General features: G+C 39.7%; 4 protein-coding genes and 1 pseudogene across 22 annotated transcripts; 1 reads left to right on the top strand and 4 right to left on the bottom strand.

Annotated features, from left to right (window-relative positions):
* Positions 1-27,500: 27,500 nt before the first annotated feature.
* Positions 27,501-29,045, bottom strand: LOC105085754 (small ribosomal subunit protein uS2B-like; annotated as a pseudogene).
* Positions 29,046-32,224: 3,179 nt separating this feature from the next.
* On the bottom strand, positions 32,225-104,391 carry RPAP2 (RNA polymerase II associated protein 2). Of its 9 annotated transcripts, none has more exons than XM_010975684.3 (13): positions 104,275-104,391; positions 103,549-103,594; positions 95,627-95,741; positions 94,194-94,292; positions 93,919-93,984; positions 91,861-91,949; positions 79,958-79,993; positions 77,129-78,065; positions 72,375-72,457; positions 69,594-69,674; positions 60,897-60,965; positions 36,413-36,562; positions 32,225-33,735 (listed from the first exon to the last, which is right to left on the bottom strand). In XM_010975684.3, exons 1-13 carry the CDS (start codon positions 104,345-104,347, stop codon positions 33,732-33,734), a joined length of 1,848 nt encoding a protein of 615 aa, XP_010973986.1. In that variant the 5' UTR covers positions 104,348-104,391; the 3' UTR covers positions 32,225-33,731. The 9 variants fall into 9 exon arrangements, 4 of the variants coding, with proteins under 4 accessions (XP_010973986.1, XP_031313457.1, XP_064344783.1 ...); XR_010382163.1 differs by lacking the exon at positions 32,225-33,735 and adding an exon at positions 67,094-67,194 and having other exon boundaries at positions 36,545-36,562; XM_031457597.2 differs by lacking the exon at positions 60,897-60,965.
* Positions 104,392-104,479: 88 nt separating this feature from the next.
* GLMN (glomulin, FKBP associated protein) lies at positions 104,480-140,867 on the top strand. 5 transcript variants are annotated; one of them, XR_010382161.1, is made up of 21 exons: positions 104,480-104,546; positions 105,352-105,425; positions 105,901-106,026; positions 110,060-110,179; positions 111,282-111,390; positions 112,423-112,663; positions 113,812-113,914; positions 118,060-118,247; positions 120,019-120,072; positions 121,633-121,663; positions 121,769-121,858; positions 122,772-122,813; positions 122,904-122,977; positions 125,211-125,295; positions 128,140-128,249; positions 128,969-129,032; positions 137,851-137,962; positions 138,750-138,832; positions 138,940-139,082; positions 140,050-140,124; positions 140,241-140,867. XR_010382161.1 is itself a non-coding variant. In XM_031457595.2 (19 exons), the coding sequence occupies exons 2-19, from the start codon at positions 105,387-105,389 to the stop codon at positions 139,033-139,035; spliced, it is 1,767 nt and encodes a 588-aa protein (XP_031313455.1). In that variant the 5' UTR covers positions 104,480-104,546; positions 105,352-105,386; the 3' UTR covers positions 139,036-139,180. The 5 variants fall into 5 exon arrangements, 3 of the variants coding, with proteins under 3 accessions (XP_031313455.1, XP_064344781.1, XP_064344782.1); XR_010382162.1 differs by having other exon boundaries at positions 140,050-140,119; positions 140,241-140,866; XM_031457595.2 differs by lacking the exons at positions 140,050-140,124; positions 140,241-140,867 and having other exon boundaries at positions 138,940-139,180.
* On the bottom strand, positions 139,947-155,061 carry C9H1orf146 (chromosome 9 C1orf146 homolog). Its single transcript, XM_031457596.2, has 6 exons — positions 155,006-155,061; positions 150,085-150,191; positions 142,919-143,012; positions 141,237-141,405; positions 140,755-140,833; positions 139,947-140,081 (listed from the first exon to the last, which is right to left on the bottom strand). Exons 2-6 carry the CDS (start codon positions 150,151-150,153, stop codon positions 139,947-139,949), a joined length of 546 nt encoding a protein of 181 aa, XP_031313456.1. The 5' UTR covers positions 150,154-150,191; positions 155,006-155,061.
* A 16,537-nt stretch (positions 155,062-171,598) lies between these two features.
* BTBD8 (BTB domain containing 8) lies at positions 171,599-245,990 on the bottom strand. 7 transcript variants are annotated; one of them, XM_031457586.2, is made up of 18 exons: positions 245,819-245,990; positions 240,235-240,429; positions 231,646-231,881; positions 225,080-225,197; positions 210,540-210,629; positions 202,258-202,338; positions 200,914-201,010; positions 195,508-195,596; positions 194,974-195,076; positions 189,611-189,793; positions 188,693-188,830; positions 187,672-187,801; positions 185,194-185,255; positions 180,205-180,901; positions 179,854-179,941; positions 179,330-179,469; positions 175,687-178,014; positions 171,599-174,433 (listed from the first exon to the last, which is right to left on the bottom strand). In XM_031457586.2, exons 1-18 carry the CDS (start codon positions 245,965-245,967, stop codon positions 173,964-173,966), a joined length of 5,394 nt encoding a protein of 1,797 aa, XP_031313446.2. In that variant the 5' UTR covers positions 245,968-245,990; the 3' UTR covers positions 171,599-173,963. The 7 variants fall into 7 exon arrangements, with proteins under 7 accessions (XP_031313446.2, XP_031313447.2, XP_064344779.1 ...); XM_031457587.2 differs by lacking the exons at positions 240,235-240,429; positions 245,819-245,990 and adding an exon at positions 229,891-230,065 and having other exon boundaries at positions 231,646-231,768; XM_064488709.1 differs by lacking the exons at positions 240,235-240,429; positions 245,819-245,990 and having other exon boundaries at positions 231,641-231,771.
* Positions 245,991-251,091: the final 5,101 nt, after the last annotated feature.

Raw genomic sequence — 251,091 nt, 5'->3', positions numbered from 1 at the left:
GGGGTGCGTGTGTTGGAAGCAGTCTTCCTGCCTCAGTCTGTGACAGGGGGTCTTAACCTTTTTGGGGTCCTTTTGAGACAATGTGAAGGTTAAGGAGCCTTTGTTTTCCCCAGGAAAACATTTGTGAACGCAGTATTTTGCCTGTAGTCTGAGGATACTCATGAATCCCCGGAATCCATCTACAGATTCCTTGGGGGAGCCTTGGACCCTAGGTCAGGAAACCGTGGGTTTGGGGTATAGCACGCGCTGGTGACCTGGGCCTCAGGGCAGGGGCTGTCCTTGTCTTGCCCAGAGGTAGGACTAGGGTGAAGAGAGTAAAGCCGTCTCCGTGGGCACAGAATTTAAGGGGCATCAGAAAGTTCAGAAATCAAGATAAATAATGCTTTAGTGCAGGGTTTTAAACAATCAGGTGTACAGACTATGGCTGTGGCTTCTCACCTTCTTTTGTAAACAAAATTTTATTGCAACTAGGGCCAGGGTTAGGATGAGATGGGTGAGGCAGGTTTGCACAAGTGCAGGGTCCATTCTGTCTTTATTTGAAATTTGATATTGTGTATTTTGTTCATCATAGATTTTTAATTTTTTAAAAAGTGCGTTAAAAATATTGTTGGTTTTGAATGCTGTCTTTTGTGCTCCTGCCTTTAATTTTGCACCTGATACTAGTGCCTCGTTTGCTTTACCCTAGCCCCAGCCCTGCTTGTGTTCAAGATGCTGTTCTACTAAAAATGATACGTACATGAACACTTGCTGTGTGCTGGGCGCTTGAGCCCGCACATTTCCAGGCAGCAGGGGAAGTAGGGAAAACTCGAATGTGTCCAAAGTGTTGAAGTCTAGTCCTGGCTCTGCCACGACCTGCTGAATGTCGTTGGCCAGGTCATTGAACTTTTCTGAGTCTCTTCTTAGCTTCAGAATAAGAGAGTGAGACTGGGTACTTTCCAGTTTTGGCAGTCTGTGGTTCTGTGACTTTGAAAAGAGGCAACTAAGCCAAATTGTTCTTTAGAGAACAGAGCCTTCAATGAGCATGCATTGCCACATCCCAGCTTGCTAGGATTCCCTTGATTTGCCTCCTTGATGGAGGCATACTACAACATTTCATTTGTCTTAGTGTGAGGACCCTGATCATCAGAATCTCTTGGACTTAAGTACCGGTTGCTAGAATCAAAGATTTTGAGAGCTGAAGAGAGTAAAGTGCACAGAGATAGTTTTGTTTTAAGGAAAGAGGCCCAGACAGGTGGAGTCAGTTGACCAAGGTGGCACAAATGTCAGATTTATAATTAAGACCCCATTCGCTGATTGCCATCCAGTTTTCTTTCCACCTCACCATGATGAGATACACTGCTTGCCTTCCTACCTCCCTCCAGAGAATTTCCTAAAAGCACTTTGAATATTCTCTCATGATGGTCTCTTCAACTCCTGTGTTTTGCTAGTTCCTCATTATGGTGCTGCTCCCCAAACAACTCTGGAATTCACCCACTTCTGAGGAGTTGGGAGCCAGAATTCTTGATCAGTGTCTTCTCTTCAAGGTCTTCCTTCTCCCAACCTCATCTTGGATGATTTAACTTCTATGGGGATTTTTTTTAACTGCTACAAGGTATATAATCTTAGAAAGCTAATTTCCTTCTTGTTTCTTTTGAAAGATATTTTTAAACATGGAGAGAGAAAGTGATGCATAACAACTCTTATCAGGTAGGTACTGTTATTATTCCTATTTTACTCATGAAGAAACTGGGGCACAAAAAGGCTAAGTAACTTGGCCAGCGTCTCCCAGCTAAGTGTCAGAACCAGGATTCAAATCCAGGCACCCTGACTCCAGCGTCTGTGCTTTTGTCCCACACACTGTGGCCTCTCTTGTGGGCCGTTTTGCCTCAGCTTGAACAGTTCCCATGATGAGAAGCTTCTTAGGGGTCTCCATTCTGGGAGTGGGCAGCTTCATCAGTTAGAATGTCGTCTTTTTATTTGTTGGTACAAGCTATGGGCAGTTGTCCAGAATGGTTTTTTATTGTCTAAGACGAAAGATAAAGAGGAGAGTGAGGAACACAATAAAACCCCTCAATCTGCCCTGCCTCCACCAAACATCCCTGACCCACTTCCAGTTCTGTGGGCTTCCTGAAAAGACACGAAGTTCCCTCTTTCAGTTTTGTGTCTTTTGAAAGTAAAATCCTCACCTTATGTGTTTATACATTGTTTCAGGAAAGATTTAAGGTGGCTCACATGGATTATAAAATACCGTTAAGTAGCATAAATTAAAAGTGTATGACATGATCCAGCAATTTCACTTTTAGGTATTTGTGCCTCAGAAGTAGTTACAGGAGCTTACAAGGAAAAATACTCAAGGGTTTTCATTGTATCATTTTTGTAATTATACAAAAAATTGTGGGCAATTTGAATACACATCAATGAGGAAATGGTTAAATAAAAAATATTGGACTACCTTTACTTTGAAATACTTTGTAACTGTTAAAACAAAAGGTATCTCTTCGTGTGCTAACATGGAAATATGTAAATGTGGAATTTGAAACATAATTTTTAAACTATACTTGTGAAGAAGTATTTTTAGATAGTGTTCATTGAAAAAGGTTTGGCGGCATCTACTCCTGATTATTAACCATGGGTACCCCCAGGGGTAGAAGTGATGATAGGACAGCGTGAGAGAATTTTCAGCCAATCAAGATCACATCATTATATTTTAGGCTCAAAGGGCAAGGGCTTTTTGAACACCATGGCTCAGGTCCAGCATAGCCTGAGTGTTCAACTAATGTTTGTTGAATTGATTAAGAAGCTGAGTCTTATCTTCAGTATATACTGGTAATTTAAAGTTTATTGCTGACACAGTAAATAATAATCTGAAAAAAACAAAAGAACTGTTCCAAATCAGCCTCCATCAAAAAAGTATCAAAATTGCTTCTCTGCTATTCAGATTAATTTTAACTCTTTTCAATGCATAGTATTAAATTCCATATTTGCTCTGGAGAAAATCATTATTGATGTTTTAAACACTGGTGCTTGAGGAACTATTTTATCACGTCTACTGTTAATCCTAATGGAGGTATAGCAGTTAAAATAAACACCTTTCTCTTACTTCTAAAGTTCATTATATGGAAAATAAAAAAATGTAGAGAAGGAAACAACTTGTAATCGCAAACCCTCAAGATAACCACTGTGAACCTTTAAATGTACTTCTTTCCCATCTTTTTTGTATGTATAGCATTTTTTTAGTAGGATCTTTTATTGTGATAAAAATAGAACACAAAACATACCATTTTAACCATCTCTAAGTGCAAAATTCAGTAGCATTGGGTACCCTTACGTTATTAGACACCCATCATGACTTTCCATCACCAGAACTTTGCATCACCCCAAACTGAAACTGTATCCATTCAGCAGTAACTCCCCATCCTCCTCTCCCCCAGACCCTGCCTGGTAAGGATTCTGCTCTCTGTCTCTGAATTTAACTACTTCAGTTTCTTTAGTTACCTTTTAGTGAAATCATACAATATTTGTCCTGTTTCTGGCTTATTTCACTTGCATTATGGTTTTAAGATTCATTCATGTTGTAGCCTGTATCAGAATTTCATTATTTTAAGGCTGAACAGAAGCCCGTTGTAGTGTGTACATTTTGTTTATTCACTCATCCATCAAGGGACCTTTGGGTTATTTCCACCTTTTGGCTATTGTGAACGATGTTGCTGTAAACATTGGTGTGCAAGTGTCTGTTAGAGTTCTTGATTTCAATTATTTTGGGTATATATCCAGAAATGACATTGTTGGATTAGATGCTAATTCTGTGATTACTTTCTTGAAGACCACCGTACTGTTTTCCACTAGCAGTGCACAAACGTTCTAAATTCTTCATATCCTCACCAGCACTTGTTACTTACCTTTAAAAAAAATAGTCTTCATTCTAATGGGTGTGAAGTGGAATCTCATTGTGGTTTTGATGTGCATTTCCCTAGGGATTAGTGATACTGCGCACCTTTACATGTGTCTGTTGGCCATTAGTATATGTTCTTTGGAGAAATGTCTATTTAAATCCTTTGTCCACTTTTTAATTGGGTTGTATTTGTTGTTGCATTGTAGGAGTTTTTATATATTCTTAACATCTATCCCTTATCAGATACATGATTTGCAAATATTTTCTCTCACTCTGTAGAGAAATGTGCTTTTTCTTCTTATTGATAGTGTCTTTTGCACAAAAGTTTTTTAATCTTGAAGACACCTAGTTTATTTTTTTCTCTTGTTGTCTGTGCTTTTGGTGTCATATCTAAGAAATCATTGGCAAGCCCAACATCATGAAACTTTTTCCTATGTTTTCTTATATGAGTTTTATAGTTTTTTAGGTCTTGCCTTTAGGTCTTTGATCCATTTTGAATTAATTTTTGTATATGATGTAAGGCAAGAGTCCAGTTTCAGTCTCATGCATGTGGATATCGTTTTCTGGGCATCAGTTGTTGAAAAGACTTTCTTCTTCTCTGTGTAGTGTTTTTCTGATTACAGACTTTCCTGGCTGGAGCCCAGGCTGCTTCTCTAGGCTGCCCTCGCCTTGTCTCTCCGGGGCCCTCATCCCCAGGGCCCCCGGCTGTCAGGGCCTGGCTCCTTTACTCCTCTCTCCTGGCCTCAGGCTCTCCCCCCCTTTCCCTTCACCCACAAACAGCTCAGCAGTTCTTCAGCTTGTAGAAGCCTAACCACATTTCCCTTGAAGTTAATTCCTTTCTCCTGTCGTTAACTGGCAAGCTCTTAATTTTTTTTCTCATTACAAAAGTAATATAGCAGTAGAAGAATTGGGAAGTTCAAATAATCAGACATGTTTCAAACACACGTAATCACACTGCTCGAGGGAGTCCCCAGTGTTAACGTTTGGGTTTACATGCTTCTGGTCGTATTTCTCTGCACATGCAGTATTTATTTCAGCATTAAGAGCATTCTGGATGTTTTATTTTGTAAGCTGACACTTTTGCTGCATCAGTAAGTAGTCTTCTCCAACATAATTTTAATTATTGTATTAAAATTTCCATTGTATGGATGCATTGTAATTTATTGAAACATTTTAAATCATAATCATAGGATTATTTCCAACTATTTCCTGTAATTAACATTAGTGTTCAACCCTTGGAAATGAATCTTTGCACATATTCCTGATAATTTCTTTACTATAAATTTTTGAAGGGAAGTTCCTGAGTGCATATTTTATTGCAAAATCTAAACATTTTTAAAGAGTAGCCTACTATCACTTCAACTCTTAACTCCCACTTCCTAAATTCCAAGCAGGCCTGGCCCTTCCACTGTCACTGAAGCTGCTCTGTCAGAGGTTAAGGTCAACATCAGTTGCTAATCACAAGTCTTCCCCACTTTGTCCTGCCTAATCGCTTTGCAGCAACTGCCACTTTCTGTCCGTTCCTTTTGAAAATGTTTTTTCCTTAGATTTTGTCTGAGTCCTTTGACCTCACTGATAACACATTTTCAGGCTCTTTCCTGGTTCCTTTTCTTCTTTCTGATCTTTTATGGATTTTCAATTCTTGAGTTCATGCCACTGCCACAAAGATCCCAGCATAAATCTGACCTGGTTTGGGGTCTTCCAGCCTCTCCGTGCTCATGTCTCACCACTCCTCCCTGACAGCTCCCTCTCCCCACCCGTACTTCTGCCTCGATCATTCCAAACTAACTGCATTTTCTGTGCTTAGAAGTTCTTTCTACCTCCTTCACTTGGCAAAGTTCTACTTATCCTTCAGAATTCACCTTTTTGGGGAAGCTCCTTGACAAACTCCCAATCCCATTCTTTTATACCTCCCTTGATCCTGGCTGACTAGGGTGACCTTTGCCCCTTGGCCCGGCTGACTAGAGTGGCCTTTCTTTATATGCTCCTGTCTGTGTCTCTTTCCTTGTGCTGTGTCGTAGCTGTCTGCCTCCTCCTCTAGGCTGTGAGCTCCTGGGGGGCGGGACCTGTGCCTTTGAGGAGTGTATTCCCAGAGCATCGTACATAGTACTTGTCATCTAGCAGAGACGCGTAGTAAGCGTCTTCCACCCCTTAGCCGAATCATGCTCTGCCTTTGCTCTGCCTTTGCTCTGCCTTGCTTACATCCACCGCCTTGCTGTTGAGCCAGCAGTTTGGGTGGGACTGACCTGATCCCTACTGCCGGGGTAGGTTCTCACTGTCCATGTTACCTAAGTACAGTAAATGACAGGAAACTTGTTTTTGAAAAGAAAAGCTTTCTTTTTGTTTTGTGCCAACTGTTAGAAGACATGTTTCTCTTCCCCTCTGTGACGTGGTGTGATGATTTAAGGTGGCCTTGTTTATCCACTTTGCTAGCATGGAGGAGTGCCTGGACCGCCTGCGGGCCGTGTGCGGAGGGGAGGCCGGCATCCTGGAGGGCAGAGCAGAGGCGCAGAGGGAGTCAGCGTATGCATGTGTGCGTGTGTGTGTGATCATTACTGTTTCACTGGACAGTCATGTGTGTTACGTTTCTTATGTGCCAGGTGCCCTTCTGTGTACTTTATAAATATTAACTCGTTTAATCATCCTGTCAGTCTTGCGCAGTAAGTATTAGCATCTCTATTTTATGGAAGAGAAAAGCAGTACACAGGAAGGCTAGGTAACTCGCCTGAGGTCACGCAACTTGTACGCGGGGTTTTGAAGCTGAGCTTAGGCACCAGTCTTGCGCTGTTCCTCATTGTACTCTGGCACCAAAGAGGGGCTTAAAGAGCAGGGCTTTCTCTGAAGTCACGCATCTATTCAGTGTGACAGCCTTTCTGCCCTGTGTCTGGAATCTGCATGACTGTAGGTCCTGCACCTGCATGCAGAGTGAGGGAGTCACTCAGGCAGCACACGCTGCCTTGCCCACGGCTAATTAACACACAGCCTGTGGCTTCTGAGCAAGCGTTTTACATCAGAAAGCCAGATTTTTATATGGTCCCTGCTCGGAGAAAGCTAGGCAGCAGTCTGTCTCCTCATATGGTTTGTTGGATCATGGAATATGAGAGTTGGAAGGGGCCCTTGAGGTTGACTGCCTCTGATTCCCTAAGTTACTGGTGGGAGGAATGAGGCCCGCGAGGAGCTTCGGCTCGGGGTCAGAGAGAGGCGCGGGATGCGCCGGGACTGCTGGCTTTCCCAGGGTGCCCGCCTGTGTGGTGTCTGCTTTCCATGTGAGGAGACTTTACTGAACTCAGAGCATACCAGGCCAGGCTGAGAGACTGCAGTGACAGGGTGTGGGTCTTGTGCTGTTGGGACTAGAAAGCAAAGGGCAAAGGTCAGCTCAGATACAACCATGAGCAGGACGGACGCTCCATTGCCTGCCTTCCCATCCAGGGTCATTCTGAGTGACACCTCCCAGGAGACCCAGAGATCGTGGTGGGCAGGTCAGGGTCACTTTGGAGGCTTCGCCTTCCGTGACCTCTCAGAGCTGCCTGGCACTGCTCTTCATTCCCTCTTCCAAACTGCTCTCGTCTCCGGCTCCACGGCCGCCTGGCTTTCCCCTGCCACTCTGGCTGCTCCTCCTCTGACGCCTTCCTAGTTCTTTCCCCACCTGACGTGCAGTCTGGCGTCTGCCCGCATCTTCCCGTTTTCTCCCTTCCTGGGCTCTTCCTGGGACAGACAGACGTCACCTGGCCCTGTGGGTTTAATGATGTGCATTCTGGTGTGTCTCAGCATCATGTCTCCTACCTGTCTGTCTCTCTTCAAATGTCGGACCCATACATTCAGGTTACCAGCTGGCAGCTCCGCGTGGATATCCTGTGGGTCCCTTGGTGCCCGCAAGGACACAGCTGCTCTCCTTGTCTCTCTGCCTCTCCTGCCCTCCTAGCCCAGGCCTGTTTTCTCTCCTGGTCTCTGCCTCAGTAAAGGTGCTCTCACCCACATGGCGCTGCAGTTCTGACACACCTGATGTTCCCTCTCTCCATCCCCACAGCCGCTGCTCTGGCCTGGGACCTCGTCCCCTGCCGTAACCTCGTGACTGGTCTCCCTGCTTCAGGCTTGCCCCACTCCAACTTGTGCTATGCACTATGGCACAAGTTAATTTTTTACATCTTAAAAAGTATATTTTTGAATTATAAAATTGATACATACTCTTAACAATTTCAAACTGTATAGTAGAATATAAGGTCACAACTGGAAGTCTCCCTCCTCCCGCACTTCAGCCTCAATGCAGGTGAGCAGTTCATTGTGTTTCCCATCAGACTCCTTCCTGTGCTTTTCCACATGTACACTAACTGGGCATCTGCTGGGTGTGCTTTATGTCCCAGCAACCCGAAGCCGCCCTCGGGGTTCTCGTGTCCTCGCTGATTCTGCTCGTTTTCCCTCTGCTCGTCCCTCACCACCCTCCCTCCAGCTGACACCCGCTCATCCTGTAAGACTGGCTGACGTGCCGTCTCCCCCCGAGCGCCCCTTTCCCGCTCTCCCTGCGTCGTCACGCTGCCACGCTGTGAGCCCCTTTCTGCTGCTCTCTCCCGCGGGGGTGGAGCTTCCTGAGGACGAGATTGTGCGTGTTTCATGGTGTCCCCCACCTTTGCGTAAGACCTGGCATAATGTTTGATTCCCAGGATGGAGTTTCTGTGGCTCTTACTGCTCTCTGGGTGCGGGTGCCTTGGGTTGGGGAGGGAACTGCTTCAAGTGAACTATGGAACTTTCTCATGGTCAGTTCACAGCAAGAAGAGGAGACAGGAGGGGGGGCTAAGGAACAAAAGAAAGGATCCAAGAGTGGGGAAGGGAGCCTGGTGGCAGCAGAAGGAGGAAAGGAACTGGGGTTTATGAAGGATCATATTTAGCACCTCACATGGGTTATCTTTTTTAGTCAGCAGTGCCATTCCCATTTTACAGATGAGCAAATTGAGGATCAGGATGTAAAAGTCACGCAGTGAGTGAGAGGAGTAGAGCCACGGTGCAAACCCAGTTGTGTGTGAGTTCAAAGGCGGACCTCTTACACACTGCATGTTGGTGATCAAGTAGGTGTGGTATGGTCAACTCCTACCATTTCCCTAGACCCTTCCGGAGTGCCTGGAAAAGTCTGTGTCCAGCAATTTCTGAGCAGAGACACCTAAAGGCCTTCAGCCTCCAGGGAGATAGTGAGTGACAGACCCAGTGTCCAGATCTTTGGATGTGGCACACTTTCTCAATCCCACGTGGCCCAAAGGGGGGGTAAGGCTCGAGAGTTCATGCAGGAGAGAGCTAGTCTCCCAGGCTTCTGGAGGAGGCCAGCGAAGGCTTTGAGAAGCCTTACCCAGCCCAGATCTCCCCAAAGCTCCCCAGGAGCTGTGACTCTCCTCCGTCCCCTCCTGGCCTCTCCGCAGTCCAGGTTAGCCCTGGTGGCTCTGTCATTTCAGGACCTGCCGGTCAGAGCACATCTATGGGGCAGATCATCTCTGGGTGCTCAGGAGACTGGGGGCCCCAGCCCGTTGATATTTAGGTTTTGGGTGCCCCTTTGCAATCGTGAGCACCTTGAGATAGGAGAGGGCACCATGAACGGGGTGGAAGTTTACGGGACTGCTGGAGTGAGGAGCTGAGTGCAGGGGGCCAGTTCACAGGGCGTGCTGGTCCTACAGCCCAGAAGTTTCGTAGTGCTACTAGGCGTTGTTTGGCCTCTGAGGGCAGGAACACCAGGCCCGAGAGAGGTAATGATAGTAACAATAACAGCTACTTCTTATCCAGACCATCTGCATGTCGGAGGCCGTACGTACACCTTGTCATTTAATCCTCCAACATCTTTATGAGAGAGCTACTAATCGTTTCATTTTATATATTAGACAGTTTAAACAGAAAACAGTCTGAAGCTCAGAGAGGTTGGGTGCCCATAACCATTGAGGGAGAGTTGGGATTTGAACCCAGACCCACCTCTCTTTATCTCAAGCCTGCGCCAAACTGCCTAGGAAGTATCAGTTCATCCCTATCGTCAGGGAGCTCGCAATCCTTGTCTGCTCTCTGCCCAGCAGTTCAACGTCATCTCTTGCCAGTGCCCATCTCGCTTCGTGCTCCAGACATACTGAAATTCTAGCCGTTCCTGCGTGCTCTGTGTTACCTCTAGACCTGCAGGCTTTATACGTGCTGCTCGCTCTGCCTGGGGTGCCCTCCACCCCTTCTCTCCCCTGCTAACTCCCTTGCACTCCCTGGTCTCAGCTTGCCTGTCACCTGGCTCTCCGAGGCTGGGGGTCTCACACTTCTGCTGGGCAGGGGCCACCTGCCCTTCTGTTTCCCCTCTTCTCTCACAGGAAGTTCCTGGACGTCTTGTTTGGGAAATTCAGTGCCCCCCATAGTTAGTCTCCCAGTTAGTAGGACTGACACCCCGCCCCCCAGCTCTGGCCATGGGTCTGATGGTTTAAGCCAGTCAGCATGTCTCATTCTGTCACTGTGATCAGTTCACAGAAGGAATGTACTCGGAAACAGGGAACCAAGGAGAAACTGGACATGTTAAGAGTTACCAGAAGCGGCACCTTTTCTAGGAGACTGAATAAGGGAGGATGTAGGTGTATAACCTGGCTGCGAGCAACCTAGAATTTAATAGATGAGAGTCTTAAGGGGTGACAGTCTGGCGGGGATACAGGCCAGGAGACTTAACGTCCATCATTAGAAGCAGGACATTTTGGCCCCATATTTGCTGTTTGCTTACTTTCAGCCTTTTCAGAACCTTGGGCAAGAAGGAGGGGTACCTTTCATGGAAGACCTCTTGGAGCCTCAGTGTGATCTTTGCAGACACACACACACACACGCACACAGACACACATAAATACACGTGATCTTGGGGTCATTTTAATATACTGTGGATCAGATTTGACTACTTTTAAAATACAAATTGACCTTTAAATCTGTATTACAAGTATTTTCCTAGATACTTTATTTTTCTGTGACTTTTGTTTATAGTACAAAAGTTGTAAACATTTATGTAGTCAAATGTATGTTTCATCTTTTTTATTTTTATTTATTCATTTTTACTGAGTTACAGTTATTTTACAATGTTGTGTCAAATTCCACTGTAGAGCACAATTTTTCAGTTACACATGAACATACATATATTCACTGTCACATTTTTTTTTTGCTGTGAGCCACCACAAGATCCTGTATATATTTCCCTGTGCTACACAGTATAGTCTTGTTTATCTGTTCTGCATATGCCTGTCAGTATCTACAGATTTTGAACTCCCAGTCTGTCCCTTCCCACCTTCTGCCCCTTGGCAACCACGAGTTTGTGTTCTATGTCTGTGAGTCTGTTTCTGTTTTGTAGGTATGTTCTTTTTTTTTTAAGTTGTAAACACTCACGTAGTCACATGCACATCTCACCTTTCCGGCGCCTCTGGGTTCCCAGTCCTTGTCAGGAAGGCCTCCCTGGCCTCGGTCTGCAGTGCGGTCTCGAGGGTCTTCTTGCCGTGTTTTCTTTCACTGCTTCACCCTTTACTTTCACGTTGTTTATCCATCTGGAAGCTTTCTGGTACAATGTATAAGATTAGAGTCCATTTTTACCTTCTTCCCTGTGGGAAACCAGTTGTGCCAGCACCATTTATTAAGTGGTCCGTTCACTTTATAAGCAGGAGGGTGGTGGAAGGCGAGGAAGAGACGAAGGGCACATGCTGGGTGAAGAAATACCCCAGAAGCTGCCGCATGCTAATTCTGCTAATCTGATTGGCCAGAGCTAGGCTCTGTGGCCATGTCTAGCTTCAGGGAATGCTGGGGAGCGTTTTCACTCAAGATCGAAATTCTAAAGATTCTAAAGATATTTATCCAGATCAGGATTCTAAGGTGGTGACGGCAGACATATTGGAACTGGGAACCAGAAGTCTCTGGTGCAGGCATCTTTGTGGGGTTGTGGGGGCACGTGATTTTCTCCTGTAGCTCTCAACTGCGCCAGCAGCCAATGGAGAAGGAGGAGGTGGATGGCTCATGGTGCAGAGGGCTGGGGTCGGGGGCCTGCAGGAGAATAGGGGTGCCAGGCATGGAGGTTGTGGGTGAGAGGAGTTTAAGCTTGGTCGGAAAGGAGAGGAGTCTGTTTAGGGGATGATGGACAGGGAGGAAGGGGAGGGGTCAAGGGACCAGTGATCTCAGAGAGCTTGAAGAGTAGTTGTACAGCCAGAGGGCTGGCACCCTGTGCCAGAGAGTGGCACGCCTGGCAGTGACGAGGTGAACAGCGCGGCTGTGGCAGTGGGCGGTGGATGTGGGAGAGCAGGGTGACTCAGTGTGAGGAGGCTGACACGGCGTGGGAGGGGTCTCCCCTTGCGCACTGAACTGCTCCAGGAGGACGGCAGGGGTAGGGGGACAGAGGGATAAGGGAAACTGGGGTAGCCGGGCAGTGTGAGCCCTAAGGGGTTACCCTGGAGGGGAGTAACGGTCTTGCACACGGGTGTGTGAGGACACTGACCCCACCATCTGGCTTCATCTGCTGACCTAGGTAGATACACACGCATGAGAGAACGAAAAGTCGTCACTGAGGATGACTGCAGGAGGTGCCTGCGGCCAGGGGGTGACCAGATCTCAGGGAGGTCCAAGAAGAGAAGAGTATGTTCTGTGAGGAAGGGAAGGGTAAGGGCATTGATTTCCCGTGGAATCAGGAGTCCAGTGGGCACAGAGGAAAGCTTTGCCGGGAAGGGACATAGAAGGGTGTGGGGCTGAGAATCCCAGAGAGGGAAAAATGAGAAAGTGGACATTTTGGACAGTGGCTTAGGTCTACGTTACGGAACGCCTCCTGGGCGTGGGGGAGGGGGTCCCGCAGATCTCTGGGGTCAGGTCGCCTTGGGGAGCACTCATGCTGTGCTTCCAGACTGACTCGGGCTGGTGCAGGGCCGCTGACTGTGGGCCACCCCACAGACAGGCTCTGGGCGGTCAGAGGCCACAGCAGGAGTTTCCGGAGGCCTAAGTGAAGAGCGGCTGAAGGCCAGAAAGAGGTCTTCTCCTTCCCCGGAAGCCCGCCTTGCCGAGCCTCCCAGGCTGCCAGGACAGAGTCTGGGTTCAGAGGCTGCCGTCACCCGCCCTGTCAGCTGCCAGGTGCAGTCCTGGCTGTCCAGCCGTGCCAGGAATTGTGCTTCCCTAACATCCATTTTGATTTGAAATCTTTGATGTTTGAGATGGACTTTTCTCTGTTGACAGTGGGCTCGGTCTGGCCTGTTCATTAGGTGTGGAACTCCTGCTTGTGGTGAATCCTGATTGGAAAACATAAAACACATTTCCTGGTAAATGCATAAATACACGTAGATGGCGGTGGTTTCCCTCCCCAGCACGAGCACACCCTGTAGGAGCAATTTGAAGCAATTTAGACGTGCTCAGCATCTGGCCCTTGTAAAAGGCCGTGAGTGAGTCATGATTTTGCACCAACAGAGAGGGCTTGTCTTGCTTGTGGAGAGAATTGTATTTACCTCCCATTCTTCCTGTGAACCTCTCTATTGCTTTATGATGATCAGTCTGATTTGTGTGCACAGGGACCAGTGAGACAGGAATCTGGGGAAGGGGAGCACGAAGAAAAGGTAGCTACGTATTCAAGGTGAAACGGCAGTTTTAGGGGGTTTGCTGTTTCTGCTTTTGAGGAGTCAGCAAAAAAAAAAAAGCAATGGAAAAAGACTCATTTTGTGAGGAGACGGCCTCTATTCCTAATGTAGGTCACTCACTCAGTCTCTTGGTGCCTCAGTTTGCTCATCTGACAAGTGGGACCAGTGGTGGCTGCCCTGTCCTGTTGCGAGAGGAAGGGACAGCTCGTGCTTGAGTTTTGGAGTGAGCTCCTTAAATAAACCGTCTCATTTAATGCCCAAGACAGTCCCACAAGTGGGGCGGCGCTAAACTGTTCTTCAGCTGAAGGAACTGAGACCTGAAGAGGCCAAGTGGCTTGTCCAAGGTCACAAAACCTGTCAGAACTAAACCCACGTCTGTCTGGCTCCAAATCCTGTATTCTTTTCATTACTTCAAGCTGACGCTGAAGTCAAAGGACACACCCAGACTCCCCCTGGGGAGGGGAAAATCACAGGGTGGCTTCCCTGCTCCACGGCCCGAGGTGTCCCTGTTCTTGGTCCCCACAGAAGTTCCAGCCAAGCCCAGTTCTGTTTCCGCAGGGCCCTGCGCTCTGCTGTGGGAGCAGGTGGGTTGTTACTCTGATAAATGGCTTCCTGCTAAGGTGGAAGGGGGAGCTGGAGCGGCTGAACTGCCCTCCAGGGTGGCAGGTGGGAGACCCCAGTGCCTTCACCCGTGGAATCGCTCTGGGACTGTGGTCTGAAAGGGTGAGAGCTTTAGGGTGGGTTCAGCCCCGGGTGGGGTCCTGGCTCTGCCTCTTCCAGCAGTGCGACCTGACGTCACCCGACCTTCAGCTTCCTCATCAGTAAAATGTGGGTAAGTGCGCTCACTTTAAAGGGTGGGTGTTGCTACGACTATTAAGTGAGTTAATGCGGGAAGTCTGCCTAGCGCCGTGTGGCCCACGTCGTGCACAGCAGAATAAAGAGCGGCTGTTGCTCCCCTGGAGGGGACGGGCAGGCCTCCGGGGGGGCTCTTTGGGCACTGAGATGTCCCATCCTCTAAATCCACGGCACAGTCAGTCGTTTATTCATTTGCTCGGAAAATGCATCGCAAACCCTCACTGTGTCTGTGGCTGGACGAGCGCGGACGAGACCGGCAGTGCCCTTGCCCTTACGGAGCTCACGGCTGAGGTGGAACCTGGGACCACGAGCCTTCTGTACAGTCAGACGGGGCAGGGTCTGGGAATCCAAGCCTGACCGCCCCATGGGGTCTGTCAGAGAGTCTGGCGTTCTAGAGTCTAGGCCTCCTCTCGGGTGTAAACAGGCTCTTACCATGGAGCCGTGGGGCCCACCCCTTCCGTGGTGGGGGCAGGAAAGGCTGGACTGCCAGACCGCTGAGAGGAGGGGGTGGGTGGTCTCCAAGGAGGTTCTGAGAAGGCTTCCCACCTGATGCGGGCAAAACTCCACCACCTTTGGCAGAGACGCACTGATGCCTCTAACTCAGAACTTATGAGGTAATTTCCTTGTTACCTGAGGCATTTATAGTGTTAGCCATTGCCATATCTGCCAGGGATGGTAAACGTACCAGAGATCTGTTCCACCCCCAGCCCGCTGACTCACAGGTCACCGTGGTATTGGGCAGACCAGTGAGCACTCCGCACCCTTCCTGGGAGGCCGTGAGACAGGCGCCTGGGCCCAGGCATGGAACTCGGTGAAGGGGCTCACTGCCAGTCTGCTTGGTGGGAGCCTGTCCCCAGGAGGGGTAGCCTGTGGGCGCTCAGTTAACCCTTCTGGCCTTTCCAGATCCTACGTGATCCAGCCCCTCCCCATCCCACTCTACCCGGGCTGACCTGCTTGTTGCTTGAAAGTCAACACCTACACCAAGCTGGCAACTCCTGAGTCTCCAAACACACAGAAGTGAGTCCTGCCTCATCAGTCAGTTTGCGTTCGGATCCCTCCCATTTCCCTTCTTTGCCGTAGCTGGATCATCTCAAGCCCAGCTCTCGTTCTGCCTCCTCCAGAAAGTTTCCCTTAACGTCTGCAGCACATGCTGACCTCTGTCCTCTTGTCTCCCCATTTTAGCGACTGTTCATTAATTATCTCATTCATTACTTCATTCAGTGCGTTGGCAAATCCAACCCGTTCTACGTGAAAAACTCTTCCCAAACCCATCTGCCTCTCCCCGTCTCCAGCACTCCCAGCCCCCTCACCGCTTGCTTGGGTGTTAAATGCCCTGGCGCCTGGTTTCCTCGCTCTTGCTCTTCTCTCAGCCCTTCCACACCCCGTGGCGCGTCCCGCGATCTTCCGTAAAGGGAGGTGAGCTCCTGTCGCTGCTCTGCTTACAGTCTTCCAGGAGCTTCCCAGGCTCCTCACCACAGCCCCCGCCTCTGCTAATCTGGCAGCTGAGCGCCTCCCAGGCTCGTCTCCTCCTGTCCTGCCTCTGGCTCGCCCTGCTTCAGGCACTCAGCCTGCTCTCTCTCCCCTTAAAAGGCCGAACCGCGGCAGCTGCCTCAGGGCCTCTGCACGCTCTGGGCCTTCTGCCTAGAATGGTCTCCGCTCCTCGATGTCTACGTCCATCTCATCTCTCAGCATTCTGCTCAGCTGTGGCCTTCTTCGTGAGATCTTTCCTCAACCTTCCATCTAAAGTAGCTCCTGCCCTCCTCAAGTCACACTTTATTTCATTACACTATTTCCTTTACATCATTAACATTTTTTGAATTTATCTGTTTTCTTGATACTGTTTGCTTCTTTCCACTAGAGAGGAAGGCAGTACTGTCTTGTTCACTGCTCTGTCTTCAGAGTTTAGAATAGTGCTTAACAGGTAGAAAACCAAAAAATATTATTTAAAAATTTATTATGTGCATATTAAATGTCTTCTCTGTATGAAGCACTGAAAATCAGTTATTACTACCACTGATTAGAGATAAAAATGCCTCTTCTTGAAACAGGGTTAATCAAAGGAGTTCCACAAACTCTGGTGGTCTGTCAAGGAGTTTGCAAGTGGTCTGATGGTTTTAGAGGTAAAAATAATGGAAAAATTTTGTTTACATACACTTAACTAATTCAAAATGTAAAATTAGTTAAGATTTCCTTAGAAATTCTATTACCTTCTTAAATAATTGTTCCATGATGTTCACTGCAAGGACTATATTGGTCAGTTCATCACAGCTAATTTCAGTAATCAGTTATAGATTATTTAGGATAATACGTTTCATACCAGGGTAGTGTTAAAAGTCTTAGTTGTAAAAATCTGCATTTTTATTGTTACTCTTGTGTTGCATTAAATTTCTCGTGATTCAAAAGTAGTTCATTGAAGAGTTAAATTAATGAAGATAATATTATCAATAGTGCAATACAGAGTAATTCTGTAAGTGTAAATATTGAATAGGGCTACATTATGAATATACACCATGAATCTACATGAGCTCAGACAGAACAATCTATAAGAATGTTGATTTAGCACAGTAGCTGAAAAAGAGAAGTTCAAATAAGAAATCCAGTGCTGAATGTTTGAAAACTGGACTTTATTAAGCTTTTTGTAATGGTCCCTGAAGACATTTTTTTCTTGTGACATTTTGTTCTATAGTGGCACAAAACCAATTCTGACACAATTTTTAAACAAAGTTTGGTTACGTCTCTGGTAAATCAAATGATATTTTCCAGAGTAAATGTAGGAAGCTGATTAATTTTGTCAGTAAAGGTAGAGAGAAGAGCAAAACTACAAAAGTATTGTTCAAAGTTGTACTTCTTAGGAAAAAAAAAATCACATACAAATCATACTGCTGCGAAGATGCTTGAACAACCAACTTAAACTAAGTTAATGGTAAGTATTGGGCTTGGAGAGAAAGCAGAACAAGCTTTGAGCACAATTCTTTTATCAAGGAGTCCTTCTGAAAGTAAGTAAAGAAAACAATTAGGTACGGAGCCAGACTTATGACTCAAGTCAATCTTAACTGATCTATATAAGACAATCTATATAAGATACCTTAGTGAAAAGCTGAAAACAGTTTTCATCTCTTTTGCTGTTTTGGGATAATTATCAATTAAAAAACTTATTTTTTTAACAGTTGAAAAAATTGAAGTAGGTTTCCAGCTAAATGTGGTAGATTGAACACGTGTTTACTTTCCACTACCTCCCCAGGATTGTCACTAAATGGATTTTTTTTAAAAAGCGTAAGTGAACTTCTGTTTTAATCTGTGATGGAGTAATAGGAGCCACGTTTGCCCTGCCACTGTAAACAACTAGAAACTATAAAAAATGTATGGAACATCCATTTTCTGATATTAGATCAGAGGTAGTACTGGATTATGATTCCTAAGAGAATAGAGATGAGGTGAGCTCTGTCATCACTTTGAGGAACATTCTGGATCATGGAGTGGGAGTAGGGAGACCCCAAGTATAGTACAGCGGTCTCACTGAATGGAGGAGAGACTGGAGATCAGGGAGGCTGAGGCAGCTGAAAGTTGTGAGGAAGAATTCCATGCAAGAGAGAGTTTTGCAGAAAAAGAGCTCTAGAAATATTAAATCTTTTCTGAATGCTAAGAAATAATACTAAGAAAAAATGGTGAAAACTTTTCTAAATTTGATTAGAATATTAAGACAAAGATTCAAGAAGCTCAGTGACCCTGAAGCAGTATAAAGCCACATACACAGAAACTCACACTAAAACACATCATAATCAAGTTGATGAGAACCAATGATAAAGAGAAAAATCTTTAAAGCAGCTAGAGAAAAAAAAAGACACTATGAACAGGAAAACAAGGTAAGAATACTGCAGACTTCTTGTCTAAATCTATGCAAGCCAGAGACAGTGGAATGTCATCTTTAATGTGCTAAAAGAAAAAAAAAAGATAACCTGGAAGTAAGTGAAAATATCCTTCAAAAGTGAATGAAAAAAGTTTTTTCAAACAAAGAAAGGTTGAAATAATAGACATGCACTGTGAGAAATGTTAAGTTATTAAGGCAGAAAAAAAAATCAGATAGAAATGTGGATCTACACAAAGGAATGAAGAGTACCTGAAATGTGGGTAAATATAAAAGGCTTGCTTTCCCCTCATTAAAATTTTTGTTTAAAATACAATTGACTATTTAAAACAAAAATTTTTATGCATGAAGGAATTTAGACTATACGTGCATGTGAAATACGACAGCAGTAGCTCAGAGGATGGGAGGAAATGATCTGTTATAAAGTTTTTACATTATACCTAAAGTAACTATTTAAAAGTACAGTGTGAGAAGTAAAAAAATGCATACATTAAACCACAGAGCAACCACTAAAAAAAAATAAATAAAACAAGGAGCAATAGCTCATAAACCAGTACTGGAGATAAACTGGAGTGCTAAATATGGTATAGGCAGGAAAAAAGGAAAAAAAGAGGAACAGATCAGACAAAATAAAAAGCAATTATGAAGATGGTATACTTAAGCCCAACCATATTAATAATTGTATTAAATATAAAGGGTCCAAACACCCCAGTTACAAGGCAGAGATTGTTGGACTAGTTGCATAAATAAGCAAGACCCAACTATACTGTCTAGAGGGAATCTGCTTCATAAATACACAGGTAGATTAAAAGTAAAAGTGTGGAAAAATTATACCATGTGAACACCAAATCATTAAAAAAGCTAAAATGGCTATATTAGTATCAAAGTATGTCTTAGAACAAGATATGTTACATGGGATAAAGAGGGTCATTTCATAGTAGTTGAGGGTACAATTCATCAAGAGGACATAATTCTAAATGTGTGTACATTCAATAACAGAATTTCAAAATACAACAAAAACTGATGAAGAAATTAATAAACCCTCTATTATTGTTAGAGATTTCAGCATTCCTCTTTGAGTAACTAAAGAACAAACTGACAAAATCAGTAGGGATGTGGAAGATATTAACAACACTATTAACCAGTGTAACCTAATTGACATTTACAGAACACTCTACCCAACAGCAGCAGAATACATGTTCCTTTTAAGTGAATATGAAACATTTACCAAATTAGGCTTATTATAAGCCATAAAACAAATCTCAATAAATGCAAAACAAAATCATACAGAGGATGTTTTCTAATAAGAATAGAATTAAATTAAAAATAACAAAGATACTCGAAAAACAATACACTTCAAAATAATTTAAGAGTTAAGTTAGAAATCACAAAGGAAATTTTAAAATATTTTGAATGAAGATGAAGAAACTTTTCAGAATTCATGAGATGCAGCTAAGGCAGAGCTTAGGAAGGAAGAAAGTTCTCAAACTAATGATTGAGGCTTTCACTTTAAGAAGCTAGGAGAAATTAGCAATTTGAGTCCAAAGGAAGTAGAAGGAAGGAAATAATAAAGATCAGAAAACAGGAAAATAGAGAAGATTAATGAAATAAAAATTTTGGTTTTTTCAAATCAATAAAATTGACAACATCTAAATAGAATGATCAAGAAAAAAAGACAAATTATCAGTGTCTGGGAAAAGAGAAAATGCTCCTAAAACCCTACATTAATTAAGGGGATCATGAAAGGATATTGTGAATAGCTGTATGCAAATACATTTGAAAACTTAGATGAAATGGAAAAATTCCTTGGAAGACACAATTTTCCAATACTGACTCAAGAAGAAATATTTCTGATTATCCATCTATCAATGAAAGTAATTAAATTCATATTAGGAAATTTTTTCACAAAGAAAGTTCCCAAGACAGATGTCTCTGGCTTGCATTGCTTTAGACAGGAAGTCTGTAGATACTGGTGAATTCTATCAGACGTTTAAGGAAGAGATGAAACCAATCCTTCAGCCATGAAGAACATTCAGAAAATAGAATTGGATATATACTTTCCAGTTCATTTTATGAGGCCGATATTAAGCCAGACAAAGACTTTACAAGAAAGTTGTAAACCAGCATCCCTCATGAACATTGGCAAAATCCTTAAACTACTAGCAAAATGAATACAGCAATATACTAAACAGCAAGTATGTCATGATTCAGTATGGCTTACCCCAGGAATGTAAGGTTAATTTAACATTTAAATATTAACAAGTGTAATTTACATTAATAGAAATGAAGAAAAAGTATCTTTATAGATGCATAAAAAGCCTTTGGCAAAATTCATCACCTGTTTTTGAAAACCTTTCAGTAAACTGTGAACACCAGGGAAGTTCTTCAGTCTGATGAAGGCCCTCCATGAAAGCCTGCGTCTTACATCATGCTTCCTGGGACGGTGAAAAACTGAATGCCTTCCTCCAAGATCCAAGAGTGTCTTCTTTCATGATTTATACTTAATGTTGTGCTGAAGGTCCTAGTCAGGGCAAGTCATAGACTGATAAGGAAGAAATAAAATGATATTTATGTGCAGATGGCATGACTGAGTAGGTGGAAAACCCTGAGGTTCTACAGAAAAGCTGTTGGAATGAGTAAGTGGGTTGGCATGTTCACAGATAGAAGGTCGGTATGTAAAAATTCTTTTTCTGTATACTAACAATGAACAACTGGAAATGATAATTTTAAAATGCAACTTAGTATGGCATAAAAAACACCTGAGATGGGGGTGGTTGTGTGGGGGGGGGGGCAGGGGTATATGGGAACTCTGTACTTGGATTTTGCCATTAACCTAAAACTGCTAACAAGTAAAGTTTATTTTTAAGAAAACACACACATGAGGAATTCGGGGACATATTTTACAAGACTTGTGTGAGACTTGTACACTAAAAACTACAAAACACTGTGAGATAAATTAAAAGGGACCTAAATAAATGGAGAGGTGTGCTATGTTCATGGATTGGAAAACTTAGTATTGCTAAGATACCAGTTTCTCCAAACTGACCCAGATTTAATGCAGTCACAATCAAGTTCTAAAATTTATAGGGTAATGCAAAGAATCTGGAACGGCCAAAACAATTTTGAAAAGAACAAATTTGGAAGGAAGTCTTACACTACTTAATTCAAAGGCTTACTGTAAAGTTACAGTTATCAAGACATGCTGGTATTGGCATAACGGTAGACATATGGGTCAATAGGAGACAGTAAGGAGTCCAGATATAGACCAGGCATACAGAATCAGTTGACTTTTGACAAAGCATCCAAGGTATTTGTATTTCAATGGGGAAATGGAAAATCTTTTCAGGAAATGATGCTGAATCAGCTGGATCTCTGTATGGAAATAAAGAACCTCAACCCTTACCTCACATTATACACAAAAATTAACTGAAATGGATCCCCCGCCTAAACAGAAAAGCTAAAATTATAAAACTTCTATAAGAAGACCTAGGAAAATTTCAAAACTTTGAAGTAGGCAAGGATTTCAATAGGATACAAAAGCCACAAATAAAAAAAAAAAGATTATTTAACTTCATCACAATTTCAAGAACCCAGGTGAACCAGCCCATGAAAGAAGCAAATGTAATTACAGAGATGCTGGAAAGAGCTCCGAAGAGATGGCTGCACAGCATCCAGTCTAGATTGGCGCAGAAGGGCTCTGGGAAAGGGGACCGATAGACTTCTGACGTGTTTACGCAGGAGTAGAGATTGACAGGATGGAGAGCTTGGTGATGGGTTAGTGAAAAACGCATAGAAGGTACATGCATATGCATCTTAGTTTGCATTATTAATGTTAAAAAAAAGACAAGCATGAACTCTAGTTACTGGTTACAAAAGGAGGAAAGAGAATCATAGTACACTGCAGGGCGTGCCTGGAATAGTGTCACAGGTGATAACGTAAACTTGAATACTAATCTAATTAGAAATGATGTTAAAAGATGGAAGAGAGGAAATGGGGAATGTCAGAGGTATTGTGATGGTTTCCAGTAGTGGTAAAAGACTTACGTCCTCATCTTCTGTAAGCATGTAGTTAAATATACAGTGACAAGGGCAGGGAAGGGGGTGCAGAGGATGGCTGCTTTTCATAATATGTCTTGTAGAGGTTTTTGAGTTTCGAACTATGTGCATATGAACATGATTTGAAGATGGATACTGTCACCGACTAGCTGTGTGACCTTGGCAAGTCACTTAACCTCTCTGTGCCTCAGTTACATCTTTTATTGGAAATTGGTGTAATAATTGTGCTCACCTCAGAAGGTGGTTGTTAGCGCGAACAGTTTAATCTCTGTAAAATATTTGGAACCGTGCCCAGTGCACAAGAAGTCCTGTGTTAAGTGTTATAATTAGGTATAGGCATTGCTTTGCAAAGTATTAGCATGAAAATAAAAATAAAAATTGTGCTGAATTTTAGAAATTTTTACCTGATAATAGTGGCCTCTATGTATTTACCTAACATTGGTGGTCTCTATGTCTTTATGTCTCATTAAATAAATAATCCTGTAAGGAATGTATCTTCTTATTCTCCATTTTCAAATAAGCTGAAGCTCATAGCAGTTAACCATCTGCCCAAATAACCAGCTAGTTATTGCCTGTTGCCTCAATGTTAGGATTTCAGCTGGGCCAGCCTGGCCACAAATCCCAGGCTTTTCCCATTTTGCCTCCTACGCGCATGGTTTACTGAAGGTTTCATAGCCCAGGCTAGGCCGTCAGCTCCTGTAGGGGGTGAGGGAGCGAGCAGGGTGCAGTCCTACATGCCTCCTCGAGACACTGCACAGGACATCGTGCAAGACGCTCGGGGAGTGGCCCCGGATGGGAAGGCCCGGTCCATTGTGAGTGCTCAATAAATATTTGTTGAATGAGTGCATGAGTGTGCATGGCTCTGAAGCCCTGGGCAGACTTTAAGATGCTCCCCAGGAATGCAGGCTGCGTGGGGGGAGGAGACAGCGCCAGGGGAGATTCTAATGTCTCCATGCTGCTTTGTCAGGCCTGTCCACCCCCATCCCAGGGGGATGCACAAGATGAAGGCTGAGTGTGACTGCATTTATCCAGCCAGTAAATTCCCGAATTTCCTAACAAAGAAATTAACCCAGAAGCCTTCTCAGATCCTCATATTAATGCTAAGTTATTTTTCCCACCCCCAAAGTGGCCCAGAACCCGACTGCTGTAGCAGATACCTCTGCTTCTTTTGCTGACGTGAGCAAGCTGGCTTTCCTGCTGCGTCCCTTTTCACAAGAGGCTTAAGGATTTAACCACAGGGAGAACTAAGTTGTGATGGGTGTGTTTGTTGGTTTTATTGAGTTGAACCCTAGAGACGTGGGTTAGGAAGGTCTTCAGTAATAGCTTCCTCTCCCACATAGTAAACATGCCTCCTCCATCCTAGAGACGTTCCCTGAGAAACTCCTAGCACAGCTGAGTTGTTGCCCCAAACTCTAGAAAGCCACGGGCTGCGCGGCAGCCCCGCCACCTTTCAACCTGTGACCGAGCTCGGAGGCTTCAAACAAATAGCTGGGCCTTAAAACCAAATTGTTGTGACTCAAACCCAAACCGCGTCCACAGGTTCAGCTCTCCCGGTGACAGTGACCCTTGTTCTGCAGCGGAAGTGGGGAGGGGGTGGAGGAGTCTCAGTTTAGCTCACCCAGACAGGGTGGCTGCCCTGATCCCAGGTGGTTTGGGTGGAGAGAGTCCTGTTTTGGGCGCCTACCTCTTCCAAAGCTCATCGGGCTTTTTGTTGCCATAGACTAGGAGCTTAAGACCTAGTTCCTGGCAATTGCTCTGCCCAAAGTGCCTTGGACTCACGTCAGGTAAACCCCCTCGGTCTTGTTTGTGCTTTTTAACAGTGAGCGATTTTCAGATTCCTCCCCTAGTTGCAAGACTCTTTGTGCAAAGGAGATCTGCCTGGACACCCAGTATGGAAGAGAGACAGAGCTGGTTGGCTTTGAAGGTAGACTGTTTCCCTCCTCTGTGTGGCTGTACTGAATGTGGTTTTAAAATTCTGTGTTTTAATTTTTTCCCTCAAAGATGGAGAATGTGTTACTAGGACAATGGGATAAAGACAAAGAGGTAAGGGTGTGGGAGGGAGCAGGTCAACAGATCATTGGCTGTTGTGTCCATATGAAAAATGGAGATGAAAGGCGTTCTAGAAGATGTTAGTACGTTGTTTCTCTGAAATGTCTTACAAATTATGACACGAAATTATATTGCTGTATGCGTGCCAACTTCAAAAATAACATTATAGTACCTTAAGTGGACGCTGTCTTGGCTTTACGACCCTAGTAGGTCAAGGGTCAGATGGGCATCCAGGGGCCTGGCTTTTCCTGCTCATCTAAATAATAAAAGCTTCCACTGCTACAACACTTCATTTTATTGCCATCTTATTTCTGTCATAGGCCCTGTGAGATTGGTTGGGTCAAGCGTCATCCAGAAAATAACCAGCTTCCAGTTTCTTTAATTATGCAAACTAGAGCTAGGTGACTGAGATCTTGCCTTTGGTCTGCAAGACATAGGGAGTTTTGCAAGCCCTAGGGGAGTGCAGAATTTCCTGAAGATGTTGCAAGGTGGCTGGCTTTCTTCTGAAGTCATGCAATATTCTCCTTTGCTTTGGTTATGACTGCAGAGGTGCTGGGAAGTAAACTGAACCCTAGCACCTTGGAGTGGCCTTTTCTCCACAGGCCCCCAGAGGTGAGGCCAGCTCATTCAGAGGGAAGGGCTTGGTGCTGCTGCTTCCAGCTAAAGGCTGTGTGGTCCGGCTCCACCTTCACGGGTCCTTCTGAAACACAGGTGTTTTTGCTGAAGGAAGGAGATGCAAAGGCTTGGAAATTCAGAGAGCAGAGCTGGATGGCTGAGATTTTACAAACGTTGCTATTTTGCTAGTTTAATTTGGAAAAGGACACACAGATTCCCAAAGAAAATGAGCTTTGCGGAGGAAGAACACATTTCATCAGGATATTTCATCAGCAGTCACACCGGGTCTCTCCATACACGCACCGCCCCGTACCTTTTAGCTCCAGGTTGTGCGGCGATGCGAAGAGTCCCAGGAACCGGCCCCGCCTCACACAGGCCCTTCTGGGCACGTTTCAGACGGAAGTCGCCCCTGCTCCCCCCGACACCTCCAGCCCAGCAGACGTGGGCTTCTGGACATCCTGTCTCTTCTTTTTCTAACACGGCATGTCATGTGAGGCTGTTAAAGATTTTCAGACTTCACATCACTTTCCTTGAGGCTAGGTAAATCTCTAGAGAATTGACTCTGGTCCCTAATGAAGAGGAAGAGTACCTGGTTTTTGGAAATGACCATCAGCTGAGGACGCTAAATAGCATCTTACAGAGGCTCTGCCAAGCGTATTAAGCCTGGTGGGTTTTCAAGTATTTGAGGCTCTCAGGGGAATGGAGTTACTCAAATGGACAAGATTTTAACGAGAGTCATCATGCCCTGAATATAACAGCAAATGATCTAGTTCCTGAAGTATTTAAAAAGAAAGTGAAACTGGTTCACACTGTTTACTTTTCACAGTAAGAACTACTGAAATCAGATCATCTTCCCTGAAAGCGCACCAGGGTTTTTGTAAAATGTTCCTTCCCGTTCTTTGAAATTCGGAGTTCATAAGAAAACCAGGGGCTACGCTTTATGAGGGCGGCACTCGAACAGTGAAGAATGCCCCGTGGGGGTCAGGCAGTGCTGTTCTGGAGAGCAGACGGGGCAGGCTCTGAGTCAGCCGAGCGCGTGACCGAACCACAGACTGGGTCCCACGCCAAGGCCCGGGGGAGCCGCTGCCTCGCTCTGTGCAGGCTGAGAGCTGAGCAGACGGCCGCAGCGGCGTTCGGAGGGGTCTCACAGTGCCTCCGAGCGTCAGCGTGGGCGAGCTGGAGCGCAGTGTGGCGTTAAGGGCCTACAGAAGGCAGAGGAAGGGTTAGGGGAAGAAGTGACATCTTTCTCACAAAGCTGGCTTCGTAAGGCTTTCGTTTGTCGGGTGGTGTGCTGTGGCCACGTTCCCCCCACGCGCTTGAAAGCGCGCGGCTGCCCCAGTGAGTTCTGGTCCGCCGAGCCTGCTCCAAGTCCTGGTGGACCCCCTCTTCTTAATCCTGTTTGCTGCTTTCTTCACAGTTTCCTCCAAATTCAGGCATCTGTCTTGAAAAGAACACATCCTGGGTCTTACCTGCTGCTGGGCCTTCCCTCCTGAAGCCGCCCTTGCCCAGGCCACACCTCCCCTTCCCGTCCCTTCGACGTCTGTCTCCGCTTCCTAACTCCCCGTCCGTCCGCCCGTGCCATCACGATGTCTCTGCCCATCTCTGACCACCGCAGCGTGCCCTGGGCCTTTTAGGTGGTAAGACCGTATAATTTAATGTCCAAGTCAGAACACTTCTGGAAGTACAAGGGGAAACTTGTAATTAATAATAACGTTGATCGGACAGTTATAAACGAGGGACTGTCCCAGGCAAGCCAGGCGGAGGCCCCTCTTCAGGGCGTTTACCGCAGCGTGCCTCTCTCCCAGGCAGGCCGAACATTCTGAGCGCGACTGTCTTGTCTTTGCATCCCTTCTCATGTCTAGTCGGTACTTTAAAAAAACAAGCTTTTTATTTTGAAATAATTTTAGATTTAGAGAAAGGGGCAAAGACAGTAGAGTTCCAGTGCACCCCTACCCCGTTCCCCCGTCATTTACATTCTGCATTTCCACGGTGCATTTGTTAAAACCAAGCAGCTGCACTGGTTTATTACTACTAATTAAACTTCAGACTGTACTTGGACTTCACTAGCTTTTCCATCAACGTCCTCTTTTCTGTTCCAATCCGGGCCAAGAAATCACACTGCATTTAGTTCACACGTCTCCCCTGGTCTGTGTCCCATTTTCAGTTTTTCCTTGTTTTTTCATGACCTTGACAGTCTTGAGGGTTACCAGCCAAGTTTCTCACAGAAATGTCCCTCCAGCGGATCTGTGTTTTCTTGTGGTTGGACCGAGGTCGTGGGCTCGGGGGCAGCACAGCGCAGAGGTGGAGTGCCCTTCTCCCCAGACGTGTCGGGACACGTGATGTGCACGTGGCGTCACTGGGGACACGTGATGTGCACGTGGCGTCACTGGGGACCTGAACGTTCATCGCTCGAGGAAGGTGTTTTTCTTTCCCTATTCTGTTCTTTGGGAGCAGGACACTAAGTTTATCTACTCTCAAAGGGTGGAAGAACTGTCTCCTGGAAGGGATAGTATCTACATCTAGTTTTATTCACTTGCTTATTTCAAAACTGGTATTTACTTTCCGACAGCCTCATTTCTGTTTCCCGTTCAAGAGCCTATGGAAGAACAGCTTAACGCCGCCCAGTGGTTGTTCCCACCCACTCAGTGGCCTGAGCAGCGGGAGCCGCAGACCAGTGCAAGGCGGCGGGCTGGGCGCTCCAGTGTTGTGCAGAGAACGGCCGAACAGGCACCGAGGGCACCTGGATGCCTCACCAGCCGGTGACGCAGGTTGAGTAGCGGTGAACTCGGGAACTGGCGCAGTTCATTCACTTGGCAATTCCCCTTTGGTCACAGCCTTTTCAGCACAGCTTTCCTTCCTTTCAGTCTCTTCAGGATCTCTACAGAAACATGACCTCCATGGGTGTTCACGGAAGACTCACAGAACCTCGTGGACCAGCATCCACCACATCAGACCCACTGGGTCAGCAGTCTTGTTACTACAGGGGATGACAGTGTCCACGTACCGAAGAGGCGACCCCGTGTTACACAGAGTGCTGGTAGGCAGGTTACCGGATGCTTCTGAGAGGCTCATGGCCGGCCCTGGGGTTAGTAACAGCCAGAGATTCTCCCAGAAGGCTGCCTGGATCTGGTTAGCGAAGGTTCCAGGAGTGAAGCACCAGGCAAACAGGAGTGGCTCCGGGGCAGCAGCAAAGGCCAGCAGTCTGCCGGTTGGGGTCCCTGGAGGACGACAGTGACGTCAGCCAGTTTCCAATGACAGCAGTGGCACGAGCTGCCAGCAGGAGCTTCTCCCAGGTCCTCTTCAGATTTGTGATCTAGACGCCATCGTTTTTCCTTTTCTGGATGAAACGTTCCTCTTGGAAATCAAGGTTGTTGCCACCTAAGGGGGTTCCTGCTGCAAGGAATGTGAGCATGTCCTCCTCTTTGGTCTGCGGGACAGCAAGAAGCCTGGGCAGCGTGGAAATTCCCCTTTAAGTCACGATGGGATCAGAGCAACTCCACGCGGGCCCCCCGGGCAGTGCAGGAGGGCTCTGCCCGGATCACCTGGAGTTCTGTGAGGTGGGCTTCTCTCGTCCGCCTCACTTATTTCGCAGTCTTCTGTATCAGTACGTACATTTTATACTTTGCACCACAATACCATACTGTTATCTAGTTGCTGAACCTGTCCCAGCACTGACCGCTGGGAGCGTCCAGGTTGGCGCCTGTACCCCTTTGACACATCACTAACATATTTGTCTTCCTCTCATTTATTGCATTAATCTAATTCTCTCTAGGTCTGTCCATGTTGCTGCAAGTTGCAGAATTTCATTCTGTTCTATGGCTGAGTAACATTCCGTTGGACACACCTTCTTTACCCATTAGTCTGTTGATGGACACTTAGGTTGCTCTGGCATCTTGGCTAGCGTAAATAATGCTGCTCTGAACACTGGGGTGTGTGTATCTTTTCGAATTAGTGTTTCCATTGTCTTTGAATCGGTACCCAGCAGTGGAATTGCTGGATCATGTGGTAGTTCTATTTTCAGTTTTTTGAGGAACCTCCATATTGTTTTCTGTAGTGGCTGCAAAAATTTACATTCGCGCCAACAATGTACCAGGGTTCCTTCTTCTCCACATCCTTGCCAACACTTGCTATTTTTGTTCTTTTTGATGATAGCCATTCTGACAGGTGTGAGGTGATATCTGATCGTGGTTTTGATTTGCATTTCTCTGATCAACAATCAGTCGAACATCTTTTCATGTGCCTGTTGGCCATCTGTATGTCTTTTTTGGAAAAATGTCTAATCGGGTCTTCTGCCCATTTTTTATTCAGGTTGTTTTTTTGATCTTGAGTTGTATGAGCTGTTTATTTTGGATATTAACCCCTTATTGGCCATATCACTTGCAAATATGTTTTCCCATTCAGTAGGTTGCCTTTTCATTTTGTTGATTGCTTCCTTTGCTCTGGAGAAGCTTTTAAGTTTAATTAGGTCCCATTTGCTTATTTTTGCTTTTGTTTCCTTTACCTTGTGATGGATCTAAAAAAATACTGCTACTATTTATGTCAGAGTGTTCTGCCTGTTTCTTCTAGGTTTCAGGTCTTACATTTAGGACTTTAATCCACGTTGAGCTTATCTCTGTATGGTGTGAAAGTGTTCTAACTTCATTCTTTTCTATGTACTTATCCAGTTTTTCTCAGCACCACTTATTGAAGAGACTTTCTTTCCTCCATCTGATATTCTTGCCTCCTTTGCTGTAGATTATTTGACTGTAAGTGTGTGGGTTTATTTTTGGGCTTTCTATTCTGTTCCACTGATCCGTTTGTTTTTGTGCCAGTACCATACTGTGTTGATTACTGTAGCTTTGTAGTATAGTCTGAAGTCAGGGAGCATGATTCCTCTAGCTTTTTTATTTTTATTTTTTATCTTTTTGAGGGGGGATTAGGTTTATTCAATTTGTTTATTTTAACGGCGGTACTAGGGACTGCACTCAGGACCTCGTGCGTGCTAAGCACGTGCTCTGCCACTGAGCTGCACCTTCCCCCTTTGCTCTTTTTTCTCAAGGTACTTGGGCTGTTTGGGGTCTTCTGCAGTTCCATATAAATTTTGGGATTACTTGTTCTAAGTCTGTGGAAAATGTCATGGGTATCTTGATAGGGACTGCATTAACTCTGCAGATTACTTTCAGTAGTATGGGCATTTTAACTGTTATTCTTCCAATCCACACACTTGAGATATCTTTCCATCCATTTGTATTGTCTTTCCTTTGTCAGTGTCTTACAACCCTAATATACAGCATAGGGAACTGTCTATATTAAAATCTTGTCATAATCTATAATGAAAAAGAATATGAAAAAGAATATATATGTATAACTTAATCACTATGCTGTATACCAGAAACTGACACAACATTGTAAATCAACTATACTTCAATTAAAAAAATTAAAGGTATCTAAAAATGTAGCTTTAATAAATTTTTTATTTGATACGGCGGTTTAAAAACCTTTCAGAAAAAGAAAAAATGAAAGCTATTATGTTAAAAAAGATTGTCCATTTCCTCCAGTTTGTCCAATTTGTTGGCATATAACTGTAGTACATGAGGTATAATTGACATTTAAAATTACATTAGTTTCAGGTGTGTAACATGACCCTCTATGTGTATATAGTTAACATCCATTACCATACATACTTTTTTTTTTGTAATAAGAACTTTGAAGGATCTACTCTTAGCAACTTTCAAATATGCAATATAGTATTATTATCTATAGTCACTATGCTGTACATTACATCTCCATGACTTATTTTATAACTGGAAGTTTGAACCTTTTGACCCCCTTCACCCATTTCACCCATCCCCCAACACCCTGCCTCTGGCAACCACCAATCAGTTTTCTATAACTATGGGCTTGTTTTTATTTTTAAGTAAGTTCCATCCATGAGCTTTAAAAAAAAAAAGATTCCACTTATAAGTGAGATCACATGGTAGTTCTTTCTCTGACTTATTTCACTTAGCATAATGTTCACAAGTTCCATCCATATTGTTGCAAGTGGCAAAATTTTTCTTTTTTATGGTTGAGTAATATTCCATTGTATAAATATATACCACATCTTTTTTATCCATTCATTCATCTTTAAGCACTTATGCTGTTTCTCTATCTTAGTGATTATAAACAATGCTGCAATGAATAGAGAGATGCATATATCTATCTTTTAGTGTTTTCATTTTTTGGATAAACACCCAGAAGTGGATTTGCTGGATCATACAGTAGTTCTATTTTTGATTTTTCGAGGAACCTCCATACTGTTTTTGTACTGGCTGTACCAACTTACATTCCCACCAGCAGCCCTCCAGGTTTCCCTTTTCTCCACATTCTTGCCAGTACTTGTTACTTCTTGTCTTTCTGGTGACAGCCATTCTAACAGGTATGAGGTGGTATTTCATTGTGGTTTTTGAATTTTATTTTCCCAATTAGCAGTGATGAGCAGCTTTTCATGTCCACTGGTCATCTGTAGGTCTTCTTTGTAAAAAAGTCTCTTCACCCTTTGCTCATTTAAATATGACTTTTTTTTTTTTTTTTTTTTTTGCCTTTGAGTTGTATGACTTATGTATTTTGGATACTGACCCCTTATCAGGTACATGCCTTGCAAATATTGTCTCCCATTCAGCAGGTTGCCTTTTCACTTTGTTGATGGTTTCCCTTGGTGTGTAGCAGCTTTTTAGTTTGATATAGTTCCTTTTTAGTTTATTGATTTGTCAAATCCAAAAAATCATTGCCAAGACTGATGTGAGGGAGCTTACTGCCTATGTTTTCTTCTAAGAGTTGCATGGTTTCAGGTCTTAATGGTCAAGCCTTTACTCCATTCTGAGTTAGTTTTTGTGTAAGGTGTAAGATAGTGGGGCAGCTTCATTCTTCTGCATGCAGCTGTCTAGTTTTCCCAACACCATTTACTCAAGAGACAGTCCTTTCCCCAGTGTATATTCTTGGTTCCTTTGTTGTAAATTAATTGACCATATATGTATGTGGGATTATAACTGAGCTTTCTATTGTTTCATTGTGCTATTTGTCTGTTTTTGTGCCAGTACCATACTGTTTTGAATACTATAGCTTTATAACGTAGTTAAAAATCAGGGTGCATAAAGCCTTTGTCTTTATTCTTCTTTTTCAAGATTGATTTGGCTATTTGGGTTCTTTTGTGTTTCCATACAAATTGTAGGAATATTTGTTCTATTTCTATGAAAAATGCCACTGGAATTTTGATAGAAATGGCACTGAATCTGTATATTGCTTTGGGTTGTATGGACATAATCTACGAGTTCTACCAGCTTTATCAAGGTGTAATTTATACACATAACATTCACCTATTTTAAGCACACAAATCAATCATTTTTATTTTTAAAGTTTACAAAAGTTGTGCAAAAATCACAATTTTTTTGTAGAATGTTTTCATCACCCCAGAGAGATCCCTGTGGCCATCTGCAGACAATCCCCACTCCTACCCCAGGCCCATGTAACCTCCCATCTAGTATCTGTCTTAGATATTTTCCTTCTCTGACATTTTATTATAAGTGGAACCATAACTTACATGGTTTTATTTGTGTCAGGATTCTTTTAAGAACTTAGCATGAAGATTCTGAGGTTCATCCATGGAGTAGCATACATCAGGATTCTGCTGGATGGATTTTTTTTTTTTTGAGTAAGGGTAGATTTAGTTAGAGAGATACATACTGTATAGAGTGTAGGCTGTTTGAAAAGGCAAGAGAAAGGCCAGGAAGTGTGGGGGTTGGGTGCTCAAATTAGAGTAAAAGTAGGTACACACTCCATAGGGTGTGGGCCGTCTCTGAAGATGAGGGAGTGAGAGGTGTCCTCTGTATGGATTTTTTGTATACCCATTTACCAGTGGATGGTCATTTGGATTGCTTCCACTTTTTCATTAGTATGATTAATGCTATGAACATTTGCCTACAAGTCTTTGTGAACTGTTTTCATTTCTCTTAGGATGGAACACTGCATGGAATTGCTGGGTCATATGGTAAGCTTATACTTAAGTTTTTAAGAAACTGCCAGACCACTTTCCAAAGTGGCTGCATCATTTTACATTCCCACCATCTAGGGCTCCAGTTTCTCCACATCTTCACCAGCACTATCTTTGTCTTTGTTATAGTCACCCTAGTGGTTGGGAACTGGTATCTAATTTTGGTTTTAATCTGCATTTCCCTAATGATTAGTGATGCACCTTTTCATATGCTAAGCCATTTGGATATCTTCTTTGCTGAAATGTGTATTTAAATTTTTGCTCATTAAAAAATGGAGCTGTCTTACTTTTGAGTTCTAAGAATTCTTTATGTAATCTAGATATAAGTCCTTTACCAAGTATGATTTGAAAATATTTTCTCCCAGTCTGTGTCAATTCATTTTCTTAATGATTTTTTTTCTATTATGTAAGTTTCAGGTATACATTGCTCAGGACCATTTTATAGCACAGCCAGCTTCCAAAACTCTTCATCTTAAATTGTATTTATTGACCTGATTCTTTACTGTTCTTTAGAATCTAGAGTCAGACTGTGAGGCTAACATGGAAATTTTCTCAATTTTCTGGTCAACTGATACGATGGCTGGACTCATCTAGAAAACAATAGGTCATTATATTCCTTTTCAATTTAAGATTTCAACTTTCATTTTCAAATAAATAAAAATTCTGTGTCTTATAGCTAGAACGCAAGGTCTTGCTTGTCCTGGTTGGAATAGTTCTCCTCTGGGGAAATCACTCGGTACAGTTACAGCTACTGTCAGTCACCACCACACAATTATTGTGGCTAGAATTCCAGAAATGGTGAATATAGGGTCATCTATGTGGCCTTCATGGATTCTACCTGTGAAACAAAAAGGACAATCTGAATAAAACATCTAAAACATTTTAGCAGCTTTTGGGAACACTATGTTACCCTCCCACATACATTCCATTTCCCCCGGTTATGTAGCAGTGATGATGTGGGTAGAATAAACCCAGCTTCAGATTGAGCTCAGGGGGTGGGCTGTGATAGGTCTAGGTCAAAAAAACAAAAAATACCCTCTTCTTTCCCCTCCATTCCTCGCTAGAATGACTGAGTTAGTTGAGAGCATTTTCATGGCCACGCAGATTAGTTCAGGGGTGCCCTCAATTAGTGTGAAAAGTTCCAGACTCACTAGGACAGTGTGATGTGCTACCAAGCTAGGAACTACTGAACAATTCTGCCACCTGTAGAGCTTCTCAGCTGGCCCTCAAAGACTCCTCACACGTCCTCTCACCTCACGTGCGGGTGAACCTAGCGATTAGTTCCTGACTCGTCACGGACTACGGCAGAGGTGACGGGTGCCACTCCTGAGATTAGTCATGGAAGACTGAGGCTTTCCCCCATCACTTGCTCACTCTGGGAGAAGCCACATGTCGAGCGGCGAGGCACACTATGGAGACGACCATTTGCCAAGTAACTGGGAGAGGGCTCTGGACAATAGACAGAAACTGAGGCCCTGACTTCACCAGCCTGTGAGGCACTAAATCTTGCCAACAGCCGCATGCGTGAATTTGGAAGGGAACCCTCCTGCAGCTGAGCCTCCAGATGCCATAACAGCCTGGCAGGTGGCTTAGGGAGAGGCCCTACGCTAAACTGTGTCCAGACCCCGACTCACAGAAACTCTGAGATTAAAAACTGTTTGCTGTTTTAAGCCACTAAATTTCACAGTAATTTGTTAGGCAGCAAAAGATAACTAGTACACTATCATAATAAGAGCCAGCTTGAGCGGGATTTCTTTCCTGTTATTTGCAACTGAAAGCATAACGACACACGCTAGCTAGTAGTGGTCTGATCTTGTAAAGGCTGTGAGACATTACACACGAATAATCCTGTGAACCACGGTTTACAGAGCTCACACAAACGGAAAAATACCCATCTACCTACTCACAACCATCTCCATTTCTCGTATGGAAAATTACGTAATCAGGCCTCATTCATTCAAAATCCCTTATAAGACTGACAAATCTGGGCACAGGTCTCCCTTCGCTTACTTATACACATAAAGTAACTAAACGATGATCACAGGAGAACTGCCAAGGCCACTTAAACGCCTACTGTTGAAGGTCCTTAAAAGTTCTTTAACACCACTTGTTTACACACAAACATTAAATATGCTAATTAAAAACAGCTCTTAACTGGCACCTACTCACTAAAGCAGCCCTGGAGGGCCTCTGGTTAGGCACTCTTTGTTCTCAGCCTGCCTGGAGAAGCAGTCTTTCGACCAATGGAGATAGGGTGTCATCAACTGAAGAGTATGATTAACTCAATCTTCTGTACTCAAAGCTCAACAAAACAAAAAATTCCAACCTCACTATATTCTTAGAAGGACCTTTGAACTGATGCTTACAGCGGCCAACCTGAGCTCACTGCCTAAGAAAAAGCCTTCGTTTTACAGGTTCCTTCCTCAGGGGAGCAGGGTGGTTTGAAGAGGTCACTAGGTCTAAGTCGGGAGGCAGAGACAGTGCTGATTTCCTTATGTTCTGTTTTCTCGCACGTTCAGTAAAGGGATGGTGCTGTTCCTCCTTGCCTGCCAAAATACCTTTCTCGAATACCCTTCTCATAGATTTAAAGATTTGCTTGATAAGTCTTTTTTTAAACAAAAATTCAAATAAGAAAATCCAAAGTGACAGATCATTAGTGTGCTTCTAGGAAGAAGACAGGATTAGAAGCAGAAGTGAGAGGGGATTTTGGTTTTTAAAATTATACATGCAGTTCTTTACTGTTTAATTTTAATAACAAGCGTGTGTTGCTTTTGTAATTTAAAAAATAATTGAAAGGTAAAGAAAAGCTCCCAAAGATGGTCTCATTTGTAGTTTAGAATGAATTTCTTCAAACATAACATTAAATCAATACCTATCTGAGCACTTGAAAGTATGCGTAATGAAAAGCGAGCGCAGGCAGAGACGGAGAGTTGTGACTAAGGCAGGATGAGGGAGGAGACACACTGCTGGGCCGCTCTTAAAGAGGCGAGAACCTGGGATAGTAGGCGAGGGCCGTGAATCTGGGAGTACGGTCAGGGTTAGCAGAGCTGGAAGTGTGCGTCCACCTGCTTGTCGGCACATGAGATGCCCCAGGTGCTGGCGGGGCTGACGAGGGGAGCAGGGCGAGGCGATCCCCAGTGGGCACTGAGGGCGTCTGGTTCAAGTAAACTGCTACTTCCTGGGAAGAGACTCAGCAGCTGGGACGTGCACGATGGGAGGGCCTAGATCTGAGCATGAAGCTGACAGCGGGGAGCTTCCTGGATTGCAAGAAACAGAACTACCTGTGGTCGCATATAAAGGAGGAATAAGAACAAAGACAGGGTAACAAGAGCAGCAGGAAGCGACTGGGGCCGCTGAGGACGCAGGGATACCGCGTTCGAGGACCTTAGCAAGCTGGCGACACCTGGAGGGGTCTACTTGGTTTTTAAAATTTCCAATATGAAAATAGAATCCAAACAGGCAGCAAATGAGAAAAAAAAACAACCCAACCCAAAGTAAAACACAATCCAACGCACCACTCTGGTTGACAGCTGGTTCTAAATATGACGGTTAGACTTTCAAGGTCCTCGCTCCTTAAATGCAATTCTTTAAGCAGGGTGGCGATAAACTGTGTAAACACCACGTTTTCTTGAGAATGCTTCTGAATTCCGAGAATCGAGGTCAGCCTGAAAGACCAAAAATATTAAATGCGTATCGAAGGAATGGGACGGACGAAGGGGCTCCCGTCTTTAACACGGCAGGGGGACTCCTGTGAGGAGAACGAAGTCTCCGATTTAGCAAAATTCCCAGAGAGAAGGCTTTACTGAAGCTGAAGAGAAGTCTCAGGAAAAGGCTGAAAGAACAAACGTGCTGTCGCGCACGGGAAGAAGCCTAAAGGCCTCAATCGGCAACACGTCCCTCGGCACAACTGGCAGGCCGGCACGACTACCAAAACTCTGCTCAGAGAAGTAAGCCCTTCCACGCGGGGAAAGAGGTTATGTGGAGAAGCTCAGAGCTGAGAGTTGCTTTAAAAACAAACACATAATTTATACCGACTGTTTGGTTATATCACCTGAAAAACGACAATAAACAAGATTACATTTTGAATGAAACTTGAACAGTATTTTTAAGAATTTTAAAACACTAAATAGATGAAGTAACATCTTATAAGGCACTTAATACAAACTTCACAAGGAATACAATGCTTTCTTCTCTAACCATTTCCAGTAAATACTTTTAAAGATTGACTGCACATCACAGGTTCTTAAAAGTAATTTTCATTGAATGCGATTAGTAAGCATAATTTTTAGAAAGTGAACAATAATCTAGTCACAAAGATTGCAGATTGCTTTCCACAAATTTGTTTAATTTTCAGAGAGCATCCTTCACAGAGCCTTTGCAAGTACATTCTGGAAAGTTTTTTGGAAGAAAATTCTTTTTTTCCTCAAATATTCTATACTTCTCACAAAGCTCTTCCAGATGCTTATTAACCCTGGTCATTGCCACTGGGCACATCAAATATAAATAAAATAACTCTCCAATTTAAATCAATGAAGCTCAAGAAATCAGAGCAGAGCAATTCCGCAGTAGTGAGTGTGGAATGAGAAATGTCACTTTCTGAGAGATTTCTTCCTTGCTTAGCCATCTCATACCAAATGCAGAAGGAAAAGGAGTAACTGCTCAGAATTGCCCAGAGATGACCTAGACTTTGACTCTATATCCCTGAAGGTAATTTAGCAAGAATTGGAGGCTAGGTGACTCCAACAGTCCAGTGAAATCCAGAGTCGTGCCCAGGAGAAGCACTGATCCCTTCCCTGTCTCTCCCGTTTCTTTACGGCTAGGGGGTGGAGTACCAGGTTCACACACTTCATGAGCTTTTAAAATATTCCTCAAAGGTAGTTCACACTGGGAAACAGGACTACCCATGCCTTCTAAGGCCAAGCCCAAGCTGGGCACGTGGGTGAACCTGTACGCGGCTGGGGCCAGCTTTCCCTGAGGCATTTGCCTGCAGACAAACTGGAACCCAGAAGTCAGCTCTGTTGGCTTTTCCCACACTTACGTGATGTCAACATTTAAAATATTAAGTTGCTGCTTCCCCACAGTAAGACCAAGGATACTGGGGAGGGGACAACAGTGGCTAAAAACAAGGTCAGAGCAGGCAGATCAGGTGTCAAGGCCACAGAAACCTAGCTTTTGTGTGTTTTAAAAATAGTGATTACACGATACATCCAAAACAATTTCTCTGATTTTCAAAGAGACTAGTGTTTGGTTCATCTATGAAAACAAAGTTTTCTCAGGCACTTTTCAAAGTGCCATTAATATGTTTCAAATTAGAAATAAATGGGGATTACTAGATCTCTCAATCTGCATGCCCGTATGAGAACAGAAAATGATGGACGTTACAGAGAAACACATTGTAAGAGAGTGGGTCTATCGATCGCCATAGCTAGAAAATATTCTGGGGATAATAACAACTTATCTAGCAAACTTACAAGGCTAAAATTATTCTATAAATAACTTCATTATAGGTATGTTCAAATTTACCTAAAAATTTTGTTCATAAAGAGAGACTAGGGTAAACGAGAAACTTCAGCCAGAAGTAAAAAGAAAAAGGAAAGCAACATTAGGGTCACACCCCATGCTCATGAGCCCATGACAGATACTGCTCATCAATCGAGCGATCTTTTCTTCATGAGCTGGGGCCTGAGCGCTCTAAGCAACCACTGCAACTGTCCAGAGCTGGCTCCTGAGATAAAACCTACTCACTCCCCAGTCCACCGCAAGCCTGAGGGCGTTCTGTCTACAGCACAGTTCTAATCCTCGCTCTGCCAGGAACGCTCACTGTGATTCTGGGCACCACCAAAGCCTGAGGGTCTACCTACAAAATGGGACTAATATTACTTAAGTTCCTTAAGTGTTACCATTGCAAAGCCAAGTGGGATACTGCAGATAAACAGGGTTTTAAAAAATCAACCATGATGACAATTATAGTAACTCACATCATGTGCTGACGAGGAGTTCTACTGTGTTCTTGTTCTCAGTGTGGATTCGCTCCTTGAACTGCACTATGATGCTGAGGGGTACATACTATTCTCACTTTATGGGTGAGGAAATAAGGCACAGAAAGTAGAAGTACCTTCCCCAAGGTCACAGAGACAGCAAGCAGCACATCAGGGCTCTGAGTCTCGACAGCTAATCTCAAAAAGCCCCGCTTTGGGCTAATACGCAAGCTTTCCTGGGCTGTAGAGCGCTGTGTAAATTTAGTCTTCACGTGTCCGACTGATGTGTCCTGTGCCCTCGATGAACACGCAGAAGCAACACGTTTTAGATTTGCCTTAGAGAACTAGAGGATTACAAATACAACACTGGCCAGCGGCAGGCAGGCAGAAGGGAATCACACAAGGCCTGGCTGGCGTGTGCTAGGAGACCGAGTGTCAGTCTGGGGCCTGGGGTTTCTGCAGCAAGTCTTCAGGCAGGTAGATGGCAACCCCTAGGCTTCTGGAGCCGGGGTTTCCTGACTGCTCTTAACACGTGAGCCCTAAGTGTTGTTGCGTAATTATGCTCCTGGAAAGTTAGCCAATGAGACTTCCTTTGATCTCATTTTTTCCCTTGTGCTTCCTCTTTAATCTTCAACTGAAAAGACTTCTCTTTCCCTACCCCCCAGTCCCTAACACAGATTGTAATGGTCATTAGAAATACATAATTTCTTAAGTGAGATCGTAAGTAATAGATAGCTTTCTAAACACTTTCAATGGACTTAAACCCTTCATGGAATAAGCAGAAGTGTAAGTGAACACATACGCTAGTAGTTACTGTGTGCCTCTAGAGAGTACATGCAGGAGAAGGTCATGTAAAAATTGTGTTTTTCTTTTTAAATTATCCTCCCTAGAAACCAGGCTCACAAATATAAAAAAAAAAGGGTGGTTTTGACAAGTTATAAAGTCATAATGAATGTATGTCAAGAAAGGTGCTGAACCCTGAAAATCTCGTAGTATAATTTTATGAATGATTCACTCAAATGAATTATGATTTCTTCTGTCTAGAAAGCAATTTACATTCAAAGTTAAATAAGGGCTGTATATAATCTATGCTTCCAGATTCTCTGGCTCGTCTACTTCAACACGTTTAGTAGCTGGCTACTCTGCCCACTCTGCCGCTCTTCCAGACGGACTGCTCCCTGGACACGTGCCAGTTCTGTGTCATCTCCGCAATGAGAGGCTTCATTCCTGCCTGCACAGGTGAGTCCAAGGCAAGACCTTAATGTTTTACCAGTCGGTTATGGTTTTGGTCAATGGTAAGAGCTGGCTGTTGCCACTGCTAATAAACTGCAGGAGTCTTTTCAGGGTACACGCCGCCCAGTGCTAGGTGTCCCGGCTGAACGGGACTTGAGCACCCATCTGATGGAGAGGCGCGCGCGCGGAGCCGGAGACAGGGTTCTGTGCAGCACCTGCTTTCATTAGCAGTGACCGTGGAGAGCACAAAGAACAGGCCGCAGTCTCCATGTGTGCTTAGAACCGGGCCCAAGGGCAACTGAGCGAAGGTCTGTTACTGGAGTTGCTCTTTTCGGGTCAATAACGGTCTCTTAATCGCAGCGCCTGAAAGCCTTTCCTCAGTCCCTTCCCCAGCTGACCCTGCAGTGCGTGATGTCCTTGGTCACTTCCTCCTCCCCTAGGAGCCCCCTCCTCCGGCTTTTGAGGCGCTCTCTGTTGCAGTCCTCCTCCTCGCCCCGAATCTTTGTGATCCTGCTGGCATCTCTTTGTTTACCAGCCCATTAATAATCACAGGTCTGACCTAAGGGTTCATACAGACCCTCCTTCTGCACTACGTCCCATCTCACGGCTTCGGTTATCAATGGTTCCAACCTCTAACTTCTCTCCTGGGGTATTTCTCCCCTTGGGCGTCCGAGGGCACCACACATACCTCAGGCTCGAACCTGAAATTCCGACCTCTTTCATCAAAGCCTCTAGTGTTAGAAACCGCAGTCACTGTAACCCTTGGCTCCTAGCGTCCTGTCCAGTCAGCGGCCAAGCTCTGCTGCCTCTCCTGAGGCACCTCTTGAACCTGTTTCACCTCCTCCATTCTTGCTGTCCCTGTCCTGTTCAGGTCAGGTATGTCTTGCTTGGATCACAGCTGTCCCTTCCTAGGTGGTCCCTGACTCCCGCCCAGCCTCCGCGCTGCCGCCACAATCCTCTCTCAAGATCAGATTAAGTCGTCTCCTGCTTTCATAACTACTTATACGAGGAATCAGATTTCTTTGGGCTTTTTATTTTCCCTGTTCTTATCACATGAATACATCCTTTTAAATATTTCAAATAAAATAAAAGTATATATTGTTAGTTGTGTGTATTTTTGTCATCAACCAGACTGGTATTAGACTGAGGTCACGTTACATTCACCCGTCTTCCCACAGGCCTGTTCTCTTGACGTGGAATTTGGTGGATGGTGGAGCTGGAACCGCTGCTTCCCCACTGCTGCTCCTCAGTGCACCGTAACAGCCTGCACCAGCGACGGTGCAGGGACCAGCCTGGCTCGCTGCCTGTTTCTCTAACAAGCTGTAAAGCAGCCACGCCCACTTATTTATAAATTCCATAGCTGCTCCCGTGCGTGCTGCGACGGGAGTGGCTGGGCCTGCAGGACAGCAGAGCTGGAAATGTTTACAGTCTGGCCCTTTACAGAAGGTCTGCCCGCTCTTACACCAGAAGATGTAATTATGCACCGATTTTAATTTAAAGTGAATAACTCAGCTGCTAATAGAATGCTGTACTAGAAGTCGGATGATGGGAGCAGTTAAAGCAGGAGATGAGAAACCAAAGGAACCATCTGGCTCTACATTCAGGGTCTGCTCTGTCAAAGGTCTCCTGCACCCTGGATCACTGAAGTATGGAAGATGCTTGAAGAAACACCAAAATACCCCACAAGACCCTCCAGTTGGGGGGGAGGGCCTTCCCTGGCTAACCCCCCTCCAGCCAAACTGAACACCCCCGCCGCAGCGGTGCCCGCGCTCAGTCTGTTCCCACTTAAGGGCTGGCTGTTTTCTTTCCCAGGGACGCGCGTCCCCCAGGCCTCTAATTCAGTTTTGTCTAAAAGTCACCGCTCCCGCCTGAGGCCCACCTCACGCTCGCCCTGCTTGGTTGTGCTTGGCTCTGTGGTCCTCACTGTCTTCTCATTCTATTACCTGTTGGCTTGTTTACCATCTACATCCCATCCGAAAGGAGACAACGGTTACGACGGCAGCGACTCGCTCGCTGTCTCCCTCGGGCCTGGCGCACCGCAGCTGATCAGTAACGACTTGCTGAGTGTGGAAACAGCTCAAGAAGCCACCGACTCACTGTGCTCACTGAAATACGTTTTCTTCATGAAACGTTCCTCCTTTCATTTTAGACGAAGAAGGGAGTCAGCATTTCCGTGACTCCACTGCTCGCTCGCGGTGGCAGCCCCCTGCCGGAATCGCTCAGAACGGCTGCCGGTGAGGTGAGGTGGGCTTCGGACCCATCAGGTAGGCCAAGCATTAAACCAAGAGCTACCGCTGCTTCTGCGCCCCCACCTCACTGCCGCTCGTCCTGAAGCAGGGGCCGCGGCCCGCCTTCACCCAGCCCAGCAGAGGGGACCAGGCGGCCTCCCCGGGCGCAGGAGCGCTTCAGCCTCACGGCTCACACGTGCCAGGCAAGGAAGTGCTTTCCACTCGAAAGGACATGAGATTTGCTTCGCCGAGAGGAAGAGCGACTTAGGATTTCTACCACCCGACTAACGCGGGCCTGCGTTTCTGTGTGCTCCCGGCCGTTCTCACGTTCCTGAGTGCGCTGTGATCTTACTCTTTTTTAGGTCAATGGAAGTAACAGAACGTAGCCGCAAAACGAGGGCCCAGCTGTTCTGGAATCTATAGTCCCTTTCAGTCTCCTCTCATGAAGGGTTAAACGATCTAAGAGATGGGACCCAACATCCTTTCGTGGTGGACTGACTCGTTACCTCTACACAAGACAGCTACTAAACGACCTCCACGATCTTGAAGGAGGGGGGTTCTGTACCTCCATGTGCAGCATGTTGAAGTGGTTAATACTCTTTAAATCCTGGACATTGTTCCTTATATATAATCTAAATGTTCCTTGCAGAATTTTATTTTCTCATTCATAGAACTCTTTTGGGGCCAGCTCTTAAAAATTACTCCTTCATATTCTTGAAAATGGTTCTCAATTAATTCCAAGTTCTTCTAATCTTTCCTAACAGACGCCATCTGACTGCTGCTCATCCAGCCTGGTGTTCTCCATACCTCCACGTCTAGCTTCTCATTTTCCTAAAATGCAGGGCCCGAGAACATATATATACGTAGTTCAAATTCATTCCTTCAAAACATAACATACCTTCAGAAAAAGGTATCATGAAGTGAAGTCTTTCACACATCTAAGTTATCTTCAAAGCACAATCTCATCTTATCAAACACCATCCCCGTCTTTTTGTTAAATTGAGTCCCAGGCTCTTCCTTTCCTCTTAATCTTTTATCTGTACACTATTAGTTATGACATACCAATCACTTATCTGTTTAACTTTTTCATTAAATAACTCCCATCTTATTATATATTGAAAGGGACTCAAACCTCTGTTCCAGTCCTGCGACTTCTAAGTGTGAATATCAAAGAAAACCACAATAAACTGGGCCCAAATAACTACTCAATGTGAATAAAAACCAGAAATATTTCACAGTTGGTACTTAACAATGTGTTTTATGTAGGAAATACCTTTAAAATAATCAACAGAAAATGTGATTGGCAGTAAGTAGAAATAAAAGATTTTTATGTTTCAATTTTTTTCCTTCAAGTACTTTTAAGTGTGAATAAAAACCTCTAATGGCGACACCAGAAGGATGCTTCACCACAGAAAGCTGGTGTGCTGGGGAATATAATGGAAAAAACAACATAACAACTTGCAGTGTGCAACTCACAAACGACAGAGGAAACTTCTCATGAAAGCTCCTGACTGGAGTCTGTGTTCTGGAAAGACAGGCAGCCTCCTGTAACTAGCTCTTCACCATATGGTAAGTGGCGTGACAACAAAGGCCAAAAGCCAAGTGTCAACCTGCATCCTATGATAAGGCCGGTATTAGCTGAGTGCTGCACATCTGCTCCACATCAAAGCAGGGGCTGGGAGTCAGGTCAGCACAGGTACCCTCTGCGTGTTCCCCCGAGCCATCAAACAGCATCTGGCTAACAGGAATCACGCACAGAAGGAAAAGGGGTTTCAAAGTTTGGCAACTGAAGCAGGAGAGAGATTTTTTTTTTTTTTAATTAAAAGTAGTCTTTTTATAAGTCCTTGGATATAAGGATTTAGAGCTGTGCAAACTCTTACTAAGTCTCAGAAGTAAGTCACCTTTGATTTTCTGAGTCATAGTTTGTTTCCCCATCAGCAGAGAAAGCAGTAAGAAGAGTTAAAGGTGAGCTTTACTGAATGATGGAGGCGACAGCTGACGGGACTCTCGGTTACCCACCGCCTGCAGTGCGATACAAGGCAGCCGTCCAAGTAAAGGCCTGGACTTTAAATACCTTCCCTGCTGGGTCCCTACGGCTTTGCTCGCTGCCCTCATCCACTAGGGAGTGTGCAGCGCAGCCCTGGGACGCTGCAGGTCACGGTGTGGCCTGATCTGCCCTTTCCTGAATGACCCGCTGACAGGCGTGAAGATCACACCAGGCACCTGCCTTCAGTGATACGGCACAGACATCCCTCAACTTGACCCTCCGCACTAGGAGGAATAACTCTTAGAGAGTTTCCTGAGTGTTCAGTAGTGATTTCCAAACTTGCAGAATCAAACCGGTAGGCTGCTGTGGAATGACGCTGAACTGCCCTCCTCATGTTCAACGTGCTCTTACGTGAAGAAAATGCTGCGAGAGTATCTGTGTGAATAAATGCCACCAGAAAGCATGCTTCATTATGGTTTGGGGTTGGTGGAAGGGACAGGAAGTGAAAAGCCACACTTCTCTGTACCTATCAGATTTGAGAAATCGCTGGGTTCACACAGAGTTCTGCTGTAGGAGGGAACCCTGTGCTGCTGATCGCCACGCATAAAGGTGATGAACACGCAGGCTGCGGAAAGGCAGTGCTGGGCTTAAGGAACATTTTAGCACTAACTGTCTCATCCTGCAGAAGTCAGGGCTGGGAAGGAGAAGGTGAGAGGAGTGTTTCTGTCAAAAAGAAGTATTCGCAGTGTTCACGTGCGCAGGCACCGTGCTTGTTACTTTACCAATGAAAACAGAGCAGATGCTGCAGTACCTGACACCTTGGGGGCTTAGAATTGAACAGAAACACAAGTCTTCTGGGACAGACGAGGCCCCGGGAAATGAAGACTCTGAAGGATGAGGTTTAACGGCGTGATTCTGTCTGAAGAGGCAGGACCACTTAATTTTCTCTAGGGTGATTTAGTCTTGACCTATCCAGCTGGCTTCCTTTCGACACCTGATGCCTCTGAGCCTCTGGACAGGGGAAGGGGCTTACCCAGGGCACACGGTTAAGACCAGTGCTGTCAAAGAGCCACCTTGCGCATCAAGGCGCACTGCCCCTCCCTGCACTGCAGTGACAACTGGCACATTACCCGTATTTTCCCTTCTTCAAAAAAGTGAGCTGGGATTTTCCCTCCTCCTCTACATGAACAAGTGCTAAATGATAAAGGACTACACCAGAATACCTCTGCCTGCACGAACAGACGCTCAAAACTGAAACAAAGGAGAGCTGTGACCAGTAAGTAACCCAGTGGTCAAAATGTCAGCTATTTTCAGAAATTTGAGGGCTCACACAAACCCAAGGCATTTTGCAAAATGCCTCTTTCAGATATTAAAAAAAATTTCTAATATAAACTTTCAAATGGGACTTCATCTATTTAGGGTTTATCTTTCACATAACTCTTTTCCACCTGTGTGCTTCTCAGTGGGGAGAAGGCAGAAGACTCAGCTCTGCCAGTGGTTCTCTAAAAGCATTTGTCTCATCTGGGGCCCCTGGCTTCCTCCCCCAAGTAACACAATAACCCCGGGGACGTGGAAAGAACCAAAGCCCCCCTGTAGGAAAGCTCTTCCTTTTCCATAAAATGACCTGGACCGAACTGTGTGCAGAGGCAGTTACTTCACAGCGCTTCCCGAGGCCACTCCTGAGGGTGTTTTGTACTAAAGAGTAAACGTGGCTTTAACTCTGACAAGGACAGAAATGCCAAGAGGTCAGAGCTGAGTTTAAAGTTCAGATACTTTAAATTGGGTGGTGGGTGGCTTTCTAAGGGTTTCCCTGGAAGAATGCCAGTTCTTTTCCCCAGTTAGTCCCTTTGTGGCAGGATCTCAACCACTGAGTCAAACATAAGAAGCTACAGTGATTTCCAAGCTTATAAAAAGAAATTTTCCTTTATGAAACCAATTTGTTGGTCTTCAACCTTTCTGCTAAGTTGCAGCAAGTGTTAACTCCAATGTGAGGCTCAAGTGACTTTCTTAAGGTCACGTAGTTGGTAAGAGATGAGCAAGTAACCCCAGAAGTACTCCCACGGGTCTACACTTCTAACCACCATACCACACAAGCTCACATGTCTGATTCATTTTAAGAACTGAGTAGACTTTATGATTTCAAAGACCCACTTGTATATGCTCTTCAAATAATTTTTGAAATCTGTCATTACAAGATAAAACATGCCAATGAAAACTGACAATTCTATTGTTTCTAATTCATCCTTTCTGTGACAGCCAAGCGGCATTTTCCAACATCATAAACTAATGGAGACTTTAGAAGAGAGCTAAGCGGTACCTCTATGCAAGCTATTTCTGGCAGACATCACTGAATCAACTGACTTAGCGTGTTTTCATCTAGCACAGTAATAACTGCGTTAGAATTGAGGGTGGCGGTTGTCAGTTCTGTCTGCACAAACTACAATCACTTGGGGAACTTAAAAATACCTTTGTCCAGACCCCACCCCAGAACAAGCAATCAAAATCTTTGAATCAGGTATTAGTAATTTTTAAAAGCTCCCTATTTGATTCTAATGTATAACCGGTGTTTAGAACCACTGTTAAATTTTTGAATTGAAATAATTTGTACAGTTCTGATCATTTGCTGTACTTGCTAACTCCACTGCTGGAAGAAAGTGAATATCAAAGGAAATGAGGTCTTTACACAAATAACTATGTAACAAAGCAGAAGACAGCACAGTCCAAAAGAAAGGTCTCATCTATAGGGATCTGGAGAAGAAAGCTGTTATTTGTACCTCTGGGGGTTAAGAGAGACTTCTAAGGAGGTAGAGACATTTGAAGTGGGTCTTGAAGGCTAGGACAAACATGGGGAAGTGAGGAAAGGCATTTTAAGGGCAGTTCACAAAGATACAAGCTAACAGAGATGCTTGTATGGGGAAACAGTCAGTGGATACAATGTAAGGACACAAAAGAGAAATAAGTTGGGTAGGCAGGCTGTGGCCACTTTAGGAGGGCCCTGAATTTCAAGCAAAATGACATGATGGGAGGGAGGGAATCACTAGGTTTCTGACCAAAAGCCTGCCCTGACCAGAAGCAAGTTTTAGTGAGAGCACTCTTGCCACGGGAGGAGGGCACACGGCAAGGGGGCCGTGCAGGAAGGCTGTAACTGCAGCGGTCCTGGAAAGCGACGGGAGCCCGACGCGGGCTGGCGGCAGTGGGAAGGGAGAAAACTGCCAGTAAGAGACGTCAGAAAGGCAGGACTGAGCGGCTGAGTAGACACGGGGCGAGAGAAGCACTAAAGCCAAGTCTGACTCCAAGTCCGGGCAGTTAGGAAGATGGAAGTCCCACCAGGAGAAATGAAAGGGAAGACGAGCTCAGTCTCCCATCTGAGAGCATGAGCTGCCTGAGGGGTGTCCAAATGGAGAGCCCCCTTCACCCCTCAAAAAAGCTTTGGTCTGCAGCCTAGGAGAGAAGTCCGAGTTGATGATGGGACTTTTGGGAGGAGAGACAACCAGTTTTCTCCCAAGATGACTCCATTCCCCTTTACCAGTTACACCGGCTCTGGTCCTGCACTAATCTCTCCTCAGCACTCTTCCGAACCACCTGCATCCTGGTCTTAGCTTCCTAGTCATCAAAACTGCAACCTGCGACCAGCACTGCAAGGTGCTCCCTGCACACCTACAGCAGGATGGCTGGAAGCTGCTGGGGGGCAGGAGAGTGGGAGGAAGACGGGAACTTCGCAGGCCCACCCACAACAAATCTGTCACCTCTGGCCTCAGCTGGGTGCTCAGTGCTACTTGTCAGTTTCCTCTGGTGCTTGGTTAGGTCCTTTTCTGGATACTCTCAGTGGCTACTCTGTTACCACCCCTCAGCCATCGTCTCTTCACTCTTAAACACAACATCACATCCTGCTTCACCAGAAAATGAAGTTGTCAGGCATGAATGAAAAATCTCCCTTCTGCTTACAAACTTTTCTGTAGCTACATTATTCCTTACTTCTTTTCTTCCTGCCCCGGAAGACGCAGCACCTCTCTCCTGTCCAAGCACCTCCTGCCTGTGACCACGATCCTGGTTCCTGTGCCCTGTCTGGGACCCTATTCCACCATTTATAACCCCAACCCTGCCCTCAGCTTCGGAATATTTTTATTAGCTCCTTCCCCACACCCTGCAAACATGCTTATGTCTCTTTTATCCAAAACAAATTGTTATTGTTCAGTCTCTCCCTCACCCTTATCAACAATTCTCAGAAGAGAAACCTACATTTGCTGACTCCTCTTCCTCATGTTAAACTGGGATACTGGAGTTTGTCCAATCTTTCAAATTACATAAAGTTCTTTTTTCTGAATGTGCACTTTTTTCCCCTTGGGGGAAAGAATATGTATCTTTACTCCCACTTTCAATGTATCTCTCAGTCTACAATGTGAACTGCAGAGATCGTGGCATTTAGGTTTATGCAGTTTCGGGAATTCTGCAGCATGTGAAAGCGGTGTTAAGTCTTAGTGCTTCAGGTGAGCAACAGTTTTCTCTGCACTGAAACCACAGGAACACTAGTTATAACCTGGCGGCTGCTTTATTCTTATAAAAAATTCTTGCAGTGTGGCTGATATGTCACTCATTGTAATTAAAAAACCTCCATGTGGTGAACAACATCATAATGTGGGGCCTGAAAATCAGTGTGGGAAAGAAAATCAGTAAATAAAAGAAACGGAAACAGTGTAGACAATTCAGTTACTAAAACACGATTTCACCTCCACAGACACTGCAAGTGTTCAAGTAAGTTGTAGCAGCTTCCCAAGTACTTTTGCTCCACTGGAATTCTTAGTATTAAACTCATGTATATGTCTTGTCTTGTCTTTTCAGGCAGAGTATACCTGAGCTGTGCTAAAATGATAAAGAGCTAACTCTCAAACTGCTCATTCAAAACAGACAGTGGGATAGACCAACGGCACGGGTGGGAACTGCACGACAGCAAGCCCTGTCTCCTCCCCAGCCTTTATAATCTGCTCTAAAGGTTAGCAACAATGTTTGGACAAGGCGTAAGATGGGAGCGTTTGAATTTTGCCGCCAAGAACCATACGACTTTACTGTTAACTAGAACTATCACAATGAGAAGAGTCAGAGGCAGGAAGAATATTAAAAAGGTGTTAAGTCTCTGAAATACACAATCTAAACGGAAGTGTTGAAAGACAACAGAGAAAAACACACTACATGATTAGGTTCTTGAATTTAACAAGCACTCAATACGTCTGGGAATAATAATTTCTTCTCCTTATAACTTTCATGCAAGTTTGTAAGACTCGTTAATAAAATACATTCAGTAAGACTAGTTGCAGGGAGCCTGCCTCTAGAGTGAGGTTTTCCATTAAGACCCATTAATATTTGATAAATGCTTCCAATCAACAAACAAATGCCAACATGTGAAACTTTTAAAGAAGCTCCAGAATTGTCCGTGAGGCATCAGATAAACAAAGATTCAGTACCATACCTGCATACTTGATGACCAACTATCCTATAACCAGTGTTTGCCTATCAGAGCACAGAAGATGAGAGTAAGTCTGTGGAAGGTCAGAGAAAAGCAGTATTTGAAATAAAGTTTTTAAGTCAAAGACACATTTAAAAAATTAAACTGTTTACTAACTTTGTAATTATATGAGTTAAAATGATAACATCCCATTTACATCTGGCTTTGTTTTTCATTTCTTTTATAAAACATTTTATAAGTATCTCTTTGCAAAAAAGCAATGCTAGATTTGGTTAAGAGCAGCAATTCTCTCGAGGCTAGTCACATCCTTATCAGACTATATCCACCCTGGAAAATACGCATCATTACCAAGACACAGGTCCTTTTTACTCATGAGAGTAAGCAACTTTTCTTTTTACCTTGTGCAATTCTACCAGTGCTACCAATTCTATTTCTGAAGTTCATAACACCAACAATAATATATCCAAGTTTTTCCTGTCCACTTATTCATTTGATTTATTCTACAAACACTCACTCAGTGCTTACTAAGTGCTACATTAAGTGCTCGGCACCAGGGAGACAAAAGTCATCTGGACAATGTCCTTGGCTGAATGGAGATTATGTTTTGATAAGAAAACAGTTTCAAACCTGCCTTATTTACTGCAGACATCTTTCCCAGTTTAGTACTGTTTGCACATTGTCCAAACACAATTTTTGGATGAATGGAAAGTCTCTTATTCTCATGTAGAAACTGTGTGTGTGTGTGTGTGTGTGTGTGTGTGTGTGTGTGTGTGTGTGTGTGTGTGTATTTTTTGAGTGAAGTACATATATATGTCTCTCAGACTGATTTGTGGATCATAAAAGATGAGAAGGCAGGAAAGATAAAAATCATAAATCATCCAAGACATGGAAACAGCCTAAATGTCCATCAATGGATTACTGCATAAAGAAGATGTGGTATATTTATACAATGGAATACTATTCAGCCATAAAAACCGACAACATAACAACATTTGCAGCAACATGGATGCTCCTGGAGAACGTCATTCTAAGTGAAGTAAGCCAGAAAGAGAAAGAAAAATACCATATGAGATAGCTCATATGTGGAATCTAAAAAACAAAAGCAAAAACTAACAAACCAACAAAAACAAAGCATAAATACAGGACAGAAATAGACTCAGACAGAGAATACAGACTTGTGGTTGCCAGGGGGGTGGAGGGAAGGGGGGAAGGGACAGACTGGGGTTTCAAAATGTAGAACAGATAAACAAAATTACACTGTATAGCACAGGGAAATATATACAATATCTTACGGTAGCTCACAGTGAAAAAAAATGTGACAATGAATATATGTATGTTCATGTGTAACTGAAAAATTGTGCTCTACACTGGAATTTGACACAACATTGTAAAACGACTATAACTCAATAAAAAAGGTTAAAAAAAAACCCATAAATCATGGGAAAAAAAGTCAGTCACCAGAATTAAGCAGAGCAGCTGTGTAGGCCAAGCTCAGAGGCGCAGCCCCGAATGACTCGTCCTAAGGCAGGTCCCTGGCCAGTGGGAGGTGGGCAAGAGCCAACCACAGCGAGTAATGAAATGTTAATGCTAACACAGGTGTTTGGAAGGAGAAATGTACAAAGTTTGGTTCACTTACTTTTGAAATTAAATACAGGAGGCAAAATATTACCAAATAACACTGACACTCAAGGCAAGGAGAGAGAAACGTGGAGGAAACAGTAGGAAAAGGAGGTGGGTGACGGGTCAGGGAAGAAATAAAGTAACGGGCATGTATGTCTTTGACTGCATCCCCAGCTTCTTCGAGGGCTGCATCCCGTCAGTCACACTGTCTTTTCAGCACTGCCAGGCCCGCCCATCTGACATCTCTTCCCTCTCTGCTGCCACCACGCTCAAGCCTCCACTGTCCTGGGAAGTCTCCTGAGGATGCGTCACGTCATACGGATTATAATCCCTCTTACGCCGACCACTTGAAGAGCGGGCAACATCCGCTGTGTCCAGTATCTTCACAACTGTCTACCAGAGCAGCCCTTGCCATCTGGTCTCCACTCCTATCATTCTAAGGAAACTGCTTCCTTGATGGTCACCCACAGCCAACCTGGCCCAAACACAGCCTTTGTTCAGTCCCTGTCCTTGTTCTGCAGAGGATAACTACCTGGTTCAAAAGCAGCGATCACCTCTTCCTCGATGGTGCTCTGGGTGCACACACACCTTTCTGAGGTACACTGGTCAGTGGGAAGGGCACACATTCTGAAATCAAAATCCCAGCTGTGACCTCGGGCAGAGTTCTTGTCTTCCCAGAGCCGTGCCCTTCCCTGGGAAGTGGGGCACCCCCACTGCCCTCACTGAATTGTGAGGATCAAATGAAATAATGCATGTAGCTTGTGCTTCTTGCCTGCCCTTTAATATTCAACTTTTCATTGTGGTTACCTGTGTACTTATCAACCCCCCCCCCGCCCCCGCCCAACAGGAGGCTGTGAAGTCTCGGGGGGGGGGGGGGCAGGGCTTTGTTTAACCTCTATTCTCCACAAGGCCCAAAACACAGTCTTACCCACAGCAGCTCTCAAAGAACATTTGTTGGTAATTTCTTGAGTCAGATTTCAAATGTTTGAACACTTCTGCATTATCACGCAGATGCCAGCCTCTACACTGATTTGTAGTCGCGATGCCACAGTGCAGTGTGGGCCTCACCCTTTCCTGGTTATCGTGGAAGAGTCCAAAGATGCGCTTCAGAAGGAAAGTCAAGGCTACACACACGGTGTTACCAGGCCTTCAGCTAAAAGCCAGACGGCGCCACCTCAGGTAGGAAGCGGAGATCCCCACACGCAGGGCAAAGAAGTTACAGCCAAGAACGCCTGGGATCTTTTCGTCCATGAAAGAAAAAAGCCAACCACTCTTCTAGAATTACTTTAAAAATTTTCTTAAATGTGATATGAACAAGGAATCAGAAATTCTGACATAAAATAACAGCTTTCTAGATGTCCCTATTCACTGATGAGACTTATTCCCAGATGAAAGAATAAAGTGAAAGCGGGGGGAAAAAAGGTCCACGATTGTAGCGAGGACTCTAAGAAATGAGCTCTAAAACACATTTTACATTAAAAAACCCGACCCCACAGTCCCCTTTGCTCTGCACACCTTCGGCGCGGTGCTGAGGTTCCCGACCACTCACTGCCTCCTCCAGCATCCCGGCAGCTTCCCCGTCTCCGGCGTGGGGGGCAGCGCGGGCCGGCCAGGTCCGCGGGGCAGCGAGCCGCGGGGTCCGGACTCGCGCGCGCGCTGGGGCCCGGGGCCCTTCCACAGACGGGGCGGCCGGCCGTGCCGCCCCGGGCGCTCCGCCCTCAAGCGTGGCGACTGAGACACCCGACAAAGGCGTGGCACCGGGCGGTGCCCCCGCGGCGCCCCAGCGGCGCAACGAAGCTGCTTCCTGCGCTGATGCGTCGTCCGCACTGTCCCCTTCAGCAGTCTCCCACGCGCTGCCCTGGAACAGCTTCTTACAACATCTCATAGTTGAATTCACGCCGTCAAGTTGATTTAACCAGCATTTAGTCCAATCCCTCTTTTTGCCACCAAGACAAAAATGCACGAGGTTAAGAACCCTTTGCAAGGCTGCCCTGCTAGTGCAAAGGGAAAACCAGGATACAATCCAGAAGGAGACTGAGTTTAGGGCTTTAAGACGCCCCTGCGTGGCTAAAGGTGGCCTCTGCGGTCAGGGAACTGTGTTTACTAAGAATACTGTAATGCTTAATAATAATTATTTACATAAATTTAATCCTGGGCACAAATCTGAAGTCCCCAAGTTTGAATAACCAAGAGGCATGTGAGGCTATTACTACGAATGACTTTTAAAAGAAAAACAGACAAGAACATACCATGAAGAAGTATGTCATTATGGGCTTTCTATTCCAGAACTATTATCTAGAAACTGAGATAAAAACTTTGATTATAAAAGACCATGATAGCCAAATAAAATGAAATGTTTTTCTTATAACAGATGGTGTATGTCCTGGTAATGTTTGCGTTTAATGCTTTAGGATTACCTATTAATAAGGAAGCAGGGATGCTTTCCATCGATATTTCTAATTCAAAAGAAACAAGGTCTTTGTAACTCACTTTGTAGTGACATACGTAGGTTTGTTTAAAGGGCTGGGCTACAGTGACTTTAAACTTTATATCTAAATCCTGTTTGTGACAGATCTACAGAGCAGCTTTGGAGAGGAGTGTTAGAAAAACTCTTCTTCATGATTACTGCTATGCAACAATCCTCTCAGAACAGAGGCTCCGTCCTTCTCTTCAATGCTCTGAGACAGAAATGGAGCCAACCAGAGGTGTCCACACACAGCGATGGTCACACTCCTGCGGTGCAGGACCCTGAGGCTGGGGATGCCCTTGAACCTTCTGCTCCCAGGCTCCCCTGGCCTGTCCTCTCAGGGGGCTCAGGACATGAGGATGTCAAGAGCAGAGGAGGGGATGGACTCCTCAGGTGGAGGCTGTGACTGGTAAGGGCCAGGCGCCACCTGCTCCAGCTGTCACCACTGCAGCCGCCACTGCTCCTTGGGAAGGGGGAGCCGGAAGGCACATTTCTCACTGAGGGTTCTTGGTGACTTTAACTAGTATTTTGGCCCAAGGGTGGGGGCTCTTAGCTACTTATGGATTAAAAAACCAACATTACAAAATTGCCAAAAATATGATGAATTCTGAGGGAAAAAAATCACGAAGACAGTAGGCTTTGGTTAAAATTTAAACAAGTATTACTTTTTCTTTAGAAAATATCTGGGTTCCCACAAAGCCTTGCTGGCTGAGGGTAAAGCTACTTCAATTAAAAAGATTATATTTTTCTTATATAAACTTTAAGCAATAAATATAGGGGGCTTTGAAATCAATCCAATGATAGTTTAATCCTCAGTAAATAGGTAAATACTTAACTTCACAATGACAAGGGTATTGTGATAGTAAACATCATAAGATAAACACACCAAGATTTACACAAGCAAAAAAACCCCACAAATTTTATGGATACTGAAGAATCCAAAATAAATACCACTAGTTACGGTTCAGACATTTAATTTAAATGGCCTTATATTCAACACTATGAACTTTTTTTGTGAGGGGGGCTTATAGGTGTCCATTTGTGTATGTGTAGAATTCCTAGAATATAAGAAATTGATGTTACAAGTCCATGAAGATCTAAACTCAGTAAGAAGAAGCATATTTAAATTTTGGAAGCACTGCAACCTAAGCCTGTGTGACTGCTGGCTGTGAGGCGAGAGGAGATGACCTTTGAGGTTCAGTCTGCAGAGCCTTCACACAGTGCTAGTGGAAATTTAAACAGTGCAGCCACTGTAGAAAACAGCCTGGCAGTTCCTCAAAAGGTTAAACAAAGACTTACCATATGACTTAGTAACTCCACCCCGAGGTATATACTCAAGAAAACTGAAAACTTATGTTCACACAAAGATGTGTACACAAATGTTCATAAGAGCCAAAGAGTAGAAACAACCCAAATGCCCCTCAACTGATGAATGGATAAATAAAATGCGGTATATCCATACAATGGAATATTACTCAGCCACGAAAAGGAATGAAGTACTGTTACACGCCACAGTATGAATAATCCTCAAAAACATTATATTAAGTGAGAAAAGCCAGAAGTGAAAGATTCCATTCATACTAAATGTTCAGAATAGGCAAATCCAAAGAGACAGAAAGTAGATTAGTGATTGCCAGGGGATGGAGGAAGGCAAAATTGGGACTAAGCTAATAGATACGAGCCTCTTTTTGGGGTGGCAGAATTGTTCTGGAGTCAGATAGTGGTGATAGTTGCACAGAAGAGTGAATATCCTAAAAACTAGTGAATTGTCCACTTTAAAATGGTGAATTTTGTTATATGAATTATATCTCAACAAAAATTCAATTAAATATTAAAAATTCCACAATTATAAGGAAACATAAAAATTATTTCAGTGATCTTCTATCATGGTCTCAAACACTCATAACTGAATTGGGAACGTTAAGAGAAAGTCTTTGGAATACTTCTGAGAACCACTACATTTCTAAGGAACCATCTCTTCATTTTTCATGGTGTGCTCACAAATTTTTCTAAGGAAATTGGTGATGGGCGCGCTATAAAAGACAATCTGCTGAGGCAAAAAGCCTTCGTCACATCTTTCCATCCATGCCTAGTACCCTAGGGAAGTGACTCTCTCGAGTGTCTCCGTATGATGGTTACCTAAAGTGGCTGCCCACGTCCAGGGAAGGCTTTTGTTTAGTGAGCATGGTCAAGTTGAGCTTATTTAAATACCATTTCCTAGGACTTACATGCTACTCCCAGAACGACGGGAATACTCAAAGCTTTTAGGGGGAATAAACTATTGCATGGTCTTTGTCTAGGAAGTGGGCCACAGTTCACTGGAAACAGACAGTTCAGATAAATAAAATGAGAGCAGACATTTTTGGAGACGATCTTGAAAGCTTTCCATTAGAGAACACCAGAGGCACAGAACTAGGAGTAGCAGGCGTCCACGCCAGACCAGCACAAGGCACTCTCTACCCTCCAGGCTGTCTAAGGAGCACAGAGTGAGTGCTCACTTGTGTACCTCTTTGTTAGACAACCAAATCAGTCCCACGGAACACAGCACGCACCTCTCTCTCTGGCTCTCCACTAAGGGACCTGTGACTCCCATGCTATAATTAACCACAGATCACCATAATACATAAGTAGTGGCCTATTTACAAAAATTCCCCATTAAATTTGCGTGAAAACGTTAGACTCTAAATACAAGAAGTCACTGAGGAAACTGATCCCCGCCTGGCCTGGAGCCAGCATTCATGCCAGCTACACAGGAAGGAACTCAGGCCAGTCATTCTGCTTCTCCATAGCCTTCTATACGGCTTCTCTTTGGCTGCCAGCCCTGGTCTGGATCACTCCTCACATTTCTCAGCTTTAGGTCAACATCCGCACAGTCCCCTCCGTGTCACAGGCTCAAGTACAGTAACAGAGGTCAAAGGAGACTGGGAAGGCTGTGAGCAAAGGGAGGTGGGACAGGAGGAAGAGGACCGAGCTGGGCGTGGGGGGTGGTGCCCCATGGCTAGAAATCTTCTCAAAATACCAGTCAAAATCTTCTCAAGGAACCTACTCTGAAAATCATGACCATGATGCAAAGCGAGTCTTCAGTTTCTGTTTTCCTATACGAAGGGCAAATGAGAATTACGAGGAATGTAGAAACGAACACATGACAGACTACGAGGAGCCATCGTAAAGCACACTGTCACATAATTTACTGTGCTTTCTGACGCAGTGTATAAACACATCAGAATGTAAAAACACATTAACAAACCTCACACAACAGGGCATACAGGTGCTAAAACATTTACAGCAGACTGTATATATTTATACACATTTTTATGAAAAGCCATGCATCAAGACTGTGGAAAGAGCCTAATATCATATGAGAGCATTATTTATGTGAGAAAATCAGATTCAATTTTGTATTATTTCAACATTCAGCATGTAATTATAAAGTGTAATAAAGCCCAACAAAGACAGAACTACTACAGCCAAGAGTTTAAGCAACAACCAGCCACCAACCTACTTCACTGCGTTTCCAGTCGGTCATTTAAGGACAATGACACCGGGGTGATTACCACTGCAACAGATGTTTCCCACGTGCAAGGAGTTCCGGAGAACTTACCTTTGTTAATGATACTGTTACTAAGTAAAGGTGAGAGGCGTAAAGGGACATTAATTCCTTCACTGCTAAATCAACATATACTGCTTAAGCTCTGCTTTGAAGGCCTCTCGGTGTGCTCCTGGTAACTGTTAGTGTCTCAGCACACGGTACAAACACCACAGCTGCTGCGGTCATACTGGCCGTCCAGGTCCTGTGGAACTGTGAGTGAAGTGTGAATGGGCCATATTGTATTTTTATATATGGATGCACTGAGTGTACAAGATGAAGTGTGCTAACTTGGTTTGATCGATTTCCTTCTGAGATTACATGGGTATAAAATTCCCATCAGTACACACTGATAAATTACACACTGTGGTTCAAGTTTTTTAAATGTTAATATATCTGTGAAAGTACAAGGGAAGTTACCAAGAAAAGATTTGCCACAGAGATATTTTATTTACTTTTAGGAATACAGACCCAGCTTTCTTTCCTCTCGACTATCATGTTTTGTTCAAAATATTGGTTTTCCCCCCAACAAGAGTTAGACTTGAGCCATTTATTTTACTAATAAAATTACATATGTGTATATGTAACCTTTTCTAAGTAGTTCTCCTGAAGAATTTTGAAAACTGTTCATGCATTAAATGCTAATAATAACAAAGCTTTACAACATTCATATACAAAGAATAGCACCATTGTTACAATAACACTGAACGTATTATCTTACTATACTCATGTGCAGTTACTACAAGTGCCATTCAGAATTTTTTTCCTAGCTATAAAGACTTATAAGAAGTTCATTTTTTAACATGAATTGCAGAAATGTCTGCAAGCAATGACTAAAAAAATTCCACTAGAAATTTGAGAGCAGATGCAAAGGTTTTCCGAATCATAGGATAATTTCTTTTTAAAGGCAATCCCACGTATGCCTATGTTCAGTCTTAGTAACAATAAATTAAAAGGCTGAATGGTGGGGTTACTGCTCCACAAATGTGTGTGTGTGCTACCTTTATATGTCCATGTCTCTCTGTAAGTGTCTGAAGTCTCCACATCTTTCACTGCAAAGGCTCTTTATCCAATGCTAGTCCTCATGTCTGATTTTTCTTTCCCCAGTGATAAAATGTGTTCTCAAAAAGTAACTATGAACTGTAAGTGGGAGGAAGGAGGGATGCAAATATAAATTAAAGCACAATTATACTTCACAGAAGTCAGTGTAATGGATTAGCTTTAACATGACGGGTATGTATTTTAATTTTATCCCCACCTCATGTGGTAATATTCTAAAAGGATGATAAGAGGACAGGCTGAGAAGGAAAGGGGTTATCAGCCAAGCTGCAGATTCCCGGGAGGGCGGAAATATGAAAAGTTAAAGGGGATTTTCTGACAAATGAGAAAATAACAAATAAAATAATATGGTGACAGGAGACAGAAACCTTAGAAACTGATGACCAAAGAATCAGGAGATTCAGCCACGGAATATAAAGAGTGTGCAAGGAGGGTCTACGGTGAAAGAGAGAATTTAGAGAAAACAAGACTTGAAAGGCGAAAACTAAGAAGTACCAGCAGGCTTGGTGCCTACAGTGACCAAGGACTTTAAAAGAAGCCAAAAGGGCCCTAACTGGAAAGGCTGCTAGTTGTCAAGGGATCAAAAGGACCAAAGACTAGGGGAAAGATGGGCAGGTCCAAATGTAGGGGTTGGAGAACAATGGAAGAGAAGGGTTAAGGTGAATGACAGAAGGATACAACGTTTACTGCTACAATCTTAAGACTGACTGCACAATGCGAAACATGCAATACACCCAAGATGTGTGCGGTTTGCTTCTTGAATTCAATTAAGTTATATTTTTATGGGTCACTGACCCTTGAAATGTTTACACTACATCTGAAATTAGGGAAGTCAAATACTGCATAAAGGAGCAGCAAAGCTTCCAGCATTTTGGGCCGCATGAATGCCTCTAGTAAAATCAAGAATGAGAGGTTTACTTTTGTATAGAATAATCACATGAAATTTTAATGGTAGCATTTTTTATTTCACTTTCCATACTTTTTTCTGTCCCTGGCTACACATTTTGGAGAAGATGATACAAAAAGAAGTTGGACTTCACATGTCTACAGCAGCAGATGCTCAGTGAGATAATACTTCCAGCTACCGGTTTAGAAAGCAAGACTCTGAGATCACTGCAGGCCTGCGCCTCCGACTTGTCAACCAGAGAAGTTACTTCCCCTTTAGTATAATAAATTGCAGAAGTATAGCTCAACAGTTATCTGTGAGGGTTTATTAGCAGGCATAGTATATGGTGGGTGAGCAGAGATAATGATTTTTTTTGCCAGTGACCAAAATGTTTACAAATTTCATAAAATGGAAAGAACTTTCTAAAAAATTAATAAGATCTGTTTCACAAATTACCAATTCAACTGGAACACTGAATAGTAGAAATGACAAAAGATTTGTTCTTATGGTTGATAAAAAATTTATATCAGGGCATTCAAGTAAAGTTATTTTCTATGTTCTGATTTAATGAATCATGTGAGCTGTGTCTAGCTGGGTGACACGGACGCTGGCTCACTGAAGCCTGCGCTAATGGCTCCCAGCACAGCCGTCCCTGGGACAGTGAAGCCAGAATAACATGTCAGACTGAAGTAGTATCAAAGAGAGAAAAGCAGGGCTGGAGATGCTATGAGGCTGGCTCGCAACATTCTTGACCTGTGAGTGTCCAGTAAGTACTCGATGTCCTGTGGGCTTGAATGACCTAACAAGCACCAAGCGGCAACAGTAATGCAGTAATGAATGGTCTTCAAAAGGAGACTTTTGCAATTCAAGCTGAAAAACACTACACTTACAGATGGTTTTAACCCTACTGAAAGACAGCCTTAGAAGCCACTAGTGATTTCTTAAAAGGTGAATGAGTATTAAATGTTTTATACATGCTTGTATAGAATCTACTTTAGTTCCTTTAAATCTGTTTGGTTTTAAAAATGTACATTAATTTGGAAAACAAAACTTTTCTGGTACTAGTAATGATAAAAAATGGTGATGAAAAATGAAATAGCATTAGATATATTGGTAAAAAATACAGATGTAAAATAATGAGGCCTTTTGATGTTAATAAAATGCATTGTTAGAAATGAAATTAAGGGACTGGCCTGTATGTCTCCCATATGGGGACGTTCTTCTCCGTCAAGAGATTACAAATAATATTTGAGGAGAAAAAGGCCCTCAGAAGACAAGATAGCAAAAAATATGAAGAGAATGATTATAGCTTTTCAAGATCTGGCGCATCGCTTTACACAGAAGCTATCTTGTTGCACAGGAAAGGAAAATAGGCACAAGACAGAGGCACAACATTTTCCAAGGAAATTTAGAAAATTAATGAATCACTCTTTTTTCCTAATCAAAATTCTTCATCTTCAGTATTCAGAGTTAAAAGTCTGAAAGAGTACTTACAATGACAGCAACACCAAAGCAATTAAGGTCCACTCTGCAGGTTTGTGTATAATATTTCTATTTGTTAATCTGAAAGACAGGAGGATAAAATTTACCAAAAGATTGTCACACTTAAATACACAAACCTTCTATGCTTAGATAAAATCAGATTTATAATATGTGTCAAAGAGCACTGTTTTTTATTCTTGCTATATTTGATAGACGAGAGTCAACAGTACAATAATGTGGCTTGATATTCAGTATCTAATAATGACCATCTCAAAGGAAGTGCTCCAGCCTCACTGTGACGCATTTGTAACAGGACTACTTCAGACAAGGTGGGGACACAGGAACACATGGGAAACTAAGTCCCATGGCTTATTAAGATACACAGACACACGCGCCCCCTGTAGTCACCTCCTCTACGTTTCCCCTGATCAAACGTTCACTAAGGGTAGCAAGGTACGCAATTTCTGATTCTACCTTCAGTTCACCTTTTGCGCCTTTCTGCCTTGTGTCAGGCTGGCCACAGGCAATTAAGGGCTGTCTCAATCCGTAACTTACAGAAATGAGAGTTGAACTAATAAACTGTAAGACTAGGTCTTTATTCAAGAAAACTAGTTTTAAAAAATCAGAAGTAAATTCTATCACTTAGCAGTTGATGACAACAAAACACACTGCAGTCATTTTATTTCCCAGAAAGCACTTAGAAAGATTACTCTAAATAAAAAATAATATAATCAATTGAAAAAACCCAGCCAACAACATCTGATAAAGGACTGTTATCCAAAATACCAAAGACATTTTGAAACTTAACAACAGGAAAACAAACTGCCCAATTAAAAATTGCTCAAGACCTTAACAGACACTTCCCTAAGGAAGATTCACAGATGGCAAACAAGCATATGAAAAGATCCCCAACATCACATGTCGTCAGAGAAATGTAAATTAAAACAACAAAGAGATACATCACAGTATTAGAATGGCCAAGATCTTGAATATCAACAAAACCAAATGTTAGCAAGGGCTTGAAGAGGAACTTTCATTCATTGCTGGTGGAGGAAAAAAATGGTGCAGCAACTTTGGAAAACAGTTACAAAACTAAACATACTTCTACCAGATGATCTAGCAATCACACTCCTTGATATTTACCCAACGGAGTCGAAAACTTATGTCCACACAAAACTCTGCACATGGTGTTTATACAAGCAGCTCTATTTATATAACTGTCCAGACTGGGAAGCAACCAAGACGACCTTCGGTAGGTAAATGGTTAAATAAACTGTGGTGCAGCCAGACAATGGAATAGTACTCAGTCCTAAAAAGAGATGAGCTATCAAGCCATAAAAAGACATGGAGTATTTTAGATGCAAATTATTTAAGTGAAAGAAGACAGTCTAAAAAGGCTACAGACTGTACGACTCCAAGTATATGACATTCCAGAAAAGGTGAAGCCATGGAGGCAGTAAACAGACCCCCAGTGGCTGCCAGGAGCTGGGGGGCAGGCGAGGAGAGAAGAACAGGTGGAATGCAGGGATTTTTAGGGCAATGAAAACACTCTATGATCCTGTGATGATGGATAGGTATCATTATATATTTGTCTAAACCCACAGAATGCACGACACTGAGAGTGGACTCTAAGGTAAACTACGGCCTCTGGGTGACAATGGTGCTGTTAATACAGGTGCATCAATCGTAGCACACGTATGTGGTGGGGGTGGTTTCAACAGGGGAGGCCACACACGTGTGGAGGCAGAGCGCACACAGGAAGTCTATGTACCTTTCTCTCAATTTTGCTATGAACCTAAAACTGCTCTTAAAAAAATAAAGTCTTAAAAATAAAAATGGCCAATACATAAATTAGCGAAGGATATGAGCAGGTAATATACAGAAAAGAAAAGCTGAATGGCCAGCAAACATTTGAAGAGAAGCTCAATCTCACTCATAGGCTGGGAAATTAATATAAAAAATAATAATCTACTCCATTACACTGGCAAAATAAAAGACTGACAATACCAGGGCTGACGAGAGCATGAAGAAATACTACTTTTAGCACGTTGTTGACGGGAGCAGTCAGACAACTCAGCAATGTGTAATAAAGCTGAAAATGAGTAAGAATAACTTCAAAATATAGACCTTAAATTCTTTCACTTATGCACAAGTGAATTATATGAAGATATTTGACATGACACTGCTTGTAATAGAATAATATAATAAATTGTGGCATTTTTATAGAATACTAATTAGCTGTTAGGATGAATGAACTAAACTTACATATTTTGCTCATTATAACTTGAATGAAAATCAGCAAGTGTAATATGACATTTTTATATACATATTTATGGACACAAATGTAAGTACTAAAAGTACAAAACAAAGACTAGAAAGATGCACATGAATTTCACAGTGCTGGTTGCTTCTGGGGATGAAAGGAGAACGGACTGGGAAAGGGGACAAGGAGGACTTTAAGTCTGTGGTCTTTTGTGCTGGTGATTCCATCTGCCTGAAACTATCTTCCCCAGAGAAGTTCCCTTCTGTCTCCTTTGCAGCAGGGTCCACAGGGAACCACACTGTTGAGAAGTGCAGCTCCCTCCACCTCCCAGCCGCACACTCCTGAGTCCCTGACCCTCTGCGTATCCCCCTCTATCCCTGTACCACTCATCACCTTCTAACATGCACTCCCTGTGCACTGACCGTTTACTATCTGTTTTGCCTTGGCTGAGGGCAGGGACATACTCATTCCAAGTGCCCAGAACAAGTGCCTGACAGTCAAAGGAGATTCAATTAATTTTTCTTAATGAATGAAATAACCTAAAACATTTTATTTCTTTTATTTAAAAATGTTCAAATCAAATATTTTAAAATATTAAAATCCATTAATTCTGAGTGGAGAATGTGTGTCTGTTTGTTATATTACTTTGAATTTTTTCCATAGTTAAAATTTTCTACAGAATTATTAAAAGTCTAGATGATGTAAGAAGGAGTATAGGATAGTGGTTAAAGATGCTGCCAGATGTGGGGTCAATATTCAGATCTGCCACTTAGCAGTGTTTTACCGTGGACACATTCAATGGCTGTAAAATTCTTTTTTTTAAATTTAGTAAAACAGGACAATAGTACCACCTTACCTCACAGAGTTCTTGTGAGGATTAAATGTAACCTTAACTCTTTTCATATCACAGTCACCAAATTCTGATGGTTCTATCTTCAAAATTAAATCTTACTATCTCCGCCTTCACCTCGGTCCACGTCACTTCTTGCCTAGATTAACGAAACAGCATCCTAAATGGTCTTCCTGCCTCTGAGCATCTTTTGTAATTCTCCAATCAGCAGCCATAGTGATGCCGTTAAAAATATACGTCAGATCACATTCCTCTATTCAGAATCCACAAACTGCTGTCCCACTCAGAGTACAAGCGACAGAACGACCACGGCGCCACGGCCCGTGGGACCGCACCACACCCACGCCCGGCCCTTTCCTTCTCTGGCCGCGTCTCTGCACCTCTGCCTCCGCTCACTTCTCCAGCCTCATCTGCATCCTTCATGCTCTGTGAATACCTCAGGCCTGCTTCTGCTTCAGGGCACTGGTACCTGCGATTCCCCGGCTGATACATTTTCACTGATAGCAACGTGGCTTGCTCCCGTACCAACTTTCAGATGTTTAGACAAATGGCATCTTCTCAATGAGGACTTCCCTGACCAGCCTATTTAAAATCACCACTTCCTCCTCCCTCCTCAGGACCATCCCCTCCTCCCTGCTTCTGGCGGGTAAAGGAGAGGAATGAACTGGGAAAGGGAAAAGGGCATGTCACCATGTAACAGTAATAACACACATACTGCCTTTAACATTTTACACATCCTCTCTGTTAGAACAGTTCTAGGAGACAAGGAACTTTTATCACTTCGTTCACTACTTCATCTGTAGCAACTAAAACAGGATCTAGCACATAACCAGAATAGGTCAAAGAAGGATAAGCATGTAAGGAAAAAAAGGGCAAAAACAGTTACACAGAACTTCCTTTTCTACTGTACTCAAATCTCCCAAAGCTACGACAAATTTAAGATTTCATGAACTTGTTCACTTATTTAGAAAAAGCCCACTGAGCGCCTGCTCTGCACCACTGTCCCAGGCACTGGGGAGGACACGGTCTTTGCTTTCATTTCAAAGGGGCAGAGCAGCAGATTATTACCTGCCGTCACATCTTCCCTTTCGCTGAGCCAAAATAATTTCAAGCACAGATGCTAAATGAACATGCTTACCACTGTCTCAGTGATTATTCAAAAATGAAAACAGTAATATTCCACAGAAAACATTTAAAAAGAACAGTTTCAAAATATAATTTGAAATTCAGTATCAATTTGGAAAAAATACCATGATTCATCACTGATGAAATTTAAAAAGGGCTTTTGTGTCAAAATAAAACTTTAATTCAAATCAGATTTAGAATAATATCTTGCTTCAACACTGATGACAGTGCACCAAGAAACTGCTGATGGAGCCACTGTGACAATAAATCAATGTAACATTCCAGATAAACGACTGTGATGCAATTCAGCAGAAAGGACAGCTCTATTCACCAGGGAGAGGTTCTTCAAAGAGCTCAGAAAGCTGCTTTATGTTTAGTTCTAACAGGCTCTCGGCTCTGGCTGCACGTTTGAATCACCTGGGGGGCTTTTGAAAAATACTAATGTCTGGGCCCAACGCTAACCAAATGAAACTCCATCTCCAGGGGTGGAGCCAGGCATTCGTGGTTGTTAAAAGGTCCCCAGGTGATTCTGAGGCACAACTGGCTTGAGAATCACTGTTCTACAAGCTCTTGTTATTGATTATCATTTCACAGAGAAAGATACGGTTATTTATGTCAGCTCTTTCCCACTGCCAGTATTGGCTGGAAATACCTCTGCACACTAGTCGCTGTCATCAATATGGCATTTCTCAGAGACTTCACCTAGAAGCCCTAGCCTGCAGTCACGAACCTGTGAAAATTGTCCTGCCAAAATCTGAAGACCCCAAATGTGTTATCTGACCAGTTGTTTCTGCACTGCAAGTAAGTGACATTTTTCTAAAAGGCAGCAAAGCCAATTTAAGCAATTTTTATTAAAGTTACAGACTCTGACTTGCAGGTACTAAAGAGTAAAGATTTTCAAAATTAACTTAATACCAAGGTTTTTTTTATAACATCCTGGACACCAAAACAAAGCATATTTTTTGGCTTATTTCCCCAAAACTTTTAAATAAATTTCAAACATATACAAAAATAGAAAGAACATGAAATCAATTCCCATATAGTCATTACAACTTTGACAACTGCTACCCCCTGGCCAATCATGCTTCATCTATACAACCTCACATTTGACATCACTCTAATTTGGACAACTGTGAAGCAAATTTCATACATCAAACTGCTTCATCTAGGCTTTATTTTAATTTAATGTAAATAATGCAGAATGTACCCTGAAAAGACTTACACTTACACAGTAAGAGTGACAGGACAGGTGATAAAACAGTAATTCACAAACACAAAAGGAAACGACACTGGGAAGCCTCCTCACTTCTGCAGTCTGCGGGCTGCCTCTTACTGGGCTACAGAACACGGAGCCGCCTGCCGTGGCTGCCTTAGGTGTCACCAACGGCTTAGTTCTTAAGTACAGTTCTTACTTGAGGTCTAGAGAGGTGATAAATGAAATTACTTTTTAAAAAAACTTCTTTAACATTAACCAATAGTAGACAACCAACAGTAGATCTCTTAAACATTTTTTTTCTGGCTTTACTGAGGTATAATCGACACAGTAATTGTGTGTACTCAAGGTGCACAACTTGCTGTTGGACACACATACACACTGTGAAGTGATCCCCACGGTCAAGCTGATTAACATATACATCACCTCACGTACAGCTACTATTTTCTTTCTTTCTTTTTTCTTTTCTTTGTGGTGAGACCACTTAAGAACTATCCTCTTGACTGAGATTTGGGGCCTAAACCCAACTACTAGTGTGTGATTTGAGACTGCTTAATCTCTTGACTCACATCTGTGAAATGAGGAAAATGCCACTAATTTTTGGAAATTAAATGAGATAACACGTGTGAAGTGCCAAGCACAGCCGGGCACACGGGGTACCACACTGAACACATGCACTGACGTGGACCAAACAGCATTATTAGGGTTGCTTCAAAAGCCCAAAATAACAAACGGCCTGGACAGCGGTCCCCACTAACCTGAAAGCCCTAAGTCCCGGGGCGTGAATGTAGCCATGTGGCGGCTCTGCAGTGGCAGCCAAACACTGCTTTCCAGCGAACTTCTAGTAAGTTCTGAGACCCTCAGAATAGTTAAAACAAACAAACATCCAATTAGGTAGAAAAATAGCTCTAGAAAATAGTCAAAGTAAACTGAATCACCTGTTAATCTATTCTAAATGAGCAAGGTGAAAAGCGAGGTACAAAATTCGTACTTGTAGCTCAAGATCAAAGACTCTATTCTAATCTCTTTTGTTACGTCTTTGGTAACTTTACCAATTTGCTCAGAATGATGATTAAATAAATGCTGTCTGCAAAAAACTGAATGCCAAGTCCTCTAAAAATCACTGAAACAGCAGCGCCCGGTCTTCATCTTCCCTCAGCTAGCCTTTTTTAATATATTTGCTTCCTAATAAACCCTGAACAAATTCTAAACTTCAGTGCCTCCACGTTGTGTATATCCATTCAAACTTTATCATCAGTATTGACAGTGGAAAAACTTTTTTTTTTTTTGGATGCATGTTTTTGTGACAGGTATATAACAGAGACCTAAAAAATAAGTGTCTCTCTCTTCATTGCTAGATAAGGACGCAGAGAAGTTTGGCTCTGGTCTTGGTATTTGGCCATCAAACCCTCCCATTAGCAAAGCATTTCAGTAGTCTTCCAAAGGCCTATGCCACTCCGAGCACCATTTCTGGCATCTCTAAACTTGTGCGTGATCAGTGATCTTGTGATTGCCTAGTTTCCACAAAAATCTAACGCCTGTAACAATCTCAGTAATTAGAACAATCATGTCATTCAGATTTATTATTACCTGAACAATCAGTTTCAAATATAAACATTCTAGATGAAACGGAGTGAGAATGCCTTTATGCGCTTGTTTTATCAGTACAGAAAAGTAAAAGGCTGTAGTAATTAATGTTGCTTATGAAAATAACTTTATGTATAAAACAATTAGTAAAAATTTTCAATCATTCAGCAAAATAGAGAGTTAATACAATATTTAATACATTAAGTAGATAACATTCTCAAGAATATTATACCTTGGAAAAAATGTTTATAAAAATTCAAATGTAAGACAGAATAACAGATTAGATTTTATCATAATTCTGTCTTTGCAAACTGTATCATGTACTAGCAATCATTACATTGAAGACAATAACTTCTAAGAGCTGTATTTAATTTAGTTACTTCCATTTAAACCATAACTCTTTTAAGAAGTCCTATTGGGGAATTCTTCAAATCTTGTGACGATGAATTAAAAAACAATGTTGCCTCTGCTACCGTTTCTGTTCACTACACACCCGCACAGGTACGTAGTCTGACTCCTGGTGGGCACCTCAGTGACATGGTATGCTCTGAGTACTTAAACCAGAAATGTCTATGTTAATGACGTACTTCACTCTTTAGAAAATAAAAAATGTTAAAGTGGCTTAAAAATTTTTCTAAACATTTTCCTGAATTACTTTGTGGCGCACAAGAAGATCAGTGATGTTTCAAAACGTGCTGGTTGAAAGTGAACGTCTATTGGTATTACTGATGTACAATACAGCGACTGCCAGAGAAATCTAACTGCCGACGGTGCCAACAAATTGTTCCTGTATTACAAGTTTAAACTTTAAAAATCTTACTACTGTTGTTGACAATAAATTATAATAATAATTTTTTGGATGAAATTATCCCTCTACCCTAGAAGTTCGTTCTATGTTGGTGCTATCTGGCTTTAGCCACAGACAAATGTTAACTCAATGGCCGGTCACCGGCATTTGGCCGGAGTGTGTACTTGGTACACCTCTGCTAAGAACGTGTCTAGAAGCCTCTCTCTCTGCTTCCCTTGGTAGAGAACCTAGTCAGCCTGGTTGAGTATTTTTATCTTGATAGTTTCAGATAAATCCCAACTGCTTCACCTCATAACCGATACTTCTTCTATTCACTGTGCTTCTTATCATTTCGAGTCTGTCCCACACAGTTCAGTACTGAACTACCCACAGCCCTGCACTGCTCCCCGAGCTTGCCCTGTCTGCTCACAGGGGTCTCCCTCAAGGCAGGGCATTATGCTTGTTCTGTACTGTGCACAGTGCTGGTCATCTGGTCTACATATTTACTAATCACTAACACCCAAGATGTTGCTGGCTAACTACCTTTGTGTCTCACATATCATTTTCCCTTTTAATTTTAGGTTATTTAATTTTAATTTATTTCATTTCATTTTATTTAAATTTAATTTTCAATTTTAGGTTATTTCATAAATAAACTATCCAAAGCTAAACACACCAGGCTTTGAGCACATAAAGGGTTGCATTTAACAAAAGAAAGAAGTGATGTTGTTTAGTGGAAGAGAACATAAAACACAGCATTTAGATCTCAGACAATGAAGGTAAGTCACTTAGTTTCTTCATGCCTTACAGTACCTGTGGATTCTGCAAGGCAATCACATAATGTCAGAATAACTGAGAAGGAGAACTGTAATATTAACACTAACCTGAAAGTTCGGACAAGATTTTTAAGTTGTGTGTAAACATCTCCAAATGTAATCTGAAGAGGCCCCAAAAGTCCAGGCAATCTGAAAATAAAAAATTATATCCCTTTACAAATATAACTTAATCATATAGATACACTTTTTGGGTCTTGCCTAGGTCTCTATTTGCCATAGACAACAAAGGCACAAAGCTGCAGGCAGGTAAGGCAGACAATGACTGGTGAGAAGCCATGAAGGAATGTTCCAAAATAACCCACACTCTCTCTTGTAGTCTATGCTTCAGGGTCAGGCCCTGAAATGCAACAGTATCATTCTGGCTGCTATCTAAATTCTTGTGTCTAGTTACTTCTTACCTTTTTACTTTCAAATATTAACAAACGGAAAGAACACAAAGCCAGAGGAACTGCCCCCAAAATGGCCCAATGTGGAAGTGTGGTATCTTTCTTATTAAATCCTTACAGTAAGAGTAAAATGTGGTACATTTCTAGAAAGCAATTTGACAACATACACTGCCATGCTAGGTGTAGATACTCGTTGGCCCAATAGTTTCACTATGAAAAAATTTACCCTAAAGAAATTATCAGATAAACATACACTAGATGGTTATCGCAGAAATATTTTCAGTAGTGAAAAACTGGTAACAAATGTCCATCAACAGGTGATTAAGTTATGATATAACCACATAATAATAAAACCTTTACAATAATCATGTAAATATGTTTTATAATGTGGAAAGATATTTATGATAAATATTAAGTGAAAAATGTGTACTAGTATTATTCCATTTTTATAAAAACATATATATTATAATGCAATTCTAGTATGATACATAGTACATAGCAAATATATTTCTTTTTTTAGGTTTATACTACAGTGGAACCAAAAGGAATGAATACACATATACCACATATATCATATATATGTCAGGTATAAACATCAAAATATTTATAGTTACTGTTGAGTGGTGGGATTACAGATGATTTTCACTTCCTCATTTATACCATTTTATACAGCCTAAATCTTTGGCCATAAGCATGTATTTTTATTTAAAGAACATAAAGTTTTAAATATGATCCAAAATAGGGTAGCATTAATAACCCCCCCATTTCTACTCCCAGATTCAACCTTCCAATATTTTGTTACGTGTGCTTCATTTTTCCTTCTTTTGTTTTGCAGTAACATTTTAAAGTAAATCCCTGACATCGTATCATTCGACCATTAAATTATTCCTTATGTATCTCTAAATGCAAGTGCATTTTTGTATATAATCACAATGATCACAACTAACCAAATTAACAGCAATTCCTAAATAGCCTCTGCTACCCAGTACATACTTCATTTTCTTTGATTCTCTAAAAAAAGTGCTTTTTTGTTTTGTTTTGTTTTGACAACTGGTTTGTTCCAATCAGAAACCAGAAGAGGTCTTACTTGTATAATTAGGTGTTTCTTTTATAACGAGAAAAAAACTCAATTGCTTTCATGACCAACCAACCAAAAAAGCCCCTATCACTATAATTATTTTGTTTTCAGTGTTCTTTGTGCTTCTTTGTCTTTAAGTTATTCCACTCCTTCTCAAATTTAGTCCTTGCGCTAATATTGATCATCTGATCTTCTAGCAGGGTTCCTTCTGGTATCTTCTGCTGTAGTCAAAACCCAGAAGAAACAAAAATTCATTCAATGACATGCCTATGTGGTCTTAAATTTTAAACTGGGTACTTTCATTAGCTAAAAAGCCTAGAAAACTACTTTCATGTGAATCTCTACTGACTGCATACTAGTGTAGATAATCCATCCCAACTTTCAAAACTAACCTATGTACAACTGAAATCAAGGATTGGTACCCTCTTGCCCTATGAACCAGACAGATGGTTACTTACACTATTTTCTAAACTAATATTTAACAGAAACAAATGGACAAGTATTAAGAGCAGAGAAAAGGTAAAACTGAAGGATTTATTATATAAGAGCCTAACACAGGCATTCAATAAATCTTAATTTAGACACTTATTTAAAGTGTAAAACTCGGAGGAGTAAGATGCTCAAAACTCTAAGGCTTCCAGAAAATACGCTTTTATTTTTGAACTACTACAAAATGAAGACTCCTCCATGGGCAAAACGCCTTAAATAATAACTGAAAACACTTCTCCACCTTTTCTGCTGAAGAAAAAAAAAGCAGGTTGAAAAGTTCAAGATAGCTGTCACACCTCTGGAAAAAAAGATTTTCAAGCTCCTTTGAAAGAGAAACCAAGATTGCAATTTTTAAATGTCATTTATGACTGGGCTAATTACAAGAACAATAATTTCCACTACGGGAAGCTTAAAACTAAAGTGTAAAACTCAAGTTGCTGAGTGTGAAATGGTTCTATGAATATGTATACAGGGTGAGTTAATAAACCGTTAAACCTTGATAAAATCTCATTTACATGTGAAACTGATGTGACAGGCTCACCACAAATCAGTATTTAAATAGGCCGAGCTCTGATAATTCTTCCTGACTTCACTGGATTATTAAGTAGGAGTGAGGCACTCTGGGTTTTCTGCGCCCATGATCTCAGCCTTCCTCTTTGTTATGTGTCTCTATGTCTTCGACACAAAACAATTCCCATGTTCTTGGGTGGGACATCTTAAAAATCTGAACTTCTCAGGTGGAGAAATCCATGTAAACTTTACATATTACTTTCCAAACTGTTCAACATTTAAGGGTTACAGCTATAAGTCATGAACCCACAGATACCAAATTAAGTTTTAAATATTATAAAAGTGGAATGATAATTACATACTTACACTTTACTCAATTTTTCAAGTACGATGCGTTTTCTAATCTGGTTCTGAGAACTTGAATCTATCAGTGGAAAGGTAGGCTCATGCTGAATCACATTTTTAAACAAAACAAAATAAAATCATAAATTTACATTTATTCTTTCTTTGATAAAAGCAACAAACATTAAAACACAAAAGTTTATACCTGTGGTGTGGTAGAATAAAAATGAGACTTCAGAATTAGAAGATTTAAATTTGAGTATCGGCTCAGTCATCAGGCTGGTGTGAACTCGCTCGAGTCACCAGCCCTCTTTGGAGAGCACTTTCGTATCCGTACAGTAGGGATACTAACACCTTCTTTATTAAATGAGAAGATGTATATAAAAGGACTTCGTACAACACTAACTGCCACATAAATGTAGGAGATTAAAGGACTAAAATTAGCAAATACTATAAATACATTATGGGAAATTCCACTTCTAGAAATGGCAGACAAGGTAATTCAAACCACTACTCCTGCTGAGAACTGAAAAAGCTGGGAAAAAACCCACGTTTGAAAGCATCAGAGAGCTAACAAGGCAGTAAAGAATTATGGCCTGAGATTCTGGAGAAGGTAATTCCAGACAGGGCACTACTAATTCCAGAAGAGACAATTTAGAAACTGAGAGCTTGAGCATTAGAGTTTGGGGCATGCCAAGAAGGAAGGGGTACTGGTAACCCTCCCCTAGTGTGAGACCGGGACTTAGAAGGACGACACTCTGAGAGTAAGAATGAATAGGAAACAGACTGGCTCTCACAGAGACTGAAGTTCAGCTTCAAATCACCGTAATTACTGACTGGACTGGAACGAGTTGGGACTGCTACAAATCATATGCCAGAAGCAAAGACACACTGGCTCCAGAGGAAGGTAACAGCAGCCTGGGTCTCAAGCTGTCTCTGTAGTTTATATTACACGGTGTTTGTCACATAATAAAACAACAAGAAAACAAGACAATATGATCAAAATCCGAAACATTAGCCCATAGAAATCAACCCCCAGGAAATCCATATAATGGAGTTATCAGCTTTATTCAGAATACTTAGGTTGAATATATTCAGAGGAAAATGACAAAATGGATAAATTTAGCAGTGAACTGGAAACTATATAAAAGAATGAAATGAAAATCCTAGTAACTGAAATATATAGTATTTAAAAGAACTCAATGGATAGATTCAATAACATGGTAGAAAGGACTGAAGAGAGAATACTGAATTTGGAAACTATCCAGGATGAAGCACAGTCACATGCAACCCGCCCCCACCAGGCTGGCCCAGGTGATGCAAAGCACAAGAAAACACAAGAGATATGGAAAATACAGTGAAAAAGACTAACATATCTGCAACTGGAGCACCACACAGAGAGCAAAGGGAGAATGGGACAGAAGCAATACCTAAAGAGATGATAACAGAGAATGTTCCAAAACTGAGGGAAGAAATCAAATCACAGATTTAAGTATTACAACAACCAAAGAACAAATATAACTGTAATCACACCTATGCAAAGCATTCTAAAATTAATGGTGATCAAAACCCCCCAAAACAAACAAACAAAAAATCCCAAAAAACAAAACCCAAACTTAAATGTAGCTAAAGGAAGAAAACAGTATTCCCAGATAAGAGAAATAAATGGAAGCCAAGAGACAGTGAATATGTATTTTCAACAGGCTCCAAAAAAAAAAAAAAAAAAAAAAAGACTACAAAACCCAGGAAAATATCTTTCAAAAGTGAAAGTAAAATAAAAAGTTTTCTGATAAACAAAACTGAGAAAATTCATCACTAGCAAATTGGCACTAATGGAAATAAAGGACATTCTTCAGGCCCGAGGCAAATGATCCTAGATGAAAGAATGGAAATACGAGAAGGCATGAAAACCAGTGAAAGAGTAATTAATTGGATAAATCCAACTAAATATTGACTATAAACAACCTTGTAGGATTTCAAAATACAGAGGATAAAAGTATACAACAAGAAGAACACATAAATCAAGAGGAGGTAAATGGAGTTAAAGTTTCCAAGGCACTAACTGCCAAGGAAGCAACAAAAGAATTAAATTATGTTAGACTTAATAAGACAAATATTTAAGTATTAATCTTTAAGGTAACAATTAGTAACGACTAAAAGAATGTATGAAAATAAGCCAAAAGCAAGCAAAAAATGGAATAATGGTATTTGATCCAAAGAAAGCAAGAAAAGACAGAAAGAACACAGAACAGGTGGGAAATGCAGAAAGTAACAAGTGAGATGGCAGATTTAAACCCAAATCTATCAATTATGACATTAAATGTAAATGGACTAAATTCTCCACATAAAGGACAAAGATCAGCAGCCTAGATTTACAAAGATAGTCCTTGAAAATACTAATAAAAAAAATGGTAGTGTCAGCAAATTAGATCTTATAATGCCAAAAATAAGTAAATAAAATCAATGGAAAAAAAGGTTACTCCATAATGCTAACAGGTTTGATTTACCAGGAAGATATAACAATCCTACATTTGCACTCAATAACATGGTCTCAAAATATTAAAAATAAAACTCACAAAACTAAAAGGAGAAATAATAAATTTATAATTATTGTGAGAGATTTTGACCCACTTTTCCCATCTTTCTCATTAACTTATGGAATGAGCAGACAAACAAACAAACAAACAAAGAACAATCAATAGTGCTTCTCAAACTCTAATGAGTGCACATTACCCCAGAGGGAAACAATGAAACCTGACCCAACAAAAATCAATCCTAGATGAATTATAGATCTAAATGTGAAAGGAAAAACAACAAAGGTTCTAGAAGATGAAATAACCTGGGCTAAGCAAAGCTTTCATAAAGAAGTCACTAAAGAGAACAATTAATAAACTGGACTCAAGACTCCATTAGTGAGAGTGAAAATGCAAGTCTCAGAGTGGAAGATGATTATTTGTAATATACACAAATAAAAACAGGCTTGAATCCTGAATACATAAAGAATTCCTACAAATCAACAAGCACCCCCCTCCATATTCCAATAGATAAATGGAAAAAAAGACTTGAACAGGCACTTCACAAAAGAGACTATCCAAATGGTCCAGAAGCAGATGAAACAGTGCTCACCTCATTAATCATCAGAGAAGTGTATTATAACCTAAAAGCAGTACCATCAGAATGGCGAAAAGTAACAATATCAAGTACTGGTGAGAATGTGGAGTCATGAAACCGCTCAGACAGTGTCCGTATAATATAAAACGGCAGAACCATTCTGGAAAACTGTTTGGCATTATCTAGTGTGTGTGTGTGTTTGTGTGTGTGTGTGTGTGTACATGCAACACAAATAACTCACAAACATAATGTTTTATGAAATAAACTGGACATGAAAAAATACATACTGTGTGATTCTATTTACATAAAACTCAAAATTACTCTAAGCTATAGTAACAGCCATTAATTTTGGAAAGAAGCAATGATTAGGCGGAGACATAGGGCGCTCCTCGTTCACTCAAATTTCTTGACCTGGGTAGTGATTACATTGCTATGTTCATTTGTGACAATGCACTGAACTGTACACTTATTATCTGTGTTATACTTCAATGAAAACATTTTAAAAACGGAGGAGCAGTCAAATTTCAGGTATTAATTTTTCCTTAAGGCTTGGAAGCACAAAAATGATAAAACAAGTGATGTACTAAGGTTTATACAGCTGAGAGACAGGGACCAAGATTTCCCCAGGCTTCATATAAAAGTTACGAATGCTGTCTTCTAATACAATTGGAAGTTATTTCAAGTACAGTGATGGGCTAGGCAACATTCTGTAGAAATATAAGAAATTCTAAATTTTTTCTGTATTTTCACTTTCACCTCTATTTAAATCTCCAAGTATATTCTTAACTTTAGAGTCATATTTTCTCAGAAGTCTTTAGCAACAAACTCATGTGGTAAAAGTGAGATTATCACCTATTCCTCTTCATGCCAAATGACTTCATTTCCCAAACTACATGTCAACCAGAAATGGGTACTAGAAATACTGAAAGAACCTCCCTAAATCTCAGAGGCATACATCAGTTTCTACATATAACTGTTAACATATAACTGAGTACCAACCATATGTCAGTCACTGTGATAAATACTTTACACGTGTTACCTTTATAACTCATTACAGCTGAGCAAGGGGAGCCGTTATAATCCCATTTACAGATAAGCAGACTCAGGAGATTAAATATTCATACAGCTAGTAAATGACAGAGCAGATATTCAAGTATAGGTTTGCTTCAATGTGCTTTTTCCATTTTCTATGTCCACTATTTCCCAGTAAGTCTCCTGTACTAAATTATTTTCATTCACAGTATTTTAAATGCACATACTTGCCAAATATTACCTAAATATTTCACAAAGATACATACTCTCTGTAGAAACCTGAAAGCATACATACTATTAACAAAGGAAAAAACATGCCTTTTCAGAGAGTCTACACATTATATGAAGAACTTGGTTTTAACTAAAACTTTGTCCCACAATTCTAGGCTATTTCTACATTAGAGCAAAATGTTAAATATTTATGAAAACTTTCTGGAGAAAACTTTAACTTATTTGGAAAATAATAATGTCAACACTGGAGATGGCATTTTAAACCAAAAGACTGAAAGACTAAAGAAGCCTTCTGAAAATTTAAAAAATTATTTCTTCAGTACTTTTCTTCCTGCTCCAAGATTTGCTATGGTGAGTGTTCCATACGTTAGTAGCATGGAAAAGTAATTGCCATTAAGACATACCTCTTCCGAGTCTTGTGATTTGGTGGTTTCTTCATTCAAAACGTACTGTCCTCTATAAAACTCCCTGATTCTTAGATTCAATGTTTCAGTTTCTTTTTTCAAGTTTTCGTAACTTGGCAGTGGTTTAATGGCTGAATCTGAGGCTCTGAATGGTAAAGACTCATCCAAGCTGTTCTGAGATTCCTGCAAGGCAGGGGAATGCCTCTCTGGGTCAGAGTTTACGTCATCTTCATCAAGTTCTTCTTCTTCAACCAGAGGGGCTGAAGAGGGTTTCAGACATACAGAAGCATAATTCTGGCCATACAAAAACCTCAAGGTTTCTTCTGTCTTCCACTCATTCAAAGTCTCCTTCAGGACTTCAAGTAAGTTTGCCTTTGCAACTTCAGGGCACACCTGCACTGAACTAGAAGCCGACCTAGAAACTTGGTTCGATTTGGCAAATTTCCTCTTAAAATGCTCAGCACTTTTCTTACTTATGCCTACAAGGGTTATTTTTGAACTACTGTATTTATTTTCAGAAATTTCTGAAGCTTCTGATTTTTCTTGTGAAGGGCTATTTGAAGAAATCTGAGTATTTACTTTCTGCAAAGGAAGTTCACAAGCAGCAGCTCTCTCCTGACTATCTAATCTGCAATTGTCTAATTGCTTAGTGACATTTATCACTGTCTGTTCTTTGCTTTCATGTTTGGAGCTAGCTTTTTGACCAGCTTTCTTTTTCATTATGCTCTTTTTGTGCAGCTGTGGCCTTATACCCTTTGCACTTGGTCTGTTTCCTGGTAGAATGGAGGAAACAAAGTCTTGCTCGTTATCACTGCCACTATCACTGTGAGTGCCAGAAGAACTAGATTCACAATGCTTCTCAAAATGGCCAGGATTGTCAATATCTGATGTCTTAATGGCCGTACTGCGTAACTGTATTTCTTCTCCAGAACGGCCACTGTTGAAGGAAAGAACGGAAACAATTATAGCAGAAAAGCAAAATGTCCTACAGTATTTATACTTTGTAACTTTCAAGGTAGAAATTTTTATTCCCTAGGCAAAGTCTTATTTACAGGCTTATATTTACCTACGCCTGTATACACACACACACACACACACACACACACACAAACACATGCACACACTTCACAAGGCTATAATTTCTCTGCATTTTATTTGATATAGTTCTCTTTCCACCTTCTTTACTTATATTTTCTCCCCAATTATTTTTAAAGTGTTAAAAGGGTAAAGCAACAATAAAAAACAAAACAAAACAAAATCACACACACACTAAAATAAATAAAAACCCACACACCAACACTTGATAATTCCATCCCACTGAATTATTTTGATTTTTGCCTGCTCCATTTCTGTAATTGTTTTATACATCCTTTTTTAAAAAAATGCCTTATTTTGAAAACTTCATTACTGGTTTCTCAAAAAAAAATTTACAGAAACTCTGTTTAGCTTTTGAAAGATAAAAATAAAAAGAGATGTTTAAACATTTTCCAATTCTGGATGATTGTTATACAGGAAATTCCATAGAATGAAAAACACAGGAAAGTCACAGCAGAAAATAAAACTGAAAAATCAACATTTATCAATAAAAGATATCTGTATTTGAAAATCAAGAGTTAAGACACAATGCCAATAATAAAAGGTAACAGTTTTCCCTTTGGCTATGTTCCTTTATTTCAGATTAGGTTTATAAAAGATTAAAAATTATGAAAGAGTAGAGGCAAAGAGTAGCTTTATCTATACAAACTTGAGATAAATAAGGACAGAAGAGCAGTTACCCTTCAGCAAATACACATACCAGAATTTTAGAAGACCAGGATGGGAACGATTCTGGGTCAAGAAGCATGTGGAGAGTGGTGAAGGCATATATGGGAACTCTACTTTTAAAGCAATTTTTCTGTAAACCGAAGATAGCTCTCCAAAAAAGACTATTATAATTTTTAAAGTGATTTTAAAAAATGAAATCAAATAATTTAGCAATAAACAAAAAAGCATGATTGGGGGAAGTGTGAAAGAAGAAGAAAAAGAGCTGAAAGCAAGGTTGTAGATGGGAATGGAGAAAAAAGACGGTAAGCTTATTCTGTATTAGATACCATTTTTCAGTCAGAATCTGGCCTGTATAGCCCACACGCTATCTCTTGTACCGGAAGGAAGTATAATTTAAAAAACTCACAACAATTCAATTTTCATACTTTCTCTAGAATTGTAATTATATTTTCTGTACTATTTTGAAGCTATAAATTGAAGATTTACATCAATATCTCTAACTTGTGCTCAATTCCGTCTAACTAAGGTAGTGACTAAATAACCAGGAAAATTTATTCTGGGAGATAAAAGGATATATTTTAAGAGATGCTCATGGTTGGGCAAGCAAGTCCATGAGGAAAGTTTATGGGAAAAAAATCACAACTTGGAATTTCTATTAATACTTTAGACACTCTTCCAAATAATTAAATAACTGATATATTAATGTTTTGAAATTCTATAAAATAGGACTATAAAAACCTTTCAACAAATGTTATTAGCTCAATCTAGTTGACAAAGAAGCGCAGTATCTCAGATGGAAGCTGTGTTTGTGTCATATTTCAACAGGTTCAATTAGACTTCCTTGGTAGGAACAGCTGTACAATAAATCATATAGATCAAACACATCATCTTACCATCACAAAAGAAAAAAAGCTGTACAAGGCAAACATCTCTTTGTGTGGGCTAGAATGGGCACTCACACAAGGCATCGGGACAGGAAGTCCCAGAGTCCTATCACCTGCTTTCCTCTTACTGTTTCTATTAACATGAATGTACAGAAGGTAAGCAATACTGATTCAACCATACCTTTGTCCTTCCTGTAGCAGCTGAAAATCAGGATCTCTGCGACAAAAACACAGAAAGACAAAACTGAAAGCAACTGATGGATCAAATACTTCCAAGTGTTTATTACAACTACTTTGGATAGAAAACATAATTAAAAGTTCATATAAAGTTTTTTTTAAGGAAAAAAATTAAAGGAGAAAGTACTGTAAAACTCATCCACAAGAAATCTAGATTAATCTTTCTTGTCCAACATCCACTCATATTTCAGGACTAAGTTCAAATTCCACAAGCCCAATAAAGTTTTCCTTGACTAACTTGCTAAAGTAAATCTCTCCCTTCTCCAAAGTCCAGAGTCATCATTGTCTGCACAGTTAATATATATTAATCATGTACTCCTCTATGATCTAATACTAGAAATTTTATCTAAATATCTTGCTTTTCATGTGCTTCAGGTGATTTAATATAACTCTAGGTACAATTGTGCTATGCAATACCAGAAATCACATTTGTCTGCATATCACAGATACTAAAAAGGGGGAGGAAAAGCTCCCAGAAAACCAAATACAAACAGGAACAGGGAGAGGGTATAGCTTAAGTGGTAGAGCACATGCTTAGCATGCACAAGGTTCTGGGTTCAATTTCCAGTACCTCTTCTAAAAATAAATAAATAAGTAAAACTAATTACTCCCCTCTCCCCCAAAAAAGCTTTACAAAGAGGAACAAATATAACAGCAAATGAATCCAAGAAGACAGGAAAACTGTAAGATACTTCTGAAGTACTCAGAAAAAGTGTCTTCTAAAGACTACAAAACACATAAAATGAAAGTAAATATTCAAAGAAGAACTAAATAAATGGATCAACAGTTCATGTTCACTGACACAAAGACTCAATATTGTCAAGATGTCATTCTCCTCAACTTGATCTATAGATTCAATGCCATCCCAATCAAAATCCTAGCAAGTTATTTTGTGGACATTGACAAAATGATCCTGAAGTTTTTATGGAGAGGCAAAGCCCCAGGATAGCTAACACAATATTGAAGGAGAAGAATAAAGTCAGAGAACAGACACTGCCTGACTTCAAGACTTACTGTAAAGCTATAGTGACTAAGTCACTGTGGCACCAGTGAAAGAAGAGACAGAAAGATCACTGGAACAAAACAGAGAGCCCAGAAATAGACCCACATGAACACAGTCAACTGATCTTTGACAGAGGAGCAAAGACAACACAATGGAAAAAAGGTAAGTCTTTCCAATAAATGATGTTTCCCATTCAAACAAATGAATCTAGACAGACCTTATACCCTTCACAAAAATTAACTCAAAGTGGGTCACAGACCTGAATGTAAAATGCAAAACCATAAAACTCCTAGAAGATAAAACAGGGGAAAACCTAGCTGACTTTTTTAGATACAACACCAAAGGCACGATCCATGAAGAAAGAAATGGTTAAGTTGGAATTCATTAAAAGTTTCTGTTCTGTGAATGATACTGTCAAGAGAATAAAAAGACAAGCCACAGAGTAGGAGAAAACACTTGTAAAATACATATCTGATTAAGGACTGTTATCGAAAATAACAAAGAAATCTTAAAACTGAACAGTAAGAAAACAAACAACTCAATTTAAAAATGGGCCCAAGACCTTAACAGATGCCTCATCAAAGAAGATAAACAGATGGAAAATAAGTAGAGGAGAAGATCTACATCGCGTGTCATCAGGGACATGCAAGTTACAACAGTGAGACACTACCACACACCTATTAGAACAGCCCAGACCCAGAGCCCTGGCAGGACCAAAGGGTCTGAATGTTTGTGTCCCACCCCCAAGTTTATAAGTCAGATCCTAACCCAATGTGATGGGATTTGGAAGTAGGGCCTTTGTGGGGTGATTAGGTCATGAGGGCAAATCTTTCTTGAATGAGATTAGTGTCTTATTTTATAAGAGATGCCAGATACAAATGAACTTATTTGCAAAACAGAAACAGACTCACAGACATAGAAAGCAAATTTATGGTTACCAGAGGGGAAGGGGGCCAGATAGGGATAAATTAGGAGTATGGGATAAACAGATATAAACTACCATATATAAAATAGATAAATGATGAGAATTTACTGAATAGCAGCACAGGGGACTATACTCAATATCCTATTAATAACCTATAATAAAAAAAAGAATATATGTTTTATATATATATATATATGGCCAAATCACAGGCTGTACAACTGAAACTAATACTGCAAATCAACTATACTTCATTACAAAAAAAAAGTGTGGCTTTTCTTTTGCCTTCTGAGATGGCCTGCACTCTATGTATGGAGTATGTATATCTCTGAATAAATCGACCTTTACCCACCAAAAAAAAAAAAAAAAAAAAAAGAGAGAAAGAGAGGCACCAGAGATCCCAACCCAGAAAAGGCACCCTCATCTCAGACATCCAGCCTCCATAGTTGTGAGAGAAAATTCCTTTTGTTTATGAGCTAGCCAGCTGTGCTGTTCGGTTACAGAGACCTGAACAGACTAAGACGTTCGTCAAAGACCTCACCAAGAAAGTATACAGATAGCAAATAAGAATACGAAATGATGCTCCACCTTATATGCTACCAGAGAAATGCAAATTAAAATAATGAGAAGTCACTGCACACCTATTAGAATAGTCAAAATCCAGAGCACTGACACCATCAAATGTTGGTGAGGATGTGAAGCAATAGAAACTCGTTCATTGTTGGTGACAATGAAAAATGGTACAACCACTTTGGAAGATATCTTAGAGATTTTTTTTTTAACAAAACTAAACATATTCTTACCATGCAACTCAGAAATCATATGCCTTGGTATTTATTCAAAGGAGCTGAAAACTTATGTCTACACAAAAACCTGTATGCTATGCTTATAGCAGCACTATTCACATTCGCCAAAACTTGGAAGCAACCAAGATGTCCTTCAGCAGGTAAATAAATATTGTGGTACATTCAGACAATGAAATGTTATTCAGTGCTAAAAAGAAATGAGCCATCAAGCCATGAAAAAAACAGGAGGAAATTTAAATGCATTTTACTAACTGAAAGGAGCCAGTCTGAAAAGGCTACAGACTGTGTGAACTGTATGACATTCTGGAAAAGGTAAACCACAGAGACGATGAAAGGGTAAGGGGCTGTGGTGGCCTGAGGGGCAGGAGATGAACAGGGGGGGCACAGAGAATTTTTAGGGTTATAAAAACTACTTGGTGTGATACTGTAACAGGAGATTCAAGTCATCACACATTTGTCCAAACCCAAAAATCTGCAACACCAAGAGAACCCAAATGTAAACTGTGGACTTCGGGTGGTAACAGTGCGTCAATGGCGGCTCATCAGTGTCACAGACGCACCGCTTTGCTGGGGGATACTGACAACGCGGGAGATACACACGCGTGCCGGCAGGGGTATATGGGAAATCTCTGTACATTTCTCTCCTTTTTGTTGTGAATCTAAAATTGCTCTAAAAATTAAAGTCAATTAATAGGGAAAAAAAAGTAAATATAAGGAACAAGGTGTGCACTAAAGAGAAGCTAAGGCACTGAACATAAATCCCATTTAAAAGGCAAAATAGGACTGCAATGAAGGTCATACTGCAAAAGACTTTCGATTAAAAAAAGTCAGGCTGAATGGATAGACTGAACCAGAAGTCATTTGAGGTAAGACATTTTAAGTCTGCTAATCAAAAATATCAGTATTAAGTATTTTTCTATACAATTAAACATCACAGTATCAATCATATAACTATTTTCTAGATAATCCCTTTATCTTCTGTTTCGTCAAAAGTGTACCAGGCACCGCGGGGACAGGCTTGCCCGCCAAACCTCTCCTCGGTTGTGGGAGGCACCGCAACCGATCAAGGCATCCCTCTCCGTTAAACTCCTCAGGACCATACCCCACGTGCTGAGGACAGCCTCCATCCCTGCTCTAGACGGTCCCCTGCAGTTCAGGAATTTCCCCAAGACCAGTAATGAATGTAAAAGGAAAAGGCAAAATAAGGCAATGGGCAGTGAGTTGCCTGAGAGTAAAAATTTAACCTATTTTTTCTTCTTCCCTAGTCCCTCAGCCAATCGAGGCGTGTCCCTTCCCCATCATCCAAATTATCCTGTTTACCCTACTGCTTCCCACTCACGAAAACGCTTGTCACAGAAGCTACCTTGGTTTTGTGCTGCTCAGAGAAAACAAATGACACTGCTTGGATGGTGACTAGCCTGGACTGCCCCAAGGGATATTTATAACTCCCATTAGGAGCTTTTTTAGCATGCTAAATAATACGCTAACGTTCACAGCAGAGTGTTTTATTGCCTGTAGACGACTTCCTCCCACTTCCATCTGTAGTTCTCTCACCCTTCCTCTCCCACGGCCTGGCCCGAGTCTTCCTGGCTAAAATTACCAAAGCTCAGTACCAGGCAGCTGTCTGTCATTTGGTCCTACACCAGGGTCTGAGTATCACTGTAGGGAAGAAAATATGTGTAGACACTGATTCTCAACTGGATTCTTACACTGAACGGTTAGCCTGCAGAGTATATCCCATCATTCAATACACTCCTCCCTAAATAAAATTTTGAACTATTCCATGTGTGGACTCTGCAGGGTATGCTGAGTAATACAAAGACAGGTTCCTATTCTGAAGGACCTTACAATTTGGTAGGAGGAAAGTATGCTGTAAGAGATTTGTAAGTATTAATCCTTTTGAGAATGACACAGTACTACCATCATCCTCACGGTGCAGATGAAAAGACTGAGCACTGGAAGAGCAGGTAATGTGCTGAGAGTCACACAGCTAGTGAGTGGGAAAGCCAGGAACTGAACCCGTCAGCGCGGTTCATAAGAACTACATCGTTGCATCATACGATTCAAGAGAATACGTGATAAGTACGAGAGAGATGCGCTGCTACAGGAAATAGAGAAAGAAAAACTTCCTGCTGAGCCAAAGAAGAAAAGCTTCAGATTCAACTGGGCCTATAAAGATCAATATAGTTTGGGTATAAAGGCATTTGAGGCTAATCCTATGGATTTTACTCTTAGGTTTTACTCCACGAAACTCTCCTTTTTTTCTCCGATTAAGTTACCAAGCTTAAATCTAGCCTATCTCTAAAAAACAAAAAACAAAACAAAACAAGAACCAACCCAAACCCCTGTCCTCGACGCATACAACCCCCCCCTCACTGTCAGACGTCGTCAAAGAAGTCCGTCCTCCCCGTTTCCCACTCCCCGTCTCCTGTTCAGTCATCAGCCCTTGGCCTCCTGCAGTCTGTGTGCATTACTCTACTGGAAAGGCTCTTGCTAAGACTAAGACCACCAATCACTACCATAGGACTGCTAAATCTAAATGATATTCTTCAAGATTTTTCTTTTCTTTTTTTAAGAAAGGAGAGCTTAAAAGAGAAAGAAAACAGGAATAAGCCATAAAGCAAGGCCCTGGTGAGCGGAGAACAGAGTCAGTACCACAGGGGCACTGTGTTAGCAAGGAGGAGGCAGAGGAATGAAAGCAGATGAGGAAAACAATGTTGAAGGGGGTTCTGGTGGGCACGCTCAATAATTCCAGCTAAGCAGCAGATTTTATCTGCTAGGAGTTGGGGGTTGGGTTCAAAGAAAGAAACAAAGAAAAAACCTGTGAGTGCACCGCTGAGACTCTACAGAATGACGTGGCGCAGGGCCAGAGGATGCAGCGTGCAGGCCGCGGTGCCAGGTAAAACTGGGCTTAAATCCCGAATCCATACAAATGGGCCACGTGCTCCTGAGTGAGTCACTAAACCACTCTGAGCCTCAGTTCCACCATTCATAAAATGGGTAACAATATTTCATCAGGGATGTTGTGAGGACTGAATTAAATGAGACAGTTTATCTGAAGTGAAATGGTCTTTTCTAAGAACTTTTACCCAGTAATCTTCAGCAACCTAAGCACAGGAAGAAAAAGACGACTGATGCCTGGGAAGGTGGACATGGTAGAAGGCTAAGGGAGGAAAAATCTGTGATTGTTCGAGGACGATACTGTAACTGCTGACTGTGGAGCTCAAGAAAGCAAATTTAATGAGGGGCTGCCAACCTAGAAGAGACCTACGGTAGAGACAGGAGGTCAAAATGAGGTCACAGAGCACACGCAGATGAGATAGAGGTTGTGGTCAGAGACAGGAAGCTCTTATTTCAAGATCCTGGAGGCTGAATGGTTCCAAGTAAGAATGAGGTCCAAATACGGTTGAATCAAGGGCTGGTCAAAACACGAACATTATTCTCAACTATGAATACAACTTAAGCAGTTCTGTGAGAAGTCTCCAGCCGCACCACTTGATGCTTTTGGAGAGCAGCACTGAGAATTAGAAGAAAAGCCAGTCTCTAACGAAGGGGCAGACCAGCAGGTACCAAGTGCTTACTACACAGCAGGTGAATTCTTAAAAATTATGGTCAAGTATGCAGAACATAAAATTTACCATTTAAACCATTTTTAGCTGCAGCTCAGTGGTATCAGTACATTCACGCTGTTGTACAACTATCACCATCCAGCCGCAGAACGGCTTCACTTCCCACACCTCCTTCTAGGTGATTTTGTACATTATTTCATTTAATCCTTACCTAACTTACAACCTTATTTTTACAGATGAGGAAACTGAAGCTGTGAGTTAACTGACTTCCTAAGACCACCACAGGCATCAAGCAGTAAATCTAGGATTTGAATTTAGGGCTTGAAAGTCTAAGTTACCTCTTTCTAACATGCTGCCTCTAATTAAAGTCAGAAAAAAGACCTCCAAAGTGGTGAGGACACCGTCTTTACTCACCCCTCCCACAGGAACTCACTATGTCTTACTGCTTTCCTCTCCTTTCCCTTTTCTGATTTCACGTTAAGAGAACTACGCTGAACACTGTTTCTGGATGCTTTATGAGTGCCCTTAATGCTTTCTGATTCCCAAGGGAGACAGACACCCGACACTAAAATAAACTAAATTTGGATTTAACGAGGTATTAAACGAAAGGTTCAATATAAAACTTCAGTTTGCTTTTGCTAGGAGCTGTTTTAGAAACAAGGCACTAAGTTATATCATTCTTCCTTCTCTATCCTTTTTTAGATGATACTCAAAAGCTTTTTCCTTGTCAAAGGTACCATTTCTCTTTGCTTTCAGTTTTTTCCATTCCCCTCAAAGTTTATGTTGTCCTGGAGGTAATTCTCAACCTCACTGATACAAGCTCAATTCAAAAAATAAAAAGTAACCATGTTAAGTATCTCAGAGCAGTTCTTCATAAACATTTCCACATTACTCTCACTAAAGCATAAACTAGATGATTAACTGCAACTTTAGCAAAGTACATCTAAAATTAGAAATAACATGCCAAAAGACCTTGTGTGTGTGTATGTGTACGTGTGTGTTGTGTATCATTTAGAATATGTTTATTATATATAAACCAACAGAAGTAGCAAGATACGATCTCCACTGTGGTGGGAATTTTTAAAATATAATTTGAGACATGTTAAAACCTGTTTCAGAAAGTTTTTATTCTGTCTACCAAGCAACAGAGGTGACTGTTCAGGAAGAGGTTATAGAAGTTGTTCTGCAGAGGTTTTTGGCTTCCGCACCTCTGAGATTACACTGTGTTTATTGCCAAGAAGCATGTGTGAAAATCCCCTACCCTGGGCCACATGATGGCGCTTTCAGCCTCGTCAGCATTAACCATTCACCCCCAATTTCATTTCTAAATCATAATTTGATTCTCAACATTTGTCCTTCCTTCTTTGTTTTAACTCCTGATTTTTTTAGGTTACAGTTCAAACTTCCCTCTTTCAAAGACTTGTCAGAGCCTACAGTCAACCACACAGGATTTATAAGTCTAACTATACGACTGCCTAAGTGAGCACGCTGTCACAGAGGAACACAGCAGCGTGTGGCCTGTTTCTGGCCACCAAGTGGGTGAAAAGTCTCTAACTAACAGTATCAGAAGCATCATAGTGCGTCACGCCCCAGGCCATCCAGGTCGATGTTCTGACTCTCACAGGGCATCAGGAGACACTGCGTGAGCAGCACTTTGGCTGTACATGATGTTAAAGATACACTCCACATAATTTTAAACCTCTAAGAGCCTTTCTGACTCCAAAGCCTCAACAGAAGGAATAAAATTCATGAATTTGTCTAAATCTTTCTTACATTGATTTATACATTTTCACCAATGAGGTAGAAGCTTATTATGGTATAAAATAATATTTCAAAAATTTTAAGGGACACTATAGGTTTTAGTATTTTATAATCTGGTGTATAAATTTATATTAGCTTTCACAATAATGTAAGAAAGGCCAAACTGAGTCAAATTTAATGTTCTACTTCCAAATGGTATCTAAGATCATGGTGTCTGTCCCTGAAGGTGTAAACTTCAAGTTGTTCTAGGTGTAACATAAAATACAAACAGCCATGGTTTTCCTATATAATTTTAAAACTTTGATTCAATCTTTTATCTTTCACAGACTGAAGAGCTCAAGTTATCTGTCAGTAACTTGAATTCTAAATTCTTAAACAAGACAGACTTCCTTAGAAGGCAGTGTAAATCTCCCTAGGTTATGCTGGTAAGTTTAATTTTCACCATGTTTATAAATAAGACATTTCCTTATTTAGAAAACTTTCACTATAGCAGCGGTGACTCACCGCTTAAAACTGTTAAGACAGAACTAAAGGGAACCAAGAGGTTAAAATGCAGCTCTCTGCTTCACAAACGAGGAAAATGAGAGCCGGCACTGCTAACTCTGTGGACTTCCCTGTAGCAAAACAGCTAAAGCCCTGAGCTAGAGCCAACAGAACAGTGCTCTGAAAACTGCAGATCAGGAGCAACCAATTAGGAGCGTTACTGCCAGCATTTTAAAACACAACATAGTAGAAAATATCAGAGGCTTTACATGTAGTGAGGATAAAACTTGTTTCAAGATTTTCGCTTCAGTTCTTTGTGTGTGTTGGATAATGTAAAACACATTTATTATAGTGTTTAAACATTTTAGAAAGCATTCACACATACAGAGAACAAACAAGTGGTTGCCAGAGGGGAGGGGTGCGTGTGGGGGTGAGAAAGGTGAAGGGGATTAAGAGGTACAAACCTCCAGATGTAAAATAAATAAGCCACAGAGATGTAATATACAGCATAAGGAAGATGGTCAGTAATGTAATAACTGCATGGGAACAGATGGTTACTAGACCTAGCACGATAATCATTCCATAATGTATGCAAATGCAAACGTAGTCACCTGAAACTAGCATATTACACATCAACATTTCAATAAAAATTTTTTGAAAGTCACTGCAATAAAATATCTAATTTTTTGAGTGGATTTTAAAAGTTATTTTAAAATAATAATAATAAATATTAATAATTGATTAAAAATTATGATGATGATGTAGCTTATTATTTATTAGTACAACTCATTCTAAGCTAATAAAAAAATCTGCATTAAACAGTAAATGCTGACATTTAAAAGAAGCCACTTTCCTCTTTAAAAGAAGATAGGATCTGAATGTTACACAGCACACTATCCGTGAACAGATTTTCTTTAAAATACCACATTTCTGTAAAGCTTATATGTAAAACAGATAGACAAGCTTTTTGAAAGAACACTAAATTCTAGAATTGTAATTATTAGCACACATAAAAATACCATTCTCTGTGAAAAACAGTGACCTCTAGTGGATTCATTAAATAAACAGACATAAGATTTCAGAAATTAAGGTAACACTGACGCATCCACAGATGAAAGGTACCTACATGGTTACACGTGGACAAGCATTACACACAAATAAGGGCTATGGTTATGTTATGTACAACGTGATAACTGTGTATTTATAGATTACTGACTGGTTACTTCCAATCAAGAGGAGTGCGATCAAAGACTCCCAGCCTTGTTTAGAATCCATCACTAGCTTAGGACATACACTTCATCTTTCTGACCTTGTCTGAGAACGAGGTTGGATTAAATTATCTTTAAGGACCCTTTTAGCTCTTGTATTAGGATCCTTTCTTTAATTCATCCCGTACCTCAGAGCCTGACTAAATTCTGTACAAAAACACTTGACGGCTCCCCAGTGCTTGAGGATCCACCAAACTCAGCCTGGCCCCTTGGTACCTACCATTATTTTTTATTTTTTCCCAAAACATATCCCTTATTTCAAGTGAGCTAATAATGTTCTAGCCACTTCCAATAGCCAGCTTACTCCTATGAGTTTAGTGTCTCACCTCTACTTAGTTTTTCACTATGCAATGTTTTACCCTTACTAACTTACATTGCAGGCCCCATTACAACAAGTACAAATTTGTTCCACTTGTATTTGTTTTGCCATTCCAAAGAGATTTAAATTTAAACTCACAGGCTGGGTTTTATACATGTGTGTGCACACACAAACATATGTACAGTCTGCCGGGTAGTAAGAGCACACTATGCACTTCAAATGGAAATTAAATTGATTAGTTTAGGGAAACCAAAGCCATTTTCACCTTTCCTTTTTAGTGAGGTAGGGAAGGCCATATAGACAAGGCAGAATTTCAAGAACCAACACATATAAAGTGACAGAGATTCATATTTTGGGGAAAAGTGGGCATTCTGGACATAGGATGGTAAGGCTTTGGGAAAAGGCTGGAGGGAAGAAACTTTTTAAATTAGCTGCAGAACGTACCAATAACTATATTGGAAGAAAACAGAGGTAGCAGGAAAGTTGGTTTGGTAAATGGTTCTGAAGCAGCTGAAGCAGATGAGGATGGGCTAAATGAGAAAGCTAAGTTCAAGAAGAAGAGAAGAGATCTCTGGAAGCAACATTAAGAACAACGCAAGGGAACAGTGGTCCTAACACTGAGAAATGGAATATGTTGCTGCAGGATGGAGAAGGCAATGGGCAGCTCTGGGGAAAGAGATACTGAGGAGAAAAAGGGATTATTAAAAAGGTGCTCTTAGCTTCCCAATCACTTTGGACAATGTTACAACCTTTTATTGTCCAAACAAGAAAGATTGCGAGACCGGAGGAGAAATGATGAATCATTTAGTCTTCATTATGTTTAATTCAATTAACAAAGGCCACACTGCGGCATGTTCTACACATTCTAAACCACACGGGCCGGGATCAGCAGGCACAGCTGAGCCGGCTGAACACCCAGGAGCGCCCCGCGACCCTGCGCATCAGGTGAGACTTCGCTTACTTAGCACAGATCCTAACGATTTTAACACAAACAACACTGTCTTCTGTTGTAATGTTCTCTATCAAATGAATTACTTGAGACATTTTCTCAGTAATATTTGGAACTTCTAGACGATAAAGTTTAATTACATAACAGTAATTTTTGTTACCTTTTAAATATCCTTATGCCACCTTCCCCTCAGTAATGAATTCACTTTCAAACTCAGCAACTACTAAAATGTTACAAGTGTTTGAGCATTTCTCAAGAGGCAAAATCCCAGGAATGTCCATAAACTTTTTTGCTAAATAGGACTCTTTAAACTGGTTTTCTTTAAATTCATAAAATATTGCACTGATTTTTAATAAAGGTTAAATGAATTAGTAACCTGAACTTTCTGACGTAGGTGTATCATTTCCTAACAACAAAGTCAGTTCAGTTGGATCCCAAGATGCAGTATCTTCTGAAAATATTTAACATTCTTACCCCAGGATTATTTTATTAATAGGATTAATATAAATAACTTCTATAGCAGGAAGCAAAGTTCAGATTTTGTGTTTAAAGCTAAAACAGTAAACAAATAACACTTGCATGTATTAATTTTCTGATTTTAAGTATAAAGTCCTTAATAGCTATGCTTGAAATACCACCATTTCCCCACAATTAAAATGTATACAATAAGTGCATTCCAAAGAAAACTAGACTTACTGTTTGCATATCTCAAAAAGTAGAAATTATTAGACTATATGAACAAATATATACATAATGATTTAAATTACCTTTCTTCTTCTCGAACCCATACTGGAGTTTTAGGAATTTGTGCTTCAAAAAATTTAGAAGCTCTGTAACAAAAATTGCTGCAGAAACACTGAAAAGAACATTTTAAAAGTAGCAAATTATTTTTTTCTTCTTGTGAAATACAACTTACGTACAGAAAGAATATAAAACCTAAATATGCAGTTCAAACAAAAAAAACGGCAACCCATGACCCTACCACCCAAGGTAAGAAGGTATACAGAACCTCTGCAGGTGTCTACGTGCCCTCCCCGAAGGCACCACACCCCACACTTTCTAGTGGTAACCACTATCACACATCCTGTGTTACTTAATCTCTTGCTTTCTTTTAGTTTTGCTACCTACATCCATATCCTATGAAATACATAAATCAGTTCTGCCTACTTTTAAACTCTAAGTGGAATCATATTGTTATGCATCCTTGTATTCTTCCGTTTTACATTATGTGTTTGAGATTAATTTGTGGAGCTGTAGTTTATTGACTTGCACTGTGCACTATATCCATTCCCCAAGTACACTACCCTTCAGTTACTGTTTAGGGACAACTTAGTTGTTTCTAATTTTTTGTTATCAATACAATGTGACTGTGAACCTGTTTTTATTACAATTTTTTAAATTAAAAAATGTGGTATAATACACAAAATTTACCATCTTTAGCATTTTAAGTGTACAGTTTAGTGGCATGAAATACTTTCTTACATTTGTGCAACCATCGCCGCCATCCATCTCCAGAACTTTATCCATCTTGCAAAACTGAAACCCTGCACCCATTAAACAATAACCCTCCTTTTCCACCTACTCTGACAAGCACGACTCTACTTTCTGTCTGTAAGTTTGACTACTCCAGTTACCACATGTAAGTAAATCATATAACATCTTTCCTTTTGTGCTGGCTTATCTCACTTAGCATAAAGTCTTCAAAGTTCATCCAGTTGTAGCATGTGTCAGAATTCCCTTCCTTTTTAAGGCTAAATAGTATTCCATTCTATGTATGTACCATATTTTATCTTACTAGGAGCATTCATATGCATATAAACGTGTGCACGTGGGGAAATACACACCATATATACCAAAGAACAGAAAGAATGGTCACAAAGAATATGCAAATTTGACTTCACCAGTTTCTCAAAAAGGTTTTACCAATTTTTATTTGACCAGCAGCATAAAGACTTACTAATAGTGTCAAATTTTTATAATTCTGCTAATTTGGGGCCATAAAAATGTAACTCAGTGTGTTTTTATTTGCTGTTTTCCTGATGACTGGTAAGGCTGAGCATCTCTTCATATATTCATTTAGCCATTTAAGTTCTTCCGCACATTTTTTAATTAAGTTTTTTGTCTTTTTCTTATAGATGGTGTATTCTGGTTATGAATCTGTGGTCAGTTTTATGTGAGAAATGTACTTCCTTCTGATTTGTAGCTTATCTTTTTACTCTTTTTGGAAACTTCTAATGAGCAACGTTTTCAATTTTAATGTAGAAAAGTTTTTCAATTTTTCATCTATGATCTGTAACTCTATCTCATTTAAGAAATTCTCTCTAGTCCAAATTTATAAAGATACTTTCCCATACTGTCTTTGGAAAAGTTTGCCTTTTACATTTAGGTCCCTAATTTATGTAAAATTGATCTTTGTATGTACACTGAGATAGGCGTCAATCTTCGTTTTTTCCATATGGATAAGTAATTGTGCCAGTATGATTTATTAAAAAATCAATCCCTTCTCCACAGATCTAAAATACTTCTGTTGTCATATATCCAGTATCCACATAAGTGGTGAGTGTTTCTGCCTCTCTATTGTTTTCTGACTCACTGGCCTGAAATTGTGCCAACATGCACTTTTAATTTTTATATGTTCATGTAGTCACTAAAGTGTAAGCAGAGTTTTTTTTTTTTTTAACAATTTGAGTAAAATATTTATAGATGAAAAACTTCTAACACATCTATTTTCTAAAAGGCAAGATTTTTAAACAGATATTTTTAGAATTCCATTCAGTATGGTATTAAAAATTAATTGCCACATTGAAAATAGCCTTTAAACTCACCTTTCTTTCAGTAATATCATAGACTTTATTGGTTTTGGTAGAAATTTTATATTTCTGTTTTGGTACCTAAAGAAAAGAAAGGACAGCTTACAAAAGAATCCAAGTAATGTAATAAGCATGAACTTTATAGTCAACAAGATTAAGTCATCTACGTATCATATCTTTGGCTAGCCAATGTCATTAGTTCGTGACCTCAGTTTCACTTATTGTTCCCTCTACACAGTATTTTGCTAAATATAAAAATTAAAAGGCTACATTTAAAAATAGTTACTTACATTTTCTAGCTTCTTCCGACACAAGGGGTAGCCGCAGAGTTTGATGATAGAACGCTCGGCCACGACATCGCTGTAGTGAGCAGGCGTGATGTGCTTCCCCTGCAACGAAGTGAGATGGACACTTTCTCTCCAGTTTATTGGGAAAGTTTATTTATCAGCTCTCTAAGCCTCAATGATCTCATCTAAAAACACAGGGGTCGTAACAGTGCCTATCTCATAGGTGTGATGCTGGAAGCAGAGGAGAGAATAAAGAAAAAGCATTTCGAAAAGTGCTCGTGAACACATAGTAGGTACTCCAAAAATGTTAGCTATTAAAAAAAAATGTTGAGAATGTCTGCCACAGAAGACTACGCGTCTTTGTAGATTATACAATTCATAAAATAACTCTGAAGCAAGAGGAAGTGATGCTATGGTGATTGCTACACCAAAGCAAAATATTTATAGCATATTTTAGTTTTCAAAAGGTCTTACTCACAAAATAAACCAAATAAAATAATATATAATTTTACCTATTTTTTAAAGTACGATCTTAAAAACAAAGTACATCAGGTGTCATTACGACTCCTGACACAAATTTTTGTGCAAAATCTTCCATCTTCTGAAAACACTGCACAGAACAGTAAGGTGATAGCTATACTAACACCAAATCTTTTTCTTTGATATTTTTATGTTCAAATATTCTCAGTTCTTGAGATTTTTTAAAAGAAGTTTTTCTGTTTTCGCAGGGACTGAAATACTTTTTATTGAGTGTGACATAAGGTATTTGCTCCAAATGAAGCTTTCTTGGTTTATCTTTAGATTGGATGTTACCTGCATCAGCTTAAATGTTGTCATACTTTTCCTCTTGTTTAGGAAAATCTCTGAGGCACAGTAAGAATTACTTCTGCAAAAAAACCGAGTTTTAAATTTCTGGGTTTTTTTCCTCTTAAGGAAATGTATAATAGAAATTTCCATTCTAATTTTTAATGCAATAAAGCCACTAAAGAAAACAAAAAATTTAATACTTCTCTTCTTACGTGTTAAACCATAAATGGTCTATATTTCAGGTTTTTAAAATATCATAATTAACGAAATTACATTAACAAAACTAACGATCTTCTATTCCTAAAATAGAACATACAGAATATGAAAAGTGACGTGGGGATCAGCAGGGCTAAGCGATGACACTCAAGTGAGCTTAGCAGACCGGTTAAAAGGACGACTGGATGCTAAGGGGTACAACACGTATGTTGTCTTTCATCAGTGTGCCGTGAGGGCATTATGAAACAATGACTGCACAGTAGTTAATCATGTTTAAATGCACGAATTATACAGCATGTTACCTGCATCTAGTGACTAACACAGACTCAAAGACTTTCAGCAGTGCAAGGAAGTTTCATGCTACACAGGTTAAAGATCTTACACTACAAAAGCAGTAATATATCATCACATACACACTCCCTTAGGAATTCTTCTGTAATATTCTCCTCTAACAGCTGTTCAACGATGTGCAGAGCTTTTCTCTCAAACTCAATCTTCTTTCTGACAGCTGCTTCTAGTTCTGCTTTTCTGAAATTAAAAAAAAATTTTTTTAATTTAAAAAGTTATTCTAGGGGGATGGGGGATGGGAAGGGACTGGGATTTCAAAATGTAGAATAGATAAACAAGATTGTACTGTGTAGCACAGAAATATGTACAGGATCTTATGGTGGCTCACAACGAAAGAGAATGTGACAATGAATGTATGTATGTTCATGTATAACTGAAAAATTGTGCTCTACACTGGAATTTGACACAACATTGTAAAATGACTATAACTCAATAGAAAAAAGCTTAAAAAAATAAATAAGTTATTCTACTTATAAGGTTTAGCATAGGCATTTTTCTGTTTTAAAATACAACACTAACAACATCATTTTGCTATTTAAGTTATATGTATATATTTTTTTGATCCAACACTTTTCAAAAAGGAAACAAGCTACTCATTACACTGTACAACACTGATGGCCACAACAGGACCAGCTGACTTCCAGGGCTCAGGGCCCAAGGAAGAACTCAGAAACTCCTACAGAGAAGATGAGGTAAAATCTTTTTGCCAGTTAAGAGTTTATACTCTATCACTCCTCTGTGTACTTAAAAACGGAGGTTTTTCCTCTGAAATTATTAGAAATCAGAAGAGATTAGAGAGGAAAAAGATGATTTCAGCTGTTCTTACAAGTAAAATTTCTTTGTGTCAAGTCTCAAAAGTTAACTATTGGCTCAGTTTGACAGGACAGAGTTATATTTACAAAGAAGTATTTACTTACTTTTGATACAAAGTCTTGTTAAGTAACTATACTGATATGACTATGCAGTTGAGGAAAACAATCTTCCCAGGAGGCTGGCCCTCATCCTGGCACCAGTGGGCCTCTGCCAGCCCCTGCCGACCCCATGCATCATGAATACAGAAGCAGAGGCAACCCGATTAAACAATGGCCCCAGGACAGCGGTTCTCAGCCCCAGCTGCACTTTAGGGTCATCTGACGAGATGTTTTAAAAAAGATGCCATGCGCAGGTCCCACTGTAGGCTAATTAAATCAGAGTCTTTGAGGATGTGGCCTGGTTACTGGTGTTTTCTTAAAAGTGTTCCAGACAATCTGAGTGTGTAACAGGGCTGAGAACCACTGCCATGGGACCAAAGATACCAACCATCTTGGAGACTTACTTGCTCCTTTCCTGCACTGGTTTCTCCTTGTCTACCAGACAACCTGTGCTGGTCCCCTGGACCTTGACAGAGCTCTCATATCAAGACCTACAATGTACTTACCTTTTCTCCCTACCTTCACTGACTCTCAAGACTTTAGACTCTAATTCCTTGCCCAGAGTAATATGTTTTACAAAAACAATTTGGAGGAATGACAAAGGATTACCAACTAGGGACAAAAAGGGACATTAAAACAAGAAGAAACTTGCAATTGACATGTTTTCCTACCATTTTATAAAGACCATTCTTTTATCAAAGATGTATAACAGACATGAACACAGGTTAAAAGACAGTTCTTTGCATTGTTAGCTTTATGAAAACATTGTTTTATTTTCTCATTTTACTGCCTACCAATAAAAGCGATGTCACATACTAAGATCAGTATAGAATCTGCATTAGGAATTGCCGACTTAAGTGGTTAATTACGTCAACTTGTGGGAACAGCCTCACTCCTCCTAACTGAGGAACCCCCACAGCTGTTTCCCATGGACAGCCCTGTCTCACTGCTGCCTTCCCTCCCAAATGATGACAGGCAGTGTGTGTACGGAAGTGGTTCTCAAACTTTTTGGTCTCAGTGCTCCTTCACACTCTTAAAATTGGAGCTTTTGCTTATGTAGATTATATCTGCTGATACTTACCACATTGCTAATAAAACTAAGAAAAATTTAAAGCATTTATTAATTCATTTAATAACACGATACCTATTACACATTAATATATTTTTAAATGAAAATTTTAGTGTGAAGAGCAAAACTGATTTCTACTTTTGCAAAGTTCCTTAACAGCGGGCTTGACACTACTCACCTGGATTGCATGTATTAGTATTTTTCAGCTGGAATGAATGTATGAAGGAGCACTCCCTTCCACAACTATCTGGTTGCCCCCAAGGATTTTTAATTGTTTCAGCATCCTGGGTGATCCGCTTAAAATACATTTCAGCTTACCTGTATTTTTTAAATATAAGTATAGAATAAAATACAATCTCCCCAGGCTTCTGGTCAGATCCATGTTGAAGAGAACTGCAAATTGCCAGCATTATCGTTATTAGCTAAATTTTACTCTTGGAATACTTCCTAAACCCAAGTCAGTATAATCATGCTGCCCTACAGGGAAATATTCTTCAAGACAGATTCATCATTTTATTTTCTTATTCTAAATTCACTTTAAATTCCACCACTTTATTACTTAAAAGTTTTCCAATTTGCACTTAGAAAATCTGAATTTCTCACTATGTCCTACCAGGTACTGTCTGAAAAGAATCCTGCCTCTAACCTTTTCCTACACTCCTTTCTTCCTTAGCTCAGAACGCTGCACACCACCCTGGGCACGTCTCCTTTCTTTAAGTGACTGAGGTTTTCCCTGCCACACACACTGCCACTTCCAGCTGGAGATCCCACTACTCCTTGTCTGGGCAATGCCTACTTGGCCCTCAAGTCTTCGCTTAATCACCACTTTCTCAGAGAAGCCTTTCCCTGAAAACCTACCACCCTTCTTGCCTCCAGCTAAACTGGACCCCTATTATTAGTTCCTCCATCATAGTCTTCTCCTTTATAGCACTTATCATAACTTGTAATTATGTATTTACTTTTGATAATGTAATTGGTATTTCTTTGTTCCACTAGACAGGAATTGTGTCTATTGTGTTCAAAATCATATCCTCAGGGCCTCTGAAACCATAAAACTCCTAGAAAAAAAACACAGGCAGAACACTCTTTAATATAAATCACAGCAATTTTTTTTTTTTGTATTTGACTCCTAAGGCAAAGGAAAAAGCAAAAATAAACAAATGGGACCTAATTAAATTTAAAAGCTCTGGTACAGAAAAGGAAACTATCAACAAAATGAAAAGAAAACCTACTGAATGGGAGAAAATATTTGAAAATGATATGACCAAAAAGAGATTGATACCCCAAATATATAAACAGCTCATACAAATCAATATCAAACAAACTTAATTAAGAAAAGGAGAGAAGACTTAAATAGACATTTCCCCAAAGATATACAGACAGTCAACAGGCACATGAAAAAATGCTCAACATTGCTAATCATCAGAGAAATGCAAATCAAAACCATAATGAGATACCACCTCACACCTGTCAGAGTGGATATCATCAAAAAGACCACTAAAACAAACGTTGGCAAGGATGTGGAGAAAAGGGAACCTGGATACACTGTTGGTAGTAATGTGAACTAGTGCAACATGGAGTTTCCTTCAAACACTAAAAATAGAACTACCATATGATCTAGCAATTCCACTTCTGGGCATATATATCTGAAGAAAATAACAACACTAATTTGGAAAAATAAGGCACCCCAATGTTCAAAGCAGCATTATTTACAATAGCCAAGATACACAAACAACCTAAGTGCCTATCAGCAGATGACTGGACAAAGAAGATGTGGTGTGTATATGCAATGGAATATTACTCAGCCATCATTTTGCAATTCACAGCAATGTGGAAGAAAGTACAGGGTATTATGTTTAGTGAAATAAATCAGACAGAGACAAATACTGTATATCACTTCTATGGGGAATCTAAAAAATACAACAAACAAATATATATAACAAAGCTAAAACAGACTCACAGATATGGAGAACAAACTAGTGGTTACCAGTGGGGGGACGGCAGGAGAGAGTGGCAAGAGTGGGATATGGGATAAAGAGATACAAACTATGTATTTTATGTATAAAATAAGTAAGCAATGTATCTTGTATAGCACAGGGAAATCTGGCCATTATTTTGTAATAACTTTAAATGGAATATAAAAACATTGAATCTCTATGTTACACACCTGGGACTAATAATAATATTGTAAATCAACTATACTTCAAGTTAAAAAAAAATATGGAGTGGCCAAGACAGCAGAGTATAAAGACCCTGCGCTCCCCTCTTCTTACCAGCACACCAAAATCACAGCTGTCTGCAGAACCACCATCGATGAAAAAGACTGAAGTCTAGCAGAAAAGATCTTCTACAACTAAGACATAAAGAAGCCACAATGAGATGGGGAGGAGGGGCAGACTTGTGAGATAATCAAATCCCAACCCCCACCCCGGGTGGGAGCCCCACAAACTGGAGGACAATCACGCCGCAGAGGTTCTCCCACAGGAGCGAGAGTTCTGAGCGTCGTGTCGGGCTCCCCAGCGCCAGAATCCTGCACTAGGAAGATGACCCCCACCCCAGAGCATTTGGCGTTGAAGACCAGTGGGGCTTAATTTCGAAGCCCCACAGGGCTGGGGGAAATAGAGACTTCACTCTTACCAGAGCTCACACAAAAATCTCATGAGCAACTGGGACCCAGAGCAAAAGCAACAATTCAATAGGAGCCTGGGTCTAACCTACCTGCGGGTCTTAGGGAGTCTCCTGGAAAGGTGGGGGGCTGCTGTAGCTCACCCTGGGGACACAGACACTGGTGAAAGCATATTTGGGAACGTTCTGCTGCTGGTGGCTGACACTTGGCTCATTAGCACCAGGACCTGGCCCCACTCAATGACCTACAGGTGCCGGGGCCAGGACTCCTCGGGCCACATAACTGACCCATCCACCAGCAAACACACTCCTAATGGCCTCCCAAGCCCACAACCACCTCCTGACACAAGCCTAGACACAGCCCAACCCACCGGAGGGTCAGGACCCGGCTCCACCTACCCGTGGGCAGGCACCAGCCCTTCCCTCCAGAAAGCCTGCCGCACCCACCAGGGGGCGGACACCAGACTCAAAACTCGGATCCTGCATCCTGCAGACCTAGGATGCCAAAAGCGTGCCAGACCTTACCCCAGGACCAGCTGTGCCCCAGATGTACCCACCAGCAGGCAAATGCTAGCTTCGGGACACCCGGTGCTCCCTATCCAACAGGATCCCATGCCCAGACAGGAACCACCCCCAAGCCCACAACAACCTTAAATGAGCCCTGGGACCCCTGGGCCACGCAGCCCAACCACAGGAACTGGCCCTGCCTGCCAACAGTCTAGCACTAACACTTGGCTTCACCTATCAGTGGGTGGGCAACAGCCCCGAAATCTTTGGGGCCCTGACTCCGACTACAAGTGAGCCAACACTAACCCTGGGCCTAGGGCTCAGCAGCCGGCCATCCTGTGAGCAGGCCCTGCTCGACAGCAGCACCTGCCTGAGGCAGAGCCTGGTCACCTGGTGGGTGAGGCGCCGGTCACGTGCACCAGACCACACACACAGTCCCCCTGCCGTAGCAGGAGGGCCCATGCAGCCCTCTTATGGGGAACAGCTAGAGCACACAGCTTGGTTGAGAAGACGGGAATGCACTGCTGGATGCATAAAACGTCTCCTACAGAAGGCCACTTCTCCACACTTGAAAGACATAACTAACCTACCACATACACAAAATACAAATAGCAACTGAGACAAAATGAGGCGGCAGAGGAGCACGGTCCAGATGAAGGAACAAGGTAAAAGCCCAGAAGAAGAACTAAGTGGGCTAGGCAATCTACCTGAGAAAGGGTTGAGAGCAGTAACTGTAAAGATGATCAAAGAACTTTGGATAATAATGGATGCATAGAGAGAGAAGTTAGAAGTTTTTAACAAAGAGTTAGAAAATATAAAGAACAACCAAACAGAGGTGAAGAATACAATAACTAAAATGAAAAACACACTAGAAGGAATCAATAGTAGACTAAATGATACAGAGAAATAGATCAGTGAGCTGGAAGAAAGAGTAGTGGAAATCACTGCCACTGAAAAGGGAAAAAAAAAAAGAATGAAAAGAAATGGACAGTTTAAGAGACCTCTCAGACAACATCAAACACACTAATATTTGCATTATACGGGTACCTGAAGGAGAAGAAAGAGTCTGAGAACACATTTAAGACATAATAGCTGAAAACTTCCCTAACCTGGTAAAGGAAACAGTCACCCAAGCCCAGGAAGTGCAGAGGAAGTTCCATACAGGATGAACTCAAAAAGCAGCACACCAAGACACGCTGCAATCAAAATGAGATAAAGAGAGACTATTAAAAGCAGCAAGAGAAAAGCAAAAAGAAACCATTAACAAAATGAAAAGACAACCTACTAAATGGGAGAAAATATTTGCAAATGATATGACCAAAAAGGAGTTAGTATCCAAAATATATAAACAGCTCATACATCTCAATATCAAACAAACAACTGAATTTTAAAAAGGGCAGAAGACCTGATAGACATTTTCCAAAGAGATGCAGATGACCGACAGGCACATGAAAAGATGATCAACATCACTAGTCGTCAGGGAAATTCTAATCAAAACCACAATGAGATATCACCTTACACCTGTCAAAATGGCTATCATCAAAAAGAACACAAGTAACAAATGTTGGTGAGGCTGTGGAGAAAAGGGAACCTTTGTGCACTGCTGGTAGGAATGTAAATTGGTGCAGCCACTGTGGAAAACAGTAAGCAGGTTTCTCAAAAAACTAAAAATAGAACTACCATATGACTCAGCAATTCCACTCCTGGGTATATATCCAAAAAAAAAAAAAAAAAAATCCCAAAAAACCAAACACACTAATTCAAAAATCCCAATGTCATAGCAGCATTATTTACAATTGCCAAGATATGGAATCAACCTAAGTGTCCATCAACAGATGACTGGATAAAGAAGATGTTGTATATATACATACAGATACACCCACAATAGAATACTACTCAGTCATGAAAAAGAATCAAAGTTTGCCATTTGCAGCAACATGGATGGAGTTGGAAGGCATTATGCTAAGTGAAATAAGTTAGAGAGAAAAATATCATATGATATCATTTATATGTGGGCTCTAAAAAATACAAAAAAACTGGTGAATACAACAAAATAAAAGCCGGCTCACAGATATGCAGAACAGTGATTATCAGTGGGGGAGGGGGACAATGTAGGGGTAGAGAAGTAGGAGGCACAAACTACTGGGTGCAAGACAGGCTCAAGGATATATTGTACAACATGTATATATATACACGTAGCCAATATTTTTAATAATTGTAAATGGAAAGTAACTTCTAAAACTGTCTAAAAACAATAAATTTGATTCAACAAGAACAACAAAATATCATATCCTCAGGGCCTAACACAGGTCTGGCATATCTTACATTCAGCAAATGATTTTTGAAAGAATGAGTAAATCAAGGCCAAAGCCGACACTTCATAAAATGATAAGGTACAGACATACATTTATTTTTAATCATTCTGAGAGACTACTCCTATTCTAAAAACCTTTTGTGACAGGAGATAAATCTTGCCTTTTTAGGAGAAGCCTATAGACAGTACAGGACAACTTTTTGCTGCAAATGCGGACATGATGTAAACAAAGAACAACAACAAGGTTTCTTGGAGTCTCTGGCATCTAAAGCAAAAAAAGGAGAGAGTATCTGAAGAGGTGGAGAAAATAGACCTGGTTGATTCAGGCACTGACACCTTTCTGCAGCTACTCGTACCAGCAGTCTAGAAGTGTCTCATTTGGTTTTCTTAAAGTGCAGAGTAGCAGAAGTAAACTCTATGTTAGAATTTATAGTATTTCCCAGATCTTTCTCTTCTCTCAAAATAATCTCCTCTAAGGTAGCACCTATTATTTTTTAAAATGATTCAATTAGTAAGAGATAAGCAGGTAAGTGAAAGCAGCTGTCTGAGTAGTTCTCATACCTTTTAGAAGCTGCTTCTTGTTTCAAGGCATTTGTCTGTTTAGTGCCTACAATTAAAAGAAACAAAAATCAGTAGGTCAAGTCTACACAAACACACCAGGGTACAGGGCAGATTCCTGTCCAAATAAAATGTAGGCCCTCTTTTCTTCTTTTCCATTTCACTTCCAATTCTGTGTGTAAATCAAATGAAATGGGAAGGGAATCCAATTTGGTTTTACAAACTAATTAATTATTTTTTTCTATAGTTATTTCTCTTTCTTTAGTTAAGCAACCCTGAAAAACTGAGATCTGGGTATTTCTAGGGGCAACCTCCCTCCATCCCCCAAATGTTCCTTCCCGGGTAAAGGGGGGCGTCCGACACCCCATAGAAGCGGGGCACCAAAGCAGCAGCACATCTGGAAGGAAGACCAGTGCGAGGCTCCAGGCCAGCTGCACAGGGCCTGCGGATGCCGCCCTGGTCACCCGTCCACTCTGGCGACCCCAGCAGCCCTTTCCCTCAGAGCCCGTTCGGGGGGAAATCTCGGAACATCAGCGTAAACAGGTGGGGTCGGGCCGAAGCTTCTTCCCAGAAGCCGCAAGGTCGGCGGCGGGAGCGCTCGGCCTTCTCTGCCCCGAAGACCTCCTCCCCTGAGGCAACCTTTCGGGAGCGCCCCGCGCGCCTCGGTCTGGAACTCTGCCGGGGTTCACTTCTCTGGGCTCAAACGTGGGAGCAGGCCGTTCTCCCTACCTGCGACGTTTCGCGGGCCGCGGGGACCTCGGGCCTTGCGCCCGGCGGAGCACGCCCCAGACCCGTCAGCCATGGGAAGCGTCGGCCGAGAGTCGGAGCCGACCCGGCGCCTCAGCCCCAAGGCTCCGCCTCTCGCCGCGTAGCGCGGGGCGGGGCCTGGAGGGCGGAGCCGGGCGCGCGGGGGCGGGGCCGGGGGCGCGGGGCGGGGCCGGGAGCGCGGCCTACGCGGCCCAAGGAGGAGGAGGGCGGTGAGAGGGCTACAGGCCTGGCGGGTAAGTGGGAGCGTGGGTATGTCCCGGGCGGCGGGGCTCGCGGTGAGCGGTGAGCCGCTGAGACGCTGGCGCCGCAGACAAACCAGCGCCCTGGAGGAAAAGGGCCCGAAGGCCGACACAGGCAGGAATCGCGAGAAATGGCTGCTCTGGGACGCCGCCTGCACGCGCGCTGCCCCGAGGACCCGGCCTGCCGCTCCCCTCCTGCGGGGCTGGGGACGAGTCTCCCCGCCGGACAAACGAGGGGCTGCGGGAACGGACCGGTGTCGTCCTGACGGCGCCGGTCGCCTTGTGTCCGTGCGGTGTGGTGACTTGGCTATTTCGATGGCTGTACCGGGGGGACTGCACCTCCGACGGACAAACGCCCCGGCCACCCTCGGGGCGGAGGGTGTCTCAGCCCTCACCCCGCTGGATGAGCTGTGTTGCACTCCAGTTTTTGTCAAGTGGGAGGTTAAAATTTTTGAACAAGCTCCCTGATGACCAGAACTGATTTCAGGCCCACCTTTTGGAAAAAAGACTGCCTTTTAAAAGCTCTTACATTTTATATTTGCGTTGCCTCTTGGTAGTGCTCTCGACGACTTTTCTCCTTAAGGTTATCTTTCAAAACTATGCTCCTGGGAAACCTAAAAGAAGAAACAGGAGTTTGTTTTTGCGATAGATTTTCATTTTCTCAGACTAACGTAATTTCAGTAAAAACATTTCAGCGTGAAAACTTTCCATTTTCTTTATTGTATTTATTAGTAATTCATCAGAATTAGTAATTCTTCAATATAGTATCACTGATAGTTAACAGTGTGTTCTATATTAGTACATTTCAGCATCAAGACTAGAAAAAAATAAAGAATGGCTGTGGAGGAACTTCAATCCATTATAAAGAGATGTGTAAGTAATTTTTTCTTTGTCTTTTTTTTTGTGAAGTTAAATATCTTTCAAAATATGGGAAAGGTACAGATTATTTTTAATCCCATTTGAGATTACTCAAATTGTTAAGCTTCTTTAATCCTTGCTTTTTTTACCGAGGAATAAATAACATGAAGGCAGGAAGACAGATTGGATTATTTCTCCAAGTATGTCATACTGTGTGACATACTTTATAATTTTAAATACTGATTCTTAGCGTAGATTTTTTTATAATTTTAAATACTGATTCTTACCATAGGTTTCTTTGGCACAGTGGATTTCAGGATCATTTGTTGAAGTATTTATTAGGCTAATCCTAGTTTTCATACATTTGTTTAAGTGCAACTTATGTAGAATTTAAACAGATTTCACTGTTTTCAGAGAGAGAAAATAATTAAGGAGTTACTGAATTTTCATTTGCCTAAACATATTTTTCTTTTTCTTTTGTTTTTGCCAGCAAATCCTAGAAGAGCAAGACTTTAAAGAAGAAGACTTTGGCCTGTTTCAGTTAGCAGGCCAAAGATGCTTAGATGAAGGGCACATAGATCAACTAGTAGAAATTATTCAAAATGAAAAGAATAAGGTAAGAATCTTTGTATGTACTTTTCAGTGTCTGTAGGAAGAGAGTAGCCACATGATACGATTATTCATCGATTCATTTTTTTCAGTAAACATTTAAGAATCAATTTAAACATGCACAGTAGAAAACTGTGGAAAATAAAAAGAATGTTAGGACTAATTATATACTTTAAAGTGCTTACAGTCTGGTAGGAGAGATAAACATGTAAACAATCAGCAATAGGAGGCAGAATAAACCGATGCTGTACATCTGCTAACTCATTTAGCCTCCAGAGTAAGTGCTGTAGGTGAAACACAAGTAAAATGCTTGAGCGGAGTGGGGCCTACTTCTGGTTTAGGGATCAAAGTGGCATTTGAATCATCAATTTACATTGAGAAATGTAAGTCTCAGATACCCATTTTTAGCGATCAGCACATTCTTTTTTTCTAGCCAGGTGTATATGAAAAACCAGATAGTAGGTAAGATGGTATTTTGGGTGCATAGAGTTAGAACACAGGGAGAGCTAGATGACCTTACTGGTCAATGTCACCCAGCTGCAATCATCTGAGAAATCATTCTGCACAATGGGAAAGGATCTTTTGGGGATCAGGAACAGCTGGGACACAGTGTTGACAATACTGCCTAATTTTGTGTCTTTAGATGCCCACCCCCACCCCGTTATACAAGGGAGGACCATCTTCTTTCCAGGAGCATACTCTTTCTTCATTTATAATGCTATTTTTTTATATAGAAGTTTTCTTTCACAGTCTAGTCATGCTGGCCTAGGAATACTCCTAGGGTACCTTGGTTGTATTTGGGAAATTACTGAAACTTTTTAGCCATACATTGTTATAGAATCTCTTACTAGTTCAGAGGGCTTCTCCCTTTTTTATTTATAAAATTTTTAATAAAAATGAGGACATTTTGTTTAGTACATTTGTTTTTGTTATATGTTTATAATATTTTTGTAGCCTGAAATAAAATAAATGTAATGCTTTCTTTAACTCCTTGATTTTTCCCAATTGTATTCTCAGAGGATAATCTTTGAGAGTGCCTCACTTTTAGTTAATAATGATAAAATAAATGAAAGCTAAGGTTTATTGAGTGTTTACTATCAGTCAGATGTTGTCTTACCTGTTTTACATCTTTTAACTAATTCAGTCTTTCCAGAATCCCATAATATAGGTACCACTGTTAAATTCATTTCTTAGACAAAGAAAGAGTCACTGAAAGATAAGTGACTTGCCCAAATTAAATTAGATCTGTGCAGCCTGGTTTTAGAGCTCTTAACCACTCTGCTCTGCCTTCAGTTAGCACTGTGTAGCATGGAAGTTTTAGAGTCGAATAGAGAGTTGCTGATTGTGGGGGTGAGGGAGAGTGAAATGACCAAGAAGATGGGGTTTCAGCCTCTGAGAGGATAGTATATTATATCCTGAACAGAAAAAGGCAGCTTAAGAAGAGGAGAAAATTCCCTGAGGAAGGACAGAAAAATTTTCTTTGGCAATGTTAAGTTTAAGATGCAGCAGGCAATTGAAAAGTAATGTTTAGAGCTTAGCAGAGAAATGGATTAAGATGTAGATTTGTGTGTGACTGTTAGAGATTAGGTGATTGTGACAGATTTAAGCATAGTGAGGCTTAGCCTTCATAGCTTGAGAATCACCATTGTAATGTGTCGTTTGCTCATTTAAAAGATCCAGATACTGATCAGAGTAAAGTAACCCAGGTGACACAATCAAGATTGATCAAATTTATTATTAATCTGCTTTGTGTAAAAGAAAAAAATTTTTTTAAGCCACAGGAATAGCAGTTTATCCTGACACTATAGTGTATGGGCTTTCAACATTGGCACTGTTGATTTTGTATCAGTTGTCCTCCCAGTAGTGAAAATGAAAAATGTCTCCAGGATTTGCCAAATGTCCCCTGGTAGATAGGGAACAAGTTGCCCTCACTGAAAACCACTAATATACTGGGGAAAGCATGGTCTTTGGAGCTGGACAGACTGACATGCAAATCCTGGCTGTTAGATTTAGGCATTTTAGCTGTTAGATGTAGGCATTGCAGTAATCTCTGCGCTTTGGCATTCTCATCTGCCCATTGGGGATAATGATTTTATCTAGTAGCGTTGTTAGTATTCAACTAAACAAGGTGTCGCTTATGGATTGTTACTTTTATTCCCCTTATAACTATTCACTGTCTGCATAATGACTGGATACCTTGCAGCCGAAATTATAATTGTGAGATAGTTTACCAAAATTCTTTTTCCAAAGAATATGAAAAGGAATATATGTATATAAATATATGACCAAAACATCATGCTGTACACCAGAAGTTGTAAACTGACTACTAAAATTTTTTTAAAAAATTCTTTTTTCAGCCAAGATATGTGAAATCTTATTCAAATCTGGAATTTTCTCTTCTAGTTAATTATTCTTAGAGAATCACTTATAGCGTAGAAGTAGACCTATGAAAAGGGAAAGAAACACTTAGTTGAAAAAGCAGAGTCTCACAGGAACTAGTTAAGTTTTTAAAAGCGAGTGTAGGCTTATTTCATAAGCAATGATGGAATAAATAATTAGTAATTTGGATAAAAAACTAATAACCACATAACATAAATTCCCAATTAGTAAAGACCTAAATATTAAAAGTCAAGTTACACAAAAAATAGAAGAAAGCAGAGCAGAGTATGGAATCTTTGGAGGGAGGAAGATTTGTTATGCTGAGAAGTAACGGACACCATTAGCCTGTACTGGTGGAAGATGTGTTTTGTAACAGGCCCTACTCCAGGCACTGGGAGTAGATACAGCAGTGAACAGAAATCACTGCCCACGTGGATGTTACATTCTAACAAAGACAGATACACACATAATAAATAAATTACATGGTATGTTAGAAAGTGACAGATACCCTAGAGAGTAAGGCAGCATGGTCGGGGTACAGATTGCATTGGGTTAAATCGCAAAGAAATTTGAAGGACCCAGAGATGTAAACGATGGGGCTGTCTGGGATAGGAGTGTGCCAGGCGGAAGAAATAACTAGAATGAGAAGAATGTTCAGAGAGATCAACTGAACTGTTTATCCCATTAGGTAAAAAGCATGATTGTTTTGCTATTTGCTGAAAAAATATCAATTTAAGGCTTCATTTTATGCCATGTTTCCAATATAAATCTTATTGAATAAAAAGAAAGGTAAAACATATGTGTACTTTTAATTTAAATGAATGTTTATAAATCTCATGGGGGAAACCCATTTTAGACCTGAAAACAGTAGAAAAGGGACCAAAGAAATAATCACTATATTTTGCTATATAAAAAACTAGAATAACTGAAAAACCAAATAATAATTTGTCGTTAATACAACCAGGTGAATATTAACATATAAGGAGCTCATGCAATTGACAAGACAACACTAAAATGTCCAGTTGATAAATGAAGATGTGAACAGATAGCATTTCCTCTTTTACTCTTTTGTGAACGATGTGTTCACATTCCCTGATATCCTCTGTTATCAGTTCTCTAGGACATGTTAAGTCTTACACCTTTGCACATTGCTGTTTTAGAGCCTTGAATGTCTTTGCCACCTGTCTGTGCCCATTAAACTTCTGTTTCTCTAACAAGTCTTCCCTATTTCTCTTACAAGTTACATAATTATAATGTATTTAGAAATTCTCCAAGGAACTTTAAAAAGTTTGTGAGCATTGGCTGGATTTCTCTATGAATCAGGGGGAGCAAAATTCTCCATGAAAATTAAGTACTCGCTCCTATTAAGCAAGTTAACTCTCTTGTTGGAAACACAGGATCTGTTTAAATCCTGGGAAAGGCCAGATTACCTGATTAAAAGCAAAGGCCCATTCACCTTTCCTCAGTGAAAGAATTAGAACCCTTTTTTGAATGTGACCTGTTGGCAGCTGCCCCCGCAAGTCCGTGGTGAGATGTTGATGGGCTCGCTTGCTTCATCTTTCCTATGTTAGAGGAAATCGTAAGCTCCTCCATGTCAAGAAAGCTCCTGGTAAGAGCCCCATAGACGGCAGTGTTTGCTTTACTCTGAAAATGTTTCACAGGTCATCGTCAAGAACATGGGCTGGAATCTAGTTGGTCCTGTTGTTCGATGCCTTTTATGGAATGATAAGGAAGATGATAAAAGAAAGTATTATTTTCTGATGCTTGATGTACTGGTAAAGGTACGTTAATAAGACTTGATTCTTCTTGTCACAATACACAGCAGTATTTTATAATCCCCTTTAGTGCTTCTGATGAGAAAGCTTTTAATTCATGAGAATATTGGTGGAAACTCTTTGGAGAAAAGGCCCCACCTTATTGATTAGATGGACAAGTCCTCTTCATCTTCCCCAGATTTCCTGGATGTAAGAATTATCTAACCTCATCTTAGACCCACTGGTTCAGAGTCTTCGCAGAGAGATGTAAGAATCTCTATTTTTTTTTTTTTTAAGTAGCTTATTGAATAGATGTGGAATTCAAAGATTTAGAGAAGTAGCTCTAGGCCACAGAGACCTTTTGGGAAGGTTGGAACTGAAGTCCGATCTCAGTGCTCTTTCCCTTGTAGTGTGTTCCCTAAAAGAGCATGAAAACCTCAGAATGCCGCTGGTCACAGCGGGAACAGGAGTAGGAAGTAGATGAGCTGTGAATGACAGCCTTAGGAAGAGGCTGTTAGTAAAAGCTTAATTAGAGTCAGAGGCCAAAAGTGATGGTTGAGAGAGAGAGATTCTGAGAAAAAGGCTGTTATAAGAAGCCACTTAGAGATTACTCTAAATGAACACAAATGTATACTTGGAAAGAGGGAGACTCCCTAGATATTAGTTATAAACTATGAGAGCTTAAAAAAACCAAGGCAAATGAGGTGATAGGCTAGGACCAGTCAGAGGGCAGTGGAAGTTCTGTCTGCTGAGAAAGGGCAGGGGGGCCGCTGCACCCGTCTCAGGGCCCTGGCAGTGAGAGGCGGCCGGCCCGGGAGCCCGAGGAGGCCCTCGGAGCAGACCGGCCGCACTCCCGGGAAGCCTGTGCTCTGCTAATTACGCTCTCCCTTCCCTATCTCTCTGACTTTTCCAGGAGTTAAGTCTCTAAAATGTAGTTGTCTGACTTCTCGCTTTCACAGAATCACAGATTCTGTGTTTTGCTAGTGTATTTTTTTGAACAATCTGATGAGGTGTTTTGGTGTTAAGGAAAAATAATTATATCTCTCAGTATATGCCTTTTAAAAATAGTAATCATGTGGCTTTAAATACAACTTGTATTAAACAGGTTCAATTGTGAATATTTTTGTAGTTATGTAATCCAAAGGAATTATTGTTGGGTTTGCTTGAACTGATTGAAGAGCCGTCTGGAAAACAGATATCCCAAATTATTCTTCTTTTACTTCAGCCATTACAAACAGGTAATGAGTGTATTGATACCTAAGTGTTTCTTGTTTTATCTGTGTAAGTGCCTTGCGGTTACTCCAGAATGTCAACACTATACCAGAGCAAAGTTTATGTCTGAATATTGAGTCCTCTGCTTAAACCAGTAACACCTCCTAGAAAGGTGGCAGTACCTGGCACAGGGTGGGTACCCAGTAAGTAGTTTGTTGAAGGCCATGCTGTTTTCACGTAGTGTGTTGTAACCTATAGCTTTTTGTGTAACCTTCCAATCAGCAACTTACATCTAGACTTTTCCCCGTGAACATATTTAAAGGATCGCCCCTGTGTTGTCTGCAGCACTCAGTCTGATAGCATCGTGGTAGTCCTGTATCTTGATTAAAAACAGTATCGGGCAGGGTACTGCTCACCTGTGCGTTGGGAGTTGGGACTGGGAGCAGCAGAGGCACTGCTGAAGAAGGAGACAGTGTGGGAAGAGCAGGCGCCACGGCTGGGTGTGGGAACAGCATTGGTAAGAAACGGGCTTTGGCAGCCAAGGCAGACAGTCTCTATTCATGGGAAGAGACTACTTTTTCATTTTATGACCTGCATAAAACTCAGAGTCTGACAGAGGGACCCAGAATCAGAAGCTAGAGTAAATTTGTTTAAATGTGAGTGCCCAGCAGCTTTGTACCACTTGAAACATTCAAAGTCTTCTAGAAAGAAAAGCACTACCACCTTTCAGTTTTACAGTGCTTTGCAGTTTACAAGACACTTGTTCTTATTTTATACTTGTAACAACCAAAGAATAGGGAAAGAAGTGTTTCTGTTTCAAGTATATAACCTGGTATAAATAGACCTAAACGAAACTTTCAGGACATCTGTTGTTGTAAAGTGCCACAATTATAAGATGCTCAATTATTTTATGTGCCACTCAGAAGGAAAAAACACTGCCAGGTAAGGTATGAGATTACATCTTTGTAGTCCTGACATTACGTCTTTGCTGGACTTCTCGTTCCATATGTGGCGTGTTTGATGAGGCCCCTAAAGTGGCAACTTGGTCTCCGTTTTAGTGATTCAGAAACTTCGTAAGAACAAGGCGTATTCAGTCGGGCTAGCGCTGTCCACTCTGTGGAGTCAGCTCTCGCTGCTTCCTGTTCCGTGCTCGGAAGAACAAGTGCGAGCGGACGACCACGGCCTCTGTCGGTGCTGCAAGGCCCTGACAGAGTTTGCTCAGCCTTTTGTGGAGGAAGTCACTGCTGACAAGGAAAACTCAATGGAAAATGAAAAATTAAAGGATGAATTACTGAAATTGTAAGTGCACTTTGAAGAACAATTCATAAGGACTTAAGTAATTGGTAGTTTAGTTATTTTATGTTTCTTTGTTTTATTTGTTTGCAATGGAAATATAAACCTAGTTTCAGATTTTGAATTTTGGAAGGATATGGAGTTCAGTTGTTACAACATGGGCATTTAATGAGGAATTGATACTGTAAAAACTTAAAACCCAAGTGCATTGGTTTCACTCACTCACAGCCTTCTGCGGGCCGCCTTACTCACGGCCGTAAGCGAGTAGCGGCGGCGAAGCGGGGCGCCGGGGGCCGCTGCTCTGCGGCGCTGGGTCCCGCTCTCCCTTCGCGCGCGGCCGCGGAGCCGGCGGCGGGGAGGGCCCTGGGCGCCGTGTGCGCGCTGCTCCGCCTGGCTTCACGCACTCGGTGCTCGGCTAGTCCGTGTCCTAAGTGGAGAATTCTCCCTGGATTTTCAAGACTTGTTGCTAAAAATACACTAAAATACCTCAATAATTTTGATACTGAAAACATTGAAATAATGTTTCAGATATATGGGTTAATAAAATAAATTATTACAATTAATTTTTCCTGTTCCCTACTACTTTTAAATTATGTATGGGACTTATAGTATATTTCTGTTGGACAGTGCTGGACTGGGTTATATTGAATTACATGGACTGATAATTTTATTTTTAAAATGTTGGGGACTAAAACTACTGTTAGCTTTCTCTTTTGTCAGGTTAGGACAATAAAACATTTTTTACCATTTATAAAACCCATTATTTCATGAAAGAGAAGATATTTTAACTAAAAATAGGTAAGCCTTAATCGCAGAATAAAGTATGGTTTTTTAAATAAAATAAATATAGCCTTATGATAAAATTAGTACATTGAGCCAGTTTTCCCTTGAAGTAATGAAAACTGTCCATGCATGAGCACTGATGCTAAGACAGGTATTCGGCATCCATAGGTGTAGTCGGACACAGGAGTGGCTCTCTGCTTGAGTCTAGCAATGTGTTCTTATGCTTTCCTCATTCCCAGTAAGAAGGGTCTTTTATCACCAGTTTTATAGGCCATTGAGTTATTGCTGCTTATGTAATTTTTCATGTGAAAACTAGTTATTTTACACTTAGGAAGTGCTGTATTCATAGTTACCCATTTCTTCAATTTTAGTTGTTTCAAAAGCTTGAAATGCCCTTTGCTGACAGCACAGTTCCCTGAGCCGTCTGAAGAAGCTGGAAACGATCCTTTAAGGTGTTTTGCGTCTGAAATAATAGTAAGTACAGCTAGTCTAATATGCTGTGAAATCTGCTGTAATCTAAAATGTCACCTGCTATATTCTCAACGTACTGCACATGGGCATGTAAATTGATCTATTTATTAATAAAGCAATATGCATTTTTTGTAGAACATGGATAACAAAAAGATGACAAATGAAAATAATTCTACTACCCAAATATAAATAATATTAACACCTGTTCTGGAAAAATCTACAGTTCTCCTTCTGTGTCCCTTTCCTTTATCTTCCCTCAGAACACTTCCACTTCTGACATTTCTGGTCACCAAGTGGATGCATTTTTTCCCCACACTAAACACTTCTGCAGCAACAGCTGGGTGTCCTACAATTTAGCTCAGTTCTAACACCGCCCACCTGGAGATTGTATCATTCTACAGGTTAAGGGCTCAGATGCCAATCACTGGTGCTTAGTCCCCAGGTTACCCACAACTTCTGTCCAGCCTGGCTACACGTTGGAGGGTCCATGACCTCCTCCCCGTTAGATTCGATTATTTGCTAGAACAGCTCACAGAAGATCAGCATGAGAAGAGAAAAGGGTTCGGGACTGAGCCCTGCAGAGGACCAGCACTTAAGGTGAGCCCACCAAGGGGACCAAGAAAGAAGAGGTGGTAGGAATATCACAGAGACTGAAGTAGTGGAGTTTGAGGAAGAAGACGAGATTGCTGCTGTTACACGCAGTAGAGAGAGCTTGTCAAGTAGGAGCTGAAAAGCACTCACTGGATTTACAAAATAAGATGGCACTGGTCTCAGCAAGAACGATTTGACTGGACTGGGAGACAAAAACCAGTGGAGTAGATAAAGGAGTGCATGAAAAATGAGAAAAAGGAGATGACGAGTATAAGCTATTCTTTAAAAGAGTTTGGATACGTGAGGAAGAAGAGAGGCAGCAGCCAGAAGACCTGGGCTTAGGGAGGAGGTAATAGGGGAGTTGGAGGCTTGAGCACGTCTGTAGGCTGAGGGGTGGGGACCGTCAGAGGGGAAAGAGAAGTGTCGTGGGACAGCAAATAATGTGGCCGGAGGAGAGCAGGCTGCTGCGCGCAGGACCGAGGGCGCCTGGAGGGGAAGGGGTGATGGTGGGCGTGCGTGTGGGAGAATTCGTAGCCGTGATGGAGTATTGTAATGGGAATCAGACCCTCCGACCTCAGATTCCTAGATGGGAATGCGGTGGTAGAAATGAGGATTGGATAAGGGGCTTCAGGGAACTGGTAAAGGTTTGAGATCCTGAGGGGAGAGGAAAGAGCGGTGGACGGCCGAGAGAGCGTTTGTCAGTAGCACTCGGGGCCTGTGCACTCGGTGCCTGGGCACTCGGGGCCTGTGCCTGCAGACTGGTGACAGTGCTCCAGCAGCACTCACCGCCTGGGCGTAGGAATAGAGAAGCTGCATGGCAGCTGCTTTTCCGAGGCTGGCATTTTATTGGGTAGATGTAGCTATAGGAAATAAGGGTGCAGATACTTCAAATGATGTATAGTGCATTGGGCGGTTTGGGAAAGAGAGGGAATTAGGAGGGGACAGATGGATAGGTTAAAATGAAGAAATAACAGGGCTGGAGAAGTCAGAGGTAGAAAAGGAGGTTGGTAGAAGAGACAGAATAAGAGGTTGTGGTCAGAAAATGAGATGAGCTTACGTGTCTAAAATGGGATAGTTCCCAATGTTGATAGAGGTCCAGGATGGAATTAAGCTCCAAAATTGATCAGAAAATTAAGGTCACTAGAATTTAGCGGTCACAGGGATCACAAGGCTGGCCTGTTGCAGGAGTTATCGACGTGAACATTGTTTTCCTAGGATCATAGCAGGAGTAGGACGGGGGAAAAGATGGTGAGCAGGTACCAGTGTCTTCAGTGAACACGGGGAAGTGACCAGGGAGTCAGCATGTGTCAGAGATAAGGACAGATAAAGGGCAGCCTGGCATCTGCTTCAGAGGAGAATGTGCTTGTGCTGGCGAGTGCAGGAGGAAGCAGGGTAACAGTGAGCCTCCACCCATCCCGCCTGCCCCGCTGCTGCCTTCCCAGCTGTGCGGTGTAAGAGCAGCTCCCACCAGAGATCAGCCCGGTTTCTTTAGTGACATGGAGCATGCACCCTGTGCAGGGGTTGAGGGTGTAGGGTTCTCAGATCTCAGTGGAAGGGACATTACAAGTAAACTACACTCCTTCCAGCAGTGCGGAAGCACAAAGCAGTCAAGAAATCAGGCTGCAATCAGGGCGGGAAATGAAGTGAGGAGGTGCTGTCTGCTCTGTGCTGGGAGAGGTGCAGGTCAGTGCGGCAGGCCTGGGGTTGGTGACCTCAGCCGTCCCTGTGGCACAAGGTGTTTTGGTGCAGAGCTGCTTGAATGTCCCAAGGGCTGCAGCATAGAACGTTCGTGACAGGGTGAAGACTGCCATGAGAAACTGCAGAGTGGCAGGTATGTTGGGTCTGAGCGAGACTGCTGGATGGTATGTGGGGAGATAGTGAAGGCCCTGATTTGGACCCAGGTGAACCCCAGATATCCAGAACAGCACTGTAGACTCTGGTTACACATGGTGATTTTTGGAAAGCTAATCTTACTCTGGGGGGCAGGGGGAAAGCACATACAGCTTTGGCCGAATGCAGAAATGGGGCTGTGTGATGAGGAGGACGTCTGGTGTCTGAATGCAGCGAACTTGTCTGCTAGCTGTAGCGAGAGTGCGTGGCTCTGCAGATCAGCGCAGCAGCGTCTGTCCGGCCTCGGGTGGCTGAGCGGCAGCCTCCTGTGACGGAGAGGGTTCTCCGTGGTTCCTTTTTGTGTTCTGAAGTGACTAATGGAGTCATCTGGGATAGGTGGATTGTAACTCCCTGAAGGCTGGGAAAGTCTTATTTGGCTTTCTGATTCCCCAGTGTCAGGCCCAGAGCCTGGTCCTCAAGTATTTCTTGAATAAATGAGTGAATGTGTGGAAGGTCAGTATTCATTCTGATTTAGCTGTTTTTGTCGTCCCCTTTTGATTGCTGTGTAGTAGTTTGCTGTGGCCTTAACTTTCTTGTACTTTGTGGAGCTTCTCAGTAAATACTTGACATAGATGTGTGTTGTCATTTTCTAGATAAGGAAACTGAGACTTCAGAGAGGCTAGGTAGCTCACCCAGGGGCTCACAGCAGTTCCATTGGATTCTGAAGGTCAGATGCATTCCGGGACCCTGGAGTTAGAAGTAGGAGGCATCAGCGCGAGCTTGTATTCCTCAGGTCTCTCTCTCCTTCCGTCCTTAGAAAACAAGCATGAGCCTGTAGTTCACGCCCTCCTGCAGGCATGCCCCTCCCCCTCTCACAGCGTAAGAGCCCGCATGACCTGAGATACCAGCGCCGGGTCCCCAGCCTCTCCTGCCGCAGGCCAGCGTCGTCCTGCCCACTCAGTGTCTCGGCCAACAGTGGCCAGTGCAGTTTTGTTCCTGTTCTGCATCTGAGTGGTTAGTTTACTGTCATTTCATGATAGTTGTATGTCTACTATTTGTAGATTGTCCTCAAATCTCTCTGAGGCACTTTTTTTTTTAATTGTGGTAAAATATGAAATTTACCATTTTAACCATTTTTAACTGTGTTGTTCAGTGGCATTAAGTACATTCACATTGTTGTGCAACCATCACCACCATCCATCTCCAAAACTGTTCCATCTTCCCACTCAGTTCCTTTAGGTTGTTGGAAAAATTTATCTTCTTAAAGCAATAGGACTGAGGTCCTCATTTTTGTGCTGGCCAGGGGCCACTTTGAGCTCCTTGAAGCTGCCTGTAGTTCCCTGCCACACAGCCTTCTTCACAGGCCACCTCATAGCCTGGCAGTTTAGTTCTTTGTCACCAGCAGGGGTGAGCTTCTGGCTCTCAAGGAGGGCCTGGACCCTCTTTAAAACCCTCTTCCTGTTAAGTCAGGCCCACCCAGGATCATCTCCCTTCTCAAGTCAAGTCAGCTGACTTGGGACTTTAATTACATCTGCAAAAATCCCTTTACTTTTGCCATGTAACATAATATAATCGTGGAGGGGGGTGCATCTTGCCATGTTCTGTTAGTTGGAAGCAAGTCTCCCCGGCCTCACGCACTCTCGGGGAAGGGGTTATACAGGGTGTGAGTGTGGTGCGAGAGAGGGCACATTACAGTGTCTGCTACAGCTTTTTTATCCATTTCACAGGGTTTTTTATCAGCAATTGGATACCCTTTCCCCAAAATGATTTTTAATCATGGAAGGAAAAAGAAGACTTGGGATTATCTTGAATTTGAGGAAGAAGAGCACAAGCAGTTATCAGACTCCCTGGCTTCTCTGGCATACCTCGTGTTTGTGCAGGGCATCAGCATTGATCAGCTTCCCATGGTCTTAAGGTAGGACTTAGTGTTTACTCGTGTATTCTGAAAGGAACAGCATCACGCTTATTTATCTAATGTCTAGTATATGTTTATTAATGTACTAATACCTTTTAAATGAAGTATAAACAAAATTTATTTTTATTCTGAATTAATACTGCCCATAGTCTGTTAAAGCCAGTAGTACTCAAGTAGTGAAAAGTACTCAAGTAGTACTCAAGTAGTGAAAAGGGTGGAGGGGGGTTGCTGAAACAGACGTAGGGAATGATGTGGGCAAGAGCCAGAAAGTGTTAAACTGAGCTTGGTTTTAAAGCTGCTGGGACACCCTGGACTGCAGGGGAACTGGCCAGTTACCAGTGGGGCGCCTAAATTACCATCATCTTTTCACTGGATTGTGAATGTGATTCTGAGTGGATATTTATATGTCTACCCTCAGTCTCTTTTAATCCAGTTTATTCTCAACACACGAGAAAGAAAAGCTTTAAGGACAGTCAGCCCCTTAATGAAAACCCTTCAATGGCTTCCTAAGTGGCTCTAAGAAGAAAGTCTAAATGACTTCCGGTGAGGCGAGCTCTTGCATGATCTGGTCCCTGCTTTATTGTCCGGGTTTACCTCCTGCCACCTTTCCTCCTGCTTCCTTTGCTCCAGTAGCACAGACCTCTGGGTTTCTGGTTCAGATGTGTCACAAACCTTCCTGCTGCAGGGGCCCTGTACATGCTTAGAACCTTCTTTGTCCTTAAATGTTGCTTTCTGAGGAAAGCCTTCTCTCATCACCCAATTTAGGTTGAATCTTCGTGTTATAATGACCTTGACCTTGTCCTTCTTTTCCCATAAAGTTTTTAAACTGAATTTTAATCAAAACTTTAAAAAATAAATACATACTTTTGTAATGTAACACCTTTTGGACTTTAAGTTCCATGATAAGGACTGTGTGTCTTGCAGGCCTTGGGTGTATTTCTTTGTGTATATTTATGTACAAACATACTTGAAGATGTGTTTGTGAATACTGTTACCATAGCTACCACTTGCACTTCATCACGCAGTAAGCACTATGCTAACAGCTTTGTACGTGTTCTCTAATCTTTGTAGTAACCCTTCCAAGTGGAGCGCCCCCTGTCTTCACGGAGGACAGTAACTAGCTCAGACAAGCTAAGACACCACCCAGGCCCATGCAGCAGGCGGCGGGCGAGGTGGAGTCGCGGCAGTTCCGGCGACCCCGCAGCCTGTGTCCGGAACCGCCCCCGCGCCCACGGGGGCTTAGTTTGCTCGGGCTGCCGTGACAAAGTACCACAAACCGCACAGCTTAAAATAACAGACACTTCCTACCTTGCGGTTCTGGAGGCTGCGAGTCTGAGGTCCCGGTGGGGGCAGGAAGGAGCGTCTGGCCGCGCCGCGCTCCCGGCTCCTGCTGCTTTGCGGGCGGTCCTTGGCACCCCTGGCTCGTCGCCGCGTCGGCGTCGCTCCGGCCTCGGCCTCCGCGCTCATGCAGCCTTCTCCCGCTGTGCGTGTTGTCCACGGCCCCTTTTTTACTCAGGGTATCAGTCGTACGGTATTAGGACTCACGAATTACTGTCACTTTCTCTTGATTACTCCTGTAAAGACCCTGTCCCCAGGTGCGGGGCTTCCTGCTCTGCCCCAGCTTATCACTACCTTAATTGTTTTTTTTAAAGACAGACTTTTTATCCAAATAAGGTCGTATAGTGGTTAGGACTCCAGCGTAGCTTTTATGTATGTAAAACTTCTAAAAATGCATGTGTGTGTGTTTATATATACATATTTTCTATTTCAGCCCATCATACCTTTTGCAATTTAACATGGGCCATATTCAAGTCCTTTTACAAAGGTAAGATCATTTAGATGGCATCTCAGAATTAAACAGTAGCATTAAGATCGTCTTTGTCAAGAACAGAGGAGACTGCCTTCTCTTTGCCACGCCCTAGTTAATTAATTGGTTATTTTATAAAATAGTGAAGCACATATTCACAATAGAGACAAAAAAGGAACCAAAGAGGTTTTACAACAGAATCTTTTATTTTAAACCAAATATAATATTAAAATATTGCCTGGGGGGGCATAGCTCAAGTGGTAGAGTACATGCTTAGCATACACAGGGTTTTGGGTTCAATCCCCAGTACCTCTAAAAACAAATAAGTTAACCTAGTTATTACCCCCCAAATAAAAATAACTTAAAAAAATTGTCTTTTAAGGAGATTTCCAGTCATCTGCTTCTGAGGTTTCTTTGCTTATTTCAGAAGTTGTTGTTTGAGAAAACCTCTGTCCCACTGCAGCCTCTTCCATCTAAGAAGGGGTGGCCAATAAAAAAGACATTCATCCGTGGCTTTGCTTCATGGACAAAGTCTGTGAACTACATCAAAAGGAAGGAGGTGTCTTGACTCTACGTTTTATAACTTAGATTACTAACAGTGGTCCCATTCAATATCTTTTCTCATTTGAGGCACCAATAAGAAGAAAGACGCTCTTTTAAAAAACATTACAAAGTAATATGTTTGCATAGTTTCCCAGACAGATACTTTAGAATTTTACAAAGCTCTGTATGCTTTGTTTTCTTTTCCTGTAACCTTTTAATTATCTCTTGAGATCAGCCAGGGCCTTTCAGTACTTCCTCTAGGAACACTAGTGATAGTGTATTAATCCCATCTCTTCCGAGGTGAAGGAAGATTTGTAACATGGCAGATGTCCAAAGCCTCGGCCTACAAGGCAGGAATTTCCAAGGGTCTCCTGGCACAAGCAGTTACTAACTCTGTAAATTTACTGTCTTATGTATGTCTTAATGATTTTACATTTTTTACTTAGTTTCTTTTTTATTTATGAAAAGAGAATACTTGTTGATTTGAATCTTAAGCTCTGTAGTCTTAAGATTTCCAAACTGTTTAGTCATTGAGCCAAAAACTGTAACACTTTAATTCCTTATTTGGTTAGAATAAGAACCTGGAGCCTGAGATAAATATTTTTTTGCCACAGATTTTACCTAGTTAACAATGATCGCAAACCTTTAAAAAATACATGATCGCAAGGGGACGCATTAATTTTTTATATGTATAAAGAATTGAAAAAGTTTTACTGATTAATCAACTAAAATGCTTAGCACTGTATAAGGTACAGTTGATTTCTTAGCACTTGCGGTTGGAGATCTATTGATCTGATACCAGGAGTAAGCGCTGAGTGGGCTGATTTTGGTTAGATATGGATGTCAGTAGAAATCAAAAGACAGATCAAAAATGGATTCAGAATTCTGACTAAGTTCTTCAACAGAATTTCTCCTTAATGATACATATTTTTAAAGTACTTAAATTTCAATTTTTGCTTTATTTTTCCTAAAACGAAAATTAATTTTAAAACAGTTTAGAAAACCATGTTGATAAATTTTAATATTCTCTTTCAGAACAGAGGAGTCTGTTTTCTCCAAAGGATTGGTAAGATTTGTTTGCACCCATTGTAATTTAAATGCATAATCATGTTGACAAATACAGCTACTGACTTTACCATTTATGTGTCTCTGCATGTACCTTAACCTGTAGGATCTGTTGGAGAACGGTTTGTTGAGATTAGAGGACAACAGTCTGCTTCACCAGTACTTAGAAATCAAGAGTTTCCTTACTGTGCCTCAGGTGAGTGAAGTATGCATTCTAATCTTGAAGAGGTCCCTTTGCTCGTCTGAACTTCAGGTCTTTTCAGGCTCCTCTCCCACTTTCTTCTCCATGTCCTCTGAAACTAGGGCCGTGCTGTCCAGCAGAACTCTGTGATAGTAAAGCATTCTGTTATCTGTGCCATGCAGTTTGAGAACCACTAGCCACACTGAGCACGTGAAATACGGCTGGTGTGACTCAGGAACTGAACTCTTAATTTTATTTAATGTAAGTTAATTTAAACGTACGTAGCTGTACGTGGCTAGTGGTTGCCACAGTCGACAGCACAGCATCTAGTAGAAAATGTAACTGTATTCCTTAACACTTTGCTTCTGTAGGAACCTTAGAAAATGAAGCCCTTTTATTTTGAGCATAACTCAAGTCCTCAGGACTCCGTCAAGGCATGCATTAACTCATTACTAGAAGGACATTTTGTTTTTCCCTCCTGTGATTTCTTCTGCCTGTTTATTTTTATACTGTTAGCTGTCATAGCCAAGTAGGTCCTCAGATGTCTGTGTAGAAACTTGTTTTTCCACTTTTTAAATGAAAAAATATGGTTTTTGTTAGTATATTAAGCCTGATTATTTTAGATCAATGGGGTTACATTTCAGCATGTTCGATTTCATTTTTTTGCCACTCTGTAGACGTAACTGAAAATTACCCTTCACTTGTAGATTTACACTTCATACCACCCAGCTCAGGGTCACTTACAAAATGGGTTGTATTTAGCTTCCTGTAGACCTAGAAGTGGAATGGAAGGCTCAGGGAAAAGCTTCCTTCATTTTAAAATCTCCTACCCGCACTTCTCTGCATTTTTAGAGTATCCACCAATAATACAGTCCTTGTAGTAAATATAATCTATTAACATTTGAATTAATTTTTTTTAAATTTCCAGGGCTTAGTCAAAATAATGACACTCTGCCCCACTGAGACACTGGTATGTACATGTTTGGGACTGAATGATAATAAGTTTTAATAAACAATTTAATCTTTAGTTTATGTAACAATATTATTTGTTCCATTTTAGAGAAAAAAGGGTTTAGCTGTGCTTCAGTTGTATATTAACAAGTTGGAATCACAAGGCAAATATACATTATTTAGGTATGTATTGAGAATGGTTAATTGCAAAGTTGGTTAAAAACCAAATTAATGCCATTAATTATTCTAGGTTATTGTATTTTGGTGTATTTTACATGTAATTCCACTCTGGCTGGAAGCCATATTATAATAAATTCTCTTATCTGTGGTGGGTAGGGAAAAGCTAATCAAAAATTATGGATACATGTTTCAATATATATTACATAAATAATAATACGTATTTCAATTTGATTAACTGAAGTTCTCCAAAATTAAAACAGACTTAAGAGATTGAGCTGAGACTGCTGGGGCTCCTGCTAGAACTTTAGATACGTCAGTAACCTCTGTTATTCACAGTTGAAATTAATGGCGCTGGAATTACAACTCTGGGCAGAGTGTCCACTTGAACTTAACAGGGGAGCTCCTTCATAGTGCTGTTTGAGGGGGTAGATTCCAGCTGCTCTCCGAGTTCAGGGTTGGCACACTCTCTGCAGAGGGCTGTAAGCAGGCATGGGCGTGCAGGCCATGTGGCGTCTGCCGCGGCCGCTCAGCTTTGTCTTGGTGGAGGGGTGCGTGTGTTCCAGTAAAACAGCAGGCAGCAGCGGGATTTGGCCTGTGGACCTTATTGTGCTGTCAGCTATATATAAATCTCAGTTAAAACCAAACTGGGGCAGTGTTTACGTGCTGAGAAGTCTGTTTTGGGACTGGCCAGTACTAACTCCTGCTCCTGTCTTTTCTACTGCCAGAGTCAGGGCAGGTTTATGAAATCGCAGTTTGATGCTTAGGTCTCCTACCAGCTTCCTATTCTCATCTACCTATTTTGTTTCCCTACGAAAAAACTCTGCCTTTTTCTTAAGCTAATCGATTGTTTACTTTCTTTGTAATTAAGTTAGTCTAACCAGACTAGTCTACTTTCACTGGGAGTACTTTTAGTTTTTAGGATACTATACTAGTGCCCATTCTTCCCATGTGAAAGCATTGCAACTACGTGCATAAAAAGATTCAAATTTGGCTTTATAGAAATTTCTTATTGGAAAGATTCAATTAAAATAGAATTTGCCGCTAAAGAGGGAGTGGAGAAAAGGGAACCCTCCTACATTGTTGCTGGGAATGTAGCCATTATGGAAAATAAAATAGCCATAATGTAGCCATTATGGAAAACAAAAAAATAAAAATAGACTTACCATACGATCCAGCAGTCCCACTCCTGGGGATATATCCAGAGGGAACTCTAATTTGAACAGATACATGCACCCCAATGTTCATAGCACTATTTACAATAGCCAAGACATGGAAGCAGTCTAACAGATGACTGGATAAAGAAGCTGTGGTATATTTATATAATGGAATACCACTCAGCCATAAAAAAGAATAAAATAATGCCATCTGCAGCAATGTGGATGGATCTGGAGATAGTCATTCTAAGTGAAGTAAGTCAGAGAAAGAAAAATACCACATGATATCACTCATATGTGGAATCTTAAAAAAAAAAGGAAAGAAAAAAGAAGACACTAATGACCTTATCTACAAAACAGAAACAGACTCACAGGCATAGTAAACAAACCTATGATATGGTTACTGGTGGGAAAGTCTTGGGGAGGGATATATTGGGAGTTTGAGAAGTGCTAATGTTAACTGCTATATATATAAAATAGGTAAAAAACAAATTTCTTCTGTATAGCACAGGGAACTATATTCAATATCTTGTAGTCACCTATAGTGAAAAAGAGTATGAAAACGATGTATGTATATGTATGACTGAAACATTATGCTGTACACCAGAAATTGACATATTATTTTTTTTAACATTTTTTATTGATTTATAATCATTTTACAATGTTGTTTCAAATTCCAGTGTTCAGCACAATTTTTCAGTTATTCATGGACATATACACACTCATTGTCACATTTTTTTCTCTGTGAGTTATCATAACATTTTGTGTATATTTCCCTGTGCTATACAGTGTAGTCTATTCTACAATTTTGAAATCCCAGTCTATCCCTTCCCACCCTCCACCCCAGAAATTGACATATTATAACTGACTATATTTCAGTTAAAAGAACAATAGAATTTGCAGCTAGTGAGGGCAATAACCATAATAGGTGATCTTTGCAGTTAGTTGATCACCTTGCTAATTGTCCTCTCTGGTTTTTGTGTTCCTAGAAATAACACATGGCCCATCTGAATTTGTAAAACTTTCATCATTTTAATTACAGTGCAGTCCAGGATAATTTCAAATGTACTTTTGCTTTTAAGGTGCTTACTGAATACAAGTAATCACTCAGGTGTGGAGGCCTTTATTATTCAAAATATCAAAAATCAAATTGATGTGTCATTAAAGGTAAGAGCATAACCAAGGTGTCAATTATCAGTTTATTTTACTTTGTAGGATACATTTATTCTTATGTAGATTTTTGCCCCGTGGTCTTTTTCTATCTCTAATATTTGTGTACGGGCACACCTCGGAGATATTGCAGGTTTGGTTCCAGACCACCACAATAAAGCAAAAACTGCAATAAAGCAAGTCATAAATTTTTTGATTTCCCAGTGCATATCAAAATTAATTACACTGTACTGTAGTTTATTACATGCACAACAGCATTATGTCTAAAAAAACAATGTACATACCTTAATCTTAAAATACTTATTTCTAAAAAATGCTTAGTATCATTAGAGCCTCAGCAAGTTGCCATCTTTTTTCTGGCGCAGAGTCTTGACTCGATGTCAGTGGCTGCTTACTGATGAGGGTGGTGACTAAAGGTCTGGGTGACGGGCAGTTTCCTAGAGTCAGACAGCAGTGAAGTTGGCTACATCAGTCGCCTCTTCCTGTAGTGAACAATCTCTGCAGCACGCAATGCTGTATGACAGTATTTTACCCACAGCAGAACTTCTTTCATAATTGGAATCAGTCCTCTCAAACCCTGCCACTGCTTTATCAACTAAGTTTATATAACATTCTAAGGCTTTTGTTGTCATTTCAGCATCTTCACCAGGAGTAGGTTCCATCTCAGGAATCCCACTCTCTTTGCTCATCCGTAAGAACCAGTTCCTCATCCATTCAGGTTTGACCATGAGGTGGCAGCAGTTCAGTCACATCTTCAGGCTCCACTTATAATTCTAGTTCTCTTGCACTTTCCACCACATTTACAGTTACTTTCTCCACTGAAGTCTTGACCCTCTCTAAGTCATCCATGAGGGTTGGAATCAACTTCTTCCAAAGACCCGTGAATGTTGATATTCTGACCTTTTCCTCTGAATCATGAATGTTCTTTGATGGCATCTAGAATGGTGAATCCTTTCTGGAATGTTTCCAGTTTATTCTGCCCAGATCCACTAGAAGAATCACTGTCTACGGCAACTATAGCCTTGTAAAATGTATTTCTTAAAGAATAAGACTTTGTCAGAATTACTCCTTGCCCCGCGGGCTGCGGAACGGATGCTGTGTGAACAGGCGCGAAAACAACGTTAATCTCATCATCCAGCTCCATTAGTGCTCTTGGGGGATGAGGTGCGTTGCCAGTGAGCAGTTAGTGTTTTGAAAGGAGTCTTTTTTCGGAGCAGTGGATCTCAACAGTGGGGTTAAAATACCACGTCATGAGGAGATGTGCTGTCCTCAGGGCTTTGTTGTTACATTTGTAGCACAGGCAGAGTAGATCTAGCGTAATTCTGAAGAGCCCCAGGATTTTCAGAACACTAAGTGAGCACTGGCTTCATCGTCAAGCTGTGTTACTGCTCTTGAGAGCCAGCCTGTCCTGTCCTTTGAAACGTTGAAGGCAGTGACTTCTCTCCAGCTATGAAAGTCCTAGGTGGTATCTCCTTTCAACATGAGCCTGTTTCCATCTGCACTGAAAAGCTCTCTTTAGTGTAGCCACCCTCCTTACCTGTCTTAGCTAGGTCTTCTGGGTAACTCGCCGCAGCGTCAGCATTAGCACCTGCTGCTTTATCTTGGACATTTATGTTCTGGGGAGACTTCTTTCCTTAAACCTCATGAACCAACCTCTGCTGGCTTCAGACTTTTCTTCTGCAGCTTCCTCTCTTAGCCTTCATAGAACTGAAGAGAGTTAGGACCTCGCTCTGGATTAATTACGTTTGGGCTTAAGAGAATGTTGTGGCTGGTTTGATCCATCCAGACAAGCTTTTTCCACCCCAGCAGTAAGGCTGTTTCACTGTCTTACCCTTTGTGTGTTCACTGGGGTAGCACTTTCGCTTTTCTTCGGGAGTTTTCCTTTGTGTTCGCAACTTGGCTTAGCTGTTTGGCACAAGAGGCCTTTGCCAAAGGCCTTGGCTCAGCCTTTGACATGCCTTCCTCTCTAAGCTTAATGTTTTCTAGCTTTTGATTTAAAGCGAGAGACGTGCAACTCTTCCTTTCACTTGAACACTTAGAGGTCACTGTAGGGTTATTAATTGCCTAATTTCAGTATTGTGTCGCAAGGGATAGGGAGGCCTGAGGAGAGGCAGAGAGACCAGGGAATGGCCTGTCACTGGAGCAGCCAGAACACACACAACTTCAATTAAGTTTGTAGTCTTATATGGGCATGATTCGTGGCACCCCAAAACAGTTGCAGTAGTAACATCAAAGATCACAGATCACAATAACAAATATATAATAATGGAAGTTTGAAAGTTTTTTGAGATTTACCAAAATGTGATACAGAGACACAAAGTGAGCAAATGCTGCTAGAAAAGTGGTGCTGACAGACTTGCTAAACACAGGGTTGCCATGAACCCACAATATGTAAAAAATGCAGTATCTGTGTATCTGTAAAATGCAATAAAGTGAAGTGCAGTGAACTGAGATATGCCTGTATATTTATCCCCCATTTTTACTCTTTAATACCTGATTTTGAAATTTGTTAACTGGAGATTTAAATTGTATTAATTCTTTGAGCTGATAATGATTCCTTTTTGTTTTGCTGCACACTTCTGAAATATGAATGGAAACTGAAGTCTGTTGGGAATACTCAGTGACTCCACATACAGAGAGAAAAAGTGCACCGATGCACTCAGACTGGCAGAGTTTGTTCTAGGTGTCTGGAAATAGTGAATGAAGAAATGGAAATTAAAGTTTTAAGATGTGTATTTTAAATGTGTAATGGTTTATTTTAATAGTTACAGGGTATTAGAAAAACAGGAATTTATCAGCCTATTATTTAAAATGTTTCCCAATTTTCATTTTGCTTTTCAGAGAACACATGACAACAAATGGTTCACAGGACCACAGCTGATTTCCCTTCTAGATCTGGTGCTCCTTCTCCCAGAGGGTGCTGAAACAGATCTACTGCAAAACTCAGATAGGTGAGGTGACTGTTGCTAAGGTTCACACAGTAAATTCAGAATAAAATGTGAAATCCCTTATCAAAATAAAATGTATTTTCCTGTGATTTTATAATCTATGGTTAACTCATAAAATTACATAAGGATTTTCATATTTAAGTAATTAGGTATTAAGTAAAAACAAAAAAAGTCTTCTTTCCAGAAGTCTGACTAACAGTATGGTTTTGTACTTTAAAGGTACCCAGCATTCCAGTCTAGCCCATGGGGATTTGGAACAATAGCACTGGTGACTGAAAACTAAGAATTTCATGTATATAACTTATAAAAGGCTTATGTATTTGGGTTTTATTGTTTTGTTCTCCAGGACATACATCATTTTTTCTTCCATATAGAACATGTAATTTTACTTTCGGTATACTATAATGGATGTTGAGAAACAGTTGTGAGCATTTATAAAAGGAATCTTAAAATTCAGGAAGCAAGAGATATTAAAGATAACAGGTTGCCCTTGGAGAAAAAAGAATAGTAATTTTCACAGTTGTATTTGATGAACTTGAGAAGAGTGATAAGTTAACGTTAAATGGATAAGAAGTGTGGTGAAATGTTAAAGGGAAAAGTTTCTAATGGTAAACATAATTGTAAAAATATACCTAAGGTTTTAACTTACCTTTTATGTACTGAAATTGTTGATTATATAAAATTATACTGTAAGTAACAAATTATATATTTTTAATTAACAGGATAATGGCCTCATTAAATTTATTGAGGTATTTGGTTATCAAAGATAATGAAAATGACAATCAAGTAAGTGAAAATTTTGAAAAACAAACTATTGTCTAGAATGCATAAGGTATGTTTTATATTTTCTTATCAATACTTACTTAAGCCAGTAGTTAATATTTTACCCAGCTACAAAGTTGTGAGAAGTGCCAATGATTATTCTTAAACCTGCAGTTAATTCCCAGGAGCCCTTCCCACCCCACATCCACTTCCCTTTCTTTTCCCTGTTGTACCTCTGCTCTCTTGCTGTAAGCATTGTTCAACCTTGCTGCACTGCAGTAGGTCAGTCGCAGGTCCTGAGATAACCTTTTGGAACTCAACATGTATTTGGGCACCCTGTTCACTTACCTCCACCTATAGCTCATGATTTAAATCTGAGCTATATAAAATAAAATCATCTGATAATTTGATATCCCCTCATCAGACATGACAAATTAAAGCATATTCAGTACTAAACCTGACCCTGGTAATAGCACCTTTTGAATAATGCATAGGAAGTTGAGTTTAAAAAAAAAACACAACAGTGCATCACTGTAAGTATTCAATACACAGAAAACTGTTTGAGGGAGGTCTGTCATACAGTAAAATCATTTGCTTTTCATCTTCTTCCTGCCTACTCCATTCTCATACTTGCTTTCTGTATGTGTGTCACCTCTATTAACGCTGGCTACCTGAATCACAAGTGTTGTTAATTTCTTTTTTAGAAAGTAATAAAAAAAATGAAAGTAACTGATTTTTATTTAAGAATGCCAAAGAGTTGTTTTTTTTTAAAAATAAGTAAGTCATGATTTGGGATGAAAATTTTAAGAAAAGTAGCAGCTTCCTTCCTTCTTGACTGATCTGTTAGATTTGGTGACTTGACCTCCTGTTCATCCTTCTTGAGCCCCAAATAGTTATTTCCTATCATTGACTAGTGCAAACTCTGTACTAGGGTGGTGTTTTCCCCTAACATTTTATAAAATTTTTCAAACATACAGCCAAGTTGAAAGAATTTTACAATGATCACTGATTTACCCATCACCACCATTCTACCATTAACATTTTACTCCACCTTTATCATGTATCTATCTCTCTACTCTATCTATCAGTCTCTTATTTCTTAATGCATTTCAAGCTAAACTGCAGATACAAGCATCCTTTCCCACAAATAAAGAAGAGCTGTGTATCTGTTTGTAGTTTTTCTTTCAGTTAAAGTTTACATAAAATGAAATGCACAATTTTTAACTGTACATTCAGTGAGTTTTAACAAATGCATAGATCTGTTATCCAAATCCTTATCAAATATAGAATATTACTATCATCACAAGAAGTCCCCTGTTTTCCTTCCATTAACTCTGAACTCATCACTCCACACCCATCACTTCCCCTGCCAGTGGCAATCTCTGTTCTTGCCAGATGCTATCATTTATTTATTCTTCACAATGCTATAAGTACTCTTTAGTTTTTATTTTTCATAGATAATGTAGGCCCAGGAAGGATCTTTGACTTGCACAAATACATATACCTACTAAGTGGTAGAGGTAGCTATGACCCCAGGCTGTGACCAGAACCTTTGAATCACAAACTAAATCTTGACTCCTTTCCAGCGGAGTTTCTAAATTCAGCAGCAGTGGAAGCCCTGAGGCTTCAGGAAGGTGTCCTTAGGGTGTATGGTATGAGTGTTTACTTACATCAGGAAGAGACCATATCTAAAGATGATCTGACTTGCTTGACAGAAAGAAAAAGAATCTTCTTGATTAAGAGTGATAGATTTATTTGATGGGCCTCTGCCTACAGAGGAAGGACGGAGCAGATTAGCATTATGCCATGTCCACTGTGATATCCACAATGCCTCGCATTTATTTGACTTGAACATTATATGGTGAAGAAAAGGATATAACCAGCTTTGTAAGATTGCTTTCTTATTTAATGGTTTTTAAAAAATTTTTCTTAGAGATCAAATATTCCAGAGTATTGCTATGCAAGTTACTGTAAGAATTATCATACCAAGGAAATGAGCAAAAAATCAGTACAAGATGGCACCTTGACACTTTTGAGGAAGCTTGCTCATCATGGAAGCATTTCTCCCAAGTGCAATCACAGTAGGTCACATATATAAATGAAAGGCCGATCTGTCTGCTGTGGTTAATCAAAAAATGACAGCTTCTGAATTTTAAGAAACTTTAAGGGGAAACAAAATGATACTCTAGTGGTGAACTGTAGGTAGTTTTATTCAGGACTCCTACCAGTACCTAGTTTTGACCAGTTAAGTGTGCTGAGATGGTAACTAGTCAGATAAAAAACTTTTGAAAAGTAATCATAAAGGTGTATAGAAAAATTAAATAAGAACAGAATTATTAAAATACAAAACAAAGCGATTCATAATTGAATGATCATCTATTTCTTTTCCTGCTATTTTTGGTTACTGTCAACTGACTTACTCTTTTCACAAATCATTTCCCTTCTTACCTGACCATCTCATGCCTCTTTATCTGCATAAGTTACAGGCTCCTTCTCCCACACTTCAGTTTTATGTAACTTCTTGACCCTCCATCTGTCCTGGTAAAGCCAACTTAGTTTTTAGACCTAGTATTCTGTATCATTTGGCAGGTATCTAAGTGAGTATTAATTATTGAATTACATTCACTTATTCTAATACACAGCCTATAATTTTATCCCTCATCCTCTGTCCAGTCTACTCATGTCCTTTCATGTCCACCTGCTTACATGTTCTTTTTCCAAAATAGTTTGTGATTTTAATATGTAAAATGAAACAGGGACAAGGGAAACAATGTGAGATTGTAAAGGCCATGAGTTCGTACCAGGAATTTTAAAAAACTGAATTATGTAATGTATCCTTGTGTTTTTTTGTTTAGGAAAAACCAATAAATATCTGGCATATATACACATACATATAGTTCTATATAATCCACCTTTTTGGTTCTGATTTAAATTGTTTCATTCTCCAAGATTAAAATAATATCCTTTGTGTGTTATCTGCAGAGCCAGATGACGTCAGGCTATGCATGCTCCTTAATATTACAAACGGCAGAAGTTCTACAATATGACTTCGTAAATAACTCATTTACAAATTAGGAGAAAGGGGAAAACTGGGTCTTACTCATTTCCTTTTTATTTCCTCATTATCATGGTTGACTGTATCCTTTGCAAGGCTCCTGTCTATTCTGGCAGTCAGTGTCACTGTGGTGTAAGACTGCCTAATCTTTCTGTGAGGTAGGCTGCAAGTGTTGAAATGCACAGTTAGGCTCTAGAACTGAAAAGACTTCAGAACTACTCCAGCAGTGAGTTACTCGGGTATAAAATTAAAAGTAAGCATTTGTGAACATTTCAAATATTTATCCTTTTAACTATTTTAAAAAATCTTGTTACTTTTTTTAGATACTGAAGATAAATGGTAAGATGACTTTCTTTGTAGGGTTTTTTTAAAGATCGAGTAACCTTAATGTAAGACAGAAAATATTCTTGTTTCCACAGCTTCTTCACTCTTACATGCTTCTAATAATGTTACTGTTTTCACCATATGAAAAATTTATGGAATTATGCTGAACAGAATGTGCAACAAGTTTTCTTTAGCCTAATTTTGGCACATTTTTATTACCTTGTAAGTTTTAGATTATGGGCTGTGTATTAAATTATTGGCATTAAGAACTACGTTCTTAATAAAGATCTCCTAGATTTGCATTGTCCAACACAGTAGACAGTAGCAACACATAACTACTTAAATTTTAAATTAATTTTTAAAGTTTTTAATTAAAAATTCAGTTCTTCCTTGGCATTCTAGATCACTGTTTCTTAACATATGATCCTACTCAAAATCACTAGGTATTTTATATATTTAAAATATATTTATTTATGTATATTTATATATATGTAAATGCAAATTTCTGGGTTCAGCCCCAAATCTACTCAAAGCCTCTGAGTAAAGTACAGAAATCTGTTTTTAAGTAGCATAGTGAAGTTTGAGAACCTTTATTAAAATATTATGAATTATAAATAAAATCTATTTTATGTGATGTTTGTTTATAATAAAAGATCATATCAACTATTTAGAACAGAAGGATAATGAAATGCTATATAGTAAGACTGGTGAGATGTAGCTAAAGTGACGCCTAGAGAAAACTTTCCAAATTTAAATGCTTTCATCAGAGAAGAATATAAAATTATTAATGAATTTCTGGCAAGATCGACTTGAAAAATGCATGAAGATACAATATGTTATTAATTAAAAAGGAAGTATAAGTATAAATACAGCACAGATTGAAAAACAAGAAGAAAATTATACGAAAACGTTAACAGTAATTTGGAAACTTCAATGAAATGGAATTTGTTAAAAGATAACCTAACACAACTGCTACAGTCTTCTAAGAGAAATCACAAGGACGGATAATTTTACCATACTTTTAAGACACATATATTCAAGTCTTATATAAAGTGTTCCAAAGACTGGATAAAGAATATTTGTAGCCAATGCTATAACTATTCAGTGAGATATCACCTTAATACCAAAACAGACTAGAATAGTATCCTGAAGTAAAGTTAAGGCTAATCTCATTTATGAATATAGGTACTAATATTACCAAGCCAGATCTAGCAAAAAAATTTTAAGTCATAGGACTAAGTTGAGTTTATTCCGTTAATGCAAGATAATGAATTCATAGATTAAAGTAGAGGAAATATTTGTTCATCTCAATAATTACGGAAAAAAAGCATTTGATACATTAAGTATATAATTATGATCAAGACTCTTAGTCAACCAGAAAATATTTTTATTATAATTGCAACTAAAATATGAGATACTTAGGAAAACATGTAGCAGTATGTGTGTGGGAATGGTTTGTGTGTGGGGGTGGAATTTGATGCCTAGCTCACATAATACACAAAACAAAATTCCAAACAGATTAAAGACTTAAAGTTGAAAGGGAACTAGGAAATTTTTAGAACACATTATATGAGAATACCCCTGTGACCTAAGGGTGGAAAAAGGTTTTGTAAGTAAAAAAACACTAACCACCAACGAATAAATTGATAAACCTAGTAACATGAAAACAAAAACCTATTCAAGGAAAAGAAAATGTGTACAAACTGAAAAAGCCACAAAGGGAGAAAAAAAATCTTCCTTCCTCCATCCAATAGTTAGTATAAAAAACAACTACAAAAGCAAGAAGAAAAAGGCCACAAATCAGAAAAAATAGGTAAAGGACAGATACTGTCCAGGCAGGTCACAGAAGATGAAATCCAAATGGCCAGTAACCCCAAGACAAGATTCCCAGTATCAGTAGTGTTTATGGAAGTGTTAACTTGTAACTGCAGTGAGGTACCATCTCACACCTATCACTATAGCAAAGGTTTAAACAGGTGGTAGCACAGGTGAGAATACAGAACAGTGATCAGACAGATTGGGTATCTCTTTTGGAGAGCAGTCTGGCATTATCCAGGGAAGCTGAAGAATACTTCAACTCAGCACTTCTCTCCTCAGGTATATAATTTAGAGCAGTGTTCTTCAAATCGCTGGTCATGACCAAGGATATTGGTGAGACATTAAATCAGTTTAATGAAATGGAATGTAATTGAAAATATCAGGTTGCTTGCACAGATTAAGAGTTATGGATATTGCAGCAAATTTTGCAGTCAACTGCCAAGAACAGTGTTTGAAAGTGGAGGGGATATGACAAATTGGCTAGGAATAAGATGTATGGTATATTGTTTACCAACATCTCGATGTATTTAATGGTCAGTCTGACCATAACCAGAGCAGAAGGGCTGTAACACTGTACAGTTTACTTTTATAGTAACGTAGTATGTGGTTAGTTGGGAAATGAATTGTACCTACTGTCAGTAAAATTGTCAAGTTTTACAGTCAAATTATTTTAATCTATTTTCAAAATGAACTTCATCAGGGAGCATACATTTTTTTCCAAATTCATCACAACTGTAAAACTAGCATGTATACACTGAACTCAGATTCTTTTTTTTAAGAGAAAAATAAGTAAAATACAGAAACATGTTCACATTGAACTACTGATCTGAAACTAAATAGTGACAGTGTTCAGAAAAATATTGACTCTATAATTAGTAAACTCTTGACTTAATTTGAGCCACATTCTTAAAAAAAAGAAAATAAAGGTAAGATTTTAAAGCTAAGATTATTTAAAATAATAGTTTTATGAAAAGTAAATTCCCAATGAAAATGAGAGTTTGGCAAGTTTTAATGAAACCTTAAAACCTTTAAATAATTAAAGACACCTAAAAACAATATGCTGAATGAGGCCCCCTGATGTTCTGAAAGATGGAAGTTACCAACATTCTGTTGGTCTTTGTAGAAGTTAAAAAGAAACATATCAGCATATATAACTGCATATTATTTGGCAAATGAGAAAATGGCTCACGGGTCTGGAAGAATTATTTTTCCAGCATATATGGATATAATGCTATCAGTTTATTTAAAAGTACATTCTAATGGTAACAATGTTTTATCAGATCTATTTTGTACAATGTGGGTGCAAAGGCTATGATGCTTCTTGATGAGGCCTATTATAAATTGTGCAACACTTTTAAGTTGGTATCTGGTATTTGCAAAACAATATGACATTGTATTGTTTAACTTAAACTTACACACATCTAAAGGTTAGCTGTATTTACTGAATTGCAAACACTGTAGGTCATTAAAACTTAAAGTAGAAAATGTTTTATAGGAATGACAAGTGACAGCCGAGGTGTGGGCAGTTATCTTTTTAAATTGTCAGAAGCACTATCAAAGTTGTTTGAAGTCAGTGTATTTTATTTTGGAAAGTTTTGGTATCCAAGGAAATCCCTCTAGATATTATAAATATATTATAAAGATGGTGAAAATTGTCAATTTTAAAAGTTTGCTGAGTAGCCAAACTCTTGAAACTTGTTTTTCAGAGTACAGAGCTAAGCATGACTAGTCACTGTATCGTATCAAAGTTCATTTATTGTTCCTATGGAAAGTTCTAAATAGGGCATGTGAACTCAGGAATAGTATGTTTTTCTACTTGAAAAGCAACCTCATTTGGCAGATATTTTCAAAGATAGTATCTGAGTGACAGAATTAACATATATATCTGATTTTCTGGCGTGTCTCTGAAATAAAATTTGAAACCACAAGGAAAACATGATTATATATGTTAAACTTACCTCACTTCTCTGTTGTAAACTTTTAATCATTACTTTCTAAAGGAGAAATTTAAGACATTCAAAAAATATGTTTGATAAAAAGTACATTTAATTTTTTAAATCCTGAATCAGTAATTAGGTTTTAAACCTGTTGGCTGAAGAGAATTAATTAGTGAACTTAGTTCTTCATTTACACCAAAGAAGGAATATAAGACATTAAATTTATCATTATTTTGGGAATAAGATTTCAAAGAATTTCTATTACTAAGTAAAGTTAAGGGTGAAAGGAAATCTTTTCAACTTAAACCAACTTTTTTAAAAGGAAACTCTTCCCTGTATTTTGGATGTAAGTCCTTTATTACCTATGTTTTTTGTAAATATTTTCTTCTAGTTGGTGGCTTATGTTTTCATTATAATAGAATTTTTCAAAGAGCAGAAATTTTAAATTTTGATGAAATCCAACTTAATCAGTTTTATTTTTTAAATGAGTATGTACTGAAGAACACTATTTTAATGACTGTGTAATGTTCCATTATGTGGATATACTACAATTTACCAATCTCCTGTTGTGAAATACTTTCATTACTTCCAATTTTTCACTATTTAAACATTATTTTTATAAACATCTTTGCAGTGGAGTCATTACAGCGTACATCTTTAATTCTTCACCAAAATAAGTTCATAGATGCTGAGTGAAAAAGTACACATATTTTTGAGGTTTTGGATTCTTGATAATTCCTCTACTTTTCCTAGCAATATAGGAATAATGAGAAAGGAGAGATTTAAATTGGTATGTGTGACAGTCAATGAGTTATAAATTATTCAACACGGAGATACGTAGACTTTATTTTGGAGTACAGTATATGTAAGATGTCATATACCACTTGGATCAAAATAAATTCATTACAAAATAGGTTTCCAAGTGGTCCAGTTCTAGTTAAGGATAACTGGATTCCTGAGTTTCTCTTCTTTGCCCAAGATAGTTTCCTTTGTAAAAAGTACCTGGAAACGTACTAATACCAATGAATTTTCTTTCTTTGCCTGTCTTACTTTCATTATTTAAAAAAAAAAAATCAGATTTAAAAAAAAAAAATCAGGACTTTGTGATTCCCTTCCTCTAGTACTATAGGAGGAAATGCTCTTGGAATAAAAACCTCCAGTACGGATGACAAAATAACCCTAAGCTGTCCTGGGCAGGTAAAATCTCCATCTACACTGATCACCAAGAAAGTCCGTATCAGCTTTGTGTTAGAAAAGTTTCCATTCATAGGGAAGAAAAAGACCCCTCTGGAACTAGATTTGTGACAAGGAAATCAACTGAAAGATCAAGAGCTGAAGGGATTTATAGGGTAGAGTCATTGGGGGGGGTGTTATAAGCGTGGATTATCCTCAAATAATTTTCTCATGAATAAAACTTCTATGTTACAGATCTCAAAACCAGGATCGGTCCACATGGCACAGTAATGAATGTACTGACTGAAGTACATTTTTATTTTGATTGTTATTTTTTGCTTTGATTAGTATTTATATAAAATAACTAGATGTAGTAATGAATGTACTCCTATTGTTAAACAGGAAACTCTACTTTGAAAGGCAAGAGTCATGTCTTACTCATTTTTGTTTTTCCAACTCAAAGCACATGTTTAATCCTAGTAGGCAATCAGTAAATGCTGAACCAAATAATTCTTTCATTAATTCTTCTGAACAGACTGGACTATGGACAGAACTCGAAAAGATTGAAAAGAATTTCTTAAAGCCACTCCATATAGGACTTAATATGTCAAAAGCACATTATGAAGCAGAAATTAAAAACAGCCAAGGTTGGTAATGTACAATCTCATTTTCAGTTAGGTCTAAAAGTTAGTCAGATTTTTGAACTGTCACTTATATTTGAAATAAAGAACTTTATCATGTACTTGTCTAATTTATAGCAAACAGGGAAACACGACAGCTAAGTCATTTTATTTACAATTAAAATGATTCTTAGCAAATCTATACACCAGTTAACACTGAAATTGGGTTAACTGAGATTTAAACCAAACTGAAACATACTCTGATTTAAGACCTCAAGTTCTGATTAAGAGTCTAATTGTATTGAAAGTGTTTGGACATCATTGTACTTCCTTTGGTAGTGCTGGGTCCATCCCCCACTTCACCCTTAACTAAATCTGTACAAATGATTAAAAAGAATCTTAGACTTAGACTTAGTTTTTAAAGTCAGCAATTCTATAATAATCTTGTGCTCTTTTCCAGATCACTATGGTGGTATTTGTACAGGCCTTACTAGAAATTTTGTCTTTTTCAGTGTGACAGGTATAATTCTGTATATGTATTAAAGAAAAAAGTTTATAAATTTCATTCATCCTGTACATGCCTAAATAATGCTATTCACCTAAAGAAACATTAGTTCACATGTTGCAGAATTTTGATATTTTTATTCATTTATAGCTTGATCTAAGCATACCCTGAGCTATTAAACAGTAAGACTTAATTGACACCAATAACTGACATCTTTTAAAGTTAGTAAGTGATAAAAGTAGCTTATAAATTTATTACTGAAATCTGAGAGTTGTGGTTGAGTGTGACACGTTTTTTTTTCTCTTACAGAAGTCCAGAAGTCTAAAGATCTTTGTTCTGTAACTGTGGGTGGAGAAGAGATCCCTAATATGCCTCCTGAAATGCAGCTTAAGGTAGATCTGGAATTTTTCAATGCTATATCCAGCTGAAGTCTTTTCTTTTTTGCTTTGTTTGGTTTTAAAGGCAGCCTTAATAACAGTAATTTTTCTTGGCATTGCAGGTCCTACATTCAGCTCTTTTCACATTTGATTTGATTGAAAGTGTTCTGGCTCGAGTAGAAGAACTCATTGAAATGAAAACAAAATCTACCCTCTGAAGAAAATAAGAGATAAAGTCAAAGTTCCATCTCCTAAATAAAAATTAGTAAAATATATTTTTCATTAAGATTTATTGAATACCTTTATGAAAGTTCTTCTGTAAAACACTTACCAATAGAAAATAAATGTAGCTTTTCTTATTTATCTGTTTCTGTAATGATACATTATAGATCAGTGGCATTGTTTGGTTTTAAAAAGATATCTACATGGTAAATAATGCCCATATGTGTATTCTAAGTACAACTGTTAAAAATCCAATACAAATTAATAATTTTACATTATATGACTTCATAAAATGTACTTGAATTGCTTTTATTCATTCAGATAGTTGTAGTGAGTTGATAAAAATACTGATAAATTTTATGTTCCAGTTAGATGTTGTATGTTACATTTCAGAACTCCTAGTATGGAACTGGCTATCACACCACTATAAGCGCTTAGAGAGCAGTTTTGAGTTCAGACCAGTTAACTACTTAACTTCCCTTGCTTTCTCTGTCTCTAGAGGAGGACAGAGTTCTACCAGCAGTTCTCCAGCAGCAGTTACAAAGTGAAAGCATCTGCAGAGATTAATTTTAGAAATACTGGCTAGCTCTTGGAAAAGCTAAAAAGTACCTGTGACTTTTCCTTTAATCTAAGGGGCTAACTAGAAAATGCTGTATATTTATTTCCAAGTAAATAATTGTTTACCCTACTGAATTTGTATCATTAAGAAACTGCATCTGAATTTTATATGTATGTACCAATTTTTTCTAAACATTACTAAATGAATCAACAAAACTGAAAATAAAATCAGTTTTAATTGCATGCCATTTTATTTTAAAAATATTAAAATCTTTAAATATACATTTGAACATTATAATTTAGCCAGTCTAATTATTTTAATATTCTTCCAGAAGAACACATATATAATCTAATTTGGATTAAATGAATCACTACCTAGCTTTATCTTCTGAAGTGTTTTCCAAACAGGACTCTTCTCAATGATGTGAGCTTTGGTTGTTATCATTCTGTAGCAGATGCTGTCTATGTATGCTTTGGAGGTGACCTGGAAGAAGATATAAACAAGCAACATTATTTAGAGAAGTAAGGTATTTTTACAAGGTCACATCATAAAATCCCTAACTTTATTTATTCAACAAGTATCAGTCAGTACTGTGTATGAGTTATTAGAGTAATAGAAAAATATCTGATCTCTATCTTTAAGGTGTTTCAAACAAGGTGTGGCAAACCAACAAGTAGAATACTGTAAGAATTGCTTCCGTGGAGATCTCTTCCAAGTGTAACGCCTAACTCTGCCTAGGGAAGCTGGGAGCACACTTCACAGAGAAGGACAAGCATGAAAAGAAAGTGGGTAACTGGAGAAAAGCATTCTGTAAAATAGTATGTACTCTGACAGTTCATGTCTCCTAATATTTATACTTGAGAACTTGAAGAAAGCTTTAAGTAACCAATAGGGTCAACACAACGCGTATGTGGCCAAACGCTCTTTCAGCCCCAAATGAGCCATTCTGGTAGCTGCCACTGGAAGTAAACTGAGAAGACCCGAGAGGCTGGGTTCAGGCTTGGGAACGAGCTGCATGTGGAAATGACAACTTCTCTGAGGGGAACAAAAGTTGAGTATTTTGTCAGTTCTACTGAAGAGGGTGTGCATTCTGAAGTCAAGAACTATATAAAGTGTATGAGTGTGGAATCTGTGTAATTTTGCTCAGATGACTTACCTTAGCTATAGTGCACATAAGATTAATAGCATTTATTGTGTTGTGTACTGGAAGTATCCGTAAGTTACTACCCAGGAATCTGAAAAATAATTCATAAGTTAAATAGATCATATAGCTTACTGACATCTGTTTTTTAAGTAACTGGAAAGAAGAGACAAACCCTCTTATTCTTTGTCATTTGTTTCATTCATGTCTGCCTTATTCCACAGAGGATTTGGTATGGCTTTATAGCCAGAACTTAACTGACTAAAAAATGTTCACTTCTGATTTAGTCTTGCAGGAGAATCCCATAAATCAACATCAAGTCTGAAACTTGTCACTGTGATTTGCAGAATAGCCATTTGGCTTGTGTTTTATTAAATATGATAGGTTAACATTATAGCGTTTATCTTTTGGCAAAACATAATTCACTTGCCTGAAAGAATTTAGAATTGAAATAAATAAAATAAGGAAAATAGGTCCGTAGTGATAGTCTTCCATACCTCTGGTGAATCCTGAACATTAGCTTCCATTCCTGGGGCCCGTGGAGGGCAGCAGACAGAACCAGAAAACTATTCTGGTGAAGGTTAATAAACTTCTCAATTTCGGCTAGAAATACCTCTTCAGTAGACATAAAGCATTCTTTAGCATCCATCAATAAAAATGCAACTCCTAGGAAAGGTGAGTGGAATAGAAAATGTCAGTTCATCATACTGATCAAATTTTTTTGTTAACTCAGTAAAATCAACAAAAGTAGGTATAAGTGAAACATAGCTATAACTGTCCAGGCCCTCAACCCATAACAGATGGAAATTACTATAACAAAAGTCTTACACAACAAAATAATTAGGTAGTTTTTTGAAGTGCTGTGTGAAAAAGGATGACTTAATTTGAATATTTAAGGTAAAAAAACTTTTTTGGTCAGTAACTTCTATGTTTCAGACTAAGGCACTATCCACAATGAAGGTAATGACTAATTTTATTTACAGGTTAATTTTCCATGTTATAATGATTTTTAAAAGCTGGACATCAACTAAAGAAAAGTAATTTTAAGCAAGCCTTCAATATTTTCTTGGAGAAATTTTGTAGCAGAATATAAAGTATTATATAAATTAATACATTCAGTAAGCAGGTATCAAGGATCTCTGAAACAGTTATCAGGCCTATAAGAATGATCCATAAGGGAAATTTAATCTAATTAGCTCTTTAAAAGCTAAGAGGAAGGCATAATCTGAGGGAAGTGACTGATTATGCTAATTGAGTGAATTTGGGCTAAATACTTAAAATAACCTCTCTGAACCTAAATTTCCCCATCTGTAAGTTTGAAATAATAGTTCTTTGATAGGTTTGTTAAAAGAATTAAGTAAGAGAATGCATATGAAGTGGCCAATGCACACAGCAGGAGTCACCAAAAATATTTTACTTCTCCCTAGATGGCTCCCTATTCAACCAGGAAGGACAAGCTTGAGGTTGGAGCATTTTCAGTCTAGAGGTCTATTTCTAGAAGCTTTTTAAAGTTTCTGTCTTCCAAAATCTCTACTGGAGTACAGATCGATTGTAACCATCCTAATAAAATCCTCACCTCTACCTCTCTTATCACTTCCCAAGGACAAGTGGAGTTGCCCCTTTCCCATGCTCCTAGCTTCCTCATACCCTAATCTAATTTCTTCCTGTACTTTGCCCATGACTCACAATTGTACAGTTTTATGATTTCAGGAACACTGGCCCCCACTTTTCTTTTTTTCTTCCCCCATTTGATTCTCTTAGTATTTGTTTATATTGTTCAGCAAACTCATGAAAAAACATTCTCCTGTATTGTGTTTGTATATGGATTTTGACCAATGTGATGTTGGCCTCTTTGTTAACAAGCATAATACTTTAAATATTAATTGTTGGGGACCGTGGGTTTGTTCCATGTTCATCTTAGTTCCAAAGTATTTTTACCATCCTCTACTGGGATCCACTAGTTCAGCTTTAGCTCAACAACTGTAATCTAAAAAGGAATATATTTTGTAATTGGCCATATGTACTGCTTTTGCAGCAGTGACAGTGTTATATATTTACCTCTCCCAAAAGGTAACACCTTAAGCTTATTACTTGTTTACTGAACTACCATATTATTAGAATTTATCCTCATGTATTTTATAAGAAATTTAAATAAAGGAAGTTAACAAGTATACTGTACCAGAAAGAGAAAATATAATTGATCCATTTTTCACTGAATTTGAGTACCGAACCTTGTGGCTTCGATTTTCTAGGGCAGTCGCAACTTCACAATTCTTTAAAAAAATTGTCAGAAATACAAACTTAAGATATGCTTAAAATAATTTTTAATTAAAGCTAATGAAAAAATTAAATAAGTTTAATAGCTTCTTTTATAGCTATACCACTTAAAGATTTGATCATCAACAGACACTACATGTGCTCTCTCTACACAGAAAAAAAAACATTAAAAAAAAAAAGTAAAAATATTTAGTTCTGCTGAAACACACTGGGTTTGGAAGTGAACTGTGTACTATAGTTATGTAGGGAAGAAATTAAGGACAGTTTTAACTAAACTATTAAAGCAAACGCAAACTTTTTAAAGAACAAAGTGGACAGGGATTCTGACAAGTACTAAGGTGTAAATGGGAGGTGGAGGGTGGTGTGTTTTCTTAGACAGTTCACAGAACCATGAAGTGCCACACAGGACACGACAAGAAGACAACCAATTCTCTGATGCATGTTTACAGTTACTTTTAGTGTGCTTTAACAATGTTTTCAGCTTTAGGTAACTTAGAAAACATGCATGAAGACAGCAACAGCACTGCTGGTTTAAATACTAACCATTTCAAAACTCATTTCTTATTCTACCCAAATAACTAGATACTACCCAAGAGACAAATATTAAGTGGTAAATAGTATTTCCTGATTGGTTAAAACTCAAGCTTGTTAGTCTCCAAGTAGGTAAAAATCCAATAGATGTATTAACTTTATTTCACATTTTGCCTCAGAACTTGTATATTTTAAGTACACAGGTTCGAATTAGGAATAGAATACATACTTTCTTCCCTAAACAGTATTTTACGCTACTCTAACATCCTGATTTAGAGCTCAACTATGACTCTTCCCGTGAGTTTTCTTCTCCTGCTTTAAAATTACACATTGCTTCCAGCGATAGCAGGCTAAGTAATTTAGGCCAACCCTCCTGCTCAAGGCAACTAGAAAAGCTAGGCAATTAAAAACTCTGCTTGAATGCACCAGAGAGCTAGCAGGATAGTGAAAGATTACAAGGCCAAGATCTATACAGAAATTCGAAGATAAGAGATCAGCATTTAGGCCATTTTTTTTTTCCCCTGAGAGCATCTGTCAATTCAGGAAGAAACAGATGAGAGGCTGAACAGAGCTTTTGACAAAAGTGGAAAAGCTGTCACAGGGGCTGTAGCTTCAAACGATTTCAATCTTTAAACTTGTATTGAGGTGATACTGTATTATTAGTGCTCCCAAGCACCTTGCAGAAGCACACCCTACGGCAGCCTTTCTCGATTAGGTCTCCTCATTTGAAAACGGAACAAAGAAAATTACGTGAGTGACTATTTTCTCAATTCTCCCATAACTAGTGTCATCTAAATGCACGCGAAGTTCCTTCATTATATACAATAGATGCCATAGGGCTTGGGTGGCCAGACTAGCAAATAAAAATACAGAATATCCAGTTAAATTTGAATTTCAGATAAACAACATAATTTCTTAGCATTAAGTATAAGATCTTTCAGTGTTTCTTTTAGAATAAGCTTAGTATTGCTTTATTTTTTGAGTTTTTGTTTGTCTGAGAAATTCTTTCTCTCTCCTTCCTTTCTAAGTGATAATCTTGCTGGGTAGAGTATCCTAGCTTGCAGGTTTTTCTCTTTCAGGACTTAGAATATATCTTGCCAGCAACATTTCTGTAGAGAAATTAGCTGTTCTTCTCTTGCTGTCTTTAGATTCTTCTCTTTGACTTTGGCCATTTTAATTATAATATGTCTCGCTGTAGGTCTGTTTGAGTTCATTATGTTTGGGACCTTTCATGCTTCCTGCACCTGGATATCTGTTTCCTTCTTTAGTTTTGGGAACTTTTCAGCCGTAAGTTCTTCTAATATTTTTTTGATGCCTTTTTCCCTCTCCTCCTTCTGAGAGTCCTATCATATATAGATTGGCACATTTTATATTATCTCATCTTACATTGTTTTCATTTTCTAAATTTGTTTTTCTACCTGCTGTTCTGACTGGGTGATTTCTATTATTCCATCTTTCAGGTCCCTTATTCGTTCTTCCTCATTGTTCAGTCTGCTATTTACTGCCTTTAGCTCGGCTTTCATCTCAGCACTGTTTTTTCTGATTTTAACTGGCTCCTCTTTAAGAGTTTCTATCAGCAGCCTCTCTTAATACCTTCAGTATTTTTATCATCTCCTTTTTGAACTCAAATTCTGGTAGACTGGAGAGGTCTATTTTGTCGTTTGTTCTTTCAGGGGGGTTCTCTTGCTCTTTTAATTGGGAGTGGTTCCTCTGCTTCTTCCTTGTACTCATATTTCTCTGACTCTGTGTTTAGGAGTAAAAGGTATCTACTGTGGTCTTGAAAGGCTATTTTTATGTGGGAGCATCCTTGTGTAGCCTGCATGTGTCTAAAATTTTTGTTGTGATGGCTTCCACGTTTCTCCTGTGTGGGATCGGTGTTATTATCTCCTTGATGGGAGTGTGACTGATGCTGTGGTGACCAAAGTCTGCACTGGATGTTGAGTGGGGCCTCCTCTTTGCTCTACAGTTGTCATGGCCCTGTCAGGAGCTGAGTCTGCTCAGCAGTTGTTGGAGTAGATGCCCCCAGGTTCACTTCTGAGCTGCAGTGTGAAATAGGTGGGACTTAAGCACTTCCACTGGGAGAGTAGCTGCTGAGTACTCCTTTGCAGGAGATGTCTACCAGGAAGCGCCCTCAGTGGTGTCACCTGTCACCCGCTGTGCAGGCTCACAAAGTCCACTGTTGTTGGCACTGCCCTCAGCCCTGCCTCAGCTGTGGGAATGCAGGCAGCCTGCCCTGGTGTCCTTCAGGCGCTGTGCTCACAAAGCCACCAGGGCAGATCCACTGAAGCTGGACACCAGGACGCCATTTTCGTGTGTAGTCTCACCTGGACTGCCATGGGATACAGTCAGTCCAGACCCCAGCCCCACCTCTGCGTGTACACACCTGCTACTAGCTTTGGACCTGCCCCCAGCCATACACCCGTATTCTGCTTGCATATCCCACATGTGCTGAGCTGACAAAAAGCACTGGTGATGTAAATCTGCCAGTGCTGCTTGGGACAGGACTCAAATTTCAGTCCTACTTCCTAAGTCGCTCAGTCCCTGGGAATGGGATCAGATTTCAGCCCCACCTCTGCTTGGGGCCACCTGCCAGTGATTGTGACCCTCCAGAGGAAGCCAAGGAGACTGCCATGGCTGGGTCGCATCCTTCCCTTCTTGAGAACTGTCTACACTGGGTCTTTTATGGCAGAGTCACACCCTGTGAGCTCCGGAGAAGGAGGCTGCTATGGTGGTGCCCTGCCTCTCCCTTTGAGAGCACATTAACAATGGGACTTCTAAGGTGGACTCATGCTCTGTCCTGCTAGTACCTCACTCTAGCCTTTTCAGGCTGTCTCCGTGCAGCCAACCCTGGTCCTTTCCCCAGGTCTGTCCTCTGAAGCCCAAGCTTCAGCACCCAGTCCTGGTGTGCACCAGCAGGCTTGCATATTGGGCTGGAGAGTGCATGGACCCTCCATGCCGATTTCTCTCTGTTCTGTCTACCTCAGAGAGGCTGCTATACTGTCCTCCAAGTGTTTAAAGCTCTCCTTCTGTTCCAGTTACTCTTCCCATTGTTGAAAGTGCTTTCCAAGGCGAGAGTACTTCTCCTCTTTCACTGTTCCCTCCCAAGACACAGGTCCCATCCTGATTCGGTTTTGTGTCCTACCCAGTTATGTGGAGATCCTTCTTGTAGCTCTGAATGTATGAGAACTTCTGCCATAGTTCAGTAGGCATTCTGTGAGAATTGTTCCATATGTAGATGTATTTTCTACATATTTGTGGGAGAGGATGCGCTCCATGTCCTCCTATTCTACCATCTTGAAGCCCCTTGGAGGACATTTTTGAAAGCCACGTCTGACAATTCTTGCTCCTTCAGGGAAAGAATATTTCATCTATGCTTAATGCTTGTCTGATAGATCATTAATAAAGTCAGGTGTTGGGAAGACCTATCTTTTTCACTAGAAGTGCACACTGAATCCATTTAACTGCATAACTAATATTAAACGTGGGCATTATGGTTATAGAAAATTATTAAGTGTTATACACATTTGATACAATTAACAAAGTTATAAACATCTAATATAATTAGTATTAGGTCATAGATACAATTAATAAAAGTCCTGAGGGGAAAGGGGAATTAGTAATATTCTATTTGTTGACCTGATTGGGTACATAGTAGTCTCTTTATAATAAAATACAACTATTAAATGGTTCACATTTTTAAAATGAACCCCCATGTATATTTTATAGCTTGAAAAAAGTTATAACCCCCCCCACAACCTCACAAAAACCTCAATGGATGAGTTTAACAAGAGCAGAGGGAAATGCTGACATGCAAGATAGAACTGATGAAATTACCTAGATTGTAGCCCAAAGACACAGAGAAGGTGAAAGAGAGGTCAAAATGCATGGAGAATATTATGAGAAGATCGAACACATATTTAATAAGGGTTCAGGGGAAGGAGAAAGGGAATAGACCAGAGGTAATACTGAAGGAGATAATGGATAAGAACTTTGTAAATGATGCCAATTCACAGATTCATGAGGTCTCAAAAGATAAAAAGAAATCCACACCTTAAAATTACAGAATGTAATCTATAGAAGGTAATCTTCAGGAAAGTGCCAACTAAACTGTTGTCTTATCAACAGCAACAATAGAAGCCAGAATCTAGTAAAGAAATCTTCAGTACACTGAGAGAAAAATAACTGTAAATCTAGTGAAAAATATATATTCAATTTGGAGCAAATGGAACTCATACATTGTTGATGGGAGTATAAAACCATAATCCCTGCACTTAGTTTTATTTTAGTTAAATGGATTCAATGTTCATTTGTAGTGAGCTTTGAAAAACAATTCTGTAATCTCTTATAAATATACATATACTTCAATAAAAATATATATTTTAAAAAAAGATAAACATACGGTCATCATAAGACCCAGCAATTACATTACTAGGTATTTGTAAGAGAAATGTAAACATATGTCTACACAGAGACTTATACACGAATGTTTAGAGCAGCTTAACTCATAATAGCCAGAAACTGGAAACAACTCAAATATCCAGTGAATAGACAAAATAAACTGGGATATACTCACACAACAAACTACTTACTACTCAGCAAAGAGGGATAATGAATTATTGTTATATGTAACAACATGGATGACTCTCAAAGGTATTATGCTTAATTAAAGTAGTAATACACAAAAGAGTACAAACTGTATCATTCACTTTATATGATGTTCTAGAACAGGCAAAAACAATTATTGTGAAAAATCAGTTCAATGGTTCCTTGAGGTGACAGACTGGAAAATGACTAACAGCATAAGGGCATTAAGGAACTTTCTAGAGAAATGAAAATGTCCCATATATTTTGATTGGGGTGGTAGTTACAGAGGTATACACATTGGTCAAAATTCATTAAACTATACATTTAAAAGCTGCGTATTTTACTGCATGTAAGAAATACCTCAGATAAACTGATTTTTAAAAATATCTTTCAAGATCAAGGAGAAAACAAAAATACAGCTGATCTTTGAACAATTAGAGTTTGAACTACATGGGTCCATTTATATGTGGATTTTTTAATTTTAATAAATACACGTACTACACGATCTGAGCTTGGTTGAATTCTTGGATGCAGAACTGCTGATACAGTAAGCCAAATGTAAAGTTAAACATGAATTTTCAACTGTGCAGAGTCAGTGCCCATAACCCCTACATTGTTCAAAAGTCAACTGTATTTCAATACTAACAAAAACAGAGAGGTTTTTGCCTCTAAAAGATCCTCATTGAGATGTCTAAATTGTATTCTTTAGATAAAAAAGAAAATGATCCAAAATGGAAGGTCTGAGCCAAAAGAAGGATAGAAGAGCAAAGAAATAACAAAGACATGAGTAAATATAAATAAATGCTAACTTCAGAAAATAATAATAATTTGTGGAGTCAAAAAATAGATACAACTAGACTATATATGATAACAACAGAATATCATACAGTGTTCTAAGATTCATTTGTCATTTAAGAGAAGAATAAAGATAATTATTTACTTTGGATTTTGTGGAGCTAAGTATACATGTTAAAATTTCTAGAGTAACTACTAAAAAATAGAAAAACATACAGCTTCCAAAACTAGTTAAGAAGAAAAATGAGAAAAAATAACCAATCAATTCAAAAAGAGTTAAGAAAGAGGAGAAAAAGGAAACAGAAAAGGTGGGACAAATAGAAGGCACAAAGCAAGATGGGTAAACATAATAAATAAGTGAACTAAAAGTATTTCTTTTTGGCAAATCAGCATAGGTTGCTGACGCTCTCTCTCTCAGAATAAGTCTGGAAAAGCTACAGAAACAAGATCTTGAGAAATACGGGTTCGAGAAACCTAACAGAAAGAAGCATGAAAAATTCCAGTGAGGCTTAAGGCTGTCTTAAACTGGTATGTGGTACGGTGCTAGATGGCTAAAGCCAATAGAGCAAAATGCAGCTTAAGGCGGCAGTGAAAGGACAGGGTGGATAAAAAATATTTGAAGTCTTATTCTAGCCTCTCTCCACTTTACTGGGAACAACCATTTCTTGCCTTTTCACTCTAGGCATCAGCTGGCGTCCATAAAGTAAGTATCAGGGCAGTGGAGAAATCCTATCGGCTGATAAGCCAAAAACGTGGACAGACCACCTACCCTCAGGCATTCAACTTCCCATTCCCTTCCCCGCTGAACTGTAGGGAGACAGTCTCTTCCCAATGCCATTACGGCTAGACAGACTGATTTCTGTTGTTTACCTCTCAAAAAATCTTAAGTAATATATACGTGCATATGTATTATTGTTTCCAGAATCCTTTAACATCTCCATTAGAACAGGCTTAGGAAAAAAAGAACTTTAGAAAAATTTCAACCTTTAAATATTTAGAGAGGTAGGAAAATGGATGCAGTGAAGTTTATAATTTATCTTTAAAACATACTTCAGATTATGTACTTGCTGATTCACACAACTTTGGATAATCAAGCTAAAGATCTTTTAAAATATTTAATTTTTAATTAAAGATCAATGGCCCAAATGCCTCTTTTACCTTAAGAGATGAGCTAATAATAATGGTGGTTGTCCACTTTACTTTTTCTTTTCCATCACTTTCAGCCATCTCTCTGGATCAACCTAGCATCTAATGGTGCCAACAATCTGAGAAAAATAAGAGCAAAAAGAACACATAGAAATGTTTGATGAATCTGTAAATTAAAGATAGAAATAAAATTAGGGTAATGGAGATATTCTGAAGAATATTTGAAAGTCCAAATTTGACGCTGAAAAATGATCTGTCTTGTTATACATTAAGCTCGTTGGATATTACGCTTCCTAATAACAATTACTAAAAGCCACTGTTCCCTTTCCAGGGCACTAACTTAAAGAAGACAGACTTGTGTCAAGGACTGTAAAAGGTCTGGAGTTTCATCCTACTTGCAAGTTTCATAGGTACAGCAAAAAACATGAGACTTGGATTAGCAAGGACAGATTTTTACTCACAACAATAGGAGCATCATCATTTCCTTACAGCAGTTCCCCAACTGCAGTTCCCACAGGGTGACAAGACAAGGCCAGGTAACAGCAGCACATACAATAGGTTGTGCTATAGGAAAGGAACCCTGAGCTTACCTTGAAAACAAACCTGCCCTCTGTTCCTAGAGGGAAATACTATCTCTAACTTACAAAGTTATTGACTACACAAACACCCTTGAAAAGACAGTTCAGGGTGGGGCTTTTCTAACAAGTGTATTGGTGATACTTATTGATGCTGGTCTGAGGACCACACTTTAAGAACCACTGCACTAAGGGAAGAAAGAGTGTTCTAGATAGCAAACCACCACCAACAAAGCACCATACACTGGCAATCAGAAAGAAAAGAAAATGATATGGTAACAGAATTTCAAGACATTCAGTGAGTTAAAGTTAAAGGCATTTATGTCTGAGGCAGGTAGGTGAGAAGAAAGGTAAAAACTAATGCAAATCTAGTAGCATCAAATTAAATTTCAATATGGCATAAATTTGGCACTTTTCTGATTACTAAGACTAACACCCTTAAGCCATATTTCCACTTGTATGAAAAGCGTGTGTCTTTTGCCCATTTTTCTATTAGATTTCTTTTTTTCACTCATTGGTAGCATTTTTCTATTCTGAATATCAATCTTTATCAGCTATGGGTGTTATCTCTCAGTTTGTACTTGTCTTTTCCCCTTCTTTATAGTAATATTTGATACATACAAATTAAAATTTTCAATATTTTCAAATTTATCAATCTTTTCATTTATGGTTAGTGCTTTTTGTTTCTTATCCTTCCCTATTCTCAAGTCATAGATATTCTCTTTCATTGTCCTCCAAATTTTTAGTTGGGCCTTTCAAATTTAAGTCTTGAATTCATCTGGATTTTTGTATAGAGTCTGCAGCAGGGCTCTGATGTAATTTTTTTACGTATGGCTATCCAGTTGTCCTAACGCTGTCTATTCAGTCATCCTTCCTCCCCCTGGTCGTCTACAATACCACCTTCTTCATACCTTGTTTCCTTATATGTACAGGCCTGTTTCTGGGTTCTCTATTCTATTCAGTTGCTCAGTTTGATTATTCCTAATCAATGTCACACTGTTTTTAATTATCATAGGTTTTTTTTTTTAAAGTCTTGATATCTGTATGAGAATCCCTCCAACTTACTCTTTTTCAGTTGTGCTGTAGCAATTCTTTGGTCTTTTTCCTTCCCTATAAATTTTAGAGTCACCACACTGAAAGCAACTTTTTGCCCGTTTCCTATTTGCCCATTTATGTTCCACTCTCACCTTAAAAGAATCTAACTACAGGAATGAGATCACTAAGCAACTGAAACTAACTCCTGACTTATGCTCTCCAGAATGCACACCAGCCCTTGTCTAACCTGTTTTATTCTTTTCCTAGACAAAAGGAAGAAAGAAGGGAGAACCAAGCAGTTAAAGAATGATTAGCTTTCTACCTACAAAAGCCCCCTTAGCAATCCTGCAGGCAGATCGCTGGGTAAGATATGAAGAGTCAGCCGGTCTGCAAGCAATGGAGAATGATGCAGAACCCAACCTCCTGCCACAATAATTCACTGTGATTCTTCCCCTCATTTTTCCCTTTGAAAACTACCATGGCTGAGCAGAATCTTTGAGTTGGTCTCTGGACACAAGTCCACCTTTTCCCCAGATTGCCGGCTTTTCTGATTAAAGCACCTTTCCTATCTATTGACTTGTCTCTGAATTATTGGCTTTTGAGCAGCAAGCAGCCCAACCTAATTTCAGTAACAATGTCAGCTGCTTTAAAAACTCTGTTGGTTAACAGTTGTTTGGAAAGTTTGTTATAATGGTTTTGCTGTGGAAGTGTTTCAAACTCCGCTGAAATGTTGCTGAAAAGCATGGTGCTGGTAACTGTTCCACAATCTGTGGCTGCTCATTCTTGCCTACTTTTACTCTTTCCTTGAAGCAGGTTAGCACTGAAGGTGGTATGGAAAAGCCTGCATGTGTGTTCATTTGTTTCTTCTTTCCTCTCCCCAAAGTCTACCCTTCTCCCTTCTTAGTTCCCTCAATCTGATTAAAAACAAAGGAAAAAACCCACATTGAGAGGGGTACATCAAAAGAGTAGTAGAACCAACTGAAAGAGATCACAATGGTCAACACTGGAAAATCTGACCAGCAAAAGACATAAAACACTTTCATAATTCAAAGCGTAAAATAAATCTTTGAGCCCATGGATATAAATGATTGAACAAATTAATAAATGAGGGATTAGAGACAAATCTCTTGATATTGTCTCCAAGAGAAATTAGAGGAACCTGACAAATGCTACCTCAGCCAGGTGGTCAAAGTCTACAGCAACAGTCATAAATCATGTTGATAGTACATACCTTGATACCATGTAGTCTTCCTCTCAATAACCCATAACCCCAGTCCTATCATGAGAAAAACACCAAATTCCAACAGTAGGACATCCTATAAAATATCTGACCAGCACGCCTCAAAATTGCCAAGGTCATCAAAAACAAAGGTCTAAGAAATTGTCACAGCCAAGAGGAATCTAAGGGAATATTACAACTAAATGTAATATAGTATACTGGTTGGAATCCCAGAACAACAAAAAAATTAAGTTAAAAAGTGAGGAAACTATGGACTTTAGTTAATAATAATGTACTAGTATTAATTAATTAATTGTAATAAATATACCATAATAATGTAAGATGTTAATAGGGGAAAATTTAGATATAGAGTATGTTGGGATAAACTGTATTATTGTCTCAGCTTTTCTGTAAATCTAAAACTGTTCTTAAAAATAAAGTTTATTTTTTAAAAATCCTGTCTCTCCTTCAAGACCCATTAGAAATCCTATCTCCTGTAAGAAACTATCCCTGGTCCCCTAAACTGAAAGCAACCTCTCTTTCCTCAGAATGCATTTTACAACACCTCTTTTGAGCACTTACCACATTGTGTCCAAAATTACTTACAAATATATTTCATTTTCACTAAATCACAACCTTCTTAATGTCAACCAAATTTATAAACTCCATGCTACTTAATACAAAATTAGTTTAAAGCAAAATTTAGAAACCAACTAATCTAAATGAAAGTCACTTTTAGTGATGATGAATTAACATCTCCTAAGGCAGTTTTATTCTTTGAACAATTCTAATAATTAGAAAGTTCTTCCTGCTGGGTTGAAACCAGCTGCTCTGTAATTTCCTCATTTATTGCATGAATGAATGAATGACAAGTTGACTAGCTCTATGAGAGGAGGGACACCTGTTTTACCCAATACTGTCGCCAACACCTGGCAAAAAGCAGACACTCAAAAACTGGTTTTGAACGAGTAAATGGCTGGGGGAGGCACTGCAATTTTTATCTCCTCCCATACAATTTAACTGACTGTTCAGCTAATGACAATCCACCTGATGGCACACCCACAGAATACACCGCACACTTCGTTTTCTCTCTGCTTCGCTTTGTGGCAATTCAGATACTGTGGGGTTTTTGTATAAACTGAAGGTTTGTGGCAACTCTGCCTTGTCAGATGATAAGTAGCTTTTTAAAAAGCATTTTAAAATTAAAGTATGCACATTTTTGAAAGGTACAATGCTACTGCACACGCAGTAGACTACGCTGTAGTCTGAAATAACTTTTACATGCACCAGGACACCAAAAAATTCACGTGACTGGCTTCCCGGCGGCACTGCGGCGGTCTGGATGGAGCCCACCCCAGTGTCTCCGAGGGATGCCCGCACCGTCGCTGAAATCTTCCCTCCTCTCTGTGTAGGTTTAATAAACAGTCTCAACCAACTCACGCAAAGCTGAGAGAGGTTAAGCGATTCTGTACACTACTGAGTGAGAAGGGAGGAGGGGTCGGAGACCCGCAGGAGGTACTATTCGCAAACGAGGACGAAACAGAGCAGGGCCCTGGGCAGCCAGGGGCCCCGCTCCCAGGCCGGCGGCCCAGCCCCGCGCCGCTGACTGCGGGCCGCCGACCACACCTCGTCCTCCCGGCTCGCCTCCTCATCCGAAAATGAAAAGCCGGCCGGCGGCCTCCCGCGCCTTCGTCCACTCCGAGGCCCGAGGGCCTCCGCTTTCATGGCGTTGTCTTTACCCGGTCTTCAAATTTAAGTAACTTCCACGCTGCTCAGCGGCCTCCCGGACGCCGCCCTCCCCACTATGGTCCCCGGGGTCCCGGGCACGTCCGCGGCCCCGGGGGCGCCTCCGCTCCAGGGAGCTGCGGGGCGAGAGGCGCCAGGAGCGCAGGCGGAGGGCCGAGCTTCCGAAAGGAAGCCCTTCTCCCCACGACCCCCACGGGGAGACCAGGGTGAGGGGCGTCCACGCCCTCCCGCCACCGCCCTGAGGGAAGAGCTGAGCTCGGCCGGCCTGAGGAGGAAACACACGGGCAGAGAAACGACGGAAAAGACACACGGGAAGAACCGGGTCCTCACGGCCTCAGCCGCAAGACTACAAACATACCTGACCGACAGGTCGTCGGCGCCGCGCCGCCTCTCCCGAACTTCCAGAACCTTCCGTGAGCAGCCGGAAGCGCTTCCGGGGGGAGCGGCCCGGAGTCTTCGCGCGCCCGCCTCCCGCGCAGGCGCAGAGCCTACGGCCCGCGCGCCGGTGCCCCACAGGCCGAGTTTGCTCCAAACCGTGAGTGGTCAAGGAAAGGCGGAAAGGGGGGGGGGGGGCGGTGTTGTTTGGTTTGGTTTTTGTTTTGTTTTGGTGTTAGATGTAGTTGCCTGGAATTGATATCTCACAATTTACGCTCTGGTTTATCCAGATTGTGGAAAAATACGTTTTCAGTAGTGACTATAAATACAGCATACAGAGGTCTGTGTTTCCCCTGGGGACCCCTGCCTGAGCTCCGCAAATTGCTGGCAGTGGTGCTCACAGTTTGTAAAATTCAAAAATGAAAAAGAAAAGCCACCGCTCGCCTAGAGCCCAGTGGCTAGAACAGGAAGCTATTTGTGTGTCTTACTTTAGAAAACATGTATTCCTGGGGTGGGGACGTGCTCCAGGTAAATCCTTTGGCGTACACGTGGGGCATGTATTAATTATTCCTTAAGGTAGCCGTTTTGTAAATCTAGCGTTTCCTGTAACTGATCCTAAAATTAGGCGCACTCTTGCTGCCTCTGTTGGGCAGTCTGTCAAGACATGACGAGGCAGATCAGAAGACTTAAGACCTGGCTCGAGTCACACTTCCTGGGTTTGAGGACCCAAGGAACTGAGTCAGCAGCCGTGTGGGCAGAAGGGTTTGGTGTTGCCAAGGGGCTCTCCTTCCCATTCCTCTGCTCTCCTTTACAGTAAAACACAAAAGGGTTTAATGTAAATTCTATTTTTAATCCCTCTTCTGTTCTTTCTTAAACTTACTCCAGTTAGGCTTTTTTATTTCCACCATGCCACAAAAATTGCTCTTGTCAAAGCCCTTGCTAAATTCAGCAGTTTTCAGTATTAATTTTGCTTGGCCAGTCAGCATCATTTGTTGCCGTTGATCACTTCCTCCTCTTGGAAATACGTTCTTCCCTTAGCTTTCCCACAACATGCTCTCATGGTTTTCCTCTAACCTCACTGGCCACTCTCCAAATCCTTTATTATTTTTACCTCAATACCAAACCTCTTGCAAGCACCCCCAAGTGCAATCCTTGGGCCTCTTCTCTGGCTATACTGTTGACCCTTGAACTGCATGGGCCCACTTATACATGAATTTTTTTTTTAAATATATTGGAAAAACTTTTTGAGGTTTGTGACAATATGAAAAAATTTACAAACTGTTAGCCTAGAAATACTGAAAAAAATTAAGAAAAAATTAGGCATGTTGTGAATGCATAAAACATGTAGGTAATAGTCTACCTTTACATAAACATAAGGTGAGTGCTTTAATATAAAGTTAACAGTATGTTAGTTTTCATACTGTTTTATAATTTTGCTTTCAAAGAGTTACATTACCATACCGTATGCCTCTCATAATTATAGAAACTGCATATCAGCCTATTATCACAGATAAGTGTTTTTTAAAAGTAACAATGTTTCCAATATTATATAACTAATACTGTATGCCATAAAGCTTTTTTTAATGATTCATTCATTAGTGTATAGGCTAGGCTACCAAGAAGCAAATATATTGAAAACATTAGGCTACCATAAAGCAATCATATTGCTGCTTCGTTATCAATGCATGGTTATACCTGTAAATAAAAATGAATTTCTCTTCCACATTATCTTTTCGTTTTGATATCTAGTGTCAATAATACATGTAACATTACAGTGTTTTATATCATACAAGACAATACTGATGCAGGTGACTGACGATTCATCTTGTAAACAGATGACGTGAACTTACCATATCAATAAGTACAGTACCATACAGTCAATGTATTTTCTCTTCCTTATGATTTTCTTAATAACATTTTCTTTTCTCTAGTTTACCTTATTGTAAGAATACAGTATATTATACATATAGCATGTAAAATATATGTTAATTGACTATTCATCTTACTGGTAAAACTTCTAGTCCACAGGAGGCTATTAGTTAAGTTTTGGGGGTGTCAAAAGTTATACACAGATTTTTGACTGCATGGGGTCCAGTGCCCCTAATCCCTTCTTGTTCAAGGGTCAACTCTTCACTTTCTTGGTGATCTCGTCAACTCTGGATATAAGCCATGTGCTGACAAATCCCAAATTTCTATCTCCAGCCTTAGTTTTTCTCCTGAGCTCCAGGTTGGTATAAGCCACTGCCTATTTAATATTTCCACTAACAGACCCCTCAAATTTCATATGTCCAAGACTGAACTTCTGATTTCCCCCTGCGATCCTGAACCCCATTAACTCACATTTTTCCTGTTGTTAAATTTAACTACCTTGCTTTTCCCTTATATGCCCTATCTCATCCATCAGGAAATCTTGTTGTCTGTGCCTTCAAAATATGTCCAGAGCCTTACCATTCCCTTGTCTGAACCACCGTCACTTCTCACCTGGATTATGCAGTAGCCTCCTAACAGCTCTCGCTGTTTATGTATGTCTTGCTCCCTAAAGTCATTTTTCAACATAGCAACCAAGGTAATCCTGTTAAAACAGAAAGTGGATGTTTTTTTCTAAAACCCTCTAATGACCCTCAACTCTCTCAGAATTAATGCTAAAGTCCTTATGGTGACCTGTGAGGCCCTAAGTGATAGAAATAAATGTTTGACAGTTAACCCTGCTAACGAGATTTTATTTAGGAGGCTTATGTATTACCACGATTCATTCATTACTAGAACAAATAAAGCTGTTTAAGTTGTGCTTTTAAAGATGTCTACACGACTCAGGCCCAAATGTATTGAAACTGAATACACAAATATACTTGACAGCTCTGTAACATCCTAGCTCCCTGATTCACTGCTCCCTAGGATGCCTACACAGAGATATGTTCAACTTACATTTCTGCTTAGTGTCAGAACATTCTTAATTCAGCAGCTATGAGAAAGTTATAATGAAAAATTAATTCAATAAATTATTAATTCCTGGATTGAAAATGTAAGCTTCAACTTGAAAGCATAGGATCAATAAGAAATACATATTTCATAAACCTTGCAATGCCATATTTCCACATTATTTGCAGAATGACAACCTGTTATGAGACTACAAAAATAGCTTAATGTTTTTTGCAAGATGCCTGTTTCAAAAGTGACAGCAAACCCTCAAATCTACTTAGTGACTTGAATGCTTTGATAGATCTATGGTAATGAATGTTCTTCAGTATTTTTTCCTTTTAGTCAATTGCAAATATTGAACAATCATTTTCTTTTGAGGCTCCACTGCATGTCCTTTATGTTATCTGTTTCATTTCTGATGTTCTGACCTTGATGTTGTAGCCGGTCAAAAGGAAACACACACACACACGTGCACACAAAGGGGACTGCAGAGGAAGCTGGATGAGGGAAAAGTGGCTGTTGTCAGATGACCCTTTACCAGTCTTCTCTGATACGAAAACTGACACAATATTTTATTCTCAGACCCTGACCAAATATAAATTCTTATTTTTAAATGATTGGATTTAAACAATTTATTGTTTTGGAAACATAATTAAACCATAGGATGTTTTAAAAATAGCTGATTGTTTGGCTTCAAAAGCTTTTCTGTTTCCAAATAGGTTTAAGTATGAATGTATATGACTTAGGTAATCAAAGCAAAACATTCAGTTCTCTACTCAGGCACTAAGAACAAAATGTTGCACTCTCCCACCTCACTGGTCCTATTTCATCCTCTTTGATTTAAAGCTCTCCTGGTTCTCAGCTGTCTCTCATGGTAATCCCTTGTGCTTTAGCTACTTTTGGTTTAATGTGATTATTGAGCACAGCTGTAATTCAGTGGCGACTTCCTCAAAGTTTAGACATTTTGACATATTCTTATTTTTAGCCTTCAGTCCTCCGTCATAATGTAAAAATTCTAAGGCAAAAACTGAACACACCAGCAAACAGTAAGTCTGAGAAGATAAAAATTCCTAAATTTAAGGATTGGAGAAATATAAGTTAAAGAATATTTTAGGGAAAATAGGATTAATTGGAGAATTAAAAATAGAGTATTGACTTTTCAAAACACTAGAGAAAAGCAAATAAAATCTGATTTATAGAGAAAAAAACAAAAAACAGGAAGGAAGCATAAGCCATAAAAATGTAAAATGAAATGACAAAATTAATAAATTTAAATCTTATGAATGATGTTGAAGATGTTTAAATAAAAATAAAACTATACACTAGCAAGGATAAAAGAGGGTGGTAGAGGAGATGATAACCACATTTTGGAATCTGGAAGCAAACAGAGTGATAACTATCTTAATAAATCTGAGAAAGCTAGCTCACAGCAAAAAAAAAAAGGTGACAATGAATATATGCATGTTCATGTATAAATGAAAAATTGTGCTCTACACTGGAATTTGATGCAAGATTGTAAAATGTTTATAACTCAATAAAAAATGATAAAAAAAAATAAATAAATCTGAGAAAGCTAAAGCCTAAACCAGCAATGCAGAGAACCCCACTGTCAGCAGCAAGATCCGCCCACTCACCCACCCACAGTTTTCAGAAAAGCTTCTGAGTCCCTAAGGTATGGGCAGACGGCCTAGGAATTCCTCCAACATAAAACATAGAGACAGAAACAAACATACAGAAAAAAGCAAATTGGGGAAAACTTGCTGTGCAGAGAGTAAAACTTAAAAAAAAATCTATCCTCAAATAGGGAAAACATTGCATCCAAGGAACAAGAACAACGTACTATAAAGAAGGGAAATTTCATGTGGCATTTTTATATGAGGAATCTAAAAATAATGATAATAATAAGGACACAGACGAACTACATATTATTTATAACTTAGATGATTGATTTCATGAATATGTGTGAGCACATTTGACTGTCCTTTATGATTGGATTACCACATTCTGTTGATTCCTATTTTGTGGTTGGCTTTATTCCTTTGATAACTATGTAAGTTTAAAAATCTAAGCTCTAGTCTGTTCTTAGAAACAATAAACAGTACATACATGTGAACTAAAAAAAGTGCACTATAGTGTATATATGTATTTACATGCAGTATCATGTGTATGTGCAGTTGAACTGTAGTAATTCTACCTAATAAAGCTGAAAAAGGAAAAAAAGAAGGAAAATTTCAAAGAATAAAATAAAAATATATAATAGCATTAGTGAGAAATGAAAAGCTGAATTGGAAGGATTGGGAGATAAAGTTGAGGAAATGCACCAAGAAGTAAAGCACAAAGACAAACAGATTAGCACGAAGGAAAAGATATCATAGGTCTTGTGACTGAACAGTAGGAGACCAAAAATACAGAACAGAGGAAACAGAGGAAGGAGAAACTGTCAAATTAAAGAAAATTTTCTAGAACTGAAGGACATGCGTTTCCAAACTGAAAGGGGACGCCAAATGACTGGGACAACAGATGAAAATACACCCATATCAAGCACAGAATCATACTGTTTTACAACACTGAGGAAAAAGAGAAAATCTTAAAATTCTTAGACTACTTACAGAGAGTCAAGAATAGCATCAGACTTCTCAACAACAACACTGGAAACAACATATTCAAAATTTGGATGTAAAATTGTGGGCAGAGGATTTGAATAGACATTTTCCCAAAGAAGATATACAGATGGCCAACAGGCACATGAAAAGATGCTCAGCATCACTATTCATCAGAGAAATGCAAATCCAAACTGCAGTGGTATCATCTCACACTTGTCAGAATGGCTGTTATGAAAGGGACAACAAATAACAAGTGTTGGCAAGGATGTAGAGAAAAGGGAACCCTCGGGCCCTGTTGGTGGGAATGTAAATTGGCACAGCCACTATGGAAAACAGTATGGAGAGTCCTCAAAAAATTAAAAGTGGAACTACCATATGATAGAACAATTCTACTCCTGAGTATTTATCTGAAGGAGATGAAAACACTAGTTAGAAAAGATATATAACCCCTATGTTTATAGCAGCATTATTTACAATAGACATGTTATGCAACCTAAGTGTCCATCAACAGATGAATGGATAAAGAAGATGTGGCATATATATACAATGGAATATTACTCAGCCATAAAAATAGAATGAAATTTTGTTATTTGCAACAACATGGATGGACCTGGAACGTATTATTCTTAGTGAAATAAGTCAGAGAAAGATGAATAATACTGTATATTATCACTTGTATGTGGAATTTTAAAAATGAAACAAACAAGTGAATATACCAAAATAGAAGCAGACCTACAAATATAGTGGTTACCAGTGGGGAGAGGGAAGGGGGAGGGGCAATATCAGGGGAGGGGATTAAGAGGTATAAATTACTATGTTTAAAATTAAGCTGCAAGGATATACTGTACAGCACAGGGAGTATAGCCAATATTTTATAATAACTTTACATGGAGTATAATCTATAAAAACATTGGGTCACTGTGTTGTACATCTGAAATTAATATAATATTGTAAATCAACTGTACTTCAATTTTTTTAAAGTACAGTTACTCCAGGTGGAAGAAATACTGAATGGAAGAAAAAGTAATCATGTTACTTACTTAGCAGTACATAATTTTTTTCATGGTTATAATAATGTAAACTCTAAATTTTGATAAAACTAAAATTATGGTACAGATATGTTGGGGAATGGATGTGGGTAAATGAGAACCAAATTCTCATTTTCCAAAGTGAGATGACAATAGATGATGTCTGAAACTGAAAAGTTAGTTTGTGACAGATTCTGTCACAGAGAATTCATGTTATTTAGAGAAACAGCAGCAAATAAGAAATAGCTAGGAAGAGACTTGAAAGTGGTTGCTGGAGGAAGTGGGATTGAGCCAGGCAGGGGGCTGATGTTTGTTTTTCACTAAGACTTGCAGAACTATTTCGCTCTTTAAACCATATTTGATGAAAATAAAAACTGAAAGGAATGAGTCTTTTTCCTAATTAGTTCTGTGCTTTTAAACTCAATTGATTTGTTTGGCGTGCAAAAATTTTGATGAAAATAGTAAAGATTATCATTTCTTTTAAAGACACAATGAGACCATTCTTTATGTTTCACTTACAATATCACTATAAAAATTAAGAAAAATAATTCTCATTGCTTTCAGTATTTTAATTAAACATTTTTATTATATGAATAATTAATATGTGTTTAATGTAAAAAGCATGAAGAATAGTTTAACATCAACAACCAATCCCAAAATCCAGAGCTGACCACTACCAATACGTTAGGCATTTATTTTTAGTTACATATTCATATGTAGTACATCAGTTAGGTGTATGTTTGACTGCACATAGGAGAACATCTAAATCAACAGCAGTTTAAAATACTGAGTTTAACATACAGAGTTCTCTTCCCTCAGGTAACAGCAGCCCTGAGTAGGGAGTCCAGGGTTGGTGTACATGAATTCATGAGGAATTCAGGGACCTGGGTTTCCACTGCCGTCGCTGGAGGATGGCCCTCATCTTCAGGTACAAAAAAAGGGGCTGACAGAGCACATCTGGGCTCCAGACAGCTTGACAGAGGAGAGGAGAGGAGGAAGGCCCACCCTCTTCAGAGAAATTTTCAAGAAGTACTGCTCAGCAGTTTTACTTACACCTCATTGGTCAGAACCTAGTCACATGGTTACAGCTGGCGACAAGAAGGGCAGGGAAGTGTAGGTTTCACTTCTGCCCAGCTGTGCAGTTCAGGGTTCTGTGGGGAAGGGGAAAGGAGAATAGAGTTTGGGGGAGGATAAAGCAGTAGCACCCGTCAGGATTGTCCAGAGAAGCAGAACCAATGTGATACATATATGATTTCATTTTAAGGAATTGGCCTACAGGATTATGGGGGCTGACAAGTCTGAAATTTGTAGGGCAGGCTGGAAATTCAGGCAGAATTTCTTCTTCAGGAAACCTGTTTGTGTTCTTAAGGCCTTAAACTAATTGAATGAGGCCCACATTATCGAGGATAATGTCTATTTAATGACTGTTACGTACACCTACAAAATACCTTCACAGCACACTTAGATTAGTGCTTGATTAAATACCTGGGTACCATAGCCTACCCAGATTGACACACAAGACTGTCACAGCAGTCTTTATCATAAATAGATTATACTATGTATGTGTATACATTAATATCTAACGCCTTCATTTCATTGTGAGCATTCCCCAAGTCATCAAATAGTCTTACCAAACCTGATACTGAGTATGAGTGGCTTACTGTGCTAACATACCAAGGTAACTTATTTATCTATTCTTATGTTTCATGACATTAAAATACTGTGCATATGTATGTGTATATATTTTAACTATTTCTGATTATTCGTTAAATTTCTGAAGGTAAGATTACTGATTCAACAGTTGTGAAGATTTTTAAGGCCCTTGTTCCTGTTCCAACGTGCTTTCTGGAATGTTTGCACCAGTTTACACTTACACAACGTACATGAATGAAGCGCCAATCTCACTGCACTGTAGACATTAGGTTTCATAATTTTATCTTTACAGTTAAGTAGATGAACATATTTTGCTTTGCTCCTGTTTATTAACTAGCATATAAAACATTATGTCATTCACTGTATTTTTATTGATCATTTCTAATTCTTCTTTTGTTAATTTTGTTTTTTACTTTTTGCCTAATTTTCTATTGGGCTGCTAGTATTCTTCTGATGAGTACATGAGTTATATATTAAGAATATAAATCTTTGTCATATCTCTTGTAAATGATCCCTAATTTGCTCTCCTACTTTTTTCTTATTGTAAAGTTTTTAGGATATAACTTACTTAAAGAAACTATATGTACTTCAGCTTTTCACTTAGGGTAAACGTTCAATCAAAATTAATAAAGATATGTTATTGGTGACTAAAATAAAGGGAACTGAAACATGAAAGTGAGATTATTTTCATACACAGATGAAGCATAATGCCCACGGATGAGTCAGGTAACCAGTCACATCTTTCCAAAAACAGTGCTTGGGAAAACTCAATTTATTTTCCCCTAAGAATTCCTACATATGTAATATTTTTCTTCATTTGGCACTAGTATTACTAACTTTAGAATCTACTGACTGAACTGTTGTTTCTAAGATGTCAAATTATGTTCAAGTAAATTTTAAAGATGATCTGTAATTTTTAGAAAAAATTTACGGGAGAATGAATTAAACAATGATCTTATGGTTTATTTCCTGCTTCTAAAGAAATTTGAAAATTAAAAAGCAGCGAGTAGGGGTGTTAAATCTGTGATGGCAGCAAATAGCTGCTTGACCCAGACATGCTGTCAGTAAATCTGTGGTAACACAAACTGGCGCAGGCATTTGTGCTGTGCATGACAGCCCCGGATGTTTTCATTTCCTCAGTAGTTTTTAGACTTTCTTACCTCGTTGAGTATGAAAGTACAATTACCCCACACACTGTTCTTGGATTGATTTTAATGTCATCTGCCCAGAATTTTAGCTTGATTTTCAAAATTAAAAGTGAAATTGAATTCTAAGCAAGGTATGTGATTTGACCAATAATTTACACTTGTATAGTATGATAATACTTGGAATAGTTCTTCCAGTTTAATGTATTTCAGTTGGTTAGTTGAGTCTAATTACCTCCAATAATTTTTTATGTTGGCAAAATGTCTAATTAGTTTTCATTCATAATTCCTAAGTAATTCAAATGTTTAGTGGATATTTACTTATTTACTTAGGATAGTTTCACTTACCAAATTTATTATTGCTTATTAAATCTATTCATATTTTCAAAAACTTTCTTTTATAGTTCTTTTTCTGATGCTTCTTTGAGTCTGATTAAACATCTTTTCATTGTTTACCAGCCATTTGCATTTTAACTTTTGTTAAAAGAAAACAAAATTTCCCCCAGTTCATCTTTTGTCTCTTCATTCTGTTTATGTTTGGGGCATATATTAGTTCTAAATTTTAAATAACCAAATTACCAATCTTATATTTTATGTTTTATGTTTTGGAGTTCCATGTGTTTTTTCTGGGTTTCATGTGCTTTCTTACTGTGGGAATATATTAAAGAATCACAATGTTATCTTTTTTCTTTTTATTGAAGTATAGTTGATGTACAGTATTATGTGTTACAGGCATACAATATAGTGATTCACAGTTTTTAAAGATTGTATACCATTTATATTATAAAATAATGGCCATATTCCCTGTGTTGTGCAATATAGCCTTGTAGCTTATTTTATACCTAATATTTTGTGTCTTTTAATCCCCTACCCCATATTGCCCCTCTCCCTTCCCTCTCCCCACTGGTAACCACTAGTTTGTTCTCTATATTTGTGGGTCTGCTTCTTTTTTGTTATGTTTACTACTTTGTTGTATTTTTTAGATTCCACATATAAGTGATATCGTACAGTATTTGTCTTTCTCTGTCTGACTTATTTCACTTAGCATAATACTCTCCAAGTCCATCCATGTTGTTGCAAATGACAAAATTTCATTCTTTTTTATGGCTGAGTACTATTACAATGTATATATTATACCACATCTTCTTTAAAAATTTTTTTAATTGAAGTATAGTTGATTTACAATGTATTAGTTTCTGGTGTACAGCATACAGTTTTTTATATATATACACACACACACATATGTATACATATACATACTTTTTTTCATTACAGGTTACTACAAGCCATTGAATATAGTTCCCTGTGCTCTACTGTGGGCCTTTGTTGTTTATCTATTCTGTACATAGTTTGTGTCAGACAATCCCAAACTCCCGATTTATCCCTCCCTCCCCCCCCACCTGTTTGTTTTCTATGTCTTTGAGTCTCTTTCTGTTTTATAAAGAAGTTCGTTTGTGTCATTTTTTTAGATTCCACATATAAGTGATATCATGTAATACTCTGACTGACTTCACTTAGTATGATAATCTCTGGGTCCATTCATGTTGCTGTAAATGGCATTATTTCATTCCTTTTTGTGGCTGAGTAGTGTTCCATTGTGTCTGTGTGTGTGTATATATAATATTGTATACACACACACACACACACACACACAAAAACCGTTTTTTCTCTATCCATTGGTTGGTGAACATTTAGGTTGCTTCCATGTCTTGTTTGTTGTAAAAAGTGCTATGAACATTGGGGTACATGTGTCTTTTTGAATTAGAGTTTTCTACAGATATATATGCCCAGGAGTTGGATTAATGGATCATATGGTAACTCTATTTTTAGTTTTTTAAGGACCCTCCATATTATTCTTAATAGTGGCTACCCCAAATTATTCACATTCCCACCAACAGTGTAGAAGGGTTTCTTTTTCGCCACACCTTCTCTAGCATCTATTATTTGTAGACTTTTTGATGTTGGCCATTCTGACCAGTGTGAGATAATTAGAGATGTTGAGCATCTTTTCATGTGCCTGTTGTCCCTCTGTAGGTCTTCTTTGGAGAAATGTCTTTTAGATCTTCTGCCCATTTTTTGATTGGGTCATTTTGTTTTTGTTTTTGTTTTTTTTTGATATTGAACTGTGTGAGCTGCTTGTATGTTTTGGAAATTAATCCCTTGGTGGTCGCATCATTTGCAAATATTTTCTCCCATTCCATTCATTGTCTTTTCACTTTGTTTATGGCTCCCTTTGCTGTAGACAAGCTTTTAAGTTGAATTAGGTCCCATTTGTTTATTTTTGTTTTTATTTCCATTACTCTAGGAGACAGGCCCAAAAAAATATTGCTGGGATTTATGTCAGAATGCTCTGCCTATGTTTTCCTCTAGGAGTTTCATAGTATCCAGTCCTATATGTAGGTCTTTAATCCATTTTGAGTTTATATACCACATCTTTATCCATTCATTTGTTGATGGACACTTAGGTTGCTTCTGTACTTTGGCAATTGTAAATCATCACACGCATTTTCGTACAGTACTCTTTGGCTTTGTTGCTTAGAGTTAATTTTTGGTATCTATGGAGATACTATTTTCCTATATTTGACCTATTAATATGAATTTACTATATGAATAGGTTTCCCAACCTTAAATTGCCTTGTATTCCTCAAATAAATTGCCACATGTTGTTTTAATATATTTCTGGATCTTTAAGGAATTTTGCATTGATTATTATAAGTGATTTTTTTTCCACAATTTTCTCTTCTATGCTGTCTTTACTTAGATTTTGGTGATCATATTATGATGGCTTCTTAAATTGCATCGAGAAGATTTCTTTTCTCTAATACTCCAAAATGATAAGATATTGAATGCTTTCTCAGTTTCTTCAAAGGTTAATAATCTGCAGATTTTCTGTCTCTTTTTGAGCCTATTTTGGTAATTTATGTTTCACTAGAAGTCACTAATTTCATCCAGGTTTTCTACTGTATTTGTATGTAGTTGTGCAATATACTATAATTTCTGTTGCTTTTTCCTGTGTGTGTTTATGCTTTTCTCTCCATTAAGCTAGTGCATAAGTTCTTTTGTTTTTAAGAATAAGCCCTTAGATTTATCAATTACACTCTTTTTATAATTTCTAATTAAGTTCCATTATTGCCTGTATTCATTCCTTTCTTCTACTCTTTTAATTGAATTTAATGTTATTTTTATAGCTTCTTGAGTTTGTTTTCTCTGTAATTCCTCCCAATCAGAAAACTGTGGTTAAGTATTCTACTTACTTTATTATAAATTATGCATGTTTTGAGAGTTGTATGGATCGAAGTAAAAGGACGGTTTTGTAAGAGTATTAGACATCCTCTTCCCTAAGTATGTAATTGTTTAAATGCAGGTATATTTCTATTTTAATTTTTTATCTAGCTCTCCTGTCAGACTAAAATTGAGCACAAATTGAATTAAAAGAGGTAAATTTCAGAACATTTTATATGAAAACCCTTTTAGGGGAAAATACTGTATTTTTTGCTGTGAAGGTACTTTTCCTAACATCTTCCTGATTTGGAAATTCATTATTTAATTCATTAGTATAATGTTATTATAAAATACAGAATCAGAATAGAACTGAACTTCTCAGATTAGAATTACAATTCTTGTGCTAATATTGGCTATATTTGGAAGTAATTAAAAAACCACTGTATGGAAGATGAATCATGAACACTCAAAGTAACTGGTGTAGTATTAACATGATAGAAATGGACACTTCTCACATCTAACTAAGCTGGACTCAAAGTAGTCTTGATATGAGAATTTATAGTATAACTAATACAGATGTCACTGGGAAAAGGTATGTAGATAATTCCAACCCCAAAATAGCTCCTGCAATAAATAATGAAACTAAGATAAATTAAGTTCCCACCTTCCCCCCAGAAAACTAGCAGGAGTTGGAGTGGAGTGGAAAGATAGTAGTCTGTTGTGTTTCTGAATTCTGAAAGACATTTATACCTTGGTTGTCTCACCTGCATCTCAAATGTGACATGTCCAGATTGAAAAGTATCCTTTTTCCAACCACAGACCATCAGGCTTCCAGTTCTTACCTGTTAGAATTCTGGGGTATGGAGAGGGATCGCCTTTATCCCTTATTTCAAGTCTTCACACTCAGTTGGTAACCACATCTTGTTCGTTCTGCCTCCTAATCATCTCTCAGATCCATCCTCTTATTTTTATCTTCACTGTTATCTCCTTAGTTTGGGCCTCTTTCTTTTCCCCTTAAATAATCCAATGACCCCCTTACAGGTCCTCCTTCCTCCAGTCTCTTCTCTTTCTATTTTTCCATACTATATGGCTATAGTAATCTTAATAAAATGGCCCTATAATGTGTTTGCCTTTGATTTAATATATTTAAAGTATTCAGTATGTTTGCCTGAATGGCTTTCCCACAGTCCTTGGCATGGCTTACAGAGTTCATGTTTTGGCTTGCCTGTACTTGTCCAGCTTTATCCAGTAAAATCCAATGGACTAGTCTCGGTGTGCACCTTAATTGACATTTCAAACAGCATTTGGGACTGTTAACTGCTACTACTTACCTAAAAACAAACAAATGTATTTATTTTTCTGTGCCTTGTAGAAAACATGGAAAATATGTGAGTAAAAGATAAAAATAATAATCACCACTTACCATAACCACCATTAACACTTATTCCCCTCAAGTCTCTTTTTTCATGTACTTATATAAGTATAGAATGTTTTATTTATAAATATTTTTTCTTATAACAACCTTCTCTTGACATTAAACAGGTTTTTTGAAAACAATTTTAATCATTGTGTGATGTATTATATAGATTTACCACAATTTATTTAGCCTTTCTCCTACTGTTGACATTTAGCTAGTTTTCAGTTATATATCTAGCTCTCTGATAAACATTTTTGTGGACAAATCTTTGTCTTAGATTCTTCTTTTATTTTTAACATTTTTTATTGATTTATAATAATTTTACAATGTGTCAAATTCCAGTGTAGAGCTCAATTTTTCAATTATACATGAACATATATATATATATATATATATATATATATATATATATTCATTGTCACATTTTCTCCTCTGTGAGCTATCATAAGATCTTGTATATATTTTCCTGTGCTATACAGTATAATCTTGTTTATCTATTCTACATTTTGAAATCCCAGTCTATCCCTTCCCACCCCCTGCCCCCTTGGCAACCACAAGTTTGTATTCTATGTCTATGAGTCTGTTTGTTTTGTATTTATGTTTTGTTTGTTTTGCTTGTTTGTTTGTGTTTTTGTTTAGATTCCACATATGAGCGATCTCATATGGTATTTTTCTTTCACTTTCTGGCTTACTTCACTTAGAATGACGTTCTCCAGGAGCATCCATGTGGCTGCAAATGGCATTATGTTGTTGCTTTTTATGGCTGAATAGTATTCCATTGTATAAATATACCACATCTTCTTTATCCAATCATCCATTGATGGACATTTAGGCTGTTTCCATGTCTTGGCTGTTGTAAATAGTGCTGCTATGAACATTGGGGTGCAGGTGTCTTTTTGAAGTAGGGTCCCTTCTGGATATATGCCCAGGAGCGGGATTCCTGGGTCATATGGTAAGTCTATTCCTAGTCTTTGGAGGACTCTCCATACTGTTTTCCACAGTGGCTGCACCAAACTGCATTCCTACCAGCAGTGTAGGAGGGTTCCCTTTTCTCCACAGCCTCTCCAGCATTTGTCATTTGTGGATTTTTGAATGATGGCCATTCTGACTGGTGTGAGGTGATACTTCATTGTAGTTTTGATTTGCATTTCTCTGGTAATTAGTGATATAGAGCATTTTATCATGTGTCTATTGATCATTTGTATGTCTTCCTTGGAGAATTGCTTGTTTAGGTCTTTTGACCATTTTTGGATTGGGTTGTTTGTTTTTTTCTTATTAAGTCATATGAGCTGCTTGTATGTTCTGGAGATCAAGCCTTTGTCAGTTTCATTTACAAAAATTTTCTCCCATTCCGTTGGTTGTCTTTTTGTTTTACTTATGGTTTCCTTTGCTGTGCAGAAGCTTGTAAGTATCATTAGGTCTCTTCTTATTTCTTAATGGTAGATCCCAAGAGGGGAAAGGACTAGGTTAAGGATATGAAATCATAAACATTCTTGTTGTAGACTGCCTCATTGCTTCCTGGAAAGGTAACTTACACTCCTGCAGCAACATATGAGGATCCCAAACTTATCATTCTCTTGCTAACATTGAATTTTTTACAAACCTTTTAAAATCCTTGCCAATTTGATAGGTTAAAGTAGAATCTCAGCCTTCATGTTGTCCTTCTCTGATTAGTGGTGATTATACGTTCCACCACTCTCTCCTCTTATCTTTGGTCTCCTGGTTCTCTTACTTCTGACTATTCTTTTTCAGTCTTCTTTCCCAGGATTTTCTTCTTCTGACTATTTCACAGTATTTTGTCCTCAACCTCTTGAATGTCCCACAGGCATCTCAAACTCAGTATGTCCTAAATTAAACTCATCCTCACTTCTGAGCTTGCTTCAGTTTTTGGTTAATGACATCAGCAACCACCCAGGCACCATACTCATCCTTGAAAGTGAGCATCAGATGTTATCTGGTTACTCCAACAGATGGTATAAAAGGGCTTTAGACTGTCCCCATCATCTTCATCAGTACTCCACAAACTCAAGTCAAAATAAAATTAAGGCTTTTTTTAGAATGGATGGAGTTTTTGAGTCTTCGGTTAAACTATGTATAAAAGCATCTTTTAAGAACATTTCTAATTTTATTGACCTATAACATACAATCTAAGGAAAAGTAAAGTACTTTCTATACAAGTATATCTTCAAGTTGAGTCCCCTGGCCTTCACTTCCAAACTAGACGCAGCCACTAAGCCCCTTCTTTATAGAAGTTCTGAAGCAGGCACTGAATGTAACTTGCTCTAAGAAGCTGTCTCTAGTTGTCTATCCTGGATGAGCTTTTCATAGCTTTTCCCTCTGAGCTCTTACAACTTTGACCATATACAGTTATTAACGTACCAAATAATAGTATAGTGTGTTATTTCTCTTTAAGTTTCTTCCACCAGGGTGGCTAATGCAGAGTAAGGATGCTACATCAATCTCCTCTGGTGTAAAATAAAGGTAAGACATAGTTCATAGAACTGTTGTGAGAATTAAATTTGTTAATGCATATTTAAAGCACTTAGCACAGTGTCTAACATTTAATAAGTGCTAAATAAATGTTAGCAATTACTTTTCAATACATGTTTATTGAATGATAAAGAACTAGCCAAGAGTCCACAGCAAACAGACTGGTAGATGTACTGTTCACAAAAAGCCGTGATAAGAAAACACAGGTCCTGAAATTACCTAAGAGATCATACTTACACACAATGCCTTCCCTATTATCTATTTGCAGATGTGACATGAAGTTGAATACCTTTTTTTTTTACTTTTGCATATTTTTATTTTAACTTTTGTTTTTTTAAAACTTTTTATTGGAGTGTAGTTGATTTACAATGTTAGTTTCCAGTGTACAGCAAAGTGATTCAGTTATATATATACATATATATATTTTTTTCTTCTCAGTTTTTTTCTACTGCATGCTATTATAGGAGATTGAGTATAGTTCCCTGTGCTACACAGTAGGTCCTCTTTGTTTATCTAGTTTATATATAGTAATAACACTTGAAATAATTGCATATTTAGAGAAAAAGAAAACAATGTCTTGGGAATCTGCTATTCATGACTGTCTGACGTTACTTCTTTATACTACAAACTATGAATTAATCTGTTCTCAGTTTTTATGATAAAAATCAAATGAAGTGTGTAACGTGGTAGGAATGGCATCACACTGAAATTAAGGAACACTGATTACTGTGGGATTTGGGGCAGGTTTTAAATTCCTCAGGGCTTCGGATCCTCCCTGGGGATCTGAAGGAATTAGACTAACCTCTAAATTCCCATCCAGCTTTAAGATACAGATTCTTAGAATACTGGTTTTTAACCTTTTTCTTATTTGGTTTCCTCCCTCACTAGAAAACTGAACTCTTTTTGGGCGGGGGCAGGAATCAGACCTTTTTTATTTTCACACCTCAGTGCCTAGAATGAATGTTTCTTGACTGAATGAACGAGTGGCCCCTGCAGAGTGTCTAGTTAAAAAGACATAGTGAGATTTGCAGATACTACTATATATAAAATAGCTAAACAAGTTCATACTGTACAGCACAGGGAACTATATTCAATATCTTAACTTACAGTGAAAAAGAATATGAAAACGAATATATGTATGTTCCTATACGACTGAATCACTGTGCTGTACACCAGAAACAGACACAACATTGTAAACTGACTATACTTCAATAAAAAACAAACAAAAAAAGGCATAGCAAATTTATGGTATAACAGGTTAGAAGCTAATGTTAACATAGTTACATTACTATGTAAGAATAGCAAACAATTGTCCACTAATATAATCGTTGATAGTATAGTTAGATTCTGTTGTTGATCATTTGTTGAAAACTTTATTAATTTAGAAAAGGAATTCTAAACCAAAAGGTTTCCTTACTTCTGATGTATTTTAGAGAAATTATGAATTACTTACAAAGCTTTGAGAGACACCAGTTCTACTAAATCCCACCTAAGGCAGCGTCCACCTTTAGTAGGCATCCAAGTGTTCACTTCCCAGTAGCAGTCTGTAAAAAACGTTTATCTTTGCCTTTCTACCAGGATTACAGACTGAAAGATAATCTACCAGGGAAATAAGGAACTAGAGCATATAGACAAATGGAAAAAGCAAACCTATGTGTGTGTGCACACGCACGCACATAATTTAACTCAATAACTGAACTGGCCCGTGTACCCATTTTCAAGTTAATATTTAGTGCATGCTTATTGCAGGTGCAGTTCCAAAATATCTCTAGCATGAGATGGAAAGTGACTGAGTGATTAGCTAACTACAGAGGAGTTTATGTAACTCAAATGAGCGTTTTCCCACTTCTTTTGAACAAGAGCAGATGCCTCTCTCCAGGTACATCCCCAAAGGTGACTGGAGACTCCATTTCTCCTGCTTCAGTAAAGCTGTCAGTGCAATCTGAGATGCATTTACGTGACACTTTCCTGGACCTTAAGATTTTTTTCTAATATTAAGCTATCAGCCTCAACCATACAAACCTGAGTTTGAATGTTACTCCCAGATTAACTCTACGTAAATAAATTGACACAAGCACAGGAAGTTTTATTGTTAAATTACTGTTACCATATGCAGAGCAAAAAGTAAAGAGACTGTTTTACTTGTGCATTCACATTTTAAATTTTTGACTGGTAAACAAGTTAAACAGATGATCAGTTAGGAAGGAAAAACTGAAGCAAAAGTTTCCTTACAAGTCTTCTAATTTCTCTAATGATTATAGAAAACATGCTCAAAATTTTTAGAAAAACACTTTTTTTCTACATTTAATATCATATTAATAAACTATGTTTACTTCAATAAATTGGAAAGACTCCCTCAATATTAAGGATAGTCTATCTCTGGCTAATGTAATTATCATTTGAATATAAGCATCAAAAAATAAAGGCGTGGTAGAGTTTAACATTTTCCAAAGTGTTAATATGCTTAATGCTGAGTTTCCAGTTCCAGAATTGTCCATTCCCCTCGGGGGGAGCACTCTTCAGAGGAAAAACTAGCCATGGTGGCGCTTGCTGAGGACTCATCGAATGGAGACGTTAATTCGCTCCATCTGTTCAAAGTGTCAACATACGCTTTACCCTGAGGTTTTGAGCTGTCTCGTGATAAAAGTAGTGTCTGACTGATTAGATACTGTGCTAAATTTAAGTCTTCAGGAACAGAATTTATAATATTTAAGTTTGAATCTTGTTCAGAGAGCAGTTGCTTTAATAGTGTCCAATCTTGCTTTGCAAAGTGTTGCTCATCTTCAAAATCCACGTCTGTAATGTGTGTTTCTGATTCCATTTTCTGCTCAAATGCTTCTGTTACATCCATCTCATATATTGGAGACAGGGTTTTTGAAGGCCGATGGTCATACATGTAGATTTGTGCCAGTGTGTCACAATCATCTACGTCTCCTGAAATAATTCATAATACTACACAATGTAAAAATTGCACATGTTGGTACCCCTCAGAGTTTTGTAGAACACAATATAACAGATATAGTCCAAAAAAACACAGAATGGGGAAAATAACATTTATACAAAATTGATAAGATTTTTGAGGCATTTCTTTTTTTATATTTAAAAAAACTCAAAGGTAATGTTTAGCAGCAAAGTCAACATAGGCAACTAACAGTAATTCTCCATAATTTTCTTTGAAAATTTGTGATACAGAAAACAAATTATTTAAACATAAACAGAATGCACACATATATCTAATAAACTACCACAGAAACTTAAAGAGAAAAAAGACATGGTTATTCAATGGTGACTTTTAAGGTAAGTTGGCTTCAAAAGGGGAATAAATACCTTTTCTCTAAAGGCTCACGTGTACATTGCACATGCAAAGGAGGATGCAAACAAGGACAAACAAACAAGTACAGCTTTAAAGAGCTCCCTACTCTTGTGATTTTGCTGAAAATGGACTTACTGATCAGTATTCTTCTTAGTTCTAATATACAATAGCTACTCAGTCAGCCACTATTGCATATTTTAAATGTGGGTCATTAATTCAAATTACTATCGTAAAGACAAACAAACAAAACAATTAGACAGGAACCCATCTGTACATATGAAATAAGCCTGGGCTTTTTTCATATATTATCATTGCTTCTAAATATAATCTCTTTTAGGAAATTTATCTTTTTACTTGAAAATTTTAGAATAGAATTATAGTGATCCTGAAAGTCTTAATCTCTGTACAGTGTATATAAATCGTAATAATTGATCTAGCTAAAATAGTTCAGTGCTTTTAGTTACCTATTGCACAGCCCTCTTAGATATATATTGGCATAGTCCATCAGTCATGTGCAGTGTATAATAAAATTTCTAATAGCCAAGAATTCTTATGTTAAATCAGACATAAATAACTAAATAATAGCAATCTAAGTTTTTCTCTTTATTCTTTCATGTTAAAATATCTTAGTAGGCTAGCTCTAACAGACAACCAAAATTTTTACTATATATTAAGTTTCCACTAAGTGAGCAATAAAGAGTAGCTATCTAATTTTCATTTTGTTAAGAAATTTCAGTTTTCATTTAAAATTTGAATCCGTTGCTTAAGTAATTATTCTATCTAACTAAAATACACCATTCAGGGCCACATACCACTGTAAAATTCTATAAATTCATTTTCTTACGGATTTCGCATTTCTATTTCTGTACATTACCTGCAGATAAAGCGACATTAGCTTTTTCGGTAGCTGCAGAATGGCTCTCTTTCACTTGACCTTCCTGAGGCAGAACTTGACTCCGACAGGAGTCCAAATGTTTTGTAGAGTTGTTCTTTGGTATGTCAGAATTGGGTTCTCTTTGATAAAGTTCCAGATGACGTGGTCTTTCTTGAGATTTTACGTCACTCTCTGAAAGTCTGCTGCATGGCTGAAAGTCATTATCCACATGGCTACCACTGTTTACTTTTTTATATTTTGGAGGAAGCCGTCTGCCTCCTTTGGACAGGACATTTGTTGTGCTCTTTTTCTCTGTGGCTGAAGCACTCTGCATATCTTTTCTTGAAGAGTCAGTGCTACTAAGACCCACGGGAGAGCTTTTGTTTTTATATACACTATTGCTTGTATCTTGTGAACATTCTAAGATACTACCTTCACTTGCTTGTGAGAGCCTGGAATAGCAGGTCCTTCCGTGATGTTCATGAGAATCGCTCTCAAAAACATCGGAAGGTGACAGGCACTCCGCAGAAGGCCGACGGGGAGCAGGGGCCTCCCCTTCGTCAGATCCCAGTTCTTCACATTCGTCCACGGAAAGTAAAACCGACCTTTTAAAGGTTTTAGTTGCACGAAACTCGTGCCTGTCATTTTCAGTTGCGTCTTCAAAAGCTAAATTAATTATTCCCTGAAACTGCTGAGGCACTGGGTTAGATGTACAGAAAGTTTCCGCAACATTTTCAGCTTCAGACCTTTCGTCTTCTGTTTCATCTGCTGAGGAAGAAACCTGATCTGCCTCCTGAACAAACTGGACGCTGCCTCGTGGAATGGTTTCTTTGACCCTAGGATGAACTACTGTAGATCGAGACCAAATTTCCGGCTTTTTCCTAGGAATCTCATCCTCGCTTGTCGAATTAACTTGGAAAAGATCATTACTACTTTGCTTTTTCATTTTCACTTCAATTCTTAAGTTACTATCATATATTTTTAATTCTTCAGGAGTACTGGTGTCACTGCTACTTCTTCCCAGGAAGTCGTGGCACAGCACCGTGCCACATTTAGAAATACCTCTGTCATTTGACCCGTCATCATCCTGAGACCCTCCTGCATCATAGTCTTCAGATCTGGGCTTTATGTCATCAGAGGATGTTGTAGCACTGCCAGTGTCAGATTCAGGACTCTCCCTATGATGCAGAACACTGGCACTCAAATTCCAGTGACTCATGAATGGAGCTTCTGGAGTTCCATGGTTCTCTGGAGTTCCCAGTGTTTCCATATCTTTCGGAGAATTTTTCCCTGGTATTTGTCCCAAAAAACACCTGGAGGAAGTACTTGAGTCCACAGTAGCATGTTTGCCTTCAGTCATGTCAGAGTCATCAGACAGCTGACTAGGAGTTGTCTGTTCTTCTGCATGAATTTCAGATTTTCTGTCATCTTGATCAGAATTTAAGGTACCATTTGTCTTTTCGGGAACACAAGGTAAAATACTTTCCCCACATTTAATGTTCAGTTTTTTATCTGTATCTTTTCTCCCTACTTGTTTCTCCCTATCTGATACTGAATGAATTTGCTCTACATTTGTTGAGTCTAAGTCATAAACTGGATTAGAGTTCAAAGAGTTTTCATCTGGTTTTGAAATCATGGATTTTAGGGCAGTGGTGCTATGTAATTTTGGATCTACATTATCACTCTCATCAGAATGACAGTGCATTTTAGCTGTGTTGCAATGATCTGTTTCTTTGTGACCAGAAAAATTTGTTTCACATTTATCTGAAGGAATCTGTTTTGATTCCAGTTCATGTTTCATTGATTTATCCTGATTTGAAATATTTTGGCGTTCTAACACCAACTTCTCTTTTTCTTGCTTGTTTAGCGGCTTTTGTGGGTCAGGTCTGCATGACGGAAACGCTTCCATGCCACTGATGTCGGCTGCGGGATTCATTGCAGGTTCGTGAGGCTCCTGTTCTGGAACAGTGCCTGTGCTGTTGTCACCACACACATCACGAGGCACACTTCTGTGGACAACAGATGGTTCACTTTTTAAAGGTTTTTGAGAAGAAGGCTGAGTCTTCAATATAACCTGTCCAGGGAGTGTTTTCTGTTTTGAATCTTTATTATTCGAAGTTTCACCTTTCTTAGATTGATTTAGGTTTTTAGGCATTGCTACTATTTTTGCATTCATTTTAGGCACAGCTGTTTGTCCTTGCTTGACAATTTTTCTCTTAGGTGTTTGTTTATCTGTAGTTGTACTGTGGTCCAATTTTGTCACATTTTCATCAGATTGCCTTGAAGAGACCGAAGATTTTACTGAATGTGGTGATCCTCCTTGGGATCCTAAGAAAAGAAAATTCAAAGATACAATATACCTTCCAGTTTGTGAGTAAAGTTGAGTATTTGTTTTTAAATTCCTTTAGAAGAAATAAAATAGATAAAACAATGAAATGGTAACATATCTATGATCAAATGGACAATTACAAATCAGGAGTCAGTGACATGATAAAATAAAAAAAATACATTTTTATTACAAACATAGAGGAACTATTCCAAAGTCTTAGTAATAGTATTAAAATACGACGTGTCTTCCTCAAGCAAAGAGCTTTGACCTTATGCCAGAACTGGATTTGCATAAATACATGGGGGTGGAAAAATCTGATTTTCTTATACCAGAGAAGAAGTAAGGGTCCTTCCCTTTGAAGTTTGGGGGGTGTGGGGGGTGGAATAGTCTGTGTGCCACACAGCTGAAAAGGAGATTAAAGAGAAACTTAAAAATGTTGAAATTATTATAATTTTTTTCCTCAAACAGTAACAAAACTATTTCTCATAACCAGATCATTATTATTGTAGCTCATTAGGGTTAACCACTTAGATATGCAGTCAAAACTAACTGGAAAGAAAGAGGATTAATTTTGAGAATCCATTTGTTTATAATGGTTAAATTGCTAGAGATGATATTTTGAGCGTTTAAATCTGTCAATTACCAAGTCTTTTTAAATGTTTAATTTTTTAGCTGTTACTAAAACATGAATAATTTTTCTCTGGCTTATTTTAAAATTTACTTTCAGTATTAATTCATTATCTAACTCAAAATTGTTTTTAGGATTTTACAAACTTCTCTTACCTATGTGAACGCTTAATATATAAAACACATTGCTTTTTAAAATCAGTTATTATGTTAGCAAATTATGCAGTCTGATCAGCACGCTCTTCCTTCTCAGAGCCTGGAAACACAAGAGGCACGGCGTGGAGTCCCGAGAGAACTCTTCCTCCCTGCACTTCACAGCTCTCAAGACTATACCACTACTTGTTAAAGAGCTCTTCTGTGCTGGTTTTGCAGATGGAATTCTTAGTTATCAGTGAAACTTGGAAGAAACACAGGCATAATATCTAAAAAGGCCAGAAACGCAGATAACCTAGTGGCTCCCTTAATTATTTTTTCACAGAAGATAATAAAAACTAAACTCACACCCCGAAATACCAAAATGCTTGTCTGAAAAGTGAAAGAATAAAATCTCATCTCTATAGTATGAAATGAATGTAAAATGTGTGAAACCATATTGTATTTTGCTTATTTTCTGCTAAAATTCCAAATCAGAGTTCTCCTTATTCAGTTTAAACAAGGAAGCAACTCCTAGGACTGTTTCAGCTTTACCTTGAGTTTTGGCAAGATTGGGCGGGGCGTTCTTTGTCCTCGGCTGAGCAGCAGCACACCCACTGCCATTTCCTCTCTTCTTTAGAAGTGCCTGTGGCACTGGGTCACTGCATCCTTTGCTGGTGACCTTCTTTAACACACTAAGAAAAATTATTTGCATTTAGTATTACATTGAGATTTCAAAACATGAATTTTTAAAAGACCCATACACGAAATACATTTTTTCTCAAAGAAGTAAAAAAAAAAAATCTTTTCTGAAAATAGAAAAACCGTATGTTCATAAGTGTTTAAGTTTATAAAACTGTAGATCAACTAAGATAAGCAATGCATAATCAAGTGCCACGAGTATAAATTCTGTCATTTTGCATGAATCATTGTGCACAACAAATAACAAATTTTAAATATGATAAAGTGAAATTTTCTAACAAAGGAAAGATATTTTTTAAATATGTAGCTAGAAGTTAGTATACAGTTAACGTCCAGAGAAAGCTACTGTCCAGGTAAAGCAATGAATGAAGATTTACCTGTTACTTATATTGGTTTCTTGTTCGTGAACGCTCTTTCTATTGGAAGTTCCATTGGTAACTTTTGAAACAGGTTGAGATTTTACTGCTGTAAATTAAGAAAAGTGAGTCATGAGATAGAACACTAAATATGTAACAATTATGTATAAATCCACTGGTCAGAGACTATACAAAATTAAATGTTAATGTGGGACAAACTTTTTTCTCAGTTTGCATGAATGTACGTAAATAAATACTTTTTGGCATTTGAAACTAAGTCAAAGTCCAAACACAGGGTTTTTTTTCTAGGAACTTAAACTGTTCTTAAAAAGCTCCTCAAAAGCTATTAAAAATTAGCATGGTAAAACCCACCTGCAGCGGAGGTTCTGCTACTTTCTCCACTGCTTTGTGCTGTCTGTGCTGGAGCTTCGCAGAAGGGAAGTCTGTGGCCAGAAGGCTTCTCTTCTATTGATCCGTTTGCTTTTGGTTCATCCAGACAGTCCATGGAAGTTGGTAATTCCATACTTGAATTTGCAGATCTGCCAGAGGGTCCCGCAGGCCCGAGGCTCGGAGCACCTTTGCCTGTCGCTTTCTTCAGAGGCTTTGCTCTGGCTGGCACGCTGGCGTTTCCGGCAGCTGCCTTGGGTCTGGCACCTGTGATCGGCCCTTCCTGATTTCTCACTCCTGTTCCATTGACTGGTTTCTTCTGTCCGTTTGCTGCTGCTGTTGCGAGTCTTTCTACAGCTTGTCTGGGTGACATGTTGGCTGACTTTGCATTATCACCATTTTCTGTTTGGGGCTTTATTGTAGCTTTGGGCTTTCCAGCAGCACTTTTCCCCACAGTTTTTAATTCTTTTGTGCTCTTAGGTGCTATTTTTGTACCATCTTTTTCCTTTAAATTATCATGTTTTGAAGTTTTGCTTATAGAATTTCTGTTAGTACTTGATGAATGTCCAGATGCTCCTAATCCATCAGATTTCATCTTCTGATTAGTAGAGGGATAACTGAGATACCCTTTCTCGTTAGGTTTGTTCTTTACAACGCCAGAGTCAGAAACTTGTCTCCTTTGCTACAAAGAAAAAATACTTTGTGACGTGACTGAAGTCTTTGACATGTAATGCTCTATGTTTCAATAGCCCGTTTGTCAAAGAGGAAAGAGCAGCAAAGTTCACACTATGATTTAGGGCCACGTAAACCTTAACTGTCTTTGAGCATTTGAATGTGTCTTTGATCACATTACCGTAATCAAATCTGAAATACAGCATAAAAAGTTAACAGGAAATTCTACTTTAAAAGACACACTCTTTCACTCTATGAAGTTACGGCAGAGATGATACTTAATGTTGTCAGGATGCCTTGGGCGAATGATAACAATATCCAACAGTTTTTGAGGGCCCACTCCCAGATTCTGTGCTAAAACCCTTTTCATAGGTCATCTTACTTAATCCTCACAACAGTTCTATGAGATAGCTCCTTAGCTATCTCCATTTCACAAACAAGAAACTGGGGATTACAGCAAGTATGTAAAGTACCCAAGGTCACATGCTGATAAGGGATGGAACAAGGACTTGAGTTCAAAATACACTTCTTTAAGCAGGTGGTCATCTATATGGTGTACTCTGAGGGACATTAGATTTTCACCAAAAATTCTCTCTTCAATACTACCCCAAAAGCCAAAAGTTTTATCACTAAAGATTTAATCCTCTGTGTAGATATGGGGTGGGGGAAGCCCCTACTAGGAAACAACACATTACATCTGAAAAGTTCGGTTTTTGAAAGGAAAAAAAAAAAGACAGTAATACCATATTGCCTGTCTGGAGGAAGAAAAAGGGGTCTTAAAAATAGGTGAAATAGGTAAAAAGGTGAAAGAGAAGAGCACTGAAGACAATGCACCTACTTTATTTTTTTGGTTAGAACGAAACTTGTGTGGAAAGGAATAACAAAATTTTAAAAACTGGTAGGAATTACAGAATAAAATTTTAAGATGATATTGCCATCCTTTATGTAAACACTCCCCCCTCCCACTGGAAGCCTGTCTGGGATTGCTGAGGTCTGAGGCAGAGCGTGTGCTGTCTCATCCTGTATCCCTTAGCACCGCGCCCGTCACACACTGGGCGCTCACAAAATGTGATGGTTGTTAAACCGGAGAATAAGCTGATACCTCTAAATGTAGAAAGCTTCTAATTATGAAAATTTGTCTAAGGCAAAAGTAACACATATATGTAAGTATGTGCGAGTGTGTATTCACACACATACACATATACATGAATAGTAAACAACCTGGTTAAGTTTGGGGAAGAGCAAGGCAGAGCAACAAAGGAATCATTAGACGCTTGTCATGGCTCCGCCTCTTGGGCCGTCTAAGAAGTCATCGTTATCACCCCTGGGCCTCAGATTATGCGTGTCTGGATGGCGGAGACTGGTCCTGCTCAGTGCAGTGCTCTGGGATTCTGGGTAATACTTAAAAAGTTCAAACAGGATTGGTCCCCATTTTTTGTTTTCTTGATCAAATCTTAGCTCAAAAAATAACATTTCTCTATTTTTAATACCTACAACCAGGAAGACTCCTGATGTCAGACCTCTTCTCGCCCTTAAAGCTAATCCTACTTAATTTGCTCTATCCTTGAATCTACTTTTCAAAATTAAAGTGTGGTCGGTTTACAGTGTTGTGTTAATGAATCTATCTGTTTTAAAAAATCACGATGAGGGTGAGATCTGTGTCGCGTGGTTAACTGTACTCCTTTAGAAAGTTCACATCAACATAGTATAAGACGGTGAGCATTCAGTGTGTATGCCTTTTCAGGCAACCTGTGACTTACATCTACAAAGTTTACACATGTTTCTCATATGCAAATGGCCAGGGGAATGGTCACCACATGCTACCGACAAAAAATGAAGAAAAAAGAGTAACCTTTAAATCCTTCCTCTTAGACTCCATTTCAGGTCTAGTATTATTCCTTTTTGTTGTTGTTGTTTTAATTTTTTACTATAGAAAAATTTAAACATGATCAGAAAAAGACAGAACAGTATAATGAGTCCCCAGCTTGAACCATCACCAGCTCTCGGCTCTTCTGTTGCATATGTAAGTGCCGCCATTTTATTTTGAAGCAAATCCCAGACATCATGTAATTTTATTCTAATTTTGGTACCAGCACTCTTCTTAACCGTTTTTCTCTATCTTATCTCATTAACTTTCTCATCTCTTTTTGGAAAACACATTTATTCATCCCATTCTTATTGAGGCACTTACTATATACCAGATAATTGCACATAAATTATTTCACTCAATTTTCACAATAATATGGTGAGGTTTTTTAAAACTTTCTTTTTATTTTCTGCTTCTTAATTGATTTTTATGGGGGTGGTAATTAGGTTTCTTATTTATTTAGTTTATGTATTTATTATGGAGGCGCTGGGCATTGAACACAGGACCTTATGCACGCTAAGCATGTGCTCTACCACTGAGCTACACCCTCCCCACCTGACCTGTCTAGGTTTTATTACTGTTTTACAGATAAGCAAACTAAGACTCACAGATGACACATAATAAATGTGAAGTCAAGACCTGAACTCTTCTGATTTTATGTCCACCATCCATTTCAGGACACCACTGCCTTTCGGAGGGGAACACATTAGCCTCTTTTCTTCCCGGTGTGGTTAACAGTGTAAACCCTCAGAACACCTGAAAGTCAGGAACTAAGGACGGGAGATGAGATTTTGTTCTCTTTCACTGTAAGGCAAGGAAGGAGGAGAATCCTGGTTGATAGCAGTCAGTCAGCAGAACCGGGGAAAGGCAGGCAGGTGGGCTAATTCCTGGGGGCCTTAAAACACACACACAGGATAAGAGGGAACAGAGGACGTAGGAAAAAATGTCCTAAGATGCCATTTCCTAGAGGATGTTGTGTAGAACTGTGTAATATGCTTAAACGGGATCGAGAGCAAGTCCAGTGGTGTTCCATGGTTATAAAATTTTGAGGAAATTCTGGGGCAAATGAAATTCAAAAGTGTCCTTTCCTGTCGTGTTCTGCCGAGCTCCAGGTGCTGATGTGTGTCGTTGCTCTCTAACAGGAGCTGTGGTGTGTGGCAGTTCTCAAACTCAGTTGACACTAGGTGTTCATAGATGGAACGTATGATGGAACATGTGGTCCAGCTATGATGGAGCTGGAAAATACTGTGCCACACACTTAGGGCAGTAATCCTAGGAAGTCTACTAGCAAAAACCTCCAGCATCCTACAGCTTCTCACCAAAGACATTTGGAGCTTGACCTCTGCCTCAAGCTGTAAGATCTCCTGGTTGCGGCTTGGAGTTGTGTGAGTTCTGACCTACTGGCTGATAAGGAAGAAAGGTTCCCTATTCCACTCTTGCAAGGGCAATATATTCTTTGCATTCCAAATGAACTCTCAGTGTATGTCTCCATATCATTGTAATGCATGTCTAGGTTAGTATAACTTCTTACTTCAAATATATTTGATTAAGTGACCATCTGTAAGTTAGCTAGGTTGGAACTCTAACCATCATTAGTAACATTTTGAGGGAATAAAAATGTGTTTCATGTTATGAATATACCAAGTAACTTATGTGTGTGTGTGTGCATGTGTATAATAAAAAACAAATAACATAAAATTTACCATCTTAACTATTTTTAAATGGGCAGTATGGTCATGTTAACTGTATGTGCCTTGTTGTGCAACACATCTCTGGAACTTTTTCATCTTTCAAAACTGAAACTGTATATACCCTTTAAACAACTATTCCCCTCTTTCTTGTCCCAGCCCCTGGCAGCCACCATTCTACTTTGTTTTTTAGAGTTCAACCATTTTAGATATCTCATATAAATGCACCAAGTAACCTGTAAAGTGAACACAACTGTACTCTTGGTATTAATTGTCTTTTTCACGCCAAGAATATATTATGTGAATTAAAATCTTAGTATAGAGAAAACTGGGACAACTGAAATCTTTTGTAAGAAGTAGGTTAATTAGAAAAATGGACATGGAATTACACCTAGAATTCTAGACACTTTCTGAACTGGAATAGTTCCAATATGCTAGTTGCCAAAAAGGTTTTCAAGGAAATAAAAAAGATAGATGATACTTCACTTCCCATGCCAGCTGGGTATCAAAAATGCATATAAAAATGCATATCAAAAATGCATATCAAAATGCATATCAAAAAATGCATATCATTTTAAACCTTATGAAATGTTCACTTGATTAAAAAAGGCTCAAAATTATTTTCATCAAGAAAGAGCTTTAATTAATGAAAGAAAAGTTTAAAAATTATTCTGAAATATAAAATTATAAAATTTAAATTATTTGTTCTCTTTTTTCATCTGGACCTATAAAAGTATAAAAGTTTACCTGAGAGCTGCTGAATACAGGCTTTTTGCCAAGTCTTCGATCATCACCTTTGTCAAATGCAGCTGTAGAAAAAAAAAAGAGCAGTTTATTTTTATAGGAAGCATTGTTATCACCACAGACATGAGGGAAAATAGTAATTAGCAGAAAAAGGTTGTATCTTGATGGAAATAATTTTTTAAATGCTGAAACCAATCTAGTACACATAAGTAATTCCCTGTTATATTATATAATTGTTCTCAAAGAACCTCATTTTGAATCTTACCTTCTTGTCCCTATGGATTGTATGTTATTAAAATTAATAAATGAGAAACCTCTAGTCTCACAGAGAAGATTTATACATTTACAAAAACCCAGAATTTTCTCAAGCTGTGAAATTTTAGAGATAACTGGTTTCTTTTAGCTAGTTTTCCAGATTTCAAAAATATTACAGATTGTGGCAAATGTAATATTTTATAAACTACTAAATATGAGAAAATATTTATCCTAAAAATGTAAAAATACTCAGGTAAAAAATTTCTGTTTCTGCAGGTATGTTATGAGGAAGGAGTAAAGAGAAAAAAATAAGGTTTTGTTGAAAATAAGAGATAGTCCTTAAACCTCTATCATTCTTCTTAGACTTACATAAAAAATTCACTTTATAGATTAAGTTTACATGAGAATTATTGGGGAACTCATATTTATGTTCAAATATAAATTTAAATGACGTCAGGAAAATATATAGGAATAACAGTATGAGAGCTATAAATATAGTTTAGATAATATATTTCTTCCTTTTGAAGGTTATGTGGCTTTAAAATGTATTTTGAAGAAATAGATATATATATATAACTTCCAAAATTTATTTTATTTTTATTAAAACAGCTGATGAAAAAATACATTAAATTTTCTGTAACTCTATGATGCATCTTCCACTATCTCTATTCTATAGAAACTGCTATAAGACAAAGCAGAATCCTAGAAATAGCATTACAAGGACTGGTTTGTACTTAGCAAATGACTTTGCACAAAAATACACAGGAGGAAATTCTCCCACAGGTCAGTTACTCAAACTAGAACATAAGAAATGTTATAACAAAGACAACCTACACTCCTTTATCGGGGTTTTCCCAAAGCAGTAATTATGCATAAGTCAGGACTCATTATAATTCAACATATTTAAGATTAAAAAATTATTTTTACACTGATATAATCCATTAAAAATTATTTTTGACAATTAATTGGATTACTAGTCACATTTTGTTTTGGATATGTATGTGTATATATGTATTCATATGTACATTAAATTAGCACTTTGAAGAATTAAAGATGGTGAATATTGTTTGCTGCCCAATCTAACTATGAAATCCTCTTAAAAATGGAGAAAAAATAAAGTTTAATCCCAATCAGAAGAGAGCTGAATAAAACCTACTCATGGAATGCTAATCTAGTTTCTTCACCCTGTATAGATTTTATAGTATAGATGAACTGTCATCTACAAATCAGTACAGAAATAGCCACAAGGAAAAAAATTCCAATTTCTAAAAACCATCTCATGATTCTTCTTGTTTCATGGATTTTGTTGTTTTATTATTTTGTTGGTACTTTTTTGAAAAGTGTTCTTGAGATCACATCTAGCTACAGTATCGTGTTATGCTCCTAATGCAAGACAGAGCAAATCACATTCTGACTAAACCATTAATGAATTTAACATATCTATATACTATCAAGAATATATTATATCACATATGGCTTCCATTTTTATAGTACAAAAGTGCTTGCTTCATAATGCTTGCTTCATATAGTCTCTTAAAATGTTTTTAAAAGTATACTTGCTGAATCTGTCAATATTTTTCCTAAGGTCCAAAACAGTCATGAAGCCATTTTCATTTCCACACCCTCAATTTTTTATTTTAATATTTTAGAAACAAATACACAGTCTGAGCACTGAGCAATATACATCTTTTGTTTAATACTATTATTTAAAATGGTACCTATTAAATGTCAGAGACCACTGTGCAGCTCCTGAGGGACACTCCGCAGTAGCACACAGCATATCACTGAACCAATCAATTGTGAAATAAAGCATCTAATCTAGGCAAAACCACAAGGAAGGGTATCTTATGCAAAAGGTGGAAAAGCTTTATGAAAAAATATACTTAAAAAGGGAGAGAAAGTATGCTTGGTAATCTGTTTTATATGGGTTACATTTTCCTACACTTCTAATCTCTCTACAAGAATGCTTTTAAGCAGATTTGGCTAGAACATTGTTGCTAATATAAAGTAGAATTGCATATATATATATTAAAGTAAATGAGTTTTATTTCCTAAGAACAGAATAAAAGCATGATTTATTAAAACTGCCTGAAAAAATCACTACTTTCAATTAGCAAGCTATTACTGAACAGAAGCAAACAAACGTTAATCCTATCACTTATTAGAATTCCCTCAAAATATCTCTTGTCACAATTATAAGAATAAAAAATCTCAAGGCTAACATACCTGCTTGGATTTTCTGTTGATCATCTGTGCTCATCAGCTTCCAGCTTTCTGTGTGACGAACAGCGTAGAAAGACTGAACCAGGAAGATCCACAGCTTATCACGCAGAGCCTGGATCTTGCACGTAAAACCCTGTGTTCAAGCAACAAATCAGCAGCTGGTGAGAGCCACATTGTCATAGCAACCAGTCATTATTCCTTTCCGAAGCTCCTTACTCCTAAGCTAGATCAATGATGTCACCACTTAGATTTTTAAGATCGTCAGATACAAGTTATTTATGAAGGCTTACCCTTCAACAACAAATTTTATAATGAACAGGAACCTTATCCTTTCGACCTTATCCTTTTAACCAAACATTGATTTAAACCACCAGTGGCCTTTATGTGAATACCTTCCATAGCCTTTTCAAATCAACTGTGACATTACAAGGTCAAATACTCTATGCAGTCATAATAAATATGATGAACAATTTTTTATCATTCTTGTTGAACAAATACAAGATGTCAATAATATGCAATTAGTTTATTAATTACCATTGATTAACTGCATTTAAAAATAAATATTTTAATTTTGCTTTTCCCCAGTTAATCCAATTTTAAATGATTTTTCTGAAGACAAAAAGGAATTAAGAGTATATTATAAAACTAAAAGACACTGATGATTAAAACTCTAAAAAAATATTTAAAATTCCTTAAGTCTAATATTCAGGAAATTTAATATAGTGACTGGGGAGAAATACTAAAGTTATGCTGTACCAATTAATACTGATAAGTACCAAACTATGTTCAGAATTAGCCAGCCAAACTTCCAGATTCTAAACTTTTGTAAGTCCACTTAGAGGTAAATGAAATTAAAAAAATTTATATTATGAAAAATTCTAAATATACACAAAATACTATCACCAACCCCAGGTATCAAACACTTAGTTTAAATCAGTTATGCGACATTTAAAATGTGTATATATTTAAAAATCTTGACATAGTTCAAATATATCATTTTAATGAGTTTTATGACATTCAGTACCATTTCCTTTGTACTGTCAGAGCTCAGTAACGTGTCCAGAGCCATAAGAAGAGAGCAGCTATTCTCGGTGGTGATGTTTCCTTCAATTGCTTTTAAAATTTTTTCCAACAGATCAGCTGTGCTACTCATTGCTTGTGACTACAAAACACAGAAATTGACGTTTAATAGGAATACATGCAAATGTGTAAGAAATGTGGAAGTCTGGCGCAACAGCAGACAGTCCATCATAACTGGCGGTATGAAGTCAACCAGAAACCTTATTTCCTCTGTTAATAATAATACAGTAATTGTTACAATTACACAATTATAGTAATAAATATTATACTATTCCTTTTTCTCTGTTAATAATACAATAATTGTTACAATTACACAATTATAGTAATAAATATTATACTGATCCTTTTCCTCTGTTAAAAATATCTGTGCGTGCACACACACACACACACACACACACACACACACACACACAGACTGTTCTTAAGAGCCAAAATAGTCCTAAAACAGAGCCTAGAAATAAGTAATAGAAGTTCTTTATTCAATAACTAAATTTAGAGAAAGTGGGTCATCAGTAAGACGAGAATTTGGCATGGACCATAACCGTATTACTGACCAAAACAATATCTTTATGACTTCCATTTCTAAAATATGGCTTATGCTGATTGAGGGCTGGGGTTGGCGAGGGTTACACTGTGCCTTGCCAGGGCACTCAGACCTGTCCCCTCCTCCCTTCTTTATCTTACGAGCCAAAAATCCTGTCCATCACTGCTCTAAATCCTATGCAAACATGCCATCTGCTGTGGAATTTATTTAAGTCATACTAATTTAATCAAAGGCAACCTGCATTGGAAAACTCTTACATAATTATAATCAGAACACAAAGATGGGACTAAATGTGGGCTCTAATTTTAGACGCAGTACCTGTAAGAGAACAGCAAAATTTTCACTCTGAATGATCTTGGGGAAGTTTCCTGTAATAAACGCAATACATTCTTCCTGGAGCTGGGATGCCATAGTCAGTGCTGCTTCTGTCCACTTCACTCTGGGTAAACTGATGATCAGCCTGTCGCTTTCCATCAGAAGAAAAGCAGCATTCTTATCATTCTTATAATTTTAAAAATATTAGGGGGAAAAGTTAGATTACTGTTCATAAAAATAACTTTCCAAGCAAATAAAATACTTTTGTTTTCTTGTGATGTTTCCTGCAAAAAGCAAGATTCCAGGTAGCTAGTATCTTTGTCATTCGCTTCACATATTTATTCATTCGTTCAGAATTACCCCAGAGTGCAAACTGTGAGCTGGGAACAAATCACCTTTAAAAAGAGCTAAAACAAACCTGAGAGCTAAGTTACAACTGCAAGGGAAAACGTGACCTCCCTGAGATCTTCACTACTGAATTACTGTTTGTTTGTTTACAGATGCTATTCATAACTGCATGGCTACACTGACATAGCTTTAATTCTTTTCTGACTATAAAATACATGATCTTTATTACAAATTTAGAAAGGCTAAAAATTACTTATAATCCCCAGTGACTTTCTTCTTCTCTAATTAGGTAAGACTCTTCTTTTTATATTTTATTTAATAATGACTCATTTTTATGCCATAGGAAAAATGTTCACAAATACTGATCTCCATGAAAAATGGAATAATTCACAAATACCATATGCTCCAAGGAAGAGAAAAAAATGGCAACTTGTAAATTGCTGTATCTTATTCATGTTTGATTCTAGTTCTTAAAACAATGCTTAGGAAATAACTTGAATAAATAGTTCCCTGACTGATTATAGTAGATTGAAAAACATGGCACAAATTCTTTGTAAATGCATCCATGAAGAGGTGGAATCTGTTTCCTCTTCCCTTGAATCGAGACTGGCCTTTCCACTTGCTTGCACAGACAGTGGTGTGCACGTTTCAGAGCCTGTGCCTCAAGCAGCCTTGCACACTCTTTACGCTCTTGGTTCTGGGGCACCATGGAGCCATAAAGAAGCCTGGTAAAAAAGACCACATGGAGCGGGAGGCCCAGGCTCCCACTTAGCCACCAGCTGAAAGCAGCTGCAGGACTGAGCTCAGGCAAGGTAAGCAGAAGAACCATGCAGTGAACCCACAGAGAATAAAGTATGGTTTAAAGTCACTTAGTTTTGGGGTGGTTTGTTCACAGCAATAAGTAACTGGTAAACCTAGAAATGACAGACTGAAATCCTTAACACAGGATGCATGATGTAAACTTTGCACACCAGCTGTACCCTTCAGCTTTCAACTCAAGCGCTGTGTCCTCCCTGATTTATACACCTACATCAGATTCCTTGTATACATGCCATCAGAGAACCTGGCCCTTCTCTTTAGAGCACTGAATTCATTTGTACTTAATCATGAAATAACTATCTGATTAATACCCATCTCTCTCACTAGGCTGTATGTTTACTGAATGTGAAAACACGTCTGTTTGGGCTCACCCTTGTATCCATGGGCCAGTATAGAACTGGGCCAAAGGAAACACTCAGCATTTGTTGATCTCTGAGTATCATCAGAGACTGAGTCTATAAGTGAATTCCTAAGCTAAATTAAGTTTAATCCTGGAATTTCAAAACTTTAAAAAGTTCACCCATTTACCAAGAATTCTTCCAAAATGTATTACATACTTCCCCTGCTTTATTTATTTGAGTACAAAAAAAAAAATCAAACTTTGCTATAATTCAAGTCTTTTTTTTTTTTAGTACTATCATCCTTCCCTCCCCTGGTGACTTCCTGAGTAACTGTGCAATTACTGTGAGTTTTAGGCAATAAGCCCAATTTGCTCTACTATAGGGATTGTTCTGGTATTAGAGACAAGTACAGGGTATCCAAATAAACGTGGCAGGTACCTACAAAGTGCCTCCTATACACAGAATGTTACGTGCTCTGACAGTAGCATTTTTTAAAAAATACAAATGTAGAGTATAATTGTCATCATTTAGCTTGAAATGTATTAGAAAACTAAAATACGGACATAAATGATAACAGATAGTATGGGATCTGATTCCATACTGATCTGAATATGTGATAACATTAAATGTTAGAGTAGCCTGAGGTTCAAAGAAGAAAGAAAATGTAATACACTTCTAGACCAAACCCACAAAGTTTTAAATTCAATAGTTAACATAGCACAGAATTCAAACTTCAAAACTATATAAAAGGCATTACTACGAAGTCTCCTGCTCCTTCTTGTCCCAAGCCACTTAGTTTTCCCTTTTTCCAATCAATATTATTTATTTTCTGTATTTTTCTAGTTACTTTATGCATACACAAACAAAAAATGTAACTTTCCCCTAATCTTACTGAGATGGAGGCACTAATACGCACAGTGCTCTGTACGCTGCCCTTTATACTTAGCATACATTTTGAGTATTTTTCTCACCAGAATATAAAGAGCCTGTTACTGTTTTAATAGCTATGTACCAGTTCATAATATGGACATATCGTAAGTCCTACTTGTACGCGTTTACACTGTTTCCAGTTTCTGCTGTTACAGTGCTGCAGTGAACGACCTTGTGGATAACATCATTTCACACATATGTGAACGTATCTACAGGATAAATCCCTAGAAATAGAATTGCTGGGTCAATGCTGCTTGTCTTATCCTGGGTTCTGCATGTAACCGAGCCTGAGAAATAGGTTTGTATGCTAGTGATCCCAAGAGCATCTGAGGCACTGGGAGAGCGAGACAGGGCAGAGGGAAAGGTATGTTTTCTAGCTCCTTGTTCCTCAAAACGTGATCTGCAGCATCATCACCTAGAGCTTGTTAGAAAGGTAGAATCTCAGGCTCCGCCCCCGACTTTACTGAATGAGAACTGACATTTAACCACGATCTCGAAGTGTTCTGGATATACATTAAAGTTTGAGTATGGCATTTCCTATTGTAGGCAACCAGGGATCCGTCTTGCTGGGGACCCTCTGAAGAGCCACAGAGAACACACTTTGAATTATTCACCCAAGGGACAGATCAGAGAAACGTTTAACTATGGGTTCCCATCTCTTCATTAGTCAAGGTATGTCCTCTGAGATGTTAATTCCCTTCTACTTTCAGGTTTGCGCAGCTGTAGGTACCCTGTGTGGAGTAGCAGTGAGGCCTCGGGACAGAAAGTGAGAATAACGTGTGATGTGGCCGAGGGAGAACGCGCTCAGGTTACACTCGTGTGCAGCCGGGTGCTGCAGCAATGGCTGGAGGACACACGTGGACCAAGAGGGTATGAGGTGAGGCACCAGGAGAATCCAAAACATTGCCAGTGTGTACTCAACGGAGCACTGTTGTCCAAACTGCTAGTTTTCTCCCCTAGCAACCTACAGAAATATATTTAGTGGCTTATAATCAGCCCTAGAAAACAACCACCACCAAAAGATATAAAAGAGAAAAATAGAAAATACCAGAATACCATGTGTAATAATGGGAAGTATTCTTTTTGAAGCTTCTTTCCGTTCTACATGTGAGTGTCCTGAGTTATAATGTAAAGAACGTGCTCTGGGTCACAGTCAAAAAACGTTTGAAAACTGAGAGCCACAGCAAAAGTTGTGCTAATTTATACTCTTCCCAGGAATGAACAGGAGTATTTACTCTCTACATCCTTGTTAACATAGTACAAATTCCCCTTTTTTTAAATAGTAAAATGTAGAAAATGGTTTGACATTAATTTCAATATCCATTTCTCTTAAATAAATGAAGTTGAGGATTTGTACATCAAATTAAGAGGCATCTGTATTTTTCTCTGTGAACTATCTAATCGTATCCTATGTTTAGCTGTTTTTTAAAAATCAACTTGTAGGAACTCTTTATACTACAAAATTTAGAACAAGAGTATGGTATGAAGTGTCACTTGTCTTTTGACTTTGCTTACGGTAGTTTCTACTATATAGAAATATTGCATTTTTTATGTAACCAAATTCTTTTATGGCTTCTGAATTTTGTATCCCCACTCCCCTGATCAGGTTACAAAATAATTCTCCCAGGGTTTAGTGTATTTTTTACTGACTTATAGTCATATTGTAGTATTTTAATGGTTTCATTTTCCTTACTTACAAATCTTTGATCCGTTTGGAATATATACTGGCGTGCCAGGATGTGATGTATAGATCCAACTTAACTTTTTTCCAGCAGCTTCCTGGTTGTTGTCCTAACACCATGTATTGAATAAACACTCTGACTCACACTATTTAGTACTTAGGACATTGTGCAAATCAAACAGGCCCCCAGTTGCCTTTAGGCCTCAGGACTGACAGCACAATGCGTGTGACCTCAGGTTCACCCTGGACTATCCCTGCTCCTGTTTTTGTTTTACTTTTCCTACCTTTACAAACTCTTCAAAATCTGCTTTTTAAAAAGGGCTTAAACAAAGCACTTGTTTTTGAAACAGAGTATTTAATCATGTTCTGAAATAGTTCAAGTAATTACAAATCCTAACTTTCCTCACACCTTTCTCTCTTCTGCTCACTCCTCCTCCCTGCTCTCTTCCACCCCATACAACCAGTCCTCTACCTGTAAATGTTCACATTGTTTCCAGTTTTTGCTATTACGGTGTTGTAATGTGCCCTTGAGGCACTAGACCTAGTGGCACTGTAACTGAGTCTTCACAAGATCAATCCTTCATTCTGTCAAGGCAGCTGCTTCTGGATGACAGGGAACGGGGTAAGACAGGCGACAGCCATTAGCATGGGCCCACTGACATACTGCAGTTGCTGTGAAGTGAGTTCTTTAGTCGGAAGTGATGCTGTGTGGAATACTAGGATGGTGGAAAAGGCAGTAAGTCCATGGATAGCAGTTTTACCAGAAACACTGGGAGTAAGGAAGGCAAATCCATATCCAGAGCAACTGTCTATTCCACTGAGAACAAAGCATTGCCTTTTCCATGATGAAGTGGTCCAACGTAATGAACCTGCAACCAGGTAGATGGCTGGTCCTCTCAGGGAATGGTGCCATAGTCTGTGTTGTGCTCAAATCCACCTTAGTGAGTGGAGGTCCACGTTACTGAGCCAATGCATAACCTCCATCCCTGGTACCATACCCCTTTTGTTCATGAACCAATATATACAGTGGTTCTGCTTCTCTGAATTCTGACAATGTATTTGGTACAGAGGAACAGAGTCTTAAAAACAGGTTCTCCAAATTGGTTCTGGGTTATCTGGAATTGGTTCCCTCATCTTGCTTCCATAATATAATTCTACATTTGTATTTAAAACACTGAAAGTATCTATATAAATTTAATAAACTTTTTGATGACAAACACAAACAAGGATATTCAGATTATACTTACTAAGGACTGAATCAACATATTAAGACAACTTTTCTGAATCTCAGGAGGTACACTTGCAAAGCTTCTCTCAGACCAAAATCTTGCAAAATGCTTTACAATCCACCTGTTAAAAATCAAATTACCCCAAGTTAGAGAAATAAAAGTATTTTTCGTTAAAATATTCAGTAACACTTTGGTTTTCAATGATGTAAGTTTTACATATATATGTTTTGACTAACCCTAACAGTTAATTTTGTGAGTGCTATAACGGACTTAACTATCTCTCTTCTGTAAACACATATTTTAAATCCACTTTGGATTATGTACATAGATTTGAACGTAAGTAACCAAGGTTCAGCTAAAATAAAATTGACCCAAGCATCTAGAGCAATATCTAAATCAATACTTCTCCTCAGTTGCTGCAACTAGTTAAGCATTAAGCTTCTTACACTGTGCCCAAGAAAATAGGCCAAGTCTAAAATTTCCCAGAAAATAGGAGAATGGAAGAACAAAATCACTAAATTAATGGTATGAGCACTACTTCAGAGCACTTACTTCATGCAGTCAGCAAAAAGACTTTCCACTCCAACTGAATGAGCAATAATCAGGCATTCTAGTACAGATGCCAACCTTCTGGGAACAGGCTAAAATTGATAGAAAACACTACATTTATTCTTTTTTGGCTTACAGAGGTTAAAAGTATTTGGTTCATAAAAATGATCTGATTTATATATCTAAACTGCAGAATACACAATGTAATTCAAAAGTCTGTTATTCTTTTAAAATCAAGTATCTCTGATAACCTTTAGTTTCACAGAATAGCATTTGAGCTCTTTTAGCTGCCAAAACGCAAACAATTTTTATTCTAATTTCTTTTAGCTTAAATATGGTCTAGAGTAAAAGTGGTATAGTGATTCCTAGCATGGCACATTGCAATACAACCATATGGCCTAATCTGCTTCCTAAAGTATGAGTGTAACTCTAAGAGCACATGCAATGGGAGGCCCTACTATTTTTTTTTTTTATCCTCAGATAAAAACCACAGCATTTAATTAGATCATCATTATGTAAAAATATTTTTTTAAAAGCACATATACGGAAGTACTGAACTAAAACAATAAATAAATAAAGTGTAGATACAAGTAGTGAAAAACAGCTCCCTGCTCTTGGTGTTAAGCCTCCATATGTGCTACATACTGCTTGTGCCATGTATTCTCAGTTCCTAAATTTTTAAATTCTGAATTGCTATTAATTTGACTTTCTAATACCCTTCTCCTAAAGGTGTTACACAGTATTTAGGAAACTGAACATAAATATCCTGTTTTGCATATCAACAACTTAGTTACTCCCTCTGAGGTAACCGGAGGTATGCTAAGCTGTCCCCAAATCAGAAGTGGCTATCATTGTATCAATTATGCAGTGACAATTCTACTAGGGTAAGTAAGTTGGTTTTCTAACGCACTTCAGGCAAGATCAGACTAGTGTGAGGGAAGAGACAACTGGTGTTGACAACCTAAGAGCACCGAGAAGCATGAAAAATCGTAACCGTGAGCACAGAAGTGAGGCAGCACAGCAGTCTCGTTCTACGGAGGCATGTCCAGCCGACAGCACACAAAGCCCCTACTTGATGTGTAACGTAAGAATAACTCCCACAAAAAATATTAAAATGCAAAATAATCTGCTGCGTAAAGCAAAGGCGGGCAAACCAGCTTGCGGACCAAGGCCAGCTCACCGTCTGTGCGAGCAAAGCTTTACCGGACACCGCGCGCACCCCGTGCACAGCCGCGGCCGCTTTGCAGCGGCGACGCCGCGCGGGCGTCAACAGGCCGCACGCCCGCAGAGTCTAACGTTGCTGCCGAGCCTTTACAGAGGAAGTTTACTGACCCAGGGCTTAAAGGGATTCCTAGCTTTCCGAGAAGTGTGTTTATAAGGAAATGCAGACTTCCTAAATGTTTATGTAATAGGATGACTGACCTTTAATCATTTTCAAAACCTGCTTGTAAAATTTGGGAAGACATTTATGTAAATCATTACCTAAAATATATTATTAAATCAGTGGCAAAAAGCACAATGTAAAGCCCACTATAATCCTAGATGAAGTTGTAATATTTTAACTGTGTAAAAGGCAAGATTGTGAAGTTAATGAAATGACTGAAGCTAGCTTGCCAGGAGTTCCGGGCCAGCTACCATCACATTAACCCAAAGGTACGTTACTGCAGAGCGCGCTGTTACAGACTTACTGTCCTCAGGTCACTGCCGAGAAACTGCGTAACTGAGATCCACAAGTTAAAAATTACACGTTTAAAAATATATTTATAAAAATATACATTGTTAAATTATGTAAAGCAAAAAACTTAAAATCAGGGCAATAAAAACCAAAACTGCTCTCAAATATCTGCTACCACAGTAATAGAGACTATGTTAAAATATAGTGAGAAAAGTTTTCAACAAAATGCAGTATTGATAATTAAAAAGAAATTTCATCTTCTGTTGTTTTAATGGCAACAAATATGCCTTTTGTATTTTTTTAACATTTTTTATTGATTTATAATCATTTTACAATGTTGTGTCAAATTCGTGTTCAGCACAATTTTTCAGTCATTCATGGACATATACACACTCATTGTCACATTTTTTTCTCTGTGAGTTATCATTAACATTTTGTGTATATTTCCCTGTGCTATACAGTATAATCTTGTTTATCTATTCTACAATTTTGAAATCCCAGTCTATCCCTTCCCACTCTCCACCCCCCAGCAACCACAAGTCTGTGTTCTCTGTCTATGAGTCTATTTCTGTCCTGTATTTATGCTTTGTTTTTGTTTGTTTGTTTGTTTTTGTTTTTGTTTTTTAGATTCCACATATGAGCAATCTCATATGGTATCTGTCTTTCTTTTTCTGGCTTACTTCACTTAGAATGACATCCTCCAGGAGCATCCATGTTGCTGCATATGGCATTATGTTGTCAGTTTTTATGGTTGAGTAGTATTCCATTGTATAAATATACCACTTCTTCTTTATCCAGTCACCTGTTGATGGACATTTAGGCTGTTTCCAAGTTTTGGCTATTGTAAATAGTGCTGCTATGAACACCTGGGGTGCAGGTGTCATCCTCAAGTAGGGTTCCTTCTGGATACAAGCCCAGGAGTGGGATTCCTGGGTCATATGGTAAGTTTATTCCTAGTCTTTTGAGGAATCTCCATATTGTTTTCCATAGTGGCTGCACCAAACTGCATTCCCACCAGCAGTGTAGGAGGGTTCCCCTTTCTCCACAGCCTCTCCAGCATTTGTCATTTGTGGATTTTTGAATGATGGCCATTCTGACCGGTGTGAGGTGATACCTCATTGTAGTTTTGATTTGCATTTCTCTAATGATGATATTGAGCTTTGTTTCATGTGCCTGTTGGTTATTGAAAGTAAAGAATAAGAAGTTGTCCATAACCGATGTATACTCATGAACACACTAAAAGCAGCAGCAATGTTTCAGAGACAATCCACAAAAGAGATTATTTTTTGTTGTTGTTGTTGTTGGGGCAAGGAATAACAACTTTATTCAGAAAGCTGGCAAACTGAGAAGATGGCAGACTGAGAAGATAGCAGACTATGTCTTGGAGAACCATCCTACTCAAGTCAGAATTCAGGCTCCTTTTATATTAAAAAGGGGGAGGGGGTGTGGTTGGTTGTTGCAAACTTCTTGGTGTAAGAATTCTTTGTTCTTGCAGCTGTCCACGTGTTGGTGGCCTTTGCTACTGTCATGGTCATGGTGCCCCTGTAAAACCAGATTCATGGCATCTTTGTCTTTTGAAAATGGTGATGTTCTGTTGGAGTTCAGCAGGTGCTCTGGATGCCTGGGTGGGTCCGTGGATGTGAGTTTTGGTGTATTTGTGGGAGAGAGTGAGCTACGAGCGTCCTTCTACTCCGCCATCTTGGCCCCTTCTCACAAAAGAGATTATTTTTAAATGTCTGCTGTGACTGATTTACCGAGGAGTCTCAGTTTAAAGGCGATATTAACATAAAGCTTTTTTCCTCAATTAGTGCTGTCAACTATGCTGTGTCAAATTCCCCCCTTTCCCCAATCGTTTAATGATTATGGGCAAACTCCAGTACCTTCAGGTTGCTTCTGGTATGGAAATTCAGTGTAGTACTAACTAGACACCTATCTCATACCTGATGTAAATCTTTTCCTCACCATTGCTGACCACTCCTAGAGCTGGGGAGATCTGGAGTGGAGAGTGGAGCACAGCCTCTGCTCCTCTTCTGTGGGTATCACCCAGGGGAAAGGGCTGTGGATGGCTCTGGTCACCTTATGCAACTAACCAGTGACCAGCATGTAGTGGGAAGCTGTCTCTGACTGCTCTAAATCAGATGTTGGTGGCCTTTGCTACTGTGACGGCTTATTAAGGGACAGACTGAGCTTCACCCTGGCCTCTCAGTGGATAAAGAGCCTTCTAGGGTCCATGATGCTCAGTGCATTCCTGTGTGGGACACAGTGTCATCTGACCCCGCATCAGTTTCTTCTAATCTTCAGGGAATCGTGAGGTCCGTTCCCTTCCCTGGGTGCTGTGTGTAACTGAGATGGATAGACTCTGTTATTTTTTCTACATGTGACAGTAACTACTGTCCCGAGTCAGCAGGCTGGTCCTGGCTTCTCCCGCAAGCCTCCGCCTCCCTTTAAAATCTCCACATTCGAGTGTATTCTCACTGGTTCCTGAGACGCATTCCGGGCTCTTCCAAGCAATGTCTTAGTACCTTCCCTTCTCTGATAGAAGTTCCAGAGTGGGCTGGTCATAGAGCTGTGACAGATGTCCATCTGGGGGAAGAGAAGACATTCTCTCTTCACTGCAGACAGCCCTATCTTTAACCTTTATTTGAGACAGGATTGGATCTCCCTCCTCACTTTGACTTAGCTGGGAAGATGACGAAAGAGAAGGAAAAGTCTTTCACCAGAATCTTTCATTTTCCACACAGCTGAGGACACCACAGACTGGGCTCCTTCTTCTGGTTCCCTTTCTTATAGAGGCTGGAATGAATGATTGATTAAAGGTAGCTGGGAAGTTCAACTATTTCTCAATAAATCTTGAAGAGGTGGTAGAGCCAGTTCACGACTGTTTTAGCACACAGGGTGATTCCTCAGCTACAGCTTACAGAGAGGCAGGAAAAGTCCTGTCCAACACAAACATCTACATTTAATGTTATTAAAATTATTAACCTTACCTAGTTACAAGTTACACATGCATACTGTTGCGTCAAGTAGCCGATAAGAGGGGAATACTGATATAGACAATTCTTTTTAGATTTGTTTTTTGTTGATCACAAAAGTAATACATGATCATTGTAGAAAATTTAGAAAATGTAGAAAAACATAAATAATAAAATTAAAAATAACCTATAGTCACAGAGTAAATTAAAGCAATGGAGAATTTAAGAGTAATGTACAAAACGGCTTTGAAATGCATAGTATAGTACCTTTCTTTAGACAATAAATTTCCATTTGCATAAACTAAAATTAAAAAGTCAGTATTCACATAGCACCTGGGGAGAGGAGGAGAAGAAAGCTGTGCGCCACCCCAAGTGCACGCTGTAAGGAGAGCGGCAGGAAGCGGGGTGTCCTTTAGGGGGAAGAGCTGGCGTGCTGCCGCACAGCCCTCTGGTAAACGCAGCAGGTCACCCCGGTTCCCATCTTCCTTCCTCTTAGTCCCAAACCCTGACTCCCAGCTGTAGACACCACCTTTGAATTATACAGGGTATTTCCATATCCTTTCAACAAACCCCACCCTCAACTTTATTTTACTTAAAATGATCTGAATTAATTTCTGTTTTCTGCAAGCATATCCTAAGAGTTATTTCTCAACTAGAGTTCCCATTAGTTAAAATGACAATACTAACAGAGATAAAAATATAGTAGGTAATAATGGATGACTTTAAGCACTGGGTAAAAGATTTCTGAGACTCAATAATTACCTTCTGAAAGAAATTACAGTAATCTCTTCTTAAAATATAGATTGCTACTTCTTTTAATCCTTCTAGTCCATACATATCAGCCATACTGAGTATCTGACTAAAATAAAAATAGATGCACTGTTAATTCTTCAATGTAAAAACCACAGCATAATACACAGCAATTTCTTGATAACATATAGTTTGTTTAGAAAAAAGAATAATCTTAATTATTTGAATTCTAACTTCCTACCCTACATAACAGATACTCTTTACGGATTATTAAAAGGACACAGATCAAGAATTGAAAGCGCTGCCACTTGATTTGATGAGTGGAGAATGACAAGAAGTGTGTCCGGAGACGCTTCAATCTGTTCCCCTCGCGGTCTCAGTACGTGCACAGCGAAGCCCAGGAAACGGCTTCTGGGCTATAAAAGTTATTGCTTCTTCACAACAAATACGAGTAATAAGAATTTGGGGGGAGGGGAGTTAATTGAAGTTTATCACATTGAAAACGCCTACAAATGTCCGTAAGACCGGAGATGACTTCCAATAACTCAGAGGGTTTCCGTCGCTTCTTCCAACTGGCAAGTATTCCTGAGCACCCACACGTACTTTAGGTGCTCAGGGCCCTACAAGCCTTAATACCATGATAAAATTCATAGAGCTTTCCAGGGGCAAAAATTCAGTAGTTACTTCCTGTGACTCATAAGACTTTCTCCCCAAAATCTTATTTATTCACTCTGTAACTAAAGGAACTAATGAATATTTCAAATTAAAAGAGGAGCCTTCATTTGTCTGATGTTAGAGCAGCAATAAAAGAGGAGAACGTCCAGAAAACCAGACGAGCGAGGGGCGTGCTCGCTGTCCGCAGGGCCGCGCGGCCGGGGCGGCGTTCACAGCAGGGCGCCCCGGAATCGCTTCACTCTTAGTTTTTACTGTGTCTGCATTCTCAAGTTAAGTTTACGTTTTTGTCTTTCTCTTTTGACACCCTAAAATTTAAAAATACAGTAGTAAAAAAATTGTTCAAAAGTTCATTAAAGTTCAATTAATTTTATCTTATAAAAACCTGTTATTTATTTCCCAAAACAAGTATGAGGTTTTTCTAACATAATTGGAGTATAATAAAGACTTTCCTTAATCTTTTCACTGTGAGTATCTAGATCATTCTTTCCTCTAAAGGAAACTTAGTCCTTAAAAGGTGACTTACTGTTTTTAGATATTCCCAAAATGTACACAAGATACGGCAAAATAGACAATAAAAGTGAAGCTTCTACTTCATTGACACTTTGAGACATAGCTCAGCAAAGCAGAAGCCACAAAATATTAATACTTTTATATTTAAAATCATTAAAAAATGATACATACCCAACATTAGCTTTGTCTGGAAAGTCCAAAGTTCCTCCATACATAAAATGCATCATAACATTCATTTCTACATGGCTTATACTGAAAAACAAAAGAAAAGTAAACTCAAATCCAGAAATAATTAAGGTTTAATTGCTATCAGTGATATATTCTATTTTCCCATAAACTTTTAGCTCAGATAAAGTTCAAATCTCATTTTTATCTGAAGAATATATTCTTCAAATGACGTCCATGCAGGTATGCCATTAATTTAAAATGAAGTATAACTGCAGCTATGGATTTTTATGCTATAAAATATTATCAGGATATTATAATTTCATTGATTATTTGTTTAGCATCTTCAGTAATAGACAAAGTTAGAAAGGACCTTACAGGTCATAGTCCAACCTTTGGCTCATTAAGAAACCCTCTCAGCATCTTTGACAAACGGCCTCTGGTCTTGCTTAAGGCCTAGATGGACAACTCTGTTCACTAGAAGGATTCTGGTTGTGCCTTACAGATTTCTTAATTGTAATGCCTATCCGGTGGCTTGAGCTCTGCCAACACCCTTGTCATTCCGATTTAAAAGTACAGATATGATCTAAGAAGCAGTCTGAAGTGATCATCTCTATGTCCCCCCGAAGACTAGATCTCAGACTCAATTCACGACGTCCTCCTTCCTGCCTCTCCCACACCCCAAATCCAGTCTTCTTTCTGTCATTATTTTGTTCGTAGCGCTGCTACAGAACTTCCTGCCTCCTGTCCCAGCCTCTACTCCTCTGTACCAAGAGACTGGATTATCCAGCAACCATTGGTCCGGGAGGAGGTGAGAGCTAATTTGATTCCTTTTCTCCCTTCTTCTCTGCTGACCCGTGGTGGGAGGTGCTGGGGAAGCAGCGCGTCTGTGTCCAGATTCCGACCTTCTCTCAGGGGCGCCGTCTCAGAGAAGACACAGCAACCAAGTCGACGCCGGCTCCTGCGTTAAAGCGCACTTTACTGCTTGAACAGCTTTTGTCAAAAAGCTTCTACCTTCTGCTGATTCTTATTCTGAACAGAAAGAAAGTACACTGTTTATTAGCCCCTTCCCCACCTCAAGATTTGGACAGACAGCAGAGATGGACAGCAGATAGGCCTCCTCCCCATCACCTCCTACCATGGGTTCAGCAGAGAAGAAAGGAGAAAAGGAATTGAGTTACCCCTCAACTCGAGTTCCTCCTGCTCCAGGACCAGTGGTTGCTGGATAATTCACTTCCCTTGGTACAGAGGAACGGAGAGGGGACAAGCTACAGAAAGTCCTGTAACAGTGCTATGAACGAAACAGGAACAGCAGAAAGGAGACCGACAACCATCTAAATGCCTAAGTCAGGGCTGGAGGTTCATCTTAACTCTCCTCCTCATTATGTCCTGTCATTTATACTTTCAAAATGTCCTTGAATTCAGCTTCCACGGTCTGCTTCCCCTTCTCGCTGCCCTGGTTCAGCCTCTCAGTTTCTCTCATCTGTACTATGGCAAGTATCCTCTCACGTGGCTTCTTGCCTGAAATAACCACCTGGCATCCTATTTCCCACACTGCTATTAGAGCAACTTTGCTCAAATGTAAATCTGACCTCGTCCCTGACTTTGAAAACCCTTTAATTAACTTTCCATAACACATACGAAAAAAAGCCCCAAATCCTTAGCTTGGTGTACTATGTTCTTTCTCATCTGATCTTCGCTTCTCCCTCTCTGACAGCTGTTTCAAGATAAGTCAGCTACCACTTTCCAGCACGTGAACTGCTGAAAACTCCTCATGCATCCACGCCTTAGCACACAGTGTTCACTCTGCTTGCAATTCTCTCCCTCTCTACTCACTTCATATTTCAGACATGAGACATGTGGCTCTTTATCTCTGATTGTTTCCTTAACGCTCCCAAGGGGAAAAAAAGAGAAATCACTGAATGTTAAACATAAGTAATAACTAACATTTATTGAGCATTTATTATGAACCAGTCACTGAGCTAGTAAGTATTCTGAATGCCATTTAGCTCATTTAATCATCATGACAACTCAATAGTATATATTATTACTAGTCTCATTTTATAGATGAAAAAACTGAAATTAAGTAACCTGCCCATGGGAGTGGATGCTGGGGAAAAAAAGTAACTTGCCCAAGATCTAATGGCTCATGATGCACTGGAATTTACACACACACGCACGCTCTTCCATCATCACGTTTATCAAACTCAACTGTAGTATCTTTGTTACCATATTTGTGTACCTCTCCTCCTAAACTGAGCTCTGTGAGGGCAGGACTTGTGTCTTATTCTCCCTGCATCCCCAGCAGCAGCAGAATGTCAGCAATGATTCAGTACCTCCAGGACGAGAAGTTTCCTTTCTCTGCATAATACTGGAGCTCTGCAGTACCAGCAGGGTGGGGACGGTGCTGATGAGACCCTCACAGTTTGCTAAGCATAATGTCTAATGTCTGCTAAAGGAACAAAAGGAGGGAGGCAAGAAGAGAAATGGACTCACGCAGGACAGGACTCAGAATGGTGTTTGCTTTGATTCTATGGCCTTAAATAATATATGCTCAGTAAATGTTTACTGAATATTTAATGAGTGGCTTATTAGGGTACTTATAGGCGTCTCCCAAGCCTTCAGAAGGAATACTGAGTTGAAAACATATAAATGTTTTTCAATTGATTTAATAAATATTTACTGGCCCCTACTATGGCTAAGTATTGATTTCTGCTGATTCAAAACTCCAGCTCTTTAATACTTAGAAAAGTCAAATCTCTATAAATATTCTCATTTACATACATGAATATGACATGGTCTGATCTCATAATGATTATGAGTAGTGTGTTCCTCTGAAACACCAGCATAATTATTAGAACATTTGCTATTCCCTACACTCTTCCTCAAAACTCCAACAGCCATTCTCATCAGTGTTAATGAGGACTGGCCGTTTATATTGAGAGAACAGTTTCTTCTAAGACTTGACATATTTAAACAAAAGATAATGACTAAGTAAAAACAAAAGTAGCTTTATTAAAATAAATAGCAAAATCTAGACATCTGCGCTTATACATCAATACATATGGTAGCTATAAAAACAGCAAGAAACCGTTTTCCTGCTGTCTTGACAGATGTTTTACTAAACTAAGTTCTCATTATTAAGTCATTTTTATTTTTACTAAAAATGTTTATAAAGACATGATCCACTGACATGGGGGAAAAAAAGCCAAACAAATTACTGCAATAGCCCACAGTTTAAATGGAAAGATTTAAAGCACTATTCCCTTTTAAATCAGAATAAAAACTTGTAGGAGATGAAAACATTAAATATATTCAGAGTTAGAAGAAAGAAAAGGGTATGAGAGGACAGAGCTCGGAGATCAGAGATGACATGCACCGGGTCTCTGTGCTTGATATCGTATGATATCACTTATGCGTGGGATCTTAGAAGTGATACAAATTTTATTTACAAACCAAAAATAGACTCATGGACATAGAAAACAAACTATGGTTACCAACGGAAAAGGGCAGGGGAAGGATACATTGGGAGTTTGGGATTAACAGATATACATTACTATATATAAAACAGATAAACAACAAGGACCTACTGTACAGCACAGGGGACTATATTCACTTTCTTGTAATAACATACAATGGAAAAGAATCTGAAAAAAAATCTATATATATATATGAATGTGTATAATTGAATTGCTGTGCTGTACACCTGAAACTAACATTGTAAATCAACTACACTTCAATAAAAAATAAAATTAAACAAAAATAAATAAAATCCCTGCGCTTTATGTGTGCTTCCAGGAGTTCCAGGTTCCTATGCGTGTGGGCTGTGGTAACGCAGGTACTCATTCACTCATTCACTCCTTCATTTGTTCATTTACTGTCACTATTTATTGAATGAAAGGCTCTATTCTACACCTTGAGGATACAAGAAGCTTATATTCTAGAGAGAGGACATGGACAATAAATACGTAAACAAAGATACAAAGAAGGTAATTTTAGTGGTGAAAAGTGCTGTGAAGACCATACAAAGGGAAAACGTAGAAGAAAGTAGCTGGAGAGTTGGGCTGTGGCTGCTTTAGGTGGAGTCGTCTGGGAAAAGCCTATGGGCCAGATCACACAGGTTCTAATAGATTATGGTAAAGATTTGGGTTTAATTCTAATTGTGATGAGAAAGTATTGAAGGATTTTAGTCAGGAGAGAAATACGATCTGATTTCTATTTCAAAAGATCATCCTGAAGTTTCACATCAATCCTACGAATCTCCTAAATTTATGCTCCAAAGCCCCAAGCCACCACTAAAAGACTTGTTTATACAAAATGGACACATGTGAGATTTCTTACAGAAATACTGGCTGGGGTTCAATGTCCAGAAGAGGGTGTGGACAATCCCCCCTCTCCTCCACCAGGATGACCTCCCTCACTGTACCTTTCCACCCCCTGACTCTGGGACCTGGGGAGAGCTAGGATTACAGGGCTCTGCTATTCCTGCCTCAGCTTGCTGAGGCTGTCCCTCTCGAAAATATCACGTGCATTATGTCTCTGCACTACCATATCGTTAGAAATGATTGGTTCTCTTCTGTAAGCACAGACAGGATTTCAGTTCTAAACTCCTGCAGAAAATATCCTGCAGGTATGCAGCAGCGGCAGAGTTCCAAAAGAGGCTGCTGATCAAGCAAAGCAAGCACTGCTGTCCTGGTACTGGGGCTGGCCCTCCCCTGAACTCGTTCTCTCTAGAAAATGAGAACAATTTAATTCAGGGAGAGAAGAAAAATAAATATTAATGAGCACTAATACTACGTACCAAGTACTAGGCCAGGTTTCTCCTTACTGCATCTCATTTAATCCTTTCAACAACCTCAGAAAGTTTAGGGGAGGTAAGCCAGGTCCCTAAAGGCACGTAACAATCTAGGACTGGACGTAGGACCTCCTGTAAGAATACCCAAGCCCACGACCTTTCTACCGCACCGCACTTCCCAGGGAACACCCGCCAGGTTACATGTCGGCTACGGTGAAATTAGAAGTTGTTCTGTGGATTTCTTTGTTACTATATAAAAATTCCTAAAATACGTGACTTTTTTTTAAAAAAGTGAAATTCCAAAATCCCCATTAGCCTTCCTACAGCTCTGTATATGATGATACCAATAACATTTCAGGTGACAATTTGAGACAGTCAAATTGATATGTGATGCAAGAGGGAAAAGCAAAACATACTGTGTGATAATAATAAGAAAGGATGCAGATAAAACCCGAAATCGCTCAGGAAATACTTTCTTCCTTCATTTTAGTGTGAGAAAATCTTATTTTATCAAGGAAGATAAAAGAGTCGAACCAAAAAGAAATGCACCCTCATTTCCAAAGTGCTAGCACTAGAAGCGAGTCCGCCGGTGAGGAGTGAGTCTCCACTGCGGCACGGCGATGCAGCAAGGAGCAGAGCCTTGCTTACACCAAAAGTAACGGGAAAATACTGTACAAGGGTCGCTGCTGGTGCTGCTACAATGTACAGTCTACTTACTTGGAATGACAGTTTGAAACAAAGTTGGCTACTTCTATGTAGCTTTCTCTTGAACAAGCCACTAAAGTTGGCCAGTGGCCATCAACCCCTATTATAGGAGGAGATGTTTATCCATTACCTCCATCAGAGGGGACGACGCACAACCACAGGTGGGGAGCAGAGACCAGGAGTGGTGCCTCTCTGCTCTCTTACCCACCAACCTCAGTAAGTAGGCTTCACCTTTAAAAGCCTGTGAGTTTTAAATGTTTAATCTGATCACTCATGAGGACTGATTAAAGACTGCCTTTATTCCCATAGCTAAATTCAGAGGTCATTTTGAACAAGATAGAACAGATAAAAGTAGAGCAACTCTGCTTGAGGACCTGCCATTCCCAAATGGCCTTCCCCTCACATTTCAATTCTATGCCACGTACTCCCTAGCATACCCTACCAGGAACTTCAGGGTCTAACGGGATAAAGTTTGATAATCACAGATTTAAACAGTGGAGAGGAGCAGTCTGAGCTAGCTCAAGAACATATGCCAGTGGGAAACTTTCAATTTCTTCAGCAGCCATGGTGGAATGGACTTTGAATTAAGAATCAACAAACATGTAATTTATATTCAGCATAAGCACTTATTTACCAGGTAACCCTGGGAAGACATTTAATTTATCTGATCCTGTTTTTACTCATTTGTAATATGTGAATACACCTGCTCTCTCAAAGACTGATTCTAAAAATTAAAGGACATAGTAAATGTGGGAGAAATCTAGAAAGCATGTTATTGTAACATATCATAACTGCTGAGGACAGAATCTATTTGGAGAGAGGAACGAAGGTATATGTAACAGGTATCAGACAGTAAAAAGTATCACTAAACGTATAAGGAATTTAGATTTCTTCTAGCAAATTAGACATGTGTTCTCTGTAAATTACTTTCCCCTGCTGTAGAACAAGATCCTATAATCATACACTTCTTACGACGTTTCTCATTACACAGAATCACATGATTTTTAATAAATGCCAAAAAGTTGCATTCTGAGCTGTCTCTTCATTTAAATTTTTATTGAGTCCAATTCTAATGAGAGCAAATTGACAGTTTAAAAAATGATGTCAAAAACATCTGAAATACAGTCCCCTGGACACATCTCCAAAATTATACTAGTGTGATTATCCCTAGGATTGAGAAATTCTGGCCATGGTGAGCACTAGCCCTCTTCCATTTTCAGCAAACATTTTAAAATTCACCATAAAAGAAGAGATCTTATTCGTAGGCTACATAATCTTTCAGAGTGATGATAAAATTTCAGTAATTGATTCATCCACACATTCCTTTTACCCACAGATTAATAAACTCTTTGCTTGGTGTATAAAATCGTCCATAATCAGAAACTATCTGGTAGTTGCCAGAGGCAGGGGGAAGACAGTGGGCAAAAAGGGTGAAGGCAGTCAAAAGGAACAAACTTGCAGGTGTAAGATAAGTAAGTCCTACGGGTGTAACGTACAGCATGATGACTATAGCTAACAATACTGTATTTTATATTTGAAAGTTGCTAAGAGAGTAGATCTTTAAAGTTGTCATCATAAGAAAAACAAATTGTAACTGTGGTGATGAATGTGAACTCACTTATTGTGGATATCAATTCACTATATATTTGTATCAAATCATCATTTTGTACATCTAAAACCAATAGAATGCTGTATGTCAATTATGTCTCAATTTAAAAAATTTTAATAAATAAAAGAAGACCTCACATGAAAGACAACAGGGTTATTTAGATGCAAATGTTACTTTTTTTTTTTTTTTTAACACCGAAGCAGTTCATATTATGCTTCAATGCTGTTTTAGTGGGAGACTGCAAAAACAGAAGAAAAACAAATCTTTCATGTGGGGGACAAACTGGAGGGGAATTTTATTTTTGTAGCAACATTAAGTAAAACCTTGGTGACTACACTCAATTATACATCCTCCATTATTTTCTCCTTATTACTATTTCATTAGTCTTTTTTTCCCTTTAAAAAGTACACTATAATAAAGGCATCCATGTGATCCCACGGATATGTAATTGACATCACTAATGTGTAACTGAAATTACAGTTGCTAAAACTGCATCCAAAAAATAGAAAACAAAATACACCATGATGTGGGCACTGAAACTGCGGCAGGTGGTACAATTCAAACGTAGCTCTCTACAAGCCCTGGTATGAAAGAAAGGGGGTTTAGGTTCTTTTGCATGTGTGCTTCATTTCTACTAAATAAATGAAATATGAAAAAATAAAATAAAAACACATTACAGATTCTTACAAATAATGTTTCAATTTTCCATTTTTATAGAGTAAGAAATTACAAAATGAGAGGCATTTGGGGATCTGTTTTAGTTAGTAAGGGAACCAGACAATTGTAACTGAGAAGGCTCAAGGTTACAGGCCAGCATGAAAAATAGTCTGAATTTATCAATACTTGCCATACACCCACTGTTATGGAACCACCTCTATCACATCCCATATCCCAAGCCTCCAGCCAAGGGCATCCAGTCAAGGAAGCAGCCCCAGTAAGAATGGTGCAGGGCTGAGAGGCTCCCACGCAATTTCCCCCAACACTGCAACCTGTGGACTCTCACAGGGATCATCTGCTCCCAACTACATCTCATTCTCAGGAAATGTACTTTGTTGAATTCCTCCACGTGAGAAACATTTCATTGAACATACAAGGAAATCAGACTCATGAAAAATACTTTGTATGAAGCATTATTTGCAATCATTTGCAGTCAAGCTGCCTTGTAAAAATTATGCTTACCCTTGAAGAGTAATGTGCTCCTGGGAGCTTTCAGCCCAACAGCCACTCAGCATCGCAGCAAAGTAACTAGATCTGGCACTTAAAATGGCTCTAAAGGGAGGAGGGGGAAAACACAGGCAAACATTTATGCAAAATGTAATTTTTCATGAAACTCTTCATCTTCACCTCTTAAAACATAACCGTCTGTTTCTCTTGTTTGTATTCACTGGTAGATTACAATAAGACAAATTATAAGCCTATGTTTATACCTAAGTATTTTGATTGCTTGATTAAAACATTAATTCCAATGTCCTCTTCATCTTTTTAGTTTTTTCTCTTGAAAGCTCTTAAATTTTAATAATAATTGAAATTACTTCCATGAGTAGGAGAGTAATAAATCATGTACAAATACAGAAGTAAAAACCAAAAGATGTCACTTAACGTCTTGAGGAAATAGCAAGAAGAGACTAGAACTCTAAGGGTCCCGAGTTCCAGTTCAGAACTCACCCTAATTATGCTCAAGAACAGCTAAATCTTAAGTTTGAGGAAATAACAGGGAAGGTATTTTCTTTTGAACGTCTATTCTATCTTCTCAGATAAAATTTTAATTCATCCATTCTTTACTTCAACAAACATCTATGACTCCTACTCTGTGCCAGGGACTATTCTAGGGAATATGGCGATCTTTTCAATAGCGGTCCTGGAACAAGTAGATATTCATAGGCAAAAGCAAACAAACAAGCCTAGATACAGACCTCACACCCCGCACAAAAGTTAACGAATTAACTCAAAACGAATCATAGTTCTAAATATAAAATACAAAACAATAAACTTCTAGAAGAAAACATAGAATCTTGGGTTTGGTGATGAGTTTAGATAGAACATCTAATGTATGATCCAAAAAAGAAAAAAATTGGTAAGTTGGCCTCTATTAAAACTAAAAATTTTTTGCTCTATGAAAGACACTGTTAAAAGAATGAAAAGACAAGGCACAGATTGGGAGAAAGTATCTGCAAATCACACGTCAGATAAAGGACTTCTACCCGAAATATACAAAGAATTCCTACAACTCAACAATAAGACAACAAACAACCTAATTTGAAAATGAGCAAAAGATTTGCACAAAAGACTTCCAATGATACACAGATGGCAAATAAGCACAAGATCCTCAACATTATTTGTCATGAAGGAAATAAAAAGTGAAACAATGAGACGCTGTACACACCGATCAGAATGACTAAAATCCAAAACCTAACAGTATCAAATGCCAAAGAGGATGAGGATCAGAAGGAATTCTCATTCACTGTCAGTAGAAATGTATGTGATAGAGCCACTCTGAAATACTGTTTGGCAGTTTCTTACAAAATTAAACCATGTGATCTGGCAATCACACTCCTAGGTATTTACCCAACTGATCTGAAAACTTATGTCCACACAAAAACTCGTTTACAAATGTTTATAGTAGTTTTATTCATGATCACCAAAACTAAAGCAATCATAATGCCCTTCAGTAGGTGAACAAATAAACAGTGGTACATTCATTATAGTGGAATACTACTCAGTGATGAAAAAGGAATTAGCTATTAAGCTACATAAAAACATGAATGAATCTTATAATGCATATTGTTAAGTAAAAGAAATTAGTCTGAAAGGGCTATATACTGTATGGCTCCATTCATATGACATTTTGGAAAAGGCTACGGAAATAATGAAACTATGAAAACTATGGAAACAGTGGGAAAAAAAAACCAGGTTTGGGGGAAAGGGAAAAGTTGAATAGATTGATCAAAACGGATTTTTAGTTGAAACTACTCTGTATGATACTATAATGGTAGATGTAGGACCATACGCATTTATAAAAACCCACAGAACTTTATAGCATAAGTGAATCTTAATGTATACTAATTTAAAAAAAAACACTTAGGAGGAGGTCAGGGGAATCCCAGGAAAAAATGCAGACTGTGACAAAAGCACCTAACTGTATTGCAAGCGCGTGAAACCACTTCACTGAAGGGCGTGGGAGAGAAAGGTGCGGGCCTAAGCGACTGGGGATGAGTGCAGACTGAAGAACAAAGGCGAAGGCTTGCACCGCACAAGCCCTGCACTCTAGCTGGCCCAGCTGCTTCCACGGCGGTCAGGGTAACAGCTCTAAAACCACTGTACCTGAACACAGGAACTCAACGATCAGTACTAGACGTTGGATGAGGAAAGCCAGGCTTCCCACTGCTACAGCGGAAGATTACAGACAGGCAAGGGGGTAAGAAGACTGGGACGATCAATGTATTCGTGTGATCAGTGTGGGAGACCTCAGTAAGAATTCATGTTTAGCTTCATGCAGATAAAGATGGACTCATCTGGAAACAACTGTCCAGATGTACATATATTTAGGTTAGTATATGCACATATCTTTCCTTGCTTTGTCCGCGGAGATGCCCTAAAAGAAACAGCAACACGCACGCCCAGTGCCCAAATAGTAGTTTCTAATATCATTAGAATAAAAGGAACTAGGGTTCACTAGAGAAACGCTTGATTCTAGGACAGATGAGCCAAAGGCATCTTTTGGTGTCAGAAAGTAAAGAAATGCTGCACACACACATACACACACACGCGCGCGCGCACACGCACACACACACACACACACAGTGATGGGGAGGGGGAGGTACTATATCAAGCATCAACTGAATGAGCTCCATAGCTAAAGCTGGAAAATTTTCAGCAAAAAATAAATAGGCCAAAATACAAAATAAACCAAATTACAAACCAAAGTGCAAAATAAGCCAAAGTACAAAATACACATCCATGAGTCCATACTGACATACAGAAATGACTGACTATATAAATAAAGGGGCAGAAAAGACAAATTTCTTACACAGAAGAATTCCAAGTAACTTAGGTAGATACTGTCCCTGCAGGAGGGTGGGCCATAGCTCCCCATCCTTTACATGTGGGCTCTACATGGTGACCCCCTTCCACAGAGCACAGTGCAGAAATGGGCAGTGGGGGGGGGGGGCAGGAGGAGCGGGAACCAGACAGGAACTACCACAGCCGAGCAGTCAAGGTCAGCAGAAAGGACGGTAAGTCATGCTGACTACACGTGCCCTTTAAATGAGGTGATGACAATGGCAGTTTATCTTTGTGAACATCCTCCCCCAAACCCATAACCCACTTAATCATGAGAAAAACATCAAATAAACTACAACTGAGGAACACTCTTCAAAACACTTGCCCAGCACTCCTCAAACTGTCAAGGTCATCAGAAACCAGGAAAGTCTGAGAAACTATCACGGCCAAGAGAAGCCCAGGGAGACATGAGCAAGTGTCACGTGGGGTCTGGGACGGGATCCTCGAATAGAAAAAGGGGATTAGGCAAAACCAAGGAATTGAGAATAAACTATGGATTTTTGTTAATAAAAAGGCCTCAATATTGGTTCTTTAATTGTAGCAAATGTACGAATACTAAGGTGTACGTATGAAATGTTGACAATAGGGGAACCAGGTGTGCGGGCATATGGTAATTCTCTGTACTCTCTAAATTTGCCTGTAAATTTAAAACTGTTCTGAAAAATCAGGTATATTAAGAAAAAAGGAGGGATTTTGCTTCCACTCACATAAGATAGCACATAGGGACTTGCCTGACCTCCACTGATAAGCGAAGAAGTGAATGAAGTGCGACACCGAGAAAAGGCGGGACAGGACTCCAGCCCTTCAGAGAAGAGACCTATGGTCATGACACTTCTCCTCCCAGGAGTAATCAGACTCCGGCGCCGAGAGGAGAGAGGACAGCCTGGCTGTCTTTCTCAGCTGAGAAGACAAGTATGGGTGCTTAAGAGGCTAAGCCAGCTGGAAGTTTGTGGGGCGCAGCACTGCAGAAGGCGGGGGCGCGGCGCTGCAGAAGAGGGGGACTGCAGTGCTGCAGAAGGGGGGCATGGTGCTGCAGAAGGGGGGCTGCAGTGCTGCAGAAGAGGGGGCACGGCGCTGCAGAAGGGGGGGCACGGTGCTGCAGAAGAGGGGGACTGCAGTGCTGCAGAAGGGGGGCATGGTGCTGCAGAAGGGGGGGCACGGTGCTGCAGAAGAGGGGGACTGCAGTGCTGCAGAAGGGGGGCATGGTGCTGCAGAAGGGGGGGCACAGCGCTGCAGAAGAGGGGGCACGGCGCTGCAGAAGGGGGGGCACGGTGCTGCAGAAGAGGGGGGCGCGGCGCTGCAGAAGAGGGGGGCACGGCGCTGCAGAAGAGAGGGGCCACAGTGCTGCAGAAGAGGGGGGGCCGCAGTGCTGCAGAAGAGAGGGGCCGCAGCACTACAGAGGGCGGGGGTGCAGCACTGCAGAAGAGGTGGCTACGAAGGGAGAGCCTGAGCGTCAGAGGAGTCCCGCCGGGCCTCTGTCAGAATGTCACCTGGGCACACACAGGGCGGAGCCCCACGGCGCTGGGCAAAGACTAAGGTGCGGGGCGCTGTGAGCCTGCTCACACAGGGCACGCACACATTCAGGTTCTTTCCAGCCAGGGCTAAGTACTGATCCCAGATCCCACAGAAGAGTCCCACCTCAGTAGAAGAGCTGTCCATCCTTCAGAGCAAAGGCTGCTCCAGAGTCACCCGGAGTTTAAAAACAAACACCAGAAAGATGAAGACGAGTCACAGTAGCTTAACAGCTAAAACAGATTCAACACTTCTTAAAGGCAGACAACAAAATTCAAACACTCAACAACACAATATTCATAACGTCCAGCATCTAATAAAAAATTACCAGGTGTGTGAAAAAGTAGCAAAATATGAATTATAACCAGTAGAAAATCAGTCAATAGAAACAGACCCCAAAATGAAAGAAATGATGGAGTTAGCAAAGCATTTTAAAAAGCGGTATAGATATACCCAAGGATTTTTTAATAAGCAACATAATGAAGAAAGAAGATTTTAAAACAAGACAAAATTTCCAGAGATGAAATATATAATATCTGAAATGAAAAAAAAATTCATGCATGGACTTAAAAGATTAGATACTAAAGAATAAAAGATCAGTGTACCTGTGCACATAGCAATATAAATTATCCAAATAAGACAAGGGGATAAAAAATAAACCTGAAAAAATGGAGTTAAAGTGAGCTATGGGACTAATATAACATAACTGGAGTCCCACATGGAAGGGAGAAAAAGAAGAGGATGCTAAGAAAATTTGAAAAAAATAATGGTTCTAAGTTTTCTGAATTTCATAAAAATCAAAAACTCACAGATTCAGGAAACTTAAAAAATCATAAGAAGGATAAACAAAGGTGTAATAACATCATCAAAGCGCTGAAAACTAACCATAGAGAAAAAGGTGAAAAAGCAGCCAAAGAAAAAAGGCACACCGAACACTGACAAGCAAAGCTAGACACGATCACAGGCTTCCTGTCAGAAACAACGCAAGCCAGAAAAACAATGAAGTTACATCATTAAAGCACTGAAAGAAATAAAAAATTTCCAACGTATAATTTTGTATCTGGAAAAAATCTCTCTCAAAAATGAAGGCAAGATGAAGACTTTTAAAGACAAAAGCTGAGAAAGGCCATGGCCAGCTGAACTGTATTACAAGAAATTAACAGAAAGTTATTCAAGCTGAAGGAAAATTATAGCAGATAGAAACCTGGACCTACACAACTGCCAGGATGGTGATAGTGAGTAAATATGCAACACTTTCCCCTCATTTTCAAAATTACTTAAAAACAAACAAAAATAAAATTACTTAAAAGATAATTGTTTAAAAAATAATTACAATTTATTATGGGATTTTGAATATACATAGAAGTGAAATGTATGTCAGTGATAGTACAAAGGACAGAAGAAGGAAAAGATCCTAACATTACACACAAAGGTGTATGATATTCATTGAAGGTGAATGATGACACGTCAACAGTGCACTGTAAATCCTAGAGCAACCACCAAAAACCAACAACACACACACACAATATATACAGCTAATTCACCAAAAGTGGAAATAAAATGGAATTAAAAAATTTTAACTCAATTAATACAAAGAATAGAGGGAAAGAGGAAAAAGAAAACAGGTTAAAAATGAAAACAAATAGTAAGTGACAGACTTCAATCCCAACACATTAATAACATTACCATAAATTCTCTAAATTCTCTAAAAGGAGGGATTATGAAACCAGATAATCAAAGAGCAAGACATAACTACATACTGTCTACAAGAAATTAATTTTAAGCCCACTTTAAATATAAAGACACAGAAAGGCTAAAGTTAAAAGATGGGAGAAGATACCCCATATAAACGCTAACCATAAGAAAGGTGGAGTGGGACGCCTTATTGTGATGATGAGTTTGTTATGTTAGACACCTGAAAATACTATGATGCTATATGACAATTACACCTCAATTTTTAAAAAAAGGAAAGCTAGAGTGGCTCTATTAATGTCAGACAAAAGGTTTCACAACAAGGAATATTACTTGGGGTAAAGACTAATATTTCATAATGAAAACAGGGTCAATTCATGAAGAGGAAATAACAGTCCTAAATGTGTGTGTATCAAATAACAAACCTTCAAAATACATGAAGCAAAATCTGATAGAACTGAAGGGAGAAACAGACAAACTCACAATTACACTTGGAGACATTAACATTCTTCTCAGTAATTAACAGAAGAAGAAGACAAAAAAATCAGTTAAGAATATGAAAGACTTGAACTAATGCAGCATGATAGCCATTTCCATCTCAGTAAGATTAAAAGCATCTGAGGTTTAAACAACTACCCTAACCTGAAGACAGAAACTTAGAAAACATTCCTATTTAATTTGGATATAAGCCTCAGTTTAAAAAATTATGCTGCAGGTGCCATGGTGTATTAAAAATCTTTGCCAGATTTTTCATTCTCCAACATACCAAAAACTACTTTCTCCTTTTGACTAAATTTAATCTCGGCTGACAAGGCTGCTTCCGGCCCTGCAGTGATGCCCTAATTTCCCCCGTGCTCTGGCTTTATATATAGTACATCGCTATTCAATACTTTGTGATGTTAGCTGAGCTAGATTCACTACTCCAGGCAGAGTAATGGCCTGGATTACTCAGAGAAACTCTAAATAAAGAATTTTTCACTAGGACTTTTGTTTTTAAAGGACTGTTGTTCCAAGAATTTTCTTTTTCCTTTTTAGTTCCACATCACTGAATAAGGGTTAAACCCAGAGCAGTGAATCCAAACTTTTTAAAGGAGCTGTCACTATTACCCATTCCACTTCTTTGCAAATGTTTTAAAAAACATAAACTTTAAAAAAGGTAAGACAGCCTTCTCTTGAGACATCCATTTTGACATACTTTGACTGGAGCTTTCATAGGATTAGCTTTTCCTAAGTTAAAAAATGATTTGTGCATTGAAGTAGGTGCTCTGTTATCCAGTACAATGAGGACTGACAGTTGTTTGGTTAAGCAAAAAATTAGGAGAGAATTTTAAAAATAATTTATACATATTAATCATTTTATTCTAACTTAAAAAATAAATATGCCCTCATTCACAAATCTGTGATTGTAAGGGCAATCTTTTTTTTTAATTGTAGTTGATTCCCAATGTTGTGTTAGCTTCTGGTGTACAGCATAGTGATTCAGTTATGCATACATATATTCTTTTTCTTAAGGGATCTGAAGCTACTGAACATAGTTCTCTGTACTATATAGTGGGATCTTGTTGTTTATCTATTATGTACATAGTAGTTTGTATCTGCAAATCCCAAACCCCCAATCTACCCCTCCCCACCTCCTTCCCCCGCTTACTGGTAACCACAAGTTTGTTTTCCATGTCTGTGAGTCTGTCTCTGTTCTGTAAATAAGTTCTTTTTAGATTCCACATACAAGTGATATCATGTGGTATTTTTCTTTCTCTTTCTGGCTTATTTCACTTAGTATGACAATCTCTAGGTCCACCCATGTTGCTGCAAATGACATTACTTTATTCTTTATTTTTCTTAAGTAGTATTCCATTGTGTATATATATATATACCACAACTTCTTTCTCCAGTCGTCTGTTGATGGACATTTAAGTTGCTTCCGTGTCTTGGCTGCTGTAAATACTGCTGCTATGAACACTGGGGCGCATATATCTTTTAGAGCTAGAGTTTCTTCTGGATGCATGCCCAGGAGTGGGCTTGCTGGATCATAGGGTAAGTCTATTTTCAGTTTTTTAAGGAATCTCCATACTGTTTTCCACAGTGGCTACACCAAACTGCATTCTCCACAACAGTGTAGGAGGGTTCCCTTTTCTCCACACCCTCTCCAGCATTTATCGTTTGTGGGCTTTTGAATGATGGGCATTCTGACTGGTGTGAGGTGGTAACTCATTGTAGTTTTGATTTGTATTTCTCTGATAATTAGCGATATTGAGCATCTTCTCATGTGCCTATGGGTCATCTGTATGTCTTCACTGGAGAAATGTCTGTTTAAGTCTTCTGCCCATTTTTGCCTTAGGTCGTTTTTTTTTTTGTTATTGAGTTGTATGAGCTGTTTGCACGTTGCAGAAAATAAGCCCTTGTCAGTTGCATCGTTTGCAAATATTTTTCCCATTCTATAGGTTGTCTTTTTGTTATCCTTATAGTTTCCTTTGCTGTGCAAAAGCTTGTATGTTTAATTAGGTCCCATTTGTTAGTTTTGCTTTTATTTCTATTGCCTTGGGAGACTGACCTAGGAGAACACTGCTAAGATTTATGTCAGAGAATGTTTTGCCTATGTTTTCTTCTAGGATGTTTATAGTGCCTTGTCTTATGTTTCAGTCTTTAAGCCATTTTGAGTTTATTTTTGTTTATAGTGTGAGGGAGTGCTCTAACTTCACCAATTTACATGTGCATAAGGCCAAGCTTTTTGTCTCATCTATACTGAATTCAATAGCAGTTTTTAAAGTGCCTCTCCCTTATTATCTTTCCAAAGCATTCACTTTAGTTTTCACTGGAACAGTCATTCTTTTCATGCTCTATGTATCATTGGTCTATAGGATACTTCATTAAGTCATGCCATCAAAATAATAAAGCCAAATGGCATCAAACAGGTTTGGAAATAAACCCCAGTGACTCCTGGGAAACACGGAGTCAATGATAGGAATGAAAACGTTACAGGTACACTAGAGAATGGCATCCTGGCCTTGAGAGCTCTGCCTAACGTGTCAGCATGTTCTGTAGGGAACATCTGAAAGGTGCGTTTGGTCAGGTGCAGTCTAGGAGCTTCCACTCGAGGTCATTTATTTCCTTTCAGGCCCCCAGTGCAACCTCCCTCAAAGGCCCATGGTACCAAAGAACCCCACCTCTTTTCCCTCTATTGTTCCCACATCTAATTTATTACTTTAAACCTCTCAAGTTGACGGGGTTGACCATTTATCACTATAGAGTAATTAGTATAAGATGATAGTAACTCACTTTATTGCATGGTAATTTAGAATTTCATTATAATTAATTCATTAAGCTTCCTGGCAATCCTAGTAAGACAGGGAACGGCAGACTTTTTCTGCAAAGGGCCAGCTAGTAAACATCAGTATAAATATATTAGGCTGTTCAAGCTCTTGCATATTCTTCTTTGTTTTTGTTGTTTCATCCAAAAAAAAAAAAAAGAAAAAGCCACTGACCAGCTTTGGGCCATAGTTTGCCAACGTCCTCTGTAAGATAAGGAGAACAGGCAACAACGTGCCTCCCTTCCAGGTACCCAATACATACTTAGAGCAACCGACATTTACTGAGTGCTCACAGTGTGCCAGGTACTGTGATGAGTGCGTTACGTGCATTATCTGATTCAATCCTCACAGCCATCCTACGCCATAATTACTATCGTTATTTCTTTTACAGATAAAGAATTTGAGACTTGGAGAGATTAAGTAACTTCTCAACAATTAATAAATGGTGGAATCAGAATCTAAACTGAGACTAACTTCTGAATTACTAAGCTGTACACAAAAAGGGACCCTCCTACACTGCTGATGGGAATGGAGCTTGGTGCAGTCGTTATGGAAGACAGTATGGAGATTCCTCAAAAGACTAAAAATAGGCTTACCATATGATCCAGCAATCCCACTCCTCGGCCTATATCCAGAACTTTAATTTAAAAAGATACATGCACCTCAACGTTCATAGCAGCACTGTTTACAACAGCCAAGACATGGAAGCAACCTAAATGTCCCTTGACAGATGACTGGATAAAGAAGTTGTGCTATATTTATACAATGGAATACTACTCAGCGATAAAAAATAATAGAATAATTCCATTTGTAGCAATGGATGGATAGACCTGGAGATAGTCATTCAAGTGAAATGAGCCAGAAGGAGAAAGAAAAATACCACATGAGATCACTTATATGTGAAATCTAAAAAAAAGACATATGAACTTATTTACAAAACAGAAACAGACTCACAGACATAGAAAACAAACTTATGGTTACCAGAGGGGAAGGGGGTGGGAAGGGATAAGTTGGGAGGTTTGAGATTTGCAGATACTGACTACAATATATAAAATAGATAAACAACAAGTTTGTACTGTGTAGCACAGGGAACTATATTCAGTATCTTATAGTAACCTATAATGAAAAACAATATGAAAAGGAATATACATATGCATATGTATGACTGAACTATTACGCTGTATATGAGAAATCAACACATTGTAAACTGACTATACTTCAATTTAAAAATTTAAATAAATAAACTACACATTTCTGAAAAAGCTTTCAGCTGATGTACCCAAGAACATACAGCGAATGATTTATATGACACATGTTAGAACATTGATTTCCTGACTCAGTGCTGATTTACTAAATATTCAGAGAAATCTACATTTTAAAGGGAGATTTGACAGCATTTTAACCCAATGAATAAATGTCTAATGATATAATATCAAGTACTGAAAAAAGAGGTATTTTGGAAAGGATATGGGACCTTGAGTGTTACAAAGCTAAAATTAGGAAAAGCACTGCCTGTTGTTTCAGTGAAGTAGCACAAGAGAATCTTAATTATGGAACACTGAAGTGCAACAAATGAATTAGTATAAAAATATAACAGATTCCATTCCTCTCAAAAAATGTTAGAATAACAGTTAACACTATAAAATGGGAGAACAGCAATGGAGCCTTCAGGTAGTTCTCACAGGCCAGCTGAAGACGACAGGAAGAAACACAAGTGGAGAGAAATGTCCAGTATACAGATAGTGGCAGGAGACTAATGTGACAGGTGCACAGCAGGAGTCACGAGAGGCAGCATCTCAGGAAGCAATGCTTAGAAAAGCAGAAATGTAACTGAAGTGGGCTCCATGAGCTCTAGTGGGTGCTTTTATTATAACCTCTCTCCCTCCAAATAAAAAGAGCTCTTTTTGTTTCTCCTTTGAGCAGAAGTATTGGAGGTTAAGCAAGAACAAAGATGTGGAAAGGGTGGAGAAATTATGCTTTGGAGATGGAAAGGCCTGAGTGGAGGAGAACTGTGTAGCAAACATGACTTTTCCTGGAGGCCACTTCCTTCTTCAGATTGAGGGGAAAAGCAAGTGATTCAAATCACAGTTCTCTGTTTGTCCCATGTAAGTAAAGGGCATACAGGCTGTTGCTACCATCTACACAAAAACTCATATCAAGGGCCCATCACCTGGATCATGATAGCAAATGTTCATGTGGTCCTATGTGCCAGGCATTGTTCCAAGCACTTCACATGCAGTAAGTAATTTAACCCTCATAATAACCCTAGAAGATGGGCACCAGCATAGTCTCCATCTTTGATGAGGACGCTGAAGCGCAGAATGGTTGGGCAGCTTGCTCAGATTTACACGGCTAACCATGGCGGAGCTGGAATTCAAACCCAGGCAGACAGGCTCCACAAAACAGTCCACACACGCTTAACCACTCAGCTAAAAATAACTTCTTTGGCTTAATTGTGCATCACAAGCAAGTGACTGGCATCAGACCATCTCACAGCATATAAACGGCCCCTGGTATTGGGCTGGGGATCCAGGTAAAGGCTGGACAGAGACTAGCGACTGGAGATGTAATCTTTCAGAGCTAGTATATCAGGAATGTTCCTGAGGAAGGAGCCTGAGCATGAGGGAAAGACAGAGAGAGACTCAATAAAAAGAGAAACTACCTCACTACGATAACAGTTTGGACATATTAAACTAGCAAACTGAACTGTACTAAAATTTGAGACCTAAACTGAATGTAATTCTGACCATAAATGCTGGTCTTTGTGAGTACTTGCATTAATTGTTAAATACATGAGGATATATAGTTAAAAAATTAAAGTAGCCATTTTACAAATGAATTTTTAGAATAAATAACTGAACAGAATACATGCTGACACTGACCATCCAGCACAGGAAGCAGTTCAGAAAGTGGGCTTTAGACAACATTACAGGGATGCAGGCATACTTCAGAGATGCTGTGGGTTCAGTTCCAGACCACCACAAAAAACCAAGTCACACGAACCTCCTGGTTTCCCAGTGCATATAAAAGCCATGTGGGACTGTAGCCTATTAAGTGTGCAACAGCATTATGTACATGCCTTAATTAAGAAATACTTTATTGCTAAAAAAATGCTAACCATCATATGAGCCTTCAGCAAGCTACAGTAGTGACATCAAAGATCACTGATCACAGATCACCATAACGAATACAATAATAATGGAAAAGTCTGAAATTTTGTAAGAATTACTAAAGCATAACACAGAGACACAAAGTGAGCCAGTATGTTGGAATGACAATGCTGATAGACTCGGTCAATGCAAGGCTGCCACAAACCTTCAATTTGTTAAAAAAAAAAAAAGTAGTATCTGCAAAGCGCAAAAAAGAAGGAAAGCACAATAAAATGAGGTATGGCTGTGTTTTCTGAACTACTGACATAATATTCTTTCAACTGAATACTAAAATTAATACATACAGAGAGATGTTTAAGTTTGAAACAAGAAGGTAACGCTGGGATTTACAAGTTGCCATTTTAACTCACATAAGGGCACTAACCAAAGTAAGAAAATTTAAGCCAGATCTTCTTGAAACATATCCTCAGGAAATTGCCTTTCAAGTTAATATAAATTTATTTTTTATTGCCAGATAAAAAAAATAAGCCAGAAATGTGAGCAAAAGTGGTCCTAAAATATAAACCTAATATTTCTAGATCCTAGTAAGTCAGCCCACTGGCGGGCAGCACACAGGGAGAAGACAAAAACAGACACTGTTTGAGGACATATTGCAAACGGTCACAGAGTCCTGCTTTCCCTGTGTGACAACAACAGCCCTAGGGCTCTATGAGCAGGACTTTGGTAGGATGACCATATGGTTTCAAGAAAAATCTGGCATAAAATAAAATCAAAGTAAGGTCATTTTAAAAATAAAATTGTGTTAGCCCATACCTTCCCCAAAAAGAAAGAACGGCATGCATACACATACACACACACACACACACACACACACACCATTTGCGAATACGTATGTTCCCAAATACGGGAAATATATATCCATGATATGAAAGATGTGTTAATGAATCTCTATCACACTTTGTATTTTACTATACACAATGCAGAGTTCGTAAAAAATAGGAAAATGTGTATATATATTTACAAAACATATGTTCCCAGAGAAGAAAGTTTAAATTCTGAATGGCAGTCAATGGAAACTGGCAATCCCAGAGTTTAGCAAGGTCAGACAGTCAGGTAACTGGCAAAACCAGTGTGATTTCTGAAATCTGAACCCACTGCTGATTTCATTAGGGGCTGCACACCCTTGAACCCCCAAGACTGTCTGCTGTCACTGCAGACAGTCTGGTTCCTCCTCTTCAGCAGCACTGGAGTAAATTATCAACACTCTGTTTGAAACACAGAGAGAGTCAGGGAGGAGAACTCTCTGGATTTCTCCGTTTTCTAGTCTAGTTCATTTCTAGTCTATTGTGAGGCCCAGCTGTACCTCTTCCCCTGAGTTACAATGGAAAATCTGTATTTCTTATTAAAACTTTTCCTTATTTTAAGCAGATTTTAGTTACTTGCAAAAAAGAGCCTGACCAAAACAGGCAGCAGGCTTCAATTTGAACTCTGAAAGCCTGGAATGTCTAAGCAACCCAATTCTACAGCAGAACAATGGTTTTTAAAAAGTACACTGAAATATTAAACCTCCTAATCAGTGCTATTCATGAGAATCATCTATTTTGAATCAAAGACTCTGAGCCAAAATGCATTCAGAGAAAATGCATGTCATTCATGTAGAAATAATCAGTTTCAATACGATAATGCCTGTGAAATTAAAAACTGCACTGAACTACATTTTCTGTGACAGTGGCTTTCAAGCCTATTTTAGGCAACAGTGTATTTTCTTCTGCTGAAATCTCAGATTCATGCCCAATGCGCAGCACAGATCTGCTCTAGCTAAAGCACGGGCACGTGCCTGGGCAGGGTCACCTGCACACGTGTGAACCTGCCTGCTGCCCAGCCTCCTTCCCCGTCAGAGCCCGCCTGAGGCGTCACCGTGGAGCTCCTGTGGCCTGTGTGAATCAGAGCTTGGAAACCACTGTGCTAGAAAACGAAGTTACCCTTTTACACTCTACTGCCACCATCAAAACACCAAATCAATCACATGCCTCTTTACCTGTGGGCTTTAAAATTTTTTCCATCAACATGAACATCAGTATCTGGGCAACAATGTTTCACGTAAAGTTTCAATAAATCTTCTCCTAATTCAGATGCAGGTTCCAAGTCATACATATCTTTAAAAGAGAAAAACAAGACTAAAAAAATTGTTTCTTTAATATTATGAATATTCCAAAATCTTGAATATTATATTAGCAAAACATTTTTCCACATAGTTATCTTGATTAGCTACTGAAAGAGAACAAAAGTGACTAGAATACTTGAGTGGTAAATTCAAAATAAAATAAAACTTTAAAATCATCTATATTTTCTGTTCTTAAATATATATTTCTACTTATATTTAAATATAGATACACCTGTAAATACAGATACACATTTACACAGAGGTAGTGTTATCACAAAATTATACACCAGAATTGAAGCCAACTAATGAACATCTGACTTAGAAAGTTAGAAAATATTCCAATTTTGATATTCTTTTTCACTATTTCATTTCTTCCTGTTCCTGTTCATGGATTGATGGCTAGCATGATCTGTGAACCAATAAAAATTCAACTGAAGTCAATGGGATTTATAGAGCACTTACTATGAGTTTAGCACTGTACACGGTATGGAGAGGAATAGAAAATAAATACTTTAAGACCTGCCTCTACTTCAAAAGAGTCATGATTTAGGCAGTGGGAAGCGAAATATAAAACATGTATGTGTGTATGTGTGTATATACATATATATAAAGAAGAACACTACACTGTATATTATAGCTCTGTCAGTCCAGACACTTTCAGATTCTCACCGACCAACATACAAATTTACGTACCTATAAACGAGAACGCCAACATCGGCTCCACAATCAAGAGATCCAGAAGCCAACCAGTCCCCAACGAGTCCGCCGCCGCCACCCTAGTCCAGGCCACCAGCATCCCTCACCAGGATCTCTGCAGCAGCTCCCTAGCAAGTGTCCCACTCTCCACTCTGCCCCGACCCCAGTCTGTTTTAAACAAGGCGTTCAGAGGTTTTCAAATGTAATTCAGATCACGGGCCATCCCCGTTCAGAACAATATGGGTCTCTGAGAGCGAAAGCTGAAGTCCTGCGAAGGCTTACCAAGCCCACGTCTGGCTCCTCGCCACCCCTCCAACCTCACTGCGTCCTTCCACGCTGAGCTCTCTCCCACTCCTCCAGATGGCAAGTTAAGTCCCCACGTGAGGAACGCGCTGCGCTTTCTTCTGCCTTGAACACTCATCCCCCAGATAGCCACTTGGCTAACAGCCCTCTGTATTCAAATCTTTCTTTAAACATCACCTTTTCAATGAGGCTGACCCCATCTCTCATCTAACACTGCAGCTCCCACCACTAGGCTCCCAATCCCCCTTCTCTGTCCTGTTTTTTCCATAGTATGTCACCTTCTACCTTCTTTACTGTGTTTATTGTCTACCTCCACCCACCCCCACCTTATCTTCTCTAACTAGAATCTAAGCTCCAAAAGGGCTGGAAGTCCATTTTAGTCACTGAAGTATCCCTTAGACCTAGAATAGTCCTGACACATAGGTCCTCAGTAAATATGCGTTGATTAAATTAATGTATCAAATACCACATAATAAAGATTTTTGAAAGAAAAACATAAAACTTCAACCGGAATAAAGCAGGGGAAGGAGAGAGATCCTACAACTTCTAGATAGTCCTATAGGAGCCTTAAAGCTCATAAACTGATGGGAAATATTCAGGAGAAACAGTCTTCATTTTGGTGATTCAAATATCAAGAGTATAATCTTTGACACAAAGGGAAAATCGAGAAACTTTTCAAAATGAAACCAGCTTAATCTGAGAGACAGTCACCTATGCCAGCTCCCATTTACGCACTCACGTGGCTTCCTGAACCTGAATACATCACAGTGTGGTCCTTCTTCCCTGTTCCTGGCGCAGAGCTCCTCAAACTCTTGAAATTTCCTGAATTATGCAGTTGGATTCTTTCAGTATTCATAACAAGTCTTTTCCCACCATACCTGACTTGATGCTAATGAGGTGACTTAGCAGGGTTCCTAAACAGCTTCATGATGGAGGCTGGTCACCAGAAAGGACAAACATGTGATTAGACTGCGGGAACTTCCAGCCCTACCCACGCCCCACCTCTAGGGTGGGAAAGGGGGCTACACATTGAGTTATAAAAACACTTGAACAGTAAGATTCAGGGAGCTACCGGGTTGGTGAACACACTGACACGCTGGGAAGATGGTGCACCCTGAGAGGTCATGTTCTGTACACCACCCCTCCCCCCACCCCTGCACCTCACCCTACGCGTCTTTTCCATTTGGCTGTTTCTGAGTTATATCTTTTATAATACATAGGTAAACGCAAGTGAAATGTTTTCCTGAGTTCTGTGAGTCATTATAGCAAATAACTGAACCTTGGAGGAGGGGTCATGGAGACACCTGAATTTGTAGTCACTGGACACAAGTGTGGGTAGTAAAGGAGACCAGAATATGTCACCCCAAAACATGCCACTTTGGCATAAGGACTATTTTGAGTTAAAGGTAACTGAGAACAAGCAGATGCAGGAAAAGCTATTTACATCCCCTCAACTGCCTAAAAATAAAAGTACAAATTTTCCTTTTTGTAAAGGAAATTTCCATTTGTAAAGACTTCTCCCTACCAGGAGGAACCTACTCTCATCACTTGACTCCGCATAACAAGACAACCCGCATTCACCACACATCTTCCCCCTCGCCTTCCCACAGCTTGCCTCCACCACCTGGCAGCCCCAAAGCCCTTTCTTTCATTTAGCCTAAGATGACATGAAAGCCTCAAGCATCTGGTCTCTTCTTGATCTCATTTCTTTGTGAAACTCCTGGTACAAAAGTAAGTACTGAAAACTTGCCCCCTCCCACCGCCATCCCCCAACTCCTGTTAATCTATCTTATTCCAGTTTAATTCCTCAGCCAGTTACAGAACCGAGGAGGGTGGGAGGAACCCTCTCCTCCCCTGCAGTGGCCGAGGCACCCCATCTGTGGTTCGCATCTGAAGTGGGGCCAGTCCGGTGGGACTAAGCCCTTAACCTGCGGGGGTCTGAGCTAACTCTGGACAGTCAGTGTCAGAACTGAATTGCTGGATGCCTAGTTGGTGTTGGGAGAATTGGCTAATATATGGAAAAAGTCACACACATTTGGTGACAGAAGTGGTACCAGGAAAAAAAACACAATCACAGAAACCCAGAAGTTAATGTTCCCCAACCTGAAGTCATCTTTTCACTCTACCTTAAATGTGCTCTGCTCATACTCCTTAAGCCTGCAAAGCAGTGTCACTTCAACTCCTTACAATAGCTGATGAGTAAGGCGACCACTTCTGGTCTGCCTGGAACAGACGGTGCGATTACTGCCTGCGGCCCCAGAACAATTATTAGCAGCAATAATCATCTTCCACCTTTCACCCTCTCAAAGGAATCCCACTTTGGACAGCAAAATATAAGGCCATCCTTTATATAAGGCTCTTGACGATCTGCCTTATGCTTCTATCTCCAGGCTCATCTCTTACAGTGACTGTCCCTGCCCCCATCTCCACCCTACAACAAACCATTTCTGGTTTTCCAAATTTGCTCTGTGCTTGGTTCTCCTTGCCTCTGGGCACGTTGTTTCTTTTGCCTGGAACACCTCTCCCCTAAATTCTTTATGTCTGGTTAGTTCATGCTTTTTCTTCGGATTCAATTCAGACATCACTTCCTCCGTCACTCCCTCCCTGCAGCATTCGCTGGAGGCCGACGTCTAGGTTCCATGTGCCTGCTGTGTCCTCCCCACACTGGTACATAACCCAGTCTAGCTGACTATACCTCCTACTACCTGCAGGACAGGAGCACTGTCTGCGCTGTTCAGCATCAAGTCTTCAAAACTGGCACAAAGTTGTTACTTAAGTAATGTGATGAATGATTAGAATGGCATTTTGGGAGCAAACAGCAAATGCAAAAGCACAGAGGTGACAAAATACAGTTCTTTTGGGGGAAAATGCCAAGTAATTCAGTAAGAGTAGAGCTCAGGGTGGGTATAGTGGTTGTGAAGACAAGAGGCAGCAGAGTTCTGGGCAGGAGCCAGCTCACAAAATCCCGACACCGTGAGGGAGAATTCGAGGTTTACGTTAAGGCTGTGTGAGACTAGTGAGGAATTTTAATAAGGGAAGTGCTGTGATCAGACTTGCACTTAACAAACATTGTCCTGTGCGACATCAATGGACGGCGGCACAACAGCAGGCCTGGTGACCAGCTGGGGTGCAAGTTCTCAAGGAAAACAGAAAAGTCCTGAAATAAAAAAACAGCAGGAGGACAAAGAGAGACGTATTTCAGAACATGTAGGAGGTAAGTCAACAGACACAATCGCGAATCAGATGAAGGGTGAAAAAGTGAGTAGAAAGACGGTAATATGAATTCACACTGATAGAGAATTCAAGAAAAGGGCAGGTTGGGAGGTGATTAAGTCACCGGGGGACAGGTTAAATATCGAGATACTTAAGGTATATTTAGACAGACGTGTCAGTGTTTGGATATGAAACTCAAAAAAACTGGAGAATAACAATCACTTCAGGGACAGAAAGACGATGCGCCAGTGAAGAAGACTGAGGATGGCCAAGAGGGGAAATCCAGAGAGCACAGTGTCAGAGACACGAAGTTTGAAGGAGGGCGGCGCTGACAACGTGCGAGACTGCGAAGGAGGAATAAGATGTGGACAAACAAGTGCTGTTAAACTGGTCAGCAAGGGGGGCCTCCACGCAGTAACGGGGAGGTGGGTGACAGTGAGGCGCTGAGGGGCAAACGGGCTCTTTCCACTCACACTCGCGCTCGCTGCACCACTTAGCGGGCTGCCGTGGACCGCGGCGGCGCCCGGAGGCGGGAAGACGGGGACCAAACACCAGCTGTGCCCACTGCTCTCTCCATGTGGCCTCCCTGAGTCTCAGAGTCCTCATCTGGAAAGTCAGTCTGTAACCACTCACTTCTGAGGGTTGAAACTAACGAGATAAAAATACAAAGAGATCTACCTCACGCCTAGAACAGGCATGCATTTATTTATTCCCACACTTGCCACAACACAATATGGTGAACATGCATAAAAGAAACTAACTGAGCTTAAATCAGTGCATTTGTTTTTACTGTTGTTAAACTAACCATCAGTAATAAAATTCTTCAGTTAACAGATACTTTCACATACATTCCACTCTACTACAACAATTGTTTTGAACACGAGTTTGAACCAACACAACTGATCTATTAGGGAATAATCTGAGCATAGTAGGTGTTTTTTTTTTTTTTTTTTTTGCTCAGGTGCAATTTAATCCACGAAAAATTCTAGGTCAGTGCAAAACCCTGCACCCAGCTGAACTGAGCCGTGTGCGAATACACAAAACATACACAGACACCTAAAACATCTACCAGACACCTCAGGTCACCCCCACTCCACATTTCTGGTGCTACAAATTTCCATCCGGTTTCACACAGCAACTGCTGGGAGACCATTTTCTGTGAATATTTTTGTGTTTCCGTATAGTCTGGCCTTTCTGAGCAGAACACTGGCAAATTTGAATAAAGGATAATTAAACAACAAACATGCCTTGGAAGTTAGAGATAATGTGATGCTCCAGAAAGATTCAGAGACTATCCTCCCCTTAAAACCATTTCCTTACCTTCCAGGCAGTGAAGCTACCGAGAAGACTTATTTACCTTCCTAAGTAAAGGTTTCTCTCTCTCTCTGCAGAGGAGAATGGGCAGATCTGGGCCTATCAAAGTCCCACAAGGTTGCTGTCCCTCTCCTGTGGTGCAACCTGCAGAGCGGTGAACATCAGGCCCTCTCCACACAGCCTCGTGGGGCCTGGGGGTTGGGAACCGGTGCTGAGATGCTCTGTGAGTAATGAACAGCCCATTCTCTGATCCCAGGGCCTGGAGTCTCCTGTTAGAACAACGACTATATCTATATCCCCAACATCCTTCTTCCCCCAGTTCACAGCAACTCACAGCCCGCAACCCTCTGACATCCACTTCTACAGACAAGCTAGAGGTCATATTTATTGTAGTATTTAAGTCATTTCTGAACCATTTAACATGGGTAAAACTATGCTACCTAACATTTTTATTAGGTTCCTGTCATTTTAAAATGTGTCATGACAAAAGTTTCAGTAATTTGTATCATGACAAAATGTAATGGTGATTTTTGTGTTGCATGGTGTTTCTTAAGGAATGCACAAACGGTGTTATAACAGAATTGATTCTATAGTCTGCCGAAGCTTTCACTGGTGTAGATTACAGTAAGGATGACAACACATGGAGGCTCAAAGGAGAACTGTGGATTATGAGTGTGTTTATTAATAACAACCCCATCTCTGCTTGCTCAGGAGAGCTGGGAGTTCACCATGTCATTATCTCCATTTACCCATAAATTATTTACTTTCATTTATTTTTTTACACTTAACTTTCACTTACTTTTATTTCATTTACTTATAAAAAATGATCATTAGAGTTGAATTTTGAAGTATGTTTTTCTCTAATTGTATCAGGGCTATAAAATTTCATAAAAATCCACAAAAAAATACCTCACCAGTGGAAGTTAAATTGTCTTCTTTGTCGCTGATATCTTCTGGAATTTCATGCTTCAGCAGAGAACAATCCGATGATCTTTTACCTAAGAACTCTACAGATGACCTTCCATCATTGTCAGTACACTTTCCAATACTGAAGTCACATTTCTTTTGTGGTACTCCACTCTCCAGTATCTTTTCCCTAAGAATTTCCTCTTCATAGTTTTTTATGTTTCTGCTTGATGAGTACACAATCCTAAAAGTCAAAATGTAAAATATTAATAAAAATAACGTAGGTGATTCTTAAAAGCTACTTTCCCAACATGCTACTTTCATATGTAATAGCTATATAGTTTTAAACCCTTTTTAATCTGGACTAACTGGAGAAAGGGCAATCTAAAATGGCAGAAAGTTTGAAAAGCAGTCTATAAATAATTTTAATGTGAAAAATGAATATATAATGGCAACAAATTAGATAACCTAAATGAAATGGACAATTCTTAGGAAGGATACACACTACCAAACTTGATCTCAGAAGAAACAGAGTATCTAAATAGATAAATTCAAGAGAAGAGATTGAATTAGTAATCAAAAACTTCCCACAAAGAAAAACTCAGGACCACGTGGTTTCATTGGTGAACTCTACTAAATGTTTAAAGAATTAATGCAAACCCTTCACAAACTTTTCCAAATAATAGAAGATGGATGCTTTTCAGCTCATTCTCTGAGATGAGTATTATCCTGATACAAAAGCAGACAAAGACATCACAAGAAAAGAAAACACAGACCAATATTCCTTATTAATATAGAGGAAAAATCCTCAACAAAATAATAGCAAAGGAATCCAGTAACATATAAAAATTATACACCATGACCAACTGGGCTTTATTTCATGAATTCAAGGGTATTTAAACAAATGAAAATCAATGTTATGATGTACCATATGCTATAGTCTGAATGTTTGTATCCCCTCAAAATTCATATGTTGAAATCTAATGCCCAATGTGATGGTATTAGCAGGTGGAGACCTTTGAGAGGTGCTCGGGTGAAGCCCTCATGAGTTGGATTAGTGCCCTTACGAAAAGAAGCTCCAAAGAGATCCCTCTCCTCCTCCCACCGTGTGCGGGAACAGTGAGAGGTCAGCAGTCTGCGACCTAGAACAGGGCCTTCACCAGAACCCTGCCATGCTGGCACTCTGACCTTTGACTTCCAGCTCCAGACCCATGAGAAATAGATTTCTGTGGTTTATAAGCCACTCAGTCTGCAGTGTTTTGTCATAGCAGCCCGAATGGACTAAGACACCAATGTCAATAAGAGAAAACCCACATGATCATCTTAATCAATGCAGAAAAAGCATCTGACAAAATCCAGCACCCTGTCATAATAAAGCGCTCAACCAAGTAGGAAGAGAGGGAAGCATCCTCAGTCTGACAAAGGATCTCTGTGAAAAACCCACAGCTAACATTACACTTCACAGTGAAAGACTGGAAGCTTTCCTCCTAAGATCACCAAGGACGTCTGTCTGCTCTTACCACTTCTAGTCAACATTTAACTGGAGGTTCTAGGCAGGGCAATTAAGCAAGAAAAAGAAATAAGCTAGATTGGAAAGGAATAAGTTAAGCTATCTTCATTTACAAATGACAAACTTGTATACAGAAAATCCCTGGAAATGCACCCTAAAACAATTTGCTAAACAAGTTCTGCAAGGTTGCAAAATACAAAATCAGTGTGCAAAACTCAATTCTGTTTCTACACACTAGCAAGGAACAATCCAAAACGAAATTAGAAAATAACTCAATTTACAACAGCGTCAAGAAAATAAAATACTTAGGAATGTATTCACAAAAAGTACAAGACTGCATGCTGAAAGCTACAAAATAAAAGCAATTAAATAACTGGAAACACATTACAGATGACTTACTGTTGTTAAAACAGCAATACTCTGAATTAATCTACAGACTCAGTGCAGCACCTACCAAAACTTGGCTCCTTTTCCATAGAAACTGGCAAGCCAATCTCAAATTCAAATCGAAACGCAAGGAACCCGGAATAGCCAAAACAATCTTTAGAAAAAACAGAGTTGGAGGATTCACACTTCCCAAATTCTAAGCCTCCTATGAAGCTGAAGTCATCAACACTGTGTGGTACTGGCATAAGGACAGACATACAGATCAGCGGAAGAGAACTGAGTGTCTAGAATATACGCGTAAGGGCAACTGATTTTTGACAAGGGTGTTGTGATATTGTTATTCATAAAGTGAACTGTATATTGGGTCTTTGCCCACTGTTCTCAGCACATAGCTCCTAAAACCCTTATAATTTCCCATGTAAAAGCTATAGGACATCTTTTCATACAGTACTTAGTTTTGCTCCCAGGCCTTCAAATAGCTCCAGAAGGATAAGGTGAAATGGGTGTCTTTTGCTGTTTGTAACAAGCCCCTTTCAACCAGACCACAGTTTACATTAGTGAGGTCGGTGACTTTTAGAAAGCACCTAAGGATGGGGGCTGGTTACTAGGGGAATCAACCAAGTGGTTAGAAGGTTGGAACTTTCAGCTCTCCCCCACCTCTGCAGAGGGGAGAGGTTGAATTAATCATCAACAAATAATGATTTAATAACTCACAACTACGTAATGAAGCCTCCATGAAAACCCTAAAAGATAGGGTTTAATAAGCCTCTAGGTTGGTGAACATGTGGAGGTACTGGAGCAGTAGTGAACCTAGAGAATGGATGGAAGCTCCACACCCTTTCCCACAAACCTTGCCCTACGCATCACTTCCTGAGCCGTATCTAAAGTCCCTGTATATAAAAATTTTTTCAAAGACTGTATTTCCTACTCTAACTCAAGTACATAGCAAAACACCCTACAGTAAGTAGCAATCTAACAGAATATTTCAAAATCTTTATTGGTTACTTAAAAAGGATGTGTGTTGAAGACACTTACAATGACTGAATTTTATACAGTAAAATCAAAACTCCATCAGAATTTTTACTAATCCCAATATCTTATGTTATAATCCTTTTATACTTTATATTGACATAGACGAATTTCAATACAATCTGCTTTAAAAAGGGGAGGGGTATATCACAAGCACTTTCCATACACAGGACATGAGACGACACACCACTGGGAACGCTCACATCAGTGAGATGATCTAATCACAAGGAGCTTGCATAACCACAGACGTACTAACTAACCTAACACAAAGCAGAGCGCGACTGAGGGCTTAAAACAGCACTGAGAAGTGCCCGGAAGCACAAAGCCATCTTCTCCAACTGCTTTGTTTTCACTCTGAGACAGCTGAGGCTCCAAGAAACCATAAGACAAGACAGTGCTCAGCCAGCAGGCAGACCTCTCTCTGCCTTGCTGTCGCCAAGTCCAGCGCTCCCTCCGCTTCCCGACACTGTCTCCTAGTCAATCGTTTTTCCTAACACTTTTAGTGATGGCATTAATATAATGTTTCCCTTTCTCTAATATATAAAAATTTGACCTATCCAAAGCATCTTCTTCTGAACATGTATTCAATAGCTGAAGAAATGCATGACTTCACTGGGCTGCTACTACGAATAATACTTATTAAAATGTACTCAGTGCTTACATATGCCAGGTCACTGTGCTGAGTGCTTTAAAAGCATTTCATTAACCCTCGCAACAGTCCTATGAGGTAGATGTTGCTATTATGTCCATTTTTCAGGTAAGAAGACGAATGGTAAGGGATTAGTCCGAGTTCGCACGGGTAGAAGTGGCAGGCCTGGCTTGACTACAGAGCCTACTCTTACGACAAGGCCACAACACCACCTACACAAAACACAAAAGTATGCGTTTCAAAATTGACTGTTGGAACTCAATGACGAACCTATGATCTATACTGGGAAATGATAATGATTTTCTAAACTGCACTCACAGTATCTATTTAAATCACAGTATGTCATACTGTTCTTATACACAGAGGAAGCCAAGGTTAGTCAAATTTCTATTTATACTTATTGGAGCTTCATAAAAGAAACTCTGAAATAATAAAAACAAAGCGATCAAGCAACTGTCAGAGCATAAAATGAAGAAAAATATGCCAAATAATTTAATTACCCCAAAAGAATTTCCTGCACCAAAGTCAACATGGTTTTGAATATGGGCAAAAAGTAAGTCAGCAAATAACTAAAGACTGGCACCTAAAAAACACCGACAATTCAGGGCACAGAAACACAAAAATCCAACTGTGATTTCTCATCAAAGTCAAATAGGCCATCGGCACTGGCATTAAGGACAGACATACAGATATGGAATCGAACTGAGAGACCGGAAATAAACCTTAGTGTTCACGTGTGTATTAGGCAGCTCGGGCTGCCGTAACAAAAGCCACAGACTGGTCGCTGAAGCAGCACAAGTTCATTTCCTGCCGTCCTCAAGGCCAGAGAAGCCAGGGTCTAAAACCAGGCTGCCACCGTGGCGGGGTCTGGCAAGAAGTCTCCTCATGGCCTGCAGTCCTCACCTTCTCACTGTATTCTCACATGGCAGAGAGAGAGAGAACAAGCTCTCCGGTATCTCTTCTAGTTGAACTGTTTCCTTTTCTTTTTTTTAATGCAGATACTGGGGACTGAACCTGGGACCTCACGTATGCTAAGCATGCACTCTACCACCGAGCTACATCCCCTCCCCACTGGTGTCTCTTCTTATAAGGGCATTATTTGCACCATGAGATCCCGTCCAAACCTAATTTACCTCCCAAAGGCACAATCTCCAAATTCCATCACATTAGCGGGCAGAGCTTCAACATACTAATCTTGAGGGGAAACAATTCAGTCCATAGCAGTAGGCAACTGACTTTCAACAAGGATATACAGACAATCCAACGGGGAAAGAATAGTCTCTTCAAAAACAGTGCTGGGACAACTAGATATTCATACACAAAAGACTAAAGTTGGTCCCACTCCTTACTATACACAAAAATTAACTCAAAATGGAAAATATTTGCAAATGATGCAACTGACAAGGGCTTAATCTAAAGAATACACAAACAGCTCATACAATTTAATAACAAAAAATAAACACCCCAATCCAAAAATGGGCAGAAGACCTAAACAAGCAATTCTCCAGTGAAGATATACAAACGGTCAACAGGCACATGAAAAAATGCTCAGTATCACTAATTATCAGAGAAATGCAAATCAAAACTACAATGAGGTATCACCTCACACCTATCAGAATGGCCATCATTTAAAAGTCCACAAGCAATAAATGCTAGAGAGGGTGTGGAGAAAAGGCAACCCTCTTACACTGTTGGTGGGAATGCAGTTTGGTGCAGCCGTTACGGAAAACAGTATGAAGATTCCTGAAAAGACTAAAAATAAACTTACCATATGATCCAGCAATCCCACTCCTGGGCATATATCTGGAGGGAACTCTAATTCAAAATGATACATGCACCCCAATGTTCATAGCAGCACAATTTACAATAACCAAGACATGGAAACAACCTAAATGTCCATCAACAGATGACTGGATGAAGAAGCTGTGGTATATTTACACAACGGAATACTACTCAGCCATAAAAAATAATAAAATAATGCCATCTGCAGCAACATGGATGGACCTGGAGATTATCATTCTAAGTGAAGTTAAGCCAGAAAGAGAAAGAAAAATACCGTATGATATCACTTATATGTGGAATCTTAAAAAAAAAAAAAAAAGACAAATGAACTTATTTACAAAACAGAAACAGACTCACAAACGGAAAATAAACTTATGGTTACCAGTGGGGAAAGGGGGTGGGCAAAGATAAATTGGGAGTTTGAAATCTGCAGATACTAACTACCATATATAAAATAGATTAAACACAAGTTTCTACTGTACAGCATGGGGAACTGTATTCAATATCTTGTAGTAACCTATAATGAAAAAGAATATGAAAAGAACATGTATGTACATGTATGACTAAAACATGCTGTACACCAGAAATTAATACATTGTAAACTGACTATATTTCCATAAAAAATTAACTCAAAATGGATCACAGACCTAAATAAGCATAAACCCAAAAAATCCATAGAAGAAAGTATAAGAATAAATCTTCATGACCCTAGATTAGGCAATGGTTTCTTATCTATAATACAAAACCACAAGTGACAAGAGAAAGTTAGATTAACTAGGCTACATCAAAATCTGAAACTTTTGTATTATAAATGATACCATCAAGAAAGTGAAGACAACCTACTGAATGGAAGGAAATATTTGCAAACCATCTGTCTGATAAGAGCCTAATAATCCAGAATACATAAAGATCTTTTATAACTCAATGGCATAAGATAAATAATCCAATGGAAAAATGGACAAAGAACATGAATAGGCAGTTCTCCAAAGCAGATACATAAATAACAAAGCAGCACATGAAAATATGCCTAAACCATTAGCCATCAGCGAAGCACAATGAAGCACAATGAAGCACGAGATACCACTTTGCTCTCACTAGGATGGCTCTAATAAAAGACAGGATAATAGCAATTGTTATGAGATGAGGAGAAACTGAAACCCTCCTATATTGCTGGTAGGAATGTAAAATGGTACAGCATCTTTGGAGAGAGTCTGGCAGTTCCTCAAAAAGTTAAACACAGAATCACCATATATGATCCAGCAATTCCACTCCTAGGTGTATATCCCAGAGAACTGAAAACAGACTCACATAAAAATGTGTATAGGAATGTTCACAGCAGCATTAGTCGTTATACCCCACAGTGGAATCAACGTAATTATCCATCAGCTGATGAACAGATAAACAAAATGTGACACTGCCATACAATGGAATATGATTCGGCAACAAGAAGAAATGAAGTACTGAAACGTGCGGCAACATGGATGAGCCTTGAAAACATTACGTTTAGTGAAATAAGCCAGTCACAGAAGACCGCAAACTGCATGATTCCATTTATGTGAGAGGTCCAGAACAGACACGGAGAGTAGATTAATGTTGCCTAGGGCGGGGGGTGGTGAGGGAACGCAGAGCAACAACTAATGGGTATGGGATTTCTTTTGGGGGTGTTGTAAATGCTCTAAAATTAAATTGTGGTTGTATAACCCTGTGTAAACACTAAAACCACTGGATTGAATCCTTTAAGTGGGTAAATTGTATCTGGGATATGTGAATTATATCTTAATAAAGATTTTTTAAAAACTGGTAATTGGCAAATTTGTAGTACTATACAATGAGATCACTGCCAGTACTGGCTTCAAAACTTAGTTCTACATTTACTTAGCATCATGAAACACTGAAATCAGGATCACTGGCCAGCACATACCCAGCCCTTCACACGGGGCTCTGCCCATAGCAGGACAGAATAAAGACCTGCTGAATAAGTGTGTGTGATGAGTGGTGTGACAGAAGATCACTAAAATGTCTTTAGAACAATACTGGAGAAAGGTAAGAAACTACGCGAGCGCAGGATTTAAATTACAGAAATGAAATACAAATAAATAAGCACTTCAAGATTTACAAACAAAAAAATCTCAGCTAACAATTTTCATGGTGTTTTTTTCTGTGCCAGGCGTTTTACATATGAGGAAACTCCAGACACAGAGGGACGAAGTCTGAGGCACACAGCTACCCAAGGGCAGAGCAGGGAACTTGAATCCACGTGTTCTAGCCCTAGGGTCCATGTTCCTAAATTCTAAAGTGGTAAAGACCTCTCTAACGCCATTTAAATCGGTTTTTTAAAAAAGAAATATAATTTTAAGGAACTACATTAGAAAGTACTTCCCTCCTGGATACATTTAGCAAAAAATGAGTGTCAAATAATTATGCATTTTGTGCAGATAACAATAAAGCATTTAAATGGAATTCTGTTCAATTAGAATAGGGATCAATCTAAACTAGTCTCTCCCATTATTTAGCCAATGACAATTCTCTAAGTCACCAAACATGAGTCCCTCAAATTACTAACAAGTTCAGTGGATGTCCTAGTCAAAAATTTGGACCACACACAAGCCATGAGAATAAAAAGTTACAATCTCATATTTTTATAAACATACATAATTTATTTAAAGCTTTGCATACCAATAATACAGAAGTCAGTATATAGCAATGGTTTTCAACAGGGGGCTATTTTACCCTCCAGAGGACGTTTGGCAACGTCTGGAGACACTGTGGTTGTTACAGCTCGGAGGTGGGGCCCTCGGGAAGGCCAGGGAGAAGTGTCACTGACACCTCGGGGCTGGAGGCCAGGGATGCTGCCGCCAAACCTCCTGAAATGCACAGCACAGCCCCTCACCCCAACAGAAAACTGCCCAACTCAACATGGCAGTGGTGCCAGTGCGGAGAAACCACAGGAGAGAGCAGTTCATTCAGATTACTGGAGGGCACACCATTTCCTCTCTCAGGATCAGCTGAAGTCAGAAATCAGCCTCTCGTAATACTGAGCCTCTGATACCCTAATACCAACACTCAGCCTCCACTATCACTAATTACTAAGATAATATGGAATTTAAAAGATTGGGTTTCTGAGGTTACAAAAGAGACATGAAAATACATGAAATAAACACACACACATATAAGTTTAAAAAATAAACAATTACATACTAGATTTAAATATAAGAGAAAAACAATAAAGAAATCACTTACTGTAAAAATGTTCTAAATTCTGAAGCTTCAAAGTTCTCCACAGCAACAGGTTCATGATTTGTTATGTTATTCATCCGTCCAATTGTATGAAAGTAGAAACTGGGAACCCTTGCTAAAAGGATTGCTTTGTGTGCTTTGAACAAAGCACAACCTACAGAGAAAGTAACATCTGTATGGACTTCTTCTCTTAGAAGCCTATAAGGAATAAAAAGGAACCGTAGTTTAATTAGTGATTCTTAGAAATACATAATACACTCATTTTTATAAAATAAGTTTTAAAAGTAACATGAACTAATAAATACAGAGGTAATAAAATAAAAATAAATTAATATGAAAATGAGTTTGTTCTCAGTTCATTCCAAAGCACCTGTTTAATATTGGCTTAGAATGCAATATTCTAAAATTTATAATGAAAACAAAGGTAATTACACTAAGAGACTACTTTTTCAAAAAATATCTTTTCATTTTAACTCTAATAATAAAGTTTATCTTCTGCTACTTATGTTGACCTTCCTTTAAAATGTACGTACTTTAGATTTATTTGGAAAGAGAACACAAAGTAATATGATCACTGACTACTGAATCAATTTTTTAAAATCTTACTAAAATTGAAGAAAGAAAAGTAAATAGTCAACATCGGCAAACCAGATATGACAATAGACAATCCAGTCTAGAAACTGGTACATTTTGTTTCGACTACTGTTAAATACCAAGTCTGAAATGCAAGCCTGGCTGTCAAGAATGTGACATTTAAGCCCTTTTCCATCCCCCTCCCCCAAACAGAGCTTACCATGCTCTATTCTATTATTAAAGTGATGGCTCATGTGGGGAGCCCATGCAGACCCCTTTACTAATGTGCAGACATAGTACAGTAAAGCCCACACGTGAAGTGATGGAAGAACAGAAATCAGCATCCTAATAGAAACTGTCGTAATCCTTTTTTCTGTGTGGTAACTATGTATCTATACTCTGTAAATACTAAACAGTACTTCATAGCAGTAAAACATTATCATCAGCAAGGTATGTATTCTCAGAGGACTTCTGTATCGCAGGGTACAACTGGTAATCACACTAGTACTCTGTAGGAGTTCTGAGCATGGATAAAGATATCCATTACAGCGAAAGCTCAGAATGTTGCCACTACACTCTGTCCCCCAAGACCAAGTTAATGGCTCCTTCCTCTGATCCCTCGGTACATACTTCCATTACTGCATTTCTGCCATTGCATCATTATTATTTTTATGTATCTTTCTCCCTACCAGACAAGAACACCCCAAAGGCAAAACTTGTTATCTTCAGCACATAGCAAGAGCTCAGTATCTACTTTGTGGAGTTTGTTGTGTTTTACCCTAAACAAAACAGATGCTTCAGAGCACAAAGCTTTCAGATCATCAGAAACAATGAGCAAACAGATGCATTTTAGTCAATATTTTCATCAATAAATTACTTTCATAAGTGATTGTTAAAGTCATGCAAAAATGTACTGGTCTCTCAAACGCTAATAAAAACTCAAAATGTACAGGTACTCAGTTTGTTCCTCCCTCGTGCCCACCACCTCCCATCCCCTACTCCTCCCCCAAGTGAATAAAGCATCATTGCAGCTGGTAGCCACACTGCTGTTACTAGGGAATCGACCTTGTGCGTAATAGATACTCATGAGTATTTGTTAAACAACAAAAAAAGTTAATGTGTTTAAAAAATTGTCAGTATGAAAATATAGTGCTTTTTATTTTATAAAACCACTTGTATCAGTGTATCTTGCACCTGCTACAAGTAACAATATCTGACTCAGACCACTAAAGGGAGGTTATTGGCTCATCTAATAATATACTCTAGAGGAAGGACAGGTTGGAGCAAAGGCTTCATGATGTCAAGGACCAGCTTCTTTCCATCTTATTTCTTTGCCAACTACTGTATTCAACTGTCTAAAGAATTTTAGATGGCAGACTAAACCCAATTCTCACTAAAAATTTATTGAGCGTATACTATTACTAAGCACTGGGAACATGAAGGTGATTAAAACATAGTATCTGCCCTCAAGGAGTTTATAGAAGAGCATGGAGGCCAGGCCTGAAAATTAAAGCGTGTGATATATTCAATAGGACAAATAAGTAAATTTTTCTCAGAGGCAGACGTAAGAGAAGATCTTACAGAGGACATGAAAACCAAATGGAATTTTAAACATTGAGTAAGAGTTGGTCAGGAAAGCAAGGCAAGGTAGCAGAGAGTTCCTGCCTCCATGCTCCTTACTAAGGTACAGGTTGAGTGTGGAGCTGCAAACTGGTCAACAGACTATTGAGAAGTGGCAGGCGAAGCTGCAGGGATAAAGATGAAAAAGAGGCAAAGAGCTTAACTCTATCTTGTGGTTGAAGGGCAATGACTAAATAGTTCAATATGTGAGCAATTTTATTTTTCAAAACATCACCTGTTAGCTGTATAGAAGAGGAATTGGGGGAATGAGATTGAAAGGGAGAAAATGACTGCACAACACAAACGGATGATGTAGCAGGCTTGAGCCAGGGGAGATGGATGGTGACAGAGAACAAATGATGTAGCAGCCTGAGCCAGGGGAGATCAGCGGTGATAGAGAACAAGGGAATCACTTAAAATGTATTTAGGTAATAAATTGGCAGGAGTTGGTGACCGGATGTAGACAGTGAAGGGAAGGGAATAACCTAGGATCTCTCTCCTATTTGGCTTCGACAACTGCGTGCTGGTGATGCCACCAGCTTTTGATCTATGTCTGCTGTGCCAGCGTCCCTCCTAAACTCCAGACATATTTTCAGCTGTCTCCTGGAAATGGCTTCCTGAACATTCACCATACTCCTCCCTTTCGGATGTCCTAAGATTTAGTACCATCTTCTATGCTTCTGTTTCCCTGTGTTTCCACATGTAATCGATCACCAAGCCTATCATTTGCACTTGTGAATCCCTTTCACCTTTTCCATTTTCACTGCCATTATGTATCCCTTGACTATTACAAAATCTCCTAGCTGGTTTCCTTTTTTCCAATTTCTTTCCTCAATTGAAGATCTAATTATGTCAATCCTCTATTTAAAAAAATACCAACGATTTTCCAATGCCTCCAGAATACATTCCAAACTCACCACTGAAGAAAGAGGCCGCTATGGTCAGGTCTCATCCATTCACCCTCATCTGCTGTCATTTTGCCTGCCATACCCACAATCTTCCCCAAATAAAGCTACCAAACTGCATGACCCTGATGCTCTTAGCCACATCTGAATGGACAATGGACTCAGCCAATGTTAGCCATTAGCCACTGTGGTAGTTAAACAAGTGAACTCTAGCAGAAATGTTCTATAATAAACACAGGGCCAACTGATCGCACTCTTAACATAATTCCAAAGAAAATCCAAGGTAGAGTAAGAAAAAGGAACAGGTAAGGAGAAGCAGAAATAAAGGAACAAAGTTATTGGAAGACGAGTTTGCATCACTATTATACTTTAGAGAAGGCAGACTGACTGGGTTCATAGTCTGGGCGTGTGACCTTGGACAAGTCATTTTCATGTCCCTGGAGCCAGATGACAAGGTCCTTATTCTGCCTCTACCACCTCTTCTTTATGTTCAGTTTCCTCATATGTTCAGTGGGAATAACGACAAGTTTTACCTCCCAGGGGAGTAAATAAAACACGTCAGCCCAGCGTCTAGCTGAGAGTAGGATGGCAATAAGTATTAGGTGTTTTTATCACAACTGTCTTGAATAGTGGTCCATTGCTCAATGAGGTCTTACCACACAATCGCTGTGTACCCCAGCTTTCCAACTGCACATCAGATCTGGCTTTCTGACTGCTGAACCTGCTTCCTATTTGTCCTCATTTCTCCACATACCCTAATGCCTCAGGTAACCTAGAGGTGTCTCTTCTTGCTGTTTGAACAATCCAATACATCTTGCTTTCTCAAAATAAATCAAGCCCTTCCAAATCTCTATGCCCTTGTAAAAGCCATTCCCCTTGTTTAGACACCCTCTGACTTTTCCCTTCTTAATCTCTACCTAAAAATTTTAACCGGTACCCAGGAGATCACTCGAGCATCACCCTATAAAGCCTTCCCCAAATCACCCTGGTCTGCATAACTTTTGTTGGGCTATTATCTCTGTCACTAGAGTGTTAGTACAAACACCAATGTCATATCTTATTAATCCTTGATTCTTCAGAACCTAGTACAGTGCTAAGTACATGGTGGGAGCTAGCTTCTTCATTAATATTTGTAGAATAAATCAATAAATGATATTGCTGTCCTTGAAGATTAACTTAGCATAGCTTTTACGGTGGCTGGGTGAGCATATGAAGTTGCCTTGTTAAAAAAACAAAACAAAAACTTTGCTTGTAACAAGAACTTGGGAGTTCAGGATCCTATCTTTAATTGCTGCTAGGATGAGGATAAACTGTTCACCTGCTGTAATTTTAACCTCATTTTATTTATATAAATTAGATGTATTATCTTCCTTAAATTCATGACACTTTCAATGTTCACAATACAGTTAGAAGAATAGAGCCACTGAAGAGGAGCACCTTCTCCTTAGAGATTCACCCTAGCAACAGAACAACTTCACTGTTATCTTTTCCATCTTTTCCATGAATTTCCCCAGTGGTGGAGACAAAGCATCTCTGGTAGATGGACCTAACTTAAGAGAATTTTTTTTTTAACTTTATGAAGTTCAGTTTATAGCTGCTGGAGCCTTAAATGTGGGCGACAGCAAGCACTTTTTAAATGCAGAATGCTGCACAAATGTTCGTTCGTTATGAGTAGAAATTATGTTCAGTGGTTCTCAAAGTATGACAGAGACTTGCAGCATCACCATCACCTGGGACCTTGCAAGAAATGCAAAAATCTCAGGCCCCTCCCAGACCAGCCACCAGAACTATGGTCTGGGCCCCAGGAAATGGAAGCCCTCCAGGTGATTCTGATGAACACTAAAGTTCAAGAATCAATGTCTTGGCGGAAAGGGAAACTAGCTAGGGAGTATTTCTAAGCTTCATTTGCTTTATAAAGTGAGACGACACTCCTGGATTCACCATAGCCTGAGTTAACCTTCACAACAACCCTCCACTTGTTTGAGTCGCAGGGAGCTAGGCGTTGCTGGGGGCTATAGAATGTTCTAGGAGCGAGGAAGCCAGGCTGCAATCAGTAAATGTTTCTATGTAAGCATTTCTGCTACATTGTTTAAGGAGAGCTCAGAAGAAAGAGACCTCCAACTCTCCAGGAATTTGTCCCATTTTTCACTCATTCTATGTAGATGTTCACTTTTCTACCTAACTTGATCTTTTTTCTTAGAATTGTCTTAAGTTTCTTAAAAAAAAAAAGTCGTGTGCGTTTCTCGACCAGGGTCGAGACCCGGCCCGCCCGTGCGAGAGCACCGGGGCGGAGGCTGGTGCGCGCGGGACGCGATGGCAGTTCTGGCTTCCTGCCCGCCTCCGCCGAGCCGCCAGGCGCCGGCGACCGTCCGTCCGTCCGTCAGTCCGAGCAGCCCGAGGCGGCGGAGGGGCGGAGACAGAAGGAGTCGCAGCTGCCGGCGCGGAGGGGCGCCCCAGGGCCGCAGCGCCGCGTTCCCGCCGCCTCCTACCTGAGCAGGTCCCGGCTCAGCTGCTCCGACGCCGTCGCCTTCAGCCGGCGCCGCTCGCACGGACCCCTCCTCTGCACCCCCCTCCCGCGGCCTGCGGGCGACCCCGGGCGTGCCGCGGGGGCGGCGCCGCGCTGCCCACGGCCGGCCATGGGCCTCCGGGGCCAGCGCCGCGGCTCGGCCGCGCGCCGCGGGAAGGACGGGGCGTTTCCGACCAGAAAGCGGCGCTCCGGCCCGAATCCGCCCCCTGAGGAGAAGGCCTCCGCCTCCGCCTGCCTGCGGACGCTCCCTGGCGCCGCCCGGCCGCGGGGGGAGGGGGAGGGAGCAGTCACGTGACCGGGAGCGCGTGCGCAGGCGCGGCAGCTCGGCTTCCCTCCGCCGCCAGGGCCCGGGAGCGAGCGGGCCCTCCGAGTAACCGAGTACCGTCTTCTGGGCTTTCCGGTTGTGCTAACTGTTCACTTTAACAGATGTTTTGAGAGCCAAGTCCAAATCAACCAATATAGCCCTTCAACATCTTGTCTTCCTGGGATGTCAGCGGGTTTTTTTCCCAGGAAAGACAAGTTCACTAGACCTTTCTGCAGCCAGTCACACTTCCTCCCTTATTTGCTTTGGGCAAGCAGAATTCGGGGTGTCAGAGGTCGGGGAAGGACTTAGTAAAATCAGGAGTCACAACTCTCCTGACTCCCCTGCAAAGGGTATATGCAGCGTCTGGAAGATTCCTTCCGCTTGTAATCCAGGAGTGGCTCGTGTAACTGCTCTTGGACTTCAGCTGAGAAATGTCAGTTACATCCCAGCTCTTTGCATATAACACTATAAAATTTATGAGAAGGTGGAAAGGAAGTAAGGCTGTAGGGGAAGAACCTTTAACTGAGCAAGGAAGTGGGTGGATTGATGAACTATAGAATTTTGAATATTTTGGCATGAAGAAAAGAGCTGGAGCGAAATCATTTAAAAAGTCTTGGTGTTTTTTATTTGATTACTTACAAAGGAAGAAGGCTAAGTTGGTCTGCTTCATTCAGAAGCTCTGCACAAAGTAACAAATATGTACTAGTTGCTTGGAAAATATATGGGTCTTGTATCATAAGATTGGCCGAGAAGAAGCCATTTCTTTAAATAATGACGTTAATTATTCAGACACTTTAATTCTGAAAAATATAATGGGTAATCTATGCTTAATTATTCCTATAGAAAAGAGAAATGTCAAAGATAATATAATAGTTAACATTTATTGAGGGCTTTTAATTTTTAATTTTTTTTTTTTTTGAGTAAAGGTAGATTTATTCAGAGAGATACTCTATCCATAGACAGAATGCAGGCTGTTTCAGAAGGTAAGAGAAAGGCCACAAGGAGTGGGGCTTGGGTGCTCAGTTCAAAGTAAAAGTTACACACTGTAGACTGAGTACAGGCCATCCTGCTGAGAAGGGAGAGTGGCCTATTGAGTGACTTTTAAATGAGAAAACTGCTCTGTCTGCTTTCTATGTAGTAACTCAGTTAATCCTCACAACCACCATTTATGTAGGTTCTGTTATGAGCCCAACTGTAGATGAGGAAGTTGAGGCATGAGAGGGTAGGTTACGTGGTCAGGGCCGCACAGCCCAGAAGTGGTGGTCGAGGTCTGAAAACGCTGGCAGTTCAGCACCAGCTGCTTTCCGTTCAAAGTCCTGCCAGATTTGTACCAGGCCCTTGTATCCGCTGGTGAAGGAACAGTTAGGCTACTCTCTGTTGGGAACGGATGGTAGCTGGTCTCCGGCTCATGTAAGTTTAATTCTCCTAAACTACCTTAGGCAGCTTAGGCAGCTAAGGCAGCTAGTGAAGTAATTGAAGGAAAAGTACCCTCTTAAAAAACAAAACCAAAAATAGTGTTAATGATGCTTCACGGTCCACCATCAGAGACTTCTTACTTAAAGCATTATTTCTATTTTAATTAATTTATCTCAGTAGTGGTTTACATCTTAATATGAATGAAAGTATCAAATTTCTATTCCTCAAAGACTTTATGACCAGGAAAACTAGAAAGTCCCGAGAAACTAGTTGCAAGAGCTCTGAAGGTAAACACTGCTAAACCCGTAATTTTGTTTTGGGTTGGCCTTAACTGTGATCCTTATATGTGAAAAATAGGTAAAATTGCCTTGGAAGGCAAAAAACTCTTTCAAGGACTACAATTTTATGAAAAAAGTGATTGTGTTTGATGTATTTTTTTCTTTCTTGAAAAATGTTTTTGTGTGAAACATTTCAAACATACAAAGAAATAGAAAGTTACAATGAACCCCAATATATCCATTATCAAAATTCAGCAATGATCAAGATTTGGGCATATGTGCCATATCAGTTCTTTCCTTTCCTTCCTTCCTCATCTTTTCCTCTTACTTTCTTCCCTTCCTTCTAAAATTTTTAAAAGTAAAGCCCTAGACACTATTTCATCATTTCATTTTACTCTTATGTACTTCAGTTTGCATCTCTAAAAAAACTGTACATTTTCTTACTTAACAACATTACAGAGCCACTAATATTATTCCTTATAAATTGCTAATAATTCATTTATTATGTAGGCCATTGTAAAATTTTCCCAACTGTCCTAAAATGTATACTTCACAGTTGGTTTGTTTGAATCAGTTTTGAATCAGTTTCTGAACAAAATACGAGGTTACATTTGGTTCTTCTGTCTCCTGAGTCTCTTCTAACCTGGAGCAGTTCCCTCTCCTGTGCTTTCCCTCATGACACTGGCATTGTGGGGGAAGCCTGGCCAATTTAAGCTGTAGAGTAGCCCATATTTAAATTTGACTGCCTCCTTGTCGCAGCACTGACTGTGATCATCTACCTCATGTATTTCCTGTAAATGGAAGTTGTTTTTAGACGCTCCATTAGATTCAGGTTCAGTTTTTTTAGAAAAAAACTTTTTTGTAGGTGGTGTATTAGTTTTCTATTGCTGCCGTAGTAAATTACCACAAACTCAGTGGCTTAAAAACAATGCACATTTTTTACTTTCAATTCTATAGGTTAGCAGTCCCACCTGGGCCTCACTAGGCTAAAGTCAAGGTGTGGGCCAGGCTGCACCGCCTTCTGAAGGCTCTAGGGGAGAGTTTCCCTGCCTTTTCCAGCTTCTCGAGGCTGCCCACGCTCCTCAGCTCTGGGCTCTGCTTCTCCATCTTCAAAGCTGGCAGGTGTGTCCTTCTCACGTGGCATCATTCTGAACGCTTCTCCCTCCTTCTTCCCGCTTTTAAGGACTGTTGTGATTACTGGGGTTCAGGTGGATAATGCAGAATAAGCTCCTCGTTTTAAGGTCAGCAAATTAACAACCTTAAGATCATCTGCAGCCTTAATTCCCCTTTGCCGTGTAACCTGACATATTCCCAGATTCTGGAATTAGGACACGGACCTCTTTGAGGGCAGGGGAGCAGGCGTTATTCTGCCTTCCACAAGCGGTAATTCATTTAGAATCATATCAGAAGGCACATAATGTTTGGTTATCCCACTTGCTGAAATTTTCCCTCATTAGTTAGAAATATTGGATGTCCAGATATACGCTTCATACTGCTAAGGTAGGATAAACGCTTAAATCTCTTATTTAAATTATCCTTTTTCAAAGGCGCACCCATGTTATGGAAGGTAATCTCTCTACTCAAAGCCTGCTCATTTGAATGCTAATCTCATCTAAAAAAATACCTTCACACATGGAATAATGATTGATCAAATATCTGGGTACCGTGGCGTAGCCAAGTCGATATTAGTTTAGGAAATGCTCCTCCTCTGGTGTGTCTCTCTTTACTGTCACACCAGTACCTCACTCGCAGACCTTCTGACACCAGATGTGTGGGGGTTTTACCCACACCAAGCAGTTCTGTGATACCAGCTGGACGTCAGACAACTTAAGTCAATTCTGACACTGCCTATGCGGAGAGAGCATCAGACCCAGCAGGCTAAAAGCTCAGTCCCACGAGACCATCCCCCCTTTCAGGTGCCAGTGGCAAGTCCAGGTTATTCCTGTGGTTCTGAGTAATCAGCTGTAAATAGAAGGTTCCCACAGTCACACAATTAATTTGCTAGAACAGCTCACAGAACTCGGGGGAGCAGGTCACCTACTCTTTACCTGTTTATTATAAAAGGACGTAATAAAAGATATAAGTAAACATCCGGTCGAGGGAGAGAAGGCGCTTCCATGCCCTCTCTGGCTGCGCCCCTCTCCCAGCACCTCCGTGTGTTCATCAGCGCAGAAGCTCTCCAAACCCCGTACTTTGAGGATCTAAGCCACCCAGTCTATGGCATCTTTATTATAGCAGCCCGAACAGGCTAAAAGTGGGGATTGTGAAATATCACTTATCCATCTCCTTTTCTCAGGTCAGAACTGCATGGAAATTATTTCAAAATAAAATTTGACTTTTTTTTCCTTTCCCCTTTCCTGCTCACCTTTCTCCCACTCAACTTTTCTTCCTTCCTACTTTTTCAAAATACTAGGAAGCGAACTAGTGGCATTTAAGCTTTAGGGGCCCCACTTGCACAAGCTCCCTGCAAAGCTCTTGTAGGGTCCCTAGGAATGTGTCTACTTGGGTTTGTTTTTGTAAAGTTTGAAGAAGTGAGAAATTTTGACCACAGGTGACCAAGTCTCTCTTTCTCCTTAGTCACACGTCCCCTCATATCTCGTGGCATTGAATGGCTCTAGGCAATTTGGGGATTTAGCCACAGTGAAGCTGAGTTCAGGATACAGTAGTTTGGGTTAGCAAGGCATATTTATTGGCTCAAAGTCACTTCGGCATCTAGATAAGTTTCTGCTCCCTGTCCTGGTGTAGGAATGGCTTCTGGGAATACTTCACTGATTCTTCCTACAAGGTGACATGAAGGGGTGGGGGTCAAGTTCCCACCACTACGTGGAGACCCCTGAAAGTACCTGGATAGTGAAGGACGCACATACAACAGAAAACAGATGCTGCAGTTCTCACGGATGCCAAGTCAGAGTGAAAGGAATATTCTCAGTAAAGAAGAGCATACATTTATAAATACAAATTTGCCCCTTCTGGTGAGAATCATACATAAGAGAATTTATCAGAATTCCTGTATTTATAACCTTTGTTTATTATACTAGTCAGTTTTCCAGAAATTGCAGCTTGTTGTGATTTCTCATTCTAAATAATCACTTTCATGTGAAATAAGTAAATAAATGATTGAATAAATAAATAAATAACTAAGAGCAGCCTTGCCACATACAACTATTTCAATGGTATTCACAATAGTATATCTTCTTGATGTTTATTTTTATTTTGTCTTGTAAAATAAGAACATTT

Source organism: Camelus dromedarius, chromosome 9 (assembly GCF_036321535.1).
Source record: "Camelus dromedarius isolate mCamDro1 chromosome 9, mCamDro1.pat, whole genome shotgun sequence".
Classification (NCBI taxonomy): Eukaryota; Metazoa; Chordata; class Mammalia; order Artiodactyla; family Camelidae; genus Camelus; species Camelus dromedarius.
The sequence above is the reverse complement of the archived record's forward strand: the minus strand, read 5'-3'. Positions and strand labels throughout refer to the sequence as shown.

What these genes read in the sequence shown, in the direction of transcription:
- RPAP2 (XM_010975684.3), bottom strand. Translation starts at nt 104,347, where the DNA reads ATGGCTGACGGGTCTGGGGCGTGCTCCGCCGGGCGCAAGGCCCGAGGT. An exon ending in CTGCTACAGGAAGGACAAAG is followed by an intron (nt 78,066 to 79,957) that starts GTATGGTTGAAT and finishes TTCCTTCAACAG; the next exon opens with TGGCCGTTCTGGAGAAGAAA. An exon ending in GCTTTGGTGTTGCTGTCATT is followed by an intron (nt 36,563 to 60,896) that starts GTAAGTACTCTT and finishes TTGGTCTTTCAG; the next exon opens with GCTGACCTCGATTCTCGGAA.
- GLMN (XM_031457595.2), top strand. Translation starts at nt 105,387, where the DNA reads ATGGCTGTGGAGGAACTTCAATCCATTATAAAGAGATGT. An exon ending in AAATTGATGTGTCATTAAAG is followed by an intron (nt 125,296 to 128,139) that starts GTAAGAGCATAA and finishes TTTGCTTTTCAG; the next exon opens with AGAACACATGACAACAAATG. An exon ending in ATAATGAAAATGACAATCAA is followed by an intron (nt 129,033 to 137,850) that starts GTAAGTGAAAAT and finishes TCTTCTGAACAG; the next exon opens with ACTGGACTATGGACAGAACT.
- C9H1orf146 (XM_031457596.2), bottom strand. Translation starts at nt 150,153, where the DNA reads ATGGCTGAAAGTGATGGAAAAGAAAAAGTAAAGTGGACAACCACCATT. An exon ending in TTATTAGCTCATCTCTTAAG is followed by an intron (nt 143,013 to 150,084) that starts GTAAAAGAGGCA and finishes ATTTTTTTAAAG; the next exon opens with AATTGTGAAGTTGCGACTGC. An exon ending in ATGTTCAGGATTCACCAGAG is followed by an intron (nt 140,834 to 141,236) that starts GTATGGAAGACT and finishes ATTATTTTTCAG; the next exon opens with ATTCCTGGGTAGTAACTTAC.
- BTBD8 (XM_031457586.2), bottom strand. Translation starts at nt 245,967, where the DNA reads ATGGCCGGCCGTGGGCAGCGCGGCGCCGCCCCCGCGGCACGCCCGGGG. An exon ending in GAGCACATTACTCTTCAAGG is followed by an intron (nt 202,339 to 210,539) that starts GTAAGCATAATT and finishes TTTGTTTTTCAG; the next exon opens with TATAAGCCATGTAGAAATGA. An exon ending in GAAACCAATATAAGTAACAG is followed by an intron (nt 179,470 to 179,853) that starts GTAAATCTTCAT and finishes AATTTTTCTTAG; the next exon opens with TGTGTTAAAGAAGGTCACCA.